Below are 288,358 nucleotides of genomic sequence, written 5' to 3' on the forward strand. Positions count from 1 at the left end.
CTGGAACTAATGTAAAAGAAGAGCAAAAAAGCAAGTTGGTTTGTGTCACTTAAGGACAGAAATTAATGCTGGTAATTGTTTTCAATAAGAGAACTCAAAGGGACTGCCTTCATTAATTAACTGAAGGAAGGAAGTGCAAAAGCAACTTAAATTTTAGACTAAATTTTCAATTATAGAGCATCAAAATATAAACTAGTTCTACTTGAAGTGTTCTTAATAGCTCCATGTATTTGTAAGACGCAGTATAACACGTTTTTAAATTTGTTAAGGAGCCGCAGTCATATTGAACAGATATCAAATGACACTGACACACACTGGCAGAGATTCCTACTGAACTCCAGCTGCTGGTGGAAAAAGCAGTCAGATCAAGAAAATCAAAAGCAGGGAAAAACAGAGACATAGGAAAAGAGAATGGGAAATCCAGAGTCTTGTCAGTCAGCGCAATGAACACTGACAAGCCAACTCTGTGGATAATGTTTCTGTCACTGAGAGCTCTAATCACAGTGTTCTTAGTCAAAACCAATCCCCTCGTATCTGAACACTTGCAAAGTGCTGGGATGTTTACAGCAAACAGCTGAAAGAAACATAAAAAGAGGGTGTCAAGACAGGCAGACCCACTCACTTCTGTGCCATTGTCACCAGTTGCGAGCAGAAATTTCAGTAGGGGAAACACAGACAGAGTGTGAAGAGTTTGAAAGTGCACAGCAAACAGAAAGAAAGAAAGAAAAAGATGGCAGGGTGGTTAAACACACCCAAGCAGGTAGTGCCTGTCAGAACACATTGCCATCCTCTAATTGGGTCATTTTTGATACCCCCTACCATATAGTGCCAGCGTATTGATGGGGAGGTGTCAGGATGCCAAGAGCCTGCGAGGCCTCACTGGCACTGAATCAAAGCAGGCACAAATGCTGCCCGCAGACAATCTGGCAAGCCCGAGCACACACAGGCGCAAGAACATCCAAAAACATGGCCCCACAGCTCCCGCCTGTACCACCAGGGTGTAATTGGTACATGGGCATTCCAGAGCATTTCAAGGAGGCTGTAATTGTACCCAGCCCCCCCCCCCTCGCTTCCTCTCTTGCTCTTTTTCTTGCCCTCCCCCAGTTTGCAACCCCAGCACTGATTTAGCACTCAGACTACAGCTTGTTTCTCTCCATCAACTATCAGCTGCCATCTTTCTCCCTGAAATTGCCCCAGGATTGACCACGACATCTCAGCCTGTGAAGGCGGACAAGGATGCCTAATCTTTACTCGGTGCTCAGCTTGACAAGATTTCACTCGTCTGAGTTTGTTTGTGGCTGTGTTTAAGCCTGTATGTGTGCGTGTTGGTATGTTTGTCTGCACTGTAAATATGCAGATCTGGAGAGCCTTAAACAAATTAGATTTGTTCATCGTGCGCTTGCACATAAAACTGTGGAGTTGGCTTTAAGGGTGTGGGTTGTGGACTGATGCTTACAGTAGGATGTGGGTGAGCCAAAGGAAGCACATCCCACTCCTCTTCTTAGGCGCAGAATCTTAAAATCTGAATACACCCAAACATTAACATCCTCTCATGTGTTTGTTGTGATCTGCACATTCCTACATTGAAGAACAGTGTCTCATCTTCTCTCCTTTTGTGTGGTGGAGTGTGCCTTCCAGCCAGCCTGGCACTGACTGGCACATGGAGTAAACCAACTCCAGCTGCTTTCTGACCAAGGGGAACTTGTTTAATTAACCACGCTCCGGTTCCAATGAAAGGGTTGATTTCGCCCCCAGCTGTTGACCAGTCTGTGGCTCCCCGGGGCCCTGACAGAGACTGGCACATCACCCCTGGTCCGGTCCAATCCACGTTTCCCAGTCAAAGATGGACTCTGCCTGTCATGCCAGAACGTATCACGCCTGAGTCCTCCTTCATAAATTAAACATGAGATCTGGAGGAGTTCTTTTAAAAAAGGAAAAAGACCCAGAGGATGTTTCTCTGCTCAGATTCACCCACGCTGTTTTTCTTTCTTTCTTTTTTTCTTTTTCCGATGACTCGGACTCACTCAGACATGGAAAAAAGGAAGAATGGGGAAAGGTATAAACAGGTGCAGAGAGTGCATTTGTGAATACTTGTGTGTGGGTAATCCATGGTGGCCCGACGGAGCACTTCAAAGAGCCTTCTGATGGTTGTCTGGCCCTTTCCATGTGCTTTTGGGGACATACTCATATGTATGAAATAAACTCAGCTTTTAAGCATTACTCATCCATGTGCAGGTGGTTTAGTAAACAAAGTTTCACCTTGAAAAGAGGAGTTTTTGTTTTGTTTCCACTTTACATGTAATAAAAAAAAGTCTTATTTTCCAATTATGATCAGCATCGACTATTCTCATATCCATATATTCTAGAAATGAAACCACATATTTCAAATAAAAGTGTTTCTTCTGCCAAATATCTGTCATGTTTTTAAGTGTTAACACCATATCGCAACATCATCACATCAACACACCTTCCACTCTTAATACTGGCACAACTGGTTGTCACTGAGGCAATCGGGTGCTGGGATTTGTTTATACCTTATTTAACCCTATACAATGTGAAACCACAGTGAGATTGAGTTAAGAAGGCAAATCAGATGAAAAATATTTGGTCAGTATGAACAAGATGATCAGAAACAACAAAAGCATAAAAGTTCATGGGAGTTCATGCACTTAAAAGAACAGCTGGCTTTAAAGTAGCTCCAAGTAAAAGGCCCGAAGTTATGCGACAATTGGTGGAATAACACATCATATTGTATAGTCAATAGTTAGGGGATTTTTTTCTGGCCTTATTTATAATTTCCACTCTGCTCTGCTTCTTCTAAGTGCAGAATCTCGACAGTGTTAATTACACTGTCATAGGATTTCCACTCTGTTCCCACCTTTGTTCTAAATAAATCAGATTTTACAAGAGAAGCCGAATGCCAAACTGACATTTTGAAAGGTAATGTCACCACCCAGCCATATATGAAGTCTTTCGAAATCCAGTGAGAGCCGGAGTAGCAGCAAGAGAGCTCATTTCACTAGCATCTGGATGACAGGTCCTACCATCACCAAGCACAATTGTCACCTTTACAAGTTGTCATGAATCTTGTGTCCTTGATGCTGCGATAATGCACATTGAAAGGGTTCCATGTCATCACCTGCACCCCTCAGCGGCGTGAATATAGAAGAGGGGGGGAAAAAAACAAAACTGAGCGTCAACGCCCAAAACCAAGTGAAAGAAATGGATATAGGTTCTATACACTTAGTTTTTCCAGCATTTTCACAACTGTCAGAAGAAGACTGCAGTTTTTAATGATCTTTGAGTCTTAGTTGGACTGGCATTTTCTGCACTAACCTATTGCCCAACTCATGCAGCTTCCACCCCTCATCCTCAAGCCCCCCTTGTCTTTTTCTTTTTTTTTACAGTAAGTCCACGGCAGAGTCCACGGGAGCCCCATTTGCCGTGACATATGACGAACAAGGCAGTCAGTACGAGCGAGTGGCCCTGTCTGAAGCTGTGACTTAGTGTCGTCCCTCAGTGCCTCTGGCAGCACAGGGACAGAGGGATGAAGGGGATGGAGGACGAGGTAGAGAAGAGGTACAGAGACAGAGGAAGGGTGGGAGTTGGGGCAGAGAGGGGGGGGATTCAAGCCAGAGTTTTTGCCCTGGAGACACACTGGCAGTCCTAAGATTAGAGGGGTAATCAATCTCAGCGTGGAGCCGGCCAATCCCACCGCCCCATGGCCTGGCAACCTGGCCTCCCCAGGTGGGGGCAGGGCTGCAGGGAGCAAAGGAACACTGACAAGGGGGACAGAGAGAAGAGGGAGAGGGAGAGATGAGGGGAAAGAATATTCTTTATTAACAGTCATTTGTCCTTTAACAAGCCTTGGTGCTAGACAGGTGATGAAGCATAGCACCACAAACATATGATTACTGTCATTGTTGTTTACTGGCTTAGCTGCTTCTGTCACCTCACTAGGGAAGCCTTGCTTTGGGTGCTATAACCACACAACCGCCCTCAGCTATGCAGCACCGAGCTTGTTCATAGTTAGGCCCTGTGCTGATGTAGCAGTCAATATCTGTAGACAAATATAGCACACTGTATCAGGTATCAGAAGCAATATCAAAATAGGATACTATTTTTTATTTTAAAAAAAGCAAATTTGCATTTTACAAACTAAAAATAAAAATAAAATTTAAGCATTTCAAGGTGCACAGTGAGTGTCGACTGGCTTTTACACCAACTACTTTGTAAAAATCTTGCAGAAGCACATGCAAGGGAATATCATTTGGCTTTACTGACAACAAAGGCTATGAGAAAACTGTGCTTTTTGTTTGAAGCAATGCATAAACATTAAAATTTTCCATGCATAAAGAGAAGGGGAGAGAAAAATCTTTGAATCAAAGCACTGCTCAGGGTTAAAATGTCTTTATTATATTGACATATTCGCGCTTTACGATTAAAAATGCCCACGCGTACCGGCGTGTGCCTTCTTCGGGGCATAGTACAAATGAACTGAGGAAGGTGTGTAGGCTATACATGTTCAGTTAATTAGTCAGGGAAGAGCACAGGTGCCTGTAATGAGTCAAACAATAGCAGCAGAAACAATATTAAATCTCACCTCCAAAACAGTTCCATTGGCTGAACACGCAAAACAGCTGATTTTGTGAGTGAAGAGGAGCAACACGGCTTTTACAAAATAGACTTTTAACAGGACACACCTACGTACACCTAGAGTCATATGTTTGTACCTCTTGCGTAGTAAACAATGTGGAAGTTACTGTGGAGATCTAAGATTATGTTAATGTGATAACAATCAGAACTGAAATTCACGCAAATGGAGCTTCTGTTTGTCAGATAGTCTGTTTGAGGAAAACAAAAAAAGCAACGGCTAAATCAGATTCAGTTGCCAGAATTCAGAGTCGAATACAACGCCAGTACTTAAAGCGTTGTATTGCTTGCAGAAGAGACAAAAACACAGTACCCATCAATCTTTATAATCGTATCACAGTGTAAGAGAGAGTGCTGGACATGAAAAGCCTCAAGTTATTTTGCACTTTCATAGTTAGTTGTGTGAAGAGGGCAAATTTACGGATCAGTTAGCAGTATTCACTTACTCTCTGATACATTGTTATCAAATGTGTAACAAACACTGCTGTGTAAATGAAAGCATTAATGCATGATCAAGGACAAAGATGGCCCGTTTTTCTGCCAGTGGTTTTAGTAAAGGTCTACAGAGCATATCTTCAGCCTTCTTCAGCTAATGAGACCCAAAGGACTGTGGACCAGTTTGAATTACTCACAGTCACCTTAACAAATTGCCATCAATGTCTCCTAATCCAGTGCATGCATGCAGATCAATTATCGTCCTCGACGTGTTCTGCAAAGATGAACCAGAGAAAGAGATGTAATATAATGCAACAATGGAAGACTGCTAAAGGTGTAAAAGAGGAGAAAAATTAAAGTAAAGGAAGGAAACATCCTCATGAGGCCCTTTACGGATAAATGAAATAATTAGACCCAACTCCCCAGTGGCTTTACCATTTTATTTTACTTCTAGAGAAATAATTAGGTTTTTTTTTCCTTTTTACAAAGCTCCTGTTTTTTTCCTCCATGTTTAATCTTTAATCAGTGTGGAACATTTCCCTTTGGGTAAAAAGGTGCTTTATAGTAGGATGTAATATTCTGTGATAATCCAGAGCTGCTTTGCATCATGAGGATGCAAGCATCATGTATCAACCTGCATTAATAGCTAAATACCGTAACCCTCTTTATCAAACTAATACACTTCTACATACACACATGTATATAATGTGTCTGTGTGTGTGCGTGCATGCTTATATATAGATAGAACAAAGCAGGTGGTCCTGAAGTAGGAAGATTTGTTTTAATTGGGCCAAGAGGTCTGGTCTGAGTCCCATTTGTGGTATAGTAGGGACTTAATTATAAGCAAACTTGGATACCTATCAATACACCACAAAACCACAGTGAGAAAAGAGGGTTAAGAATAATCTTGATGCCCCGTGGGTCATCGCACACTGTAAACAACATGGATTTATCCAAAAACAAAACAGAGAAGAAACAGAACATAACAAGTTGTACGAAATCAATATGAGCCAAAGAAAGAATCAAAGGAAAATCAGACTAAATTGGAATTTTTGTTTTGCTTGGTCAAATATCGTGCAGCTGGAGATGAACCTCGAGAGAGAATGGCAATAACAGAGTAATACTTAAGAAGCGATAGCTAGACATAGTCAATTCAGGTCCTTATGACCCTACACGAAGGCACAAAGGCACAGATTTGAGGCACACTCTTAGGTGCCTCTCATGAGCCCATAAAGCCATTTTAAAGTGGAGACAGCCATGAGTGCTAAGCCAAGGGACTGAGGGAGAATTTCAATCTCTCAGTGTGTTGTTCGCCTGCAACTGTAGACCACAATATCTAGGGCTAGCAGCTCAGTTCATCTGTGATCTGTGCTTCCAGGCACTGGCATTAATTGAGCTCATAATTGAATTGTTGTCTTCATTAGTTCCAGTCCCCTGCTTGCGAGTCTCAGCTACGGATTACTGGGGAAAATGTCTGTGCTAACATCCTCTTGTAAAGCTTCTGAGAGAGCACCCTCGTCCTTCTGTGCCTGTTCCTGTGCCGTTATGTCACTGATGAGAAACAACTGCCACTCAACTCTGACCAGTGACGATATCTGTGTTCCCGTAGAAACTGTGGCTTTTCAAGACACCAAACAGACACACAGCAGCACAAGACGGCGGCTTGTAGAAAGAAACAATCGACCGAAGTCATTAATATTCTTGTGGAGGTTCAGGCAGATATACAAAAGCTTCACCTGCAGGAAGGCTCTCCAGGCAAATGCATCACCTCAGCCCACTTAACATTGATCCCGTCACCAAATCTAAAATTGAATTCACAAGAATTAACAATAAAAAGTAACATTTGTGATTTAAATTAAACAATAATCGTGCATTATATTAAAACACTCGGGAAAGACATGAAAAATGATCCAAATATCTTAAAGGAACAGGCCAATAAAATTCCATCCTGTTTGATTGAAAGGAAAAAACAGGTACACAAATAAACATCATGCATAGAGACAGGCCAGACATCAGTACTGTGATGTGCTTGGGGTCATGCAGCATGGTAGAGAAGATAAAGGGAAATTAAAGGAAAGGTCCCTGACCCTCTCCGATAGCTCTAAATGCCTTGCAATTTTCCACAGGAGACGAAAATCCTCCTCCACAAATGAAGGGCTGCGTCTGACCTCTTCCAAGAGCGCAAGAAGTTTAAGAGAGGTTTACAAAAAAAAAGGAAGACTCAAAGAGAGGCAAAATGGTAATTTGACTCGCGAACAGACATTTCTAACCCCTTTAAGGTGCATTTTAATAACTCCTTGGCAATTTGCATCTCCTGCGCTCAGCCAATTATTATGGCATGCGTCAGATTGAGGCAACATCTATAGAAAGTCTGACACTGTCAAACAGGGAAACAAAATGAAGCCTAAAAAAGTGGCGTAACTGCAAGCAGGCCGAGCTCTCAAGCAAAGACTCGAGGACAGTTGTTCCCCTCATTAGAGCATCATTTGGCAATAATTATCTTTAAGTGCTCTCAAATATCTCGGAGGTGAAACAAACTGTGCAAATCTCCAAGAGAAAAATTATGACAGGTAACTAGGAAGAGCAACAAAAGTGGTCGTCAGACATGCACCGAATTGAGTGTCAGAGAAAATCAACATCCCCCTAGCACCGACAATAAGTTTTATATTAAAATTTGATCAAATGAGATTTAGGCAGGTATATTTTGTGGGTATAATTCGGGTAGGAGAGGAGAAGCGCTGGGGATCAAACCGCCCTTTAAAAATCTAACACAATCTGCCACAGACACCTCACATGTGTCAACCTAAGAGCACAGACACCTTTCCCCTCTCACCAAATCAGATTCACCCATTTCCTGGTACCTAACAGCTTCGCAAATAGGAAGTGAATGCTCCGCCCTGGAACAAACAATGCCCGAAAGCATCAAAAAAATTGATCTTATATGAATATTCAACAAGGGAAGACAAGAAACTGAATTCCTCATTTTCACCTTCCTTCCCTTCCACCATTACAGCTTTTTCTCTAACTGCATAATTAATGTGTGAACAGCAACGTGTGAATTTGTTTGCGTTCCAAAATAAGGAATGATGGGAATTTATAAAAAGAAGACAACTCGATTGCTTTGTACTCTTTAGAAAAATAAACATAGAGGAAGAAGATGAGGGTTTGTAATCCGGCGGCTTAAATTACAGAATAGATACAAAGATACTTCTGCAATTTCTGCAAAAAGGACATGCATTTCTCCTACTCTGTTTGGAGATTTAAATGCATGCAGCATTTATCTACATTTTTCCAAACAATATTTTTACTTTTGAAATAAAGTTAGAGCTGGTAGCTTAATGCATTACATTGCCTTCATCCTCAGTTTGCCAGTGGGGATAGCTTACACCGGTCCCCCATACAGCAGTGAAAAATGTCTAGCCCCTTACTCCAAGTTGTCCCTCTGACATCAATAACTTTTTTTTTTTCACCTTTCAGGATTGTTGCTCCAGTCATTTATTTACTTTTAAAATACATCTGTACCATTTTCTTCCAAATATACAACAGATATGAACACAGGTGAAAGACTGGAGGTAAGGGTTTTGTGAGCCAAAGGATTTTTCTTTTTTTCCAAAGGCACATAGATACCCTGAGGAACAGATTTACTGGCCTAGGCTCATCTGTCAAGATGTGATACATTCAGAAGTTTTGCAGAAAATAATCTTGACAAATTAATGCATTTGTGATTCCTTACCGTGTGTGTCTGTGTGTGTCTATGTGTGTCGTGAGCAAGGAAGGAACTTGAGGGAGTTAGTATGCTGAGGGTAAGTCAGTGGGCAGGCAGGTAAGTAGGAGACGGGGCAGAGTAATCAGGCTGTCCATAGCCCAGTGGCACAGAAATCTCTCTCTCTCTCATACACACACACGCACACGCACACACACACAGAGTTCTCCAGTCGTTCATTTTCCTAATGATCTGCAGAGCAGCTAGAGGCAGGGAGCCCTGTTGACTGGGAGACCTCTGCCTTAACCCTCACTCAGGGCAGCATTACTAATGATAGTGTGTCAGTCTTACTCTGCTGAGCATGTTGGTCAGTTTGTAAACTTCTCTTCTGTCATTTGAAACAACAACGAGTCACACACCATAATTTAACTTTTGTGATTTAACGTTTTAGTTCAAGAAATGAAAAAAATGAAATATACGTGAACTAATATACGATGCACAGGCTGAGTTACAGGCATCGCACTTCAATTGTTCAAGTGAGAAAACAGAATGATCCAAATTTCCCACAATGCCACATAATTAAGTTACATGTTGTTCACGTGTTAAAAGATCGAATCATCAATAAAGCATGTGTTATGCAAGACAGCCAATAAAACACAAGCAACAGTTATATTTCAGGTATGTTTACCCGTTGTTTGTCGTTTCATGACAAACTCGTGCAATGAGTAACATGCGAGAAAATATTCCATGCAAATGCCATTAAGTCCAATAAATTCAGTCAGTTTTTTCTCTAATCTACACTAATTATTAAAGATAAAACAGTATCATTATTTTTCAGAATTGTTAAAATGGTGAAATAGTGCACTGATGGTAGTTATATAACATAATTTTGTTTATCATTCATTCATATGAATACTGCATTTCATCAAACAGGAAATGCCATGCATCCACATGCCCAGCTTTTCATAGTGTTTAAAAGGCAAAAAAGATACTGAACAATATTTTAGTATCTGCTACGCTCCTGCCCTGTTAAAGTTTATACATTATAATGTCAGCAAAATCTCAGCACTCACTTTATCTTACTAAATTTAAAGCACTCTAACATATTAACTGGACAAAACCCTAACTTTGTTAGCAGATCCACAGAAACATGATTAGAAAACTTTCTTTTGTTTTCTTTTTTTAGAAATATAGGACATAAAATTATCTATAATAAATTTACACGTTTTACATGTTATTCTTCCACACCTGAGAATATGTGAGAGAGGGAGAGAGCACACATTCAGGGTGAGAGGGACATGAAATTAGTGGCACGATGTTCAGGTAGAAGGTACAAACCAATTCATCAGCCTAATATTTGACTGTGTGCTCAGTTATAGTTTACTAATGTATGTAAACTTGCCAATATAGCAATAGTGGTTTATATAAGCTTGGAAATGAGTTCACTCAGCTGTGCATACATTGTTGTGCCTTTCCACTAAACTAAACAAGTAGCACAACAGCCTTGCTACTATAGCCCCAATTAATACACTGTAAACATCGTTAACTTTAACAGATTCACAGAATGCCGAATACCACATTTACCTTGTAACACCCATTCCCATCTACTCACTCATCTCTCCTCACTTCTGTTGACCAGTAATTCTCAGTAAATATTTCTGGGAGGGGTAAGAAAAAAAAAAAACTTTCACCCACCCCACGTTTAGGCAAATATCAGGACAGACGTGGAGGCGAGTTGGCCCTAGGTGGCCATTAGGATGCAGCAAGCAGCGTTTCCATGCAGACACCATCTCCACATGGAAAGGTCACCTCCCTCCCTTTGCGGGTAAATACACAGACGTATACAAATGTGGTTGCGTGCTAAAATGGCTCACCTTAAGAAGGCATTAGGCTCTCTTCCACTGAACTTTACATCTCTCTCTTCCATTATCTTAACCAATGGCATTTCAACCTCTTCCAAAGTAGTGCAATGCTCCTAAACTACGCAAAGCCATTAAATCTCCATCTTCAAAAAACAAGTGTGATTTTCATTTGTGAACTGGGAAAGAAAAAGGCACGGTAACAAACAAGGGTATGGTAATGTGATTCTATGACTGCCACTGGTGTATGTCATACAAAAGTAAGTAGACAATTTTGCTCTAATAACGCTATCTGAATTAAATTTTAAAACTCAGCACACGCAGTCTACTAGGCTGTCTGTTGCTGTCATTATGAATCGGCAGAGCAACGGGGACTGACAGTGATTGACCAACAGTTCATCCTGTTTGACTTGAGATGTGACTCAGTTATGTTTCCTGCGCTTTTATCCCCTTTGAGTCCTGTACACTTCAGGTTCACTATAAGGCCCTTAGCACCAAACCTGCCAACTGGGGCCTGCAAGCGTTGCTGCTGTCAAGTTGCATCCAGACAGGAGACTAACCCACACTGTCAGTGCCCTGCGTCTACTACCAACACACCTGAGCTGGGGTACACCTTCTACTCCAGCCCCAGGCATAGCCAGGCTCTACCCAACTCTGACTATTGTGCAGGAGGGTTAGGTCATACAACAGGAAGCCTTGCTTTAGAAATGATGGGAGAGGGAGTGGAATATTTTAGAGTGGCGTTTTGGTTCTTACTCTATTCTGATGTATCCCTGTCCATCTCTTTTCCTCTCTCTACTGTTGTTGTCCTATATTAGTTAAACATGCCAAGTAAATAAAGATTAATTCCAGTCCTGTCATTGATTTTCTTCTTCAGTTCATCATCTATTTCTATCTCCCTTTTTTTAATCTAAATTTGTTATAGTTGTCCGCTCCTACCTGCCAGTTATACAGATTTTTCTTTCACTTACAAAATGCACATTTTCCTTTTACTGTCATGTGTTATCCATCCCCTTTTCCCATCCTTTTGTGCCAGTCTTTCCCGTTCTCCCTTTTGTTGTCTCTATCTTACCATCTCTCGCTGTCCCAGGGGATGACCATCTTACCCCTGGCACCAGATCCCAGTGGATAGACAGAAGCCCCACCACGTGAGTCTAGCAGCTCTGCGGTTAGTTTCTCATGCCATGCCGAAGTCGTGTTCCCGTGGCGCTCTCTCCCACAGGGAATTCCCACCAGAGACAATGGGCAGCTTATCTTGGTAAACAACAGCTTCCTCCATACCATCCTACAAAAAGGTACAGATGAGAAAAGCACAAGAAGAAGTGCAAATATAGTATAATACTGCACAGCAGAAGAAACTAACAGCCACAATACTACCTAAAGCCAACTCAGACACATCCCTCTCAGTGCTTTAGACATTTAGAATCAATGGCAACACAATCACACTCACAATATGTAATTGTGGCTCCAGCTGCCTCTTTGATTTAGTCAAACAATTGCTTTAGTTTGCTGGAAAAATCAATAAGAACTAATTTTCAGTATCACCAAAAGGAAGAAAAAAAAAAGTCTCATCAAGAAAATGCATTGAATTATGGCACAGCTAGAATTCAAGTGCAGTTTAAAAAACAAGTAAGGCCTGTCTGATGTCACGATTATGTCAAAGTGTTTGTGAGAGTGGCTGATATAAAAGGATGGTTTGGTCTTGAAATTCATATCCACTTACTGCCAGAGCAGGCCTGTATACCTCTCCAAGTAATGGCTGTTTACAAGATAAAAGAAGAGGAAAAATAGCCACTTTTCCCTGCTCAGACATGAAATCCTCTTATGAAATTAGGCTGATAAAAGGGCCTTGTGACGTCGGCCATTTTTCCCCACGTCAAGAAAAACGTGTGTGTGAGCATTATTAATGGCATCCTTGTGGCATGTCATTTTTCTACATCTCCGAAGCACTCCTGACAATAAAAGCAGAGGACCGGGCCTACTAGGCGCTTTGTCAGAGCAACCAAGGAGTTGCCGTGCAGCCCTGTCAAGCTCCCTGATGCGGCTACAACCCTGGGAAGAGCCGCAAAACCTACTTTGCTGCGTGCGTAAGAGCCAAGGGTTAATTTTTGTTAGTTCCTCGCTGCCTTCAAAGGGGGTAGAGTGGAAAAATGAAGCCAGGCTGAAACAAATAGCAGCGTCTGGAGATACGTGTGGCCTTCACTTAAACAGAGCCATAAATCAGCAGACTGACATGAGCTAGGGAGGGAGAGAGAAAGCAAGAGAGAAGAGCAAAACCAAAAAGTGAGACAACAGCAGCATAACATTACTGATGTTTAGCCGCACCAACCTACAAGATTAACTCTTATGACTTGCATATACTGTACTTCTAAACTGGATGTTCTTTTATGTTGTTAGTACAAACGCTAGCTAACCTAACTAATATGCATGTACAGCACTATCCTATAAGAGGCCACACTGTTGGCTTTATTAATTTACACATTTGACACTAGAACTATAATTATTATTAAAAATGAGAAGATTTGTTAGGGTGAAAAAACTTCTCTGTTCTTAGAAATATTTCATCAATATCCATGCGAAACAGTGCTTATGTGTTTAAATGTTAATGTGCACATCTTCAAACCATACATGCGTCCTTAATGGCTGTGCATTTCAGCACCTACCTCTACACAAATAAGCATTAACAAGCCTCTTTGGAGCTGCAAAGCAGAAAGGGGTGAACAGGCATGTGGATTACATATAGCGAGCATCATCGGGCTGTGATACTTTTAATGAAGTCCTTTGTGTTTAAACCTGCATGCGTGAAAAGGCCCACACCGTAGAAAGCGCTTACATACTGGGCCACAAGGTTTGCCTACCGGTAATTGCTAATTCATTCTCCGTCAGTCGGTAAGCTAAGGTAGGGGCAGAATCTAGGAGATCTCTTATGCATGGCCGTGCATGTTCCAGCTGCAACCCACCCCGTGTCCCTCATTTTGTCCTGACTTGTGAGGGATTACCGCAGTGTGGGCTTGTGCTGAGCTGGCAAAATAGAAAGGGATAAGAGGAGGAGAGGAAGCTATACCACGCTGAACGTGTCTGTGTTTTACATACAGGCCAAGTCTTCAAGAAACCTGTACCGGTCTGATTTGGACCCTGCTGAAGGAGAGATTAATGTATGTCTCATGCTATAGAATGAACTTGAAAGACAGAGAATGGCTTTTACAGAAGAACCACAGCAGATCTGGTTTAGATAAAGCTGGATAAATCAAATAGGATAGTCACAGTTATTCTAGCTGCACACTTTGAAAGTAAGCCTAATAGTACATTTTCAACAACAGAGCATCAGGAAAAAGGAGATCTGGTGTGTTTGTGTGATATAGCAAAGCAAGCAATTGCCTTCTGGATTTCCACAGTTTAGGCACAAAGTATGTGCAAATTATTTCATTCACCTGACACCAAAGAACAGCGGTTGCCTGGCACTTTCAGAGAAAATTAAATTAAGCGCCCGGAAAATGTTAGAGGAAAACTTGGAGGATATAGAATGGATTTATGGCTTTAAATCTGATGGAGCTTGATACTAATGCGGTATAAATCCTTGCCTTTCATTATAGTATTATATGAAACGCATTGGAATGGAGCGATGGATCCTATTTGACATTCCGTTACCAGAGCAGTTGTGCACAGCTTCACACTTAAGCCCTTTAAAGCTAATACATAAATGTAACATTACATATAGCTGCAGTGCTCCACAGCAGTTTTTTTTCCTCCTCTGACTGAATCAGCAAACACATGAAATTATTCTCCCAAATGGTTTAATTACTCAAACAGATTGAGGAGCGTAATGATGTTTTGCCTCTCCAATGGCAACAATGCTGCTAATCGGCTCAGCTATTATTCTGACAATGAAAATGAATCATAAGATGCTTGTTCCTTTTTTACAATATGTTAATGTTACACAGTGTAGTCAGCTGGGCTCACGGAAGAATTTAGAGGCAAGCTAAGTGCAGTCAAGTGTGTTCACTGAATTGTCATATGTGAAATCAAAAACAATGCCCACCACAATTGTTTCCTTGCCTTTTTTTTTTTCCACTTGTAACAAACTTATCAAGACGTGAAGACACAAACTAATTCAGAGTCTGACTGGCAAGGTCTAAGAATCTAACTATTGACAACTATTGTTGTTTCAAGTGAAACACAAAGAGTTTGTAAAAGTACATCTTTCTTCATTAATGCATCCAGCTCCAATTTAGTCCACAGGGGACCAAATAGGAACGCTGATTCCTTGCTGGCCTGCCTGCACCGAAGGTGGTGGAAGCTAGATGGGGTCCATTTTGTCCCATGTCATTTGGTGCGGGGGGACGGCACAGATGCATTGTGCCCTATGGCGTGGCTGTGGCGGCAGCACGTATGGGCTCATTGTGCTGCGATTATGTAGGACGAGCACGCCGCCTGCTAATCCGCCTGTGGGAGGGTGCATGCCTGTGAATTATTGCACTTTGGGAGAGGAAGAAAGAGAAGAAGGAAGAGGCAGAGAGGGAGATGAGGAGCACAGGAATAAGGAGAAGAAGAAGAGGAGGAGGAGGAGGAGGAGGAGGAGGAGCGAGAGCCACAGAGAGAGAGAGAGAGAAGCCCCCTTGGCTGTGATTATGAAATGGTCTGTCACAGATTAAGGCTACAGGGATGCAGGCAGAGATGAGCCAGAGCCTCCCACAGACACACTGGCTAGTCAGGCTGCTTCATTGAGCTTACCTGAGGTTATACACGCCTCGCATCCATCGATGGATGTACAGCACACACACACACACACACACACACACACACAAACACACATGAAGGAGAAGAGGGAGGTGGGGAAGGCAAGAGGAAATGAGCGGGAGGGAGAGATTGAGAACGAGAGGAGAAAGCGTGAAAACAAACATGCTCCAAATAGGCTTGCAATTGAGAGAGAAGGGAAGAAAAGGGAAGAGAGGGAGAGAAAACTGTGCCCAAGGAAAAACACAAGAAAATAAAAGGGAAATGGGAGAGAGGGAGCTTGAGACTGTTGGCAGCCACAGAAGACAGTGACTAAAATAAGACCTGTGTGGCTATTGTCTGTTTGCAAGAGGGCTTTGGTGATAAAAAGCCCACGCTATTTATCTTTCTCTTGCCTTGCCCTCCTCGAGAGCACAGATACCTGCAGATGTTTTCTCAACCACAGAAAGAGGAGAGAGTATGTCAGAAAAGAACTGAGCGCACAATGTGTTCACAAAGTGGAGAACTGCGCTTCTTCTGCAGGTTTGTATAATTACACTGGGAGTCCTTATTCTAAGTATCTATTATTTTCATGCCTGGAAGCTTCAGAGGTGTGCAGCGTGGTGAGAAGGGTCAGAAATACTCAACTCTTCACTGACTGATTGACAGCTACAGCCTGCACTGTTCTGTCCAATCACACGCTCCACTGTCAGGTTGATTCTTCCCCCAGCTTCAAGTGGAGAAGAAAAGATGTTGCCAGAGTTTGTTACAGCAGAAACATCCGTGTTTGATTGGCAGGCCGGCCTTCTTTCACGACAGACAGAGCCAATCAGCTTAATTAGTCCGATGCTATTTCCAGGTTTTGTATCTACAAGGCTGGGATTTGTGAGTAAGGATTTAAGTTTCAGCCCGTTGTTTAAAGATTCACTGGGGCTTGCAGGTCTCTTTCACTGTAAGTCAGATGGGGAGTAGGTATACATCAGTCAAGCATCGCTAGGAGTTTCATACAGGTGTAGTCAGGTGGGTTTTTTGTTGTTGTTTTTTTTCCTGCAGGTGTGGTGGTAACTCATCTTTTTCTATGTGTTTAGGAGAGAACAGAAATGAGTCATAGCTCTGTTTTCTGTCTACAACAATCTTATCTCTGGGCCACACTCGGAACTAGTTAAAACAGTATGATACTAAAGGAATATGCTTGTCAGTTTGCTGAACAGCTCCTTTCCCTACATCACAACCAGTCATGCCCACCTCGCACATTACAGGGCAGAGAACGTGTAATGTTCAAGTTTTCCTTGAAGCAGATTTTTTTTATGGCTTTTTGTGTCTACATCATGAATGTCTTTCATGAAAAACTGGAATTTCCATTCTTCAGTATCCATTTTTAACTAATCAGGTCTCAACCCTTGCATGATATCATTTTCTATTCCCTCACATCACGCCTGTTGACATCATTTCCCTAACAGAGCAACCATTCATGTAAAAGTGACAGGAGAAAAAAGTATTCACCACATCGCAAGATATATTCTTACCATCTGCAATTTGTAATGCACTGATTATTTATCTAATAAAAAATGTATTTAGATTTTAGATGCCATTTATGAACAAATGCATAGACAACTTCCTGCATGGTATTTTAAAAATCAACTGTCTAATGGAGTAATGCTGTTTGGCACAATGGTTTGACCTGAATTAGTTTTGGGGGACACCAAAATCGAACCTCAAGGTGATATTCCTTTCATTTTCCCATCAAGAAGGTGAATAAGTTGAAAAAAAGAAGAAAAAGAAAGGGAGAAGGAGATTAAAATAAACTAGCACAAAAAATACTTTATTTAACCTCAAAGTTGGGAAATTACAGTGTTACAGCAGCCAGAACCCTGAAAAAAAGCGATTCAAATAAATAAAAGATATAAAAATTATACAGTAAGGACCCTAAAAAGAATGTGGTGGTATTAGACAGCGGAGTTGAGGCAGATGTTAGACAAAGTGTTCAACTGTATCTCAGTAAGTAGTGCACACTGTATCAGCTGATGAAGGAATCTAAACAGGTGTCGATTCAAACTGGATTTAAACAGCAATGAAAAATTCCCACAGCAAGGAATATTAAAACATTCCACCAGCTGGAATATTAAATTTTTCAAGTATTTTTACTATTTTTTTTTAACAAAGGAGCACTCTTTGTAATAAACACATCTCAACTGCACGTACTTGGAGTGAAAGTGGTTCAAATTGCCGTTACACTACATCTATTGTATAACAACAATGCATTTCTCTTATGGAGATGAAGGAGAAGCAATTAGTCACATTCAGAGTCTATTTATTAGTAATGATGCACAGTTCACTGGATTTGTATACAAACTCAAGGGCATATAGCTGCATAGCTTCTCAACCACGTGACAAAACTGTGGCCAACCTGCTCCAAACTGTATACACATATGTTTTCTTGGTGATCGCACGGTATTAAATGAGAGGGGACAACCCTTTGAAAGCAGTGAGTTATTACAACATCTCGGCCTGACATGACTGTAACAACCCAAGCTGATGCCAGATAATTGCTCTTGTGCTCGCCACTTAATGAACATAATTACTGTACCACGTTCTTCTGTATTCACCCCATGATTAATTGTTACAACATTTCTTTGTTGGGTTCCGACAAATTACCCCCTCATACCACCGTTGCCATTTTCACATCAGGCAATCATAAAGTACGCAAGCAGGCACTCATAAAGACAGCCTAGAGCCACTTGAGAGCCATGTTGGGATTATTGGAGGAGGCAGAGGAAGTTAAGGACTCACCAATCAGTCACTTATTATCATTGAGGAAAGGTTTTTGAAGCTGTCATTTCAACCGGAGAGGAGAAGAAGGGGATCTCATGAGCACTATATCCGGCAAAAGCAGAAAGTGTCAGTTATCTCTTCACACACGCGCATAAACACACTCTGAAGTGCACTGTCTTACGCGAGCGCACACACAAAAAATAGAAAAAGGGGGTGTCTAAATAACTACAAATGCTTCAGCACTCACTGATGCATGCACAGCCACTTTGAGCTCCATGACACCTGTCAACTCAAAGGAAAATATGTCCACACAAGTCAAACAAAATAAGTTCTAATCCGATTCTCAGGCTCACGTTTGGGGGCAATTAGCTTGGGTATTTTTCACAGACGACCTAATTGAGAAGCTGTCACCCAGTTAAGCAAGGCCTGTCTTAAGAGCATTTGCTTAATAAGCCATGGCCTAATGCAATAAGGTGCCTATTCCCAATCAGCCATGACAAAGACTAATTTATGCCAGGCCAAATGAGCAAGAGGAGAGGGGAGTCTAGGGGCTGAGTAATGACTGTGACCACTGCAAAGTATAATAAAAAAAGAAGAAGTTTGAGAACACCTGTTCTAGACCTAATGCATTTCTTTTCCCGGTGTAAATAGGAGCAGAGCATGTCCACTATGGCCTCCTGTTGAGAGCAATGTGCTTCTTTTCGCGGCTTTGCGCCTCCATGCACATATATTCATGTATTTATACGCACAAACACGGTTTCATGTTCAGACACATGTATATAGCACACGCAACCCACAGCGCTCCTGTGTGATTGATTCAACAGAGCATCAGATCGCTCACAGTGACAAATAGCTGGCTGACAGCCGAGCACAAAAAAAGCCCACACCCTAACACCTAACCTGTGAGGGGACTGGGGGCAAGGAAGGGGGCTGACCTAGCAGCAGGCCGCGGGGGCTGTCGCCATCATACAACCTTTTTTCCTCCACTTCCCTTTTCTCCCTCGGCCCAAATCACTTTTTATTCCTTGCACTATTCCCTCTGTCTCAGTTTCAGCTGGGCTTTTTTTGTACTTCCCACCTTTTTCCTACCCTTCCTACTTCTGCATCCTCCTCAGTATCTCTGTAAGGTATTCTGTTCCCCGATCTCTCTCCCTCTCTTTCGTGGGGAGTGATAGATTCCCCCTCAGTTCATTTATCCTGGAAGCGGAGGAGACGGCAGTGTGATGTGATCCATCTCGCCGGCGATGGAAGGAGCGCGGCGTCCCTGATCACAGGCCCTATCAATCTCACTCATAGGGGCCGGATCAGCGCTGCTGTCAGATAGCAGACACACATGGCCTGTTTGAAATGCTAGGACTTCCTACTGTACCTAGTGCACTAGCACTCACTGGGGAACTGAGTGTAGCTAAGACAGGGAGACCCACAGAAGGGATGTTGCTGTTTCTGAACCCCAGGGAGGGAAACACTTAAGGCATCCAGACGTAACTGGCAGGACAGAGGTGAAATGAGTTAAAACAAAACTCCTTTCTTTTCCACTGGCTTTATGTGGAAGTGATGTGCAGAGTTCAGATACACTTTTAAAAAGTTGGTCTGCATTTTCAAACAATTTTTCTGCCATTAGTGTAAGACAGGGGATATTATTATTCCATCTTCAGATGTGTCCTGTTACCATTCAAGTTACTTTGAGTATTTTAGATCCATATGCTAAATTTTGACTTTGCTGATTTGATTAATATTTTGGCAACTTGGACTTTCAGATGAACAAATTCAGCAGTCTTTGCAGTTATAAATGGTTGACACTGTATCACTGGAGTTCCTTTACAGTTTGACTTTAGTATAATAACTTTTAATACCCAAGAGTCAAGGGTAACCTAAACAATCACATCAAACACAATATCAATAATCTGATGATTCTATTAACATGACATTAATTTGAATTGTAATTAAGCATGCGGAACTTACTGTGGGTCAGTTTTCTGTCCAATAAACAATCACTTCTTTAAAAAAAAATGCCAGTAAAATAAAGGGATTTTTTCAGCAAAGATGTTACTATTCAAGTAAATGACTGTTTCATAAACACAGTTTTATTTTTTGTTGATAAATGAAGTGGTGAACGTTAACCATTCACCCAGCATTCAATCCTTATCAGAAGAGCAGTTTATTAATAAAACTTGCACCGTGGTACACACTGCATGCTTCGAGTTTTGTCAGGTATCGACAACATGAAGGTTGCTATTTGAACAGCAGCATTTCAACACATGTCAGCCCACATTTCCCAATATCCTTGCCATATGCTGTATCAAAACACATCAAACTCTCCTTGACACTCAAGTACACAAAATCACCCTCGCCCGTGACATAAACCACCCTTTACACACACTCCCCTTTACACACTCTGACACCCCTCAAAAAACACTTCCCTACTGACGTGTAACACTCTCATGCACTCATCCACAGATACTTCATAACCTGACATGCATCACCCTGACACGCACACACATGCACACATGCGCACACATCAAAAGCAGTGGGCTGTAAAGTGCTGTCCCTATCCACCCCAGACAGCGTCGACCAATCAAATTAGGCCTGATCAAAACATGCCATTCAAAGCCAGGGCTGGGGGTGGGCATTCGGTGAAGAGCAGCCGACGCTCTGACCTTGGGAGCAATTAGCATGACCAGGGAGAGTGAGAGACAGAGCCGGAGACTTAGGGAGAGAGAGTAAGGGGGGGGGATGAGTAGAATAAAGGAATAGGTAATGCAAAAGCACCCTCCTCCCCACCACCTCACTAAATCTGGAAGGGGATGGAGCCCTCTGAGGGCCCACTCAGCACACAGTCCTGCTCTTACCCACCTCCTCCTCACAGCCTCTTCACCCGAGCTCCTCTAACTCTCTTGCCGCCTCCCAGAGTTACCCGGTGCAACCCCTGGGCACAGGTCTTCCCTTGAGGAAACCAAGGCCTCATCTCTGCATCTTCTTCAAACTTGCTCTCATTAGATCTTGCACATCATGTTTATTTTTGCATATCACTGGGTCCCATATGATTGTTGTGTGTGTGTGCAAAAGAATGAGACTAATACTGACACTTTGCTCCCTGAAAAGATTTTATTTATTTTCCAGTAATTAAAAAAAAATCTGTTTCTTCAATAATATCAATATCTACAATATCTACTAATACTATATATATATATGACACTTTAAAGTAAAAGAGCCCCTTTTCCTTTGAATGCAGTACCATTTGTTACCATTAGCAAACTGTTTATTTAGCGATGTATTCCTAGTAGGAACATCACTCCTGACACTATTCCCGAATCTCTGCAACTCCTTCGCTTCTACCTGGGAATCTAATTTCAATTGACTGCCAGACAGAGAAGGTTTGAGGTTAGAACCATACTGTAAAAAGGCTGGGTAGGACTGCCTAAGAGGGGTCCGCAGGTTCAAATTGTTTTCTATAAGTCACCTCTATGGGGGATTTGTGTTTATCCCTGGCCATTGATTTGCTGCTGGGGTTCATTGGGTAAGTGGGGAGAGAAGGGGGAAGTAAGGCAGAGTAAATAGGGGAATCCAAGAAAGGCGGACGAAGGGTCTTACCCTGCTCTTGGACCTTCTGAGGGAGGTGTTGGGACGGAGTTGCTGAATGAAACCATGGTTTATCTCATCATTTTTTAGGTATACATTAGTGCTGAAATGAAAATATAGATCATTTAGACCCACAGAACATAGCATAATTAATTTAAGCAATTTATCAAGTAAAAGCCCCTGAGGTGTGTTGATCATATTGTCATACATGAGGATCTGCTGTTTTTCTCTGTTCTGTATACAATCCTATATATAGGATTAAATGCATTTGCTTCACTTGGCTGCAAGTAAAGCGTACACTGGAGAAGAGTAAAGTTAAAAGTTTACATGATTTTTATATTTAAAGCTAAGAGACCAAGACTTTAGGAGGGTTGTTTGCTTTGAAAACATACACTTTAAAACATACACACTGATACTCCAGAGAGGCTGGGATTATGGCCTCTCTGGAGTATCAGTGCATTGCTACATATGTATTGATTTAACATGTAGCTTTTTATGTGCCCTCTTCTCTTGCTTCTCTCTTTCAACTTGCAACCTCCCACACACCGTATTTACCTGACCGTCTTGCTTTTATACCTTTTACAATATTGGTACACATGCACCGATAAACGCCACGCATTTATTACATTATGCTAAGCGCTTGGCATCAATTCAACATTGTGGTTTTATTTCCGTCTTTTCCCTTTGTCTATTCTAGTTTTGTCTTTCTGGTACAATAGGATATTCCTGATGGGGGAATTTCCATTTCCATGCATTGTTCTACCAAGCTCTGTCATTCTGCGCCTGTTGTTCTCCTCTCATAATGCTGCTTTGGAGCTCACCCCATGACTCGCCTGTTTCAGTTTCACTTAGTGGCTTAATTACCGCTGAGCGTCTTTAATGCAAACGATGAGAGACAAATGGAAAACAAATACAATCAAGACACTGTCTTATTAACCAGGTTGTCTGATCCTCCACAACACCTCTTCTGCTAGACAATACCCCGTCTCCTTGTGTGTTCTGTACACTACAATGTGCTGATGGCGACACTGCGCAGCAAATGTAAATACAGGTTTGCATATGCACACAGTACAACACTGATTTGTAATGGGGAAAAGGTAAGGAGGCATAGGGATGGCATTGCAAAGGACTGTTAGGTTAATCAGCAAAGTAAAGAACATCCAAAATCAAAATAGAAGGAGGGCGGACATAAACGGAAGAAAGAAGAAAAACAACAATTAAAATGCATGAGATCCAAAAAATGTTATCATATGTGTACCAATAAGAGAGAAATTAGAAAAAAAAAAAGACTCCAAAGTTTAAATCACTGAGAAGCTACATCTCTTGTGTTTTTGCAAGATACCTTAAAAGGCAAGTAAAGACTGCCTGCTTTAGAGGTAGCCTTTATAATAAACTCCACACATTAAAAAAAAAATGCACGTTTTCATTTCTGCTTTGTGTTTGAGCTAAAACTGTTTTTAAAAGGTATTCCCAGTAAAACTGCAACACGGACGACTTTAAATAACTGTGTGCTAACTTCAAAACCCAGCTGCTAAGAAGTTACAGTAGTGAACCATCCATGGATGTGCTTCGGAATATGCTTGATCAACCATGCATGTTTTGGATTTCAACTGGTGTGTATTCATTTGTGTTTGTTTAGTTTGGGGAGCGAGCCTCAGCTTGACAGTCATCTTGAGGGGCCTGCTTGCCATACCCATAAACAAGACGGGTCCAAATTAGCCACTCAGAAAGCCTGTGGCCTTGAGTGGTGCTGTCCTACCCCCCAGCTACATTATTGAGCAATGCTAATGATCCAGGCTCTACTCATTTACTCTCTCTTCCACGCCGTTTCACTGGCTCTCGGATCAGTTTTAGCTAAGCTGATGTTGCAGCAAGGTTTATCATTTTAGATTTCGCCCCTTCTTCTTAAAAAGAAAAAAAAAGGGGCAGTGAAGAAAAAAAAAAAAAAAACACATACCCAGTGGGAGCGGGACTCTTCACTCTGTCTCTTGCTGACTGACTCTCTCTCTCTCAAGGTTTTGGTAAGCACTGCTGCTCCTCCAGGTTTTAATAAGCAGTGGAGCAGAGGGCTTGTGTGTGCGTGTATGTGTGTGTGTGCATGGCTGTTTGTACGTGCGCGAGTTTGAACAGTGAGCCGGTAACGAGACATACACCCTGTCTACCACCACTACCAGCACAACCAACGCCGCGCCACTGTTTACTCTAGCAAATCCTGAACGAGGCCGCGGTGCTCCGAAGAGAGCTTTGCTCCTGTTAATTGGTCATTAAAAGTAGTGGTTTGTGGGCCTCACTAAATCTTTAAACAGGCCATGAAATAATAAAAGGGGAGGTTTGTCACCGCTGTTCGCTCCCCAGAGCAGGCGGAGAGGGAGATAGGAAGAAGAAAAAGGAGCAGGACTCGGCTTTTGATCATTATCTGCAGAATTAGCATGACTGATAATAATTGCTCTGTTCATTTCAGACCTTGTAAATACATTGTGGATGTGGGGCTGAACGTCGGCAGATGAAAGGAGGTTGTCACTGATGTGTGAGGGGGTAGAAAGAGGTGGGCTGGAGGGGAAGATTGTGGCAGTAATCATGATTAGTGAGAAGAATACAAAGTCTTGTTAGACACAGGTTCAGGCAGCGGTAGATTGTTGTTCTTTGCGCTGAACCCGCAGCACTGCACGTGTTTGACAGTGGGTACTTAGGTGTGTGCGGTTACATTGTTATACTGTTCTGTGTAGGAGGAAACAATACTGAATAAGCTGCAGAGCCAGCGATGATTTGCACAATGACAATCCTCTGACTTAATACTAATGATATCAAAGAAAGTTGGCTTTATTAAAAAAGAAAAAACCCCGACACCAGCAGGATGGAGACAACAGGTGTCAAAGCATACATGTAAACACTATCTCACACACACAAACCATACTGTGTATTGTACCCTCCTAAGCCCTGTGAGAGTAATGATTCTGTTATACTTGCATGGCTTCTCATATATTGATTCGGACCAGGAGGAGGCCCCTCCCGCAGGGGCCCCATTCCTCGGCTCCCTACTCGGCTCCTATTGTGCCTGCGTGTGCATGTGTGCAAAATACCAGCAGTTGGTGTGTCAGCAGAGACTTTGTGTGTGTGTGTGTGTGTATGTGTGTGTAATGCAAGACGGAACAAAAAAAAAAGAAAAAAAGGTTGAAATAAAGAGAGGAATCTGGACTCTGAATCTCTCTGACATCTTTAAGAGTAACGACCAATCCCCTCACACCGCATCCACCAGCGTGTGCACATAAATTCACATACAACATATGACCGTGCACACCCTCATTGTTGGGGTATCAGTTCAAGCCGTCAATAATGGCGCAGTGGACTGTGAAGGGACAGGCATGACCCAGACTGCCCATGCTGTTATGTCTGCGTGTGTGTGTGGGGTTCCATACAGTCATGCAAGCGCACCCAAAAGACACGCACACACAGATTAAGAGAGCCTGATCGCTGACCCACATGACCTTTCCCTCTTCACCACCCTCCTTCTGTCTGGGTGCTCGCCTGTGTGTGTGTGTGTGTGAACTCCCTCTGTCTCCCTTCTTCTCACTCGTCCACCCAAACCTCCCATTGTTTCCTCTCCTCCCCTCCATTGTCTCAGCTGAGAATGGAGAGATGAACAGCCGGTGAAAGAAGGATGCTGATGCAGAGAAGTGTCTGCTGGAAAGTTCTTCATGCTGTGACAAAAAAAAAAAGGTTTGCTGATGTGTTTTTTGCCAACACTCAACTTAGGAAGGTGAGACCGCAACAGTGGATAAAATCCATTTGGGAGCAAATTACCTGCATCACCACTATTCATTTTTTCTGTTTAATTGAAAACAGATTCACACTTTATTTAATTAGAAATTAGCATAACTCTTTTGCCTTTTTATTTAATGCACAAAGACCTCGAGTAATTTTCATGTTTTAAGCCGAAGCCCTCTCCCAAGTTTTACATTTTCAGCCCTGAAAGTGTTGATAAAACAGCAGACATCCTCAATTTGTTTTCCATCCAATCATACAATTTTTTTCTCCTGTTTTCATTGCAGCAACTACTTTACTGTATTTTCTGAATGCCATCCATCATGTTTAACTTCCCCTTTATTGCAGCACGTTGAAAATGCATCTCACTTAAAACTAACAAAGCTTAAATTTGTCTTGCCGCTACGCTGGCTGCCGTATTTTATGTGATATGAACACATGAAGGTAAGACATGATTCTACCACAGAAGATACATTTGACCTATGAAGTAATATTTTGAAAACGCTCCGGCAAATTCACATGACAGCTAACTAGGTTTTGGCTGCCATCTTCAGGCTGTTGTGAGTATTACCCCCCACAAGCCACAGATATGATTTAAAAGCCCTAGAGCTAAACATGGTGATTGTTCCTTCATGAAAATTAGACATCCCCACCCCTAATCGCTTTTAATTTCATTCAAGGATTTGTAGACGCCGTAACCCTAAGACTTACGTTACACATAATCATTACGTGTGGCATGTGTTTACATAAACGTACATCAACAGCTCAGATTCTTGCAGATTTATATGCACCTTAATGATTTTCCTCAAAAGCGTGAACGGTTAAAGTCTGAGAAATGAACAGCAGAGCAGTCACCATATGAATATATGGCAGGCTGAAAGCAAAATAATCACCGTGGTTAAATCTATCGCAGAGATTTTCATAGAAATAATAAGTACATTCCCAGGTAGCTTTCAGGCCAATTCAGCCAAGTTTACCACTGCAGTGACTCTGGATGTGTTTTTTTTATATACAAATCTATCTGGAACATTAGATACAGTGAAAGGAAGTGTGCTCCAAATCATTCTCTGAACCCTCGGGGAGTTGTGGTATTAAATAAGACCTACATTTGGAGCATTAGTGGAATTCAATATGGGCAATGTAATTATTCTGCTCAATAAGCCACTGGAGGAGGATATTCCATTTGCTACAAGCAGGTAGATTCAGGTGCTGTTTTATGTTCACACAATATCATCCAACTCGCTACTAGAAATATTACACAAACATTTACAAAAAAAAAAAAGAAAAACGCTTTGCTTTTAGTTCATGATTACAACTGTGTATCCATTTCACTGTTGCTGGTAAATTACAAAGTGGAAAAAAATCATTAAATTCTAACATTTGACAATTTGACGTGGCCAGTACTGATGAAACAATTTGCCAATTGGTTAATTTAATTTAAAATCAAAACTAATGTGTGAAGCAGAAAGGTTAAAAACAACCTTCTCAAAAGATTTGCTGATTTTTCCTGAGTTTTTGACTGTTGGATGGAATAAACTTACCAGACTTAATCATCAAAAACAACAATAATGTGCAGGCCAATCAATAATTAAAAAATAACTACTAATCAATGAATTAAGAGCTATAAAAACCCAGTTTATCAGCGCAGTAATATTAAATTACCATCTCAAAATAAAGAGAGCAGAATGCATGTCAAAGGATAAACATGAAGCTACAGTACAGTGCTAGAGCCTATCTGCAGCATCACCGACCCAAAACATAAAGAGCGCGAGTTTGAAAAGAGACAGGGTGGGGGGGTGTTGGGGGTTATGCGTTTCATGCTGTCCCAGTTGCCTAAAGTGATTCTCTCAATAATGTATTAGAGTACTTGTTTATTATTTACTGTTTACACAGCTCTAGTCATGCTGCTTTTGTGGATTGACATTCTCACCCGCACCGTCTGCGCAGAGCAGGCGAAACAACAAGCAGCGCAGACAGACAAGCTGGTCCCGCCAGCCGAAGCAGGCAGCCAACCAAACCTGGCAGCCACCCGCTCCACGCCACGCTCAGTTGATGCAAAGGCACTGGACTGAGAAATAAAAGACATCCCGGTTCATAGGAGCCGTTGTACATGCATCCTGAGGTTGTCAAAGAGAAACACACACATACACAGTGGGGGTTTGAAAAGGGTTGGGGGAGGAGGTTCTGAGGGCACTGAAGGGGTACTGATATTAATATTTATGCAGACACCAAACTGGCCAACACCTCCCTCATCTGCTTCACTCATCTTTCTTGTTAATTTTATATCTTCTTTTAGCAATCTTCGTGTGTGAATTAAAAGAATGGAAATGTAGGGTGAGAACCTTACCTGGTGAACAAGACATGGAAGTGTTATTTAACCATTTACAAACTACACACACACACACACACAAAGAGTGAGTGAAAGGCATACTATAAGACTATATCATATTAAACCAGGTTTAAGTGTTTTTTAGCTCAAGAGTAACGCAAGTTTGGCATAAAACTACATTTTCTCTTCAAAATGTAATTAAAACTCAAAGGAAATCCCTTAAATCTAAATGATTTGAGATAAATGAAAGACAAATACTTAATTTTTTTCGCTCAAACCTTAAAGCAAGGCCGAATCTGAAATTCAAAGTTCAAAAAATGAACAGAGGCGTTTTCGTTCCACAAAAGCCAGGTTAATAATGTTTTTGCAAGCTTTTAAAGTTTCTTTTGTGGTGTTTGTATATTCACTAGGAAAATTTCAAAGTACGATCAATTATGAGAAAAATTTGCAAATTAGCTCATTTTGATAAAATCTAACAATTAAATAACACCAAGAGTGATGACAGTGAAATATACGGCACTAAGTAAATGTGTTTCGATGATTACCTTATCTTGGTTTAAAAGAAGTATCTTGATGTTAAATATAAAAGAGAAATTAGCCTCCAATTATCCGTTCATACATGCACAGCAGATGTCTCCTCACAGCACATGTGAAGTGTTTATTGGGGGAGGAACTACACCAATAAAAATCTGGTGATTACAACCAGAAAAGTCTATCTCTGGTCATGGCAGACAATAATTACATCGTCTGGTGCAGACTTTAAAGCCAATTTCTTCTGGAAAAAAATAAAAATGTGGAGGTAGACATTTGTGCGCACACATGGGCACACTCGCACAACAGACACTTACTGTACCCCAAAAACAAAAACAACCACAAGCTCTCTCTCTCTCACATACACACAGCATTTTCAAAGTCATAAAGCGAGGGGACTTCAAATGCAGCTATTTGTTTGGGGCCTGTTGTCGTGGGAATAGCGAGTGCGACTGTGCTGGTTCATTAGAATTCCTTTCAAGTTGTGGAGTGCGGCCTCCCTGTGTTCCTCTCCCCATATTCCCTGACCCCGACGCATCTCCATGGGGCTGAGGTAGGGCGGGGCACAGGGAGAGGACGGGGAGGTAGGGGTTGGAAGTAAAGCACAGTACATTGCACTGCAAACATACAGCGGGATAATAAAGTGCACACTGCCTGCACCGAAACACACATCAGAAATAGTTCTTTGAACTGGATGTAAAGTCACAAAAAATAAATAATAAAATGCGCACGTGCCGAAACAGGCACACGCTTTCTTACCATTTAATGCAGGTAAACAGCCACATACACAAACAGACACACAACACAGAGCTCTCCTCCCTAACAGTGTCACCTCGCTGCATCACCCTCTCAGGGATGCTGGGGGAGGTTCGCCTCAGCAGGCACAGCTCAATGCTCGGTCACAGGAGAGCCTGCGATGTTGTGTTCTTGCCACCAGAGATGGTGGCAGAGAAAATTGTTTGTGTAACACACCTGGATCTTTCTGGCGCACTAATAATTAGACCTCTCAAGAGCAGCTTAATGTTGCCTCGAAAGTCTTCAACGCAAGAACAAATCCTGAAGCATCTGCATTTGACGACGGTTAAAAATGAGCAAGTCGCATTTCAAACGTAAGATTAAATAACGTGCACGTGAATTAAGATTTCGACTGGTAGGCAAGAAAGAAGAAACCTTGATATCCAGTTATTATAGTGCTGCTTAACTAACATATATCCTCTATGAATAGACGTGAGATGTGCTCAATTTTACTGAAAATCGAAATTTAAGTTCAACCATTTTAACACTTGCCTCTGCGAACAAACAAGGGCAAATATTCTCGAGTCATTAGTATTTTACATAAGAGACACATACACTATAATGTGATGCAAAAAAACTAAAGATCATAACCACAAATGTTCATACAGATGTTGAACAGTGAAGAATTACAATCATTTATACTGTTGGCAATATGAAAATGTACTTTTGTGGACTTTTTATACTTCCAAACCATTACTGGAGCATTTTGGTGGAACTGTGATAATGACATGTTCATCACAATGAGAAACAATCTCTTGAAAGTGCAAACATGAATTATTATTTGGGCGTAAAACATAAACCTCTGATTGCATATCTGTGAAGACTGAATGAACAATATGTAATAATATTAGTAAAATAATTTAGACAGACAAGTCAGCCTTTCTTTTGGAATATTAACTGCATTTAAGGCATTTATTATGTAAGAACACGTGGAATTTCTATCACAAAGTAACTGATATTGGTTAATTTGTTTGCAGCATTGTCCAGTTTGCAGAGTAAAAATGAAGTGGACCGTGACCTGTATGAGGTTTTTTTTTTCTCAGTTGGACTGAGGTCACTTTGGCAGGCTGGGCTCCCGGACGAGACCCCAGCGGGCGCCAGACTGCAGGGAGAGGGACGCAGAGCTGCTGCCCGTCACAGCCCAGTGGTCACCTGACGGGGCCCCAAGGCCTGCCAGACTGACACCACCGCCGGCCAGGCAGGAGGCAGAGAGGGGGCAGAGGAGGGGGCCAGAGAAGGGGTGCATGGAGGTGGAGGTTGGCATAAGGGACAATCAGTATCCAATGCATTTATCTATTTCACATAGTAGGGTAGTGTTGGAGATGACACTGAGAAAAGAGACGGTCAATGGAGTGCCTATAACTGGTGTATATGAAGGGTGGAGAGGGTTGGAGCACAAGACAGCAATTACTCAGCATATAATAGATGGATAGCAATACATGCAATATGAAACAACAATGCCTTTGTAGAAAAAAATCTGTTTGATAAAAAATTATTATCTGTGACAGAAACGAAAAACTAGATAGCAGAGAAAAAAAAAGGAGAGTGAAAAACTAGTTGTGTATGTCCCAGCATGTGTCTGAGGCTCGCATGGAGGAGGGAGGAGGGCAACACTCAGAGAGTCTCTCAGGCGTGTCCAGAGCATGAGCCAAGTACCTCTACTACGTTCGAGTCCACACACAAACACACACACACACACACACACCTGCTCTCTCCCTCCCTAACCTCAACACTTATACACAAACACGCGATGTAAACACTTCACCCTGACACACACTCAAACTTTTACCCTGCAATTATAAGGTTAATGTAGACTCGTAATCAACTGGTCCGTTTTCTCCAGTTGTTCCTGCGTGAGTGATTCCCAGCTTTCCTCGTCCTCACATCCCTTTTCTCATGAAGGCCCGCCTGCCAATTTTTTTCCTCATACACATTTTTCCACACTTCACAGCTCTCCCTTTATTGTTTAACATGATATCTCTCACACAGGCAAGAAAACTCAAGAGACCGCTCCGTGGTTAGATCTCTGTTCTGGTTTCTAAAGAAATACTGAGATCATTTAAACATCGCAGAAACGTCACCTGATTCACATTTTATCAGCCAGTTGATCGATTGTTAAAAGTTTTAATGACACCCATACACATTCCTAATACACTACCACCTGTACTTACCTAGCCCAGAAGGAGAATCAATATACACAGAAGATAAATATCTAGCAGTAAAGTAAATAAAGGCATGTCACATACTTGGTGGAGTTGTCAATCTGGTATCACAAAAAGAATGTGAGCAACTTGCAGATAACACTGTGAAAGGCTGCATTTAACCTATTTAATTACAGACTGTATAAGGAAGATGGAAGTAGTCATCATAGTCATTTGAAAATGAATGTAAAGAGCAAAGTGGGGAACTGATTGAGAAACTGAGGTACGCTCCACGCTCATAGGTTGGCGACTTTACATTCACAATGTAGGCTTCCCCTGAAGCGCCACCGGCTTTTCCCCTTTCCTTTTCCTTCATATTCTACAAAAAGAACATCAGTAAGACTATAAACTTGCAATAAACTTGGACTTCTTTGCTGGCATTTCGGGGAAAAAAAGCGTGTTTAAGGCACTTCTGCACTGTGGTCACTTTTCAGACTTGAAAAGCAACATCCCTCGTTTTACATCTGATCTTTAGGTACCTGAGCCATTTATTTATTTAGGCACCAAAACTATTTCGGTGCTTAAAAACAATCAAACTAAATTAAACAGATAGTGAAAATGGAAGTAAACAGTGAGTCAAAACCAAATGAAAGCAAAAAAAGATGGATCTTGAATCCAGAATCTCCTGGGTGAAAGTTGTCTTGATATGAGCAAAAATGAGCAGCACACCCTTTTAAAAGGATGCAACACTCCATGCAGGGAAATAAATATAACGTGTAAATACATGAGTCTAACACCTTGAAGATATGAAAAAAAAAATTAAAAGACTTTTCCATGTACATGCTTGCAAGTCCGCACTATAAACACAGAAACTAAAAATGAGCACGCACCCTCGGAATGAAGCAGTATTTGATGGGGAGAGCAGGTTAAAACTCGCCAAAGAGCCGTACGTGTTCTACACTTCGGCGTACTCTGTAACTTTGCAATTAAATAGTAAATGGATCAATGTTTGTATATGTTTGTGTGTGCATGTGTGTGTTGAGGGGCCTCAGGGGCCTGTCCTAATGAGCTATCTGTGTGCATTTCTAACAAGAGCTCGGTGCAGCGCCCACGGCACTGTCATCCTGGGCCGCGGCTGACCTTGCGCGGCTGCTAGGCTGTGTCGTTTGCTATATTTATGGCACCACCGCCACCTTGCTGTGTGTTTGTGTGCAAGTGTACATTCGCCAGTGTGTGCATTCCAGGAGGGCGGGAGTGCAGGGGGGCTCACTCAGGAAGCAAATACTGTGTATATCAGCATAATGAATCAAGTGGCAGAGAGAGAGAGAGAGAGGAGAGAGAAACAGAGAGAGAGAGAGAGGGAGGGTGGAATGGAGGAATGGATGGAGAAAGCCATTTTCCCTCTTCTGTTTTCTACCCTCCCGGCAACCAACCCCTGTGGTGTCTATTCTCTCTATTCGCCTTATTCCCTTTTTTCAACCCTATTTTCTTTTTTTCCCCTTATTTCTTTTTTTCCCCTTTTCTTGGCTTGATCAGATTGCTTCTCCCTCTTTTAGCAGAGCATTAAAAGCAATCTTTCAGGCACTGGGAGTTGGGCTGGACAGAGCACACAGAAGCTTACTTCACTCCCCCTCTGTCTCTGCTCTGGACATACGGCATCAGCCCGGCCAATGAGAATCAGAGCTTTGAGCATTAACAGCATACAGTAAAATATATGCTGGTAGCATGCATCAATTCATGTTAAGCTACTGTGCAAGTATGCATGCAGCTATGTGAGTTTGGCACCAACCAAGCCAGCTGAATCACCAATGGAATAATAATAATGCATGTGCATGGAATCATCTGGACCCCCTGTTCATTTCTGTGGAGGGGAGGCTAGTGCACACACTCGCACACAAACACACACTTAGATACATACACGGCCTCAATATGCAAAGCTCCCCTGTGCTGGGTTAAGGGAGAGGGGCGTGCTGCTGTGAATACTCATCTGAGCCTGGCAGAGGGAGCTGTGTGTATCCCCCCATAACCTCGGGGCGAGGGGCAGGGGAGGGCACTCAATTTGCGTGGGATACACATACACAAGTAAAAACACACATCTGAAAACACATTGGCACACACGGGGACACAAACAGAGAAGTCAGACGAATACATGCTTGTACACCAACACACACACACACACACACATTATAAACCATGCGTACACACATTCGCACATGCGGGCGATAAGAAAGGGAGCACTATGAGGAGGGGGGCGCCGTGACCAAAAGTAAAGTTTTAATTCGGTCCTCGGGGACACTGCTTACTCATCCAACTCCCCCAAGGACCGACTTCCTCTGAAATCTATTCAAATCACATCTCTCCTCCGCCTTTTATTGCATTTCTCATATCCCCCCATCACAAAGTGACAAATCACCACACACTTCACAGAACCAACATCACTTTCTCTCCATTTTGGGGGACAGATAGATTTGGGGGATTTTTACTTTTAAACTGATTAGAGAAACTCACTTCCTGCTGGTATTTCCATTATTTTCCATGAGCATCGCTGTACAGGAGTCAGTCCAAAGAAAGCTAATACCTGAGCAGTCGAAAAACCTGAAGTGTTTTGAGGAGGAAGAATTATTTACTTGGCAAATTTGTAACTGCCACATAAAGTCCCACCGCGACTGTAAAAGAGGCTCACACACTTTCAATTCCCCATCTTAAATGCACATTGAACACTAATTTCATTGCACACTCCCTCTAGAACATGCAAACACACAAGTATAGGAACACACTCTGCAACTCAAGTCCCACACTTCGTGCCAGTGTTCTCCCTCCATTCTCAATAAAGCAGGTGATGAGAGCGTCTAGGTCTAATTAGTTTATGCAGACGTATGAAGCTGGTGGGACAGGCAGCATTGTTATTATTTCTCTGCCAGCCCACTGCAGACACACACACACACACACACACACACACACACACACACACACACACAACAACAGTGACACTTACAACGTCGTCTGCCGTATCCCCAACCACGCTCATCGAGGATGGGGGTGGCGGTGGTGGTGGTGAAATGGTGGGGCGGGTGAGGCTGGATGAGAAAGGGGGTGTCAGGATGAGGAGAGCCAGTGTGCAAGTGTGAGAAGAGAGGGAGAGAAGCGCCACTTGATATATTCGTAATGTTCCTTAATATTTTCATTTTGATGTAATTTGTGGCCCCGGTTTTTTAAATATCCGCTCTGTAATAATGTTTAATTTCAAGGGTCAGTCTGCCAAGGAGTATATTAAAGCTGATAAAACTCATTTTCCACAGGCCCAATATCGCGCCCAGATCAGGTTAGGAGGCCAGCCTCCCTGAATATTTCATCTTTTATCATGCCGATAATGGGAAGATGACAGAGGCGCATTATTACAATGAGAGAATTGCTCATTTTCCTGACGGGGAGGGCTGCCTGGCTGCTTGGCTGCCTGCTTTCCTGACTGCCTGCATCAATGACTGGCTGGGACTGCCGAAAGCCGAGGGCTCCACAGAGTGTTTGTCGCAATAAAAGCAATTCTTCCCTGGGAGAGGAGAGGTGACGAGTGGAGAGGAGGTGCAGGGAGGGGATGGAGGTAGAGAGAATGAGAGAGAGGTAAGAAAGAAAGTGAGAGAGAGAGAGAGAGAGAGAGAAAAGCAACTTTCTTCAACCACCTCACTTATTTGATTGCAATGAATAATAAATGTGTGGGCTTGCAGTTGGGGCGGGGTGGGGGGCACTGAAGCAACAGCAGTATGTGTGTGTGTGTGTGCGTGCACGCGCTTTGGTTATGTGGCAGGGAAGGGGGCTAGGTGATAATCACAGATTTGAAGAGGGTCTCCATTCCAAATTAACCAATTTAATTGAGCCATTAGGAAAGAACAAAGCTGAGGCTATAGGGTGAGACGTTGCGGAGGGGGGGAGGTCGCCTCTAACCGATCAGCAGTTTTGAGAATGGAACCTGCCCCGCACGCAAATGACTAACTGGACCGTTTCTGGCGCCAGAGCGGCTTAATAAATGGACCCAATCAAGGCTGTTCTGGAGACCACCTGTGTCCCGTACAGGTCAGAACTATTAGACCCACATTAGAGGGCCGTGATAGACGCAGGCGCCACTCCAGCCATCCCAATAATGAGGATAATAAGAGTACCATAATGGCATATTTATGGGTTGGCTAGGAGAAGCAGAGGACTGGCTGCTTTGTTTTAGGTTATTCTGAATTGGAGCGAAAGAAATGGGAGAACTCAGACCCAGTGTCAGGCGAGAGACTGTGCGGCTTTAAGAAATTTACAATATCACAGCCCCCGATTTCAATTAGCAACATGATTACAGGACTTAATCCTTCACACATAAAGCCTCTAATGAAAAAAAAAGCAGCAAAGGAGAAGACCAGGAGTGATCAGAATAAAATTACTCACAAGAGACCTAGTTATGATACATTTCCATTTCCACTGGCTGCGCTGTGTGAAAGATCTGTCACACACCAGGTGGGCCTATCTTGGCATTTAATATGTTAATCTGTAATCTTTCTGTTCATTCAACTATTCTACTACAGGCATCACACTGAAGGAATTTTCTCCTTTTTTGTCTTTCTTGCTAGAACTCTAATCGTAGCGGTTCTCACTGACCCCCACACACTGGGTCCAAGAATGAATGGTGGGAAACGCTGATGCAAGTTGTGCACCAGCTAATCATTTCATATACTGATCAACTTCAAAGACACAGTCCTCAAATGTAAAACGTGAGAGAGAGATGCGTTATGTTTCAAAAAGAGTGACGATTTATACGCGTGTCCATTTGTGTTTATGGGAAACACGATACAAATAAATTACCAATTAAACTTCTGTCTGATTCTCATCCATAATTCCCATCCTTTTATTCTACGAGTGCATTGGTACATTCAAACAAAAGAGGAACTTTCTATTTTCCACATTAATACCTGGAGCATTAATGTAATTAATTAACAAATTTAACCTCGAGATGCAGCTCTTGTTTATCAGTAGCCAGCAGCCACAGTCATTATCGTCACCATCACCCCCCGAAACCAGGCAGAGATGCTTTGGTTGTTGTCCTGTACCTGATCCTGTCCAGACAATGATTGGGTACATTATGAGTGTGTGCTACACATGAATTTTATTTATCATTTATTAATTTAAGAGGATCAGAAGAGATTTAAAGTCTTGTGAAAAACAAAAGTTTTGTGTTGTGTTTTTCCTGTGAAAAACTAAGTACACCCTATAATTCACCAGCTTGGAAAGCCACCTTTAGCAGCAGTAACGTGAAGTAATCATTTTATCTTTGATTTTATGAGTCTCTCACATCATGCCAGAGGAATTCTGGCAACAACTTTGTTTTCGTTCACTGACATTTGCTCTTCACAGCTCTCTGAAATGCTGTGGCTGGACCTTAAAACTGCTCCATATTTGACTCCAGAATACTTAGAGTTCAGACGAGTTCACGGTCGACTTGGTGACTGCTGTAAAACAAGCCCAACTCATCGACCCTCCACAGCTGTGCTTGACATGCTTGGAAACATAGCACTGTACATTATGCCAAACATTCCCACTTTCTATTCGAAAAGACGCCGTTCCAGAGGTTTTGTGGGTTTTGTTTGGTTTTTTTCTTCTTTGTTTTCTCTCAGCACTGGATGGTCTGAGCTTGGGGTGAATTTACTGGGATGTTCCATTGTGGGATTTTCTTAACATACACCTGAATGCTCCAAACCAACTCCCAAAACATCTGCTTTTACAGAGGTTTGTCACTCCTGTTGATGATCAGTTAATCAAGTGTATTTGATTAGCAGCACCTGACTGCTACTCTCTTAATTCCAGTGGAAGCATTAAGTCAATAATTATGTGCCCCATTTTTGACATGACTGTAAGTTTCCTTCGCATGTTCATTGTTTGGATTTTTAAAATAGACCGGCAGGTTTCTGAAAGATAACATAATCGCATATTATGATGAACTGAAGTTAGAAGAGTTATCTAGACGATGATATCTTAGTAAATGAGATGAGTGGATGCCTGTTGTCACAAAGCTCTGAGAGAGAGAGAGAGAGAGAGAGCACAGTGGAGGGGGGGATGGGCAATGACAGCAACAGCAGTTTGTACAATCTAACATCTTTAGTTTAACAGCTTGTCAGTTGTATAGTTTTTACTGTAGAAGAAAGAAGAAGAAAGAAGAAAGACCTATGACAACCCAACCATCCTTAGCCCTTTACTAAAAAGGTGCCAGACACTTTGTGTGCATCCCTGTGGAGAGGAAGAGGAAGTGATGAGTACCCCAAAGGGCAATGGAGGTCACCAGTGACCAGCGTGACTGCCAACAACCCCAGGGAAGAGTAGGATGGAGTCAATGTGTCTGGACCCCCACGCCATTGCAAAAAAAAAAAAAAAAAAAAGAGGAAAAAAAAATGACAAAAGTCACTCACTGTGTCGGGAGGGGTGAGTATGAAGTGCTGGGCTGAGCTGGGGTGGGGGTTAAGGGGAGTGGGTGATGGTGGGTACCAGACTGGGGCACCTCGGGGGACTTTTGGGGAGGAAGAGCCATGCACCATGTCTCCTGCTACCAACCGTTGTTCCCTCATTTGATTGTGAAGCCATGAATAATGCATGGCAGATGGGACTGAAGGAGGGGGAAGGATGGAGGGGTGGGAAGGGGGACCTCAACCTTAAAGGGGCCCTGCCACAGTGGGAGTCATTACCGATGAACAACCACACTGATGAGCCATGGAGATAGAGAGAGCTAGGAAAGAGTCAGCTAGAGAAAGAGAGAGGGAGAGATGGGGGATGAATGCAGCAGAAAAACAAACAAGAGATAAAAAAAGAACGAAGGATGCCATGAAATCAGGCTTCTCAAATGTTTCAAGCATGCCGCTTATTGACTGTGTTTTTCCCTCCTCCGTTTTCATCACTGTAGATGATCTGTTGTTGTTTTCATCTGTACATTCAACTATCCATAATTAAACTCTGGAAAGTACCCGTTTTTCTGTTTGTTTGCATTTGTTTTGGTGTTTCTTGGTAATAAGTTTTATCTGCACACAGGCTAGTGGTGAGTAGAAGTACATGTATAGTAGAAACTTTAAATAATGCAGTCCCACTGACAGGATGAAAGTCTAAGGCAGAGCATCCACTATGTAGGGTTGATTCATGATTGATTAGAAAGCTTTAAGAATTAGATAAATTCTTTCATAAAGAACATAACATTAACCAGCAATGGGCACATATGGCACAATGTTTTACCCCCAGGACATCATTTACAGCCATGCAAGTGTTTATTGAAAAAACAGCTTCATGTGTAACACCAGTAGGTCTGTGATGTGGGCAGTGCATATGTGGCTTTTCTTAAGGCAGTGCTGTCAAAGTTGATCATCTTCACAACTTTATGGACTTTTAAGGTTGACTTTATTTGCACCAATGGGTGGCTTTTCCTTCCAGTTCCTTCCAGCTCCAGAGCTGCTTCTTACTTTACTGTTCCCTGCAAATCTAATGAGCCAGATAGTACAACAACATTTTACAATGTCTAACTGACTTAATAACTACTGCTTCAAGACTCTGTAAAGGAAGTTCAGAGTTTTGTTTCTAAGCACATTTTACATAGTAAACTCAGTCGTACTGATTTATAGAGTTTAAACTGTTTTTTGTCTTTTTTCTTTTTTGGGGGGGGGGGGTAGGTCAGGATCAAAGCTCAGTGAAGGGATAGTGCCCACAGCATAATCTCTCCTATTACACTAGAACATTATGCAAACATGAGTACGTTACTACAGTTAATACACCTACAGGTGAGGGAGTTTCAGTTTTCCAAGTAGTTCAGCAAATACAACCTTGGTTCTCTTTTTTAAAGTTGTTGGACGGCTGAAGATCACCATCACCACTGGCCTTAGAGTGACTATTTTACACAAAGTTTTACAAACTTTTCATAGGATTCACCAGAATCTACTCTTACTGGTGAATGGGGAGTGATTCCTATTCAATTATCGATATCAGTTGATTCCTTATCGATTATTATTGGGTTCCCATTGGCTCCGCTTGGAGAATCACTCCATCTTTAAGCAGCATATCAAAGACCTTACATTCATGTAAATTAATTGCATGCTCTGTGGTCAAATGTTGAAGGTATTTCCACTCTTTGTTGTGATCAGTGTTTGGGTTGTTACTCAAAAAAAAGTTAATGCATTACACAAAACACTTTTCTTAAAAGTAATGCAGTACATTATTCAATTACTACCAGGAGAAAGTCATTTATTACATTTCTCCCTACGTTACTTTTGTGTTTCTCTATAAAATTACCTAAGACCCATTCAACAATATAAATCATAGGCTACAGTCCCACACACAAGAACAATCCCTATTCTAATGGGAACACACATGAGCTTTCTCCTAGTATTAAGGTATGAACACAAACCTGATGCACAAAGCAAAGATGAAAACCAGCACAAAGAGACTTAAAAGCGATCTCCACAGTAAGTCTACGTTAGAAACATGAACAGATAGAAATGGAGGCTGCAGCCTGACTGCTCATCTGCTTGTTACCTGTTGAAGTTCAGGGTCTGGCTGCTGGGCTTTGGTCAGCATTCACTCAGCTGTAACATCACTTTGGGTTTTTGGCTAGCTTAGTGCTAGCATGCTGTCTGTGCAGATGCTTGCAAAGAGTTGAAATTGCTTTAGCAGCATAATGTGGTTGTTTTTGTTCTGGATGCAGCTTTCACTTTACCATCCCATCTTCAATCTTTTGTGCAATAAAAATAAAATAAGGTCCACATCTATGACTGTGCCACTCTTTTCCTTGTTTAGGACACAAAGTGAAATAAGCTGATTGTAGCACAAGTCAAAGTGGAACCAATAAGTGAGATCAATAGGCAAGCAGACTAAAAATTCCAAGAAACTGAACTACCTACTCCTACTGGTGAATGGAGCCGACTATCTCCATCCCTGGCCTTTATTCTCATGTGCTGCAGGCATCTTGTATACCATCGTATGGAGTGCATACCCACTAATTAGTGCAAACTAACTTGTGCAAAATAACCTGTGTGCTTAAATATAGTAGATAACATATTAAAGAGCAACTCTTTTATGTTTGAGTACATCTACGATAAGGAATTATTACCAGCTTGCTAAGTGATGACGTAGCAACTCTGTTTCCTGGTCCAAGTGCCTCTTGTGTTGGATGAGTGCCTTGCTTTTTAATATGCCGGAGTGCTTTGTCATGTAACCTGCAACACAGATTGATTTTACTATGAATTTATCAATAATTATGATGCATTAATGGTAAAACAAGCTAAATATCACCTTGATTGGCAAGTTGAATTACTCCAAACATCATCAATCCCTGATATCATCAACCAGTCGAACAGCCTTATTTGGGACTCTATGCCAAAAGTTAATACAATGTAATGATTTGCAAATAACAATCAAAACAAAACTACTACACTTAAAGCTTCAAAACTTATTCATATGTTATGTAATTTCCTGTATATATAAAAATAAATAAATAAAAGTTTTATGAAACAAATACATTTCAAGAAGGTTGGGGCTGGTTTAACAAAAGACTGCCAACGTTTGATAATGGTCAAAGAAAGATGTGACAGAAGATCTCAAAACTAGTCAATTTTATTAGTAACATGATTATGAACACAAAAACATCCCAAAGAAGCAGAGTCTTTCAAAAGTAAAGAGAGCCGAGGTTTCTTGACTCTTTGAAAGAATGTCTGTAGTTCAAATATTTCAGAAAAACATTCATCAACATAAAGTTACAAAGATGTTTTGGCTGAAAACTAATATTGGCTGGAAACTAGTATTGGGCTTTCAGTCAGCGCTGGATTAAAAATAGAAACTACTCTACTTTGTTCAAAATCATTCTGTTGGCTACAGAAACTCTTTGGAAAACCAGTGTTAGTAAACATAGTTCAGTCACTGCATCACCAAATTCAGGTTAAAAAATAAATAAATAAATAACAACTGATGCATGAACAACATCCTGTAACCACAGACACATCCTTTGACCCTAAGCCATTTACAGTGGACTGTGGTTTGACAAATGTAGGACAGAGAGTAGAGGGAACATTCATTTTCTTATCAGCACACAGTTCAAAGCCAGGATACAGGAAAGAACGTTTCCATAGCACTCTGAGGCGTATGATTCAATAACGTAGACAATAGAAGCACCTTTAGTAACAATAACCATAAGTAGTTGCTTTCTGTATGACTTTCACTAACAGTCTCTCATATTGTAGAATTTTGGTCCTCTCCTCTTTCCAACATTACTTCACTTCATTGACATTTGCAGGCTCATGACAGCATTTCAATCGGTTGATGTCTGAACCTTGACTGCGCCAGTGCAACACCTTGAAACTTTTCTTTTTCAGTCATTCTGTAGTAGATTTCCTGGTGTGGTTGGAATCAGTGTCCTGTTGCATGACCCAAACCCACCACCATCACTGTGCTTGATATGCTTAGTATGAGGTGTTTGTGCTGATTTGCTGTTTGGTTTTTGCCAAGGTGGCGCTGTGCTGCTTGGCTGAATATCACCAATTGTCAGCTGTCCAAAGGACAATTTTCCAGAGTTCTTGTGTTTTTTTCTGATGCAACTTTCCAAACAAATCCTCTTTAGAGACGAGAAGCTTCCTCCTGGCAACCCTTCTAAACAAACCACATTTTCTCAGGAACTTTAACATTTACCATGCAAACTAAAGTCTGTAGAGTATGACATGTAGCTTGTGGGTATTTTGCAATTTCTCTGAACATTATGGTCTGTCCTTGGAGTGAATTGCTTGGATATCCATTCCTGAGAAGATTGTAGTATTGTGTTAACTACTACCTAAATGCTCCAGAGTAGCAAGCTGCCAAAACATCTGCTTTTATAGAGGAGGGCACATTTAATGATGATGATCAGTTATCAAGTGCATTTGGCTACTATTTAACCTCTTAATTCTTATGGAAGCAGTAAGGGTGTACATTACTATGTTTTTCACAGGAATGCAAAGAGTCTTGGGAAAATTTTCACATACCTGTACATGATGAGGGACATGGCATGGGTAATTTGCACATCTGTGAAGACCCCAATAATTTTGAATGATATCTACTGGATTTGAAGCAACATATGCTGAAATGCAGGGAGTGTCCTTATCAGGGAAAGATTTGCTTGTTTCAGCAAGACAATGACAGACCACATTTTTCATGTTTTTTAAAAAGCAAGGTTTTGTAGTTAAAGAGCCTGGGCACCAAACTGATCTGCCTGCACTCCTGTCACCTATTGAAAACATCTGAAGCACACTAAAAGACAGTACACACAAAGGAGCACACTGTTTAGCATCAAGCAAGAATGGGAAAAAAATTTGGCTTTGAAAAATTAGAGTAAACTAAACCCTCACTTTCCAAACATGGTGATGCAACACACTGAGAAGTTGCTGGGATAATACATATGTATTTTTCAAGAAACAAACAAAAAGATCCATCTCCGTGCTCCTTTCAATAAAGTACTGCCTTTAAATTATTTTGAAATCACCTTATTCTATAATAAGTACCTCAGCTTTTTGGAAACAGCAAATAATAACCAAAAAAAACAATCTTTGAAAAGCAGTTATGAGTTCATTAAATGTTTGGAGTCAAAATTAAAAATTTTGTTTATGTTGCTTTTTGACTCTAATCTATTATTGTAAATTGAAATTCTGAGGACTGAAGTACGTAAAAGCAGTGTGACGCCTTTAAAAACCAACTGATAACGCAAACATATTAAACAGTTAGCATATTATTCGAATATTTTAATACATAATTAGTTAATTGATTTTAATGGAGCAACTGACACACATGTAGATAAAAAGTGTGCTCCCCCCCCCCAAAAAAAACCCCAGAAACTCATACTTGCAAATCCATAGAAACACAATTTCTTTCCACATATGCAAGTTGGAGGAACAGGAGGTGGGTGGGAGAGGGAAATGAGCAAAGCCATCCAGCAGTATTGCTGCTTCTAGCAATGTGTGTATGAGTGTGTCAGTGCAGGTGTGTATGTTATCTTATGTGTGTTTGAGAGCCGTTCCTGCGGCAGCAGCTAAGGCGCTGTAGCAGCACTAGGTGTTATCACTCATTCTGATTCCGTATTACAGCATGACGGATGGGCCCCCGCGGGCCGGCGAGCGTCGCCACACGCTTATTACCGCAGCTCTTAAGTGGGAGTTGATTTAGCTTAAATAGGTTGTTTCATAAGGAGAAGACACCGGCGCTGTCACCACTGCTCTGCTCCTCACTACAGCAAACCACCACTCTAATTGAATAATGCCTTCTTTACATACCTATTAGGGCGCTTAGGTACAGAGTGTGCCCCAATAATTGCTTATACAACCTGGCTAATTTGGCCTTCACCCTGTGAATGCACAGACACGCACACATGCACAGACAACCCTTCTCTCCCTAATGTGTAATATTCATGTCTCTAATATCCATGGTATGTGCATGCTCTATACTAATTTTAAAGTATTGAGTGAAGCTCATTACTATTGCTCCAGTGAATTAGAAACAACAAAACAAATAGTCCTATATTTGAGTAATAAATCCAGGACTTGATACTGCATATCTAATTTGATATTTCTTTAACCTGAATCCAATGGAATCACTGGATTCTGAATGCTATAAAAGTGCAAATAGACCTACAATCTAAAGGATTAGTGTTTCATTTGCATATCACAGAGAGATATTTGAGCATGCATGTTCCAATAATACAAGCGCCATGCTGTTTAAGCGTGGAGGTGGTTACGATGGGAGGAGGCTTGGATAAAAGCACTTCGATTAACTAAATGTTGATCCATTTCCCTGTCTCCGTTGGCTTTGAGAGATTATTGCTGATGCAACAGTGCGATGGCATGTGAATTGTGCACCACTGTGCAGTGGAACCTGTGCCAGCTCTCTGTAAGTGAACAAGGCACCATGGATTCTTGCCAGCAACAACATACTCCCAGGGAAGCTGGAGTTGGCCGTCAATCATGAGCCCTCAAATGGAAATGCACCCTATTCTCACTAGCCCACCACTTCACTCGGTTTGTCAGACAGACATAAATTCATACATGTGCAAACAAACAAACACACATATACAGAGGCACTGAAAGCAAAGGAGGGGAAAATAGGTGAGCACTTTGAGGGGAAAGTTTGATAAGAATGTCTTGATTAATCTAGCAGCTCCACAAAATTTGACTGAGATTTCAGGACATCATGAACAGCATGGGAATTTTACCAGCTCAGTTGCCTTGGGTAAGAAGTGCTCAGGTTAGAAAATAATTTTACTCACTGGACAGAATTCTAAATAGATTTGGTAAATGCTAGACGTGCTATACAAGTACCAACCCCCAACCCTCCTTTAGTAAGTCCCAGTAGTTTTATATTAATTACAATTATATTCAGAATTAAAAGTGGACTTTATCTTTACACTGAGCTGAGATGCCCTTGTCCCACTTATACAAATTTCCTCTCTGGTTATGTTAACATCGAGTTTCTTATTTTAAAAGAGTGACGAACTAGTATTCAGTGTCTACAAAACCCTCTGAGGGCTTTTTTATTTTGGTTGAGTACAATGAGTTTTTATTTCGCTTGAAATAGCCAGATTTTTGGCATTCCTACACAACGAACAGCTACTGTGTTGGTGTACTCTGTCAAGTAGTCTGTCAATACTACAAAAAGGTGACATGACAGGACACTCAAGATGATGGCTTTATGGCTTGCTCCTCCTTTAAAAAGACAAACTCATCCCTTATCTGATTGGCTAGTTGTATTTACTTTGTTAGGGCTGGATAGATGATTTGATATGCAGAAATGACAGTATGCGAAGCAGTACCAACTCTTGGCAGTCTTGGGGGGGTTGTAATAAATGACCCACCAATAGGGCTTATGTTCAGTACAGTCCTGCTTATTTAGTGCAGATACACAAATTCCTTATATGTAGTTGGGTTTATGTTTATTATTACCTTATTATTTTTAAAATCATAAGCCACAATCAGCAACAGCTATTGTATGTTATTGCATAGACATCGTCATAATCGCACCAATATTCATTCTCTGTCAGAGTAGATAGATGTTAGTTAAACTAGTTGCTATCCAGCTGCTGAGAAGACACAGTGAAGATGTACTTGTCCTTTTGTGGTCAAAAGAGAAACAGTCAACTGCATACATGCATGATACCAAATCATTTTACAACTCATCCTTCCTCTGCGCAAGGAATCCAAAAGGTTTGAGATAAAAGTATCACAGACCAGCCAACCTGATTTTACTTTCTTGGAAAAAGCTGCTATTACAAAGTAACATGAATTTACCATTAAATGTTAGTAATAATCGCATATTCAGTCTCAATCATACATGCATGCACACACACCAACCCTCCACCCCCACCCTATACAAAAACACGAGCAAACACACACACACACACACACACACACACAAATCTACTCAAATACACATGGGAACAGTCACACGCAAACATTTACAAAATGTACATTTGTATAGTCTGTACACATGTGCCCACACATGCTCACAACCCTGTGGGTGCTTTGGTGTGCCAACCCGCTCTCTTTCCCATGCGTGTTGGCTGTGCCCTCTGGTTGGCGGTGATTGATGATGGCCATGGTGAGGCAGATCATTTGGATGGCCCCATCTACACAGGACGTAAATCAAATCAGCTTTGCTAATGATTCTCAGACGCTCATCTGGCAGCCATGGCCAGAACCCTATTGCATTTTGCACAGAGGGACAAAAGAAACATCAATAAGTCCCAAAACGGTTTTATTTGACCACTCGTTTCAGAAATTGATGTGCAATTCCTCAAAGATTTCATTGCGAAAGAAAGGTCCCCTCTGTGTAGGAACAATCATCACAAGTCATGCATGTGTGGTGTGTGGACATGTGTGAGAAGCCCTATGTGCATATATGGATTTCGATATGACGCGAGGTGATGTCACAATGCTGAATGGGGAGAAGATTGCTTCACTTGGATATCCAATATCAGCTCAGCACAGGTGACAAACTTAAATGTGACAAAGCAATCAACCAGGTATCGCTGGAGAAGAGAAAGAAAAACAGAGAATGAAAACTTCAGCCTTCAGACAACTCATGCAGTCTCTGGATCGGTCTGTGGATCCAATCCTGTTGCTAGCTGTGATGTGATGGATAACCCTGGCAGGCGAGAGGACCTCAGCCCTCAGGCCTCCATGGGTGACCCATTACAACTTTTCATTAAAGCGTCTGTCTGATGCACCGCCTTGATTTGTCCATAATTTATGATGCCATTACAAGCTAATTAGTGCCAGGATCCCTCTGCCCTGCTCAGCACGCCAGGCCCTTGGCAGTTAAGAGGGCACAAACCGCTGGCATTGGTTTCCAAATACTAGCAAAGGCTACTCTTCATAGACTTTTTGTTCAATGCAAAACGCTTTCACAACAAAAACTAAGGATAAACAAACAGCTCCTTTACAAAATAACATTTTACGTCATGCATAAAAAGCATGAAAGTTATTTTCAATCATTATCCAGGTGTAAAGCAGAAATCTGTTCTTAAGCTCTTTGAATCTGTTTTGGTGCTTGCGACTCCCTGTCATCACTTCACAACTAAACCGTGGCACAAGATTGACCTTGTCCTTGAATTTGCTTTTGGTTTCTGTAGGCTTTGATCTCTCGTAGCTATCACTGCCAGTGCTCACTCTCACTTTATCCTAAAGCAAACCACAGCATCTGCTGCTGCAGTTTTTATAGTCTTTGCAATAATTACCACGCATGCAGCACAGAATTTTGCATGCTCTGGATTGCTGCAAACCAGAGCGTCTAGAGTACCAGATTAATAGATGAGATTATCCTAAGTGTCCCGTTAAACACGAAATGAAAATTTGAATTTCTTTGTCTTTACAGTTATTTGACCTTAGGTGGAGAGGACGTGCAAACTTGAAAATGTGAATCATCTGAATACAGAACAAATGTTTAACAGCAGCCTAACAGAGCAGAGAGTGACTGTCCTCAGCAGCTTGTCTAAGGATTGGAGAAGGGGGGGTGTCTCATCAAAGCCAGTGCACCCATGCATGAAAGTCAATCCACTGCTTGTGTGTGTTTTATTTATTCATTAGTGACACGCGGCTTGAAAAGGAAGAAGAAAAAAGACAAGAAAGTTCCATTCAAATAAGCATGGCATCCCTGGAGCAGGATTGTAAGAGAGAACAAGAAGGGGGAGAGATAAAGTGTGTACGCGATTGTGTGTGTACGTCTGTGTACGTGTTTATGTGTGCGTAAAACAGGGTGCTAGAGAAAAGGGAGATGAGGGAAGAGTGGGATGACTTCTTTTAATTTGGGGAACCCCTCGGGGGAAATCGAGCCCGTGAACACGCAATTACGACAGTCATCAGTGAACCGCGCATGTGAGGAAGTGGGGCATTGAGCGTAAAAAGAAAATATCAGGATGGAGAAGGAGGAAATAATTTGAAGTATTATTATCTCAAGTCTCAGTCACCCTGCCCCCACTGATAATCAGTTAAATACAGATCCTAGTGTACAAAGCACACACACATCTCCCCGTGCTTTATTTTGGAAATGATGAATCTAACTAATACACAGGTAATCTATTACAATTAACTGACGGCAATGATGGTGGGGGAGGGGCAAGGCCATCATCACTGGCCAATTATCATCTTATTATGGATGTTAAGTGGCCTCATATTAGGGTCAATGCCCCTCATTTCAAGGGAGAAAATAATTGTTAACCTCTGTAATAGTGATACACAGAAACTATTTAACACACCCCAGGGGGATCTCTGCAGCCTCATCAGCACATCGGCCGGAAGTTCAAATTACTTTTAAACAGAGGACTGCACTTTTCCTGTGTCTTTACATGACAAGGGGAGTCAAACATTTTATGTAGATACTGCAAGATGTTATATTTTGGTGTTGTATAGAGCTATCTTATCCTACGTTACATAATACAATGCAGAAAAATATGCAAGGGGTCCATAGAAATGTTTCCTTCAGATAGACTCCATTGTTTGTGTTAGCAATGTGTTGAATTGCTAACTAGTATGTGAAATACACTGCTGAAAAATAAACAAAAATCCAGTATCAACTGATCAGCTACATCTTACATCCACGCTAGCATTTTTGCCTCCTTTATCTAAGAAGCCATGCAGACAGTGGTGCCGTGTATTGGGAGAAGTTTACAAGTGGTGTGGTGAATTTAAAAAAAAAGAAGAAGAAAGAAATCAATAATAAACTAAAAAAAAAAAAACTTTCAACAAAAAAAACTTTTTTGTAAACTGTTTTCCACCTTTATTTCATTTTTACGTCTACTCCATATTTAAAACAAAAAAAATGCAATATAAAATACATGTCTTTGAAGTATTAATGTAAGCTCCATATAAAAAAATGTATTGTTTACAACGAGTCAGACTAATTACTTTACTGCTGTATTTGACAAAATAACCCAGCTGCATACATTTCACACAATCAACAGAGACACACAGTCAATATTAAAGAAGTCGGGAATTCACTGTTGCTGAACACATGACCGAGATACAATTACACCAATTTTAGGTAATTGCATTTTGGACTCATGGCAGGTAGAATAAACTTAAAGGGAAGTCTGAGATTTGGTCCCTTTCAAAACAGTATATGCAATGGAAATGGAAAGTCCTCTGAGGGTATATGCTGCGCTGCAGTCTCCCTCCACAGTGCACAGGAAGAGACGAGAGACCTAGCTAAGTGTTTTCCAATAACTTTTTCTTTTGAGTCAGGTGAAACTAAATCCATTTAGTTTGTAGATAACAGTCAATCTTATATGAATGACTCTCCTAAGTCAACCTGGGGTATATGATTTTAGGAAATCACTATTTGCAAATAACTTTCAATTTCTTTCCAGCTTAAATCAAGTTTTTCAGGAAATTCTCTTTGTGGTATATTGCATCTGGCTGAGTGGCCTTTATTGTGCTGGCTCTCAGGTGGGCTTTTATATGGGAAGGCTGGACCCCGGGGTCCTGTGTCGCCTCTGGCAGATATTGAGACAGACACTGGAGTGACGATCTTTCCCAATAGCCTGACTGCCTCATTCAGCAAATTCTCTAAGTGAGTTACCTGTCTAGGAGGGTGGTTTAGATAGAATGAAACACTCACTTGTCACTTATATTAACCCTCTTATACCCCTTATCCCCCACCAGCACCTCCCACCAAACCCCAGAACCTCATACTATTGCTTCCACCCTTTTTTCCCCACCTTACAAAATCCCCATCTTTTTTCTTTTCTCCCCTACATTAACCCGCAATTCTCCCCATCACACCCCCTGAAGCCAAAATCATCTTCATTTTGCATAATGCTCCATTTAAACTGATAGCAGTGACATAAGGAGGGTGAGATGGAGAAAATGGGGCATCATCAAGCTTTGTTCGCTCTCTCTTTCTCTCTCTCTAGCTGGCTGGCTGTGACCCCTGGTGGCAGTTATGATCCACAAGGTCACAGTTGGTCCGTTGTCCCACGAGCCACACAGAACTTCGTCCTCCAGTAAGCGTGCTCCTACGAGGCCAAACAGTCAGTCTACGACCCCTCCTTAGCACAAACACACACCACACAGTATATACACTATATTCTGCTCATCCATCTACCAAGCCTTACTCCATTCAGCCACCACCTTGTGCTAGTCAAGTGTGGTTCCGTGAAGCAGGAGGAGCAATGTAAGACAGGAAATCTATGACACTGTCAACATGACACTGATTCATGGCTTCCGTGAATGTGTTGCATGGAAGTGTTGCTTTTTTATCAACTAGTTACGGGTCATTTTGACATAGCGCAGCCATGCTAGTGCACAAAAATATTTAAAAATCTGGAGTTCTTTCGCGAAAGAAATAGCTGAAAAAACAATTCATGAAAAAATACATCTTTTTTTTTTTTTTAAACAGACAAATTATTACAATTATTATACTTTTTTTTTTACCGTCCACTGGAAGTGTTGGGTAAAATGAGTTACTGTGATCACATTACAATTTTTAGTAACACAATAATTGAACTACACTAGCTAAACTAAATCCTAAATAACTAAATACTACATTCAGTAATCACATTACAATTACAAATTTTTAAACTAATATTATAACAGTTCAAGAATTATTTACACAACAGGCAGAACAGAGGAAAAATATATCAAATGCCTTTTTCTTTCTTTATCATTAAGCTTGTTGTTGTTTGTTTTTAAGTGGCGATGTGGACATTACTGTTTTTTTATTGCACAAAAATACAAGATCCTATGAACACACCATCAGCGCTTTGCAAGCTGCAGAGACAGGATGTATGCAGTGTATGCTGATCCCAGCCCAGCAGTCAGAGCCTGACCTTCAACAAATAACAAAGGCAGTGACAAGTAGTGATGTGTGTAGCATCGTAGCATCCATTTCTACATGCACATGTTTCGACAGTAGCAAAACCAGCTTTGGGCTGGTTTTCAACTTTGCTCAGTGTTGTCGCCTTTCTGTACAAACTTAACACTAAGAGAAACATCCTGTGTGTCCTCATTTGACCTCAACCTTCCCTTTTAGCACCCAAGGTTAGAGTTGACTTTGAAAAAAGAATTTCAAGAAACCATATTGAGTAATATATCCTACGAAAGTTCATGAACAGCACTTGGAATCTCAAGGTTTTACCCCTCCGCTGTAAAAGCCTGATGGGGTATTTTCGTCACCCTGCCGGGTCGGCGGCTGAGCAATGTGAACTATTTGTGAATGTGATAATACAAGAACGAGGCGAGGTAGAAGCTTTAAACTGATACCATTGGTGTGTCTACGAGGAGGCTGAGGAGTAGCACTGGTGGCTGCCGGTATTTTTGAAGCTTATAGCAGCTTCAGCAAATTCAGCTCAAGTCATATGGGTAAAGATTAAAAAAAATACATACATACAACATTGTACGACTGCACAATGACACAAAAAGTTTAATATACTATACTAGATTTTCCATATTAACAATGCTGACATCAGTTTAAATTAAAACAATGCGATTAGGGATTTAAAAAAAAAACAAAAAAAAAAAACAAAACAAAAAAAACAGGCTGACGTCAGCAGTTTATAATAAAAACATCAATTTTAGTATCGCCCTTGTCTTCTGGGGGGAGTTGAATTCTTTGTTTTTGCTTTTTTAATGTTGGGTGGTACTGTACTGTAGGTTATCAGTTCATAAAAAATGAACAGAGAACAGGTCTTTCAGAGGTTGTTAAGGGTTAAAAACTAGAAGAATTACACTTTTTGAAAACAAGTAAATTTGCCATATTAAACACTGTGGAAAAGATCAAGATGTCTTGTTGTGGAAATAGTTTGCTGCCGACTTATTTCCACTAGTTATGTTTCCTTAATGATGAACATTATGTAAGTTTGTCTTGATGAGCACATTTCCCGGATGTCACCAATAAATGTATAAAAACAAACAAGATTTTGGATGTACAAGCTTTTCCCCAGGCTTCAGCAATTTGTAAATATAGAAAGCACACTGTTGATCCTAAATCAACTCATCGTAGCTGTCAACATTTATTCTGTTTATGTATCAGATATTACCAAGAAACAGAGTAAATATTCAGAAAGAGGTTCGGACAAAAAACAATGACAGAAGCAAGCACTGCCGACATCTCTATCCATCTTTCCCCGTGTGACGCGTTCTTAAATATTCCAATCGAGAAGTGGGCAGAGACACAACACAACCTCATGAATTCAAATGCTGGATGCCCGGAATGCCAATGGTTTCAGTCTTTCCTGCTGCTACCAATTTATATTTTCCATATGGGTCTTTAAACGGCAAATGGAAGTCAGTCTGTGCCCTTTTATCCCACCCGCCGCCCCCCTGGGGAGAACAACGGTCAAAAGTCAAGGAAATTCTGATTTCTCTGCAGAGCACACCAAGGGCACCTAAACACAAACCAAACAGCTCCCACCATGCCTGAGCGTTGGCAAACTTGTGCTCCCTCCCTCAGAGATCTACTAGTATTCTAAATGGTAATTATTACACACTCACACACATACACGCACAGCGCATGGTCTGCACAGATGAAATGCAAAAGACAAAGAGGAGAAAGGGAGGAGTTCTGGGAGAAACTGAAAAGAAAATGAGGTGTAGTGGAAAAAAAAGGAGGTGAAATATAGCAAACTAGGAAAAAAAAGAGAAAAAGTAAGAGGGAAAAAAAAAGTGGTGGGTATGTAAATGTGGAGTCAGAGAGTTCAGGAGGAGAGAGCGAGTATAATGTGCTGAGCTGACCTGGGGGCCGCGGGGCTGAGTGTCCAGGGCCCGGTGGGGGACGGTGGCCAGATCTCTGCGGTTATCATTATGTTGAGGGGGATCTCTTCTCCATCCTTCCCTCAATCCTCCCTCCTCTTCTATCTCAGACTCCATTTCTCTCCCAGGGCAAAGGTGAGTCGGGCTGGGGAGCAGAGGAAGGTGAAGGGTAACGCAGGGCGAGCTCAGGGTCGGTGGCTGTCGTTAGCAGTGCAACTTGACCTGCTCACCCATAACTTGAAGTTTTACTCCCAAAGTTTTTTCCATCTTTTTTTTTTTTGTCATGCACTGTCTTGTTCTCTCACTGCTGCCAGACCAAGCTAAGATAAATGAAATGTCCTCTCCTGAATTTTAATAGGTCAAACGTGTCACTATGGGAACTTGTTGGAAGTAGTTTGCCAAAAAAAGTCTCGGACTCAAACGATAGAGATGATCACAGAATTCTTGCATCCATGATAACAGTTTTTTATGAATGTCTTGTGTATAATACATTATAAGCACTTTAATAAGACAAAATACGTAGACGATTCATGGTCTGTGTTATAAGAAAGACTGAATGAATTTGAACCTGGCAACATAAAAAGAAGTAAATCCACATGTACAACTTCAGCTGGGAAAAAAATGCTTCAGACACGTTGTGACTATTCTCCCACAAATTTTGGATTCTCCTGATGTCACTGACAATCAAAAATGGGACAAACCTGTCCCTCATCACTGTTTGAGGGCAACTGATACAGAGACAGGAGGAACAGCTTGGAGAACTTGGCAAAAGTAGTAAACAGCCCGACTGATAAATAGCACTTTTCTACAACATTAACCTATACAAGCACTTTTTCTACACCTAACTGCTTTCTATCTAAAATTCACGCACATTCATATAAATGCATGGAAGACGAACTTGGGGTTCAGCATCTTGCCCAAAGATACTTATGCATGCAGACTGGAGGCTTAGCCATACAGGGATCGAAACACCAACCTTCTGATTACTTGATGACCTGTTCTACCTTTTTCTTCATAAGTTCTGAATTCGACTGATTAATAAGACCAGATGTTACAATCCCTGAGAGTATAGCACAATATAAACACTATGGTTACGTATCACAGTTTCTGCCTTTCATCTGCCTCCTCAGTGGCATCCTCTCAAGGCTTAGTCAGCTATGCTCTCTGGAACGCATAACAAATCATATGCAGTCACAGTACTTCATGTAGCACTGACCCAAACGCACTGGCTAGGTCTAGAAAGACCACATGCAGGTCTTTCTTTTCTTTATCACCTGTGTCTGTCCCTACCTTCTGAACTGAGGTGTCAATTAAGTTGTTGTTTTTTTAGCAGGAATACAAAAACCTTTGAATCTCATTCCAACTATTGGTTGTTTTCTTCCTCCTTGGGTGTAAGGGCCAAATATGTGAGGTTTTCCTAAAAAAAACTCCAGCACCTGTATTTACACAAGTAAAATGAGATGAAAAGGTCTCATAACAGCTTTTATAATGGGCACAAGGTTTTATACGTTCAGCATTCCCAATGCTTTTTACCTCCATGTGTCAAATACCTAGCCCTGCGACAGACCGGCAACCTTTCCAGGTTGTACCCCCGCTGTCGCCCTATGGCAGCTGGGATAGAGTCCATCCCCCTCGTGACCCTGAATTGAATAAGTGGAAGAGAATGGACGGATGGATGGTTTCACAAGGATACTTTAGACAGGCCTGTAGGGCTAGACCTGTCTTAATTTAGCACCAAATAAATATTGACAACTTACCCCGAGGCTAAGTAAAGCTTAAGACTGATGTTACCATGGTAACGATCACTGACACTTGCTTTGATTAGTTACACTCAACCAAAAAAAAAGAAAAACAAAAAAGGAGAGCATAGTTCACAATTTGTGTGCTAACCTTCTAATGAAAAGAGAAAAGGGAAAGTGTTTGTAGAGATCACAGAAACCTGTGGAAAATACACAGCAGTGAGCTTGTCACTCGTTTTTGTTTGCCCAAGAAAACTATCCTGAGCCAGACTAAAGACACCAAACGGGTGTCACGTTCAAGGACGACAATAGCAAGCAAACCTACCTGTTAGATACTGAGATAGCAGCAGTCAGGTGGCTGTGGTAGTCTCAACTCTGCGGCTATAAATATTATTCTGTATTTATCTTGTCTTTATTCCCAGTCTTACTGGTTCTTTGCATTTCTTAAGATTTGTAATAGCTGCAATAAACGCTGAGCAAGGCCACTGCTGCTGTCAGCCTGTGTATTAAGATACCTGGCATATTAAACATACATACAGACAGCTTTCATTTCAGCTTGTTATTAACTATTTATAACAGCCTAACAAGCACACTGTGGTTCTGTAAAACATGCCAGCAGTGGATTGGAGCAGTTGAAACGCTCATTTCATATTTAAGCTTTCTGGACATGTGAGTTCAGTTTATATACAGCCCCATAAATCCATTATAATATCTTATGAGTGTGTTCATAATGCATTATAGGCCATGACCTTTATACAAAGTCTTAGCCGTGTTTTTTTTAATGAATCTCGGCATCTGTTCAAGCAAGCCATAAAAAAGAATATACAAACACAGTCCGGCTTTCTCTGTGCATATATAACATGGCATAGCATGCAACAAGACAGGGTCTGTGCAGAAGTGATTAGAAATTAAGACAGTCTAATTTCATCTCTTCTGTAGGGCTGAATGATTCCACAGTGTCTAGATGTTTTTTGTTTGTTTAGCTTTGTTTTTTTTTTAAAAAGGGCAGATGAGCGAAAAAAGGAGTTCAAGTAGTAGATGAGAAGGTATAAGGACCCTTACACCTTAGATCTATGAGATCAAACACACACATGCCTGTCTAAAACACATAGCACTTTCCACAGATTAGAAATCATCCCAGTTTACAAAAGCTTTGCTCCACAAAAGGTGTTCTTTTCACAGATACGCAGCCGTCGCCACAAAGAAGAGCCCCGGGCGTTTCATTGTCAAGCTCTTTCTTTTCTTTTCTTTGCCGCCAACAACACTAGCCTCTTTATCAGTGCAATTACAGCACAAACAGACTCATCATTGGCCCAACTGTCCTCTCCTATCACCTTTATTTCCACAAGCAACCTAATTAGTCCTAAAGAGAGAAAAGCCAATAAGCAGAGGAGAGCAGAGAGGCAGAGAGAGAAAAAAAGAGCAGCTATCATGTCCATTTGTGTGGGTTTGCAAACGCAGTTTGTGTTTGTGTGTGTGCATTGGTGTATTTTTCCACTCTGTTTTTCCATTTCTTTTTGTTGTTGTTGTTGTTGTCCTCACTCTTTCTATCTCCTTTTTTTTCCACAGAAAGAAAGCCTTCAAAGGAGCGATTGTGCAGAGCGGCTGAAGTGGTCTGTTGGTAAGCGGACAGCAGAGCAACACAACAAACATGGCTAGCACTAATCAGGGCCCCGGCTAATGTAAACAATGTCATTTTTTGCCCTTAATGAGCCAATTTTCCGCAGATATGAGAGGGCTAACAATTGGGGCAGCGCCTTTGATGTGATTCATCTGAAGGTTTGTTTGTGATCGCTTGGCACTTTTTGTTGGAAGCCCTGCGCCCAGCTGCTTTCATCTACCCCTGAAAAGAGAGAGCCACGTCTCACTTGGGTATAGAGAGAGGGGGGAATAAAAATAATAATTTTCTTTTCTTTTCCCCCCTTCTTTTAAAAGACAACCGCCCTCCCCTTTTATTATAAACTAGTCCTAATCAGCTGACCAGCCCCCTCCTCCTTGTCTCCTTCCCCTTTACCCCCCCCCCCACACACACAAACACAAAATTTTGTGAACATGCATACAAGACTGAAGCAGAAGCAACCATGAGGGATCTGAAAAAAAAAAAAGGAAAAAAAAAAAAGGGAACATGGTTCATGCCGGGTGTCTATAGTGATCAAATAGCGAACTCATTAAAAGGCACCCCGGTGTGCGAGCAGTGGACACTGACAGGGCCTTCATTAACATGGTGCTGACAAAAGGTGAGGCAGACCAAAGAGGCAGCCGGCAGGCCAGGTGTGTGTGCCGCGGCGCTTTTCAAGATGGCACCATAGCCAGAGGCGGGCAGGCTGGCAAAGAGCACTCCATCAAATGGCATACTGACCAAGAACAAGCTGGTTCTGGTAAAGGAAAGAAGATATAGAGATAAAGAGTTTCCGGTGTGTGCACAAAAAGTTTCGACGTTCACTGCATTCAAGTCAAACTTTTTCTGCGTCCAAGTGATGATCCATTTCATCAAGTGAGTCTCTCCACAAAGTTCGCAGTCCGGTGCCGATTATCATAATAAAGTGAACTCTTCAAAGTTCAGTAAAAGGCCACAAGAACACACAAAAAACAACAACAAAACAGGAAAGAGGAGCGAGAGAGGGCTATTGATGTAATGAAGGTAGTCAAAGGTAGTATCCACGGGCAATACATCGCCTCATGTCCAGGCCTATTGCAATCAATCACTGGAGCTGAAGTGAAGTCAACTCCAGGCTAGTCAGTCAGCCAGGCCCCCCTTATAACCATGTATACGCACATTATATACACACATACACACACCTCTGCCTGCCTCTCTGGCCATGAGTCAGGGGCCCTCTGGGGCCAACCACACGCTCACACACATACACACACTCTGCACCTGCTGGGCCCTGCAGTTACCAGCTGTCAACTCCACGTGTTCTTTGCCGTCTGTTTAGTGTGTGTGTGTGTGTGTGTGTGTGTGTGTGTGTGTGTGTGTGTGTGTGTGTGCGCGCGCGCAAAGAGTACAGGGTTGCTGCAAAGTTACAAGCATCAGTTGGGCCATGGACAGAGAAGAAGAAATGATGCGGGCCGTTCAAGGACATTTATTTGCATTCAACAAATGCTTCAACAAAAACCAATTAAAATTTCTTAACCCACAAACACACATTAAGGCCAAAAAACCGAGACAGTTATGTGCTAAGAAAGCTCCCCAAAGAGCACACACATATTATGTCAACCCATCTCCCTCTTCACAGTCAGGTCAACCTGAACAGTAAAATGTCAACAACAAAAATAATAAAGTTTTTAATCAAGCTCACAGCGGCTGGATCGGAACCCTCACAACTAATGATTTCTGAGTTCTTTCCAAGTTCTCCTCTGTGTGTCTGGTTGCACAAAAAAATAAAACTAAAATCATTTTTTAAATATTATTTTCTGATTAAATGAAAAAAATAAATTCTAACTTAGTTCATTGCAGTGCTGCAGAAGTCTTGAGAGAAAGAGGTATAAGCTGTTGCAACATGACATAGCAAAAAAAAGTGCAAACTAACCAGTGATGGGTTCACTCTCAGTAGAAAAAATGTTAACCGTTAAAACTGGAAAAAAAAGACCCATTACAGCATTTACCTCTAGGGCATGACCTTAATCCTAAGCTCCCTCCCCATCTCTATAAAGGACAGAGAGATAGGAAGCTAGGTTAAGGCAACAATGAAAAACGTGTCTGTTTTGGGGGGAGAGAAGAAAAAAAAAAAATCAATAATGTGTTGTGATGTGAAACTGATTCCCACTGGATCTCGCTGTGTTCTGTACAAGCCTATTCTCTGTGTGGCCCTGAGGTAAGTAGTGTACTTTGTTACTGTGTGTAGCAGTAAGCCTTGGAGACCTGTGCAGCGATTAAGCCGTACTGGAGCACATTAGCTCAGGCCATGTCATGGCAGGCTGAAATGGGTCTGGCATGGAAGGAAAAAGGATGAAGAGAAGGGTACACCAGAGGGAAGTAGATGAAAAAGGGTATCAAAAGGGAATGAAATGAAAGAAAAAAAGACAGGGCAGGGAGAGAAGAAAAATGTGACGGGCGGATAAGGAACAAAGATAAAAGAAAAAGGGGGGAAAAAAAGGACAGGAAAAAATGTGTTGGAGAAATGACATTTGTTTGACTTCATGTCATGAGGTCTGCGCATCGTCATACAAGGTTTCATTCCTACACGGATGCATTTCCACCTCCAGAGAAAGAAAAGGCACATAGCAAACCCGAGACACTTCGTGGTGTCACAGCTGACAGCAAAGAGAAAGAAAGTAGGGATGGCTAGCAGGAGTGATGGAAGGGTGGAGAAGGATGGCGCGAGGAAAAGAGAGACAGGACAGAAGCAGAGAGAGTGACAAATTCCCCGCTGATGACTATTTACAGGCTATTCCCCCTCACCACGGAAACCCGAGGCCTCAACCCCGCTTTCTCATTTTCTCCTCTTTATTTATCCATTTCCTCCCTTCTGTGGTAAATTTGTCACTTTTGCATAAGGCTGCTAGTGTCAGGGCGCTGGTGGAGGAGGGAATGGCAATATGAGCAACTCTAGGTGTGATAGAGAAAGTGGGGATGATAATAGAAGAGGAGACGGAAAGGAGCTGATGGCAGCATTTCTTCCCTCAATCTCTGACCATCTTCCTAAATTCCCAACCCCCCTCTCTTGTTCCGTCCCCTCTTTGCCCCTTTCACCCACCTCTCCCTCCATCGCTCCCTCTCCTACACCGACCCTCCTCTCTTTCACTCCTTCCTTTCTCTCTCCTCTGCCTCAGCCCACCACTCCACCTCCCTCATCTCTCCAGGAGGCAGTTGTCAATCAAGTGCGTCTCCCACAATCCCTCTGGAGCTCATTGTGCCCGCGGTCGCTGGCGGAGGCAGGCGTTGCGAGGCGGCAGAGAGCCGCAGATGGAGGGAGTGCTGTCAATCATTGTCACTAATTATTAATTTCTGTCACTCAGGCCCCCATGGCAGCCACGTAGTGGGGGCCTCTCACTCTCTCCGTCTCTCCCTCCTTTCCTTCTCCAGCCTCCTCCTCGCTACTCATTCAGCTAGTTGGTCTGCATCCCTCTGTCCCTCCCATGCTCAGTCCCCCTCTACCTCCCTTGTCCCTCGTTAAAGTCTATGCCTCTCCTTCGCCTTTGCTTCTTTCATTCGGGTCACTTGATCTTTCCATTTCTCCTTCCTCCCTCTCTCACGCCGCACTACAGACTCTTTCCCCTCTTGTCCCCCTCAACACTCCCAGGGTGAGTTGATTTGGTATGCCAGCCTGGCCACAAAAAGTTCAACCTTTCATTATGTGGTTCACGTGCACTCAGAACTGCCCCTTCTCCTCTCCCATCACCAGGTCAGTCCCCCTGACTCTCTGCTCTCTTTTAATTGTATTCTCCCCTCTCGCCCCTCTCAGACACCCTCCCACCACTTCAACACACAACATCCAGCTCCTCCTCTAATTCATTAAAAATCAAAAAAAAAAAATACATTTAAAAAGACCTGCTTAACACTTTCTTCTATTTTCTCTTTCCCCCCCCCTTTTTTTTTAAAGCTCAGACTTGGCAGATCTTTGTTCGGGTTCTGATTTGATTTGGTGAACTTGGTGTTTTCAATTTGCACACCGCCGCTTTCACCTGTGATGTCACAGTGATGGCGGCTAATGAGGGAGGCCTGACCCGCATGTAGCTGCGACTGAGGACGGGGCCAGTCCACTTCGCTAAGGGTTCTGATCTGCTCCTACCCTCACCTCATTACCAGAGGCGGTGGGCTGGGAGGCAAAGAAGAGAGAGAGAGAGAGGGAGGGAGTTGGTGATTAGGAGTTTGAGCACACACACCCACAGTCATTCACAAATATTCATGAAAACACTGCATACACACAAGGCCAGATTCTTTATATTCTCATTCCATATATGCACACACATATGCTACACAAACATAAACAACTGCCTTTATAAATACATACACTAAGATGCATTCTTACTAAACACACACACTTTTTAACCATACAGCCTTTGCACACACATTCATCCTATAATATGCCCACACAAGCATTTTTTGGCCACAGACATGGATGCCTAAACTAGCACATAGTGTATCTGCCTAAGACATTAAACATCATGTACATCTGTGTTTTTACACCAAAATAAAAAGCAAAAACATGCACGATATCAACGACACACACAGTTTGGCATACTGACCGTTTATGTCAATCACTACAAAGTTGTGCTGCGCATCCAAACTTTGTTCAATACCACACTTCTAGTGCAGATGCCCACATTTTAATGATACCAAATGCGCCGGGCTGTGTGTGGATGAAATCAATATTACATGAAGACATTTAGAATATTTCAATTTGATGGCACGTTGATAAATAAACTCAGCTTTTTGGGTTTGAATCCAAAAGTGGGAGTGTGCATATGTGAGAATTTCTCTTAATGTAGGTTAGATCAGGCAGGAATACGGTTAATTTAATAAACTTAAAGCTACATGTGGGGAAATGAACACTCCACACAGAATATGGACCTCATCTCCTCCTGGATTACTATTCTCAACAGACCTGTGCTACTCTAATGAGGGGCAGAGGAAGAGGCCAGCTGGACACCACTGATCCTTCACCTCCCTTCCTATCTATACCTAGTGAAACCATCCACCTACCCTGCTGCTCCTCTGCTCCCACAAGCCCCCGCGTGCCCTCCAGTCCTGCTCTGCATACAGCCATTAGCACCCCTCTACCCCTAACCTTCTGCTTCTCTGCACCCACCACTCCCTCCACCTGCCCCTCCTCTCTCTCTCATTCTTTCTCTTTAGTGTCTGCCTCCATCCTTTCTTCCGTCTCCTCTCTCTGCTGTCACTCCGTTTTCCTGGGCACCTGTCACTTTTCCCTTTCACTTTTCCCCTGTATTCCAACCTCTGTTGTTTTTTTTCCTTTCTCTTCCTCCATCTTCTCTTTCTCATCTCCTCTTAGCTGTCACTGTCTTTCTCTCCTTATCTGATTGTCTCTTCACTCCTTCCATCTATACATCCTTCTTACTCTCTCTCTGTCACCACCTCCTCCCTCACCACCTCCCTCGTGTCTGTGTTTTTGTGTGTGTGCGTGTCAGCATTCAGCACCTCAGTGGAGACAGGGTTTATTGGGGTAATGCATTTATCACTGCTGCAAGCCAGGGCCTCACCTCCTCCTTTGAGCCAGTGAGTAATGAAAATAGGATCACTTCTGACAACACTCTGCAACACACACTCGGACTCACACAGATGCACTCTTACGCACACACACACAAAAACACATATTCGTGAATGTTCCTCAAAAACGCTTGCATTTAAATATCAACATCGATGAAAGGCAAACTTCCAAGGAACCGAGGAGATTCTTGTGCTCATAAACTCAGAGATGCTTGCCAGCTCTCCAAATCAGCTCTCCTGTCACAAAAAGTGCCTTCTAGTATTTTTTTAATAATAACTATATGTAATTACTAGTTCTTACGCTTTCTTTCAGAGAAAGTAGTTAGTTAACCCATTACTGTAAGCAATAATTATTAAATAATTGCTTATTTAATTACACAGAAATGAGAAAATGTGTTCTGTGATACACCAAATTTACATTATCTTGACTTTAACATTGATTACATAAACAATTACCCAAATTTCTGAGAGGCAAATTGAAAAGTAATCTATCAAAACATCTATTGATGTATCTGACCTAAAAGTGATATTAGAAAAGTGCTAAACACTTTAGCATTTAAGTGATATCAACATCTTTCAGCGAGGCTTGAAGCATCTAAAATCATATTCAAATTTTAGCTGGAAAAAAAGAGCAAAACAAAAGAATTTTGCGCGGTGCAGGTGGGAAAGCTATTATCTTAGTAAATAACTACAGGCTACAACATTATTAGCCCCATATCACAAACTTTGCAGCTGCTGAGCAAAAATGTAGAGATGCCACTGCAGTTTTTAATATCGCACAGTTTGGACACTAACAACTTAAAGTCTGCACATGATAAACTTGGAGAGCTGTTCAATAATTTCCTGATAGAATACTTAAAAGAGCAATTTAAATAATAAGTGAAATTCACTAAGTGTGCCTAAATGTTGGCTATCTAATGTCAAACAAAACCTTAGTGTCAACAAACATAACATTATGACAGCTTGGGAGTTTAGCGGGATTCTCAGACCTGTCGCCATATATGCTTCAACTGAAATTCACAGATATTCCAAAACCATCTCCAAATGATTGTCTATAGATGTGACAAGTCTGTTAGGGAATCCGGTGTATAATACCTATAATATGCACTCATCTGAAAACTAGAAATATCCTGCAAAAATGGACTATACAAAAGCATCAATTATGTCCATTTTGACCTTGCAGGAAAGTTTGATGTATATCTCAGTAATCTGTGTCTACACATTACTGAAAACAAAATTTTCTGGTTGGTTAAGTTGGTACCCTAAGTGAATTTCAGCCCCTGAGAATATATGTAACTGCCAAATTCTGTCAAACAATCACAACCACCAACAATGACAGTACTGAGCTAAGCCTCAAATTCAAATATTGTGTTGCACCTTAAAAAATACTCCACTGCATATAATTTCTACTACATTATGAACTTGGAAGACAACAAAACTTTCTTCCAAATTCATTTTGCTGCATTATAAGACCGCTGGACTCACTTGCCACAGTTCTGAACTAACATCTTTTATCATGTGGAATCGAAAGGCAACATGTCTGACTATTTCAGCCGTGGTTTCCTAGGGAGAAAGAAATCAGGTAAGGATCAAGTGTTAATGGCCAGGGGTGCCTGTCTAATCCCATTTGGTCTGGCAGTGTCGGGGAGGTGGGGGAGGTCTTCACCAGTTTAAAACGATACCATCACCACAGGTATTCGAGCTGGGCTCAGATTGGCCTTGACAGAACAAAACATCGCCGCAGCAAATGACTCAAGCACCTCCCATTACATCAAACTCGAGAAGACAAGGTCAGATCGGCAGCGACATAAAGTTTAAGCTTAGAAAACAAACTTCTCTTCAAACTGCACTCTCTTAAACGCAGCGTATCGTGGCGAGGGAGATTGCTGCTAATACACCAAGTAGTGCGTGGAGAGCCTAAGTCAAAGGACTGCTGACTAATGTGCCGAAATGGTCGGGAATACTCTGTGGTATTGCAGATGGCAGAGGTATTTGTTATTCATATGGCCCTCAAGGTGCATCCACAAGGTTTGCGTGAAAGTGTGAGTCTCGCACGTGCACGTGTGCATGTCTATGTGCGTACGCTTTTGTGCGTGCAAGTGTGTGTGTCTTGTGCAGAATCCGCAGTGCTGAGGATGCCATTAATGCTTGCTGCTGATCGCCCTCCCACATTTAAATAACAATAGTGCAGTCAGAGAAAGCATCGGTGTGAATCCAACCCGCAAAACACCCAGGAGCTGCAGGCCCCACTCCTGCTGTGTGCGCGTGTGTATGTGTGTGTGCGTGAGTGCGCACTTTGTGTGTGTGAGTTTAGGTGCTCTTGCTTGTGCTCAAACCACCACATATATGCGAGTCTGAGAAAAGACAGTAAGACAGAAGAGGGGAGAGAGAAAGACAGGGAGGAAGAGAGGAAGGCGGGCTGCAGCAGAGTCTAAAATACACAGCCACTGTGTTGTGCAGATGGGTTATGTGATGAGAAACTGCAAGTCCACAGAGATTTCCTATTAGCATATACTGGTGACCCTGGATCTCTCAGTGGAAGAGCTGCTTGTCTTTTAAAATGAGTCCGGCTCAGATGGACCGAGTGCTGACTGAAGGTTTTCCGTCTTATTTTTGCCTCAGAAATAATAAACAGTTCAGGTTTCCTCTCACTGCAAACTCCACTCAGGCACTATGCAAGGCACGCCAAGTGATAGCAGACACTAAATTAAAGTCATTTTGAACGCCACTCAACATGCCAACATTCAAGCAGTGATCTTGCATGGTAGCAAAAAGAAAGGGATAGCACATTAAAAAATCAAAGTAAACACTGTCCAATATTCCCCTGTTTTGTGTTAAGTTCCAACAGGTTTGCAGGATCAAGTTTCTAAATATGAATAAATTGGTACTCAATGAAAATGTCTTTACTTTCTTGGCACAAAGGAGGAAATCAATCAAGACTTTGAGCTACTGGGAAAATTTTATTTTAAACATGGGTACTGATCTAAAATTCCACAGCTGGTGGAGCTCTACTAGAAGATATTATCAAATTGAAAACAAAAAATATTTTTGTTTTGCTTGTTTTCTGCTGTTTTAGTCCAGTTTGGTTTTTCAGTGAGTTCAGAAAAGACTGGGGGAAATTTTCTTTGGTTCCTTCTGTCTCTTTTAGATTGCAGAAATTGTTTTGCATTTTTCTGCTATAGGAAATTGAGAAATAGGAAATAAGACATCTTTTTAGTAAACTAGACCCTTAGACCAAAGCAGCTAAACAGAGTTAGTTAGTAAGTTACTATTAGATGTATCTCTTTGACAAAGAGATACAATTAATAGCATCCGAACTACCCAATCAGTGTTTTATTTAACTATCCTGCAGTTACTGATAATCATTGTTGGGTTAATTATCAGTTTATTTCCTACAATTAGTAACAATACTAACAATTAACCCAACAAATATTGTACTAACGGGGATTAGTTGAACCTCACTAAAGAATACTTGCCAAAACGCACCGTGTAGTCTATTTAAAGTTGAATTAGAGTCCACTATCCACCCTCAGAACTAAACTTTACTCCAGTCTATGGTTCTCATTTATTTATATCGTAGTCTGACTGGTGGTTTGCTAGCTTACGCACACTGATACTGATATTAAACTAGCTTATTGTGCTAACTTTTTAGTAAAGTAAGCTTAGGCAGCCGTCAAGCATGCGCACTCACCAGAGGTCAACTTCATTTTTCAGCTACCGGTATCTTCGAATTCATCACCTCCGTTTTCCGGTTCTAGTGAGAAACAGGTGTACAACAGGTAAGTTTTTAAACTCACTAATTCTACATGAGACCACCTGCATCCAGTATGCCGTCACACCACTCTACACTCCTTTTTTTCTATATGCCCTTCATGCTTGTTGCCCTTAAAAATTAAATGGTGTCCAGGTTCCATTGAATTTAATTCATATAGCCTCAAGGCTCTTTATATTTTACGGTAAAGAACCTACAATAATACAACGAAAACAGAGAAAACCGCAACAGTCATATGACCTTCTATGAGCAAGCACTTTGGCAACAGTGGGAAGGAAAAACTCCATTTTAGCAGGAAGAAACCTCCGGCAGAACCGGCTCAGGGACGGCGGTCAGCTGCCGAGACCAGTTGGGGGGTGACCCGTAGAAAAGAGACAGAAATTAATAATAACAAATAATTAAATGCAGAGTGGTGTGACATTCCAATGTGACATTAATAATCGTATGCCAATATTGAGCGATACATTATGTGTAAGTTTTTATAGAGCTATAGAGCATTTTATTTATTTATTTATTTATTTATTTATATAAGCAAAACATTTAAAAAGTATTTATACTAACCAGGCACTACTCTGAATTCTGATGGGCCTATTTTTTTTCCATTATTTCGAATGCTTTAAGTGACGAAACTGATTATTTAACTATAATAATAATTACCACTTGGAAACTTATTATTTTTTGTTGTTATTTTTCATGTTTGAATTTCCTTCATCTTGCTTCTTTCAGTTATATAAATTTGTCCATCCTTTAAGCATATAGATCCTATTGACACCATGTGTGAAATATATTAAAAAACTCCCCTTCAGTAGGCATCTTACATACCGATATTGTTGCTTTTTTAAGATAAAATTCCCCAAAAGTAGTTTTCAACATGTTACAGTAAGCAAGAATGTGTCGGTGTGACTATATATACCTTGTGAATACATTTACATGGTTTCTAAATGTGTAAATGTCGTTTAAACATTCTTTCCAAACTTTAGATGAACATCAGTGCACCATAACCCTGCATACATACATCCCTCATATGCTTTATATAAGGCTGACTCATTGTTTGTACTTTGTGTGGACCTGAGTGCATGTGATAAAGTGGAAAACTAGCATGCTGCAAACTCCAGTGTCTCACCTCTCTATTACGCTTCGTGAAAATGTTTGCTGTCACAGAACACCCACTCACAAATACAAATGCACACACTGACATGTGCTGCATGCTACAATGTGTATTTTTAGCACATGTACACAACCTGACTGATCCCACTTCGATTTTTACAAGTAAAAGTTGCATGACTGTGGAATAAAAAAAGCAACAAAAAAAACAGCAATTGACATAAATAAAGCGCTGAGATTCTCAGATGTTCCTTTGAAGGCACTCAGCAAATAAATTAAGAATACTTATAAACTTCTCTCCCCATGCATCCTCTTCCCCCCCTCCACATCTTTTGATGTGCCACAAATTGATGCCTAACAGTCACAAGAGCACAGAACACATGACAAGAAGAGGAAAGAAGTAAAGAAAAGGGGAGGCGGAGAGAGAGGGGGGGAAGCAAAGCAAAAGTGGGATGCCGCGGGTGTACATAAGTTGAGAGGTTTGGGAGAAGAAAAAACAAAAAAAAAAGACAAGAGACAAAAAGAGTGAGAGGCTGAGTCTAATAAGAACCAAGAGACAGCGTGCCGATGTCTTGTGGTGCCATTTGAATACAGGGCAGCAGCAGCTGGAGTCTGTGTCGAACAGCTCTGCACTTCACACAGCATCACCATCAGGAGAGGATAGCACTGGTACTACTCTGCTGGAGTCTTATACTGCTTCACACACTCCCACAGACCAGCCTCTGTGTGTGTGTGTGAATGTGGGAATGACTGGAGCTCCATGGTTCTCATTACTCAGCCACTGTAATGTGCTCGCCTTTCTAGCTTACCATATTGGGGCTGGTGTTCCCACTGCTGGCTTACAGAAAAGGAAAGGACCAACCTCACCTCTGTTCTGAATGCATTAGCACACATCACATTTTCAATCTGGACCTCAGCACAGGTTCCCCGCGAGTCTACTGAATAGTAAGAAAGTATATGCATGTAAGTGCGTGTGTGTGTGTGTGTGCAAGAGAGTTTAAAAATACCCATACTCCTGCTCTGTGCTGATAAGTTGTGTTATGAGAAACTGCCAGGGCAGACAGCGGGGTCATTAGCATGACTCCCAGATTGAGTGGTAGAGGGAAAGGAAACAGGGAAGGGAAGAAGGAAGGAGGGACAAAAGTCAGAAACTACACCCAAGTTTCCAAAGTTTTCTGGGGGGGAAACGAGTGAGCACCCAGTCAAGAGTGTGCACAGAGTGTCCAAAGACAAACATAACCCTGCGACCCCGGCTCTCTCAGCCATCTCTATCTACAGTCTGATCATCTGGCTGCTTTGATCATCTATTCGTAAATGGAAGCACTATTTTTATTTTAGTATCCATGCCCATTGCCTTTCTTATAACTCCCATAACTTTCTGCACCAAAGTTCCTTGAAACTCTGAAAAAGGCATTTTCAATGACTTTATGCTTCTTCTCCAATATAGTTCCGAGCAAGGCATTCTTTTTTTTTCCTTCACTGCATTTATTAGGTTTTTCTATTTGGACCCAAGTGCTGGTTTCATTCAACTTTCTTTTCTTATTAATATCCTGAAACTCTAACACAGTCCTATTTTGTGCCCCAGCCTAACATTAATAACATAGAGTAAAAGCAGCATTGTCACGGTGTAAAACTTCAAGAACAATTTGCAACTCTTTTGGGATGCACAGAAATCTCATGCACCCAAAGGGAAATCGTTTAATGTGTTGAATTCTTGCTGTTTAATTTGCAGGTCTTAAAAAAATGAATACAGATTAGTGCAGGAAGCCTTTTTGCTCCACATTAATCATCGCAGGCTGTCTCCGATTTAACTTCTGACCTGACTTGTAGTTTTGGGATTGCTTGACTATATTAACAGTATATAAAGCAGTTACAATCGGTTGTGAGACGAAAACACTACTTGATGCTTCAGTGAAAATCAATAATGCGATATGTAATAATATGCCAGACAAAGGGGGAGTTTTCTGCATCATTACTTTTGATTTTTTTTCTGTACTTTTCCCTGAGATCTGAATATACATTTTATTGGTTTATTTAAAGACCTTCTTTTTATGACTGCTGTTCAGTGGTCCCACATTCAACTACATGAGTTTTATTGAGTTAGTTTAAGCTTTTAAAGTACTATGTATGAGTTGTGTTTAGATTTGTTTTTGCTCCAGTCAATAACACACTTAAATATGACCTTAGGATCTTTGTTTTCTTATGTTCTGTTGCATTAAAAGCTCTCTTTACTCAAGCCCACTCCATCACTTTTAAACGCACTTCGGTGCGGGCATTCTCAGAGGCCTTTTTGACAGCTATAACAACGCTAGTCTTTTGCCTTGTGCCGTTCAGCGCCGAGGAGCCTTTGTAATGTCTTGGCAGTAGCCGTTTCGGTATTCTTCTTGCTGTTGTTATTCCATTTAGGGGCAACAAATCACGAAAAGCAAACCTCTGGTTGTATAAGTCATGCTGGGACCGTAAAGGGAAAACATAAAAAAAATAGACGGGCATTAATGGAACAGCTAATAAAGTCAGTTTGTGTGAGAGTGTTGTGAAGGATTTACTGCTGACACACTGGTTAATGCAAGAGCAGGTTTTCCCTCAAATGTTATTTTTAGGAAAGGTCTAGGGTCTTTTGTTAACCCCTTGTGTTCTCGAGAATTAATAAAGTCCTATAAAAATGAGGGGGAGCTAAATGAGTGGAGAAAGAAGGAAAATTGTTTTGCTTTGGTTTTTACGTTTGTTACCGGTGGGTTGATATGAAAGGATGCATAAATCCTGAGATTTATGCATTTTTTTGAACTAAAACAGGCTGCATCAAACAAACACTTTGAGATAAACTGTTACAAAACACAACCTATGGCTAATACATTTTTTTGTTTAGTTTGAAGAGTAAATCGGTTATGATAAGGTCAGCAAATCTGACCTGAAACCTCATCATGTAAACTAGGGACATCTTTTTTATTCATTATATGTCACAAAATGAATACACCACACCTCAAATGGCAAAACATTATGTCAAAGGTGTTGGCTGAAATGACAAAATAAAGTTATGTTAAGTAATTAGAAAGCACTACAGGCACAAACATAACTGTGTCCTGGTCATAGCTTTCCTGCAGTTCTTCACCTGGACCCCCTTTTTCTGTTTTGAATTTTAAAATAATGCAAGTCAAGGCTGGCTTGAATATATGAAAAATTTCTCAAGCAATAGATGAAAAAATATCCGATTTTTTCCAAAATTCTCTTGAATCTGAGATATTCAGCCTCTGCTGATTTCATTAGCCAGCTTTTTGCCTTTAGAATCCTTGCAGCCACACAAATTCCTTCTTACACAGAAATGAGATGCTACAAGTCTGTAAAATGTATTCAGATATTGTATTTTAAAGTTACTGATCTATTAAAGCAGACAGCTTCTACATAGCCAACAACAACAAAAAAATATTACCGCTCAATCTATCATGTGAGAGTGGATTCAAAGTATGTCACAGACCTGTTTCAAACACTTCTAAAATCACTGCTTACCCTCTCACACCAAACATGGTTACAACGGCAAGACAAAACCTCGTTGCAACGTCACAACTGTCTGGCTTCTCCTCTAATACTAATGAGCAAGTGAGAGAGTGGGAGAGTACCCTGATTAGTCTGGCAGCATCAGTGTCAGACACTCTGCGGGGCGCCCACATCTCAGTGTGTGTTTGTGTGCGTGTGTTTTTGTGTGTGTGTATTATGTTTATATTCCTGCATTTGTATGGCTGCCAGTCTCTGCTCTCCTTTTCGTGCCATCCCTCCCTGTCTCACTTTCTTTGCTCTCGTTCTCTAAGCTCCAAGAACTCTGATCCTTGCATTCGCTCAGTCTGGCAAATGACTGCAGGGGCTGACAATCCACTGTCAGCATGCACCGCCACAGTCAATAACGCTGTCCCATGTCACCGCACTACACTGGCTAAAGCTCACATTTCTTATCCCTCCCAAAAACTGCTGCTTAACAGCCCTTCTCTGCCTTTGCCAATCCTGCTAAAAGCATCACCACAGCCAGCTAATATCCCCCTCCCCTCGCAAACCCCACCCTGACACGTTTTTGGTTGTCCAAATGACCAGAACATCCTTGGTTGAAGTGAACGCTGCATAATTTAAGTCCAAGAGTAGCACCCAGAGAAATATGAAACCAAATGTGGTGTGCTTTCCACGATGCCCCTGAATTCTAAGCAAGTGATGGGTGACTGATCCAGCTGTCTTTCTGTAACAAGATGAGGTCATGTAGGCTATACTCAAATACACACGTGAATTGCATACGCGCATGCACGCATGCATGCAAGGGGTGCAGCGGAGCTCAGAGTGTTACCAAGAAATTGTAGTCTCCATGATAATCCACTTCCCCTCCATCGTGTTCTATTAACTTCACAGTGTACACACGCGCACACACATACATGCCCCCTTCTCTCGGCCCACACGCTCGCTCACAAATGTCTGCAAGTGTCAGGACCCGTGTTGTCCAGCTCCATTGTATCTGCATGAGGCTGAGATAATGGCATCTGTCGCTGTTCCTTTTGTCAGCGCTGTCCCTGGCCCCGTGCTCACTGCTGGTCCCCATTAGCTGGCTGCTGGCCCGCTGGCCCCTTCGCTCCACGCTCTGCTGCCTGACCAGAAAATGCAGGAGACGCCTGTCCCTTCCTCTAACTCCCACTGTCGTTATCCTTTTCCCCTCTCCTCATACCGCTTCTCCCATTGCTGCACATTAAGGGTAGTAGAGCAGTTTGGTATGCTGGTTAGCTTCTCAAAAAAAAAGAAGTGAACACCTTATGACAGGTCTGTTTTGCTTTAATGATATGTTGCAACAGAAACCTCAAACTAGGTTTTCTGTTTGTGTGTCGGCTGTGGGAAAATCAGGTGGTGTTTTCGGCATGGATGGGTTTTTATTGGATAACAAAATATCCCCATGAAAGTTGTATTTCCTTACTTAAGCTTTGTCCACTTGACTGATTTTTTTTTTACCTAGGTACCAGAGAGATAACAAATAAAGCCTCCAAAATGAAGGAGGATAGTTTATGAGTAAGCAAAGAAGCTGGACCAAGGCAGTGACTTACTGACTCAATTACTGCTCAAATAATGCCTTTATTACTTTTCTGTTATGATTGGCAATCTGACACACAAATCTCTTAAGTTAGCCACCTTTTTAAAAGAAGAAAGGTAGAAAAAAAGAACTTTTGAACACCCTTTATCCTGTTACACGACTAGGCATCTGTTTTTTGTGATTTAAAAGATGCCTTGTGCATATTTTGGAGCAGTTATTAGACGCTATTAGGAACTCCAGTTTTGACTATAGGCAAAGCAGAACTGCTATGATCGTGCTACTAACTGCCTTGCTTACAGTTTTTGATGTCAGATCATCTCAGCACCAGCTTACCTTGTCTATGCTGGATAATTGCTCTCACTGGAGCTCCCATGTAGCCTGTATTACATCTGTCACCTATCCGAGACGTCTTACTTAGCCACATCATTTTTCCCTCATCTCTCATAAGCATGGTTAATAAAATGTAAAGATGGGAGATAGCACACCGCTGACTGAGTTTTATTAAGAACGTAATAGCAATATCGTCGTCGTAATGATACTAAGAGATCTGAGATGATGGGCGGACCGGCGTGCGGAAGTGGGCATGACATCACAGGCAAAAGTATGTTCTGCTCGCTTTATTTCATTATTAGTTAAGCTTACTTATTAGGGACAGGGGAAGGAGGAGTGTTGCCTTTGATAAAGCAAGGCAATTTCAAGACCTGCTGCAGCGCCAAATTACAGTTGTACATCATGCGGCTCGCTCTCTGCTGCTTCCTCAACTTCCCCACAGTCTCCTTTTTCTCCAGCTCTCTCTGACTGGAAGGTCTCCGCGTGTGATGTTGATCTCCATGTTGCCTGCACCACGGAGCAGAAAGACCGGCCAAAGAGCGAGAGACGGCAGCTGAAACAGCAGACAACAGCCCCATCTACAGATTCTTTTCAGTCACTGTGATACAGAGTGGACACGAGGTGACCCAGGTGTTTCAGTAAACAGTAGCTCATGGATATTATTTTACCAATATCTTGATTGCATGTAGTTTACTTCAGTCACTTTAAATTCAACCTGGGTAAATGCAGAGAGGTTTTCGGGGGGGGGGGTTTCAGCGAACTGACAATAAATACACCTGCAACATGCTCAGGATGAAGTGCACACATCCAGGTTTTGCATTATTAGAAGCACGCTTTGTTTTTGCTGCTACAGTACAAGTGCAATAGCTGCTTTTTAAGCTGTCTGCAGGCATGAGACACATTAACCACCAGACAATTTTTGTTCCCCCAAGTGCTTTTTCTGTATTCAGATTTTGTTGCCGCCTCAGTTTATTTGCTACTATTTTTGTCTCTATGTACTTCGCGTCAGCGTATAGAGAATTAAGGACCTTTTAATTTCTCGAGCTACGCTGGCGTATAAAAGATGCTCATATTTAGATAGAAATTTTGACTGTTGAACTTACTTATGTGTGCATCTGTTCTTGTATTTCAGCTGGTGTGACACTTGAATTTCCCTGCATGGAATCAAAAATGTTTGATATTCATATTGGAATTAAAGGAGAACTAAAAATGACTCAGTTTATTCTTTCAGAGTGTCTTTATTTAAGTATATCATTGGCTCTGCATCTCACCGCAAGGTCTTCCAGGAATAGCTGTGACTCCAAATGACCTTCAAAACATCATAAGCGTGACCTCTCTACTTCTTCAAATGTGAAGTGACATGCAGATCAACAAACCATCCGGCTGACAGGCCTAACCCATCTGCCATTAGTCCGTCAAGGTATCACACTTTGCTTTAATTCACCATCTTTCACAGTGTCACACTTTATATTCTTTGGCATGGGTAGGCTACATGTGGATGCATAATTTATCTCAAATTAGCGCCTATTTGAGTAAGCATCAAAGCAAGGCGGCTAAGGTTGGAGGAGAGCTTAAGGAACCGCAGGGAAACCATCGGCAGGATTAATGCGGGAGATTTTTATAAGAAATTACTGGCTTAATGAAGTGGATAAAAAAGCTGTCAGTGTTTTATTGCATCTAAATTGTGTGGAAGTGGTGTTTAGCTGTCTCGCCTACTCCCCACATAATGGGTCGTGACAGTAGCTGTGAGGCTTATTTAACTTAACTGGTGAATAACTTGCATGGTGAAGCTATTCACTGAGTTGTTTTTATATGCACTAAACCAGAAAGGGGGGGGGGGATTTTTTCTTTCCCCACTCATTATGATGCCATCTGAACAACAGCCAACTTTAAGAAAACTGACAATTAACAGTCTGTCTTGTTTTATACTGGAGTAGTTTTTTTGAGCAAATAACAAATGTTTAAAACTGTTATTTGGCATTTTAACACGAAAACATAGAATCGACATGAAGATGCCTTTTTTATAAATTGGATGCGAGTAAACCCCTGTGTTTCCTCAATACTGAGTAATCCAATTTATTCTATTGTTATGCTCATAATGCAGAACCAATAAACGAAGCAGCAGTTCTCGCTGTTGTTATAGACGCTGGTGACATTTAACAGGCTGTATAATTCACCGCACAGGTGAAGCAATGGATGCACACTTTCTGTATTTTTAACAAGTATGAAAAAGACTTATTGGTCTTGGCAAAGAGAAAACTGGATATAATAGTGGAGAGGAGACTTGGATGGTCCTGCAGCACCATCTTGTGTTTGTTTGCACTTTTGCATTAGATAGTGAAGAAAGGGTTGTCAAACAGAATGCAGACATTCATGCGGAGTTTCTCAAATATCTCTTAGTCAACGAACTAATAAAAGCACAAGAACACACTTTAAATTTTCATTTATTTCACACAGTATAGCATCACATTACATGAAATCAATCATCCACCACAGTTCTGATGTGCAACAATGAAGCGGCGACTTATTCTCAGGTGACTAATGAAACAACTTCTCGGGCCAGTTTCAAGGAGCACCAGAATTACCTGAATAACTTTGCTGAACAAAACCAAGCGCACCTTCAAAACTAGAACTCAGTTTTACTCAGGAAAGTTAGCTAGATAATGTGGTAATCCTGGTTCCTGAGTCAAAGTCCCGATATTTAGGTGCAACTGGTACGAGCTTTTACCTCTCAGTCCTGACAGAAGCAAACACAAACATACAGACGTGAACAGTGCATCATTTTAATGGCGATTATAATAAAATTTGGTCTTTTTCTCCTACTTTAGCAGTTTGATTTTCTTTGTTAATTCGATTTCCACTCTCCCCTTTTCAAAACAAGAAGCAATGTTTTGGTTGAGAACAATGCAACTGAAAAAACACACTGATGTATGCATGCTTGGAGTAATGATTTGCTCTTGTGACTCCGCTCATCAGGACTAAACTAAATCAGGTTGCTACATGGGTTAGTAATTTTTGGCGGGACTGTGACTGAGTGGAAAAGCATGCAAGCATGCTGACATGTCTGACAATCCTAAACTGAGTCCATCTGGTTTCTTGACCTGTTCATCAACCTTGCACCTCACTCATACTTAATTTAATTAATTTTTTTTCTTAAATTGTGGCATAGTGTAACTGGCTCCGATTCATTCATGTTGGCAGTGCTTTTGCAATGTGTATGTCCAAATTTCCAGTAAACTCCTTTTTCTATTCATCATAAAGTCAATCAGAAGTTGTTCCTCAGTGGAGCACGAGCACAGAAGAGTTATTTTCACTGAATGAGAGGAGTTTAATCATGCTAAGCTGCTCTTAGCTAAAAGGACATATATACATTTTCTGTAAAGTTCCTTCACAATAACTCGCCTGGGATTTAATCAAAACCTTTCATTGACTGACACACACACACACGCACACGCACACACTTTAACTGGACAACACAATCCCTTTTTAGTCTGCTTATTTTCCCTTCACTAGTCAAACCAAAAAGCAAGTTTTGGGCAGCATTCAGGTAAGGTGAGGTGAATGGTGGTGAGAGAAAAAGCTTGCACTACAGTCAAGCTTTATCTACATAAGGCCATCTCTGAACATGTTTGGGTTTGGACCAGCAGTTTGCGTCCATCGTCTTTTTCAGCACAGAAGTGGTCGGGGTGGGTTCATCACGAGACAGAAGCCTCCAAACTGACAGTTTGTCCATATGAAGAGGTTATAACAGAGGGTTTTATTCCCCCACATCACATTGTTCATACAGAGGAAACAGCAGCTAATTATCACAGCCTTTGACTGCTTTAAGAAATCCAAAGAAAGATCCTGAACCTTTTCCTGTTCAGGTGCAGTTTAGTCTCTCGGCTTCCTCAAAGCTAACACAGTGCTTTGCATTTACCTGATGCCTGAATTTCCCTTCAATCGTCCATCTTGGCCTGACCCCTCTGTGTTCCACTGCTGCTCCCACACTCTTTGCTTGAGGCATTTCTCAGTGCTTTAAGTGCTGGGAGCATGGGATAGTGACTGGTGCGCTGGTGAGCCCCAGTTTTGTAGTCTTTTCTCTACAGGCTCCCGAGCCCTTCCTAATCTTTCCTTTCCTCTTCCTTCTTGTTGCATCTTTTTGTTTTTTGTTTTTTAAATTTTGCATCAGCAGCTAGATGGTGTTGCGTGGTGTGCCATTGAGTGCAACAGCCTTGGAGCAGGGTGAGCCCATTGCCTGTAGACCAGCTGGACGCGGAGTGGAAACTCCTACCTCAAAGACTTCATGGATAGCCTTCCGGAAACAGTGGAAGTTGTAGTCTATTAGTCCTGGGAACGCGAAAAAACAAAAAACTATGTCATTAAACAATTGATAAGTCTGACAAACACTCATACACAGAACTTGAAAGTTTGCTCACTTCCAATGAAATGAACTGTCACTAATTTTTAAATGGTAGTTATATTTTGACGAAGAGGGAGAGAATATTAACCAAAAATCCACACTCTCCACCACCATGGGCAAGACCAAAGACCTGTCAAAGGACATGAAAGGCAAGAACGTAGAGCTGCAAGGCTGGATACAAGACCATCAGCACGAAGCTTTGTGAGAACGTAACAGCTGTTGGTACAGTTTTTTGGAAATCGAATAAAATATAAAATCACTATGACTCGCCCTCCGTCTGGAGTTCTTTGCAGGATTGGGATGAGGATCAGCCCAGAACTACATAGGAGGAGCATGTTAATCATCTGAACATAGTTGGGACCACCAAGAACACCACTGGTAACACAGTATGCTGTAATAGATTCAAATTGTGCAGGACCAAAAATGTCCCCCTGCTCAAGAAGGCACATGAACAGGCCCATCTGAAGTTTATCAGTTGACATCTAAATGACTCAAAGAAGGTTTGGGAAAAAGTGTTGTGGTCAGATGACACCAAAATTTCACCTCTTTGGCATCGACTTGAACTGCAGTGTTTGGAAGAAGAGAAATGTTGAATATATCCAAAGAACACCATCCTCACAGTCAAGCTCGGAGGTGGAAATATTACGCTTTAGGGCAGTTTTTCTGTTTAGGGTACAGGTCAACTTCACCACACTGAGGGCCCAATGGACAGGGCGAGGTATCATGTTAGACAAGAACCTCCTTCCCTCAGCCAGAACACTGAAGACCGGTCGTGGATGGCTCTTCCAGCCTGACAATGACCCAAAACAATGTCAACAATGTAGTGGCTTAAGTCCATTAAAGTCATAAAGTAGCTGAGCCAGTCTCCAGACTACAATCCTGTAGAGGGAGCTGAAGCTTCGAGTTGCCAAACTGGGGTACTTGGTGGTTTTCTCCACCAAGTACCAAATCATGTTTTGCTTTGGGATTCAAACTTATTTTACTCAATGACATGCTTTTTTTCCTGGATTTATGGTTGATATTCTGACTCTCTCTATTAAAATGAAAATAGCATAAGAACAAGCGACTGGTTCATTCTTTGGTAAGTCAGCAAACTTACAAATTCAGCAGTCTGTTTACATATGTGTATGTTTGTCAATTCCATCTCGTTTGTTCAATCAATTTGAGATATGGGGTCATTTATATACGTTAAGCCATTTACTACCATTTGGAAATGAGTAGTAGTAACAGTGCTTCTGAAAGTCTACAAATCTATAGAATTACCATATGCTGCTGCCAATTATAAAGATTACTCTGGAAGCAGCACGGTTTCAACGATTTCTGTATTTACAACTTTACAATTTGATATAGATCCTCTGCTAAGGGAACATTTTATATGTGGAACTTGTTGAGTAAATGTTACACTAACTCAAAACTCAGTGAAATGTGCAGGTATTCCATTTGGTGATGCAGAAAATGTAAAAGTGTTTTTATATTTTATTCTGCTGTTGGGATTTTAACAATTAGCACACAGAACAAACAAAAAGAACACGTATATGATCAATAAATTGAATTTAACTTTTATTCCCATGTCTCCTTTGTTAGGCTATGGGACAGTAACCTTTTAATGTTTAAATGTATGATGTTTAAAATTTCAGCGCTCTAATGTGCAGCCATCACATTAGAAATAAACAGCAGTGTTGAGAGTGCTCTAAGAATTAAAATAATTAACTTGAATTGTTTATTTTAAGACTGCACTAAATCCCAAGATTAGTGATTTTCTGTTGCATTAATCTCATCTCGTTTGCTGCGGTTTTGCATTTTAATGTTATATTTTTTATGTTCCTTATAAATTCTTATTAGCATTTTAATATCATCTGATAACGTCTCTCATCAGAGTAGGTGACACTCACAGAACCTGAGACAGGCAGAGAAAGTCCACAACCATGATGTGACATCCTGAGGTTTTAGGCTTTGTCCAACCAGCTAATGCAAAGAAAGCCCAGCTATGTTGAAGGTCCTTCATAGTATACCCCATAGCTTGTCTGAATACGCAAACTGATCCAGGGCTAACATGCTACAAACTTACAAATTGTTATTTTTTTTCCTTTAGCACAACAGCTCCAGCTACAAGTTTGTGATGGGACAAACTTTTAATTTCACTTTAGAATTCATCAACTGTGCTGAATTCTAAAAGAAACACGCAATTAAGTATCAAAAATAATCCCACTCTCCTACACTCTCCATAATATGGGGAAACAAACTGCAGATGGGCTCAGACAATCACAAGCCACAAATATATTCACCCAAACTGCCATCAAGTATGTTGCTATTTAAATTAATTGTAAGTGGTTGATCTCCTGTTTTTGGAGCTTGAAAGTCAATTACTGCTTCCTTTTATCACTCCCAACTTTTGTTTATTTTTGCTGTCTTTCTGTGTAATGTACTTCAGTGCATGATAACAACCAGGTTTACAAATTTCACTCCATCTGTACACATGCAGACACACACTATTACTGCACTGATAAACAACGTGAAAGAAAACATGAAGACATTTGACACAAGCCAAAACCATTAACCAAATTAAGCCGAGTGAGCAGCAGAGGATCACAGGTCATCTGACAGCTTACCTTTGCGCTCGAAGCTCTCTTCTCGCAGGATGCAGACAAGGGCCAGGAACTTGGTGACCTCTTTCAGGTACAGCACAGTGGTGTTGTTGAGCTTGATGATGGCCATGGACTCCTTGTCATAAGCACTGCCGCTGCCATCCTCCTTCAGACTAGTGAAACACAACAAAACACTGTAACATTCAAAGAGGAAACAGGAAATAAACTGCAGCCTGTCTATGAGGTTATTAATTGTGCATAAATTAAGTTATGCTTCAATGAAAGCACCCTCAGACAGCACGTGGGTGAACTCTGTCTCTTAAAGGCTTAAAAGATTTCAAAAGATTCAAGCAAATATGACGGTAGTTATTATTATGCAAATGAATACAGAAAGTTAATATAAAATTAACTTTATAGACACCACTGACCAAAATTATGTTTATCAAATCATGGAGCACTCATTACTTAACTCTGACCTCTTTTGGTGCATCACTAAAGCACAAAACTCACCCATAGATGCAGGAGACATCGATAACCACATCAATCATATCACAGCACAGTTCATAGGACTGCATGTCCACAGGAGAGCTGTCTGTGGCGATGTAGATCTTACTGACCACGTCAAACAGAAAGGCCTTCTCTATCCCTGAATTCTGTCACCAACAAGAAGACAGACAAACAAAGGACAGACAGAAGAAAGAGGCAATCAAAAAGTGTTATATGGTAAAGAAACAGGAAGCTACTTCCTGTTACAATTAATGTCTGGTAGCAGAGCCCTTACTGAGAGAATAAACTAACTTACAGTTTATTTTACAAGGGCTGCAAAACAAAACAAAACAAAAAATATCTGATTTTTGATTTGTGAATGATCGGGTTGTAAAATGCAAAAGTTTTTTTTTTTTTTTTTTTTTTTTTTTTTAAATGGTCTAAAAGCCTGAAATAGCAAAATAATATAAAACAAAGAAAATGAGACTTCATGAGAATGAATGTTTTTTTAAAAAATCTAAATGAATGGGAAATGAGCAAGTTATGGCTTTTTTCATCACTTTATCGTGTATTATAACATATATACACACAATCAGATCCCACAGTAACTCAGGTATGAAGACAATGTGTCATAAGAGCAAGCTAAAGTCAACGCTTTATACTTAAAGCTTTACATGTGAAGATAACTGTCAACTTATAACACAACAAGCTAAAACGGATGCAGTCTAATACAACTGTAAAATAAATTTATATTTTAAAAAGGGATAAAGTTATTAAAGCTGTTTTGAAGATGCTGCTGATTTAAATTTACAATAACTTTGGAGCATTTTATTTTTGTTTACATGTTTTTCATATAACTAAACAGATAAGTACCTGTTAGTTACCCAAACCTCATCCAAAATAAACTTGGCAAACTAAATATGAACTTGTTTACTGAATGGACTGCCTTGATACAGTAAATCTTACCAAACCAGTACATTTAAGGAAGAAACAGTTGTTCTCCACTCAAAGTTAGGGTTAGGGGTTTATCTCATACCCTGAGATAAATCAGTTAAAAGTTACAGAGCGACTACTACTAGCACTGTGGGACGAAGTAGCATTACAACTGAGGATCTCAAATATCTTCAGAAAAGGCTGTAAGGACAGTGGAGGAACTGCCAAAACTAATGTGGCTTCCGTGCTGGCAATGACTCACGCCATGAATGCTGTCACGCATAAATCACTCCATCAGTGACAAAGTTGCAAGAGAATTCTTATGCATAAAGGGTTTGTTTTTGTGTGCTTACAGAAATGAAGATATTTAGGAGGTTCTCCAAGGTGGGGAGCTGTGGGATGAGCTTCTGCACCACTTTGCTGAAGGCTTCAAAGATTGAGTGGTCATAAATACTCGTCAAGTAAAAGCTGAATGATGAAGAAAAAAAGGAAGCATATAAGCTGTTACAAGTAGGAAATACTTCTCACTTCCTCAAAATGCATATGAAACCAGGTAAAAATACATAGAGTCACGAGATCACATGACAAACAGTTGCAGAATTGTAGAAAAGAGATCTGAATCAAAGCATTAAAGCCTGATTCAGACAAAAGCACAAGGATAAAAACTTAATGCTAACTTGGCAAAAAAAAAATCCAACAAATAAAAAAAACAACACAGTCTTCATAGGACTGCTGAAAACTAACCACACATGACTTATAGACATTGGTTAGTGAGATGTATAAATAAAAGGTTTGTGTCTGAGAAAACAGTGGTGTGAGCCAAATGGAAGTGTCTGCATACACTTGGCAGGAGCTCAACTTCACAATGTATTACGATGAAGAAAGCACCAGAGGCAGAAGGCAGGGATCCACTATATATCCAGGACCGCTCAGGCTGTCTAACCAGAATAAACAACAATCTCACTCCACATAAAACACCCCACAGTGTGCCAACACAGTCCTAAAAATCAACAGTAAAGCTGCTGCAGAGCTGCCCAGGCTTAACCCCGACAGTCTGTTTAATGTGCTACACAACACATTTAGGCTTCCTATACAGTGTGTCGGAGCAAAGGCTGCAATTAACATTAACTCCTCTTATTAGAGCTGCAACATAAATTTCAGCATCTAGTAATTCTGGTCTAGTTTGACGCTAGAAAATATCACAAAAATGAATCATGTGTGGTAGCCATTAGAAACAATGCATGTCTAAGACACTTTGGCCTTGACTTTACTTTTCAAATTAATAAGTTGCGCTACATTTTTATACTGTCTGACAAAATGTCTATTCACCTCCACAGATCTATGACCAAAGTAAACCCTTTCCTGACAAGTTTAGTCTTAAACACTACTTTCAAATCTTAATTAATACAACATAGTGTTCACTTTGTAAATGATGGTCCCCATTAGAATCAAAAATAGAAGTACTTAAAGTATCAAATGTCCATGTCTGTTTAGTTACTTTTACCTCCTCTTGTTTCAAAACGGTAGAATGGGTATAGCCAAAACAAGTAACTTGAGGCTTCACAAGATGAATTTACTATGATGGTGAATTTTTGACACCAATCACACATCAAAACAAACCAAATAAAGAATTTAAAAAAAAACTGAAGCCATGACATCCATTGTGCGAAATGGCAAAGTATTAATTGCATTCGATGACAAAATTTAAGATAATTTCTTTAATCTAAAGACCACTAAATGAACATATTTAGGAAGCCATCATTTATCCTCACATGTCCTCAGGCTATATAAAAGTTAAAACTGTTAGCATTTATGCCAGAAAACAACAAACCATGGTGTGCTCTGTGCACACAAAGATGAACCAAACAGCAGATGTGTACTTTGGCTTTCTTTCTGCATCTTAAGTTTTTCTGCCCTTTGGAGCCTTAATCACAACAGCTCTGATAGCTGTAGCAGAGGCCACTGTTGCTTCATTAAGAGGTCAAAGAGGAATCTCACAGGAACACTAAAACTATGCAGACAATGTTGAAGACACAGACTACTGGATATGTAAAGAAGGAAACAGAAGCTACTTTTAGGCCTTATTATTAGCATCCACACCAATTAGCAAATGACATTAATAAAAACAACCATCCCAATGGCTTTTCTACTGCAATTATTGAAAAAAGGAAAAACAAACAAAAAGCCCCCCTGATTGAAGCAGTCACTAATTTTTAAAAAGTTTACACGAGTAAACTTGTGTTTACTCGTGTCTGTTTATCCAATCAAACAAGTGAAGCAAACGTGATTACGTAGAGACTACGCTTTGTCTGAGAGATTTGGGGTAAGCGATTAACTGCTGTACCAACTTGTACCAAGGACCATTTAAGCTGTGGCCTGTTTACTTGATTAGTGAAATCTGTTAAACAGTAGAGTTATTGTATTGTGCTATCGAGTGTGTGAAACTTTGTTTGCTGTAAATCAAATATAAAACAGGATGGACCCCCCCCCTTCTTCTGGCTTTTACAGATGATTAAAATAATCACAAGTTAATCGTACCTGAGATGCAGCTTCTCTAAACTGGCATCTACCAGATCATCATTGGCTCTCTGATGGATGTCTCTTTGGGTTTCGATCTTGTGATCATCTGACAAGCCGTCAACTTTGTGGATAAACACCTCGAAGTTTATCTCTGGATTGACCCTGTAGGCCCGCGACACAGTGAGATGAAGCCTACTCAGAGCCTCCACATAATCATCCTATAACAAAGAAGATGACACAAAAACAGACACGTTCACAAAGTGAATCTAAAACTAGATTTAAAGCATTTTCCTATAATCTTCTGTTCTGGACACAAAACCAGAAACAACATGTAGCATAGAATATTTAACAATTTTAATACTACCATGCTGCTTTATTCTTACAGAACACTACATCCATAATCTGCTCTTTTTTAACCTTAAAAACATTATGAGAAAATATTTTAATGTAGTAAGAGTGTATATAATATCCAACAACGTCCTTCAAAAAATAAATTAATTAATTCAAAATAAAAAAATAGTTATCACAGTGACATAAACAGGAAAATCAAGATCCGCTTCCTATTAAAGAAGTGAGAATGACAGTCTTGTGAGCTAAGCCCAACATAATTATTAGCTGTCACTCCAGATAACATGGAGGAGTACATTCTCATCAGTTTAAAGTGAGGTTTGAGGAAATGCACCTCTGCCTCGCCTCCCAAAACAGCAAAAGGAAAACAGCTCTCCTCTCATATCACTGTGTGACCAACTGCTGAAGCAAATTGAATCTGATGCACCTTGAGCACAAATAAAGCCATGCAATCAGATGAGCTGTGGCTTATATCGCAGCTGAGATTACTTCTTGAAAGCACTCAGAGTCATGTGGACAGCGCAGGCATAAAAGCCGTGGCATGTAATTGTCTTTTATTCAAGCCACTCTGGCTGTTCATCACCCAGCTCATTCTTCAGTGCTGAAATGGGTGTATACTTGGATGCCTGTTTTCTTCTTCTGTACAGTTTCATCTTAATAAAAATGTAAGTGGTCGTGATTCTGAAAGTGGTCTGATTTTGCACTTCTACACATTATCTTATCAAACAATTCTTCCCCTTTATTTCACCTGAGCATCAATAACAAATATCAAAGCCCCGGTTCCTCTGAAGATCATCTCGTAGTCGAAGGTGGGGTCAAAGAAGTCGACCTGGCCGGGGAAGTCCCAGATCTGGAAGTTGACAAAAGAGCTACTGGAGATGTCGTCCTTGTAGATCTTGTTGGTGCTCTCCAGAAACAAGGTCTCATTGGGAGACATTTTGTGAAATACCACCTGAAATGAAAATTGATGCCATGTTTCAGTTGAATAAATGCAAACAGAGTCTAAAGTGAGGAACCGGATTTACATTAATTAAATTTAGTGGAGAAAACTGGTATATGATGACACTCAGCAAACAGTGGGATTATGAGAAATTACACTTTTGTAAGAGGGTCACTGAAATTTTAATATAGCAGTGACCACAAATCTGTGGTAATTCTGAAACTAGCTGCTGGGAAAAAACGCAAAGACGTCTGTCTGTTCTTGTTACTTCATCTTTATTTATTGGAAATACTGGGGACAGAGGACACTGCACTAATCACTGTAGTCACTAGACAAACATGCACTTCTTCAAATTTTCAATACTGCAATCAATTCTTAACTGCCACTGACATAACAAGTATGTTTTTCTTAAATCAAGTGTGTTGGATATCAATTTAGTTTTATCAATTTATTACAATTCTTTATTTCTAAAGTCTAGTTTTTATTTTTATATTAATTAAATACTTCAATAAAAACTGGGGAGCTAGGTAATTTGGAAGGGGCTCACATATGAGCTGGTACTCCTCCACACTGAAAGAAGGGACTTTGATGATTTGAGAATCTGACTAAGATGCCTTGTTGGAACCTCCTAGATGAGTAATTTCAGGTATGTCCTACCAAAGGGAGACCCTGGGCAGATTCATAGAGATTTGACATGTTTAAACTGAGATGTTTGTCCTCACGGAAGAGTTTGAGGAGGTGGCCATAAAGAAGGGGTCTAACAGATGTGTAAATAAATTTTTTTCAGTATAATAACCTTGTTAACTTTTGTTGCAGGTGTGAATTTAAACAGACTGGAAGTCATCCAACAACGTTTTAAGTCTGATGACCGTACATTTGTATGTGTGAAGACACGTGTAAGGTTTTCTTCACTTGTGGTTTACAAGTGGCTGTTGCATAATCCCATTATTAAAATATTGCAGTCATGTGAAAGATTATCACAACATTGCTGTAATTTGCCTTATAGTGTTACTCTAGCATAAAGATATCATCCAGACATCACATGTAGAACAAGAGGGAAAAGGGCAAAACACTGCAGACTCAGATCCATTGCAACACGTCATTCTCGTCAGCATTTTTCAGCTTTCAGTAAAGCTGCTGCTGTACATTGAACTGAAGTTAACAATTAATGAGAGGAAGGCCTAACAAATACTGTAAAGGGTAGAAAACGAGATGTAGTGGACGTGTGATGTGGTAGGAGTATTTGCTCCCCTGCTGGCATTATAAATCAATGTGTCGCCCACTGAGGTCACCGGCCGATGAACCAGCAAAAAAATCCAAATCACATGTTTCTCGGGCCCATTTGGCAGCTTACATCGAAATGTTAATCTTCGACTTGAGGGTGTATGGATTATAGCAAACAGAGTGCGAGTGCACATATATGCACTGGCACAGAAGTGTGATTCTTCACAAGAAAGTTTCTCCATGCACTTTCTGTAGGTTAGGTTTGCGGCACGTCAAGCTATATTCAGCCTTTTCCTACTTCCTCCTTGGATTTGAACATAAATAATAAAATATCATAGAAGGCACAACTACAGCTAATCTATTATTAAACAACAGTGTAACAACAGTGAAAGTGGCACGCCAAGAAACATATTCTGAGCGGCCTATAGACGAAAAGTGAAATAAAGATAAGAAAAAAAAAAAACTAGAAGTGGAACCAACCTTGAGGGTTTGCTGCATGACAGGTGGTTGTGGTCATTTGATTATTTACAGTTACAATTCCATACTTTGGGGAATTAACAAAATTAACTGAGACTCAGTTTCTGGACTTTAAGGAATCTTATCATTCCACCTTATACTGTGCCTATTTTTAATTATGTTGTAGTTAACTGGATTACTAATAATGAACTTATTTTTTTTTTTATTCTTTACATATATTAACTTTTTTAAAAACTTCTTTCTCGTTTTGTTTTAAGGAAACAAGCCTTTTTTTCCAGCTCTTTCGACACCACAAAATGGATTTGCTACCTTGGATAAACATCAGCCCTCCTATGAGGGATCACCATAGCAAGTCATCTGCCTCCGCCTGAGCCTATCCCTAGCACCAACCCACAATATCCACAAGTCCCCTCTCTGATATCCACACTCCTGCTTTTCCTTCTCTCTCACTGCCTCCGAACGTGCCTTCCCCCTTTGCCAACAACTGCAAAGTTTCCACAGGCGTTGGTGGCTTGTTGCCTCCGCCATAACTTGTAATGTCAACTTTTTTTTGGCTCCAGGCTTACAGCAGTCGTCAAAGCTGACAGAGGTTTTGCCTTCATATTAAATGTCATCTACACTCATACAGGGTTTTACTTTGTGGGGTGAGGGTGGCGTTTCTCTGCATTTAGCTAGGGCAAAAAGTCTGTTAATCATCATCCATAGATTTAACTATCTTTGGCCATTTTTAAAAAAAAAAAAAAAAATCAAAAAAGCATTTCAAACTTAAGCAAATTAAACAACATTTTTTTTTTTTAAAACATTTTATAAACAGTCATGAATATGCTTTAATGGAAGGCCAAAACTGCTTATGAAATGAATGATTAGGAATTCAGGTGAAAACACAGGTGTCACTGGTCATAGCAATCTCAGAGCAGCTACTGAGGTCATCTCCTAACAAGGAGCTGTGTCACTATACGGCGGGCTTAATTTCCTGGAGCAAACAAACTGGAGTCCTGACTGCTCCTGATTTTTTTGGGAGTGTGGGAGCGTCTGAATAGTCCATCATGCACAGGGGCAGTTACTGGAGGGGGGTAAGTAGCGGCCGAACAAAATTTTTTCTCCTTCTTTCTTAATTAGATAAAATGGGTACAACTCAGGTAAAGAGGCCTTGCACGTGCTGCACTGATTTAAAAAGTGCTATGGCTTGCAGACTGAAAGGTGTGGTCGCTCTGATGTCAGGTGAAAGGCACACTCCAAATCTATATCGCACAGCTGGGTGGGACTGACATAGATTTTTTTTCTTTTCTTTTTTTTCCTTTTTGCATGTCGGACAAGTTGTTAACCAAACAGTCACATGCTGCATGTACACAGGCACCATTAAAGATGCACCGAGCGCCTCTGTTCAGCTGGTTAATAATTCACTCCTGCGGACACACCGGCGTTAGTTCACACTGATAACCAAGTGACCATTAGCTTTCTACATTTTTTTTTTATTTTTTTTATTATGACTATGATTGTTATTATTATTTCTTCCATTCTTACGTAGCTGAGCACGTTGTCAGCTGACTGATAACCGTCATCGCTCGCGACATGCTAACCCAACTCGGTAGCTATTTTGGCTAACGTCCCGTTTATACTCGCGTGAGGCTGAGGCAGGCGGTGCTCGCCTCGGAAGGCTAACAGTTTAACATCTCTGCCTACCTTCTGTATCGACGATTTGCCGCTTCTCCTCAGGCCCATAAGCAGGATCCTGGGTTTGCTGTCGGACGGTGCCGGGCTGTCCTCGATGTCGGCCTCCTCTTCACCATAACCGAAATCTTTGGGAAACGAGTCCGCAACCCCGTAGCTGTCAGACAGCTGTTCCACCTCGTACTGAATCGACATTTTGTCCTAAGCACGGTCGCTTCCCCCCTTATTCCCCCCGTTTACTTTGTCGGTTAGTTGTTTGTTTGTAGCGGGCCGTTGGTAGGCACCATGAAGTAACGTCACCCGATGGAGATAGTTTGTCAATAACGCCTGAGCTACTTGGAAACGCAGAGCGTGATCCCACACATTTCCTTAGGATTTCCTCTCGCCCTGAAAAAAACTCACCATTTAGTCCCGCCCTTTGATTCTGATTCGCTGCTTGGTTTACAATTCGACAGGTGATTGGCCGAGCAGCCTGCCACTTTAATGAGGTTCACGGCTGTCACCTGACTAGTACTCGGACTTGTTTTGTGAACTGTCGCTCGAATGAGGAGATAATAAAACCTTTTATTTTTTTTAAATGAGCTATTCATTACCACCTAGAGTATTTTTTTTTTGTGGACTAACACAATAGTCACAAATTATCTTGGGTTGAAAGGGAACATTTAATGAAGACGAACCAAACAGAAAGTGAGCGGTTATGGTGTTATGCTGTGTTGTTACCAGCAGATGGAAGCAGGCGCCCGCTACAGTGAAGCAAAGGCTTTCAGGAGCCTTCTGAAATGTAGGAATTATTTCCTTCCACAATTGCAGAACAGTTTAAATCAGAATCAGAATCGTGTTTATTGGCCAAGTATATGTGCAGACAAATACAAGGAATTTGGTTCCGGTAGATGGTGGCTATCAAGCACAGCAATGTAAAACAAACACACACACACACACGTCTATATATACATTACACATGCATACACATACATACACAAAGCTGTGTAAACCAACTATAAATAACTAAACTTATGTACATAAAATACAGAAATGAAATGAGGTGGAATGAATACTACAGAATGTACATAAGGTGCAGTTGCAGTCTGGCAGTGGGGAGCAGTGTGACAGGTCAACTGTTTAGGAGGGAGATGGCGAGGGGAAAGAAACTGTTCCTGTGTCGGGTGGTCTTGGTTTGCAGGCTTCTGTACCGTCTGCCAGAGGGCAGCAGGTCAAAAAGTCTGTGTCCAGGGTGTGAGGGGTCTGTGATGATTTTCCCTGCCCGTTTCCTGGTTCTTGAGAGGTACAGATCCTGGATGGAGGGCAGGGGGGCACCGATGATCCTTTCTGCTGCCCGTACAGTCCGCTGCAGTCTGCTCCTGTCCTGTTTAGTGGCTGCACCATACCAGACTGTGATGGAGGAGCACAGGACAGACTCAATGACTGCAGTGTAGAACTGGGTCAGCAGCTCCTGTGGAAGACTGTACTTCCCCAGTTGTCTCAGGAAGTACATCCTCTGCTGGGTCTTTTTGAGGATGGAGTTGATGTTGGTCTCCCACTTCAGGTCCTGGGAGATGGTGGTACCCAGGAACTTGAAGATCTTCACAGTCGACACAGGGATCCATGTTGATCCATGTTGTGTAAATAAATCTATTGTTGTGTAAATTATATTGCCTATGCTATGCCGCATAGCATACGGCAACTACAATAACTCTTAAAAAGTGTACCTAGTGTATCTGTATAAAAATTGCCTGAGCTGGACACGTCTAATTTTTTGATGGTTTATTATTTATTATTATTCTTAAACACATAATAATTTTGTTTTGTTGTTGTTGTTTTGTTTACCAGTTTTGACGCATTATTTGCCCTCCAATCGTAGAATGGCCCAATTTTAAGTGCTTTGTAAAAGAGGAAAAACAACAGAAATGGAAATATGTAAGAATTTATCCCTGGTTTCATGACGAGGAACCTTTGCACGTTCTTATATTTCCGAGGAACTCCTGAATGCAGCTTTGACTCTGTGAAGCAGTTGGTTGAGCGAAGAAGATAAACGAAAGTAAACTTTTACCGACCCGGCCGGCGGTGTACCTGATTCTCAAAGTTAGGTGCTCCCATTTTAAGCGGAACGCTAAATATAGGAGCTGTCTACACGAAAAAGGGCAGCTTTCTAACCGACATTACTATGGCACATTATAAAGTAAGTGCGTGTGCTTCCATTCTATTCATTTTACTCTGCTGTTTTTAAGAACCCGCTTCATGTCCTGTGCTTCAAGCTAGCTAAGCTAATGTTAGCAGGGAGGGAGGCTCATCAGGAGGTCGCCATCGCACCTGTGACGGCTCGTATTTGGGATTTCTCGGTGATGGTGGTCTGCAAATGTTTATGGGTAAACAGAGTTTGGAGAACGTAAATAAACTAGCTACGGCTACAAATACTACTTTCTTTATTACACCTTGGAAGTGCAGGGCATCAAATAGGATGAAATTACAAATAGTGAGGACACTCTTAATCATATTGGGCCACTCACACTGCAAGATGTGACAGCTTAAAGGTACTTTATGATTAGCTGGTAATAACATGTCTTATTTTTCTTCCTCCAGCAGGGTCCAGACCCCAAGAGGGAACAGTTTAGGAGATACTTGGAGAAAGCCGGTGTTGTTGACAGTCTAACTAGTGGTATGGTGCATTTTTTTTCTGTTAAAGTCCTTATACTAGCCTTGGGAGCTATTTGCAAAGTGTTACAGAGTACAACTGAAAGCTAGACCCTCTTCTGACAGCGCTACAAATTGTTATCTGACACCAAGCAGCCTTGAGGGAAAATCATAACATCGAAAATCTTTTCACCAGTGTCGGGCTTTTTAGTAAACACACCTTAACAACATGGTTTGATAGCTTGTATTCTAGAGAATGTAAGATATCAAACATAAATTTTTTGTAGGATTTTCCACCTATTACGAATTTTTGACTTGTTTTTCACTGTAAGAAATGGTGCAGAACTTCTCAAATTCATTAGATTATGATTTGAGTTAACGTAAATGCACAGTACAAGGACTTTGCTTGAGTAAACAGTCCAAATTTGCCATTTAACTCATGAATTGTGTTATCAGAGATCAAGTAAACAGAACTAAGAGTCCATCCAAGTATTTACTGACTAGGGATGGGTATTGATAAGATTTTCACGATTCCGATTCTATTTTCGATTCTGTTTAACGATTTGATTCCTTATCGATTCTTTTTAAAAAAGAACACTAAGGTCGATTAGCTTAGAACTTTGTTTTATATCTTCTCTTTGAACAAGATAGAAATTTAGGAGTAACATGGCCTTACAAACCCAACAGTGAGCTCTTAAGAGATCCACAGCCTATGGCTCTTCAATGGGGTGTCACAGGGTCCCCAGGAAAAAAAATTGTAAATGTAAAATAATAAAATAAATATTCTTCTGTAGCAATAACAAAGTATAACATAAATTATTCTGTAGCAATTACACAAGAATATCCAGTAATGTCCCTGCCTACAATTAAACACATTCACTTACCGAAAATCGGGGGCATCTGCTGTGGCAAATGGGTGCAAGCCTTTGACCACAAACTTAGTCACTGCTCGGTGACATTCGTCTATCCTGGCCTGAAAGGAGACGCTACCGGTAGACTGCAGCGAGAACTGCCAGCATCTGAGCCAGCCAGACTCTGTCTGTCTCTCTCATCATGGTCACCTAAATGCAGCGCACAGTAATGGCAGGTTTTGTAATAAGCCAGATCGCGCTAACATAATATGCACTGTTAGTTGATTATTTACCTGCCGTATTAACGGGAGAGGACGTGCAAACGTTACCGCTGCTGCTGGGTTGAGATTCACGAGTCCGGAACGGAATTAAAAACACGACATTCATTTAAGGTTATCGCGTGTTTTGTGAGCAAATGCTTTTGCATATTCGTAGTGTTTCCTACCTTAAATGAAATATCTACTTTGCAAGTATTGCAAGTTGCCCTGTTGTCATCCGTTCTCGTAAAGTATAACCAAACTTTTGAGCATTTCCTGCCAGGTAAATGACGCTCCGCAACGTGGTGACGTCATTCGGGGCGACTGGAATCGATAAGGGAATCGTTTGCAAAAATGGCAAACAATTCCAAGGAATTGAAACAGTGGGAACCGGTTCTCAACAAGAACCGGGTTTCGATACCCATCCCTATTACTGACAGTCAGTGATAAGTAGAAAGTTTGTTAACTCTTTTTTTTTTTTTCCCTCCCCCTCCTGGTCTTCAGTTCTAGTGTCGCTATATGAACAACAAGAAAAGCCCAACAACGCTTTGGAGTATCCTTCTAATGGCACAAGCTGAATCTGTTGAAACATTATGAGCCTGCAACATTATGATCTGTGTGTTGAGGTGAACCTTCAGCTGTAGATTCTTTAACTGGCTCCTTCTCCCAGATTTGTCAAGCAGCACCTCGGTGCTGTTGGCCAGACTTCAGAAGATGCTGAGGCTCTGCAGCAGGAGGTGATTGATCTCAGGCAAAGGTGTGCACGCTTGGCAGGAGAAAATAAAGAGCTTAAAGCAAAGGTAAGCCTCCAGTGGTTTGTACAAAGAAGACTTTTTTTTTTTTAACACCTTTTTTAGATTTTAAGATTTTTGAAGCACAGTCATTATACTTAGACACAGAATGCAAAAAGACATGGTGTCCCACAGCTGGCGAGAATAAATGCCAAGATACCACAAGTTGAAATAAAAAGCAAAAAAATGTTGTGCATTGATTTCACAATTCATCAATACAAAATTTAATACAACACGAAAATGGACCCTTTAGTCTGCAATTATTCTAAAGTTCAGACTACAAACTTTAACATGCACAAAAGTAGCGCAGCATATCCAACATACCTTGAAATGAGACAAAGAGAGACAAAATGACCCCATGACCTTGGAGCAGTGTGGTCAATTGAAGCATTAACAAATTTTAACCAGTGTTACAAATGTAAACGAGTGATACTTTCCTGAAAACATGCAGTTGATCCCTCACAGTTTGTTGTTTGTTTTCAATATTTTACTTCATATTTGTGAAACTGTTTTGCTGGAAAAATTTGGATCATGTATAATTTTTCAATTTAATCTTTTCCATACATTCTTTCCTATACCAATCACATAATCTCCTGAAGTGCAATGAAAAGGAATTGGCTCAAAAACTCCTTGTGACTGTCTGGTAATTTTGTTATGTTGTAGTGCATAGTGTGTCCAGACCAGTAAGGAAAAAAGAAGCAAACCTCAATCATGTACCATGTCCTACTTTTGTCGTGGTACAGCTCTATTCCAAGGCTTCTGGTATGAGTGTTGTACCGCTTCTCGTGGGCCAGTGTGTTGTCTGCCATGATGCTTTTTGATACCTGTCTGTAACAGTGTGTATTTATTTATTTTTTTTATCTGACAGTCTGCATGGACACAAGGAGCTCCTGAAAGGCTTGTAAACTCGACTAACATAGATGTTTGGGTTTTTTCTTCTCTGTCTCTCTAGCTCCAGCGTTATGAATCTGTACCTGAAGATGGAGGCACAGCTAACTAGACCCCAACAGCATTTTGTTTCTATGTTGCTATCACTTTAAAAATTGAAGGCGAGACAACACTGTTAGGTGAAAACTAAACATTTTTATGTTGCTGTTTTGTCTTTTGTAAATCTCAGTTTCTGCTTTACTACTTTTGATTTAACTTATTTTGTACATGAATGTATATAAGTGTTGGGTTTTTTTTGTTTTTGTTTTTTTTGTTTATTTAGTCTTTAGTATATAGTAGAAACTGACTTTCAGCATGGCGAGTGGGTTAGTAATAGATGGCAGTCATTATGCTGCTTGTTTTACTTTCCTGTCTTGTTAAGAGGACACACACAGCTCAATGTATGTATGTGTGTTATTTACAAAAATCTGGTGTAGGTGCACAAAAATATATCACATCTAAAATAAAACATGGCCTTGTAATCACTGTTTTTTGTTTGTTTGTTTGTTTTTTGGTGTGTGTGTTTTTTTTTTTTTTTGTTTTGTTTTGTTTTGTTTTTTTCCCCCCAATTTTAATCAATTTATTAACAGCAAACTATCAGTGAGTTCTGTAATGCAACAGAGTTACTGTGGTCATTTACAGCTTTTTAGGATCATTAACACACATACTCAATCACCCACTGAAAGAAACCAGATATAAAACACATTAAAAAACAAACACCAAGCACAAAGACCTTGGGGACCAGAGGGCATTAGGCTTTCTTCCACACTTAAACTTATTTCTCCAAGTGCATACAAAAACCAAAACTATGAAACAGGCGAGAAAACTGACAGTATTGTTTTTGCTCAGATAAGTGCTTATAGTAATGTGTCATTTGAGATTTTTTGTGGAAATGCGCACATTAAACGACTGGTAGAGGAGGGTTTAAATGAATAAAACAGCCAAAGCACCGTTGTCACAGCTCACCTGTGTCTGCCCAGTGCAGACGTCTAAATTTACTAAATAAATCAAAAAAACAAAATAAACCCTGGTGTAAAGTTTCTCAATGTAAAAGAAGCACATTTACAGGCTGGACCGCTGTGTCCTGTAATGACGTTTAGATTTGCAGGTCAGAGATATGTTTGTTGCTTCTGTTACCACTAATGTTTCGTAGTTGGAGGAGGCTGTATCCTGAGCTGGAGTCATCCGGTGACAGTGAGGTGGATGGCTTTGGTTTTGGGTAACTGATGTTAACCATTTTTTGATGCAGGGAAGTCCTCTGCTTTCATTTGGCACTTCATATTTATCTGTGTCAATGCTCTTAACTTTTAGCAATGTGGCGTATTTAATAACCCATGTTAGAACCCTGCATAGCCTCCTCAACTCACCTGCAGACAATGTGGGAATGAGGTGGGAAAAAAGCCTGGGCTTGTAAGGGATGATCACAAAAGTCCTTAGCCTCCTGCTTATTGTTAGTCATGTTGGAGTTGTACTCTTAGAAGCCTTTGCTGAATTACAGTGAACGTAACAGTCTACAGGACTGGGACTAGCATCCCTCTCACACTTGAAGTGTGCATTTGACTTTATACTCATCAGATTCAGTCCTGTTGTCTCCCCGTATCAGGAGATCACAGCGATGCATTACACAAACACCATAAAGACTTTTTTCTTTTTCTGTTGGTGTGGAAAGATAACAGTCTACAACACTGGGACTAGCATCCCGTTAACACTTGAAGTGTGGATTTAGCTGATAACAATAAAGGAGGTACTTGCATGTCATGAAGACTGGTTCAACAACAGAGCCACTGATTATATGAGGCACATAGATAGTAGCAGGGAGGCCCTCTGAGCTTTCACAAGCTTTTTCTGATGAAGCAATTTTGTTTCCTGCTCAAGATTCTTTCTCAATTTTATAAGATCCACAGTGGCCAACTGCAGTTCCCTCAGCAGCAATGTGATTAATTTTTATTTATATTTGGTTTTATTTATTTATTTATTTGTATGTATAAATCACAACAACGGTTGCCTCAAGGGCTCTATATTGTATGGTAACGACCCTACAATAATACAACAGAGAAAACCCCAACAATTAGATGATCCCCCATTGGCAAGCACTTTGGTGACAGTGGGAAGGAAAAACTCCCTTTTAACAGGGCTCCAGTATCCAGAGCCCATCAAGAGCGTGGCCCATGGAAACCAGAGAGGGCGAGGACACACAATGATCTACTGCACCCAGGCTGCTTGGTATTGGAAAGAAAGTCAGCATGCTCATTCAGCCACACATGCTCAACTGCAGCCATAAGGGGAAGCATCCGAAAGACGAAGACGATGGTGAGCCAGATTTTTCCTATGGAAGTGGAATGGATATGCACCAGCTCTAAAATCCCCCCGAGGAAGTTCCAGCCTCTCATCTTCACTCTGCCACGATGACTGATAAAAATTCAATAACAGAGAGACAGTAACTAAATAAAAGCAAAGAAAATCTGCTGAATTAGTTCAAACAGCAACATTAGCAGCAGTATTTTAGACTAATGGAGCACAGTATAAAAAGATTTTTTGGGAGCTAACAGTGGTATGATCAAGATATAATATATCTCAACTTAACAAAATGAAATGTTAACAAGGAGAAAACATCACATATTTGGAGAAAGTTGCATTTCCAAAGATGATTTCAAGCATATGATTTGCTGAAGAGGGTTATGACCTGTCCAGAGATCACATCTGTCATATATCTGAAATCATCTTTGCTGTCCATTTTCTCCAAATGTGACATTTTATCCTTGGAGATGTTGATGTTTGAACTAATTCAGCAGATTTTCTTTGCTTTTACTTAGTTAATGTCTCTCTGTTATTGAATTTCTATCAGTCACCGTGGCAGAGTGAAGATGAGAGGCTGGAACTTCCTCAGGGGGATTTTAGAGCTGGTGCATATTCATTCCACTTCCATAGGAAAAATCTGTCTCACCATCCTCTTTGTCTTTCGGATGCTCGATGTCAGTAGGTGGATCGAGGATGCTGTGGAGGGTTTTAAAATGAGTCTTTAATTTCTTTAAACATAAGAGTGCTGGCACAGATTCGTATAGAGGGCCAAATGTAAGCAGTGTATCAAAAATGTTACACAAAACCAACCTCAGCCCTCTGCGCCAGCATCGTCGCATGACTGAGGGATAAATCAGACTGCTTTCCTCTAAGAAACATCAGTGGTAACATGAGCAGCAGGCGAACCTGAGACCGGCAACTCTAAACTTCAGCAGTTTTCTGAATTGCACATCGATGTTGTCAGTGTGCTAATTTCCCATATGTGCTTATTTCTACACATTACATTTAACTGCAACAATAAGCAGCAATCAGGTGAGATTTAGCAATATTAGTACTTGATCTGTTTTAATGCAACTTCTCCACATGTAGCAGAGCTTTAAAAAATACTAAAGTAATGCAATATTTATACTTTTAATTTTATTTGGGCTTATTTTTTTCAACATTTTTTCCCCATTTCTGCATTTATTTCTATCAAAACTGCAAAAAAAATAAAATAAAATAAATGTAACCACTGCGTCACACATATTAGTGCATTAGGTAAGAATAGGTGTGCCTGCACTAGGCCAAACATACATGAGCGAAAAACGTAGTTTGCTGACTTTGGCCTAAAATAAAATAGGTTTCCCACTGGAGGTTATACTGACAAAATGTTTACATCTAGTGTAGCTCATGGTTCTTGTGTCATGTCTGTGTTTTGTGATGTATCTGACTGGATTTTTCACACACACAGCTTTTTTAAAAATTTGTTATTATTTTTATTAAACCCGTTTTTTACTTACTGTCTGTACAGATGCGGATTAGTTGCCATATAAGCAGCTGTTTCCTGCAGCTGTCTGTATATTTGTTTCTATCCTGTTTTTCAGACATTACTAAGTAGTGTGGCACATTGCGTCCTCTGCTGGTCATATTTGTAACTGTTCTTTGTGGGGTCGCTGTTGTATGAGACTGATCTTGTTTAATTTATTGAGGAGGAACTTCAGTACATCTCCAATATGTCAAAGGGAGAACTTTTCAGAAATGATTCTCTAAAAACCATAATTTTGATCACACATCTGCACATAAACAGGAGATTAATTCCATTACTTTATTACCCAGAAACATTTAAATCAGATCACCTATTAGTAGATAACCTACTGGCTATATCTATATCCGACCCAGGCTATGGTGCTATTAAGGAGGGATGATGACTACCCACAACAACATCTGGAACACAGAGAGCAGAATATGTAAACGCATACCACCAGTGGACCTGATCAAAACCAGATTTAACCAAGTGGAACACAAAACAAATCTTCAGAGGTTTCATATTTAATGTGAAAAAAATATTTACAAATGTGACTTATTTATGAAAACACGAGTGTAGAAGGTCTGTTTGGTCTTTTTGTCATAGTTTACTCATAATCTTAGATAATTTACAGTTTCAATAACAAAAAAATATTTTTTTTGTTAAAAAAAAAAAGTACATTTTTAAAAATAACACGCTTGATAGTAAAGCGGCTTCATAGCTAAAGAAGAGGCATTTAGGACACTCACCCTGTTTTTCCAGTCATTACATCAATGTAAACATACAGTTATAGCTGTCACGTATAAAAACTCTCTTAAAATGTGATGCCAGATGTTAATATGATGTTTTCTTCTAGTGCATAGTGTTTTTAAGCAATGTAAGAAACTTTTCTATGAACATTGGATCAATGTGAGTCCTTGACGATCCAAATAAAAAGAACACAGTGGAAAATACAGAAAGTCAAAACAAAGCACACAAGGAAAGAGTAAACCACATATGTTAATTAAGTCATATATAACTGCCCCCATCATGTTCAAAATTAATGCTTCAATGGGCACGTTTTCATCTGCGTAGTCTAAAAGCAACACTACACATAAACAGCAGGAGGAGCCATTTCACACAAATTCAGCCCTAAAGAGAGCTCAAAGTAAAAAACAAACAAGCAAAAAAAACCCCAACAAGTCTGTGCTCGGGTCCCTGAAAAGTAACCGTTCTCTACAACAAATCAGTAAAAATCAGCTTCCTGAGTGACACAAGAATTTTAGAGTTTAAAACAGGACCTGAGTGCAGCTTCATGCTCCTACGGGGCTGGAGAAAGGAAGATGTTGAAGAACACAGCAAAGAGAACAAAGATTGTATAGCCCACTATACAAATCCAGAAACGTGGGTCTTTGAGTAGCTTCGCATTGTAAGCACTGAAGAAGACGTAGCCGACGGTCATTCCTGCCACAATTCCTCCAAAGTGAGCAACAAAGGACACCTAAGAGGAAAGATGGGTTTTACATTTAGTCTTTCAGACTATTTACAAGGTAGTCAAGCTACTGCCCCCCACCCCCACTGGAAAGCGACTCAGAAAACTTGCAAGACCAGTTTAATAACCAAATAAAAAGGTTGTGTGGAAAGTTTTGGCATGTGTTGCACAGAGGAGTGTGTATCGGCATGAATAATCTAGTTTCAGCAAGAGCTACTGAGCTCGTCTGGAGCCACAAGGAAGTAATGCTATCACAAAACAAGCTTGCTGCTGGTGGAGGTTTGCTGACTTAGCTGGATCCGTCTTGAGGCATCTTCTGTGTCAGAGGAGATTAACAAAAGGCCCTGTTTGTTTATGGCTTTTGTACAGCAGTAGCAAAATCATACCTGTAAACCATCTTCATGTTTGACAAATCTTCTGTAGAAGGCAAACCCGAAATCTAAACCAACTGGGAAAAAGCAAACAGTTATAAATCTAATGTTTCTGAAGGTAATTTCCTCAGGTACAAAAAACTAACAGGCCAAAACACAGATAGGAGAACCTACCAAACACTACAATGAAGAGGATACGAAACACTCCAAGGAGAGGAATCATCTCTCTGAAATTCTGTAGATTGAAGCAAACACCAGATCAATACTTAGATTTAAAGTTAACACAGGTAGTAATTTACAAAGTAAAAGGGGCATTGGATGATCAGAAATGTAACTGTACAGCTATTTTGTTTTTCTCTATTTTTGGTCATAGAAAATTAAATTGCTAAGATTAAATAAAGATTCAACTAATGAGGTCAGCACATGTACAAATAATCCTTATGAGCCAAAAGCATTCCCAGAGCTCTAAATGCTCTGTTTCATCATGATCACTTTGTATGATGTAAAATGAAAGCTGATAACTTAATGTGGTCACTTCAGGCAGACAGCAGTGGCTGTCAGTACAGCAGCCCCTGCTAGCACAAACGTTCTGTTTGCAGAGATCAGCCAGTGATAAGAAAGCTGCCTTAAAAGGACTGAACCTAAAATTGCTTGTTTCAAAGAGGGGATGAACTAAGGGGCTGTCCTAAGGCCCAATGTAGGGCTAAATAGAATTAATTTACACTGTTCATTATGTAAAGTTACTACCACTGCGTCCAACAACAAAATCATGGAAATGGAAAAGAACAGAAAAGTTCCCCTATAATTAAAAAAGCTGTTCGAACTATTGCTATGATCACATCACTCACTTCCTCTCGTTGATTTCCAAAGTCATCCTATAGACTACCATCCAATGTTGCCCAGTTAGATTCTCCCCCTGACACTACTTCCTCTTTTTCAGATTGCACCTTCTGCTTAAGATACAGTCCACCTGTGTGCACCTTCCTCCACTCTTATGGGGTTTTTTGCAGTAGGTGTTCACCACGGCCATTTCCATCCTTTTTGCAAAATCCACCACGATCTGTTTTTCTGCGTTTCTCTCCTTGATACCACATCTACCAACACTTCACCTCCTCTGTTCCCTTCAGCTATGCATCTACTGAAGCCTGGTCCAATCACCAATATCCACTGCTCTGACTTAAATCTCTTCACCCAACTTATTCCCAAATACTTCTTTCTCTTCTGACACCCAACCTGTAGAGCATATGCACTGACAAAATTCAACATTAGTACTTCAATTTCTAGTCTTTACTTACAAGACTAACCTGTAGCCCATGTCTCTTTACTACCTACACCATATTGCCTTGTCACATGAAAAAAAAAAAACAGATTTCCTGATGAACTGCTGATGAACTTACCACCACAGCGTTCATGAAGTAACCGCCGAGTAGGGCATAAACACCCCCAGAAGCCCCCACCAAGGCACTGAGAGGGTCAAAAATGGAACTGGCCAGAGACCCTGAGGGAGAAACATCCACAGCTTTGACACTCAAGCACGAACATGAACAGGAAAATTAACTTCAGGAAGACTTCAGGAAGGGAGGCTTGCTGACATCTGGTAGTTAGAGTCCCAGAGGACTGAGGTCATCCACAGAGCCGTCTCCGCCATACTGCCTAGGAAAGTAGACATCGTGATGCTTTGGCTTGGCCCGGCCATTGCATACGACTATTCCACACAAGTTTGTCAAGTGGGGAATATTTCTGAGTGGACATCATATATCAAGATTAAGGACCTTATCCTGGATTAAGAGTCACATCAGACTAGTACGATTATAACTGGATGATAGTCCCAGATTAGCCTCAGGGACATGGCAGCAATCCAATTTAAAGCCTGACTATACCATCATGGCACTTTGTGTGTCCTCTATCCTCTTCAGTATTCCAAAAAAATGGAGATCAGCAGCAGGTGTTTCTCTGTTCTGAGGCAGTTAAGTGAAAGACAGAAAAAAGGTAAGTCTCACCTGCAAGAACACCAGAAAGATAAACCATCCCCACTTCAAATCCTTTGTGCACCAGCTCCAGCGCGATTCCCACCACCAGTTGCATCAACAGGTTGCCCAAAATGTGCTGCACACTAGAAAATACAAGGTAGGCAATAAGTACTTGGCCACTGAGATGCAGGACAGCATGATGGACAAAATAGCATGAACACAGACAGTCCTTATTTAGATCGCTCATTCTGAAGTGTTAAGGATGTTTAAACTGGTTTTATTAGGAAATCAGTTGCACAAATGTTACTTTACGAGACTAAACTTGGTTTGTTTGTTTCTGCACGTTGTTCCAGGAAGATATTAAGGCAGTTTACAGGCCAGATTCAAAGCAATATACAGTGCGTTTATTCATGGGCAAAAAAAAGCCAAGGCAACAACACACCTCAGGTAAGTATTTTTAATAGTTTTGGACGATAAGAGTGTCCACGGCAATAAGCTCTATATGATTTTGTTTACACACAGCATACACTTCATTGTTGCTTTTGGTCTTTTCAAAGGTTTTTGTTACAGAATATCACCCGCCTTAAGCTTTAGGGTTTTTTTTTTTTCCAGTTAGAGCTGGTTAGACTGTTGTTCCTCTTTGCTAATAGCTTTCCTGTGGAGTCATGATGTTTGGTTTTCCTGTCTTTCTGCAGCTTTTGCACTAATGACTTCTTTCTTGCTGCATCCAGTACATTTGCAGTGGTTTTACAGCCATGCCAAACAATTACTACCAAGATTCCATGCAACTCTTTAACATGACCTGCATGGCATGCTATCCATGTGCCTGCACGGGTTTCCTCTTGGGGTGGCTCAAAATGAAATTGGTTGTAGGTGTGGGAGGTGTGACTGTCTGCCTCTCTCTGTGCTATCCTTGTAATAAACCTTTGATCTGTCCAGGGTGTGCCCCCATTCTCACCCCATGGCAGCTGGGATAATATTATCCATCTTCATGAAAAATTACTCACCTCTGTGGTGAGTTATTTTGAAGGGCTACTGCTGCAGCTAAAAACTCAACATTAAAAACTCAAAACAGGATGCTTTAGGCAAAACCTGCAATCTCAAAAGTGACAAAAAAGCGACCGCTGGGTTTAATTACCACCCGTGAGTGAGTTTTATCCACATTTTTGTTTTGTTTTTTATGTTTTTCTGGGGTTTTTTGCACTGATTAGAGCCTCACTCGTGTAATTAACATATCTAAAAGCTCTACCCATGCTTACCCGGCGTGGACAAACATGTAGGAGATAAAGCGCCAAGCCTCCTGCCTGCATTCAGGCTTGTAGGTTAAAGGGCTGTTCCAGATGCCTTCATCCAGGGTCACCCACTGCTTCTGTGGCTTCCACACAGCATAGTAGATAAATACAGCCAGCTGATGAATGAAACAGAGTGGATACAAAACATTAGACATGAAGTATGAGAGTCTAAAACGCTGTAGAAAAGATATCAGGGTGAAGCTAAATCTAAAACAGCTGTGAAAAAAACAAAAGGATGAGGGAATTAGACATACAGATGTTGAGGTTTGCTTCACTGAGACATGTTTCCCACTAACTTGACCTCAAAAATCCTCCCAGTCTGATGATACAGGGAGTCTACATGGTTGTATCTCTATGAGTATAAAGCCACAACGCGCTGAGAAAGTATCCATGGGCATTCAAATGCAGCGACACTGGACATCTGTGAGCTACAAAGAGAGCTGTTCATTCCTAAGTTTGAACAAGGCAGCATGCAAACAGAGGCAACAGGCGTCACACCAGCTCTCACGTTACAAGTGGAAAACTGATTTGGTTTTTAGGAGCTTTATAAAACTTTTAAAACATTTAGAAGCAGGCCATGAGCTAACACTGATAATAAAGAGGACATATGTATGAATACTTTCTATATTCAATTTAAAGTACATTATTAATCCCCCAGTGTGAGACAAGTAGGTCTACAAAAATAAAGATACGCCAATATTTCAATAAGGTGCAGTCGACTCTTTTTCTCATGTGAGCTTCAGTCCTTCAGCCTATGTTGCACAACATTAAGCTTTATGAGTCTATGGTGGCCTGTGTCATTTTCTAGACTGGTTGGGCTGGGAAAAAGCCAGAGGGTGGATGCAAGAAATTGCACTTGAGGCTCCAAAAGCAATGCAGTCTGGATAGATTCCCAGGGTAAAATAAACATTTTTACAGCCTGGTAGGAACAAACAAAATTAAAAAACAAAAACAAAAACTGGGTCTATGGCTAATTCCATGTCAGCTGTAGTTTTGGTGAATTTCTTTAGAAGAAAGCTTTTAGATTTTATTAATGTGTAGCGTTTCCTGGCTTTCAGGTGGATGCCATCTGTCTAGACCGCTCCACCTCTGCGCTCTCAGTTCCTTTTTAAGCATTTTTAATGATATTATCTCACAAGCCCTGATGTGCTCATAGAAACTGAAGCATAAACAGACAATCTATACCACACAGCAAGCCATATACAGCTAAGCCTTTAGAAATACTCCAAAGGACACTAAAAAAGTGAAGAGATCCAGTTCAGTGACTCCAAGGTGCAAAGGTGAATCCTAACAAACACCAGTCAGCTACAGCTGCCAATCATAGTACCCACACGCCTAACTCCAGTATCCAGATAGGCGAGTTATACTGAAATTCACCACTTCTAGTGTTGTTGTGAGAGGGGACAGTATCTGCACAGACCAGGCTGTAAACATGAAAGTTGGGCTCTTTAACATGGGAGCCTTGTTACGTGTGGCCAAGTAGAGGAAGTCTTCCTCTTGGCACTTTGTGGCTCTTAGGCTGGCATGTAAACAAGCTCGGTAGCGTTAGCTCCCAGGTTAGCACTCCACCCTCTTGTCTAAATATGATCACTTCCCACGCCAATAAAAACCAAAATGGCAGAAGCCATAATGTTCTGGCAACAAAGCCAGAAAGAGGAGCTCACATTGGCACTATGAGAGCTTACAGTGATGTGTGTTTAACATAGAGGGGATTTTTAAATACACTCCTTGTAACCTTGACTTAAAGTCTTAATAAAGTACATCATAAATAACTCTTTGAGGTCAGAGTAAATCAACTGATGAGCTACCATATTCCACTGGATGTTTTTATTTAACTGAATCTGAATGTCAAAAGACACACTAGCTTTCTGTGGAAAAGCTTCTCCCAGCAGTGAAGCTCAGTGTAACCTGAAGCTACCGCTGCTTTCACTGATAACAATGACTTGATGAATCTGGACATTGAGAGGAGGCGGTGCAGATGTTGAAAGACATGGAAAGAAAGAAATGCCGAACAAAGCTGCTCAGTTTGAAGCTTCATCTTTGTGAAAACATTTTCAAAGATATACAAACAGTCAAATAAGACATAAATAATTTCTCATTAATATCTGCTATCCTATCCAAATCAATCCAACTTTATTTATAAAGTACTTTTAAAAAGCCAGCACAGGACCAAAGTGCTGTACAGTAAATAAGTTAAGAACAAAAGAACAACAAAACAGTACTATTAACAGTTACCCTGGATGTATTTAATACTAATGTAGACCATAATCACCGTCCTAGTGCCTGTACAGTGTCGGTGTCATGCATATGCAGAACTACCTCTGCAATACTGATGAGGATGATGAAGATGGGGGGTGGAAAGCAGTTGGCACGTTCCAGGTACTTTTCGCGTAAGTGTTCTGGGAGCATCCATTTGGAGACAAGACGGTGGAACTTCTCATGACATCCCATCTCCACGTCACCATCCGGTTGCTCCTCTTCATCCCTCGCCTGCCCCTCATCTGTTTCCACAGGAAACGGCTCCTGCTGCTCCAGGTCATCGTCCGCCATCACTGCTCCAGCCCTGAGTTAAAAGTGAATTCTAAGTTAGTGTAAAAGAAATTTGAGTACTACTGGCAGCAGTAGTACTTTTAAGCTTTTAAAATGTGGATGGATATTAATTTAATAAATAGTATGTGGTCATTTCACATCTATTTATGATGTCTTGACAGCCGCGTTCTGTTAGATTCTCTTTTGCTTTCATAACTACCTGAGGTCTTTGTGACATAGAGCTGCCTCCTCGATTTTAGCCCATATTGACCCGACTGCAACAGTGCCAAGAAAAGATCCCTCACACCATTAAACCACCAGCAGCCTGAACCGTTGATACAAGGCCAGATGGATCCATGCTTTCATTTTGTATTTTTATTTACACCCAGTAGCCGATCCTATTTTCCTCTGACACCAACAATTATTATAATTCTCTTCTCTTCCCCCCCCCCCCCCGTCAGACTTCTTTGGATTTCATTTAGTTTTAAAGGTCTGGTTTCTTGTTTCAGTTTCGCTCCGATTATTGAGGAACGTTTAGGTTTATTTTTTTCTCCTTATATCTGGAAGTTTTTCGGGAGACGACACTTAACAGGTTTTGAAACAGGAACCAAAACAAACACATCGTTTTATGAAGGCAGCTGACTCTCAGTCATGTCCCAGAACAACTAAATATCCAGTATTCAATAAAGCCTCCTCCGGGTTGTGCGCAAGAAAATTGACTAAAGAAATGTTTTACTTAAATCAGTTTTGTTTCAGCTGATTATTTCAGCCTTGTTTACAAGAGCTGACCTGAAGCTGGGTGTCGTCTTTAATCGTGCATTTCAACTACATGAAATACACTGAAGATTACTGTAAACATTAAACTAACTTTTAAGACCATAGGCTGGGATTCTAATTTATTATTATTAATAATGTTATTTTATGGCACTTCCGTGTTGCTTACAATTTGACCTACAACTTCTCTCACAGGACAGTAACAGTGCAGGGTTACCGGGTGCTGTAGCATTTCCTGTTTTCTGGGCGAAGTCTGATTTTTAGGACTCGGTGACTGTCGGCATTAAGAGGACTTGGATTACATTCGCGCTCTTACCTTCTTGGATAGCTGCTTATAATAAATACATAAAATAAATTGCGAATCACGAACTTTGTCTTAACTCACCTTAACCTTCAACAGGAAGAGAGAAGATGGCTCCAGCCGGTGCCAAAGATACAAATACCGACTTCTCCAAACTAAATCAAACGACTCCAAATCCTGAATGAAAGAGCTGATCAGTGAGAGCTGGAGTTAAACAGTAACCTACAGTAATGTTTGGTGGGTTGTGTGTTTTTTTTTTTTTTACCCCCCCTGTTTATGTCCGGCTATGCTTTCGGGCGACCCGCAGAGCTGCCTTCTTCAGACTGACCCTCCCTAAGAGACCGAAAAAAACGCTAAAGCCCTTGGAGATAATTAAAGGCCTCTCATTTCTTTTTTCCTGCAGGAAACTTCCTCCGCGACATAAACAAACCCCCGATGCTCCCCCTTCTTCCTCCCAGCTACAGCACAACTGGTTTTCACGAATCCCACGTTTCCAAACCGCGCACCGTAAACAGCCTACCTGTTCCCCTCGTACCACACCTGTGGTCAGTGACGTCACAGACACGGTAGTGCTTCGTCCCAAGGAGCCGTGGCCTAATCCCGACCACCACTATACCTCCACCCCAGCGTCCAACCACACATAGAAATGAAAATACTCTTGATTAGAAGTGTAGCTCATATTCAAACTGATCAGTGTCAATAAACTGCACTCAGGTCAGAGACCCGCTTTAACATTGAGGTTGTAGTTTCCCCCATCTACCACAGGGGGGCGCTACAGCACGCAAATAAGGCTAATGGCTGGGATTATTTTTAGAATCACGATTACGGTAGATAAGACTTGTTCTCAATTGGTGTCTTAATGGCCATACATTTCCCATTTGAACACTTCATCAGCTCCGAGATTTCAACATAAATAGGTTTTATTATTATGCATGGATGAACTCATGTTAGAGGTCTTTTGCTATAATCATTAATTATACTCCATTAATCACAGCTTATCTGCATTTTTCTGTACAAAATGTCAGAAAATTCAAAACCAAGAGCAGTAAAATTCAAATTGAGTCATTTATCTACATTCAATTATAACCCTTGTTTTGTTTTGGAAGACAAGCCAAACCGCTGATTAAAAAAAACAAAAAAAACAAAGCAGCAGTATTCTTCAGGATGACAATTTCCAATAACCTGTTTTAGGTTAAAATGATGTTCAACATAATTTTATTCAAAGTTCAGTCATTTAGGTGTGCAAACAAATACATTTGAGATTATACAAAAAAGAACATGTTTTATGGTCAAAATGTCACAAAAGAGCAACTATTACTGACCTTATGATGAGATGTTGTGGCTTAACGTGCACATTATTAATATAAATATGGAGCTTTAAATAAACACCCAAGACAACATGTTTTAGTCACAGAACTTTTATTTTTTTCAAAAGGGAGAAAAATCCACATTTTGGGTAAGTTTTGTGAGGAGGGAGGTCAGGAAAGGGGGGACAGTAAAGTGGGACAAGGTGATAAGCAGGAGCCATTAGATACAGCTGCTGGAAGGTTATACAGAACGGTCACAAGCCAATAAGCTTTTTCTACAGCGCTGGCAAGAGATTCAACAAACATCTGCTTAGTGAGGAAGTCCAGAAAAGCATATTTTTAAAAAAGAAAAGAAAAGGGGGGGGGGACAACAAAAACAAACAAAAGATAGCGGGCTTCATATAGACTTTCTCTCAGACTTTTCTAAGTTTGGCCAGCAGCAATAATTTTGAAGTAAGAAACCAACTTCTGGATTAAAAAGTGGATAAATCATGGCACCCAAACAGTTTAAGGGACGAGGGAGCGGTGTTAGGGAAATAAAATGTAAATCAACTGGAAGGAGGCAGTAGAAGAGCAGCCATCTTATTAGAGGAAGCCGGGATCACATGAATGTGAGCTCAGGACACATCTGAAATACAAAATAGTTGTTATTATAAGAGAGGCAGTCCTTTTTAACTGAGAACAGACTTAAAAACAAAGTAAATAAAGATAACAGTACTCACAACTAGCAGGTCGAGCTCCGTATCTTCGCATTATCTGGTCTTGTGTGAATTTTACAAAAGATTCATATTGTTCTGAAAAGAGAAGAGGATGGAGGTGAGGGTGTGTGCCACATTCTGCAAACATCAAATGGGTGGAGGAACAAGTCTTCATTTTCATTAAGCTAAGTACCTGAAAACTGATTCACAATCACATTTCCAGGTCTTTTAATAAAAACTGTCCATAATAAAGCATCAGTAGAACTACTAAGCCTCACCGACACCGTTTTAATCAGTGTACTTCTGCTACAATTGGCTCCCTTTAGTTATGTGGAGGAGGAAAATTCAACTTTAGAGTAGAGCAGATATGAACATTACTTTGAGTTATACTCTATGGAAGGACAAAAACATCAGTAAAGTACAAACGGTTTGGCTCAGACCACAAATAGCTGCTAACAACGACATTGCCGCTTTCCTAGAACTGACCGTAAGCTAGTACAAATGTAGCAACCAAGAACCCAGAGTGATGTTAAAGCCGAGTGTTTGCCGACCCCGACCCCCCAAAGCAGCCGGAGGTAGAGTTTCTATATTGCTATTTCTATAGCAGGGTCACTGTGGCTGCAACGCTGTTCTGTGTGGCTTTGGACCTCGATAAAGCAAAGATCCTGTGTGTTCTCATTAACACAGGAATTTGTGTTAGTGTGAGGGGCTGCACACTATGTGATAATGCACCTGGGGCCATGTCACAGAGCAATGCAAAAGTAATGACAAACTTAACAAGTTTTCGTTTACAGGAAGAAAAGAAGTAATGTACTTTTGTGTGCAACAGTCAACACTTCTTTTAATAAACATAATGTGTGATATGTAGCAGATGGTCTCACTTCCTGTGTATGACAAGCCCAAGCTGGAATTTGGAAGTTTATAAACCCTCCAAACACTCAGGCCCGAGTCAAAACAGAGTGAGCACTTTTTTTTTTAATTAACCGTTTTAAAGCAGACATACTCAAATGAATGCAGATTTGCTTTTGTTGCCAAATGACATTTTATATCCTCTTTACTGTCTTTGCTCCCTCCAGCTGTTATAAAATATTCATCTTGGGATTTAATAGCACATTTAAACTCCCAGGAAGTTACACTGTAAACGCTTATGAAGAATGTTTGTCACACTGACTGTACATCATCCCCAGAATACAAAGGGCGCTGTTCATATTAGAGTCCTTTCAGTTTTATTATTAAGGTGGATTTTTTTTACCTGCAAGTTTTGTATTAAGGATCTGTTCGTACTCCTCCCGGATCTTCTCCTCGTGGTCTTTGAGCAGGCGCTCACACAGGTAGCTCACCTGCCTCAGCGTAAATGAAGGCTGGTCCTTCCTTGAGGCACCTGAAGAAAAAAAAAAAAAAACCCCAAAACAAAACAAATCAGCTATAAATAAATAAAGCAGAATCACATCTATAGTGCAATACCCAGTCATAGGCAGAAACATCCTCTCTAAGCTAATAGCTGCTCGGCTGGCTGCAGAGTTACAGCTCTGTGTCCTCTCTCACCTCAGAAAGACCAGCAGGGTCATGCAACACTAATGCTGCCTCTTTCTGAATCTCCCCAGCGTCTCTGCCAGGCTCAAACTGGAGCCGGCTTTAGCTCGGTGATTCATTACAGAGTGGTCTTTGAGGTCTGCTATGAGCCAGATAGACTAAAATGTTTGTAAATCACAGTGGAGGATGGCAGAGTGGGGATGAAGGTTAAAACAGTGGCCTCGCAGACAGAAAGAGGCCAGGTTAGTAACAGTGCAGTCATTGTGATCTACGAGGTCGTCCTGCATAGAGTCACACAGCACACAGACCCAAAGCCCTGAGGCTTGGATTACACTCACAGTCACTGGGAAAATTTTTTACTTTATGCACCAAACTAATAATTTAACCACTGCTGAATGCAACAACTCAAAACAATGCCTGTAATTCCATCAGATCTGATGCATTGCATCACATAAAATAGCTGTGGGGAATTTTTTTTTTTATGGAAGCCACATCAAGCTGCACAGAGCAGACGAGGAGGGGAGAAAGTCAACTCTTTTAGTGAATCTGATCTATGAGCTTCAGATTTAATTCCATTTTATTTAATTTGTATAGTGCACAACAAGGGTCTTCTTCCTCTTGACCATGTAATAACATGACAGGTCTCTTTAAATGATGTATGTATTTAAATAATCTAATGTTAATCTAAAAGTTATTTTCCATCTGAAACACATGTGTTACAGTCAACAGCACTTGGACAATATGCCCATGACGCATGTATTCTCTGTTTGCATCCAAACTTTTATCGTATCTAGTGGATACGAGTGACTCACCAGCAGCAGGTTAGATTTAGGACAGAAGTAGGGTTATGTCAATGGGTGACGATGATGGCGATCAACAATCGCTATCATCGATAGAAACAGTCTAAACTGGCAAGCTATCTTATTTCACCAATGATAAAGTATATTATTCATTCATTCATTCATTTATTTGTTCATTCATTTATTTGTTCATTTCAGGCACAACAAAATACATATATTGCACATAAAGTGCACAAAACAAAAAACAAACAAACAAAAATTACCTGAAAAGGAGTGGGACGAAGAAAACTTATTAAATCCCACCCCTATACTCACTCATCAACAAAAACAATAAGCTTCCCGCAGCTACGCCCATCATTGCAAAGCATCATACATATACATACATACATATATATCTACACACACATGGACATATATATACATACATACATACGCGCACACTTTTTTTTTTTTTTTTTTTTGAATCCATACCAGCAATGGTAAGAGAACAGACATTACAGAGCACACTAACACCATTATTGAGTATACTGTGACCAGACCAACTGTTTGTAGAGGAATTTAAATCTATGAATATTTTTGCATTGTTTCAGTTGTAAACTCAGACTGTTCCAGATTTTCACACCACATACAGACACACAAAAACCTTTACGGGTTGTTCGAATTCTGGGTAATTTGAATTTTCCGAAGCCTCTCACATTATAACCTCTTTCTCGAATTTCAAATATAGTTTGTAAATTTGCAGGTAGAAGTTTATTAAAAGCTTTGTATAAGATTATGGATGTATTGTAATTAACCAGATCCTGGAATTTAAGTAACTTTGCCTGAAGAAAGAGTTTGTGAGTATGATCTAGATAACCAGCCTTGTGAATAATACGCAGTGCTCGTTTCTGTACTGTAACTAATGGATTAGTTGTATTTTTATACTAATTACTAATACTAATTAATGATATTAATTAAGTCCACCTTCCCCTCTATAAAACATCCACATATAACAAACACTTGCATTACTGATGTATCTTGGCATGCATGGCTACATGCAAAGAAGCTGACTTCTGTATGATTTCAAGTTAACGTGTTTCTATGCAACAACAGGAGCACGGAGCAAGTCACCCAGCCCCATGCAGAAGTCAACATCTCTCATCAACATTTGGAAACAGTTTATCTGCCTTTCTTGAAATTGTGTAGTGAGTGTGTTGTGTAGTTGTGTGTTTTATTTATTTATTTATTTTTTTGTCTTTATGCTTACCAGAAAAAAAGAAAAAGAAAGAGAAAAAAAATGCATGGTGCAGAAAACCAAGTTTATTACGTCTCCTACCTGGTGGGGAGCTGGGAGCATTGAGAGAGGAGCTGGGGCTGGGGGCATCACTGGAGCTACAGGCCTCAGTCTGGTTGAAGGCCCCTTCCAGCTGCCGCCGCCTCTGGATCCTGCTGTACTCGTGACGGAGGTTCTGGAAGATTTGCTCTGTGGGGGGGGGCAAACAGGAAACAGGAAAAACAGGATCAAAAAACACTTACTCACACATGCTCCCAACACTGAGACATTTGGTGGTAGAAATGATGGTCAGTGTAAATTATCTAGAATTATTTGGTGCAAACTTTAAATGTCCACATTTAAATAGCAGAATAAGCCAACTTTTGTTTTTCACACATTGATTTGCTCCAGGAAAAAAAAAAAAAAAAAAAACTATGCTTATTTTTATTAATCTGTTCCCTTGTTGAATTCAAGATCAACCACATAACAAAGTTAATATAATCCAGCAAAAAGAAGGAAAGAAAGAAAGAAAAAAAAAAACACTTTACATGTGTTTTCTGTTAGCCAACATAGGCTTAAAGATTGACAGAACGAACAGATGTGCACTAGATTGACATTAACATGACTAACACAGCTGTAACAAACACATACACAGCCAAACAAGGTCTTTTTTGGTTTTTAAATCTTATGACTATCATTTTCACTTCTCTTTCACACGGTTTCCATAATGGCAGTCTGTGATGCCAAGTTAAAACTTGTGCAAATGCTCAGACCTAAGCAGCAACAGCAATCACTTCTTTACCAAAGTACCCCACCATTGTCCTTCTATAGTCTGTTTAGCAGTTTTTGTGATCTACACAGGGGCCTGAAACTGAGCTGATAAGAGAATACAGAGAACTTTACCCGCTCTATAAGTCGAATAAGATAAAGTCTCGACACACTCTGCATCTCTATATGAGGAAAAGTGCCTTGTTTATTTTGGCTGGGGATGGAGTAAGAAGCCATTCTTTCACTTCAACTCACTCATCAATAAGCTTGTTTAGACCTGTTGGCAAAGCAGAGGATTTACTGCATTCTATATGGTTGTGCAGTGAATTGTTGTTCTCCGAGATGCATCCTCCTGTTGGATGTAGTCGTGCCTCTGAACCGTCTGAGCATAAACACCACAAGACCAATCTAGAAGGCACTTTTTTTGTTTAGCGACTAATAAAACATCGTCACTGCAAACGGAACAACGCCATCTTACAGGCAACAGAGGCTCTGCATCTTCGTATCAGCTGTACGAAGAGAAAAATGATGTGGGACAATGTTTAAGCAGATCACTGTTTTGATGCCATTTAAAAACCACTGAAGTTGAAAAAGTTTCACAACAAACTGCAGAGACGGCATAATGCTGAAGCTGTCCTGAAGACAAATCAAACATTAAGTTATATTAGTTGCTGAATAATAAAGTGTGAACTGAACTAAACATTCAACAACCTGGCAGGGTTTTATGGAGGCCCAAAAGTAAAGGATGTGCTGAAAGGAAAAAACAGAATTAATCATTTTTATCTTGGCCAACTTAATTCTAGGAAGCCAAAAGAATAGCTGAAATTATTTTTTTGCATTATTTTTTTCAGCCTTTACTATGGGTTCTACCAAGTGCCACTTGGTAGAGCTACAGATCTCCACGAACCAGTTTCCTAGGAGAAACCCTCCACTTGTAAAGGGAACTCAAACTGACATTTGATCAAACAAAGCCTGCATGAATGTGTGAGAAGAGAAAGCCAGACGCTTAAAGTCAAATGTGTTGAAGAGTTCAAATGGACTGGTTCTTATATAGCACTTTTCTAGTCTACTTCAGCACTCAAAGCTCTTTATACAACAACTCATTCACCTATTCATACAAACAGTCAAATGAGTGCTACTTTTTATATCCAAGTACTTTCTCACATTCACATTGACTGAACATATATGAAGATGGTGAACTTGGGGTTTAGTACCTTGCCCAAGGATACTCTGGCAAGCAGACTGGAACAACCAGGGATTGAACCACCAACCTTACAATTAGCCGATGATCCGCTCAACCACAGTCACCCCAAAAACTTTAGTCATTTAATACCATCAATAAAGAGTATCAGTGAGAACACAATCATCTGAGTGCATGCTTTGTATGCATACAGTATCCACTGATCACTGGTCTTTTCATCGAAATGACAAGTGAAACCCCTCTCCTGCTGTATGTCACTTAAAGCTTTGCCAACTGCCAGTAGCTCAAAAGCGCTGCTTGGCAACAATAACCCTGCCACAACTAGACCAAGCAATCAATCACAGAGACTTCCGGAAGCCAGAGAAACACTGTGTAGAAGCTGCAGCTGAAAAGCTAAGCAGTGAATACGCAGAAGATCGGCTAGACATGGACATGCTGAGAGAAAACAAAGCCGACTCACTTCATTTTACCCTCCACCCGTAAAGGACTGTAGGGGAGGTAGGTTTCAAATATCTCGAATGTTGGGAAATAGGTTGTGATGTAAGATTATACTCTCCACATCCACGAGTTCGCCAGCATCTGCTCAGGTCAGAACCACGTAAATATTATCGCACAGTATGCGCGAGGGTCTGTGCAGATGTCTGTATGCCTGTTTGGTTTTTGTGACTCCACTGACATCCATGTGCCCCAAGTGGTGGACTTCAAAGAAGTCTAACAAGAATGACTACTCGGTCATCAGGTCTCCAGGTAACCATGTCCATAAGAGAGTATTACCAAGGCTTTACTGGTAGGGAGGTTTCTTATGACTAATTAACTAGTCATTTAACAGAGATCAGACTTTCTAACATCAGACTACTCAACTAATATAAAACAACACCCAAAGCATTCAAAATACTAATGAGTAAAGTTAAAAAACAAAAGCAGTATTTTGTGTGTCTTGTTAATCATGTTTTACAAAGTTGCTGCACTTTGTGTCACATATAATGTAAAAAACACAATCTCAGATTGGTTGGCAGAGTTTAGCTAAGCAGAAACTAGTTACATGCAATACACTCTTATTGCTTCTATCTCGCTCATCATGCCAATAGTTGGCTAGTGCTCTGCCAGTAAAAACAAATGCATTTCCTTGTGTTTGTAGCTCTGAAAACACTAGTATGGAGTTGGTCCCTTCTCCCTGTGATTCAGAAAACATAGAGCTACTAAATTTTGAACAGCACCTAAGTCCAACATCAACAGCTTGGCTGCCTGGTGACGGCAGACACGCCAATTCACAGTACGCAAACAACGACAACCCCCACTACAGCGGGTACTCAGTGCAGTACTACAAATCAGGCTTTTGGATATTCCCAGAACGTTCATATTTTCTTTACTTCAGACTTTGTGAAAATATCAGAACTGCTATAGCAGGCTTGATTTTTCTAAAGCTTTCTGCCAGTAGCAGCAGCAGCTGTATAGAAAGATTAATAAAAAGAAATGCTACAATAACAAATTCAATAGAGTTTAAGTTGCATTCACAATTGACACAATATAACTACAGCATGTTAAAATGAAAACAATACACTACCCAAGATAATGGTGTGGGGATCTGTTTAAAGCGCCAACATGTTTTGGTGTATCAATGTAATTGAATAAAATCACCATATTGGTACTTTGTCCTACTAGTACTAGCCTTTTATGGCTATGCATTTAGTTCAGTACAGACACTCTGATAAATAGGCTTCATTTAACACCAGTACAGAGTTGACTCCTGCACAGAAACACAATGGCGCCTTAACTACATGCAGACTGTTTTGGTGCATAGTCATACCCGAAGACCCATTCTGAGCCAGGAAAGACCCTGATATATTCTCTAATAGTATGCTAAATGTTCTTTTTTGTAAAATGTTCTTTTTCATGGTTATCACTTGAACTATGACCTGGGAAGCTTTCTGACCAACCTATAAATTAACAGGTGCCACACAGTTTATCCTTTTAAGTAACGCCTCTCAAGAAAACACTCAGCTCATTTGTCATCTTGGGGAATTTCACAGGAGTACAAGCCCAGACTGGCAGAGGAGAAGAGGTTTCCTATCTACAGTATGAAATGAAATTGCTTAAAGATCCACTGGCAACGTCCGATCCCGTTTTCTTGCCTTCTCGCCTGCACACGAGAGAACCTGACTAGCTGGAAAACATGTGCGGGTAGAGTTGGGTGGGAGGGATGACAGTTGACCTTTCGTTAAATACAAAGCTGCTTTCGCTTAGCACACCACATCAGAAAGGCAGCCTTGCAGAGCTGCTCCCATGGGAGGCCTCTTTCAGGGAAGATGAGCTTAGTATCAGGTATCTGGACTTTGTGTCTCTAAAGCAGACAAATCTTCATTACTTCAAACTTGCAGCTCCTGAATCAATTTTTTTACAACACAGCCACGCTGTAATTACAAAACAAAATAAACAAATCAGCAGAAAAAAAAACTGTTTTTAACTGCCCTGTATTCCCTCAAAACTAAAAACACTCCTGAATCAATATGATTCTTTGGTTAGTCTCTGTTAATATTTACATAGAGGCAGAGATGAAACGCATTTCACAGCAAGCCAACCGCCATGAACACCTGTATCTGTGAGGAACAGGGCAGCTTTGCCTCATCTCTGACAAATATCATGCACTGCCCGCAGCGCAGGCAGTGCATGAAGCACATTTTTTGTTACAGTCCAGACAACGGCAACAACAGAGACCCCTTTGTCAAAGATTACGTCCTAACCAAACCTCAGTGAGGTTTAGATCAACATTTTACATACAATCTCAGTATAAACTAATGTAACCCACACAAACTACTGGATGTAAGGCATTTAAAAAAAAAACCAAAAAACTGTTTTCTTCGTTCGAACTGACCATGAGGTGGAAGTGTTACTGAAAGTACATTCATGGTACCTCATTTATGTCCTTTTGCATGAATCCCCCAAAGTGTTAACATTTTGTTGTGTTTTTATGAGAAACAGGGAGCATGAAAGCTAGCTGAAACTCCATCTTGAATCTTTTCAACAGCAGCTCAAATGTGTGCATTTAACCTTACTGCCCAAGCAGATTAGTTCTGACTTGATGATTTTTAAACTTGTCCTACCTTTCCACACAAGTTAATTGAATCCCACGTTGCTGCGCACCATGAACTTATGTTCCATAGCACACACAACAAGAAGATCAGCCCATTCACACTTTGAATTTAGCAATCTGTGACAGATGACAGCAGTTCATTGAAGAAGAATTATGGAAAACACCTTGCATTATGGTTGCACTAATAAACGCTGCTGCCTGCAAGCAGTAAAATGTTCTTTAAATTTTTTGCTATACATATAATTATCCCAAATTACCACCCAGATGGTTTTCATTGTTGTCGACACTCACTTCTCTTCACGTATGTTCTTTGTGTGTTACGACTTTGGTTTTCTCTGTGGCAGAAATTGAAGCTAAAGAACCACCAACAGCACAACCACAAATGAGAGCAACCCACAGTCCAGTTGTTCAGTGTATTTTTGATACTGAACCACTCATGATAATACACAACTAAAACACAGATGACAGTCTGCAAAGCTTTGCATAGAACTAACAATACTGTTTCTTAAGGTGGCAGATGCACCGAAAATCACCACTTAGGTGCAGTATCTACCCAAGAGGAACTGATAGCAAGTGGAGGAAAAGTACCCAAAGGCAGACACAAGAAGAAGTTCTATATTAAGCCTTAGCTCTTATCAGTCATACATATTAAGCCAATCAGGAAGCAAACGTAGGTATTTGCTCACTTGTTTCCAAAACTTTCTATTAGGACAGACTGAGAAATGATCCTGGGGTGTTTAAACTAAAACTGAAAGCTAAATTCCAAAGAGTTGTGTTCAAACAATACTAGACAAACGTGCAGCCCAGCAGGCATACTGTGCAAACTGGGAGTCGCGTTGGTTTAATGTTCTGATGAATACAACCCTGACTAATAGCATATTTCTTTTTCATTTTTCAAATATCACACGGTTTTAACATCATCCATGTTGCTGTTCCAAGGAGGAAAAGAAAATGAAAACACACATGCACACCCACTCAGTAGTTAGGTCAAGTAACACAATCCCAGCAAGAAACAGCAATAATGGCTATAATGATCCAGTCCAATCGTGTTCCAGCTGCTTAATAACTCATGTAAAAATAATAATTAAGCCTTTTTTATTAAAACAATTTCATGGAAGAGACAAATTGCCCAACAACAGTGACCTGGTGAGTTTGATTATTTCCCAGTAAAACTAAAGGAGGTGATTATACATAACTGGTAAACCCCAGTTAAACCCCACTTAAAACAATTGGTTAAAATGTATTTTCTCAGTCCTGGTAATATTACTTCGTGCTTTATAGCTAAAACCTCTCTAGTGAGTTCCAAACTGTTCAATACAGAATAAAAGCCTTGTACTTCTACCACACATATCGGGAGCAGTTTTTGGGGTTCAGTATTTGCCAAATGATAGGCAAAAAAAGAACACTTTATCTGCCTCCTGAGCCACATTTGAGTTTAAATCCCCAAAATCTAGGGGTTTATAATTGTGTGGTTTTCTGCAAGTTAAAGAGCTAAATTAATCTTGCAATCTTTTTTGGCAGGATTAACCAATTGATTAGGCCTCATGCTGCCATCCTGCCAAATATCACTGACTGGCACATACATTAAGGCCACTTGATGCAGTGGATATACACAAGCAATTAGTCTGGGCCTATTTGTGCACCCCACACACCCATCCAAGACTCAGAGTGGATGGAGCTGCATTTTCAAATCAATGGGAGAGGGAAGTACGGGCATAAAGGAAATGAACAATGCCTTCCTCCATGCCTGAGGAGGAAAAGAAATGGTTGTGGTGCATAATAGTAACCCCCACCTCAATACAACACAATTGTGGCACTGTGGCAATGAAACTAAGGAACATTACCCAGGCACCTCCTAATTAATAGTCTGCAATGATGTGGCTGCTGCTGTGATGCCATTTGTCTGCAGGAGAACCGACGGGCAGGGGTTAAAGAAGAAAGATCTGTTCAGTCCTTTCAGTCCAGTTTTAGTTAAACGAATTAAAGTTTAATGAAATATATTAAATAATTGAACGTGGTAACATGGCTGAAGATTGTCTGAGCAAAGCTTGTAAAAGGGCGTCATGTTTATTCAACTTCCCCTATCGCCAGAGACTGTTTGAATTAGCCAAGCAAACAACTCTGGATCTAATATTTTTTTTCACGGACAAAACAAATTTAGCCAATGTAAGCCAGCTCAGCAAAGTATAGGACAAAAACAGAGAGCTGCAGTGACGCCACAAGCCCCATACTTACAGAGTCGCTTCTACTTTTCGGTGCCTATACGGATTCATTATGATTGGTAAAGAGATCTGTCCTGGTAAATCAGCGACGACATTCCCTTTTCCTGACGTTAGCTGAGGTAAGCTAACATTTAGCCTCCAACCCCTATTCAAGTAGCTAGCTATCCATTCCATTCCACTCCACCCAAACCCCCTCCCCCATGACACCCACCCTGAAAGGGAGAAAAAAGCCGTCAAATTTGGTCTAAACCCATACCTGGAGTGAGCCTGTGTTCGCCGCCAGTGGCCGGAGGAGACATCGAATGCGCAGGGCTGTCGACCGCGGGACGGAGGCTGCATCTTTGAGGGGACGGAGTGCTAGAAGTCCCCGGTAGTGGATTGCACCTTCTCCGCTTGGGAGACTGGGGACTGAGGAGGGCCTCAAACTCCATCGACCGCTTTAACGTAGCTCCACAAGCCATTATAGCTAAACAAAACGGAAAATAATAAGCAGGAAGAAAAAACGACCCGCAAACGCTGGGCTTTAAACGCTCGTGCGTGAGTACGTTTAACGTTCCTCGGTTTTCTTCTTCGCCTTTCTTCCGCTCCACAACAACGGATTTTCTTCTCTCAGTAGTAAAGCAACTGCCGACCCTGCCTGCTGAATTTTTAAAACGTCACAAAGCCAGAGCCTACCATTACCGGAAATAGGGGGGTCTTCAAATATTTTCAACGAATCTTTCTGTATTTTTTCGCAGTTTTGAATTGTAATTCTTATCCAGAATTGCTTCTATAATGTCTTGACTAACTCTAACTAGAATAATCTGTTGTTTTCACTTTTTTAATTCGGCGCTACTAAGCTGCGATTTCCGGCTGTCTTACCCTGTTGTTGTTGTTGATTCCGTTCCCTTGAACTTAAATTCAAGGTTCACGAGACGTCTCGTCGTAGAGATCAGGTAAATTGGGTATTTTAAAAACGGACCCCAAACTGATGGTTTACACTATTAACGACATATGGAAGGATTTAGATGTAATATTTATATTATTTATAGGTTTAATATTCAGGTTAAGTAACATATATATGTATATTTATAATGTTAATATTTCATGTATATATATATATATATATATATATATATATATATATATATGGAGCTTTTTTACACTGCATAAGAAGAAGAATTGAATCCATTATCTCTTGCATTTAAACATGTGCGCATAGAGATAGTTTGCTATCTGATCACATCAGTGACCAAGCACAGACTCAGCAAAAAGTAACCAGTCCATGATTGCAGTAGTAACTCTGGCAAGACTGAAAGAAAAGGTTTACAAGATGATACTGAGACCTGCTATGATATGTGGATTGGAGATAGTGGCACTAACAAAAAGAGTGGAGGTCGAGCAGAGTTCAAGATACTAAGACTTTCAGTATTGGAAATAAGTATATCAGAGGGATAACATTAGAGAGGCCAGGCTAAGATGGCTTGGAGATGTGCAGAGAAGAGATACTGAATCTGTATTGGAAAAAGGGTGTTGAACATGGAGACAAAAAGAGGAAGACCACAGAGAAAGTTCATGGATGTAGTAAAGGGTGAGATGGAGGCAGATGAAGATGACATAAGTCTTTAAAAATGTATTAATTTCCTCCACTGTTGTATTCCTAATTTGTTTATTGTTAAATTTCCAATCATTGTATTGCATTTTCCTCAACAATATAAGAATTTTATAAACACCACCTGATTGTATAACACTTTCCACCAAATCTTTATAAAATAACTTTATTTGTTTATATATTGCAAGGCTATAACTTTAGACTATTAGTTTTAAATGAGTGTATACATATGATCATCCTTTACATTTAATTTTTGGCTTTAATTTGATTAAATCGATGGCTCCCAACAGTTCCAGTTTTGCTTGGAGTGACAATAAAGCTCATCTTATCCTATGTAAAGAAAATGACCAAGAGATTTTGTTTCTGCATTCTTTTTTGCAGTTCTCATTTTGTCTTTCCTTTACAGCTGTGTGTTTTCATGCTTCTCTAAAACTCACTCCCTTAGAGGTGGGGGTAGGTTTACTTCGGCTCGAGGTAACATCAAAGGAAGGCAGACTTTGATTACCAAGAATTGTAAAACCGATTCGGCTCTTTATAAACGCTTTGGTTTCAGTTAGGCGAGGAATAACAGGCACTTTTTTTTCTCAGCGTTTCGGAAGTCAGATTATGACACTAAATAATCAATCCTAATACTTCCTGAAGTAACCGAGATTATCATTTTTACAGTAATTGTGTAGCCCTACTTTTTGCTGCTGTAGTGAGAAAAATTAAGCCACATACTCGTTCTGTTCACCACCTGCTGCTATCTCTTCTCCAACACAGTCATGTGCCTTACTGCTAGCTAATTTCACAGATTGTCTGCTGTTGTAAACAACGTCCCTTTAGTCACCCTAAAGACAGATACATGGGCCCACTTTATCAGATAAAAGAAATGTACTTGTGTAATTTGCTTTAAAAAAAAATACAAACACCGTCGAGACCAAGTGTTATTTTTAATAAGTTCACACGATGGATGGAATAGGTGTTCTAAAGAATTTCCTGTGACCTTAAATCAACAAGCGGCAGCTCTGATTATCTACCTCTGTTACGCTGTGTGTCACTGTGAGTGTAACTGCATATCAGTGTGCGCTCTACTGCAGCTGCCAGCTTTTACTATCGCAAAGACTGTTCTAGTGTCTATGCTCATTCTCTTCCTAACATTTGCTCCATTCACCTCTGCACGCTGCTTGGATTCGTGCAGTGAGCATTGTGTGAAATTCTGTGGGGTCCTGGCATTCATGTGCAGATCGGCGACCCACTGCTTCCTCTGTTCCTGCGTGCTCTGGGTCATACACTGAAAAATAAAGAATCATGCTAGCAACAAATGGCAAACCCAAAAGTCAGCAGTTCAGTTCACGGGACACAGGATTTCACGGAATGGTAAAGTAGTGAGAGGGGAAACATGGAGGTCAAAGGTAAATGACCTTTACGTGTGCTTAAATATTAGTAACACATAGTAGCATACATTTGTACAAAACAATTTACTTAGTCTGATTGAGTGCAGAGGTATTTATTTCCATTCAAATCTTTTGGGTGCAGTTATTGCAAAATGCTGAAAAAAGCTCCCTGTGTCCTCTGTGTAACTATCATTTTCTATTTTAAGCATATTAACTGGTAATAACATTACGGATTAATGGTTAACAACATACCTTATAATCTCTTATAGTTAAAGTAATGTGTAATGGTCACATTGTAATTCCCAGGGTTTGTGTTTTGTTTTGACAAGTACTGTTATCATGTGTTGTTTACTTATTTACAAGCTTATTTGCTATTACAATAAAAAAAAAAAACCAGTAAGTGACATTTCCTTGTATAGACAGATTTTATCCTGATCTACAGTGATGGTGTTTATCACTAGCTAACAGTGGTCGTGTTTCATAAACTGTATTGCTTCTCTTTTATTTTAACGTTCAGCTTCCTTCACTCTCTCATGGTCAGCTGGTGACTGTACACCATTTCTGAAATGGAGTCAGGTCGGGTGGTTCTGGCCTTGGGCATCTCATCCTCAGATAAAGCAGTACAGTTGTCTTCTGCAGAGGGCAGTCCATGGCTTGAGTCTTCTGTGAGTTTTTTACACCTTCCTTTGCAACACAGCTTTTGCAGCATCCGCAAAAGAGCAATTCGTAGTTCTCGACAGCGCAGGGCATACAGCAGTGGGTTGACTGAAGAGTTGACCAGACAGAGGGTGCTGCAGAAAGCAAAGGCCCGCTGTTGGTCATGGGTCAGGATCACGGAGACATCTACTAGCATGAAAGAAAGCACAGGAACCCAACAGCCCACTAGTATGAGCAGAATCAGGCCAAAGGTGCGAGCCAACCGGATATCCATCCTTATGCGAGCTTGACCTTTTCCTGCTGCTCCCTGGAAGCTGGTCATTGAGGACTCATGGCGGTGGGCCTTCCACAGGATGAGAGCATAAGCCCCCAAAATCAGAACCAGAATCACAAGGATGAAGCTGGTCCAGCAGGCTTGATAGTGCTTATTGATGTAGGGAAACAAACGTGAGCAAGGTGGAGTAAAGCCTGTGGAACACCTCCAGCCCATTAGAGGTAAGAAGGAGAGGAAGATGATTGTACTCCAGAGAATCAGAAGGCTCAGCAGGGCTCTGCGCCGTGTCAGCAACACCTTGTAAGTCGAGGCTTGGTAGATGCAGAGGTAGCGGTCCAGAGCAGTCAGCAGTAAACTTCCCACTGAACCAGAGAAGGCCATGGTGACACCACCTAGCTTGAAGAGGTAGGCGTCTGGGCCATCTTTGAGATCATAGAGGTGAAAGTGTAAGAAACTTATGGTGAAGAAACAACTGGCAAAGACATCAGCCAGAGCAAGGCTGCCAATAAACAGATAGGATGGCCGCTTTCGTAAGGTGGCTGTGCTAGCAATCACCCCCAGCACAAGAACATTTTCCAGTAGTGTGACAGGGCCTGCCAGGAAACAGATGGCGCCGATGGCTGTCTTCTCTTTGTCACTCAGGACCATGTAGCATGACAGATTCACACAGGACTTGTTAACTGGGAGAAAAACACAATCAGTACCGTGACAAGTCTTAGCTGACCAGTCAACTGTACATACAGATGTTCTTTTTTTATATAACACAGAACTGAATTTTACCATTTATGGAAAGCTGCATAGCTATATTGTTGATGAGATATTACCTGTGTGTCCATGCTCTACAGAAGTAGCTGTCTCCCTGTCCGTCATTCCAGCTACTATAATTAGGAAATGAAGTACAAAAAAGCTGTAACAAATGTTACAAGTTATTTATGAAGCACAGATGTCTCTACAGAATCTGAACTGAATATAGGATCAGAAGATAAGAAAACTAATTTCATCCACATCTTTATGTGTTAAGATTCCGTCACCTTGACGTATGTCACATTAGGTTGGATGGGACAGGTAACTTCCCGTGGAGAAACAAACAAGCCAGAAAACGTGATTACTTTTTTATCTCGTTGTCAACATTGAAGCTGGAGCTTAAAGGGAACATAAACGTCTCTGAGTCAAGACAGAAAGTCATTTAGAGGCCAAGGCAAACAGACGATCATCACAGTATCAGCTGATGATGTTACGGGAGAGATAGTCGCCTGGTAGAACATGGTCTCAAGCAAGCCATAAAACACTTTCATTTTTACTGAAGGCTGAATTGAGTTTAAAAATACACAGAGATCTATCCTTGTGCTTGTTATGTTAAAAAATAAGCCAATTTTTCATCATGATATGTCCACTGTTACTGTGAAATTTCAGCTACTATATCTCTAAAACATTTAGCTTCCCCATTCATGTCAGGAACATTTATGCACATCAAATAAATGTTTATTCCCTAGGGTGGATACTCTGCATTATAAAATTATGTAGTTTTTGTTAGCTGGCTTTTTGTGCGTGAAATATTTCCAGGCTGCTGTTGTGCCATCACTGTACAGGAGCTCCATGTTGGTGCCCTCTTGTGGAATCAGAGGAGACTGTATTTACTCGTTTTATCAGTGGGTGAAGGCCACAGTTGAATTAAACAATCTCCAGTGAAGTGCGTCGCCCGTATGCAATCAATAGATTAAAGGGTTTGTGGAAAGCTGAGGCAAAAACATTAGATTGAAGTAAATTATGCTGTTATAAATGAAAAAAAACTGCCTTTAAATGTTTGCACAAAGTGGCTTAAGATTGAGGATTTCTTTGTTCTTTTTTTTTTTTTTGGTGGGGAACAGCATGACTGATGCAATACAGAGGGTTTAATCAAAATATTCCTGAAGCAATATATTTCTAGAGCAGCTGATAAACACTCAGAAATTATATAAATAAGATTAGGTGTGGCATTGTTCCAATTACACCATGCTATACTGTTTCCACTGTATCTGTGACACGGCCTTGTGAAGACTATAAAAATTGCATATGTATAAGGCCAAAGGAAGCGCATATTGCGAAAGATCCTTATTGAGAGACATTTTATGAACATTGTGGTGACATGCACAGCATTGTGTGGCAATAACTCCTTGACTCACTTTTGCACCCTGACACATTGTTACAAAAGATCAGGAACCCTTTGGGCAGAATTGGAATAAAAAAATAAAAATAAAACTACTATTTGAAATCACTCTTCTTTTATGTACTGCAGGAAACGGAGACTTTATTAAAATAAGTCAGAAGTAGCAGGTCAACTCTCTGAACGTTAGATTAGAAATATTGCAGAAAACATATATTTTTCTAACAATTTCACACTTGCAAAATGCTACTTAAACCAAATTGCTAAATCTCATATATAAAAGAAAATTTTTAACTGTGTTAAATAAAGTTATAAGAGCTCACCTTCTCTTCTTTCTTGGCAAACTATTGAAAGATCTGATTTCCTGCCTCTTAGCTGCAGAGCTGAAGCCGCATGACACGCAAACCAGCAAATGTGAGTACTGGTGTGCACATGAAGGGAGAAGACAAGGAGGGTATAGCTGTGATGACATGAGGGGGCGGGAGCTGCTTAGACGACATCGCAAGTCTGAGATAAAACAAAAACCAAGCCCACTTCTTGATCAATTATCCAATCTATGTCACAAATTCCAGTTTTTGTCTGTTTGTTTTTTTCCGTAATATTTTCTTAAACAGAAATAGAGATTACCAGTAGATCATTCAAAGATCAACCCTTTTGAATTTTGAAGTCTCTCATATATTTCATGTATGCTTCATGAGGTTGGACTGTGGCGAAAAGCCAACAAGATTACTAAGTGTCAGATATCAAATGTTAAGTGTAAAAAGCATAAAAAAAGGAGGAAGTGGGTCATAACCACATTGGGTTTTGCAGCATATTTTGCAAGTGCCAACAGCTTCTTATGGTGCTTAAATATCTCAGTAAGAGAACTTTTGTTATTTCTAACGAACTACGTAAGGTCAAGAATGAACTGTCCTAGTCACTGTGAAGCCCTCTTTCAGTTAGATTATTTCTATTTAAACAGCAATTGTTTTCCACCTCTTTTTGTTAAAGATGGCTTTAATTCCTTGGTTTTCTTGTTTGTCCTGCAGGATGTACCTCGCCTTTTGCCCTATGAGAGCTGGGGTAGACTTCAACCCCCCCCCCAACATGAGCCAGGAATTGGATAAGTGAAAGAAAACAGATGGTTACTACAGTATTGTGAAAACCCGTATAAAGGTTTTTAGATGGAGAAGTTGGCATCCTGCATTTGGCTGGCACACATATTATGATAAATATGGTGCAAGAACACTCAACAGTTAAATGTGGATAGACATGAAATGTGTATTCTGGACTCACAAATAATTTATTCGGAAATAAAAGTTGATTCTGTTCATCTGGGCGTGGCGTTTTCAGTGGAAGAAATCACCCATTTAAGTGACTTCTTCAGTCTCAGCTCACTCCAGGTTCCCCCAACTTTATAAACAATGCATCTGCACAATGACTGAAACTAGCCCACTGAATGAACAATGGGCTGTAAGGACTACATGTTTGATTTTTGATCCTTATATTTCACCACCACCACATTCACTCTAATGTGAGCCACGCTACTTTGCCAGGATTTCAAGTGTCCAGTTCAGCATTTTGAAGTTGAACTAGTCAAATACTATCTGCAGAGTGATAGCACTGACTCACTTGACTCGAAAGCCTTTTATGTAAATTGGCGAGTAGTCCACTTGCCCATTGTATTGTAGTACTGGTGGCAGTACATAGGGGGCAATACTAGGCAACCCTGATTCAGTAGACAATATGATTAAGTCAGTAAACTGGCCAAAAGCATCAGACTAAAGGTGACAAGTTAAAAGTTTGTTTAAAGATTATTCATTAGAGATACAAACTCACCAAGCAGTCCACTCAGCAATGAGGTCATTTAATTTAGATGAAGTCCCATGTGGTAAAAATAGGCTACATTAGTTTGACAACAATTTAATCAGATCTCTAAATCACATACCTGAGGCAATCTGAAATAAATTAGCAACCTATTTTAGCATTTAGAGAAAATCATGCTCAATAACACAAAGTCGGTAACTGGGTCTGACGAATTTAAGTAATATATCAAATTTCATGAAGGAAAGGAGTTAGTGTTCTACTACATGACTGTTTTAAAAGAAAAGGAAACAAAAATGTCTCGCGGAAAGGCAGCGATATCTGGTGCACGGGCTGTGTCTTCTCCTCCTTTGACCTGATAAAGTCAGCAGGACAGAAAGCAGGAAATGTGATTAGGAGCAGGCAGCACAGCTTCAATAAGATTTCTACTCGCTCACTGTCTGTCCAGGTGCAGCATAAACACGACAGACAACAGGACAGACCAAAAGCTGAAATGTTCAATTATCTGTTGAACTGCATCATCCTGTTACACAATCCATTTTCAGAAATTGCCTTGGACACAAACATCAGGGCCAGCTCTGCTGCTTCAGACGGATTTGGATTAAATCCATTAATCAAATTTCCGCTCCTCATTTCCAGATTGCCAGACCCTCAGGGAGCAGTATCAGTTCACTGACATGAAGAACACAGGAAAAAATGATCAGGCAAAAATCAAATTACTTGGATGCTTAATTCTTTAATAATGCTTAATTATTTACTTTGTTTTTGTTAAATGAAAGGTTCAACTTCTAAATATGGAAATGAAACGCACCAAATGAAAATTGCAAAAGCACACAGATAAATCTAAATCTCTGACTCAAATAGCTTTCAATTACATCGTCGTGGGAAACGTCTTACATTCATCATCCCCGTTTGCCGTTTATCATACACAGCTGTTATTAAGCTCTGTTTCAGCATCAGGTTACATTTAAAGCTGTGCTAAGGACTTGAAGTGAAGAAGAAGAACAGTGCACGAAGGGGTGGAGTGGGTGGAGACGAGTGTCCAGGGAGGATTTGTGACAAAAGGATAGTAGCAGGATTGAAAAGCAAGGTTTACAAGATGGTAGTGAGACCTGCTGTGATGTATGGTTTGGAGACAATTTGAAGATAAGATAAGATAAGATAAGATAAGATAACCTTTATTAGTCCCACACGACAGTGCAAAAGTTGTGAAGGAAAAATTAGAATAAAATAAGATAAGAATAAATACAGTACACAACTGTACAGAATAGAATAAAATAAAATACTATATACAGTAGAATAAAATAGAATAAAATATACAATAAGATAAAAATAGAATACAAATGCTATATACAACTGAGTAAAAATACAACGATGCCAGAAAGGATTATTGCACTTTAGTATTATTGCACATGTGTGGATGTGTGTGTTAGATCAGTCAAAGTCTTTATTGTGGAGTCTGACAGCAGTGGGGAGGAAAGACCTGCGAAATCTCTCCGTCCCACACCGTGGGTGCCGCAGTCTCCCACTGAAGGAGCTGCTCAGTGCTGTCACAGTCTCATGCATGGGGTGGGAGATGTTGTCCATCAGGGATGACAGCTTAGCCACCATTCTCCTGTCACTCACCACCTCCACTGGGTCCAGAGGGCATCCTAGAACAGAGCTGGCCCTTCGGATCAGCCTGTTCAGTCTCTTCCTGTCCCCAGCAGAGATGCTGCCGCCCCAGCAGACCACACCATAAAAGATGGCTGAGGCCACCACAGAGTCATAGAAGGTCTTCAGGAGTGGGCCCTCCACTCCAAACGACCTGAGTCTCCGCAGCAGGTACAGCCTGCTCTGCCCTTTCCTGTAGAGGGCGTCTGAGTTATGAGTCCAGTCCAGTTTGCTGTTCAGATGAACACTAAGGTACCTGTAGCTGTCCACAGCCTCGATGTCCATACCTTGGATGTTCAGTGGTTGCAGTGGAGGATGTTTGTGCCTGCGGAAGTCTACCACCAGCTCCTTGGTTTTACTGGCGTTGATCTGGAGGTAGTTCAGCTGGCACCAGTCCACAAAGTCCTGAGTCAGTCCTCTGTACTCCTTGTCGTCCCCATCAGTGATGAGGCCGACTATTGCAGAGTCATCAGAGAACTTCTGCAGGAAGCACTGGGTGGAGTTGTGGGAGAAGTCTGCAGTGTAGATGGTGAAGAGGAACGGAGCCAGAACCGTTCCCTGTGGGGCCCCCATACTGCAGACGACCCTGTCCGACACACAGCCCTGAGTCCTCACATACTGTGGTCGGTCGGTGAGGTAGTCCAAAATCCAGGTAGTGAGGTGATGGTCCACTCCAGAGTTCTCCAGCTTGTCCTTCAGAACCGAGGGAAGAATAGTGTTGAAGGCACTGGAGAAATCAAAGAACATGATTCTCACAGTGCTCCCAGCGGTCTCCAGGTGAGAGAGGGAGCGATGTAGGAGGTGAATGACGGCATCATCCGCTCCAATGCCAGGCTGGTAGGCAAACTGAAGTGGGTCCAGTGATGAGCTCACAAGGCGCCGAAGCTGAGCCAGGACCAACCGCTCCAGGGTCTTCATCAGGTGGGATGTCAGAGCCACCGGCCTGTAGCTGTTGAGGTCCTTGGGGCGTGAAGTCTTTGGCACTGGTACAACACAGGAGGTTTTCCAGAGCTGTGGGACTCTCCCCAGCCTCAGGCTCAGGTTGAAGAGGTGCTCCATCACACCACACAGTTGGTCCGCGCAGAACCTGACGACCCTCGAGCTGATGCCATCTGGACCCGCTGCCTTCTTGCCATTAATCCTCCTCAGTTCCCTCCTAACCTGGGTGGTTGAGAGAGACAGGCTGGAGCCTTGTGTTGAGTGTGTATTGGATGCTGTTGTTGGGGGTGGGGAGGAGTGAGCAGGGTGAATAGAGGAGGTGTGAAGTGTCTGAGGTGTCAGAGGTGCAACAGCAGCAGTGGGGGTGGGTGAGTCTGCAGCCGATGTTGGAGACTGCCTCATGGCTGAATCAAATCTGTTGAAGAAATGATTCAGTTCATTTGCCCACCTCACATCCCTCCCAGGCAGAGAGTTCTGATGTTTGTGGCCTGAGATGGTTCTGAGGCCTCTCCAGACTTCACCAACGTTATTTTGCTGAAGCTGGTTCTCCATCTTCTGCCTGTAGCTGTCCTTCCCATTCCTTATCAGTCCCCTCAACTCTCTCTGCACCCTTTTCAACTCCTCTTTGTCTTTGGATTTGAAGGCGATTTGAAGATGGAGGTGGCAGAGCTGAAGATGCTGAGACCTTCAGTGGGAGTGACCAGGATGGACGGGATTATAAATGAATTCATCAGAGGGACAGCTCAGGTTTGACACGGTTTGGACATGTACAGAGGAGGGACAGCAAAGTGGGTTGAAGATAGAGCTGCCAGGCAGGAGTAAAAAAGGAAGATTCATGGATATACGCAATGAAGGAGGACATGCAGAGAGCTAGTGTGACAGAGGAGGGTTACATTCAGGTTCATAATGTTTTGGACAAAAATACAATTTTGTAATTTTGCCACTGTTTGTGTCTGTGCCCCTGTAAATTGTGCATATCACCAAATGTTTCCTCTTATTTGCTGCTTGTTTATGGGTCTCTCTGCCTTCATATTAGAAATTAAGGCAACTTATAGCATTAGTCAAAGGAGTTTGCAAAGAAAAGCGTCTGGACTTCTTTGAGTTGCTTGAAGACGTTTCACCTCTCATCCGAGAAGCTTCTTCAGTTCTAAGTTCTAAGTTCTTCTCGGATGAGAGGTGAAACGTCTTCAAGCAACTCAAAGAAGTCCAGACGCTTTTCTTTGCAAACTCCTTTGACTACGATGACCTGGATGACTGAGAACCTTCACAAACTTATAGCATTCTTTATAATAACTGAGGAGCATGCTTCATTAGGTTCAAGATCACGTGACTAACTTGGCCATTCAAGATTGCCCAATTTCTTTATGTTGAGAAACTCTTGGTTTGCTTTTTCAGAGTGTTTTGAGTCGTTATTCATTTGCACTGTGAAGCACATTTTGACCACTTTTGCAGCATTTGGTTGATCTGAGCAGAGTATACTGTGCACTTCGATAAATAGTAGTGGCCCAGTTCCACCGGTAGCCACACATGCCTACATATAACATAGTTCACAGACAGATCATGAGCTGTTCCTTTCTTTCACCATACTTTTATCTTGTAATCATTCTGATACAAGTTCATTTTAATCTTTATTGTTCAAAACAATGTTTTTCATACCCGTATAAAAATGGCTGTACTTCCTAAAATACCTCTTAAATTAAAGATTAAACTGTGCTCTTCAATCCCATTTTGATGGTTTGATTTGAAATTTACTGTGCTGGTGTACTGTGACATAATTACAAAAAAAGTGCAATTGTCTAAAAATGTATGGACCTAGCTGTATGTTTATTGTAATAACTCAATTAATTATGACAAGGACAAGGATATTCACTTGCTTAAAAATTCAGTTTTAACAGATAAACTACAGCATTGTTTACTTTCACTTCAACTGGGACATGATCAGGGTTCTTTTTGAGGGAATAAGAAATATGACAAGTATTAGCTACACTTGTCAACATAAGAATTATGCATGCTGTGGGAACCTCGATGGAGTTCACAGAGATATCTGTTTATCTGTGTACTGTAAAGAAAATGCATATTTTAATAGGTCACAGCCACATCCTGTAGCGTTGACCAGACTTCCCACAACCCACAACTGTGTAAGCTCTATGTATTTCTCACCAAGAGAATTAAAAACACAGCTCTGCTCTCAGGTCTGAGGCCTCTGACCTCGGACCTCTTCTGTGCCAACAGTCACACTCGACAGTCTTTTAACTGCAGTCGTGCTGGACAAGTTAATTACATCTAAATTTACATTTAGATGTAATTAACTTGATACCTGTGAATACCGCCAACCTCTGCTATTCAGATTTTTCTTTATTTAATTTAGATAGTAGTTATTGATTTATGTATTAATCAGTTCCAATTGATAGTTTAGTGTATTTTGTGGGACTAATTAAACTAATGTTTTGTCTAGATATTTCCTGTTAGTTTTCACAATTATAATTATTCATTTAAATCCAGAAATGAGTGGTGAAGGCAACAAGTGGGTCAGGAGTGCTAATATAAATTTTTAATATTCTTTTTTTCTCCAGGAGTAGGTCATTTGTATATGAAAATCTGAGTTCATAAAACTTGGATGAATCATTTGTAGTGTCGGGGAATTTTCTGTAAAAAAAAAAAGGTCTGTAACACGGTCAGCTGTGGTCAAGCTATTTTATTACCGCATGCATGCAGGAGAGCGAACACACACATCAAAACATCACAGGTCTAAGTTATGAGCGCTCTGCCGTTGGGGTGTCTCAGCTCCTCTTTTATACCCTCACGCACAACTCTCTGTATCTTCCCAGTTACAACAGGTTTCTGTCCAATGGGCTGTTACTGGGCTGAAAACAACTCCCACTATCTTTTCCCAGGAAGCTTGGGAGTTTAGTCCTTCTACGCCCTCACAGTTAGCAGATAACATAGTGAAACATCGTTAAGCAAAGATAGGAGTTTTCACAAGGTCATGCTGACACATACACACACTTCATCTAAGCATATGATTAAGTACTTAAATACTTTAAATGAGAATAGAAAATTTCTATTAAAGTAGTGAATAAAAATGACACCTGCCATGCACATGCAGTGTGTCTCAGTCAGCAGCTGCCCGACCTTACCTCAGGCACCATGGGGCACTAAGGCAGGTTAATAAGCATAAAGAAGACAGAAGGACAGGCCTTGGTAACATGCTCTTGATGCCTTAAAATTATTCCCAAAAAACAGTCGTGATGTGGAGGTAAACACAGACGACACGAGAGCTCTCGATTAACACTCCTCGTTTATTCCTCATCACAACACAACTGAACACTTTTCCCTCCAAAACATAGCAACAACACTTCCTGAGAACTGGGTGTGAGTGGAGCGCTCCAGTGGTCCACCACACATGCCCCCCTCCAGTGGTCCACCACACATGCCCCCCCCCCCCCCCCCCCCCCCCCGAACACCCAGTAGGGTCATCCCCTAGTCCAGAACCCTCGCTTTAATCAAACGTCCAGAACGGCTGAACCGGGGAGGTGGAGAGCTGGCTGAGGGGAAACGAGCCTGAGGGCCAGGCTGGCATGGGCGGCCAGGAGAAGCTGAAGATAGCTCGGGCCCCGCCAGGTGGGGGGTGCTCCCAGAGGAAGAAGTAGGGTTGTCCAGTCCAGTGGAAGGCGGGCGGCCACGGCGGGGGGCCTGAGCCGGCACCAACTGATCATCCTGCAGCACATGTGCCGGCTTAAGTCTGTCAATAGAAACAGTCTCCTGACGACCCCCAAAGTCCAAAAGGAAATGCTTCCGGCCCGGTTGAATAACCCTAAAGGGGCCGTCATACAGTGGACGCAGCGGAGGCCTATGAGTGTCATGCCTGACGAAAACAAACTGCGAAGAGTCCAACGACCTCGGAACAAAGGTGTCGGGCAGACAATGGTGCACTGGGCCAGGAAGAGAAAACGAGTCTCTCGGGGGACGGAGAGACAGCACAGAGGGAGCGAAGCACGGGGGTGGGCTTTCGGGCAAGAATTCCCCGGGGACCCGGAGGGGCTGACCGAGGACAAGTTCAGCCGGGGAAACCCCTAGGTCTTCTTTAACCGCGCAGCGCAACCCCAGTAAAACCCATGGAAGGCAGTCAACCCAGTTGCCATCTGTGAGAGAAGCACGGAACGCGGCCTTAAGCGACCGGTGGAAACGCTCGCACATCCCATTGGCCTGCGGGTGGTACGCAGTGGTTCGGTGGACCTTGATGCCCAGGCCTTCAGCCATGACAGACCAAAGCTCGGAAACGAACTGGGGGCCCCTGTCTGAGGTGATGTCGGCAGGGGGACCGAAACGCGAAACCCACGTTGACAAAAACGCCATGGCCACTGCTGCTGCTGTAGTGGACGCCAGAGGCACCGCCTCAGGCCAGCGGGTTGTGCGGTCCACCACAGTCAAAAGGTGCGTGAAACCTTGTGACTGTGGCAGGGGACCAACCAGATCCACATGTACATGATCAAAACGCCTCCCTGGAACGCGGAAGGATTCGAGGGGCGCCTGTGTGTGCCTATGGATCTTAGCCCGTTGGCATGGGATGCACGCTGCTGCCCAGTCTTTCACCGATTTACGAAGGCCCGGCCAAACGAACCTAGAGCTGACCAGCTTGACCGAGGCCCGGACGCCCGGATGAGAGAGGGCGTGTACGGAGTCGAAAACGCGACGACGCCACGAAAGTGGAACTACAGGGCGTGGTCGGCCGGTGGAAACGTCACAAAGCAGGCTAGGCCCGCCGTTCCACATGGGTCTGTCCTCCAGTACAAGGCCCGTTTGCTCAGACCGAAGGGCAAGGACGTCCGGGTCCGCCCGTTGGTCAGCGGCCATAGCGTCAAAGTCTATGCCAACATAAACGGGAGAAACCAGCGGGGGGGATAGACAGTCAGCCACGCAGTTGGACTTACCAGCCACGTGCTGAATGTCAGTTGTGAACTCGGAAATGGCTGCCAGCTGGCGCTGCTGGCACCCGCTCCACGGGTCAGAGACCTTGGACATCGCGAATGTCAAGGGTTTATGATCGATGTACGCGGTGAAACTCCGACCCTCTAGAAAAAAACGAAAATGCCGGGTCGCGAGGTGCAGGGCCAGCAACTCCCTGTCAAAAACGCTATATTTGCGCTCACTGTCCCTAAGCGTGCGACTGAAAAAGGCAAGCGGTTGCCAGACACCGGAGACCCGCTGCTCCAACACTGCGCCCACCGCCACGTCCGACGCGTCGGTGGTCAACGCAATCTCCGCCGACGGAAACGGGTGGGCCAGCAGGGCGGCGTTTGCCAGCGCGGCCTTGGCCTCAGAAAATGCCTGGATGCGTTCAGGGAGCCAGTCAATCGGGTCCTTAGCAGTTTTACCCTTCAAAGCAGCATAGAGAGGCTGCAGCAGGTGCGCAGCTCTGGGGAGAAAGCGGTTGTAGAAATTGACCATCCCCAAGAACTCCTGCAGCGCTTTAACGGACGCGGGACGCGGAAAAGCCGAAACGGCCCGGACCTTGTCCGGCAACGGAACCACACCGTCAGCGGAAATGCGGTGGCCCAAGAAATCCAGAACCGGCAAGCCGAACTGGCACTTGAAGGGGTTGACGATCAGGCCATGTGCCGCCAAGCGCTGGAAAACCTGACGCAAATATGTGCTGACTCTCAGAACAGCTGGCCACCAATATATCGTCAAGGTACACGAAGACGAAAGGCAGCCCGGGCAAGACAGAGTCCATCAACCGCTGAAAAGTCTGGGCGGCGCCTTTCAGGCCGAACGGCATGCGCAAAAATTCAAACAGGCCGAAAGGGGTAATAACGGCAGTTTTTGGGACGTCTTCGGCGCGCACGGGAACCTGGTGATACCCCCGCACCAAGTCAATTTTAGAAAAAATCGAGGTGCCGGCGAGGTGGGCGGAAAAATCCTGTATGTGGGGAATGGGGTAACGGTCGTTCTCCGTGACATTATTCAAACGGCGAAAATCCCCACACGGCCGCCACCGACCGTCGGACTTGGGCACCATGTGTAGCGGAGAGGCCCAGGCACTATTCGAGCGCTGCACAATGCCGAGGCGCTCCATAGCGGCAAACTCTTCCCGAGCGACGGAGAGTTTCGCGGGGTCGAGGCGGCGCGCGCGTTCGAACACCGGGGGACCGACCGTCGGAATATAATGTTCAACCCCGTGCTTCGTTGCCGTGTTTGAGAAATTAGGAACAGTCAGTGAAGGGAACTCAGAGAGCAAACGCTGAAAAACATTCCCAGAAGTCACCAAATTAGCCCGATTCAGGGGCTCGATGGCGCGAGTGAAACAGGGCACTGAAGAAAAAGACTGGGCGTCGATTAAGCGTCTGTTAGCGACATCGACCAGCAGTCCGTGGGCACAAAGAAAATCAGCGCCCAAAATAGGTACAGAGCTAGCGGCAACAACAAAGGTCCATTGGAAATCCCGACCATGAAAACAAACAGTCACGAACCTTTCCCCGAACGTTGCGATGGGAGAGCCATTAGCCGCAATAAGCTGCGGTCCGCAGCCCGCTGCTAAACTGTCGGCGCGGACGGGGGAAGGAGGCTCTTCTGGGAGCCGGAGTCGACCAGGAAACGTCTCCCGGAGCGCGAGTCTTCTATGAAGAGCAGTTTTTCTTTGTCGCCAGCGGTCGCGGCCGCTACAGCGCGCTGTCGGGGCCCGTGTCCCAGGGTCGGAAAAGCACAAGGCAGCAAGCAGCGGCGCGCTCTGGGGCCAAAACGCTGATGGTAGAAACAGCGGTCCCGTCCGCGGTGTCGCTGTGCCGCGACCTTTGCCGCCAGCGAAGGAGCGGACACGTCGGGGCAGGTCAGCTGGGAAGTAGAAGGCGCCGCCGGCGAGGCTGGAACTAGGTCGTGATCGTGGAAAGCGCGGGTAGCCAAGAGAATACGATCCGCGTCCTCAGCCAGGGAGCGATAATCCTTCGTGCCCAGAAGCGGAGAGTTGGCGAGGCCGGCTCTCACGGCCGCCGGCAGCTGTCGGAGGAAGATGTGGGCGAACAGGAATCCCCCGTCGTCCGGACCGAGAAAGGACAGCATGCGCTCCATCAGTTCGAGAGCCGTACCGCCACCCAGGCCTGAGAGGGAGAGGAGCTTCTCGGCTCGCTCTGCGTCGGAGAGGGCATAGCGCCGAAGAAGCAGCTCCTTAAGGGCGGCGTACTTCCCTCGGGCGGGTGGGTCCCGGAGGAGAGTCAAGGGCGAACTGAGCCTCCACGTGCACGAACCACGACGGGGGATCGTGAAGCCAAAAGTCCGGCAGCTCGAGCGGCACAGCAAACGCAGCTGCAGCCGGAGGCAGAGGGCTGGCGGCTGCTGATGCATCCAGAGCGGAGTCGGTGCCACCATCGGACTGCAGCATGTTCGAGTCAGGGGTCACCAATGTGGAGGTAAACACAGACGACACGAGAGCTCTCGATTAACACTCCTCGTTTATTCCTCATCACAACACAACTGAACACTTTTCCCTCCAAAACATAGCAACAACACTTCCTGAGAACTGGGTGTGAGTGGAACCCTCCAGTGGTCCACCACAGTGACATATTTTGATTGTGCAGAAAGTCTGAGACGTTTGTACAGACATGCCTGTGATATTGCAGACCAGGTGTTTATGGATTCATTTATGAATTAATTCACATATAGGGAGGTATTTTCCCTAAAACACAAGATGATAAGATGACAAAATAACCTTATAGAAAAAATTCTAGTTTAACAATCCAGTTTATCCATTCATGGTTGCTTTCATGGTTATTTACATAAATGAAAAGATTTTAACCATAAGTTGATGCAGAAAATTCAAATTATTGCATGAAAACCTGCACTTGGTGTCCCTGCCCCCCAAAAAGTAAAATGAAACCTATACCCGTGATTGCAAGGAAGTCATTAATAATTCAGAAATCATGCACTGCTATTTCTGGTGTGGTGATGCCAGCATTAGTCGAAATAAATAAGGAGTTAAATGTATTTGTACATTTAAACAGCTTGTTAGATTCATAAAGCTGTGAAATAAAAGTGAACTGAGCCTTTGCTCATGTAATGACGGAAAGCGGGAAACCTGAGAGATGTTGTTGAAAACTGCCATTATTTCTCATCTGTTTTGTAAATCAGTGGTTTGTTAAATGCCACATCTTTTAAAAATACATTTGCTAAATGTACTACTAAAATAAAGGGAAACGTGTTGAGGCGTTTTTATCATTGGGTTATTATAAAATGGCTTGAAAGCTTCAAATCTTCAAACTTAGCGAGTCAAACAACCATGCGCTGTAGTGTGCAAAGATGATAGAAAATAGTTCTGTCGACTATACGGCAACAATAATTTTTTCATTTGAAAAGTATTTTTTCCTGTTTGGTTTCAGTGGTTCATACAATATGCTCTGTGGGCATTTTTCACAGAAAACCGTCTGTGGTTAGTACATCTTCAAAAAAAAAAGTGTTATGTGAGTGTACCAACTTCATCTGCACACTCTGGTCCCGTAAAAAGTTAATAACTAAATAAATCTTAAATAACAATAGGGAAGAGAAGGACCTCCAATTTAGTGTGTCTGTCTTACCCAAACCCACTTATAGATCTATTTCACCATGGGTTTCATTTTAATATTTAAATTCTGTAAATTATGTGTTACTTTTATAGCGTATTAAGTTTCTTTGCTAAGTAACTAATGTACAAAAATGGTACTTCCAGTAAAAAAAGGTTTCATTTGAATATATTTACTGAGAGTACAGGCTGTCTTTATATGTATTGAACTTATTCCTGAGCTGTGTGAAACTGCTTCTGTACTTTCCCCACTTCCCTTTGCGTGGGCATATGACAAACATTTTGCACCATTCTAGTTCATATTCATAACTCCAGTCACTTGTTTGTAGGCCAACAGGATGCCGTAAATGATAAGGCCAAAGATAATCCGTAATTTTGTTCTTTTTCTCTGTGTGAGGAAAAAAGTTTCCATCCAACTTTCCAATTCGAATGTACACTATCTGTGTGACGTGTTGACACTGCTTGGCTTCTGCAGCCAGTCAAATATGGCGAGTAGTCCTTTCCACCCCCCCATGTGTTTCTAGCGACCTACAGCGGTCTCTGAGTGACCTACTTTCCTTACATAGCTGACTCTTGATTGGCACACCATTTCAGAGATTTCTTGCTTTGGGGAGTGTCCTGCCTTGCCATGGCCTTCAGCCTTCAGCAGCGTTGTGCAACTCTTTAAAAATCCAGGCGAGAAAAGAAGGCAAGGCTTCAATGACACAGACATTACTTAACCCCTTAGCCCTGCGTGCACTCATAAAACCTACTGGAAGACTTTGCCCATGGAAGTCAAAGTCCTTTGAAAAGATTGGGAGGAAAAGTGAGACCAAAATCAAAGGGACAAACTGAGGGTAATATACGTAATATAGGCCCCCAACCCTTTTTAAGACCCCCACCCAATGAATTTAAATAAAACAAAACAATTTGGGGATGGGCAACCGCTCATAGACATTGTTATTACAGCCTGTTGCTGCTGTGTCAAGTTGGCATAAAAGGGGTTAACCTGAAAAAGCAAGAAATGTGATACAACCAAACCAAAACAGTTTCCTGTAGCACAAACGGTGCTTCAGTAAATCTAAACACTGGACGTGTTTACAACCTAACCGAAGGGGTGGCGGACATGGCTTGGTGTCTTGGTGTTACATAACACTTAACTGCCTCTATGCTCACTCTAAACCTTTATGTAATGTTTTACGTGACATCTGGGGCATTTCCTATCTATTACGTTAACTTCTAGAGCCCGAAAGTGGTATTTTTTCCTTCTTTATTTCACTTCTCTCAGGAAATACCCGAGCTCCAACAAAGGCAAGGAGAGGAGGGTCGGCGATTGACGTCACCAGTCTGGCAACAGGCAACTTGCCGCCTGCCTCTTCGGTGATTGGTTGTTTATTTCGTAGTCGCTTTGTGATTGGTTAGATTTGCGTTGCAAGGGAGTACATACCGCTGCTGTAGATTCCATTTTGTCGCAATTCCGAGTCGGGAGAGGGAGAAGTGAGATCTCTTCACCGGCCTTTAACACCAAATAAGCTTCGAGGGTGACGGATTTGTAGGAGATATAGCTTGCTGTGCTTCCTACATAGTCCGTAGAGGGAGTTTAGAAGCTAACTGTAAATTCTTTTCTGACGAAAGGCTTTAACAACCAAGCCTGAAGAAGTCGGTAAGAAACAGTTTTGTACCTCGTCGCCATATTAAACCGAGTTTCTTTGTTTTGGTTCTGTGCCAAAGTAGAGCGTCCTAGATCATAAAAAAAACGTTAGAATTTTAACCAGTGGATTTGCTAATTAATTCAATGATCTTTTATGAAGGGTATAAATACTATTTCGTTTTATTATTAAGTTACTACACAAGAACAAGGGAAAAATTGGTCGCAGTTTAAGCCCAGCCTGAGCAAACAGAAGTGGGCTATGATGTCGCACTTTTCTTACATAACATTTTCGTGTGCTAATCGCTATAGTTTACAAGTTATATGCAGTGTTTTTATAAATGTAATGGCGAGGAAATGTCATTTTGTCGGTACTCTAATGTTATGTAATAGAATATTTGAAGAAAACGTCAGTTCCCTGTCACACGTCACAACACCGTGAGCGCTATTGTTATGTTGAGTCCTCTCTATTTAGCATATCTAATGGACGTTAAGTCCTGTCAAGTTAGCATATCTGATAAGCGTTTTTTTGTTAATGCCCTGAAGGGTCGGCGACTTCTTGGAGAATCGTGCGCCGAGGTGAATTGATGTTCAGCTCGGCTTCACGAGAAAACAACGCTTATTGGCACATGAAAACCTCAGACCCTGCTGGACACAAATGTGCAGCGAGAGGTAGACAGAAGACTACTTCGAGGACCTGGGGCCCGATTGGAGGAGAAAGATTGAAGAGAGACGTCTACTCGGTTAACTTTTTGACAACAAAGAGGTGAGCTGGCGCTGTTTTTCTTGTGTCCGTGTGGGGGATGGGCGAGCCTCGCTGTCTGGTGTTTCTGCACGTAGTCTCTGTACTTGTTTTTATTGTGATGTGGTGCGCCTGTGCTCGCGGTTGGTAGCCAACAACTTACGCTGTAGTTGCATACATTATTAGCGTGAATGGAAATGTATAACCAGAGTTTATTTTTAATAATACTATTCTCACAATTTAGGTGACACGTAGAGCAAAAGCAGTATGGGAGGTGGAGAGAGGTACAACATTCCAGTTACCCACCCTGAACGCCCTTTGGCCAAGAAGAACCACCAGCTTGGCCGTGCAAAGCAGCGAAGCCGTGACCAGAACGGAGCAGCTGCATCCGTAGGGGGGCCAGGGGGCCTTCACCACCATGGCCACCGACGGAGCGAGAAAGGCGCTGCCTACCACAGGTCTCCAGAGACACGGCAGGCCGTGTCTGCAGAGAAGAATGCTTCTGTCCGTTTTTCCACCAACTATGATCAGAACTGGGAGGGTGCAGTGTCTCATCTCAACACACTCCTGGCAACCCAAGGCAGCCCAAGCTATGCAGGGCCTAAATTCAGTGAGCCACCTTCACCCAGTGTTTTGCCCAAACCCCCTAGTCACTGGGTGTCTTTCCCTATAGGCTCCTGTGACAACAGGGAGGTTATGACCTTCCAGCTCAAGAGCCTCCTGAAGGTGCAGGCCTGATGGGGGTGATACCAGTTCTTCATTTAAAGAAAAAAATAAGCCAATGCATGGACCCACCCACCAGGAACGCCTCAGTTCTGTAGTATTTTTAGCTCTTTTCTTTTTCTCTCCTTTTTTGGCTGACCTTCAAAGTTGGTGGATGCTTGACAGGAGCAATGTTTTGCAATTCCTGTTTACCATCCATTTAAAAAAAACTGATCATTTAAAATTTACAGAATTGCAGCCTTTCTGGTCGGTGATGCCTTTAGTGGAGTTTCTGTGACTATGACAAACTGGATATTCTTTGTACTTATGTTTTGTTTTGCTATTTTTAATCTTGGCTGCCAAGGCAGATTGAGTGTGCTTTTTTCCCCAAACAAGGATGGTAACATTAGTCAGGTAAATTCCCATCACTTTTACGGTCCACTTCTTTGGACAGACGTGGTGTTTCATTTATGTTTCTATGAAGAATGATCTTTGGAGTTATCTCCTTAAGCTTTAGGTGCTAAAGCAGGTTCATATTTGTAGCAATTTTATTTTTTTTTAATCAAGGGCCCACTGTTGTTTATATATCACATTCATTGTTTGGCTAAAGAAGGCACTCAACTGCAGTTCTGCAGGGAAAAAAGATATTTTACAGGAGATGAGCTGTAGTGTAACTACAGGTTAATGGTATAACCTCAAACGAAGGGTAGTAAGAGACCATGGCACACTGGCTTTGGACCACCGACTCACGTACCCTTTTTTATTGCGCTGTGCGCACATGCACTTGGAGTTGAGTGTGTCCAAGGTCTACAGCACTCTTATCATAGCATTATTTTGTATAAGTGCTTTCTGTTGTGGTTGTTGAAAGATGTATAATGTGCTGTGTATAACCAAAGCAATGTTTTGCTTTTCTTTTTTTGGACATTTGGGCGGATGGCAGTGTTGCCATTTTCACTTGCCAACTCGAGGTGAATGGTTTGACGTCTCCTTGATCACCTGTTCATCTGTTCTGATCAGTACCGTTACTGCTCCTCAGTCTGCCTCTTAAGGACAGTGCCTGCAGCTCAACATGCGGAAGGGGGCCTTGCTTAAATGTGGGACTACTGAGTTTCGTTTTCTCAGAAAAAACCCCACATTGCCTGGTCCTGTTGGCTGTATGCTTTTGTGCACAAGGCGAGACAGAGCTGAGGAACATTTCTGAAGCGGCCTAAGCGCCTCAACGTGAGACAGGAGGCTGGTGTTTGTGTTTACAAATAAGCCTCAATGGTTAACTACCCCATAATCAACAGACACTTGCTGCCCGTTGTCTCTTGCACTTCTGTCCCTTAACCTTCTGCACTGCAATCAGACTGTTTTCTTTTTTTCATAAGTTACAGGCCAGGATGCTGTTCAATTAACGGAGGCGTAATTGACTATCTTCTATGGATTCTCTTTCAGTTCTCTGTTGAGGCTCTTTGCTTTCCCTTTGCAGAATTGGAGCCATTTTTGGCCAGCTTAAAGATGACAAAACAAAGTATGAAAGCTTGTTAGTGAGTTCAAGAGCCATGTAAATAATGAACTGTATAAAACACTTGTAGCATATGTACAGTTGCAGACCAAGTTTGTGGCCTGTTTGACAAAAGTATTTTTAGTAATAACACTGAATGTATGAGACATGCTAAGGTCATGTCTTGACTTCAATACTGAAGAATATTTTTGTTAAAAAAAAAAAAGCTGCCTATAGCATCTATCAGTACCCCTACACTCTGATCTTTCCAGAGCTATTGCACATTTTTTTATTGTGTATTGTGCAGTGTAGGTTTAAAGATGCTACATGGGAAAAACAAGTAAAATAGAAAAAAAAACTCAATTGGACTCTAGGAGACTTGCATATGTATAGATTTGAGTTGTGAATGTGCTTACAATGGTGTGTAAGCATAGCACTTTTTTATTATTATTTTTTTTTTTTTAACAAAACAGAAAAACTTTGTGCCTAAGTTAAAACTCATTCTGAAACTGACCATAATCATTGGTGGAAATTCCCAAGTTGACCAAATATTTTCCAGACATTTTCGGTTCTCGGCTGTTCTTCCGCCTGCTGACAATTGAAAATGTCTATTATTCTTTTCTTGGTTCATGTAAACTTTTTTTTATTTTCCTGCCCAGACTAAATCATACATGGCAGTCTCCATATTCAAAATTGAAATCTTTCAGTGAATTGGCTTTTTAATTTGTCCCTCGGATGAAATGTCACCAAGAACAATGAAATGTGCCCTGTTTACGATTGGTGTTAATTTGTTACAAAATGTAAAACAAGAAAGCACTCTTTGAATTGATGAAAAACTTGAACGAAAAAAGAAGAAAAAACTAAAACAAAAAATTAAATCCCCTCCCCTACCCCCCTACTTTGTGTTTTGAGTATTTTTGACTTGATATAGTAACACTTGTTTGACACTACCTTTACAACACAGCTTATTCAACTAGAGCAGTGTAAGAATGTATTTATTGACAAAAGATATCAGGTATAACAGTTTAAACAAGGGAGTTTCTTAGGGACACGAAAAACAATTGATTCTTATCTTTAGTATATTATTACATAACAAAATGACTCTATTATTGGGTACCAGCTGTATCAGCATATCTTTCATTGTCACAGCAATCACAATAACTATAGTATACAAGTTGGCCTGCTGAAATTAAACCAGACATTTAAGACTAGGGCATGTTGTGAATAATGGCAAAACAGGCCTTCAGTTTAATTTAACACATGTATCAAAAGAAAGAAAAAAAAAAAACAAAGGGCAGGAGCCAAATGTGCTTTCCTTACAGACATAACAAAATTGTTTATTTACCTTTGGCAAAAGATTCCTCCGTATTCAAATAAGAAATGAAAGCAGGAAGCACAAGACTCCTTTCACACATGCACACCTTTCTATAAATACAACCTTTTAACATGTCTACTTGCACCCTGGTCTCTTCATAAAGGTCATAACAGCAGTTCTTAACAGAGTTGGACCTTGAAGCATTCAACTTTGAGTGCATGCAGTTGCATTTATAGATAGTGACGCACAAAATCACTGCATGAGTTCCATAGCTCACTACAGTAGTAGCTTATATCCAATCATTTAAAAACAAAAAAACAAAAAACAAATTTACAATAACTTCAAAGTACTCTTATGTTACATACTTTCCCAACCAGAAGCTAGCCTTCTCTCTCTGTGTGGGAGGGAATTGGTGCAGTTCTCAGCAGCAAACGCAAAACTCTTAGTAATAAAAGCAACAATGGCAGAGGGAACCAAATGTTATACACACTAGAGTCAATACTGATAATGCTTGTAGCTACAAAAGCAAAAATCTTGTGCACACATACTGTGGTTCTCCTGTCACTGCTGCTTGTACGTCTGGGGAAAAACAAACAAACAAAAAAAACCTGGGAGGAACGTAACAGAACATTATTAACCAGTTAATTAATCATGAACCAGATTAATGAAGCCAACAATGTTAAGTAATGCATGTCCAAAAATGGCTAGAGGTGAACATTAAACAGAACCCTCTAGAAAAACATAAACAGAGGGCTCTGGAGAACAGTCTGTCAGTGGCCTCCAGACTTGCGTCCAGCCCAGGACCTGGAGCGAGAGCGTGACCGGGACATGGATCTAGAGTAGGAGCGTGATGGGGATCTCCTGACAGACTGTTTCTGGGATGGGTGGAAGTCTTCGGCAGGGCTGTGAGACCTGGACTGGCTCTTTTTACCTTTTGGTCTTGATCTGGACGCTGACGGGGAGCGGGAGGTGGAGTGTGAGGCTGTTTCATGGTGCGTTCTGTGGTGGTCACTGGGAGGAGCTTTGTGCCTATTGGGATTATCATTACAGTTACTATTATTACAGAGTACAGTGCCATGTTTATATGATTACTGAAATACAAGAGGACAGAAATGAGCCTACTTGTTATTTTCATGGCTTCTGCTTCGTCTGTGTCGGCTGTAGGATCGAGAGCTGTAGAGAGAACAAGGAAACAAAATTGTTGAGTTACTGTACAGTTTGAGTGAATTACTTTATATCCTTACAGCATGGCTTGTCTATATACAAGCAGTATATGGCTTCCTCTTTATTACATATATTGTTTCCTGCAGAAACTGCCACGCTCGGACATTGTCCAAAGTTTCTGTGTACAAACCTGCAAACATCATGCCCGCTCACAAGCTGTACATGCCCCACGCAATTACAGGAAACTACATTTAAGGTACATGTCACAAGCAGATCATAACTAAAACATAGTCACAAATAAATATTTCACAAAAGGTGGTAGACTCACTCATGTCAGCACAGAAATAAGTGCACAACAGCCACCAGGCACACAGCACATACTCAGAACACTGCAGTGTACAAACTCTCCTTTAAAGTTAAATGACAGAGGGGAGGAATTACAGCAGGAACTGGTCTTATTGTGATTGGTCACTTTCAAAGCAATGACACTCCAAACTTGCTAAATGACGGCTTTAGTTAACTGTGTTGCACCAAGTTGCAATCAGCCAACAGCATGAGAGCCATTTCAGACTGTGTTCACTTAAATGAAAGTAAATGAAGTTCACAGAATTGTTTTTATTAATGTAATGACAACTGTCAATTAATTTAATATTTAAATGTTAAAAAAATAACAACAAAAAAAACAGAGAACTCCAAGGAATGTATTTCATATCAGTTTGTAATTCTGAGGAAATTAATACTAAATATAGGCTCCACTTTAAAGTTCCACCAGAGAGACGAGTGATTCACCCACCATATGTTTCCTCAATCCATCATTCACCCATCCATTTTCTTTACCGCTTATTCCACTCAGGGTTGCAGGGGCAGGATATGAAGCCTATCTCAGGGTTGAGAGGTGGGCTATAACCTAGATAGGTCCCCAGCTCATCATGACAATAGCAAGTTGCTAATCTGCTCAGTTCAGCTATTGTTCCCCTGACACTGCACATCCAGTAACCTGTGTGGTTCTCCATTTGTCCATAATCTGCTCTGTCACAACTCAAAATTCCATCTGTGACTTGCTGTCCACAGGCTGCTACGTTACTGATGACAGGTGGCTAATGTTGCTATCATTTAGTTGCTAATAGTTAAACGGCAAATGTTAGCATGTTAACATTTATGATAACTCCAAATTACTAAAATGCCCTCTTTGCCGCTGGAGGTGGCAAAGATGGCACTGTTTGTATCAATATTGTTGATATATCGATTTTCTTTTTGACAACTCTAGTGAGGGTGTCTGCGTGTTTAGGTGTGCAAGTGATTGAGCGACTATGGGTGTATGTAAACACGAGACTAGAACATCAACATTCTCAGAGCTGAGGTTTGGCCTGTGCTGACAACATGTTCTATTGGTGTTAAAAATGAATAGTAATAATAATTCAGTGTCCAATACAAAAGCCCCAGCTCAGTGGCCCTTCTACATCTTGACCAGCCTGTGAAAAAAAAAAAACTTTTATTTTTATATTTTTAAATATTAATACAATTAATATAACACTGTATATTTTATGTTGTGGATTTGGATTGCATAATGTTACTAAAGCTTTGATATAAATGTGGGTTACTAAACCCTATGTCCCCGTTTAGTTGAGTCACTCCTGCTTGTTGCAGGTGTTGCTCTGATATAAAGTAGGACAGCTGCTTGCAGCTTTTAGCTAGCTGCCTAATTTAAGCATCTTATCAGATTAAGCTAACAGTCCATCTCCATATTTTAACTTCAGTAGCTTTACTGTAGATTTTTCTTGTGGAGAAAACAAAAAAGTAAACAAAAACAAACAAATGAGGATGGCTACAGAGTTTGCTTTTCTTCACGTTGGAGGTTTTTAAACAGGTGGTTTAATGGAGCACTCCCACCAGCTTTTTCCAAATAAAGGTTTTAATAATGCCTGCAGGAACAAGTGCAACAACTGCTGTTTTGCACACTAGAAAATGTTTGCTTTAACCCCAGCTGAGCTCAGCATCTCAGTAACTGCTCTGCCTCTGCACTGTCTACCCACACAGAGCAGAGGCAGAGTGCCGTCTACCCACACGGCATCTCCCTGATAAACTATGACAGCATCTTCCCTGCTGCTGTTGTGTTATCCGTTTTTTTTTGTTGAAAAATTGGGGGCTGCTTGGGCTTAATGTTGTAATACTTATTAATTCACACATGTGCGCCAGATATATTTCTATTGCATATTGATTTTTAATACAAAACGTGGGTGAAACACTTGTACTTACATGATGACAACTGAGTGCTACAGAGTTTAAACAAAGCACTGAAGCAAAAAATTTGCACTGAGAATTTTATTTATATTCAAGTTACTCGAATTGTTACAGCCCTAGTATGTATACACACGTTTTTTCCCCCCTCCCCCTCTATTGATTCATAAATTGCCCCTCCATCTTCCCTTTCTCCTTTCTTTTTTCCTCTTCCTTTGCAAGTGCCAGCTTTCAGAGCTGCAAACATCCATAGAGCACTCATTCACACTCACTACATTTATATCATTATGTTTTTGGTGAACTTTAATGTCTTATATTTTTTAAAAGGTGTAAAAGTTGCCAAGAACTCACTCTCTAGGGCTCTCAGATCTCCGAGGGCGACGGTCAAAAGAAGGGCTCCGGGACCTGCGGCGATCATAACTGCGACTCCGGGAGCGTCTTCTGCGGGTATCCCGATCATCCTCATAGCGAGAGAAACTGCGAGGGGAGTGGCGCTCCTTGGCCTTCATCTGATTAGGGGCTTTATTGACAAATCCACATCAAAATGTTATGTAACAATACAACATATTTCCCAAACACAGATGGCACAGTTAAGCTCAAGTAGGAATGTCAATTGCTCATACTCTTGCGGTCTCCCTGTGCAAACTGGATCTCAATCTGGCGCCCGCAAACCCATTTACGGTCCAGGTTGTGAAGAGCATCTTCTGCATCCCGGACATCTTCAAACATGCTGGATTGTTAAGGACTTTTAATTTGGAAAGGTAGAACTGAAAGCTGCATGCATGCAATACAAAAAACACAACAAGCAGCTGCAACACAAGTAAAATAAAAAACAAACAAACAAACAAACAAACAAACAAAAAACATCACACAGCTACTGGATCAGTGAGGCCAAAAATGTATAAAAGTAATTCATCATCTCAGCATATTTCTTTCATTTATAATTGACTGTCTTCAGTAATACCAACTGAAATTATATAACATTAAAAATAGGCCCATTTGTGACTTCAAATTGCGAAGACAAGACAAATACTAATGGTGATCAGATTGGGTAGGATACAAAAAGTCTGGCTTGTTACCTTTAACATGCTTGACCTTCAGCTTGATCTTTATAGCCTTGGCAGAAGAACTTGAGGTTTCCTGCTTGTCTTTGCCCAATAAACACTTTTCTTTTCCTCCCTTTGGCAGACAAATGGAAGCCTGGAAGCTCTCTTTTTTGTCCTCTTTGTATCTTCATGCTTTTGCTCTGTCTTTATTTTCCAAATTCCACTACTGCTTGTCGCCTGGATGTCTTTGGCTTGAATCTACTCTACAACCGCCTTTCAACTTTCTTTGGTGTGGGGTCTCCATACCTGTATCTTTACCATTCTGAGGCAACAACAGAAGAAATATTGGTTAGGAGTATATTTAATGCTAGAAGCATTAAAAAACAAAAAACAAAGAAAAACCCAATTACATTACAAAAACTCCTCTTAAAAGAGAAATATTAAATCAGGTGTTACTCAATTCACTGCACCCAACAGATCAGCGTTGATGCTTTACAATCAATTAGTGAAAAAGTACGAACATAAACTGAAAGAATAAAGGATATTGAATGTAAGCAAATCCTCTTGGCCGTCGTGTATAGAAGTCAAGTGGAATGTAGACATCTACAATAGGCCCATAACGACCAAACTCACGCCGTAAATCCTCTGGCCTAAAGTGTCATGAAATAAGCACATTTATTCTGCTGGCTACTATATGAATTTGGCTCGAGTCCAGTGTGCAGCACATACACAAGAGTTGGCGCCAGCAAAGCAACGGACATTGCTTAACAGCAAATAAACCGCATTACTTTCTTACTCATAAGGAAGTTTCCTCATCCAGACATTTAAGGTGAACTTGTGCAGTTTAACCAGAAACTGTCTTTTTCACATATTCAGTATGGCCATAAAATCCGGATATGGCACTTTTCACAGAAGTGATTTTTTTATTTTGTGAAATTAATCACACTTAAAAATCTACTTATTATCTTTAATAATAAGTAGTTTAAGTCATACTATTCACATTTAGGCCTTTCGATTATCAAACAGAACTCATTACGCTCATTTCCAAATACATTTTTTATTTTAATCTTGGCAGCAAAAACAATGTAGCACAAAGGCAGTTACACTTTAGGGATACCAGTGTCCCCAGTTAGGAAGCATAACCCATTCTGAATCCATTTGACCTGCTTTGGTGCCAATGTTGAAGTTGGCATCATGACATTTGCCATGGCATCGCCAGGCTCGCTCACACCTGGCACATGTACTCACTGTGGACTTGCATCTGTGAAGACAACAGGCCAGTTCTAAGTGTTGTCTGGTAATGCCAAACACGGTGTATGGCATGTGAGCACATGTCCTACTAAAGGATCCTGGGACCTCATGTCACCTACATAGAGTCTTTGGTCAGAAACACACATGAGCAAGGCTCTGGCAGTGGTCCTCCTGTTCATCTTCACACAAAGGAGCAGATACTGGTCCTTTTGCTGGGTCAATTCCCTTCTATGGCCCTGTGAAACTCCCCTCAAGGAATCGCCTGTCTTCTGGGATCTCCTCAACAATCTTGTGGAGTCAGTCAGCACTCCTGACTGTTATTCAGTCAGAATAATACCAATTCTATTTGAGGGACTCTTTGGAAAGGACACACATTGGCTAAAATTTCAAAAACATTCAAAAGACATTCTGTTTTAAAATAAAATTTAAAATGCCTTTACTCTCATAGCACAGTGGAGAAGCTGCCTGAATTCTTTTTAAAGTTAAACAGCCATGCCCGGAGGATAAAGGCATTTTGAACTTAATTTGAAAACAGAACACCTTGGAGTGCATTGAGATCTCTTCCACCGTCTTAAGCCTGTGCTGGGAGGCAATGCAACCCTCGTGACAGGGCTTAAAGATGTGCAATCCTGTAAGAGATGGACTATCTTTGTAAATCGAATGGACCACAGTCTCATGATGCCAGTAATGACATGGGCACCAGCAAAAAGTAAAACAAGAAAATAAGTGAGAGGAGATATAGAGAGAGCAACGGTCTGTGGCCTCCACCTGCAAAACCAGTCTGTCGTACTGTTGCCTCTCCAATCCACCTGTTATCACTTTCACGCGCACCAAAGCAGATAAAATGAATTCACTATTTATATGCCCAAAGTTTTAATTGGCTGTGATGTTCAAGTGTTGCCTTAATATTTGTTTATTATTTTTTAATAATAGGAAGGGCATAAAATTAAATTCTATAATTAAAAAGTGTTGTGTTGGTACGATACCTTTAGGTGAAAATGCGGGGGGGGGGTTATATATATATTTTTTGTCCCCCCCAGACAGGTCAGGGACTAACGTTAACTTCAGTTACAACACGAGTGTTTCAGCTCCTTATTTCTAAATTATTACCAAATATTACACGGTTGTGCTGTCCGTAGCCAGCTTCTCTGTTCGGAGTCGCTCTCTGACCGTTAACGTCAGTTTCCTAATTTTGATGATGACATCACGTTGACATGTTTGCTAACTAACTAGCATCACATTTAGCCTGGCCATGCCTGCTTGCACGCCGGCGGGGTTGAAAATAACAACGTACCTGGACTCGTCGGCGATGTTTCTGACGAAAAGTGATGTATTCGGAGGCCTTAGGTATCTCGCCATTTTTTTCAGCGGCCCGTTGCTACTGTTGAGAGGCCGTGAATTCGTGTATTGCAGCTATCTGTACCGCAGCTGATACAGGCTACGTGGTCAGTCAGAGCGCTCTGTCGGCACTGCGCATGCCTAGAAGTAACGCACAGTCTCTCTCGCTCTCGCTCTCTCAGACCTCAGACAGGGATGTCAAACTCGCAGTTTACATTGTGGACCACATATAGGCTACTTTGAGCATAAGTGGATCAATGAAACTCCCTTTCTGTGAATGTAAAGAGGTTTAATTGCATTACAATTAAGTAGCAAACGAAATAAGTTTGTCAGCACCACTCTTCGGGATTAAACTGGAAGACATAAATGTGCAAAAGTAAAGAAAAATATTTCATTCATTACTCAGACTGTCATGTAGTTATAAAGTTTTTGTTAATTCAATGTCTTTTGAATCCACAGAAATTTCTATGGTATATAACAGCCATTTAATTGTTAATCTATTATTTCATTACGTTATTATTATGAATGGCCAAAGGGAGCAGCAGGAAATGTCGTAATACAGTTAAACGTCTAAAATCAGTCCTTATGTGTGACATCTCTGTTTCATACTGTCTGTGATTATAAGAGAGACATATGGCAATCACAGAATCCTGAAATTAAATGTAATTCACTAACAGTTAATGTTTTGCCAAAATTTCCCTAAAATAACCTTATAAGCTTAAAGCTTCCTTAAGTTTTCATCTTAACCTTTCCTGATTTATAATTACTTTTTTCTTTCATCAAACAGAAGCCAAGTCCCCACACTGACGATAGAAACTGATTTATGCTTCCTCAAGCCCCCCAGAAGTATCCAAACCAGTATCACGGCATAGCGTGCAATAGACCCGCTAGTCCACTAGAGGATGGTGTAGGATCAAGCCACAAGCAGATTTCTCAATATAGCCGACATGGCAAACAAAACTTTTATCAAATGCTTCTTTGCAAGGATATCTTTTGTTTACCTAGTTAATATTTTATAAAACATGTTAGACACAGGGAAAAGGCCTCACTAAGCAATGACCTCATGAAGACCATTGCAAATATAAGGGGACAGAAATATGACACACACGCTCTTTTTAATCAACACTTTTATTTAAATAGACACTGGTTTCTTCGCTGCCAAGTTTATATCCGTTTGCTCTTTCTGATGAGAGTTGTCGACCCAATGGTCATAGTCTGAAATGGGATAAAGAAAAGGAAACACTTTAAAATTACAGACAATATTAAGATTATAATCCAGCAAATAGTTTGTTTGGTTTTTGATACTGCTGCTTGTTTGAATTCTGGTAAGGTGGACTTTACCTCAACCATTTCTCCTCCTTTGAGCTCTTGGACGTGGTGGAGCCTGTCAGTTTTGCAGACCAGTTTGCCGCCCTCAATATTGACAATGCACTGCAGATCATTGGAAGAGACATTACGCATAATGAATCCCTCAAAACAGACAAGAAAATGAATTTAAACCCTTCACATCTTCAGGCCCATTAACATGTAATTTCCTTTTACTTTTCCAGTAGGATAAGGAGTATTCGTAGACACAGATGACTGAACTTTAGTCAAACAGAAGCAGCAGATGCAGCAATCAGTGACCAATTTAACAGTGGTACTGTTAGCACACAATGGGGCAGTTTACTAAATATGAGTATCATTCGTGAATAATGAGAATACAGTATTTTTTTAGTCTCTCAAAAGTTGCATCATCCTGAAGTAAATTAGTATTCGAGATAATGTTTCTTATAAAATAAAAGGTAAATGAAAATTAGTAACCTTGATCTTCCTTCCGTCCATGGTGGTGATATCAGCCTCCTTGCCGATGGTAAACGAGTTGGTCATGGACTTTCCGGGAGTCTTGGAGGTGATGACAAAGTCATTGCCACTCTGCTTGATCTCAGTGATTGGCTTGATGTCTTTGGCCACTTTGATGACATCTTCTGGGAGCTCTGTTAAGCAAAACACATGTATATTGTTAATTTATGCACAATAACCTACAACTTCAGCTACCGAAAATAATCCATTTTTTCTTTACCGCCCAACTTTTTTCTCACCCAGGGCCTTGAGGAACTCCTCGTAGTTCTCCTGAGCGTAGACTTGCCATGTTCCACTGAAGTCCATGTTGTCTAGAGGGTCTGGCTTCTCCTTCACTGAGGTGGCGGGAGGCTGAGGCAGCTGTGTGAAGCTCAACACAATGTGGAGATTGCTAACGTATGCCCCACCTTCTTATACTTGATGGCAAAGGGCTCCCAGTGCTATGTCTAATGAGTAACAACGTCCTCTGAAGTAATCACATGTTTGAATAACCTGGAGTTCATTTATACCTGTGACACAGCGTTCACCAAAGGTCAATTCATATCGGTAAATTTAGTAAATTCAGTAAATTTAGCGTTTAAGAGCTTCACTGGTGTGAAATATGTGCAGATCACACATGGACTTGGCAGTAAAAGGCATGCCAGCCTATTTCACAGCTTGAATATTTTGATCCTCATTAGTATTATAAGAGAACAGCTATTCTTCTTTGAGGCTCCACTTGCAATTTATGACAAAGGATCTGAATCAGCAAAGGAGCACACGAACAAAGAATCGAACCTTTAATCAGAAGGATATCAAATCGTAGAGGAGTTTAAGGATGAAAAGAAGAAAATGCTAAATGAAAGCATTTTATAAACATGACTAATGTGCAGACCTTAACTGTACCTCATTCACGTCTCCAGCCTACTAATGTAAATCTACCACTCTAAGGTAATGTAGAAGGGTTAATGACACTGCGGACTGTTTGCTTTCAGAGTGGAAAAAAAATCATTCATTGCAAAATCTATTTTAGAAGTAATCCACCAGAGAAAAATTGCTGTAAATCCCTTTATTCACTACACACACACAGAAAAAATTACAAATCTGCTTCAACGGAAACTAAGATCAGAGTTTAGGGTTTTTCAAAAGCACTTAAAGCGAGACTTGTTGAAACTGGCAGCATGACCAAAAGCAGATAAATGATAAAATGCAGTGCAAATTCAGTGCTAGTGGAGCAAGTAAAAGCCAGCAAACTAGCTCAGTAATGTCAATTACATAGAGATAAATCAGCTTTTTCTTATCTAATTGCTTACAAAAAATGCTACCATTGTTTACTGCAGAACACTGGCTACTATAGTGGTAGTTTATGCAACACAATCAGCTGAAAAGAGTTTCATTAAGCAAAATACTAGACACATCAAGTAAAGCTGTAGAAGCAAATCCTGGAGTAGAGGATATTGTGGTTTGTTTGCAGGAAATTCTCAAAAGCAACATGTACCCAGATCTTGGTAAACCCTCACTCCCTGCAGAAATATCGATTTTTGACTCAGTTTGGAGTCCTAACTCAACTCCACTGCATTAGCTGGAGGTTTCTCCCCATGCTTGTAAACACTCACGGTCACGTCAACCGTTTCAGAGCCGTGCTTGTTGCGTACAAAGATGCTGTACTTTCCAGAATCTTCCATGTTGACATTGTTTATAGTGATGCTGCTGCATTTGGGCACCTTAGTGATTGTAAAGTGATCCTGGCTGAATATCTCCCTATCGTTACGAAGCCAGAAGATCTCTGGGGCTGGTTCGCCATCAATGTAGCACGTCAGACACAGAGACTGAAGAGAAGGAGCAAACAAAATATGAAATGGCAGGTCACAGAGAGAGGCACATATGCAAGATTTAAACAGTTATTGTACCTTGCCCTCCATAATGGCTACCACATCAGGAAGGCCTTTTGTCACTTTAGCCCGATCTGAAACAAAAAGGCAAAAATAACTCTCTGCTGGCATATGATGTAGAATCTTTTAATCTTTGCCACGGAAAGAAATGTCCTGGGATTAACACATAACCTATCACTCACTTTTCTCTGCAATGGCCAGCTGCCTGAGGGATGAAAACAAAGGGTTAGATCAAAATGACATTGCACAGTGTCAGGCAACGATAATCTGTTTTCGAGTAAAACCTCCGTCTTTTGGAAAACTGTTCTGTCAGTGTCAGTGAAAGCCTAGATATCTCATCTAGTGCATTGGGTGTAGCACTTACTTTAACCTCTGGTGCTCCAACAGAGCGTCATCAAAAGCTGTTGGATGTTTGAAAAATAATCACAATAAAAAATCTGGGGAAAAAACGATCTCACAATCTAAAAACCTTTAAACTAAAATGACATTTCCACTCACCTTGTCCCGACAGGTCAAGAAACCGTTTATGTGTATCTTTGCCATCAAACATCTCCAACGTGTATTTTCCTTTATCATTCTCTGTTGGGTTGAAGATTTCAATCCAAACCTTCTGCATGCTGCTGCCAGGCTTTGTTCTGGCTTCCTCACCAATCCTCTTCTCTCTAAGCACGGAGAAAAGCATGTACACTGTTATGTACTGCCGTATATTAAAGTTACTATATAATACAGTTATGTTAGATCAGTGTGGCAGCCAGTGAGAAATGATTTCCTTTACATCACAGCTAAAGCATTTTTAGCACTGATTAGTGTAAAGAGACAAATGAAAAATGAAATGGCATTAAGGAGCCTTTTAAATATTCTCATTTGCTGTTATCATTGAATGATCCAGCAGGGGGTGCTAGCAGTTTAAGAATTTGAAGGCTGTTTGCAGGCTATGTTCTTTGTAAAGCATATGAGGAGGATGAATAGGATATTTTAGTGTGCAGATATGTATGTACACATCAAAACACTGCTAATTTTAGATCTTTAACATGTAGTTGTTGAACTTTATTAGACGTTTTATAAGTTGTCATGTTAAGTAAAGTACTCTCAGACTTTGCCATAAATGCAAGTGTTGCTGTAAATTATCATGCAGTGGTACAAATACTACAACTCTCCATTACAGCTTACAACTATTACAATCCATTACACTAAAAATGTATTTATGGCATCAACAGAGGTTAATAGAGCAACTTGTTTCCTTTTACTGCTTTGCTATTAAATATCACTGCATTGCTATTTCGCGTGCATTGATGTGCAGGATAGATATATAGAGATGTTAGCTCTTCTGTACAGTGCAGCAAAAAAAAACAAAACAAAAAAACAAAAAAAATCACTGTTCTATTTACTGATCTGATCATTTGCTGGTAATAAATCATAGTTATCCAGAATAATATTTTCACTGAGTTTTGAAGAACTCCCAGAAATCAAAATGTTTAAAAAATTAATACTTCAAGTATCGAATTCTGCGATTTAGGAAGAAGATTCAGCTCATTTTAGATTAAAAATTACTTCATTATGAAAAAAAATATATAAGCTGGCTGCTTTGTTGAAGAGTTTGAATTAATTTAAAAAAGTTATATGTCTGAAGCAGGTATTGGATGTTAGATCAGAGAAGTGTTCTCTTTGTGAACTCACTTGAAGTACCAGCTGGTCTTCAGGAAGCTTATGTAGTATTTAAGTGAGCAGTACAGCTTGAAGCCTTCACCGGTGCTCTGAATCTTCAGCGAGCTGGCTGATAATGCTGTATGGGAGGTCGGACTCTCGATTAATATAATAGCACATTTTGGATATATTTTAGCAATTCAAAACAAAGTGTTTGTTATCTGGGGTGCTCGGCACATTAATATTCTGGGCACAGAACAGCTAATCAACATGGCTTTCAGGTGTATTATCACCATCCCGACACAGCTCACCTGATGTAGAAAACAAGCCATTGGCACATTTCACCAAGATTGTTCTTCTGAATATGTGTCACTTACCGCACTGTTTACTCAGGTGCTGGAGAAGCTTGTCATACTCTGTGAATTAAAAAAAATCATCCATATTCAAATAGATTTTTATATTTTATTTTAAATGACTAATTTCCATGATAAATCAAATAACACACAAAGCAGTAATATTTTTTTGGCTAGAAAATCAAGTCTCACCTCCATCCAGCAAGTCCAAGGTGCTCACATCTTCTCCTCTCCCGTCTGACACCACAGCTCTGTACGAGCCTGCCTCTTTCTTTGTAACCTGACGGGGAAAAAAAATCATCTACTGTATTAAAGTTAAACATATTCAGAACATTCACCACTTAGTATCTGATATCTGTGAGAACCAACTATTTGATTTAGAGGCATTTCCAGGGCAAAGCTCACTTCAAGGTGAATCTTGATTCATCTCAAGGTTAAGACTCATGTAGACTTAATCCTATAAATGTCAGCTGTCACTCTGTTTATCTTCTTTCGCTCTCTACATCAGCTACAGTGTGATGATTCATACTTGCCTTATCTGAAAATAGAACAGGACACAATCATTATGCATACCTGTGGGATAGTAAGCACGCTGACCCCTGATGATGGATCATACGCAACCTGAGTCACCTCCAAACCATCCTTAAACCACTTGAGAGATGTCTCCTTTTTTGCATTTGTCACCTGCGTCAGGAGAGATAAACAACACCTGTAAAAACAGTACAAAGTGTTCTCGAAAGCTGTTGCAAAAAAATTATCTTGTTTGGGTTATATTAGAATTTTAGCTTTGGGTTACAAGGAGGCTCATATGCTATTATACTGACACATTATTTTTTTAGTCACTTTAGACTGCCAAATCCATTCAAGTTAGAATATATGAATATATATTATATGAAGATAAATATGTGCTTAAATAATTTTAGTTTTAATGTAAAAAACTGAATAAACTTTCAGGGACTGCGCAGGTTGAAATGTAAATGTTCCTACACTTTTTCTTCAAAAGTGTACACAAAAAATGTAGACGATAACAGGTTTCACATTTGCATTTGGAAGCTGTGGCTATGAAGTCTGTAACATTTGGCCAAAATAGCTCTCATGTAAAACAGGCTGTCCAAAAATGCAAAAATAAAACAAGCCTGCTACAGAGAAACAGGAACAGTTCAGTTAGTTCTGATAAAAAACCAAACAAAGAATGATCACTGGTGAATTCAGCCACATTTAAAGGCAGAGAGGTGGATCATCACTGAATCCTTTAAATGATTAAAAATGACCTCATCCAAACAAACATCTATCCAAATGAAGAACACCATCCAGGAGGTAGGCATACAATTTATCAAAGGCTACATCTGTACCAGAGCAAATACAGTGCTCAACAAATGTAGTAGAGCACTTATCACAAAAACAAGAAAACACAAATATTCAAGAAATTCAAAAACTCATTTGAAACTAAAAATTGTTGTTTTTTTTTATTTGGCAAATAAACCATTTTTTATGTTTAATTTTATGTTCATACCCACATTTGAAATGAGAAAACAAAACATTCAACCACTAAAATGATTTTTTTCATTCAGAAATGCAAGTAAATAACTGTAATTTGGCATCTTAATAAAAAAATGTTTTTTTTCCAGCTTTTTTAAAAACCAGTAATTCGGAAAATTCATGGATAACAACAAGAATTATATTATAGCATTAAAAATATCATTTTAGTTTGAGAGCTTCCACAGGCTGGTAGATGGAGATCTACAGAAAAATAAAAATGATTTTGGTAATTACCAACACGGTTAGTTTGGTGCGGCTGTGGCATAAACCTTATATCGGGTGATGATCTAATATATTTGCACTTTATGGACAAAAGTATTGAGCCACATCTTTGAACCACATGAATATAAAATTAAGCACCTACTCATGCATTTTGCCTTTGTGAGAGAATGGTTCATTATAAAGAGCTCACTTTTCTTCCATCCTACATTCTTCCATATTACACAATCAGCTGTAAGTGGTATTATTGCAACGTGGAAGCATAAAGAAACCAAAGAAACTCTGTATTAGGAGCTTCATTGCATGGGTTTCCATGGCCTAGCAACTCCTGTGTGTCCCAGTACTTTTGTCCATATTGTGCTTATTAATCACTACAAGGTGCAAACCATTCATCAGCTAACTGATGAAAAAGTCCTCTTTGGACAGATTAAAGTGGAATGACAGAAAGAAAAAGACAAGAAGGCTTAGAACAGCTCAGACTTAAAATTGTTGGTGTGAAAAACATTAGTCAGTAAGTCATAACAGAGTTAGCATAATACTACTAAAATGGTTATAGTACCACCATTTTCTGGGGGTTAGTATAAATGAGATATGTCAGTATTCGGACATATAATATGTAAAAATACCTTGCACTTCATAATTAATTCACAATCCTCATTTACACTCCAGGACAAGAATTCCTGGAAATAAGGACCTTGAAAAACAGAACAAATGATTATCCATCTGTAGTGATCATTTAATTTATTCAAAACAAATAATTCATAACAGTATGTTCAGTACACGCACAGTGGTAGGCGTCTGAAGTATGAATTGTGGTATGATTTAATCAGGAAACATACTGCACAGGAAACACTGGCCCAGGTGGTTTTTCTTTTATAGCTTAGTATTCTGCTTGTAATAGACAGAATGAGTTCTGTGGACTTTGGGTCTCACACGGACTTTGAATAGTGGATCTGATTTGAGATATTCTGTTTACACAAGCGGACACTGGGACATTGGCCTCTACACACAAAAGAGTTTTAGAGCAGAGCCTCTCGTATCAGGTCTCAGAGCTCAGGTGATGAAAACAGAGAATTCAGCGGCACAGGAAGCTTCATGTCTCTCTCTGTGCAACTCTCTAATTTTAATATGTTTCAGCAATACAGCGATTATGAATGCCTGTTGCAACTATTAGCTTTCACCTTGGAATGAGATAAACAAGTCTTTTAAAGCAACAAGGCATCACTGAATGAATAATATCAGTTCACAAAGACATTTCTCAGCATTAGGTCAAACGCTCATCATAGAATATCTGCGCCACTGGCTGTCGTGCTGGTCCTTGATTGTCGTCTCTGATTGCATTAGTTTTATGTTTTTGATGTGTGGAAAATTTCTTACCAGTCTTCCTCTTGTTGTCATGTCGGATTGCATCAGCCAAGGCCAGCGTGTCACGAAACTCTGACAGAGACACAGACAGTGTCAGACTGAGTGCAAGAATGAACCCGAACAAGATCGAAATGGCATTTAATCAGGTGAGAAGTGATTTCAACCTGTTGAAGACTCACTGCAATATAATATCTGTGTTCATATATCCTTTATCAATATAGACACACATGGCACACATCAGCAAAGAAAATCCAATTTTTACATCTAAGCACTATTAAATAAATCACCTAAAGTTGCACGAAACAATATCAGCAGACATTTTTTTGAATGCTCTTTTGCATCACCATCTTTTCAGATCATAGCATGTCAATTTCTCTCCACAACCAACATGTTCAACAAGTTTTCCATTTTCTGTTCCACTTCTCGATGACCTGCGCATGAGGATAAAACTCAGTGAGTGGGGGTGCGACGTAAAAGTGAAGAGAAAATCAGTTCCCATGAGCTTTTTTAAGCTTTTTATTTTTGCATTGCAAAAAAAAAAGTTTTCAGAGATGTTTGCATCATTGTTTTATTTTATTTTTGTATTATTGTTGAATGGTTTTCACCCTTTTATGTGTGTTTCCGTGCTTCTAAATTATTAAGGGAGGGAGATGTATTTTAGTAAAGGCTGCATTTTGGGTTTTTTGCAGTAGCGTGTTTATTTATTCATTAAGTACCTTTTGTGACATGCCTGCTATTCTGTGCAGCTCTTCCTTGTTTATTGGTGATCAGATTTAGCACTAGTCACTTACTATGAGAGAATGACTTACTTTTATCCACAAAGACCAAAGTGAACTGGTTCTTGGCGCGTCCGTCTCTCAGCTGTGCCGTGTACGAGCCCTCATCCTCCTGAGAGAGCTGATCAAACAGTATCTCCACCAAACCTTTGGCCTTGTCAAAGTTGATCTTGCGGTGCTGCAGAAAAGCAAACAAATGTTGCCACACATACAGCACACGCATAGCTCAGATGATCCCAGATGGCAGGTGGACGTGGTGCTTGCAACTACCCTATAGATGGCTCCTCGTACAGAGAGAATACATCATGAAACAGTCACATAAAAGCATCTGAAATGCCATGTGCACACTGAAGATGAAATATTTCTTCTTTTTTTTTTCTATAACACATGCAAACACGCAAACAAACAGTGACACAGAGAAAACAGCCTTTGAGCTCATTTTCACGGCTTTTATGCTCATCAAGATAAGTGTATGCCTTGCATGTTGATAGGCCTCAGTGGTGGATGTGATTTGTGATGTATGGCAAGCCTAAGGGCCCTAATCAGCTAAATGGCTTTTGAATTCACAAACCTCAGCTGTGATCATTTAGAAATAATGTGTAATCAGTGCTGTTCAGATGGAACTCTGATATTGGGAAATAATGGAATAAATGAAAATGAAATACAAGCGATAAATGGAAGCTGCTGAATATAAAGCAGCAGCAAACAAACCAGGGCAAAGAAAATGTAGCCGACAGAGTTGTGAAACCGCAATAAATATGCTGCCTTGTATTTGTTTTTCTCTCTGTGCACACATCAATGCACGGTTCAATAACTACAATGGCAGCGCTGATTATTCTGTGCTCAGTGTCACAACACATATAAGTTTGTTCACATTCAGTTTATGTTCCTTTATGATTATAATGTTTCTTTATTTTAGGCGATCCAACTTTGAATTGCACTTTTACATTTCCAAATTTGGTCTCTTATTACATTACATTACATTAACATTACATTAGTTTATCAATAATAGGGTAAGGATCTTTTTGAAATAGCCTTTTTGCTTCCTTGTTTTTGTTGCTAAAAGTTACTGAGACAGAAATTTTCTTTCTTTCTTTTTTTTAAAACCCTGACCCTTAGGTGACATAAGGTCCAAGCCTCCATGACCCTGAATGGATAAATGGTTAAAAAATGGATGTGTGTGGATATACACTAACTGTGCACTTTATTAAGTGGACTTTGCCAGTGCGTGGTTGTGCTCCTTTTCACCTTCAGAACTATCTACAGATTTGTTGGCAACATATCGATGATGTAAATCTCCCATTCCATCACATTCCAAAGGTGCTCTGTTGGCTTGAGATTTGGTGACTGGGGAGGTCATTTAAGTACAGAGAAGTCATGGTCATGTTTAAGATACAGCTTGAGATAAAGAGAGAACTGCTGAAAGGAGCCATCAGAAGATACTGCTGTCATAAGGGAATGGACATGGCCAACAACTGTTCTTAGGTAGGCTGTGGTGTAACAAGTGGTTGTTTTAGCTACTGTTGCCTTCCTATCAGCTCAAAGCAGTGTGGCCATTCTCCTCTGACCTCTGTTATTGACAAGTATTTAGTCCAGAGAATAGGCGCTCACTGATATTTTCTCTTTTTTGGACTATTCTCTGTAAACCTTAGAGATGGTTGCACAGAAAACTTCCAGTAAATCAGCAGTTTTTGAAATACTCAAATCAGCCTGCCTGGCACCAACAACCATGCCACATTCTAAGTCACTTAAATCACCTTTCTTCATCAGTCTGATGCTCAGTTTGAACTTCTGCAGGTTTTCTTGACAATGTCTACAGGCCTAAAGTCAGTATTTTGCTGCCATGTGATTGGCTGATTAGATATTTGCATTAATGGACAGGTGAGCCAAATCAATTGTCGGGTGAGTAGTATATTTCAACTAGTTGTGTCATAGAAAGGAAAAAGGAAAATTTTTCTTAATATACCGGATTTCTACATTTCAAAGAGCTATTTCTTTATGCACTAGGTGCTAACATTAGTTTATGTTTATGTTTTAACTATTGATTTACTACCCTAAATGTTTTTTTCCTGAAGAACATTGTCCAAATTTGTTTCATGTGTCTTGCCCAGATGTTGGCTCTTTCCCCCACCTTCACCTGAGCTGATCTTTCTCCTAGACCAGGGGTCTGCAACCTTTTACACCCAAAGAGCCATTTGGACCCGGTTTCCACGCAAAAGAAAACACTGGGAGCCGCAAATACTTTTTGACATCTAAAATGAAGATAACACTGTATTGTTTTTTATCTTTATGCTTTGTGTGAACAACTAAGGTGTGCTGCTTATGAAATCCATGAAGTGCTACAGAGAAAATTAAATTATATTTATGTAATCAACACATTTTGAACTCTTAAAGAAATATAACAAAAGGAAAGACACCAACCTGAACTAAAATGATCCATGTAGCAAACAAAAACTGTTGTCAGCCGCCACCCTTATATCGCCTTAGGGCTGTTGGAGCCTTGACCTGACTCTTAAAAAATAATTGGAAAAAAGCACTATGCTGCTGAAAAATGAAAAATAGATATTTGCAAAATTCTGCCTAAATATGTATTTTACCTGGTTAATGCGTGCGGCGGGGCGTGGTTTGCAGCGCCGCTGCAGGGGAGGCGGACGCACCTGAGCGACACCCGCAATCACGCCTCGCTGCCTTTACGTCTGCGCTATCTGTGCTGTTGTGTTGTTGGTGGTGTATGTCGGGCTGTGAGCTGAAAAGCTACAGCCGGCTGTATGCGTACAGCAACCGTGTGTGAAAAGTGCTCAATAAAGAGATGCTCAAAAGCATGCTCATGGAAACATCGTCGGGTCTGCCGTGATTTGTTTACAATGGGACTTCTGCTCCTGAACCTCTGCGCACAGAGTCCGCAAATCGGGGCTATACGAAGTCAGTTTATGCACGGTGTTTGTCTATAGTTCACGGTGGAGAACAGCTGCTGACATAATGTGGATCCGAAGATCCATAATTGGCCTACCTGGGGTTGAAAGTCTCGATAAATGCACGGCGTTTCGGCGGGTATACCGGCTTCCGCGAGTGTGACTCTAATTTTGAGCGATGAAAAAAATAATAGAATATAATTTTATTTTTATATTTCAATATCACAATAATCTTCCAGTTTAGAACTACAAGTTAAAAAAGAACTAACATAAATAAAATACACTTCAGCTAAATACTTCTAATTTATTTGCCCAAACCAGGCGGAGCCGCACTTTAAGGACTAAAGAGCCGCATGCGGCTCCGGAGCCGCAGGTTGCCGACCCCTGTCCTAGACTATGTAAAATTAGCACAGCTTCCAGGCCTGTCTGCTGCCACGCACACCTGCTCTTCATCTTTGCTGATAGCCTTACCATCCTGCATCTCAGGATGTTTGTTTAAACAGTAATTGCTGTTTTGAATTCACACTGACTTGTCATAAACACAGATGCTTGCATCTACACCTGATTATTTTCGCCCGGTAGGGTTTCATGACATCTGCAAATTTCCCACGTTGTGAGCATGAAAGGGGGGAATTTTCAGCAAGCTTTGATGTCACTACCTGGGGATTCAAATGTATTCTATATTACATAGCAGAAACGGAAAGCTGTAAATCTGGTTTGTGGCCACTTGAAGAATTTGAACGTGTGAACAAGTGTGTCTGTACAACATCACAGATCAGCACAGATAACTCTTAATTTGAACCATGACCAAATTACTGTGTTATAATTAGTGACGTGTTGTAGCATTTAATATCTGGTAGTTTGTTTTACACGCCCAGAAATTTGGAACCAAATCAATCAAAAATCTCATGACAACACTGAGCTTGTAGTCAAACCGTCCAAAAACCCTCCTTCCTTTTCCAAATCGCGACTTAATCCTGATTGAAAATGTCATGAGGTGTGTCAACAAAGATGCAAAAGATTTATGGACTTCACAGAAGAGTCTTGAATGTGCAGAGAATCCAACTGCACTGAGACTAGACTTCATTTCTAATCTGGGTCTGCTGTGTTGAAATGACAACATCCAGAAGATGGACTACAAAAAAGCTCATCTTAGATACTTTGCCCCATATTTTCTTACCATGTTGGATTATGCAGGCTACATAAATGTAGACAACCAGGTAAAAAAAAAAATTCACTCTAATTTTCTCCACCCGCTAAAAACACAAGCCGATTTACTTTTTCCCCCATTTATTTCTCTTCGCTTTGATCATCTGTAGCTAATTACCTTTCTTAACAGATCACTAAGTTAAATGTTCACACACAGCAGCAACTCCATCACAAGCACATTTTGATAAAGAAGCTTAACCTTCATAGTTTGCCTGTAGTTTTAAAAAATTGTAGAAAGTTCAGTTAATATCGGCAGATTTGTTAATTATAGTATAAAATGCAAAACGCAGAGGTAATTTATATGATCTGTGTTATATGTCAGTTTTACTGAGCATTTGTCTTCCTGAACTGCCAGACTGTGCATTTCTTTGGATTACGGGATACCGATATCTTTTCTTTCGTAAAGGATGAAGCACCTTATTTTAATTATGATGAGCTCCTATTATGGCTTTCATGCAAATATTTCCAAGTCACTTCACTCAAATAAGATGTTTCCTAGACAAACAAGATCACAAGTGACCTCTACTCACTCATTTCTGCAGATATTGATGTCCCAAAACTAACCTGGCACAGGTGATATAAACTGCTGTTCAACACTAATAGAGTAACCTTGAGCAGCTTAAAAAGTGGCCCATTGGCAGATCCTTACATTAACAATTCTTAACCATTTAAAGGTGAGCAATGGTAGTATTTCTCAGGGTTTGTGAACTCCTCAACTCTCAGATTGGCAAGGACACAGGATAACCAGATCAGTGGCTCTTACCGGCGTGCTGGAGATTTCCCGGTCATTGAAGATTAGACGGAGCTCAGCTGCATTACTCAGACTCTCAGTTTGAAGCCAAAGCCGTACACTGCCTTTCTCAGAAACCTCCACCTGCCAGGCCGACTTCAATGCAATCACTGCCAAAGATAAATTAAAGGCAGATTAAGTGATCAATATGTCATGAATAAATACTAATAACACTAATTCCAGTGATTAAAATAAGCCGATAGCACTATGTGAGCTCTTCCTCATATATTATAATGTCTTAGCAGTACGTACACGGATTTCTGACTTGCCAACTGAGTTCTTTGAGCCGTTCAAGATCTGGGAAAAAAAAAGTCCAACAGAAACTCAAGGTTAATTATAGTTTGATCTGAACACGGGTTACATAATGCAGTTGTATTGCCAAAGTACCAGTGAATAGTGCAATAGTTGACATGGTCTGACTTTAATGCAGAAAAGTTGATTGAGAACATCTGCTTAGCTGAGTGACCTTGTGGAAGCGGCTGTGAGCAGAATAATTACTTGCTTGCGAGAAAAGCTTGATAAAGCTTAAAATTAAAGGCTCTGTATATTCCTGCTGCCGTCAGCTTCTTCAATAAGAGACAACTGAACGTTTTTCATTCTGATGAAAGTTACATTTAGAAAGGGGCAAGGGGAGCTTGCAAGTTTACCACTTTACCTTCAGCTGTGAAATCGTAGCTGGACGACTGCTGGGGGTTGTCGCTCATGTTCACCGTGTAGAGACCCAGATCCTCCTCAGAGGGGTCTGTGAAGGTGAGGACTGACCTGACAGACAATGAAAAACAAACCGATGCATGTACAGAGCTTCATCTGTCTAACCAGAAACACAGGTGCCGTTTTGCGCTCTCTGCTAGGCTTTTGGCCTTAATTTGTTCGAGTCATCTGAGGATTATTGTCAGAAAATATAGCTTTAGATGCTATAAATAAGTAGATTAATGTACTCAGAGTGAATCCCAGGGAAATATGCGCTCACTGCCCACTTCATTAGTTTTACCTTGCTAGTATTGGGTTGGTTCCTTTTTTGTCTTCAGAGCTTCAGAGCAGTCTTAATTCTCTATGGAATAGATTCAACAAGATGCTGAAGATGTCTTATTCCACCACATCTCAAACATGCTCTGTTGAACTGAACTCTGGTGAATGAGATGATTTCAGCTTTGTGACACGGAGTGATGTCCTACTGAAAGCAGCTATCAGAAGATGGGTGCGCTTATGCTGTTCATGCCAAATTCTGACCCACCGTCTGTATATCGCAGCAGTAATCCAGACTCATCAGACCAAAACTGTGTGAGTCCTGATCTCAGTGTCCTGTTCTCAGGAGTGGCACCTGGTGTGGTCTTCTGCTACTGCAGCCTATCTGCTTCAAGCCTCGTGGTGCTGTGTGTACAGCGATGCTCTTTTGCATACCTCAGTTCTATCAAGTGGTTATTCGAATATGAAACCGAAATGCACCAAGTCTTTTTTACAACTTCAAACACACTTTCCCTTTCATAAATGCTGTTAGACATTTTCAGAGAGGAAATGATGATTGCTCCACATTGCACATGAAAAACCTACCTATTCGTCTTGGTTTCTGCTCTAGCTCTCTCAGCACCGATTGGGTCTGTGTAATTTTTGCTCCAGAGGAATTTGCTCTCATCATTCATCTCAGCAGCTTCGTATCCCAAAAATATGAAGCCATCATCATCCACACCAATCTCGATGTTTTTGGTGCCTGAGAAAGAGAAGCCTGCTTAGAAGGGGTTGTGTATTTCACTTTATTCTACAGTGCTTCTGTTGTTGTAGAAGTATAGCACTATATAAGTAATAGTCCATTTAGTGCCACCAAATTGAACATAGTGCATATGCTGGATAGTGCATATTTTTCACTGCTTGGGTGTACAACACTATCCAAAAGTCTTGGTCCATTCCTCATTTCTTTATATTTTGCAAGGAAAATGAGAAATAAGGGCATGAATGTATTGAAACATGTGAATATAAATGGAAATACGCTGGATAAGGGAAAAGTTTGTACAATTTCAAGGTGCCTGAAAATCAGTGTTTATTCTCTTTTAAGCAAGCTTTAGTGTGCTTTCTTTACGTGGACTTTAGGAATACTTCTACAGTGACATTCAAAGCTCTTCTTATGGTATTGGCTGCCTTTTGAGGATCCCACACTGCTTCAATAATGTCAGGGTTGGGGCTGTGGGAGGGCCGATCCATGACTGATAGTGTTCCACTGTGTGTTTTCCTGTCCAGGTATGCTTTCACAGCATTGGCACTGTGTTCGGGATCACTGTCATACTGAAAAAAAAATTAAGCTATTGCCAATCAGACACTCCATGGTGGCTCCATAGTGTAGTGATTTACACATTAGCCTAACAAATGAAAAATCACAGTTGGAATTTGGGACAGACATACATCCCTTGGGGGTTCCATCAGGAGGGACATCTGGCATAAAAATCTGTCAAACCAAATATGTTTAGCTACTTGCTGTGGCAACCCCATGAGCATAAGAGAGCAGCTGAAAGTAGCTTACCACTAAAATCCATCAAAATCTATCATTTTAGTGGATCAAAATCTGGCGTGATGTGAATCATAATCACATCAAATTTGACAAGCTCTTGGCATGTCTCAGTCTTTTCTCTCCATTTTCTGTCTTTAAAAATGAGTTCTTGACAGCCACACTTTCACTGAGTAATTTCTGAAACGGTTTAAGGATCAAATGAAAGGGCGGATCCATTTCTTGGGGCTTGTGTCAGGTCTTTGCTGGACTTTTCTAATGTTTTAAGGACATAATTGTCATATACTGTCCTTCCACAGAGCCTGGAGAGCTACTGCTCAAGACCACTTAAAAAAATTAAAACATAGAAACTCTGACTCCACATAAGAAAAATATAAAGAATGAGTTTTGGCTCAAGACTTTTGCAAAGTACTGCATAGTAGTTAAAGTACTGCATGTTTTGCTGGATTTAAAATGTATTATTTATTTATTTTTTTAGGAAACCGCCTTGTTTGCTTTGTTGTATAGAGCTAAAGCTGTTCCTGTTTCCTGTGTTTATGCTAAGCTGGGTTAACCATCTCCTGACTTCTCCTTCATATCTGACAGACAAATTTGAGATCTTTATTTATATATATATATATATATATGAGATTTTAATTTGTATTGTATGTTTAGAAGCCGGATAGCTAACCTGGTTGTGTCTGAGCTATCACCGGTTCAGAGGGCAGAGAGGCACGACCCACTCCAGCCTCATTGATAGCCGACACACGGAAACGGTAGGTCTCACCCACCTGAAGTCCTGACACCTGGATGCCATTAGAAACACATCAAATATTTAACAGTCACTGTCATAATTCATCACAATCATTTAAACATTTTTACCCCCAGACTCACAAAGTAATGAAATTCTGGTATGGAGGTCAGAGATAATTTTTACACTGATAACAATCCAGTCATAGTCTAAACCACACCGTCATCGCTTGCCCTGTCACCTGATTAAATTTTGAACATGCTAATACTTCGCTCACCTTGTAACGTGTGTCAGAAATAGTTTTTTCACTCAGAGCAGTCCAGTTCTCTGATTGGTCACCCTGGCTGATTTCGAGCAAATAGCCAGTGACGGGGCTTCGTCCTTCATACAGTGGAGCAGCCCATAAGAGCACCAGGGAGCCGTTTCTCACCTCCCTGATCTCCAGGTCGTAGGGGCAGCCTGAGAGAGAGCAGAACAGATCATGGACTTTGAACGCAGGGCAACAATGTGAGGCCAGAAAAGTTCGGTAAAAGTGCACAGACACAAAAACAGCATGTCTTTGTCACAGTGGAAAGTCATTACAGAGCAAACTATAAATAACAATAAAGTCAAAATGAGTACAATGACTTTCCTTAATCTACCCCGACTGACTTCATCCCAGAATGTGGTAGCTAATTTGCTTAATGATTTTGGGTCACTTTTAAATCATTAATGGCACAGAGGAAAGCCCATTTGCCAAGATTAACGAGTTGCGCCTTAAAAGTGGCAGATTTGAGAGAGCCTTTTTCCATTTTCAATATTAATGGCACGCAAAGCTGATATGAGCAGGGTCAGAGTGGCTGGGATGTCTACTGAGCCTCGACTCTGGACTCTAGGTAACCTAAAGGGAATGCCCGGAGACACTGCTCAGGGCTGAAAATGCATCTCCCCTGCCTTAAGTGTAGCCAACAGGCTTTAGATTGCTCTAAAACCATTTTCTACTCTTAGAATTGTTTTATTGCAGTGAGAATAATAATTTCAGGCCTGCATGCACCACAGCTATTAAATGTCCAGGCGTTTTATTTGGAAGGGGCAGCCAATCACAAGACTGAAAGGAAGCTGAGTTGGCCTGTTTCAGATGGAGGATAAACTGAGAGGCAGCATCAAATACAAGATAAGTGTTATTTTGAATCATGCAAAGCTGATGGTAGAGTCTACCATCAGCTTTAAATAGGCCTGTGGGTGACACATCAGTCTAACGTCAATCAAAAGTAAGAAAACAACAAAATTATTATTTATTGTTACTGCATTAACAGTGGGTCAAAATATAAAGTTAAAACTTTAACTGGTTTCATTTAACAAAAATATAGATACTACATTATTTCCATCATTAGTCATTTATTGCTTCAGTGACTTTTTCCTACTTTTTCCGTAGTGTTTTCAGTGTCTTGCTTTGGGATACCAACAACCATCCACAGCAATATTTGAGCACAAGCCACAGATGATAAACTCATAATGAATTCCACTAACTGCATCTAACTGCAGGCTGTTTTTGTAGATACTGTGTTTTCACTTGACCACTAACCTCTGCTATTATTCTGCGCTTTAATGGCACAATATGCAAATAAGCACATTTTTTTCTGGAACCAAAATATGTATGTATGTGAGGTGACCACACACACTTCCACTGATTTATATAAATGGGCCCTCAAGTTGATGGATGGTCTTGTATCTGTCTCATCTCCCGTCACAGAAGCCAAGGTCAACAAACAGAGGAAACTGAATGCCAGGAGGGCACTGATGGAGGCACGTAGCTCAGGGGATAAAACAGTTTTGTGTATAAATGTAACAGAAAACTTTTAATATTTAAGTTCTTACAGTTACAGTGCAACATGCAAATTACATTGTGGAAAGTGAACATGGATTTGAGCTCTGATCAAAAGCTTTTGTTAACATCTTCATATTAACAGAGTTATTTATTTCAGTAAGCTAGACCCTGTTTAAAATAAATAAAGAATATATTTTTATTCATAACAAAGACAGGTCCAAAAAACAGTTTTCCAGCTTCTAATAGCTACAGTTCCACTAATGGATTCTAAAATGACTCAGTCCCCATTGACTCCCATGTTGAGATGCCTGACTTCAGAGATAAAATTAACATGTTTACAGACTGCTGAAAAACATGAGATGGGTCTCTACAGTTAATTTCCACTTCAAAAATAATTTATGGTCAACCTTTGCACTGTATCCCAGTATAAATGGTATTATATTAAAAAGGGCCACTAACTATATGTGTTGTGATGGAAGAAGTGTTTAGGGTCTTTAATTAAGGTAGGGGTGTATTGTTCAATGGGCTAATTCATGCATGAAAGGGTTGCTCACATAAATAAACCAGCGATAAGCAAAACAAAGTGCAGAATTGATGATTTAAACATTTTAGTACTTTAAAAGTAAAGCATGCATAACGGAAATTTAACTTCACCTGGCTCTGGCATCGTCCACTTCTCACATAGGAAAGCTTCACTGGGTTCAGACGGTTTCCCGATGCCGACCACGTTGGCAGCAAACACACGGAATTGGTAGAAATGTCCACTTGTCAGGTTGCAAACCTACAGAAACATTTACAATACACTTTACAATACACCTGTGTCTTGGGGTAATATAGTAATTAAAAAAAAAACAACCCAGATATAAAATATTGCTATTTGTTTATGGCACCTTATTGTAATACTGAGTTGTAATATTACTCAGATCTTCCCATTGTTAAAGCAAAGCTGTTCCCTGGTCATGAAACTGGTAAATACATGGCATATTACTCTTAACACTTTTATATTACTTTTAATACTGTTTCTAAGAACATCAGTGTAGTGTTATTTATCTGGCACAAACAGTGATTAAAGCTTTTATTCATATAAATCAAAACCAAGTACTTGAAAACATGGATATGATGTCCCATCAAGCAGGGCCAAAACGCTCCCTCCTTGAACAGTTAAGCCCTCTTGACTCAGGAAGGCATTTTACGACATATTTTCTCTGGAGATGCTGCCACAGCATTTTTCTGCAGCCTGTCCCCAGACACTTCTGCTTTGGAAAGACGGGGGAATCAGCCTTATTGATCGGCTCATTGATCTTTCTATTCACAGCCACTTAGACTTTAAGGCCCTTATCGGCGCTGTGAACACTTGTGAACCTCTGCTTCTACTTTCAGCTCTCCACCAGCAACTAATTGACACAACCACAGAGAGCTTTCTTCACTGTATCTAAAATACGCCACCCGACATCTGCTACCATGCTCGGATCATCAAGCTACAGACCCCTGGGCACGACGTGCATGCGCCCTGTGCTCGTGCCCAGAATGCTCTCTGGACAATCCAGCCTGCAACAGTCTGCAAGTCTCTTTATTAACTAACGATCTCCCTCTAACCACACTTAGGTGGAGGAACAATCATGGTATTAGACTGAGATAAAGCCCATCACAAGAAATGACTGCAACTTTCATCCACTAGATGGCAAACAGGATGCATGTGATTATTAAAGAACTATTTTCCATCCTCCATTGGGTCACCTTTTTTATAGAGAGTTTTATCAGCGAAGCATCTGCAAGGTTGGCTGATGAAAGGCTGAAAACATGACCTGTACTTCACCTAGACTTGAATGTATCCATATTTTTTTTCTTTTGCAGCTTCTCTACATTTTAGGAGTGAAATATCATATTTTCTATTCCACTGTATTCATCTGAAGTTTTTTGTTGTTGTTATTTTGCAGGTTAGGAAGGATATTTCATTAAAAAAAGGAATCATAAAAAAGTGTTTCAGATTTTTATCATTTTATCTTAAAAAGCAGTCTAGACAGTTTTGATGGTTACATTTAAATATCAGTTTGAGGCTCACAGAGAAGCCTGTTAATATAAGTTGATTTATACTTTATAACAAGCAAGCTACAGCAAAAGATTAATTAATATGCATTCATGCATCAGACTTAACAAAGCAGTGTTAGTGTGTCACTCAAAGTAGCATTTGCTCTGGAAAACAAGTGCTTTTGCTCTTTTATTAACTGGTAAGTATATGCATATGATAATACTTCTGTACTGTAAGTAGGATTTTATATGAAGAACTTTCACTTGTTACAGTAGTTGTACAGTATTTTATTGATACTTCTACTTAAGTGAGCAATCTGTGTACTCGTTTTAGTTAAGTGAGAGAAAAACAGGAGGTTAAAGTCTGTTTTTGTCTTCTAAAATGGGCTCCTGATGTTCCTTTGTGACAGCTAAAGCAAAGAAGCTTCCAAACCAAAATCATGAGCACAGCTCCAGACAGAAAAGCAGCCCTGAGCTCAAAATTGCAGCACAATCGATGTTCTAATGACTCTAATTTGCATCCAGGAAGCCAGCAACTTGATTCAAATGAAAGCTCACACCGGGAAAAGGATTCTGTGCTTCTTGAAGATGTAATGTTGAAAGGGCTTGTTTAGCCCAAAAGGGGGCGCTGCGTGGTCTCATCACAGGGTTTCTTCTTCAGCAAAAGGGGTCTCCAATCCTAAAAAGTGTGCACTTTGCAACACGTGGGGCTAATCTTGATTTATGGTGGCGCAGTCATTTTCGTTCTAATTGGCTTTGTCTTTGTTTTTCCCAGGAGCTAAAAACAGCCACTCACACATAACACATTTGCACAATGTCTAATTACAGAGCACCTGTAATCTCTCTGAGACAGGTTAAAGATTTAACTTTCCTCTGGGTCTCCATGGACACTGCTTGTTGCCTAGTGACACAGCCAGTGCGGATGAGGGAGCTTTGGCCATTATTACCATTATTTAGAGGCAACTGCAAAATCCAGAAATAACTTTTATTATTGTCATTATTATAAAAGTCCTTAATGCAAGGACTAGCAAGTGACTAGAAATCTCTCTGTGCACTTATTCTTTTTTTATTATTTTCATCAAAAGTATAACCGCATGTTCTTTGTTTTTCTGCTGCTGTCAGTAAGGGGAAATGCATGCAAACATGTTTTCTGCTGACATAAGGAAACACTACATAATGCTAGCACTTTTGTATTGTTTATGCTGCCCATACTAACTGTAAAATCTTTGATGACTGTATGAATAAATAATAATAATAATGAAAACAATGCCGGCCTGCTGTTGTTTTGCAGGTATAAATTTTACCATGTTGGCATTCTACCTTAAAGCTCTAGGCTCACTGTCTTAGCTGCTAATTAGCACAGAAAAGTGTGGAATCAGTTTTGACCTGATCTTGGTGCTAAATGGTGCCTCATGCTAAAGAGGACGCCGATGTCTTGACATTTTTAAAACCAATCCATCCAAACAGTTTGACATTTTTCTAATAAAAAAATGACAACTGTACACAGAGGTTGACTATAAAAAGGGGATGAGCTCTATTTCCCAAGGAAGCTGAGATCTTTCAATGTGTGCAAGAAAATATTGGAGGTCAGTGAGCTGTGGAAAGTGCAGGCTGCTTAACTGTGGTCTGCTGGAGAAGAAGCATCAAAGCCGGTGACAACGACATACTGACTAAACTGATCAGGAAGGCCGACTCTGTGACTGGCTGTAAACTGGACACTTTTGAGGCTGTGGTGTTGACGAGGTCGCTGAACAAACTGCTCTCCATCATGGATAGTCCTGACCACCCTCCACAGCACTTGCTGGACAGGCAGCAGCTGCACCCCTTACCTAACAGACTGATTCAGCTCAGCTGCCACGATGATAGGCAAATGCAATAACACTCTACAATCCAACATATCTGTCTGGCACGTAATCATGTTTCCTCTCATTTACAAAAAGTATTGACATTGCTACTTTGTCAGGGTAGCTGTAGCTCAACAGGTAGCGCAGGTCGTCTATGCATTGGAAGGTTGCCAGTTTGATCCTTGGCTGCTCCAGCCTATATGCCAACTATCCTTGAGCAAGATACTAACCCCAAATTGGTCTCTTTAAAAACTGCATTGCAAAGTCTGCTCTGCTTTTTGTGCCAGTCTGGTTGACAGCAGCCAACACATTTCACTGAAATCCAAAAACTGTGCCTGTGCCTGTGTCTGTAACTGTAACCAGACCATCACCTAAGTCAGCACTTAAATTTCAGAGAAATGGTCCAAAACTTTCAGCATTACCCACCTTGAACTGGCGCTCTTTGACAGGTTTGACGTTGACCTCTCTCCATATTTCCATGCCCTTTTCCTTCTGGTCCAGATAGTAGCCACGTACAGGGCTTCCCCCGTCAGAGAACGGAGCCCTCCAGCCCAAAACCATCTCTGATCCAGTGCATAGCAGAAGGACGATGGCAGAGGGAGCAGAAGGAACATCTGGACAAGCAGAAGGAATTGGGGGAAAAAAAATCATATAGATGAGAAAGTCTCAGCAGGCACTCCTTCTTGCTAAATAGACCAAAAAATGCCAATAACTCTCTGGCCGACAACAGCTTCTGTCCAAATTTTCAAACTCACAACTCTAGGCCTGCATTAGACTTTCTCCAATGATAACGAAAGAAATATTCACCTCATATTCTATTTGACAAAAATGTATTCCTCACAAAGAATTGGATTCAAGCTATTATCCCACAGGTAATGGTAGAGTAGCAGAATAGATGTGAGATTATTCTGACAGTGAGTGCCAAGTGAAATGAGTCATAACTCTACTATACTGCAGGCTGCAGAAAGCATATTATCTGAGACTGCAAGAAGGGTCAGTGGCTTTTCATGTATAGTCACTCTCTACCGGATTAGTCATTTGGTAGAGCTTACTTGACAAAACATATAGACTGTTAGGTGACAGGATCACAATTTCCGTTAGATATGATAACAGGAACAGTGAACAGTGTTGTGCTATATTAATGCAAGCTTTTATTTCTCTGCCTTCTTTGTTAAATATTTTCTGAAAATGATTTTGCGTTACCTAAAATGCTGCAACTATGTGGAGGACACCAAATAACAAATGTAGGGTGAATGTTGGAAGCCTTTCATTGTCCTGCTTTACAATGCATATGCATTAATGGGGACTCGTGAGGCTGCAAATGAAAACTACCAGTGTGAAAAACAAAAACCCATTCTACCAAGACTGAGTGAAAGCTGAGAAAAAGCAAAAGAAAATTATTAAACTGTGATGAGAAGTTTACAAACACACATTATGGGCATGAATGTCATGATAATTTGGGGTTTTAATGATTGACCAGGTCAAAGAAATCCAGAGTGGAGTGTTTTCACAGCGTACTTCTTTAATAACTGAGGGCAAAAGTTTGAATTTGTTTTGGGTTTTCTATAATCCACACATGGTCAAAATTATACATAGAGGCTGAAAAATATACATACACTCACTTAAATCTTTTAATAAGTGGTGCTGAAGGTTCTACAGTGTCTTTTCACATGACAAAACCAAGGCCGATTAACTTCTCATTAGTGATCTTGATTGACTTCAGCTGGCAGTTTCTCTTTTCTAGCATTGAAAACGATTTATTAGACGACACTTATTTGATTGACCAATCAGATTCATGGGAAAATCTAAGGATTTCAGTGAAGATATAAGCAGAATTACAGATTTAAACAAGTTGTGAAGGAGCCATTTGTAAACAACTGTAACAGATTCTAAGATTATCAGTAAAAACAACTGTACGCAAGTACAAGTCATTTGGATGAATCATCACTTTGCTTGGAAGAAGACTCAAATGGTCACCTTCAGATGACAGGAAACTGATGAGGATGTTCAAGACAATCCAGGAACCACCGAGTCTCAAGCCACTGAAGCTGGCACTGCTGGAGGTTTACATCGCCGTGGACTGAGAGGATGCTGACTAAGACAGAAACCCCTACTCTAAAATTAACACCTTTAAGATCAACTGAAATGTGTAGCTGCCCTAGGGCTAACTTTACACTTCTCTAATGGCCTTCCCAAAGCCCTGGCCTCAACCCTATTAAAATTTGTGAACTCCACTTAAAAGCCAAGAAGCCAACCTATTTAAACTCCACCAACTCTGCCAAGAAGAGTGGTCAAATATCCAGGTTGAATAATGTCAGAGGGCTGTTGACAGCTATCTTTTAATAACAGTTAAAACAAATCATTAAAATCTCCGGATTATTATGACATTCATGCCTATGATTAGCATATGCATACCACAACTGTATACCAAAAAACCCTGAACATACTCAGTACTCACTGCCATTTAAATATTATAATATAGTGTAAGTGCTCTGAGTTAGATGCTGAATAACAGAATTACAAAATATTCACAAAGTATTTAGTATTTTATGTTTTTGTCTGGCAGGCATGCTTACAAATGGCTGATTTGACCATGATGGGCTGAGACTCGTCTGAATAGCTGCTGTTTCCTGCTCGGCTCACACACTTTACTCTAAACACGTAGTCCTTCCGAGTCTTGAGGCCATGGACTGTAAACCTGAGGAGAGATTATGTTCAAATCACACATATTGTAGTTCTGCATTTTCTATGATTTTCATTTCTATTTCTTTTGTTTGTTTTTAATTCAGTTTATTTCCACAGTTGATTTGCTGATTTCAGTTTAGCTTTTGCAGTTTGAACATATTTAGTTGTAGTCTAATTTCAATGTAGTTTTAGTCTTTTTAAGTATTAATGTCAGGTGGGCCAGAGGCAGGATTTAGGACAATTACTATAGATATAATATGAAAAGAAAGAACTTTTTCAAAGCAGTCTCTTAGGTGTCTAAAGCCTCAATAAACATTCCCATCAAAGGCTCACCAGACAAGCTTTCATAACAAATTTTACCAATACTAAAACTAAAGAAATCTGAAAGTAATATTGATATTACTTTCAGTTTTTCTGCTAAAGTAAAGAAACTTATCTGTTTACACTTAAAAAGTTTCTTTTTTATTTTAATTCAGTTTCTTTTTATATCTAGTGTTAGTTTTAAGATTAGTTTTAGTTAACTATAATAACCTTTATTTATCATGCATATCACTTACAATTATCTGGAAATGGCCTATGAAAGTAGATCATTTTAGCTGTCACTATAACTTAATTGTATTCATACTAACATTTTTCCCACATACCTGGTTTTAGCAAAGGGCTTGTTGTTAATTGTCTTCCAGTTGTGTTTGCCAGCTTCACTGTAGTACAGATAATATCCCAGGATGCCGTTTTTGTCTTTGGGCTCTTGCCACTGCAGCAGCACAGAGGTGTCTGTGTCTCTAATTGCCATGACGGAGTGAGGTGGAGCTGGCACAGCTGGTAATAAACAAAAAAAAAAAAAAAAAAAATCAGCCAAAACATGAAACTTAAAATGGTAAAACGAAAACTGACTACAAGATAGAATAGACCTATTTTTCTATCAACAATCTCCTCAGGAGTTGGCCCACAGTAGAGCTTGCCGATTGTAACTTTGTTGTTTTCCATACTGAAATAATCTAGAGTAGCATTATAATTCAAGGACTCTATCATTGCTTCCCTGTCTTGTGCATACACACATGCACTCACACACACCTACATTTGATCTACAGGTCCTAGAAATGCCTGTGTGGGCTCTCCCTGGGTGATTCTAACACTGGCCAAAGGCGTGATCATGAATGGTTGTCTCTCCTTATCTCTCCGATAGAGTGCCAACCTGTCGAGAGCGTACCCTGCCTCTTGCCCCATGTCAGCTGGGATAAGCTACCACACAACCCTGAACTGGATAAGAGGAAGGAGATGGAAGGACTTATTATAATTTAACTACTGGTTGCATAATATAATACTGGCACCCCTAGTTTTTAGACTGGTTGTAAACCTTGCTTTCACCATGCAGCTTTCTGCCACTGGGTATGAAATCTTCTGGGAAAATGAAAATGCATTGTGCAACCAAAAAAGGAAGATGATGTTTGTTTCTCCCAGTAGCTACTGGCAGTTTTCTGCACATAAAACATTGGATTCTATAGGGTGCATAGCAATAACTGTAGAAAATCTACCCTTAGAAGGAAAGAAAACACACTACTGGTATATAAGGCAGAGAAATATTATTTTACATGGACTTACAATATCATTACTTTTTACTGCTACAGTTACATATCACATATTCTTGGATTTAACAGAGTGATATCTGCCCAGCAAACCCTGGTTGGTGTTTCTGGGGCAAGACTGCCAAAAAGTAAATGAATAGACTCATCATATATTCATATATAGGTACAATATAAAATTATACCTATTGTTGTGCATCAAGATATTCACATTCTGTTTTTCAGACATGTAGAGGACCCCTTTTCTCTCTCACAGTCAATTTTGGGAGCGTGCATTATTGAATCACATAAGTTCACGTGGAGCATCTCCTATTTCACTTGGATATGTTTTGTACTTTTTTATTTATGGGTTGTTCCAAAACATCTGCCACTTTGCAGTGAAATGTTTTTTATACAATAATCCATTTCACATGTGGGAAACCTTAGAGGTTATCAAAAACACCGCTTTGCTTTGTTCCACGTCCACTGGGGGTACCTCCAAATTTTGGGAACATTCCACTGGACTAAATATTTTAAGAGGAAGAAAATGCACTCAACACATTTATTAGAGCACAAGGGTACATGCAAAGTTGTTCAGAGCCACTTACTGAAAACGTAACTTTTTTTTGCAAGAAACTTTCACGAATTCTATGAATCAAGCACTGAAGGATTTTTTTTAATAGAAAAGGAATGAAAATAAAAACCTTAGCACTAATTTTAGTTTTTTTTTTTTTCTGTTTAAAAAAGAAGTAGTGCATGGCCATGTTCCAGTATTGTTGTTTGGCTTGTTTTTGCTGTTTTGGTGAATTGATACATTTAATCACATTGAGAAAAGTAAAAATAAGGAGGGTAAGTATTGCTTATATGCTAAAAATAGGTCATTTTAGATCATTGGTAGGCATGTATGTTTCAGATTTTATTGGTCCATAAACTGTAAAAACATGTGAATTTAGCCCATTGCTACCCCCCCCACAGATGTTTTCTAGGCAACATAATGACGTTATATTACACATTATGCAAAATCTTTTGTAGTTTTGTAGATATAAATTAAATGTTATTGTGGTGAAATAAAAAAAGATCCAATGCTTTTATAATGAGTCTAAGTGCTAGACACAGAACAGTCATTTTATCCTGATGCTAAGTGGTTGCTAGGCAACTTGACCACGCAATAACATCAGATACCGATATGAGCCAGCAGGGGCCCGAGATGTACCTATGTGCCAACTTGAGAAGTCGGTGGCCAAAGAAACTACCAACACAGACAAGGATTTGAGTATTATGGTATTGTTACTAGACCCATAAGATACGTCTCATACTGTCATTTATTTAAAATGATAATTATATGGTTGATAAATTATTCATATCGAGCCCTCGATATTGTACAGTGATCTGTTCTCAATAAGAAATGCAGATAATCTATTAAACCACTGAAAACCGAGATAAATATAGCCACATCATTTCTCTTGTAATATTACTGTATGAGTGAACATGTAGAGTAGAAATACAGTTCAGTGTGGAAATGCTGAACAATGACGGCACTCTTTAAAATCTAAGTGACCTTTACAAGAGGCAGAGTAAATGGCTACCGGTAAATAACATATTTAATCTCACCTTGTGACTTTCCGAAGGAGATTGGTGTGCTCGGCTCAGAGGGATCACTGACACCATACTTGTTGACTGAACGCACTCTGAAGTAGTACTGCTTGCCCTTCACCAGGTCAAATACTGGGAACCTGGGAGAGTTTACCACCATGTCCAGACTCACCATCTCCCAGCTGTTTTTTCCTGTCAGGGACTGAAACAGGTGGGGAATTAGAAAGCACAGAGTTAATTTCCAAAGTGCTGTCTATCTCAAGGACATCTTCATAATTCAGGATCCTTAAAATATGCAGGTGGATTCAATCTGCACAGTTTGGAGTGACAGACAGTGATACTTTGATTTAGAAAGGCAGAAATATGAAAAAAGGAACGATATGCCAGGATAAAGTAAAAAAGAAGACAGATGGGTAGGTATGCAAATTGTAGACCGCCAATTTGTCATCTTGAATTTTTTTCATTTCATCTTTGTCAATTAGCCATCATCATGCAGTGTCTACTTTATAGGCTACATTAACTTAGCTGTTGTCCTGCTCTGTATTGCCATCATTTCTTTCCTCAAGTCTCTGTTTAGAACAGGGTATGTTCCCAGAGATCGGTGATTATAAAGTGCTTGCTCAAGGGCGAATATGATATTTGAATGTTCTCTTCATTATATAAGAGGAAGTGAAGCTGTAGACTTTTAGTAATTTCAGATGCCTTTGACAGATTTGACAGTTTTATTACCTCAGTAACTTATAAAGCTTCAATAAAGATCTATTTCCTGTAGCAGTTTTTTTGATTATTGGAGCTAGAAGCTGTTCAGTGCCTGGGCTGATATTAGAGAGCCTGTAGGCCTTCTATTATTGTAAAGGCCAGGGGCTGTCCACACACTCCAGTATGTTGGAGAAAACTTTTTTGACATCACCGATAACGCCTCTGAAAAAAGATTTTCTTTTAAAAGGTTGCTGGATTAGGTGCATGACTAATTTTAAACCACACAAAGCCTTTTAAATAACACATTCCGCCAACAACCAATCACTAGAAAAATCTCTGCATGCAAGCAAAAAAAAGAAACTCCTGATGCCAGAATATGTGGCATGTAAGAGCAACATCAAGGTCTGCTTGCTTTTAATAAGATGGTAAAGTTTCAGTTAAACTGACAGCACCGCAGTATATGTGGGTGTGTATTTCTTCTCCTTCTGTCTGTTTAATTAGTGCTGTTGTCAGCAGCCTGCTGTTAATTTGACTCACGTTCCAGCTCCGGACTTCCCAAACAAAACAAGGGGGACGTAATGATGCAAGAACACTGATTCTTGTGTTCACTGGATGTGAAGGTATTACTAATTACAATTGTGGTTTGTTGGATACTTGTAAATATTCGTATCTGAGAGAGAGCATTATATACAATTATCAGAAACTTGGATTGGAGCCCATTTCGCCTTCAGAAGTGCCTTAGGTCTTTGTGACTCGAATTCAACAAGGTACTGGAAAGATTCCTCAGAGATTTTGTCACGTTCCTGGGTCTGTTGGACCAGCGTTTTAAGTTTTAGTTTATTTGGATGTTGACGTTATGTTTAAGTTCTTTAGGTTAACTAAGTTCATTTGTTTATTAGATTCCCTTTGTGTTTTCCTACCCCTGTATTTAAGTTTCTCTCACCCTTTATGTGTTTCATGCTGTGTGTCTTATGTGTCTAGTTCGTATTGCTATGTCTGCGTCTCATGTTTCCTGTTTTATTTTGAAGGTCTGTGTCCTATGTCAGTGTGCTTCCTTTGTCTCGTTATGTCAGATTAGTGTCAGCTGTTTTCCCATGTGTTTCCACTTCCCCTAATCACCCTTGTGTGTATTTAGTCTGTGTGTTTCTGTTCATTCATTGTCTGTTGTCTTTTGTGCCATGTTTCCATGTTCCACCGTCCAGGTATCTTTGTATCCAAGTCAGGTTTTGGTTTTTTTATGTTTATCTTTAGTTTCCCAAGTTTAGGTTATTGTTTAGCTTCATCTCTGCCTTTTGTTTTGTAATGTTTTACCAGCCTTTATAAACGGCTCACTTTCTGTTAACAGTCAAGGTTTGTTCCACGTTCCTTGGTGTCTGCATTTTGGGTCCTCTTCGTAAATTCATACGGTGTGCTGCTGCATACTGTGACAGATTTTGATCCATATTGACGTGATAGCATCACGCAGATGCTGCAGTTTATCAGCAACACATCCATGATCTACCACAATTCAAAGCACAGCCATTGAACTCACTGTAATATTAAACCAGTTTAGATGGCATGAGCATTGTGAAAATGTGTACACTGTGGTCACAGAGTGATAGACATGGTCAGCAACATGTGCTGTTAAGAAGCACCACACCATGTGGTCTTTGCTGATGTAGCCAATGTGCTTCAAGTTCTGACATATTGATTGTTCAGAGAAGCTCTTCTGGTTATTTGAGTTTCTGTTGCCTTGCTGCGAGCTTCAAGCAGTCTGGCCAATGTCTTCTGAGCTCTGGCATCAACAGGATATTTTCACACAGAGAATTGCCGCTTACTAGACATTTTTTTTTTCAGACCATTCTCTTTAAACAACTGAGCTGGTTTTGTGGGAAAATCCCAGAAGATTTGCAGCTTCTATAATAATTAGACCAGCCCATCTTGCGCCAACAACTATTCCACGTTTAAAGTCACTTAAATTCCCTTTCTTCCCAATTCTGTGATTGGGAGCATCTAAATGCATTTAGATGCTGCTGTGTGATCAGCTTAGATATATGAAGTTGAAAAGATTTACTTAACAGAGTAGCCAGGTGAGTTTATATCTAATTGTAATTTAAATGTAGATTTAATGTCTTTTACCGTAGTAGGTGTGTGTTTGTTCAAAAGTCTTAAAAGTGTGGGTGTTTTCTGGATCATCGCTTCCTTAAGATGGAACTAATAATCCAGCATCTACAGAGCAACATTAAACTTTTGTTGGAAACCTGAAAGTATAAAAATCACTGCTCTGTCAGGTCTGGATTGCTCTCTGTCGTCTGCTGAGGTTTTAAGTTGCTGTATGCTGTGGTTGCAAGCTAGATGCAATCATTGTATTCTGTTTGGTACAGAGTAGGTAAAGTACATCATGTCTATCGTTGCTAAAAACAGCTGTATGCACGCTGCAGGCAACAATGATGCTATGTGACTCGAAACTGAACCAAAACACTAAAGCTGCAGTAAAACGCAAGCAATTAGCTGAAACATGCTTCGTAAAGTGCAGAAGCTGCAGACTCTGGTGAAAATTCTGCTGGGTTTTCAACTTACACAGGCCCATTACATTTTTTTAATTTATAATTATGGAGTTAAAGAGCTTTGGCTCAAATGAATGTTTAACATTTTACTGCTGTCCATTTCCCACATATGCATATATTTTTAATTTAGAGGCAGGTCTTTTTAAAATGAAATAAAAGCCAATTTGTAAAACTTTACAGAAGGTAATCAGTTAGTCTCATTTCTCAGATTTGTAAATTAAACTGTATAAGTTTATCTCAATTATCCAGCCATCTTAGAAATCTAAAATCTAATCATGATATCCTAATCTTTCAGTTTTTTTTCTCTTCTGGCATGAACAGTTATCATTGCGATTTCAGTTTGCAGTTCTTCAGACAACATATCACGTGATTGCAGATTAACCGTGACTCACAGAGCAGGCCACTTTTTCAAATAGCGGATCAAAACAAATCAGCTTGATAATAAACCTCTGATATGTGGTAGTGACCAGTTTCAAGTCGCTGTGAGGAGATTTTCTACTGGCTGCTACAAAGATTGGAGATTTTTCTCCAAGTTTAAATTCAGAAATGATTGATCTAAAAATGATTTTTAGTAGATGTGCTAAAACTTCACTTATGAGCTCATAAGATGAAAGAAGTTTAACCTAGACCCTCGGGGAGGCCTGCAGCCAATCAGAGTCTTCGGAGTTGTTGTAATATGAATATTTATGTGCCGTGACTGACCCGCTCCACGTAGAAGGTGAGCGGCTCCCTGCCTCTGGGTTCAGGCTCGGTCCAGCTCAGCACCACGTAGGTGTCGCTCACCTCGCAGGCGTGGACATTTGTGGGAGGAAAAGGAGCTTTGATTCGACCTAGAGAGCAAAGACAGGAGTAGGAGGCGGAGGATGACGAATATAAAAGTTAGAACAAGGTCAATGAGAATGAAAATCCCAAAAAGTGTTGGCTGAGAAGCTGCGTTTGATTCTCTTTCTGTTAAAATGCTTTGCTGCTGAATGTGTGCTCAGCACCTGGCTACCCCAGTTTCACCTCCTTTTCTAATACCTAAGTATAGCAGATAACATGTAGTCAAATAGCTTAAGTCAGCACACATTCAGTGACACTCCAAATGATTCAAGGACAATAGAAGTGTTCAGGTTTAGCCAGAAGTGTCCCATCTGTGTCTGCACGTTTGTGTTCCCTGTAGAGTTTGTAGAGCTGCAGTGTGGATCAGAGAAGAGCTCCACAGCTGAAAGAGTAGTGAAGAGAGAGGGATGGTAGAGCCAGCAAGCCTTTGTTAGTATATAGAGGAGTATCTAAGCAGCAGGACACTCTGAGCTCTTAAAAAAAAAAGTTATGTAGTGCTGCAGCAGTTACGGAAAAAACCATAAAGCCATGTAGTAAAATCTGCTGATGACAGACAAAAGCAATGATAAGCTCCTTAAACCCATTTTCAAGGAGGGGACAGCTATTTATAATGAATGCTGTGAAACTATGAAGACATACAAATATTTGTGTGGTATATGTGAAGAGAAATGAAAGTTTACTTAGAACACAGATATTATTAAGCAGGCTCATTGGCGGTTGTACGGGTTTTCTCAGCGGGGTAGACGAGAGAGTAATTATAACATATTTCACCTCCTCTATTTAATGCATGCTAGCATTTCTTTCATTTGTTGCTCCAGAAAGACAAGAACAGGCTACAATGAACAATTAACACCAGTTTTAAATTTATTACAAGAACCCAAAGATCCCTGATAGAGCTCTATAAAAAAAAAGCAAGTACACAGTAAAAGCCAAGCCATCACTAATAACCCCACACATGTGCTTCATAATGAGCATAACAATGCCTCCAGGACTGAGTTTTAAAGCACAGGCTTGCACAACAAGCCAACAATGCTTGGTAATCAAATGATCAAATATTGTCCATAAGAGGGATGTTAAGCACAGTGAATATTTTTTGGTCTCTAAATGGTTTATGTGCTTTGCAGCTTTACTGTTTTTGCATTTACATTTCTTTTGAACATTTAACTGTTTTTGAATGCTGTATTGTTTGACTGTTGAATATGCAAATTTAAGGGAAAAATGATTTGATTTTTGTGGCTCTTAAAGTGCTCAATCAGACTCTGTTTGAAGCCAAACAATATAGTCATTTTTATGCACTTTTTCTTATGACTAAACAGTAGGAAAATTATGTTTAATGTGCAGCTAAAATGAGCGTTTAGGGACAGTAAGTGGAATGCACCTGATTGGTGAAGTCAGTCACCTCACCTCAGTCCAAAAGAAGATGACTGCAGCACATCTTTAGATGTCAAACATAAAGGTGTTTAGCATTTTATTATTTACACATAATGATTCAGCATGGCAGACTGAAGTTTTCTCCCATACGGTGTGTATACTGTACACAAAAGGAAAGGAACAACAATACATGTCTGCGAACTGTGGCGAAGATTTCTTCCTGTTAAAAGGGAGTTTTTTCTTCCCACTGTCGCCGAGGCTAGCCTCCCCTTTTTAGAGAGCCACAATAAGGAAGAAAAGTTCCTCTTTCATTGAACTTAAAGACCATAATTCAGCGTCTCTCAAACTTTTCATGCCATGCACTCCACCTTCAAAAGTCAAACAAAGGTCAAACCTCCAAACGTCACAATTTTTTATAGATCATAAATAATAAAAAAGGGATCCAAGTTTAATTTTAGAGGAACAAAGGTCAGTGAGACAGCATTAGCAAACTACATACATCACATTCATTCGGCTTAGTTTCTCTCCAACCTTCCCACAGCTCTACAGCATATAACCTTTCAAATATTCTGATCCTTTATTCTACACACAACATACAATCTGGACAAGTGAGCGTCTGAAGTTATGTGTATTGCAACAGAGTCAGTCTGGATGGAGAATGATCTTAAAAGTTCAGGATGTTGCAGTGCTATGTCATTTGACTTCTGTAAAAGCTGCACACATGCACTTCTTTGTTATACATGTATACACTTCTACTCTAAACCTCCCCTGGAGAACAGAATAAAGAGAGTATAAATGGACTCCCTGTGCTACATGTTTTAGATGGCTCCAAAAACACAAATTCCTCCTCCCGCTTTCCTTTTTATCTGTCCGTGGGTTACATTGCCAAGGTTATCAGCCCTCTTCACAGGCATTCACACTAGCTCGAGCCATTATGTGCATTTACCAGGACACCGCCAGGGACTGTTCATTCTTTTCAGTTCTGTAAATGGAGCAAATGCTCATTGCTACAGTCATACAATTACTGCAGCTCATTGTTAAATATAATATGAAGATGCATTAAGCCACAAACCCCGAGGGATCCTGGAGGCATAAAGGAGGCACCATGCGTGCCGGTAAAACATGGATGCTGTTTTAAATCAAGGGGGAAAATGTTCAAGTGGCTTGTTTTTCTGACAAAATTATGCACTGAAATAAACATAAAGCTTCTCACCTTCCAGTTCATCTTTTGTGATAGTAATGGTCCTTCCTCTGTCCACTGTAACCACTGAGAAAGGAGAACAACACAGACAGATACAGGTTGAAGATAGAGAGGATAGAAAGGAAAGTGGTACCAGGGTAATGAAGTTATATATGAGCTTACGATAACAGTATTATTGTATTAATGTTAGAGGAGCAGCCACTGATAAGAAAGTCGGACTCAGAGAGACACAAAGAAGTGAGCTAGACCGACATGGGAGGATGAAGAGCAGGCCGGAGGCAAGTCAGCCTTCTGTCTGTCCTTCATCTGTGTTTAATGATCCACAGCATCTGACCAGAGTCCCATCTGTCCTCCCAGTTACACACAGGCAAGCACACACTCCACGATCCACATCGCATCTTATTAATTGCTCCCATCATTCCAACATTACGCCGTTGACCAAACAGAAAAGCTTTAAAATACGTAATCTTTTAGGAAATAATGTGTTCTACCCCACAATGTAATTAAGAAGCTGTCACAGAAACAACTGCAAAAGCCCGCGGCTCTACAAAGTGAGATCTAAATCTGCACACCTACATCTGTTCTCTCTGCTAGTGCTGATTTCCTTGCAGGTGTAACATGGCAACTGAGGCAGATGAGGTGAATAAACAGTAGGAATGAGCTGATAACACATTGTTGATGCTCTCTGTAGTCATTTGTAGATGTAGATGAGTGACAAATTAAAGGAAAAGCCTGAATAAATAAGTGGGGATACATAATGCACGCAGATGCTTCCATGAAAAGGTGCAGGGGTCGCTCAATGACTTGATGTGTTTGAAAATAATGTAAATCATATGCTGCGATCACAGTCAGCAACAACCCAACAGCTGCATAAGATTTTGTGCCCGATTTCAGACAGAATTGCCCAATGATTAAGCTCCATTTCCATCTTTATTCTGCCATTAGGTCCACTCTAACTAACTACAAGGGAGAGGGAACATATTTTTTCTCTAATCACTCACTGGACACGACCATATCCACCTGAATCCAAAGGTATTTTAAGTTGTTGTCCTTGGGGCAGGGTGCTAGCTATGTAAAGTACCCCTTGATAACAGTGGTAAACCCACCCATGGTGCTGATTTGGTAGGCATTTGTCCTCCAATAGCACTTATGGAGCAACTGTATTTTCAAACCACAGTGCTTGATGAAAAAGTCTGCTGGAGGAATTTAAACTTTCTTTGACTTTGGCTCTCAAAAGACCAAAAATGGAAATATGTAGAAAACTGCTGAAACTTCCATGACCTTTTCTAAGGAGCATGGAGTCTGTTCATGTGGCGCTTTGGGTCAACCGCTCTTGTTTGAAATGTACTATATAAATAAAGGTGACCTAACATTAGTCTGAATGAAGGAAATAATGATACAGTGACACCTTTTCACTCTGGCACACGTCGTGTTTTCCTCTCATTACCCACAATGCAGCTTGAAAGCCAACAGTTTAGTCAGAGATTTAAGTCAGTAAAGTCCAGATGAAAATCTGAAGGTATAAGAAGAAATTCTTCTTCCTTCTGACTATAATCTTAAATTTTTGGTTTTCAAAGTAGACCAACTTTCTCTAGAGCCAGAAAAGCATCTTTATGCATCTTTTGTCAGACATCCAAAAGTTCTACCAAAGAAAAACACTTTGATGTGTCATGGAAGTTCCCCCATTTTTACAAACCACATGAAGTATATGAACCTGACAGCTAACTGATAGGACAGTTTTGGTGCCTGTCATCTTACATCATCAAGGCTGCCCAAGAGAGAAAATGACATCTTAGAGACCGGGAACATTTCTTTATTTATTCATCTTCTTTTATGAACTCAAACAATTAATTAATTATGATAAAGGAATAAATACAACTGCATCGCAAAGCCTGATTCAGTAATTTAAGGAATTTCAGCAAAGTGTTTTTCTCACTTGCTAATTGATTGGGGAAAGTTCCTTCACTAAAGCACTCATGCATATTTGTTGTGCATACTTTGGCATTATTCATGATATCAGATGCCAAAAAGACAAAACTCGTGAGGTATTCTGCTGGTCAGGTTTAAATTTCACTCCACAAATAAATTAGACGATGCAGGAAAAATCAGCAACGTTAACAGTGGATTTACATTTTACAGCTTTTTATATGTCAGTGTTGATGTTTAATGTGTTACCCATAGTCCTGGTGTGTTCCAGGGGGTCTGCAGTGAGGACGGGCTTCGTGGCTTTGGAGGGGCGCCCTGCACCGGCCTGGTTCACACTACGTACTCTGAACTGGTACAGAGTTCCTTCCTTCAGCCCGAACACCGGGTAATGGCACATCTTTTGAATATCCACATTGCAGCGCACCCACTCACCCTGGCCGAGGTCACATCTGAAAAGGAGACATGGTGCGAGGGAGAAGTCAGTCCTGAAAATACAGTAATAAAGAAAAAAATTGTAAAAGAAAAACAAAGAACTAACCCATTGTGTTTGAACAACACTAGGTGCAGTCTGCGGGGTACAATATTATAACACCAATTCTGAAACACTTTATCCCACATAACAGCCAGTACGTACGCCACAAAAGAGTATAATTGTGACCAGAGAGCATCGCGAAAATAACAGGGCTCCAAAAACAGAACAAAAATGTTTTTTAAGTACAAGTCCAGGCTCAAATTGTACAACATCAATGACAAACTGTTGCCACTTTTCTAACCAGACGCGGGGGTTGCTAGGGAACTGGGAAGTATCTTGCACTTTGTTTCGTTGTTCAGTAACCAGTAGCGTTTAGAGCTGTGTGTTGTGACTAAAGAAGAAAATTCACAAATGAACATGAAATGCAGAAATGCAAATATATGAGCACACGTGTTCAGGTGATCCTGACTGATTGATTTTGGTGATAGCTCCAGCAGCTGTTCTCCTCAGAGAGCCTTTGAGTCTGCTGTTAACACACAGTTGAGGGTTGATAATTACCATGTATACCATCCGTCTCATTAGGGCTCTGCCAAATTAATATGTCCAATTCAAATTCCTCAGCAGCAGAAGCACACAGAAGGGTTAGCAGTGTAGGCTTGCTGTTGGTCACATGTTGACTTGCAGTACAGGAAATCACTGTGAGTCCAATCTAAAATAAGCATTTTAATGAATGCCAAATCAATGTGAGCTCACTGTAGGAGATCCAATCTCTGTGCTGGATATTTCTGGCAATGAAAACCTGAAATCTTTTCATCAATACTTTTCTTTCGTTGTTTTACTGAATTCAAACATGCACACAGTCTGAAAAGGTAGTGTAGTCGGACTAATTGTCTCACAGTAATCAGCTGATTAAGTGCCTGTTGAAATGATATAATCAGCTGTCATTTTAATGAATATTGAAATGACATGACAGAAGCAAAACTCCAAACACTGAACACAGGACAGAGACTATCAAAATAAAACAGGAACCACAGGACAGGCACAAGGACACGGACTTGATAATGAACAGAGGGATGACGGAGCACAGGGACAGGAGTGACATGAGACACGACTGACTGGGGAACAAGAAAATAAACATGAAGACAGAACTAAACCTACACTGAACATGAAGGGCACAGGAACAAAACCCAAGAACTAGAAATCAAGAAATACTAGAGAACTTAGAGCGCTAGAAATACAAAACAGAAACCAAAACACTAACAGTGATAAAGCATGATGTAATCAAAAACTAATAATAACACAAAACGGTAACAGAGTGCCACTAGGACCGTGGCACTCTGTCTTCTGCACAGTGCTGTGTAATATAGAAAATAATAGGAAAAATTTGTCAGAATACAGAGGTGGGGTGTACCTCACCTCTAGCCCTATAACATCTGGGAGATGCTCAGGTTTGTTGAAATTTAACAGTGTGTGGACACATATTTACATTTGGAAAGAAAGTGCAGATGGACGTGATTGCACCAAAGCTGTTAAATCATTAACTTTTTAAAAGTGAAAATCTAGAAATCCTAAAATACACAAAGAAGCACATTTCGATGTCAACAGGACAAACACCTGCTCAGTGGACTGTTGATTTGCCAACACGGTCAGCTAGTTTTCAAAGGTCTGAAATAAACTTTCAGTGTTAGCTTTCACTTTGTTTTACCTGATTTATTTGAACCCACTGGAATATTTGAAGTAAGCGGTACATCACGATTCTCACCGTTCCACATAATATCCCTGCACAGGTGAAGCTCCATCAGCGCTGGGCGGCTGCCAAGTCAGGAAAACGTAGTCCTTGTTCACGTCAGACACCTGCACTGCGAGAGGAGACGCGGGACCACCCACCACTGCAGCTGACGCATCTATGGATGCCAGCAGAGAGTCAGTTAGCGAGAAGAAAAACAGCATAGAAATACTCAGCCCCCAGCTATGTACTAATTATATATAACTGAACTGAATTTGTGTAGTTCTAATGAAAACTGAATGAACCAGTAAACAAGTCAAACAGGAGCAATTTGTCCCAGCTGACAGAGAAGTTTGTGATGTTCTGCTTTTTTCACATTATTTGGAATATATTTATTGGATTTCCAGTTTAGCACTCAACTAAATCATTTACTGTGGAAACACAGGGTTTGTTTTTCCAACAAACAAAGTAGGAGAAAGATAGTGAGCCAAAGGAGGAGGAGATGTGTAAAAACAAGAAAAAAAGGAACTGGAAAGTTTAATTATAGGATCTATAGCAATCTAGTTCAAACATATAAGCCTAAAAGTAAAAAAAATGGCCACCAATCCTGGGTTACATCTTTTGTTTCTTAAGTTTTCATGTTTGCAAGATTTTCAGAAAATTTGACCTCTGACCTTGAGATCAAGATCACTGAGATTCCTGTCCAAGATTTTTAGTCGATGCACCTATGGCATCAATTTGAAAATCCTATATTGTGTCAGTCTCAAATGATCATGTTCACAAAGTTGGGCATTCATGCCACCCGTGATCTAGTTTTTTGTCCAAACCACTTAAAAGAACATGTGAACAAATGTAATTCTTCCATTTCAGAGCCATTAGTGACAGTCAAGTTATGGTTTATTAGAAAACTGTTTAGACAGAGAAGGAATCATTGCTAAATGACGGGCCTGGTAGAGCACGTATAGGTATAAATAAGACCTTCCATGAGCTCTAACTTGTTTTGACCAGCCACCTATCCCACATGGTGATCTCCCTGGAAAGTTTACCTAAAATGCACCTTTTGAAGTCTTCTTCAGCAAATGATCAGAAAACAGATGAAAGTTCTCCGGTAGCAGTCGTTGTTTCTGATGATCTACATCACAGACCCTGCATTAGTGAAGTTTTGCTACTTTAAACTTGATATATCCCACGATACTGATGCTCAAAGCTGGTTATGGAAAAAGCTGTTCTGAACACAAACAAGACTTTGGCTTTAGATTTTGATATTTTAACAGATCAGTGTTTAACAGATCAAGTGTGTTTTAATCTCTGAAATTTCAAATCTCCTGCCGTCTAAAATTTGACACACACACACGCACACACACACTCGTTTTCATATCTTAGTGAGAACATCTAATTGACATAATGCTTTCCGCAACCCTAACTATGAAACCCTAACCCAGGGGTGTCGAACTCCAGGCCTTGAAGGCGGGTGTCCTGCCGGTTTTAGATCTCATCCTGGGTCAACACACCTGAATCAAATGATTAATTCATTGTCAGGCCTCTGAAGAACTTTAAGACGTTGAGGAGGTCATTTAGCATTTTAAATCAGCTGTATTGGATCAAGAACACATCTAAAAGCTGCAGGACACCGGCCCTCGAGGCCTGGAGTTCGACACCTGTAATTGTACGTAATTGTAACCCTGACACTAAAACCACATTTTGACCCTCAAAAATGCCTTCAAACTCGTGGCGATGGGAATTTTGTCCCCATAAGTGACTGCTGGTCCCCGCAACTAATTTTCTGTCCTCACAAAGATGCTTAAACATGTACACACCCACACACACACACACACACATAGCGAAAAGGACAAAAAAGGAATGAAGAAATAATTCAAAGCAGACTTGAATAACATAGTGTGACATGTTTGCAAACCTTTTCTTGATGCTGAGAATAGATTGGTTTCTTTAACAAAAGGCTTAAGTCAACATTTAAATAGGAAACATGTCTCGTTCCTGTTTAAATGCGCATCCACCAGCCACCCTCCCTCCCATCCTTCATTTCTTATTTGTTTTTTATTGCAAACCCCCCCATTTGTAATGCAAATATGACGGCTGAATGATGGAAAAAACACACATTCAGAGAACTTCCCTGATTCCATAATTAGTACCTACAGCTCTGGTAAAAAAAAAAGAGCTCCTAAACAAAAGAGAGAGCGAGTGAGTCGAGCAGAGATTTTAAAAGGGGCAATGCAGAGAGGTTTACTTTGCATTAAGTGTCCATATACATGTGTTTATTTGGGCTCAGATGTGTTTTTTGGTGTATGTGCACAGGAGCTCATGAATGATTCAGAGCACTTCATGCTGTCGCTGTGGGAGTTAAGGTTGAATACATACATGAACAAGCACTACAATTACTTTAAAACACATACTGCACATGTGTCAAACCTCCTTGTAGTGCTGCTTAGATTTCAAATGCTTGATGACTCAAGTGTGAGCTACTCTCTGGTTTATTTGCATGTCGAAAGAAGAAAGCGGCATATGAAAAATATATACTTTCATCGAACAAAGTTAACAAGCCCTCGACGGTGAAATATTTTGATTGATGGTCCAATTTCCCCGTGTGAATCAGTTTGCTGACAGGAAATGAAACTAGAACCAAAACCTGGTGAATACAAATAATGTTTGGAGGAATGTTTGCTCTGAACTCGAAAGAAAAAAAAAGACGATTACATTTTCCAAAAGACAGATATTTTGTACGCACAGGTGACAAGATCACACTTTGTCATTATTTATCATTTTGCCGAAGACTGAAAACATCACATCAAACAAAGCGTATAATTTGAAAGACAGCTGGGCAAGTTCTTCAAAGAGGACACTAAGTATTTGAGGAGTTTCTGATGTGATATGACACCAACTTACAAGCGTGACACAATGCCTATGAGTGGCTTAAGGAAGTCATTGAAAACAAGCTACATACTTCAAAAAAAGCAGCATGTCTGCAAAATTGATCATATATTTGATCATCTGCTTAGATAAGCATGAACTGTTACCAGCATATATGTTATTATGTAAATAGAAGTAGAGTTTTAAGGCATCATGTGTACTGATTTCTCCATGTCCTTCCAACTTTTGACCTTGGGCATGAACAAAAGTGAAAGTCACAGTCAAATGCCTAGGCAACATAGGTACTCGTGTTCCCAAGGCCTATTATATTGTTGTGAAGTTTGACGATGATCCACAAAAAATTGTGGATACTATAAAGTTTTTACTGATTTTCAAATTTGGTGCAAATTTGACGTTTACACCCGATTTTCACCAAAATGAAATCAGTTGAATCTGTTATTAGTATCTACCATCACACAAAATTTGGAAATGATTTTTTGAAAACTGTAGATGCTAATTGGCTAACAAGCAGAGAGACAGACAAACAAATGCAAGTGATTACATACTCCCTCCCTTTGGGGGGAGAATTACTCAATCACTTGGCAGAAACTCAATGCATCTAGGAAAACCAGAGTTCAAACCAAGCATTAGAAGAGAGAAGAAAAGTGCTTTAGCTAACTTTGAATGTGCCATGGTTGTTTGTGTCAGACGGGCTGGTCTGAGTATTTCAGAAAATGTTTTATCTACTGAGATTTGCCAACACAAGTCATCTATAGAAATGACAGAGAATGATTGAAAAAAAAGAGAAAATATCCAGAGAGTTGCAGTTATCTAGGTGAAAAAGCCTTGCTGATTCCAGAGGTCAGAGGAGAACCACCAGATTGCTTCGAGCTGTCAGCTATGACAAGAAACTGAGGCAACAGCTCAAACGGGCTCCCCAAATCTGAACAACAGAAGACTGAGAAAAACGTTAGTTTCAATTTTCTGTTGCAGCTTTTAGATGATGGGATCAGAATTTGATGTAAACAACATGAGATCATGGATCTCTCCTGCATTATTGTTGCTGGCCATGTCCATCCCTTTATGACCACCCTGTATAATCTTATGATAGCTGCTACCAGCAGGACATGATGGCCTCCACAGTGACCAGATTTCAATCCAATAGAGCATTATCAAGACTTAGTGGAATGAGAGATTTACATGATGGATGTGCAGCTGACAAATCTGCAGCAACTGTCTGATGCTATCATATCAAAATGGACCAGAATCGCCCGAGGAGTGTTTCCAGCACTTTGTTGAATCTATACCAAAACAAATTGAAGCAGCTCTAAAAGTAAAGGGGGTCCAACCAAGCACAAGCAAGAGGTAATTAATAAAATGACCTTTTGACGGTAAATATGCTTAAAATGAATTCACATTCAGTTATTTTAAAAATGTTTGCAAAATTTGTAATATGACCCACAGTGCTGGGCACTTCATGGAACAAACGAAGAGTATTCTGTTTATCAGATGCATGTTCTGCTTAGATGTGTTTGTAAAAACAGTGAACGGGTGAAAATTTGGGATATTACAAGACTGTGACTGGTGGTTATAAAAGAGACGTCAGAAGGAAAGAAGCACATGGTCAAGAAATTTCTTATGTTATATTGAAATAATGTGAAGCTCTTGTGTTATTACTTAATTAGAGTTTAGTTGGTTTTTATTCTAGTTTAGGTTCATCCATGTCTCTGTGTTTATGAGTCTTTTCCTGTCTTTGGTTTAAGTCTGTCTCGTCCTCTATGTTGCACTTTTAGCTGTGCCAGTACTTTCGTCTCTCCATGTGTTCCGCCTCTCCCCTCTGTCATGTGTTTCATGTATGCGTTTCCATGTTGTAAAGCTCGTGTTCTCATGTCTACATTCTATTATGTTTCTTGTTTTATTGTGAAGAGCCCGTTCCATGCTCAGTGTGTTTAGTTGTACTTCCCCTGTGGGAAGTCTCCAGGTTCGTTTGTGTCAGCTGTGTTTCCCCAGGTGTTTCCACTTCCCTCATTACCCCTCAGTGCATTTATGTCTTCTGTCTTTGTCTGTTTGTCACCATTTCAAGTTACATCTGGTCAAAGAGTTTTCTTTCTGCTGTTCAGGTTCATGGTCCGTTTATCTCTTGTCATAGTTTTTCATGTTCCTGTTCAGACCATGTTCAAGTCAGTTTTTATGTTTTAGTTTTAGTTTTTCTCCAGTTTGCTTTACCTTGTTTTGACATCAGCCGAGATATAAACGGCACACTTTTTTTTAATACCTTGTTTTTCTCCTGTGTCCGCATTTTTGGTCCACACCTCCATGACAGTTTTTAAGACTACATGAATGGTATGTTGGTTTTTTTATAATCATGATGATCCTTTTGAGAGCCAGCTGAGGGTTTCCTATTGTTTCTAAACTTTAAGCTAAACTAATGCATCTGGAGTTTTGCTGTTTGTTCATACTAAGCATTTGCACATAAAAAGTGGTCTTAATTTTCTCTCAGTGAGACTGTAGAGGTATATTTTCACATTAGTGGATAATTTTGAAAGCACCAAAGCCAGCTTCAGTATTTATATTAGATCCATTAATCTTTGGGCTCTAATGCCCTGATAAATTGTGAGTGTAGGCTAACAATCTTAAGTAGAGCAATTCATTTTGGTTTCACCTGTGAGATAGACAAAAGCGCTGTGCTCTTGGATTCCATCCGTGGTTCTCAGTCTTGTAGTATAAAGACCTTCATGCTCCTTGTGTGCAGCCCTTAAGGTGATGACGGCCTTGGTGTCAAATGTTTTAATCTCCACATTGCTGGACTGATGCAGCTGTACACCTGGAAAATGGGGAAAAACAAGCTAAAAGTCAAGAATAATGCTTTTATGACTTATTACTTTCATTTTACCAACTTCACTGTTCAAAAAGGTCTTTCACGCCACTAGACCATTGGACTCGAGGTAATTAATGCTTTAATTTGAACTTCTGGCTGTGTCCATATTTTAATGAGGCCATTATTCACCCTCTTTTAATTTTAGGAAAATTTTAAAACTGCCTTTATGTCCAAAACATTATAAAAAGTTGTGGCCAACCAACTACCAGAAGTTTGAACTGCTCACAACATTTTAGATAACTTTCAGCCTGCGTTTCTCCAGATTCACTCTACTGAAATTCAAATGAAATTTTAACACACAGAATGAGATGAAAGGCAGGTAACTATTCAATCCTTATACTCTTGCTTCTGTCAGCTGCTTTGACACAGTTGATCGTAGAACCCTGATTAAGAGACTTAGATTGTGGGTGTGCATTTTGACTTATTTTCTTCCCATCTCTCTTACTGGAGTATTACACTTGCTTTTGCTAATTTTGTGTCCTCTCCTGCTGCTTTATCCCGTGGTGTGCCGCAAGGTTCGGTCCTGGGACCTATCCTGTTTGCTCCCACTAGGACACATCCTGAATAACCTTGAAGACATTTCATACCATTGTTATACAGCTGATATTTCATTGTACTTGTCTTTGAAACCCCAGAATATGACCAAATTATCTGTTGTTCAAGACTGCATCCATGTTCTAAAGGACTGAATGGCAGCCTATTACCTGTTTCTGACTACACAAAAACTGATGTTATGATCTGTGCCCCTGACATCTTTGTTCCCAAAAGTAATTTAAATCTTGGACCTTGGGATATTTTGCGCTGAGTAAATCATCCCTGGATTGCTTGCAGATGATCCAGAATGATGCTGAGGCTTCTCACCAGGGCCTCCAGAAGGTCCAACGTGACCCCAGTTTTGTCTTCTTTACACTAGCTTCTCAAGAAGTTTAGAGTTCAATTTAAAATTCTGGTGATCAGAGCCCTCCATCGTCAGTTGCCTCCATATATCAGTGAGCTACTACAGCCATACATAACTTCTAGATCTCTGAGGTCTGCTGATCCTTAGATCTGTGCTTTTGAGGTGTGGAGAATTTGCTTACTCTGGACCGAAGATCTGTGTTGATACATTTCTAAAAGAAACTTAAGACCAGCCTGTGTAGGCTTGCCTTGATTTAGTTTTATACCATTTTAATTGTTGTGTATTATTCTCTTCTGCAAAGCACTTGGTGAACTTTGTTCTTTGAAAATGCAATATAAATAAACCTTACTTACTTAATTATTTTATATTTGCAACACTTACCATCTCTAAACCAGCTGACATCCTTCTGGAAGAGGAGCAGAGCTGAGGTGAATGTACACTCCAGGGTGAGGGTGTCACCCTCTTTCACCCAGGTCGGGGGAAAGGAGGTGCCAAACCGAGCTTCCTGTAAGGCTAGAAGAGATGGGAGGAATGGAGCAGGAGTAAGAACACATGGGCGATAGAGACAGAAATGCCTAAAAAGACCATCTAATGCAGACTAGAATAGCCAAACTAGAAAAAGACCCACTGCTTTATCCAAGCACAGACACACACAGCAGCTATAAGAGAATTCCCCGGGGGAAACGTCACAGGACAGCAGAAAAGCTGCAGATGGCACACTTTGTTTTTAAGTGAACAGTTCCTGACAAGTTATTCCTTTAGCTGCCTGTCATTCTCTGCCTTGTCAAAAACAGCAAAGCAGTACAATCCGGACGTGCAAGATATCTGTGCCATGAAGTCTCGTCAAATCCCATTCTCAGGGATGAATCTGAAAGATTGTGACATGCTTCTCGTAATGATCTTGTTCTGCATAGAAGTCCGGGCTATCACAGCAGTGTGCGTAGCATTATTGAAACACACCGCAAAGATGTTTGCTTCCCATCATTCAAATCCTGCATTTCCCTCAGTGCACTGATGTTATGATAAATTTACCGCAGTCACGCTTTTGTTTGAGTGATTTGTTTTGGAAAATACAATCAGCTCCATATGAGATAATCAAGTATCAGTTACAAAAAAATAGCAGCATGCAATTCTTCAGCACATTCTCGTAGCAAGCGGCCCCTGATGCCATTACAAGCTGATAAAGCTTCATTCAACATGATTGCCACTTAATTTCTGTGTGCGTAGTGAAAATATTGGATTGTCTCGCACCTACATGGTCATTCCTCAGAAGCAATAGTGTAATACATACATAAATTATATTGCTCCTGACTTTACTTTTCCAGTTTTGCCACATCTTTAAAATCCCTTTACGATAAAATCAGCACGCTTTCAATAGAAACCTTGCTTTCTTTAGAAACGCGCGCATTTGCACAGTCAGCATATGAAATCTGTCAAACCTGACAAGAAACGCGCATCTGTGCAAGATGATGACAGTGGACAGAGTTGACTACCAGTAAATTTTCAACAGTGCATACACCATTAGGTCACAACATTAAAATAACTCGTATAAAAACAATCCAGCTTGTTGAGAAATGGTCACAGGCCTTTGCTGTCTGAGACTGGTATCCTTGGGTCCTATGGGTTACAGGCAGGGTTTTCAAAGGGTGGCCTGCAGGCCAATGGGAGCCCTTGGTAACCATTGCGAGGCCCGTGGGGGCAACAACTAAATAATCTAGGACTCGATATTGCCCTCATTCACTTTATGTAACAGCTCAGAGCAAAACTAAGGGAGCTTTTCTCTTTATTTACAACACTTCACACATTCCCAACCCCCCCAACCCCATGGTTAAATAAAACTATAAACCAGAACCAGAAGATAACACATTAGAAGCATCTGTGCTTTTTTTTTTTCTTTTGGAATTTTTCTTTTCGGCTTGGCAAGTGTATATAGAACATACACATCAAAGTAAAATCCACATGAATACCAGGACCCAAAGTTTCCCAGCAGGACACTGTGTGGTACCAAGATGATCAATGTTATTCACGTCACTATTAAGCAATTTGAATGTTGTGGCACATCAGGGTAGCTAGACAGTAAAGCTTGATTGCTTGTGCCCTGCAGTCAAGCAATAAAACTGATGGGTAAAATAACCCATATTCACATCCCTAATATGAATAATAAAAGATATATACACAATATGACCCATTATGGTTGTTGCTTCATTGAAAATGTGTGAGACTGCAAGTGGATATTCTGTTTCTAAAAATTTATTTTGGCTCCTCCTTAAACCGACCCCTCTGCATGTCCTCCTCTACATCCATGAATCTTGTCTGTGGTCTTCCAAATTCAATGTCCATTGCCCCGTATGTTTCAAAACCACATCACTGTTGTCTCTTTATCCTGCTCACTCCCAATGAAAATTCTAACATGATAAACTCTGCTACCTCCAGCTCCACCTCCAGTCTCCAAACCATTATAGAAGTCTCACTCACGAGACCTGCTTGATTCGGCAAAAGTTCTGCCTATCCTGGTGCAACTGTCTCCATTTTCTGGGCTTGGGACCAGCATTAAGGGTACACAGGGTTGTGGCCACCTGTGGCTGGGTTATGTTTGCAAAAGTCATTTATATAAGTGTTAAGTTAAATCTGGGCACTAAAGCTACTTGGAAAAGGTTGGATGAAGATGGTAATTTGTGAAAATACTAATAAAAATAAATTAAAAAACAACGGGAAGTTGAAGGGACATTAACTAGTTTAATATAAAACTCTAAACAGTGTATATATTTTTTCAGGATGTCATGTTTTATACAAAAACAAGAGGTCCTTGTAAGATAAACATGTCTATGTCAGATAGCTGTTCCTGGCAAAACTGCTTTTTTGGCTTGATCAGATTGCCAGCATATATGTATATAAATGATGTAGTTCTAGGTTAAAAAGTCCTGAACCCCACACATGGCAGAAGCTAATCTAGGCCACAGAGTGCCACAGCTAGTACGAGGTGCTCCGCAGCTTGAAGCGAAGTGGGATAAATCTCCCGCTGTCCCTGGAATGAAATATACATGACTGTCGTTTCTGCTCACTTGGAAGCAAGTCGTTTTATCCCTTCAGTAACTACCCCACAAATAGTCTTACTTATGCCTGTACATCTATGAACACCCACACAGAAACATAAATTCCCGTGATATCCAAACATCAGTGTGCAGCTCCCTTTCATTCCTCCCATGTCTTTCTTTAAGAGGTGCCACATGCACAGCAGAGCCAAACGTTGTGTCACAGTCTTCAAAGTCACTCAGCCTGCCCTCGTTTACTGGTGGAGGGAGGAACTTCAAAGGGTGGCAGAGAAAATGAAAGGGGACACTTTTCATTAGGCCCTGGCGTGAAACTTACCGGAGGTCTGTGAGCGCTCCGAACCAGCCACGGCTCCTTGATATGCTGAATCGCAGAGTGGCAGGGCGGCAGAGCAGGACAGATTGGAGAGTGGCAGGCAGGGTCAGAAACAGAGAGAAAAGCAGTGAATGATACTGTGAGACTGAAGAAGAAACACGTTTTTTTAAAAAAGAAAAAGATAAAGCAGAAGGAAAATCAAACCTGGCAATGCCACATTTATGCAAGTCACATCTAATATTCTCTTTAACCTAAGGCTGTGTTAAAGCCTGAAGAATACCTGTGAAATGTAGAAGAAGCCTTGAAGTGTCTCATTAAAGTCATTAAAGTGAGCTGGAGCATTCAGGAAGTGAAGCCTTTTCATAAAAGGGCAGGTAGGTCAAGGAAATAAATAAATAAATAAATAGTTTCTGTAACACTGCTGCGAGGCAGTATAGCACACTGTAGATGTTATTAGTCACTGCTACACCCACTGTCTCATTTTAATTTATTATGCATGAGCACAGCAACGGGACCTGTTTTTCTGATCATTTCCGTTGATGCCGGTTCTCTTACAAACACCAAATTTATATAGAAACTCAGATAATGAGGATAGAAAACTGCACTGTGGAGACCCGAGGCATTAGGAGGATGGAGATACAAACATTTGGTCAAATTTAGCCAGCATAGCATCTGCACCCTGGGGACCTTAATGATCATCTGTGCAACAAAATAAAGCAAAAAAAATAAATGAAATGGTCATTTATTATAGCAGGATTTCAAAATATGCATTTACGTTAGATGCAAGTAGACTAATGAAGAAAAACATGCCTTCAAGGAAAAACCCAGCGCTACATTCATGGTGCAATGTAACAGGAAGTTTAAGTAAATATTCATGGAAGCCTCAGGTGCTGGTTAAATTTAACGTTTGAACTTTATTTTAGTTAAACACAATATCGTCTTGTTCTCTAATTTCTCAGTGGCTAGTCGAACCACCTGGGATGTCAGGGGCGGAGCTTCTTTAATCTGAAAATAAAGTTAAAGTTAAACAAGGTAAAAATAATTTAAAAAATCAGTTTCACTTACTACTTTTATTCTACTTGTCAAACTAACAGGTGCATGGCTGACAGTTGGACAGGCTGCAGTTGAGACACTTGTTTCTACAGGCTGTGCAAACGATGGTTCATGGACACCAACAGGCTGGGATATAACACCATCTTCAAGGCAGAAACCGCATCAGATTTGTGCACTGGTGCTAAAAAGCCAGATGTCCTAACCTGCTGATTGTGTGAACTTGCCCATAAGAGCACAACTGATTGAAGAATGCCCTCCAACACTGACTGCAGATGATGGTGAGTAAATTTACTTAATATTGCTTACGATTAATTTACTTAAGATGTTAGTCTGTTAAAATACTAGGATCGCCTTACATGGCTGATGTCAGTGGTCTTGACTCGTGCAGTGTGGTTTCATAATTCATCCTTTATAAGGATATTTCTTTCAGGTTGTTTTTTTTTTGCAGTAGATATTTTTTAATATGTTTTAGGTGGTGTTCTTCTTTTGTTTTGACCACACTTCTCCAGTTTTCCCAATGTTTTTAAGGGTATCCTGCATACCATGGTGAGACGTTTTCAGCTAATACCTCTTTCTGAATCACCTTGTAGGTGCCAAAATACTATATCTAACTCGAGAAACTAGCTTAAAAATTTGATTTGAAATCGGTTCTTTGGTAATTTGTCTGTTATGTGTGGACAACACTCAGATGTTAGGGACAGAATTTGGCATAAAAGGTGAAGGCATGAATCCATCTTGCCTTACATCCGTGTTTCTAGCTGGTGATAGAGGTGTGATGCTGTGGGGGATATTTTCTTGGCACACTTTGGACCCTTTAGTAGTAGCTGAACATTGTTTAAACACCACAGCCTACCTGAGCATTGTCATTCACCGTGTCCAACCCAACATGACCACATGTATCCATCTTCTGATGACTGATTTCAGCAGATTAACACATAATGTCGCAAAACTCGGATCATCTCAAACTAGTCTCTTGAACATAACTGCGAGTCAACTGTTGGCCTCCACAGTCACTAAATCTCAATCCAGTAGAGACTGGGATGTGGTGGAAAGAGAGATTTGCATAGTTGATTTGCAGCTGACAAATCTGCAACAATTGCATCTGCCATCAGGTCAATATGGACCATTTCTGGCATCTTGTTGAATTTGTGTTGAATAATTAAAGCAGAGAGGGTTAAACTTCTCCAGTGAGTGTATGAAAAGTATGTTTATGGGGAAAATAAAGAAGTTTGAAAATGTTAGAATTGTGAGATCTAAAGTTCATTTTTTCATGCTTCCGATGTATGATCTCGAAGGAATTGCACTCAGGAAGCCAGAACTCGGGTTTTATTTGAAAATGGAAAAAGATAAGCTAACAACAAAACAACAGCGGCGGTATCATCAGTGTGCAATAGTCAAAGAAGTGTTTGTGTAGTTTCAGGGGAATATTGTTTCAATGGTGTTGATCAGAGGTAAAAATTGTGTAAACCAGGTTAGAAAAATGTTCAAACTAAGTGAAATTCTGCAGTGTAAATGCCCTTTAGACAAGTCGCACTCCCTCCTCAAATAATTTACCCTGTCAGTGTCTCATTGCCAGCCTGACTGAAACTAGACTCTTCAGTCTTTTGGGGGCAGTTGTACTGTATTCCATCTTTGTGTTGTTCCTACTGGTTTTTGAGCAAAGCTGACTCGATATGAAACAAGAAACCACTCACAGTTCACCACGAGCGTTCCAAAGGTCACAGCTTCACCCAGGAGACTCTTGGCTACCACTTTGTACTCGCCAGCATCATCAGGAGAGCACCTTTTGTAGAAGATATAGAATGTCATCTGTTTGTGAGTGAGAGTTGAAAGTGGGTGAATTTCAAGCCACAAGAGATGTTGAAAAAGCTGTGACCTCTTTTCATGTGCTGGATTTGGGCAATAGAAAAAACCTGCAACACAGCACGCACATTTATTTCTTAACTGAACAGGCACGTTTTATCTCATAACACCACCATTTCATTTCCTTATCTTACCTACAAGTAGCTGCAGTTTCTTATTCCATTCCTAATTTGTCAGTGGCAAGGTCAAGTAATCTGCAGCGTGCCCTATCTTGCACGCTTCCATCACATTCATTCCAGTTTTCCAGACTTAATTAGGGATTTGAGCTAGTGACCCACCTTCTGATCTCCAGTGTGTTGAGACCAAATTTTTGTTGAAGATTGTAGTTCCACGGTCGGTCAGATATTATCAGCGGCTCGCCATCCTTGTACCTGCCGAAAAAGTACATAATTTTTGTTTTTTGAATATCAAAGGAAATGAACATCAGGCTGTACTTGGGTGGTTTATGCTCCTGCCTACTAATTACTCATGCACAGCTTTCATAATCAATTGTTAGTTTGGCTGAATGTCTGACGACTACAGGGGGTCTTTGATCTGTTATTCTGTCTTGTGCTGGGCATTGTTGAGGGCAGCCCTTTGTAGCTCATTGGGCTTGATGGGTCCCATATGGGGTAGTGAAACTCATGAGCCACAGGTTGTGCGGATCTCATAGCTCATGAATACTACGCATACACAGTCTTTTCATCAGCGAGTCTCACAGCAGCTCAGGTATCAAGGTCGACAGTTTGGCACATTGCCTGAATTAACACAGATTATTTCATATTAATACCGCGTGCAATATTCAGCTCAGGGTTCTGGACAGTAATGTCATGACTCTTGGTCTTTTCGTTTATTTTGCAAGTAAGTTTTGGACTTTTAATGTATCCTTTTGTTAATCTGTTAGCATACACAGATGTATAATCTAACCTACCCTCTTACCTTTCACATCAAGTATAAACTTCTAAAGTCTACACGACAAACACAGTGTTTCTGTGTTTTTGTGTATTTTGGATCAATCACATATTAAATAATGATACAATGAGGTGCTGCCACTAAGGACTGTTTTGTTCATAGAAGATTTATCTTTCTGTTTTTGCTCTGACTTCCCAATACCCAAGGATATTCAGTTAGCATGGATATAAAATATAGAAAGCAACAAATCATCAAACTCAACTCTGAAACCAGAATGCTTTCTAGCTTGATAAATGACTTAAAAAGTAATTTTCTAAACCTGTTCGTTTTTTTTGTGTGTGTGTTGATAGACTGATTATTTCACCTCTGATTATATAAAACGCAGTTTCTCCCCAAAAGGTACAACTCTGCAAACAATTTATTCTGCTCTAACTCACTCTAACCGAGCAAGAATTGAAATTAAAGGGACACAATTATGCAGATGACCCCATGTCAGATTGAATAGAAACTTTTGGAGCTCATGTTTAAAGAAGCAGTCACCGGGGGAATGACATGGAGGAAATAGCCATGGGTGGGCTGAAACAGGTGCCTGGTCTACAATATGCAGTATTCTCAGTCTCATGTTTTCCTTTTTACACACCTATGATTCAATCAAACCCAAAAATACAAATGGTTTAACATACCAAAATAAAATTCCCCTTCCACTTAGTGATGTTAGGTCAGCTCTGCCATTAAACTTTCATTTTTATGAATTTTTATGAAATATTATTTAAAAAACAAACAAGCACTCCAAAAAAACCTGTCACTTAAACCCCCCCAACAAAAAACGTTAATAGATTCCAAAGTCTGCTATGATGACAGTCTTTTTCCTGCTTTCCTGCAGAGCAAGATCTCAGGCAATCCAATTGTTCCTTAGGCCGCCAATCATCAATTTTTCATTGTGAAAACTACAATTACCTAAATAAAAAATAAATGTATAACAAGGATTCACAACATGAAAATTTGCTGTGAATGACATAAACACACGTGACACATAAACACCTAAAACATAAACAGATTTCCTTAATATTTATTATATGTAGCTATTTATGAGATTATTTATGAGATAACATGACAATGCAGTTCAAAATATACAAATTTTACAATAACAAATTGTTGATTCCCCTTTATGTCTGCTAGCTGCTGTGCTGGAAGTTCCAGAGTGTTCAATGGTGAATTAGCTATGCTGACGAATGTTTCTCCCGTCTCTTCTTTACTTTTAAAATGTTCATTTATCAGCTGGAACAAATGCAGATATCGATATGTATGGCTAGACCAGAGGATAGGAACCCATTTCCCCAGGATATTGCACCTTGTGTCACAGACAGTGACCAGCTATGTGTGTGTGATGTGTGTCTGTATATAAAAAGGGTGGAATTTACAAGTTGAAGGATACTGCATGCTCACAGAGTAGTCAATTACAGGGTCGACCCACCATAAAGCATGCCCTGCTTTTTCCTCCTCAGTGACTGTAATGGGAACCATAATTTATTAAATAAGCTTCATGTTGTGTTCAGTGAAATCTGAAATCAGTGACAGTGTCACTGAATTCAGCAGCAAAATGTCGAGTTCACACATCAAGAAAGCTAAAGACTTTTAAACAATCTGGCTTCTTCTTCATTTAAACCCGAGTAGTCGCATCTTGCTGGCCATTAGAACAAATGCAGATTTAAAGCAATTAAACATTGACTTACTGTTCATTTATACTGTTGACAGTATAAAAAAGTAGTTCCTCCAGTAAAATGCTTAGAACAAGTTTTGTGGTTTGTTATTTTTATATTTGTATTTATTTTGCTTAAGTTGGTCAGGATTTTATAGGAAGAGTGATGCTCCTGGATTTTTCAGTTGTAGTTTTTGGCCCTTACAGCTCCAAAATAGGCAAGGCACATCTGGTTGTATTATATTTAAGAGATTGTAGATGTTTCTACAGCATATCTACAAAACTAGACAAGTGACGTCGTGGTTAACACCACAGGACGCAACTTTGCCTATGGTCCTGTGATTTTGTGGGGAAACTGCACATTTTTTAGCATAAAGAATGCAGTAGTAGAAAGAGATGAGGGTACTCACCATGTCACCTTTGGGGTTGGACAGCCCTGGACAGTGCAGGAGAGTTTCACAGTCATGCCTTCCCAGACAGTGTGAGCCCTCAGAGGGATTGGAAAGTCTGGGGCCTTCTGACTCAGTTGCTCCAGGTACCTCATGTGGGCAGATGCCTTCATTTCTGCCTGAGGTACAGACAGAGTGGTGAAATTATCCATGGAAGGAAAACATGAATGTCTATAAATATTTATTGTAGATGGATGGAGGATGGAAAATTATATATTAAAATTAGCAACAGTAACCAAGAGGGAGCCTTTCAATAAAAATATTCTGGTTGTTATCTACCAATCAGAAAAGCTGCATTTATTTAAGGTGGTCAAACTGTGGCACCTTTTCTCCAGAAATGCTAATATCTAAACAGTTTTGCAGTCTATTGATGAATAAAATAAAGAGATTCTTAAGACAAATACTTGACTGTACCTGTTTGCGAAGAGCTATTTTGTTAACACGAGTGCGTAACAGCTGCTGGTTCCTGATCACATCTATTTCCACCCTCTCCGCCTCATTCCCAAACATTGTCCACTGCTCTCTCTCATACTCTTCATCAGCAGCCATGGTTTCTTTTAGGATTTCCCTGTTGGTGTAAAGCATGAAGTAATTTAAACTTGTTTGGTGGTTATTTATTTGCTGTTTCACAATGTTGGATGATTTGTCCCGAGTATAGTATTGTGGATGTTGTTGAAAAGAAACAACACTACTACTACATTGCTCCATCCTGCAGTAGCACCTTGGTAACTTCTGCAGCCTTTGGTGTGTTATATAAGCCAAGCCAGGTCCCAGATGTTTTTTTGTTTTTTTACTTTATTGCCTAAGAAGGCTCACATTAAGTCTACTTGTATCCTTATTTGGGCATTCAGTCGGACAGTAGTGAGCAATTAATTTTCTCAAAGGGCCGCTGGGACTGGTTTGGAGTTCCAGTTATGCTAATGTGGCCTCTTGATGTAGTCCACAACAGTCCTAGTCCCTTGTGTGGCCTCTTGGGGAAGTTAATGGCCCACCCCTGCACTAGGAGGTGCCAGATTGCCATTTTGGTTGTCTCACTAACTCGAGCCATCCAATAGATCAACAGATTTAGGTCTAATATTACTGTAGTTTCTGTATCTGTTTCTCTCTTTCTAGACTGGGGTAATTAATCCCAAGGCAAACTTCGACTGCAGTGGACAGAGTTTTCTGTCTGGGTTGTCCTTACCAAGTATGATTTAGATCATTCTGCTTAAAAATGTGAATTTTCAAAAACAAAAACAATTTTCTCTCATTACAGCTCCAAAGTTGTTAGCTACATACTTTTTTTACAGCTCTCTTTTGGATGCTGTTGAGGCTTGTGCACTGTGACTGATAGTTATGCTGACACAGGCAGCTATAGCTGGTGCCTGTCTGCTAAGCTTCACCTACGTTAATTAGATTCACTGAACTGGACCTCCCAAAGGTGTTTGTGCTGTTGGTGTGAGTAGCATGTTAAAAAACATCTAGCATTCATCAGAGGTAACAGCAGAAACTTGAAATGCAGGCAAAATTTTAATCATGTTTTGCAATAGATGGCTTTACCTTTTGAGAGAATCCAAATAGCATTTCTTTTTCACTTTAAGAGGGGCATAATAAAATTTCAGTGTGTCCCACTTCATTTACAGTCAAATGCTAGTTTTATGATATTTGTCAGTTTGTCTTCTCAAAAGCTCCTTGATGAGGTCATTAGTTCGCTGCTCAATTTGTACCTTTCTGTCATTTCACATAAGCACAGTTCTCGCACACGTTCAAAGGCTTTGAGGCGTTGGTATTTATGAGTTGTACATCAAGCCTGGCTGCCACTGCTGATTCACATCGCTGTAAAACGATGCAACGCTTCTACCCTGATGAACACCTCTTCAGCAATCCTTCAGGTGTGGACAGTTCAAAGCGACACCGTGTCGTCGACCGTGTCACATCCTCGACTTGCCTTTCATCAGGCTGGTTGTCATGGAGATGCAAGGCAGCTGTGATAGTATATTCACTCAGAAGAAGCAAATTTAATGTTTTTTTGGGGGGGGGTTTTTTCAGGGCAAAAAGGTGACACACTAAGTAGGAAAACTTACATTACTAGAGGAAGAGGTTCAAGGCTTGTTTTTGATTCGTCTCTTCTTTGTGTTAATCTAAGTGTTTGTGAAGTTACAAAGTTAATCCCTACCAGCTCTCAGCTCTTGAACCTGTGCTCTGATCTCCTTGTAAAAGCTGTTAAACAAACCAGACGCCTCTTAAAAAATTAATGAAGCCTTACTGGTAGCCCATGCACGTTTGCATGACATATTGATGGTATGAATATGTATACATCTCCTCTGTACATCCGGTTAATCCATTTGAATAGATATATACGTACTGGAACACGCTATCATGTAGTTATAGTTATTATGAATACTCTCATCATTTCTCATCATGGGAGAGGTGTGCATCTTGAAGCAGTTTTTGACTGACAGACCCCAGGGATTAATTATTTGCCACAGCAGAGAGAAAGAATCTTAAATATTCACACGAGCAGTTCTCTGAGCTTCGATGGATGCTAGAGCATGAATCGCTCTGTAAGTGGCCGAGATCTTTCAGTTAAATACACAAACTTCTTGATTAAATGGGCAAATAAATATGTGCAAACACACACTAACAATCCCATGTGCCTAAAAACACAGTTTTTAGTATTTGTTGCCACCGGCTCGTTTAGCAAAGTGTGTTGGTGCTTTTAATCTCTCTGGGTTCAGATTTAAGCCTCGAGTGAAATGAACCACTGGATCACATCGAGTCAGTGGGCATGAAGAGGTTTATGGGTTTATTATTTCTCCAAAACCTTTCCTGTCTCTGCAAAGAAAAGGAAAAACCTTCTTGCCAAGACAAACCGGGCATGCATGAGTCAGCTGCATAATTTATTTCTTACCTCAGACTATGTGGGGAAGATACCGGAGAGACCATTACGTGAATCTGATAGGAACATGTAGTTGCCAGTACAGAATGATCTAGCACATTCGTTTCCGCACAAATCAAAGCGAATGTCATGCTCCCCCATCTTGCAAACGCTCAAGGTCTAGAAATAGTGTGGCAGTTCTCAAGAGCGTTCAGCTTCATCCTTCCATCGTTTCGTTTTTGGCCCGTAGAGGTCAGTCATCTTCAGCTTTTTCCAGCCTCCATCCTAAACTATCCGTCTACACTGTGTTCATCTGAGCACATCTGAGGAGAAAGGAAGTTTGAAGATGCACTTGAGAGGGAATCGACCTTGCAAATTTGCGCAGTAGGGTTTGGGTCTTAAAATCTGAAGGTGACACAAAACTGCAGCATTAGCTGAGCATGTTTGTGGATGGATAGGCACTGGTTGATGAGATAGGAGGGTTGTCGTGGTGATATGGAAGAGGGGACATAATGAGATGCTAAGTTGGCAGGACTACATCATTGCAGCTGAGGCTCATTACTTTCAGTTGTGTTTTGTCTTTCAAGAGGGTGTGATTTCACCCTCGATGACTTCCCCTCTTTTCACTCTTGCTACTTGGCAACTGTCTTCTACTATTTCTAATCTGCTACTTTAATACTCGTTGTGACCTCTGTTCATCCGTCTATTTCCTTTTTTCAGCCACTTGCCAGCCAGAGCTTCCTTTCATGGCCTGAAGAAGGAAATATCTTTGTTATTTTTAGCACTTATGATGAAGTCTACACTAGCGATGTCAAATCCTTTTTGACACAAGAGTGTAATCAGGTTGTGGATAGACTGGAGAACAGGAAACTGGCTGCTGCTAAGCCTTTAAATTTGAAAGTGCTATTGAATTGCAATACAGACACTACGTGACCCAGACAGGACAAGGTGCCCCTAGAGCAGAAGAGGGATTTTGGTAAAGCAAATCAAGTCACTAGAGGCAACAATCCCTCAGCTTGTGTTCTCTGTGACCTAAACCTCTCTATTCTGGGATTATTTTTAGATATGACAGCCGAGCAGTAATCCTGTCCTGGCAACATGATCATAAGACACTTAGAAAGAAAAAGAGTTCATACATGTCATCAGCAAAATCCTCTTATATTCTGATTCACTTACTAAGTTAAAGACCATGTGTTCTGGCAAAAAAATAAGTCCGGCTTGAGTACCAGAATATGTATTCTTTTGCATCGTATATAAAGTCCAACACAATTAACCAACATGTCTTTCAAATCGACCCACAAACCAGTTTTGTAATTCCCTCTTGAACACATGGAGGCCTTTTTTCTTTAAAATCTCGTGCTCCTTTTGGCAGACTGCCTTCACTCTTCACATGTTTGAAAACAGAACCGTTTGCTGCAAACATAGGCTGTTATCAACGGATGTGACTGCAGCAGACATGAGAGCACTGTGTAGGTGGTATATGTTCTATAAGTGGAAAACAAGACCTCTAGTTTTTTTACTTATTTATGTTTCTTTACTTTCACAGAAGGGTTCGCAAGGTCCTTATGCGCAGAAATGGGTCATGAAGTCATTTTTTAATAAAATTCAATATCTTTTAAATTAAACTAAACTAGTAGGTTTAGTCTCCAGTAGTCTGTAGATGTTAACTCCACACGTGGTCAGAGATGAGTAACTTCCACTGCAGGTGTAGCCTGAAAACATATTCTGCTGCACATCTACTCTGTATATGCTACACACATGATGAAGCTAAAATAACTTTGAGGTCTATGCTCTCATGGTTGGTGCATGATCACGATCATGCATTTAAAAACATTGATCTACTTTGTAGTCTTTTTCACATGTTGCTGGATGAGAGGCGTTTTACACCCTGGGTAGGTCATCATTTTATTGGAGAGCTAGTGCGGAGAAATAGTCGGCCATTTGCACTCACTTTCATACCTGTGATCAACTTATAATCACTATTTAACTCGGCACGCATGTGTTTGGACTGTGAGAGGAAGTCAAGAGTCTCCAGTGAGGACTCAGGCAGGCACAGCAGAACATGCAAACTCCACATACAGGCCATCACATTCAAGCCAAGGGCTTTCTTGCTATAAGGCTAACCACTGCCCCACTCTCTGTAAATGAACCAGAGTCGAAAATGAAGATATTAGATAGCTTGAGTTTATCAGGCAATCATCAGTATCAGCTGACTCCCATCGGCCTATCTTAGATTAGCTGACATGGCAGCAGTTGATTTTTTTTATCAGTGGTGTCCCATCAGTCTTGATCCTGGTTACAGTTTCATGCATTTGTGTGATGAAGGGTTTAATGAACATTAAATAAATGGGGAAAAAAATCTGTATTAAACAGCAAAAACAAAAGATAGCTTTATTGACTAACAAATAAAACAGTGCTTTGTGCTCTACATCCTTCCACAGGATGTGAGACTCCCCTGCTTCTATCTATGAGCACAAAAATACAAACATATAGCTTCTTCTGCATGACTGCAGTTGAATAGTTATTGCTTATTTGGTTCATGACATCAGCAAGCAAATGAAGGGACCCAGCTGGCCTTTTATAGACGGACGAGAACGAGGGAAAAAGCCCTGATTTCCGTTGTTTATTGAGATTCTCTATTGACAGAAAAGCTCTTGTGCTTTATTAGCTCGCAGGGCAAAGCATCAGTGGAAGTTGACCCACTCTTCTTTCTCAAATAAAGTGGAGAGAGAGAGCATGGATAGTGACGGAGAGGCAGGGGTTTTATGACATAAACAGATCATCCAGGAAGGAAGTCCTCAGGGAAAAAAAGTGGAGCCTTGTTGACAGTGTGAAGAGACTCGTCCATGGTTGCTGCCCTTTTTTTTTCATACACAGAAGACTCATCCGGCGTTAGAAATCCCTGCATCAAGACTTGCAGATGCAGGCTTCTGGTTTTTGTGAGCCTCTGCTACTAGGACTATTTAAAGGATCATTTGGTTGCACCACTTTTCTATGCTTTTGAGTCACATATGCATTTGTTGATAGAGATCCGTTTAAATTCCCAGGACACATTTCACTGACTCAGCTTATGGAAGTATTGAATATTTACGACACTAGAATTAACATGTTTCAATAAAGACATTCTTGTCTAGTATTTCATCCACAATTATTAAAATGTAAATTTAATGATTTCAAATTTAAATTAAAACATAGTTTAAATGTAAAAGTATTTTTCAACAAATTACATCTGTATGAAGATGATCTGTGAGCTGTTTTGTGCCTCACCATGTCCTGTGCCGAGGAAAGTTGTCCATGTCGAGGACCTCTTTGACTGACATCACATCACCGGGTATGATGGGAAAGACACCTGAATAGGAGGCCTCCTCATCGCTGTGACATCCAAAGTGTTGTGGAGGACAAAAAAAATAAAATAAAACAAAGCCCGATTAACACGTATCTTGCAAATCATCAAACAACACACAAAGGTGACAGATTACAAAATAGATAACTGTGAAGGATGACAAGGGAAGATATCTATTCTGCCGATAGAAGGATATTAGCACGCCTATTAATTTTGTCACGGATTATGACACAATATCCAATCTGTTGTTCATCAGGCCATTATTCTCCTCTGCCACTAGAAAGCAGCACTGCCTCTAATATCCTCTATCTGAGAAGCACAGGAGGCCGTGCATCAGAGAGCGCTTCGGTTAATGTAGGCAAATGCAAAGTACATGAGGGTTCATTTATTCAGGCACTCCAGGGATTCACTTTAAAGCAGGCAACTCTTATCTCAGTTAAGAAAACAACTTTTATGCATCTTTTCTGGTTCCTGTTGTGAAGACGTAGCGAGGTAAACAATGGTAAACCAAAAATCAAACAAGACAAAGGAAACTGCAAAGAAAATGTAAATCCATCACAGGCAGAACTTCTTTGAAACACATCCTCTGTAATGTTTGTCACGCTAATACCCTCTGTCACTCTGCAGCTCTGGGGTAAACCCAAAGCGTGGTTCATAGGATGGTGTAGCATGTTTGTCACTATTCAGTTTACACTACTCCTGTGTTGTCAGTAGTATTACTGTGCAAGCTGCTAAATAGGATTCGCTACTATTTTAAATAGGAAATACAAAATACTGCCTTTTTAAAACATCTATATTAATTTTAGCTGTGATCCCGTGGCAATGGGATAAGAGCTAAAAACAGGATATTAAACACAGTGGTAGGGCTGAAACAGTCGTGTCTTCAGGTACTTGTCTGTGGGCAGTAAAATGTGCAGTGTTTGCAGAACTGTAGCCTCGTGCTTTATGCGATTAGTCAACTAGCTTCATCCCATGTGGGCTTTGAAAAGCCCTAATATAGCCATTCGAGCAGAGCAGCATATGACCCCTTTTCTCCTCAAGTGTGAGAAATGTCATAACTGCAATCAGCTGCTGCTTCTGCTCTGTCAGTGTTCCCCTTTTCCTCACTGGTGTACAAACACATGTTATTATTGTGTTTATGTCATCAGGAGGAACAGCGGTTGGTGATGTTAAGCTCATGCAAATGTATAGGTGAGTTGATTGGATTGTTTATGACACGGTCACAGCCATTTGAAAGTTTTACTGGCCACTATACTGAACAGTAAAACTTTCAGGGTCTACAGTATGTTTGATTCAGGCGGTGGTTTGGCTGTTTGAGCTACATTTAATGAGGTGGAACATACCAAAATGAACTAAACATAAACTGCAGTCACTGGTCACATACAGTAAAGTGTAAATATTGATGCACTGCCAACTGCTGTCTCTTCTCCTAGTTATCGCTTCATCATATACTGCTCCACAGGACTGTTACGCCGCCCCCATTTGTTTATATTTTGCTTCCAAGAATTATTTGTAGTTTTTTTCTTACATGGTCTTTTACAATAAGTCCTTAGTCTTTCTTAAATTTTTTCAAAAGCCTTCTTTAGCCACTGGATGCTTTTCACTCATTTTTGTTTCAGTCCTTTTAGCTGTCTATATATAACAGACAACTTAGCAAATTTTAAGCGAATTTCAAATTGTGCCTTTAGGCAAAACTTATCATTACCTAGCCTAACTTGTTTCCAGATTCTTTAGTTGACTGTATAAAAAAAATCCCAAAGATAACATAATTTTACAGATGAAATAGTATTTGTGTACCAACAAGGTGGTTTCCAAAGTGCTAGTAGCTGATGACTTAACAGATCTCAGCAGCGTGTGCAGTATGTCTGTAAAAAATAAATAAATAAATAAATAATTAAAAATTGAGGAACCTGAATAAGTGGAGGACAAAAAAAAAAGCCGTAGGCCTGACAAAACCTATCTACGGTAGATGACCAGTATCCGAAGGTAGTGTCCTTAAAAAATAAAATGTAACTGGTCCTTCAGTTGATCCATCTACTGTTCACTAAAGTGTCATGAGAATTGGTCTCAGTGCAAGGGTGGCTGTCAAGAAGCCGTTAAGAAAGGGAAACTGGGAGAAGAGGCTCCGGTATGACAGATTCCATAAGAACTGGACAACAGATCTTGTGGAGTGATGTTTCCACATTTGTTCAGCAATCTGTAAAACATGGTGGTGGTTGTGTCGTAGTTTGGGGCATAGTCTTAGTAATCTTGTAAAAACTGATGTAATTATGAATACAGAAAAATACTGTCAGATTTTGATCCACCATGCAACACTGTCTGGAAAGCATCTGACAAAAGTGGCGACTGCTTCATTTTATCAGCAACAATGATCACAAACACACTGCCAATGCAGTGAGAACATCGGTCATTAGAAAAGCATACAGCCATGGATTGGCCTTCCCGGACCTCAACATTATTGAAACAGGGTGGGATCATCTGGCAAGAGAATGGAACCAAAAGTTAGTCAAAATCCAAAGAGTAGCTTTGAAACATCCACCAAGACCATGGAGAACTACACCTACAGACTTAGAAAGGAAATTACAAGAAAGCATGCCTAAGAGTTCAGGCTGTGCTGAGGAAAGGTGTTCATAACAAATAATGATTGTTAAAAACTCTGATTTTGCCTTATATGTTTTGCATGTTTCAGTAAACCGCTGCACCTACTTCCCATTTTTCTAGAAAAATGTAAAGAAACGATTTTTGCACAGTACTATAGGGGCAATTATGCAGATATATACATTTCTGAGCCTACACTGCACCACAAAGTCTACATCTGAATTTCCAGCATAAAACTGAATTGACTTTGTCCACAGTATGTGCACCACCATGGAGGGAAAGAGGCTTTTGTTGTTGTGGCAGTTGTGAAACTGAATATCACATTTGTAACACGAGAAGCACAAATTTGAGTTTTTTCCTTATCTGAAGATGAGGCTTACTCTTTTAGAGTAATTGCAACCTCAGTGAGAGGCTATTTTACAACTGTGGAGGCTTCCCTTATTTTTCTTATGTAATGCAAACCTTTTCTTTTTGTTTTTAGGAATATGGATTAGCTTTTTTGGATTCCTGTTAATTAAAAAGCTGCTGCTCTTGTTCTTCCTGTGAAGTAGCGTACGTTACTTTACCACAGAGTCCCACTGTAATAAGTAAAAGTATCAAAATCTCAAACGTCATGCCAGAACTGTATTTTTATCCAGCTGCGTCACACAAACCCCAACCGTTGCTGTTAAAATCTAGCCTCAGGCATTTCTTTCAACAAGTCATCTTACAAATGGCAATGCAAATTGACGTGACTTCTCTTTTTCTTTTGTTTGTAATCTGGGAAATTTCCCCATTTCACGGTGCTCAGAGAACAACTTCTGCTTTTGCTTTCTTATTATTGTATTTTCTTTCCATTGTTTGGGTTCCCGTTGAATGTGTATACCACTGAATAATGTTGTGTGTGGCTGGGTAGTACATGTGTATATGTGTGTATATATAGATATATGTATGTGTGCACACGAGGGCGCATATAAACAGGAACTTCCAAATGCATGCAGTAATCCGTGCAGGCCAAAAATGTCATGCCACTGTTGTTGGTGAAAAGAGAGTGGTTGTTCCTTTGTGTTTACAAACACTGGGCTTCCTCAAAATATTAACTTGGTGTAACTGGAAGGAGGAAATAAAAAAAGAGGGAAACTTGATGGAACTGGACGTTCTGTTATTGCTGTTTCATGCATGTCAACATACTGTACAAAGACTGTTTTGTGCTATTCTACAAATACAAAAAATGAAACCACTGTGGAGAAAACTGTTCCCTTCTCTGGTGTTGGCTAAACCTACCCAGAGGCCACTTTGCTCAGTCTAACATGAAGATAAATTTGAGTGTGCTCCCACGAGCATGTTCTAAGTATAAATTTCACCAATGCACCTGCTCCCTCTCATGCTTCTTTTTTTAAACAAAAGGAGACATGACCTCTAAGTTCAGCTGAACTAAGCTAGATGGAATAATTGCTTATTTTCATCTTCCCCGAGGAGAAAAATTGGCCAGTTCCCTTTATTCTGCAATGGAGATTGTAGACCCACAGGTTAGCCTAATTTAATAACTCACTACAGCAAGAGGGGTGAATGAAAATGAAGGCAAATTTGGCTTGAGAGTATGAGAGTATGTGTTGGCTTGTACCTGTGTGCCTGCTTTCATTTGTGTTCTGCCATAGTGTAAATTGATAGGCCTACTGCATGTGAGTGTGGGCAGCCAAATGAAAAGAAAGGAAAAAAAGTTATAAAAAACCTTTTGAGAAAATTAAAATGTGGCAAATGACATTACATATGACATGCTTATAGTGGGTTAAAACTTTAACCTTTAATTTAAATTGTTTGAAACTGGAGAGTTTAATAAACCATCTGATAATTTTATTTATAAAATGTTCATTTCCATATATAGCTTTAATTTGTATCATATTGCTACGTCTTGAAATTGCTTTAAAATGGTTTTTAGGTTTTTCGGGAGAAAAAAATCACACAGTTGTAGACGTCTCAAAAATAAAACTTTATATATCAAATATGATGGACTCGGTGTTAACTTGTTAAACTGACAGACAGCCTTTGACCTTGAGATTGTTTTTGGATGTTTGTATAGCAGGTTGCAGGTTAACTGAACGCTATTCATTTCCTGCTTCAGGTAATTGTCATGCTAACCACAAAGTAGCTGAACTGACGCTTCTGTACACACAGGTGTCTTAATTTATTCGTTAGCTCAACCCGCTATTGTCTGCTTATCATATGATCAAGAGTTTATGTTTAACTTTAGCCTTTAAAACCGGCTGTAGTACAATGTCAAAGGGACTTCTGGAGGAAAAGACTGAAATATAAAACTGTTTGCTTGTGTGCATGTGTAACGTTGAGGTAGTTTTTGATTGAATGTGTCATTGAACCATGTAATGAATCAGTACTTTTCCATTCATCCCCAACTGCAGGTGCCTTGATACCACAGATACACTCTTCTGTGATGGAGTGGGTCTCAGCGACATGTGCTTGTGAATACTGTGTATGAATTTGTTGTGCTAGCAGCTACCACCAGTGGTCCATAGGGTACACTTGAGCGAACGTAATGTCTCTCTGTTGCTCAGAATAACCAGGCTACCATATGTTTCTCTTGATAAATACTTAATGTCAATTGTCAAGTGAGCGAGCGAATCAGATGTAATTGGTCAGGACAGCTTTGCACACATTACACAGTATAATAAAAATGAAATTTACATAAAGGATACATTTGTTTTATAAAAAAGATGCATACGGATGTCCTCTGCTGTTAGTAAAGCTGCAAGGAGTCCTCATCTTAACAAGTTGCTCAATCTGTTAATCCTATATCCTGCCTATTTCTTTTTAATACTATACAGAAAGCTGCTTATGGGGCGAGACAGTTCCACGTTTTCAAATATTAATCAGTTTGCTTCATCAATTCTAAAGCCTCAAGCTCCACTTTCCTATTACAGTGCAGTGGATTTTATATTGTAATTTTTTTTTTAAATTGTCTCTTTCATTTAAACATAAACATACAATAAACAATACTGCACATAAAGTAGAACAGAACTAGTTATTTCTGGACTTTTGCTTATGAAATTTGAGTTTGAACAGAAGTCTTCATGATATGACAACACAAACATTATGCTTATCAGTTTTCTGTTTTTGTATTATCTCAAGCTGTTACTGTAAGAGTGATTACAGAGCTTCTTTTTAGCCACTTTTTAGACTCTGAGGTGTCCCAGAGTTAAGAGGAGTTTAACTTAGATCCCTAGAACAAGAAGAGTACTGTATAGTAAACAAAAGTACTGTAAAGTTGCTACTGCTAGCCTTCATAACTGCTTTGGGTGTTTGTGTCATAGACTGAACAATGTACTGGAAACATTCCTCTGCGATTTCGCTTGACATGATAGCATCGCACAGTTGCTGCAGACTTGTCAGCTCCACGTCCCAAAGCTGCTCTACTGGATTGAGATCTGGTGACTGTGGAGGCCATTTGAGCACAGTGAACTCATTGTCATGATCAAGAAACCGGTTTGAGATGGTCTGGGCTTTGTGACGTGGCATCTTATCCTCCTCTAAGCAGCCATCCAAAACTGTACACTGTGGTTATAAAGAGATAAATGTGGTAAACACTAATGGCTTTAGTATTTAAACAATGCTCAGTTGGTACAAAGGAGCTCATAGTGTGGCAGTAAAATATCCCCCACACTATTACGCCACCACAATCAGCCTCAACTACTGATACAGTATGGATCCATGATTTCACGTTTTTTACATCAAATTCTCTACCATCCAAATGGTACTGCAGAAAGTGAGACTCATCAGACCAGGCAACAGTTTTCCAATCTTCTGTTGAGTCCTTGGGAATGAATTTCCTGGTCTTAGCTGACAGTAGTCACCCAGTCTGGTCTTCTGCTGCTTTAAGCCCGTATGTGTAGACATGTGAGATGCTCCTGTGCATACCTGTATATCTCTGCATACGAAAATAACTCTGCAAGGTATTTTCAACCTCAAAAAAACACCCCCATCCTGGAAATTTCCTCCTTTTCAATCATTCTCCTCAAACCTTAGAGATGGTTGTGTTTGAACATCCCAGTAGGTCAGCAGTTTCTGAGATACACAGATCAACCTTTCTAGCACCAACAAGCATGCAACATTCACTTACATCATCTTTCTTCCACATTATGATCTTTTGTTTGACTTTCACCAGGTCTTGACCATGTCTGTAGGCCTAAATGCAGCGAGTTGCTTTCATATGATATTTGCAATAACGATCAGCTGAACAGTTGCACCTAAGCATCTAATGAAGTGAATTTCATGTGTATGCAGTACTTATTGATCACTGATGACAGTAAATCCATGCACAATGTAAAGGCCACATGTTTGAGTGCATTTAGTTCATTATATTGATAAGTAGTGGTTTTTAAATGAAAGGGTAAAGGATTATTCCTCCTTATCTGTGCTGTTAGCAAACCCTATGAAAAGACCAAAACCAACTCTTTATTAGAATGTTATGACTTCACTAAGCCTTTATTTTCTATTTAAGTAATAAAAATGGAAAATAAATCATATGAAATTATGCACAGAGTAAATGCTAACAGAAACAGTTACTAAATAATCAAATAATCACCAAAAACAGACCTGTTTTGGTGAGAGCCATTGTTTTTGATTTGATTTTACATTTTCATATTTATTTTTCCTTGGGGGACGGTGTGTCGATGTTTCCTAAACACCTTGGGCAACTAGTTGTTTTAGAAGTGTGACAGAAAGTGATTTCTAGCAAAATTATCAGAAGTTCTGATCTGACAGACTTCAAGCTTAACACTGCATTTTTGTGAGCCCCCAGCAATACACCTGCCAAGTTTGAAGTAAATCGAAAGAATAGTTGCTGAGAAAAGCGGAGAACACATACCCCGATATAAAGAGGTTCCTGTGTTTATTAGCGAGATGAAGGAACATGCCACTTAGTGTAGCTTGTTGAGATTTTTATAGGTTTTGGGCAACAAAGAAAGCCTTTGGCAGAAAAGAATAAATTGGATCTGATGTCAAAGACAATACCTTTAGGATTAGTTCCTCTTTGGTTGTGGCATTTCCTGAATTTTGTTCAAATGAAGAGAAATATTATCAAATTAATTCATTATAAATGGCATGCAGTGATGTTGCTATCACTGTGTGTCTGTTTGCACCTTGAAGTGAAGGTCTTCTTCTTGATCTGGGAGGACAGCTGCATGCTGTGAGACATCTGGGACGACTGCTCCTCCTGCTCTCGACGCATCACCATCCTGGTTTCCATGGTAACCCCCCAACCGGCACCTGGGAGGGGAGGGGAAGCTACGAGTGAGCATGCAGAGGTGTGTAGGAGGCAATGTGATTGTCAATGGGTGTCAGTCGAGCACTAAAGGCACTGTAGCCTTAGCCAGGAGGGTATCTGTATTAGCAATCAGCAACCTGAAGCTGTGTTTGAAATTGAGTTCAGATGAGTTGCACAATTATGCAGGTAAAGGGTGTGCATATCAGTGAACACCCTTTACCTGTGTGCTTTAAGCTTTTCAAAAGCAATAGATTTATAATGGGAAATAATCAGCCCAAAGTTTTAATTGTATATAAAATATTTGCCTTAGTGCTTAAATCTCTTATGATATTATATTGAAGTGACTACAAACAACGAACAAGGTGATAATAATAATTATATTTCTAAATCAATATCTACAGCAATCAAAAAAGGTTATCAGACACCCAATACTACTTCGACAAAGGGGTTTCAATCCAATATGTCAATGATACACTTCAGAGAGAAAAAGAAACTGTTCTAATCCATTTAATACATTAATACTGATTAAGCATTTTAATACGTCGCTTTACAAAAACATTTGAAATACTGCTGAAAATACTTTTTTTCCATTAAGCTGCTGATTATTATAGGCTCTTGTCATACAGGTCTAGAGACCGAATGGTGACTGTCTAACAACCCGTGGTTGCTAGGGAGAAACACATATTCCAGTGGTTGCTGGAGGTTTTTTACTGTTGCTAGGCAACATTGCTTTCAAAGCGATAAACGGTGCTGGAGAAGACGGTGACTTGTCTGCAGACATTCGCCAGCTACTTGCTAAGTGGTTGTTACCCTGTTAAGATTGTAACGCGAACTGGAAACGAAGACTATTCGCCTTTTGAAATGTTTTGTGACGCAACTTTTACTTTGAAGGTGAACGTTCTCTAATTTCTTTTGTGTCGCACTTTTTGTAATTTCACTACAGCTCGGAGGTTAGTGTGCAAGTTCTTGTGTCAGGGTTCTGGGGTTGTTGACCCAGCGTTTTCAGTTTTGGACTTTGTCACTGTTTAGTTTTCACAGTTCCTGTTTTATTATGTTAGCCCCGGTCTGTGTCCATTATGTTCTGTTCCACTTCCTGTGTGTGATTAGTCAGATTAAGTTCAGCTGTGTTCTCACCTGTGTCTCATCATTATCACTCCTGTGCATTTAAGTCCTTACTTTCCTCCAGTTCATTGTCTTGTCATTGCTGTCGTCAATTCCGCATGTGTGTTTTTCCAGCCAGCCAGCCATTCAGTCAGTCAGTGTCAGTCTGTTATGTTCCGTTCATCCTACCTTTATAATAAACACCGTCCTCATCCTTCACGAATCCTACGTCCTGACATCTTGCAGACAAGTTAGTATCTTTTATGCAAACTGCAGTTGACTATGGAGATCTGCTAGCAACCAAATCAACCACAAGAGGTTTTCTTGGTGCTCCACCCAATTTGGCTAAATCCAAAATCACTTGCCAACCAGGCAGGGAATGATCATTTTTTCCATGTGACTGGGGTTTCTACTGGGCCTGTAACTGGAAATTGGAGCTGTAGGTATTGGGTTAGCCTATAAATCGATGAAATAGAAAAGAAAACTGAAGAAAAGTGAAAACCTACAATTTATTTGTGTGTTGTTCACTGTCCAGCCTACTGTGTTGTGACATGTTGAAATGGTATGTTATAGTGAATCACCCCCTTTTTTCAGCCACTGAGCCACTAATATTTCATCAGTTGAGCTTGGCCATGGTGTTGCACACACCCTGCCCATCATTAATCATGTGTTTGCTCTGGGGAGGTGAGTGCAGAACGCACCCAACAAACAGAATCGGGTCGTGCCTGAATGATAGCTTCATTCACCCATTCCCAATAGCAGCTACCTGTGTTAGCAATATAAACAAGTGCTATATGTTATTTCTTCTCATCTCCTTCAATTGCATTGTGGAAGAACAGGCTAATACGCTTGCAGGTCAGCTGATTCCCTTGCTGCTTTACTTTATTTTATTTTATTTTTTATGCGTCTCACTGCTGCCCAAGGGGAGAGGTTCGTTTGAACACAGAGGATAGCAGGTCAACCTCTGGCACATTGGAATTGATCAATCTCCGTGGGGAAGCCTGGATCCCCAGGCCCCTGGAGGGAAAGCAGCTAAAGCAAAGTGGTTCTGTTTCTATGCACAGTGCAATGTTTTTAAGTCTCTGGAGTAATGTGAGAGCTGATTTTCTAGGTCTGATGTTAATAATAATAATAAAAATCTATCAACCTGAGACAAAACAAGGTAAATGATTCACTGTTTTAAACATTGAAGGGAAAGAAATTATACAAACACATCAGGAGCTTGACTTGTGGTCTCCCAGGAGAGTAATTAAAAAGCTACATCCACTAAGGCCATCAAAAGACAAGACAATTAAGAAGTTCAGCTAGCAGAAGAAGCGAGCAAACATTTTCAAGAGAAACAAGAAGAGAAGCCTTTTTGACAAAGCAAAAACACTAGCGATTAGCTGCATTATTCAAATGTACTGTAGAGGTACAGTGCATGCATTTTGCCCAGGCTTAGTGTTATTAGGTACTCTAATTCCTCAGTAACTGATGAACAGCAAAAAAACACCCTGCTTGCTATTTGTGGTAGATCTAGCTAATGGTTGAGGAAATGGAAATCCCACTCACAGTTTCTGTTGTTGGTAAAGCTCTGTAGGACGAATATATCCCACTTCCTTTTGTCTCCCTGTCTCACTCCTTGAAGATGTTTTTCACTCTTAGTGTCTCACCTCTTTATTGCCTTTGACTGTCTGTCTTCATCTACTGTACCTCACTCGCTCTATGTCTCTTGAGTAATGAGGGTGACCCTGAACTCGGTGTCCTTCACTGCCAAGTATGTGGACAACACAATGCTGTCTCATTCTTAAGTTGGTAAATATAGACCAATGACACCCCTGTGTATACAGAAACGCACACACACACACACACACGCGCACACACACAGCTTTCAGCCAGATCGATTTAGAAAGATCTTTGTGGACGAGCAGCTAAAAGATGAGACAATAGCTCCCTGTACAATGAAACCCGAACAGCTGAAAGTAACAGCTGGAACGGCCTCAGGAGAACAACTGGCTGTGATAGAACTACAAACTGCCACTAAAAGAAATATATATTTATTTCAGCCCTCTCAGCACTGTTCCACCTGGGTACAAATGTTAGGAAATTAAAGGCTAAAGTACTCGGGAGGTAGATGCCTGTGGAGAGAGAAGGAAGATCCAAAGAGAATGGGAGAAGGCGAGGAAGAAAACAAAAGCAAACGACAATAAGTAGTATTTGAAAAGGAAACTATCTGTCACATTAACAGTATGACCAGTCTGTTTTTAAAAGACAGCCGTTGGTATAATGCAGGCTTCCTATGTGATCGCTCGTGAATACAGAGCAAAACCTTTCTACTGTTAAAAGGATTGCAATGACTTTTGGTTCAGAAAACGATGATGATGATGCCCACAGGATGAACCCTAACGATTGTCACCAGCATTTCATAATTTACACACATCCTCGATAGCTTAGCATAAATGACAGTAACATTTATGGCCCTCTGATGATTAATGTACTACGGTAGCTTCACTTATACTTTCTAGCCCCACAGTTTGCAATTTGTTCAAAACAAAAGGTTTTAAATCAGCTTTCCTCTGATTGGCTACCCAGTCAGTGTTCACATAGATGACCATATTAGTGATATCCGCTTGCAATGACATCAGACAGGGCCAAGAGTTGAAAAGAAAGTTTGAAACTTAACCAAAGCAGTCCGAATCCTGAACTTTTGGCTCTCAGGGATACTTGTACATATAGTCACCTCACCTGTGGGTGTATGTGTAATTTTAATCTCATTTTAGTCTTTTGTTTTGCTACTTAAACAATGATAACACGTTTAACGATGAAACTAATTTGAAACCTGCTACACAGGATTGTGTTTTGAGGCTGACTTTAGTAATTAGTTCAGTAAACACTGGATATCAATGGATATCATAGTTTCAAACTTTCCAGAAGTTTTTTTCCGTTCATGATTTGACTTCGAGTTGATCTCTGCAGCACAACTTTTTTCACATTCTTTCCTGCCTTTCGTTTGCTGTCTTGCCCATTGTTTCGTCTCATTAAATATGGCACTCTATTCCCAAGAGTTTATTGGAACTTCGTCTATTTATGTTGCTCTCAAAACTTTGTTTTTTATATCTGGAAACATAAACTTGACTGAAATCCACATTTTGGACATTAATTCTGTAAACAATTTAAAGGAAATTGACATTTTACTATAAATGGTACAAGATTTTCTTGTGTCTAGTGGTCATTTGGCTGACAGAGACTCAATGCATGCAGAGGCTGCGTGGAAAAAAAGGCATCGTTTAAGGCCATAGCAGTGTATAAAAGGTTGAGGAGTTATTTATAAGCTTTTAGTTGCCACACCTGCCTCTGGAATATCAGTACACAATACAAGCTCAGGTTGCCAGGCTTTCTTTTCTCATACATACAAGAGCAGTGACTGTCAGACTAAGAATAACTGCTGAGACAAAGCAGCTGAGGGCCATCTTTATTAGTTCCTCTTTCTCTGAAAGAGTCCTCAGCTTTAAGGTTCACCAGGACCATCTAATGTCAGTGCTGTCTTATATTTTTACCATAACTGCAGAACAAAGAAGAGGCCTTTAACGTGTTTTCTTGGATCCTCAGAGAGGCATGAATGATTTAGCACGTTTGCTACAAAATTGCTGAAGTGTTGTCATGCTTAAAAGCTCGATGGGAGCAGCTTCTGACTGTTTCGTGCCTGATTTATTTAAGCCACTTATGCAGATCAGTTTGTTTGCATGTTTCCAGAGTAATAGCTCTGGGAACATACAGTATAGTCAATTACATTCAATTACTACACGTGCCAGGTTAAACATGTACGGGAAGCCAAGAGGAAATAAATATTTGTAGCACTTTCAGAATGACTTATGTGTTATTAATCATTAATGCTTATTCACAATTCATGCTTGGACTATACTTCTACTTCTTTGAAGTATGAATAAAAGCCCAAATTGGGGGGTTTGGGGCTGTATGGAAAACATATCATTTAATCTGAAGCTCACAAAGCGAGAGGTTGCTTTGACGAGAACTGGTATATCCAAGCTGTTTCTTCTGACTGCTCGTGCTCACAGGTCCAGGATATTTTATATGGATCAGTGGTGGCAAAGGAAAATTAGGAGAAGCTGTATCAACTGATTTGATGACAATAATTGATCAGAACCAACAATAAGAGCAAAAACTCAAACTACTTAACAACTGACAACCTGAACATAACAATAGAGTAAAATAACCCAAATTTCTTGACTTATCTGATCACAGTAGAAGACTTGGAGAGAATAGGATGTTGGCATTACACTTGTGAAATGCCTTGAAACTGCAGACAACTTGCTCTCCACTGCTGCTAAAAAGTTACATTGCGAGCACCAACTAATAGAGAGCACAACCAAATAGATCAGCTCCTTGTCACAGATACATGATCCGTCTTGAGTCCTCTAAGAAGGATCCTTCTTAGAGATAAGATAACCTTTATTAGTCCCACATGTGGGAAATTTGTTAATGGATGTGATACATCCTTCTTACATCCTTCTGATGACTCACCACCATTGGCTTGGTGGTGAGTCATCAGCCTTTGTCAACAGGTACCTCATCACAAGCAGACACTTTACAGGTGTGCAGTTGACATTAAAATAAAAGGTGGATGTGGTTTGTGTGACTGAATCACAATGTGGTCTCTTGTTATTATTAGGTAGTGTTTTCAGTCGGACTTGGGAACTTTTTTGAGTAAGAATCTAAAACCTCATATCACAGAAAGTTCTAGCATACCCCAAACCTGGAGGCCAGGTATTTCTTTCCTTATTTTGCAGTTCATGCTTACAGTAAATCTGGCGTGACCTGAGCCAGAGGCGAGAACATGAAAGGATATGAGACATTTCCTGCATGGCATTACATTTTTTTCATGTGGGGTTGTTCATGTTTTGATAAGCAACAATGTCATATCATTATTTTCTGATAACATATGATGAATTACTCGGTTTTTAACGCATTTAATCTCATTAACTGGATATCTCTCATCATCATGTGATATCATCACGTTATGTGTCATCATATTTACCTTTTGCGCCCTTGAGCAAATAGCACAGTATGCGGGGGTTAGTAATGAGAAGTTCAGACACATTGCCTCTTGTCAGCATGGTGTGTAATGTGCAAAAATGCACAACACTGTTAGGTTCAGACTGAATGTTCTTCCCAGTGCTCAAAATTAATTTGGTATCAATTTCAAGACTTTAGTGAGTGTTTTTCCACTGGGAAACTAAATATTACTAAACTTTCTTTGCCATCTTCTCCCCCAGTGGTGATCGGGCCCAGAATAGAACTTAATGGACACCAAAGCCTGCAGGATGATCCATCATTTCCTGGCCTGCCTTGACAGCTGTTTCTATGCCTTTTTCTAATCAAGGGCCCATTAAGAGATCATTAGAATGCAAGAGAGGAAAGGAAGGGGGCGAAGTGATTGGTTCCAATTACATGCAGACTTCTATTTATTAAATGACATGGTCTTGACGAGACGTAGGTGCCCTCTACAAGGGGATGGCAGGAAAAAGGACGCCAGTTGTTGTCAGTCATGTTGTTGTTGGATGTGTCTTTACTTTAAAAAAGGCCTGTCACCACAGAGAAGCCAAAAGATGATGGTTTCTCCGTTATATTTACTAGTTGGCATTAAGTAGGTAGTTGTTGTAGGTCTTGGTGTCATGACAGTAAAGGTTTATTAACGCTAAACAAAGCTTGTTTAGCTTTTAGCTCTTCTGAATAGCCACCCACATCTAACAAAGAGGTCTGCAGGTCTTGCATTAGCTGATTGGTGAAGCAGTTTAGTGTATGAAAAGCTGAGAGAGAGATTAATGACGGGGTATCACCTTCCTTTACTGACTCTCAACAGACTGACAACTTACAAGAGCTGACTGATGATCGGGGCTTTCAAGTTGGTGTTAAATGGTAAGTGGACTTTTGGAATTTTCAGGTATCTGCACTTCGCTCGAGTATTTCTTTTTTTTTTTTCTTTTCAACTTTTTAGTTTTACTCCCTACATTTAAAAAAAAAAAAATATCTGTACTTTCTACTCATTACATTTTCACACTTTAGGTTCATCTATAGCGTTTATGTTCGGGAGTTAAAGTGGGCTGGAAGCTGCTGGTGACCGTAGGACGTGCTTGCAGTACTTTAGCATCTAGCTAGCTCTACTGAAGAGGAGGGAGCATGAAGCTAGTAATGTTTTTTAAGTGGCAGGTAATTTCAATTTCAACGTTTCTACCAGCTTACAAACATCAGCAAACACACAAACTGTTTGTGTGCAGTTTGTCGCACAGTGTGCTGCTAGCTGAAGGTCCAGCTGCTCTATTTCACAGGGAGAAAAAAGAGTGAGACAGATGGAGGAAGTAAAGCGATTATATTTAAAGGTAAGAACTGCTTTATAAAATGCAAATGGTCAGAGTTTGGTTTACATCAAATGCAGAGATGAATTTGCATTGAAGCAGATGAGCCTTAGATTAATTCACTGAATTCCAGCTTTATACTGTCTAGTGTAAAGACAGTATAAACAGTATAGTGTCAGTATAGGGGATGGACATCAGACATCATAGCTTTTAAAACTGCCAACATCGTTTTGAATTCAGTTGTGTAAATCCAATATTAATAGAGCACAAGGTTCATTTACCTTTGTACAAAAATTATTAGTAGGATTGTCCTTCAAGGAGCTACTCTTACTTTCTTACTTTGAATACATTTCAGAGCCTCTACTTTTTCACTTTTACTTGTGTAAAAAAGTATGTCAACTTTTAATGGAGTATTTTTAACTCAGGTGTCTGTGCTTCTACTTAAGTAAAGAAAGTCTGTACTTTTGCCACCTCTTTTCTACTCTACCTGAGCACTCAAAGCACTTTTGGGGGGGACGACAAACAGCAAAAGCTTCATATTTTAAACCCAATCTACATATTAATATTCTTATGACTCACAAGAACTCATATTTTACAAGAATTAAGGTAGCAGTTTACTCTGACATAGGGAAATTAATCAGTGTTGTATTCTTCTTGTATAATCTTTTCTTAAACATCAGATTTTATCTTTGATGTTTAAGGAACATAAATAACTGATTTAGCTAATAAACAAATGAGCTTTGTGTGAGTAGAGTTTAAAGTTATATTCATTAAAAATACTAATATAAAAGTGTCTGAGATTTATCCAGCAACACAATCCTATAACTGCATATGTATAAAAATAACAAATGGTTTACAGTGTACATTATAAAAGTACAGGTCATCGAGAATCAATAGATTATCGGCAACCGATCAGTTCAGGCAAAAACAAAACATCCGGTCACTAGGGAATAAATTGTATTCACTCACCAGTTGGTTGGTGCCTGGTGTAGTTCGATGGCTTTCCTGAGCTGGTTCCACACCAGAAACCACCTTGTGATTACTTTGGTCGCTAGCAACTTGATGTGGTTGTTCATAGTGTGCCTTTAAGATACCATACTGTCTGTAAACAGTTGCCCAATGGTTGGCAAGCTGTAGTGAAAGTTGAAAAAGTGCAACGTGAAAAGGTAAACAGGGAATGTTTGCCTTCAGAGTAAATGTTGTGCCTTACTGCTGCAACCGAGAAATAAAAAAAAAAAAAGTACATCTTTTAGTTTGAGGGCAAAACTTTTCCATTTGAACTATTGGCGAGTGCAGCAATCTACTTGCATCCAAAGTTTTTTTGGTGCAGCACAGTATACCTCTCTCAACTTCGCCACCAGTTTCACCTAACAACTGCCACAACTCATACTCCCTATTAATCTGTGGTTGCTTGGTACGTCTGACAACCACTCGCTGGTATGCTTACTGGTCTCTAGGCTTGTGTGACTTAGGCCTAATGCAAAATGGCAAAGATCAATTTAATTCAGCTAAATGGACTTTTATTTGGGTTCAAAGCACTTTACAGGCATAAGAAAATCACTTATTAAAGCAGAAATTTATACAAACATAAAACCCATCAGAAATACATACCTACAGAAGCGGGCACACAGACATGTAAATAATACATAATAAAACATAAAATCATGTCAAATAAAAACAGAGAAATATGAAAACAATCTTGGAAGTAACAGAAGCTGAAGGTCAATATGATATTGATGAAAAATATATGGATAAGCTCTGCATCTACCAGATTTTTAAATGTGGCTGAACCCAGTTGCTTTAGTTGTATTAACTGTAAGGACTGTTTAAATGCCAGATTAAAAGTTTCTTGTTTCAGAGTTTGGGGCCGTACATTAGGAAGGCTGCATCCCCAATCCCCAAGAATATCAAGCTATTTATAGCATTATCTTTGTTAAACATCTTTTTTTTCTCCTCATTCTTTTTCATACTATTAACACATATTGCTTTACGTCTTATATCTGTAACTAACTGGCAACTCATACACGCTCTCTTGTGTAAAAAGACAAACTATTTTTGCAGTCTTTTAATAGCTGAAAGTTTACTTTCTCTCTCTATTATCTGACGAGGATAATGAGAACCTTTAATGAAGGACCTTGAAGATCAGAGTGCAGAGTTATTAGCTATGAGGCATGGATGCATTTCAATAGACCCAGTTAACTCTCTGCACCTTATCAGAAAAGACATAATTAGAAAACAGATGGCTGCATCTGAGATTGGAGGGATGTTGTGCTGTTATGTTCAAATATCTTTTTGGTGGTGTAATTTCTTCAAATAAGTTTTTTCCTCTTTTTGTTGTATCTCTCCAAACTAGAATTTTGCATTGCTTGGTTATACAAAAGATAAATTAGCTGAACATGACCCAAAATAAATTCTTAAAGATTGCTTTGCAAAGAAAATATCAGAGATATTGAGATCTCTATTAAATACTTTAACAAGGAAGTTTAAGGTCATAAATTGAGTTTCAGCATTTTTATTTTTTTAAGGCTAAGCTGTAAAGGCTTGATGGGGCATTATCATCACTGTGAAGGCGGGTGGGGGCAGCATGAACACCAAGTCTGTGAATGCAGTAACTCTTGAAAGAGACAACACAGGATTTTGAAACCAATATCATAGATGAAACTACTAAAAATCTCGGGCGAGTTTGAATCCCAGTGACCTTGAGGTCAGGTTTTTTTGAAATCTTATGAACGTGATAACTCAAGAACGAGGGGATGTAGGACTTTCAAATTAATGCTATAGGTGCATTTACTACAAATCTCAGTCAAGTTGCAATCCCAGTAACCTTGACATCAAGGTCAGAGGTCAATGTTGCGGAAAATCCCTAGGATTTTCAAATATATACCATACAGTAGGTGGTTTTATTAGGAGGCTGAGGGGGAGCCATGGCATTTGTCAGATTTCTTTTTTATAATATTGTAATTTATATGAAAAATAATAAGAAAAAAAATAATTGTAATGAAGGTATTTGTTTCTGTAAATACAATCAGCCTCTGAGTTTTCTGGCAATAATTGAAATGGGCAGTTATTTATGCAACTGTCTAACATGGTTGCCTGCATGTTGTCTTAACTTAAGTGGCCCAGGTAGTCAGTCTGTCAGTATATTCATTGATCCAGGGGAGGCACACTCCCTCGACACTCTCTGAAACTCTGTGGGTGCAGAAGCATTGGGTTCATCCAAACTGCTATTCCCCATTGTAAGTTCCTTTATAGCTGTGAGACTCGAAGGTTTGCTCTGAGATCTCCTATTCAATCTTGTCAGGGCTTGAAAGTGGAGAAAGACGTCTTTCTGACAGACAAACTGCTGCTTGTTACAGCTCCTAGTTTCTTTTATACATCTGTCCAAAGAGGAGCCAGATGGGGAGATGCGGGGCATGAGCTTGAAAGCTTGACAATATGCTCTACGACATGACTTTCTAAACACAACAGACAGAAAAACCCTAATTTCTCAAAGACTTTTTGAAACACCGCGGCTACAGTTTAAAATCCTCTTGTTTGCTTTCCTCACTTCCTCACTGTTCCACACCCTGGTTTGTTCTCGTGTAGGTTGTTGTCCTACTTTATTTTATTTTATGTTCTGGGTGTCACCCAGTTTCTTTGTCTCTCGACTAACCACTTACTATAACACACAAGATCCTTTCACATTCATTTCATTGTTGTTGGTCTACTTTAGTTTCTTTTCTTCTTTTTAACTTTGTTGGAGCAATCTGTTACTCCACTTATTAATCACCCAAAGAACCCGGTAGAGTTTTGAATCATTTGAAAGCCTTGCTCACCTTTGTGCACCCTAATTGGAAAACTACAATTGTTTTTAATTATTTGTCGTTCCCTAAGGAACAAGATCCCTAAGGAAATTATGTAAATTTAAACCTGAACCTTACTTGGTGTTTCCATTTAAATTCTTAGAATTTTGATCTAATTTAGTGCTCACTTCAGATAAAATGATTATAGTATGTGATTTTTACATCCATGTAAATGCTAAAAACAACAGCCTCAACACTGCATTTAATCTATTATTAGACTCAGCTGGCTTCTCTCAAAATGTAAATGAGCCCACCCACCACTTTAAATAAGCTCTGGATTTTGTTCTGACATATGGCATAGAAACTGAACATTTAGCTGTATTACCTGAAAACCCTCTTTTGTCTGATCATTTCTTAATAACACAGCAGTGGGGAATAAATCTCATTGCAGTAGACGTGTTACCGAAAGTGCTGTAACTAATGTATGTAATTCCTCCACTTTTATCTTCAATGCCAGTAGAGTGCAGAGCAGCTACCTAAACTCTACTCGCACAGAGGTCAATTATCTTGTTAACAGTGTTAAATCGTCACTTCATACAACTCTGGATACTGTGGTTTCTCTGAAAAAGAAAGCCTTAAATCAGAAGACCCTTAAAGCAGAAAACCTTTAGTCTGGAGAGGAAATAGCATTGCACTAATTTAAAAGATCTTTGTTTAGCCTGGAAAAAGAATGTGTTGGCCTATAAAAAGCCCTCTGTAAAGCCAGGACTTACTGTTCATTACTGTTTGAAAGGAAATTGGAACAACCTCAGGTTTTCAGCACTTTAGCCAGTCAGCCAGGCTGACAGAGTCAGCGCTCTGATGACCCAAGCATTCCTTTAATAAGAACTAGTAATGACTTCATGAATCTCTTTTCCAAATAAAAATTAAACCAGAACATAAAAAAATATTCATAATGATCTTACAGATGGATCATTATGTACAGCAACTTTGAATACTACAGATATTTATTTAGGCTCTCCGATTGATCTTCCTGAGTTAACTTTAGTAATTACCTTCTCAAGATCATCAGCATATCTACTAGATTCTATTCTGACAAGACTGCTCAGCGTAGCCCTACCATTAATTAACACTTTGATCTTGAATATCATCAATCTATCTTTAAACGCCACAAGTCTTTAAGGTTGTGGTAATTAAATCATTACTTAACAAGGCATTGCTTAACCTAGATTTCTTAGCTAATTTCAAAAGTTCTTGAAAGCGTAGTTGTAGAATAGTTATAGTAGTATAGTAGTCATATTTACTCCTCTGCAGATTTGAATAATATCTATCTAATATAGATTACAGTTTGTCATGTAAATGGGGAGAATTCCTTACACATTAAGGTTAATTATGGATGCTTAAGCTTCTCTTGCTTGGGTCTCTGTTAAATCCAGAATCAAATTAAAAATCCTTTCCCTCACATACTAGGTTTTGAATTCTAATCACCCATCTAATTTTAAAGACCTCATGGTACCATATCACCCCAGTAGAGCACTTTGCTCTCAGACTGCTGGCTTGCTTGTGATTCCCAGGACGATTAATAGTAGAGGGGGGTAGAGCGTTCAGCTTTCAGGCCTCTCTTCTGTGGAACCAGCTTCCAGTTTAGCTTCAGGAGAAAGACTCTCTTTACTTTTAAGATTAGTCTTAAAACTGTGATAAAGCTTATAGTAAGGGCTTGATAAAGTGAGCCTGAACTCTCCCTTAGTTTTGCCTGGTTCAAAACTAAGGGGGCTGCTATGATGCATTAAGCGTTTCTTCTTCGCTACCTCATTTAACTCTTTGTGTTTATACACCACCCTGCATTTAATCATTAGTAGTTATTAAACTCTGTTTCTCTTCCACAGCATGTTTTTGTCCTGTCTCCCTTCCCTAAACACCAACCAATCATGGGCAGATAGCCGCTCCTACTTGATGCTGTTTCTGCTGGAGTTTTCTTCTTGTTAAAACACTACACTGTCATGAAGTGCTTGCTCAGAAGGTCATCTGATTGTTGGGGTTTTCTCTGTATTGTTGTAGTGTCTTTATCTTACAATATAAATCACTTTGAGGGACTATTATTGTGATTGGTGCTATATAAATAAAACTGAATAAAATTGAATTGCTTTTTCAGCTCCAGCACTCCACTAATGTTAAACAATATCTGCTTTTCCCTTTGTTTATGTATCAGACCTATTCTCTCTTCAAAGACTGATGAACCCAATCATATATATGTTAAGGGCAGAGCAGGAGCCCCGTGCTCATTCAGATGCTTGTATTTGGATGAAGAGAGTCGCAGAATACCCAAGGGCTGTGAACTCCATTGCACAAAATACTTTGTGTCTACTTGTTTGCGCAGAACAGCGAAGCAAAATTTAACCTTAGCTATCAGCATCATCCACGAATGCAGGAGTTATATTTTCCCTTTAAAAATAAAGTAAAACACAGTTCTAGTTTTATAAAAGATAAAAGATAAGCAAAAAAGCCCTCATGGGGAAGCTGTCTGGACAACCTGGCATTATCTTTGACTTTTAAAACCCATAATCTGCTGCACAATCTGTCACATTAGACAGTATCACTTCTTTGTTTCCATGTAGCTGTCGAGGTGCTTTACTTCTGTCACGCATTTCCAGGAGCTTTGAATAAAAGTAATTTCTACCAGGCAGCATGGTCATAAATCTAAGCTTCTGACATGTTCATAATGTAAGTTTGTGTCAATATCGTGTCTCAGGATGTATTGATTTAATTGTGTGGTTATTTTTCATAGTGCGTGTTTGTAAAAAATGTTGTCACTGTCCTACAAAGTGCACTCTGCAAATTGTGTTTCCATGATATATGAAGCTGCTCCTTTTGTCATATTGAGGGCATTGTTTTTTTGTTACTGATGCAACTTTGAAATTAGATTTGCCACTCCTAATTTGGCTTTGAAACCTGTATATTACATTGAATTATTTATCATATCTTGACATGACCTGCAAAATATAATTAATTTTATTTTGTCCACTTAAGCTGACCCCCCCCCCCCCCCCCCCCCAGCCAAAACTAATAGTAATTACAATGAATCTGTTATTTTGCTTAGATATTTAAGACTTGTTTTGAGTGAAGCATTGCATATCACTTACTTTTTTCTTTGTTTCCTGTTTATAGGTCAGCCTTTCATTGGAAAATATCTTATTAGCATATCTGGTAACAATTGTATAACTAAACTAACAATGGACTGAGATGCGCACAAAAGCTTGTACTGTATCATGTCCTGAAGTTAGCTACACTTTTCCCCTTTTCAGTTTGAACAGTGAATCGAAGGGTCATTTTCTTTCTTAGCTACTTGGAAAAAAACAAACCAAAACAATGGTCTCTCATTTTAGGCTACAGATACAGTTGCCAACAATGCTGTGCATTTTTTGTATACAAATTCAAATTACAATCAAAATTGGGTCAGCCTTTCTTAGATTCTTTAGGCTATAATTTAAACTAGCTCCTCTGAGCATGTCTTCTAACCACTTAACCATTTAATGACATTTCTATTCTCGGTGTGCAGTCTGTTGCTAAATCGGTGCCACTTGTGATTTTCAACAGGAAACTGTTTTTTAAACGGTTAAGCACGAGACTTTTACAGCATGTCCACCCAGGCAGAAGTAGAAAAACAAAGCTACTTTATCATCATTAGTTGACTGAAAACATGCACTTAGCAACAGGCTGTTGAGTTGTACTTTGGATTCTTTGCAACATCCACATCTCTTTATTACCTGATGAGGTCAATGTGTACGGCACGTTGCAAGAACTTTCAGTATGTTACAAAACAGGTGCAAATTTATTTCGCTGGCATGCTTTTATCACATTACATAAGCACTGTCTAACCAGAGTTTTGGTTAGTGAATGCCAATTAATCAAAACATTTCTTAAAAGTTGGAATTCAGAATATGTTCAGAGTTTTCCCCAATCAATGTTGCATAATACAGTACTGTGTCTCTGCTAAGTTTGCCAGTATATAGACATTTTAATAATTTCCAGTAATAACTCAAAACTGAAAATGACACTTTAACAAATTTTACTGTAGAACATGTTACTCAATGGTTGTTATTAAACTCTTATCTCTTAATGCTACTCAGACTTGCAAAGATGAATTTCCAACATAAAGAGTAAGTAGAAATTTACAAAGTGTAAATAAAGAATACAGGCAGGTTATGTATCATCAGACAGATGTCTAAAATGTGCTGTACAAAGTTCACATGTGACTCACATCACATGGTTTCAACACACCTGACATTATTACTTTATAGGTGTATATAAAAGTCTGCATTGACGCTATTAAAAGCCTCAGTGTTATCTACATGGCGTGGGCTGAAACCAGCGCCAGCTTCTAATATATGTGACGCCGTCTGTTTCCTTCTGCTGGAAGAACAGCAAACATTGAGTTCGTAAACACTGCGAGTTACAGAAAAAAAATGTATTTTTAGATACATAAACGTAGCCATTTCATGAATTTTACATCTCTGTTAACACTGAAACATGCTGATGAGAAACGAAATGGAATATATTGTTGCCCTGCAGACATTCAGTCATTTTACTCCCATTTTAAACACCTCAATATGTGACAATAAGTGTCGGGCTCAGTCTGCTGTTGTGTTCAGCCACTGTGCAATCACATTTGTTTTCCCATCTAATCTTTAAGGCTGACTATCCACATTGTAATTTAAAAGTGACCAGACTGGATTTGTGTATTTAGGGATTGCATTAAGTTGCAACAACATGTTGTCATAGCGATAACACACGAACATGCATGCTCATCTGCGTCATTAGTGTTTTGGGAGTTATTAATAGTGTTCAACTTTTTTGTTGTTGCCCTTTATAGCATATTTCACATTCTTTGTAAATTCACTGACTGAGAAATGAGATGTTTGTTGACATCTTTTCACTTAAATTTACACATTACACAATAACATATTCAGAACAGATGTTATCAGTTAGGAAGGAGGTAAAGTTTGGCTAAAAAGTGTCTAAAAAGTGGCAGAATTTATAACAGCAAATGCACCCAGGCTTTTAAAGCTGGTTTCTACCAATATTTTGCAATTGTCAGACAATAAATAAAAATAGATACAAAAAGCACAATATGCCACACATAGGAGTGAAATGTACTTAACAATTCAGAGGCAGTTCTTCATCTTGAACAACACAGCGTGTTGCTAACCCATCCATCTACTGGGGTCCTGCCTCCAAAGCACCTGTCAGTCCTCCCGTCAAAAATAACCAAAATGCTACTGAGAAATGTTCTCTACAGTTATTCAAGGACCACGATGGCTGGGTGGGGGTCAGGAGACAATCAAAGTCTATTATTCTTGGATTCTTATTGTCCAACTTCCCAGGAAAATTGGTCTTGATTTCTGTAGTTCCCCCTGGTCTTCAACTTCCTCATCATCATCTTCTTCCATTTTGGAGCCATTGCAGGTCCACATGTAGCCTGTCCTTCTGCAACTGTCTATAATAGAAGGTTCATTACATAATTTAGGCATCCAGTTTTCTTTGTATCCTGATTCAAATGAGACATCACTGGATAGTGTAGTCTCACATTCCTTGTCAGAATCTGGAATAAGTGGTTGAGATGGAGGAAAATGTGTGTTGCAGTATGAGTGGGTCGGTGTCGTTGCAGTGCTATTATCACATCCAGAATCGGACCACTCTGAGCTATTTAAGCTGAGCAAAGAAGCTAATGATGACTCATCCTTAGAGGGTATGAGGTCTGATAGGAGAGGTTTTCTCTCTTGGTTTGATGGGCATATTGCATCACTATTGCTGCTCTGTAACTGAAAATTGAGCAAAGGCAACACAAGTTGTCCATTGATATCCCGCACTGTGTGTAGCAGCAGCTTCCCATGTGGGTTGCTGTCACAAGAATCAGCATCAGGTAATGGTCGTGCATCGCGTGCGATCAAGTGGTGCACGACTTCTCCACGTTCAGTGACAACCTGCTGAATGTCATTGTCCTCTTTAGGTAGAACAGCCACAGAACTGTAGATGTCAGAGGACTGGGCACTTGTGTCCTCAGGATTTGGAGTTCTGCGTGTTCTTGTGTCCACAGAGGAGCCAGTGTGGTCTTGCCAGGGAGGGAAAGGGATGTCCTGGGGGGAATAGCCTCCATTCCTAACTGAAGACCCATTTTTATTCATCTGGATTTTGGCATAAACTGTTTCATCCATGTGAGGGCATACCTCGACTTGAGAAATTACAAGATTTTTATCTGGATCCTGCAGTATCTTAGGCGCTCCAGAAGCGGTTGCCTCTTTCTAAAACAATAAAGCGATATGGGTCAGTCAAACACACGATTTGAACACTTGATAAAAGTATTTTTAGGTCTGCTAAGCTGTTTAGAAATCTGTAGTTAATGCTTCATTGATGCAAAAGCAAAGAGAGCATACACAGGCTACAAAAAACACCAATTACAAAACCACCATGACTCACTGCACATGCTCCTTTGACTTTACTAAAACAACACCCACAGTGTTTCATTGTTTGTATCTTAAGTTGGTGCTAAACTTTAACAAACTGAACCTGTGTGCAGTTAGTGATGCGCTAATGGAATTGATTTTCCGGTAAGACAACATTTCCTTGTGTGACAGTAAGGAAGGACACAAAGAAACAATGGCCTTACCAGTGCTTGTGTCATGCTCTTTGACTTTCCACCTTTCACATATTTGCACGTACACACAGCTGATACTATGACTAAGGCAACCACAGCAGCCGCACTCAAGAGAAGCCATCGCAGAAGCAGCCACGGATTTTCTGAAATAGAGCAAAGGTTGTTTGATAGACATATTACAGGAAACTGCTTGAGCATTTAAAAGCAGTGAGCTATAAAACTTCCCAGGGTGACGTGCATGCTTAGGAATGTTCTCAGGGAGTATCCTGACTACACTTGTCACACAGAGCACATGAATACAGACATTCCTGAATGTCAGGTATGTAGATGTATTTTCGAGGTGTACTTGAATTATGGTTTACGGTAACTCCTCTAAAATATTACAGAACTGCATTTCCCCAGGAAACTTTTACTGTCATGTGCAGCACTAAGGAATGTACACTGGCAAGCACAGGTAAGAACATTATCTTTGCAAGTCCAATGTGTAATCTTATCTCTTGCCTAATCGAGTTCACAATAATAGGGTAGATTTTTTTTTAAAAGATTATGTTTATAATACAGATTCACAGAATGAACAACGTGTTTATTGTGTAGCCTCATTTCCTGCTTCATTGCAGTATCACTGAGTGCCTCATCTGTGTGGTGCAGATGCAAAGGCTTTAAAAAGCGCTGATTTATAACAAACCATCTTGATTTATTACCAAACACTGCATTGCTTCCAAGTGACTGCAGTCACTTGAAGAAATTTGTGCAGTCTGATTAAAGTGAAATGTAAAAAAAAAAAAAAAAAGCAGCATTTTCAAGTATCTTAATTTTTGCATTTTCTCTGCAGCAGGTGGGCCCTTGAAAGCTTCCTATGGGGTTGTCAAGTAGCACACAATTTTCTCAAGTGAAATCAGATTTTTGCAAATATTATCAGTTTTAAGAAAAGTACACAAGTATTACATTCAAAGCTGACATCAAGTTTTGTTGTTCAAAAACAGCCCCTCATAGCTTTAATACCAACAAACAAACAACCAACATATTCATGTCTGAATAAAATGATATTTTTATGTGCGACGTTATGCTGTGGCCATTATTGTGCTAACCTGGCAGTGTCACACAGAAGGAGGCACTCTCACTGCTCGGGCGACCCCAATTAGAAGATGGTTTGTAGATAACAGTGCCGCAGTAGTAAGACTTCTTCTTTAAGTCGATGATGAACTGACCACTGTGGCTTTCAACATGCTAGAGGAAAAATACGTTCATATTAATGATAATTGTGTAGTCACAGGTCAGAGAAATCAAACACATTTTACTGTGTTTTCTGTTATAAAGTACAACAGAACTAAACATGATTTGGTGGTAAATGCTTTTTTAAATAATTTAGAATATGTTCCTCAGCTTATTACTAAATTTAAAATACATCTCAGGGGCCTATTTACAATATATAGATCAGATTTTATCCAGATCAAGTTTCACTTCAGTTGGGATGTCATGGCATCACCCGACCGTGACTGTCATACTTGTATGGGAATAACTGGTTGTGATCACGGTGTTGACATTAGGAAAGGCGTTCACATGGAGAGAGCACTGCATAATTTGTCTCGATCCTTTTGTCTTGATCCTTACTAGGAAAATAACACTTATGCAAGGAGAGAATAATTCAGTTATGTAATTTTCTAGCAGTCCATATTTGGAAAAAAGATGGGATTTCCTGCCACTGCAGGTAATCAGTTATACAGGAAAATAGAATCAACACTGCTGCATGTTGAGTGACTCTGAGGAAAAAATTCCTTCTTTATAACCATCTAAAATGCTTATAATGGTTGGTTTTAATGTAGCTCTTAGTTTTTTCCCTGATCATTTGCTTTGGACTCTGAGCTGATTTTTCCTATTTTTTGCCTGCATTGTCTCGTTGTTTAAAAAATCTGTTTAAACTCAATGCTATTTTTATACATTTGTACGCTTCAAGCTTAAAAAAAAAAAGTTTTCCAGCCAACAACATTAATTTCTCTATGCTTATTAGCAGGTGAGCTTTTTATTTACTACATACCTGTGTGAAAAAACATTTTGGTACATACGTAAAATAAACAAACAAACAAAAAAACCCTGATAAGCGGAGTCCACCTGACAAAAGGATGCAGCCGATAAAAATACAGAGATGCGGTTAAGTCCAGTACATCATGTTGTATTTTCTTTTCCTTTCAGACACATGAAACATAAATATCTCTCTCTAACATTTCCTAGTGTTTGTGTGTACTTATTCATGAGTCATTAGTCCTTAATAAAATATGGCAGTGCAGTGTAAAAAACAAACATTATAATTGGTGCTGTCAACGTTAATCTCGTTAAAATGATGTTAACGCCATAACTGCATTAACGCAGCAAATCTCAATTAACGAGTTGCCGCGGATCGCCGCTGACAGCACGCTGACAGCACGCTGACAGCACTATTTATAATATGTCGTGGATTACTCATTTACACTATGCCTAACTTTCCTCTGATCAGTTAGTTGTTGTGTTTGTAGCTTTCCAAAAACCTGTTACCAACAGGGAAGTTGCAGATGTGTCCTCTGGTGGACAAACTATGCAAAAACACCCATAATGCACTTGAAGGCTGTTTCTTTACTCTTATCAGGTGTTATAAATGCTGATGTCAATAAATGGCTAATATTAGCCGATATATATTAGTTGGGCTCAAATAATAAGAATTACCAGAGTTTGCTGAGCTTTTTTTAATGTGTGTAGACTGGTTCACTGTTCTTACTGATACATACGGTTGTTGTCATCAGCAAACAGAGGTAGATTAAATGACTATATTTTTTAACTTACTATAATTTTGGATTTAATTGTGACATATTATACACAATACATAGATAATATGTAGATATGCACAGTATGTTTTATATTGTAAATTCAGACTCACCATTGCAGCCCCATCTGGATAGATTAAATTCAAAATATAGATAAATTTAGTCTCGGATGGCACTTTTCTGCCGTTAATGATGATGTCTGCAATGGAGACTCCATTTGGTCCCACAGGCAAGGTGGCATTAACAAACAGAGATGACTCTGTTGTGGATGTAGACAAGATGGGTGGACCCAAAATGGCTATGGAGAAAAGATGAAGATGGAAAAAAAAAAAAGATGAATAGATGAATATTGCGCTATAATAGATCTTACTATAAGATGCAAGGAAATGTATGATTGAGTATGGATATTCTTACTGTGTTCTGAAGGTTTAAACCTTGTCTTGGTGGAACCGTGAGTTCTACCATTAACCAACACCTTAGCCTGGTAATAAACATCATAAACTGAGGGCGTTTCGGCCGTCAGGTCACAGTACAGGGCGGTGATATTCTGACACTCGTCTTTTATCTTGTATGACTGATCGCTATCGTCACTGTAAAGAGAGTAGTACAATATAATCAGATTTTGGTAGCAAAGTATATTAATAATGATTAATGATAATCCTTGTGTAGCATAAGAAGTTGTGAAAACCAGCATTGGAGCACTGAAAATATTATGCGCCTCAAATGGCTGCACTGAATTCTCCATAATCATTTTACCACGCACAAGTTTTTTTTTTATTTGAGAGAGACAAATGAGCATTTTGTATTAATAAGAAACCATTATCCTGCAGGCATGCTAGTCTTTCTCTGCAGCTAAAATGAAGCTGAAAATCACTCCAGAAATTCCAAGTGACAGTAGCTGGGAGAAAAGTCAATTGGATAGGGGGAGCACTTGACATTTGTCTAAGAAACTACATCATGATTAATTGGACAAGATGACATTTCCACTTTGTGGAGGCTGTTTGTAGAGACTGATTGAAAAGAAGAAAAAAAATCAGCTTGTAAGGTTCATGAGTATTGCAGCTCTCTTTAGTGACGAAAGCAGCATAGAAACACATAGGCTGCTAATCACTTGTAACAGGCCTTATTCTTTGGAGATATTTAGACGTTCTTTAGTTTTCTAAGCCACACAACAGCATGATAAACTTGACTAACTATGGGATTTTTGAGGCACGTTGTGAGCTACTGTGTTTTTATAAACACACATATAGGGAAAAAGAGAAAGGGGGGGGGAAAGAGGTGGTGAGGGAAAACAGAGGGGCCTCTTCTCTTTGCAAAATAGAATTTCTAGATCCTGAAGGATAAGAATGGCAATTTTCTATATTTTTGTATGAAGAGATCCGATCTCAAATCTCCAAAAACTGTCATCAAAAATGTATGCATCTTTAGAAAAGGCTAAATAAGGCCTGAAATCAGCTTAGATTTTATCAGGATTTACTCAGAGTAATTGAATATTTGTTTTTGTTTTTGCCTCTGCAGATCTGGCACGCAGCAGAGAATTTGCAGCAGTAGCCTATATGTGAGGTCAGAAACAGAACAGTATTTTTCCTCTGCAGTGGGGCAGTTCATGGAAGGCCCATGAACAGTGGGTGACTGTGGCACTTTTAGTCTTTTTAAATGTCTATAGTAATCATACAGAAATGATAAAACATACAATTAAGATTATTTTACACATGTCATGTTAACAGAGGACTTTTCTAAAAATCAGCTAGGTTTTGTCCAGCATGCCATACCTGCCATTGCAACACCACATCTATACACAACCCTAAACCATGTGGCGCCCAGGCAGGTGTTCTTAATTTGTTGACAAGTGGCATTATGAATTTTCCCGTACAGTTTGTAACGAGACACCAGCAAAAAAAAGTGTGTTTGCATTGGCCCCTATATCAGAGCAGCAGTGCAGGGAAAGTACAGCTGTCATATAATCTTTCATCAGTCATCCTGGTCTTACCTCCTGTATTTGACACTATAGAGTAACCTTTGCCCTGGAAAATCACTCTTTGCAGGATCCCAGTGGAGTATGTTATGGAAGTTCCTAGAGTTAAATTGCACTGTGACATTGCCAGTTGAGGATTCTGTAAAGATGAAGGGAAAAGTCTGTCAGTCTTTTGCTACAAATAATAATCCTTTATTTGAATAAGTGATTTCTTTCGATAGTATTTTTAAAACCAATAAATTCAAAATGAGACATTTCTGTTGCTTTTTCTTACATGTTGCTTTTATCTACTCGTGGAATGAACTACAGTCGGTCTAAAACCATTCGTGCCCTCAGCTAGTACAGCTGCCTGAATTTTGAACTTCAGAGAATAGCAGTCACTCAGTATAACTGAACTGAGCACACACTGGATTGGGACGGCTGGGAGATTATTTAAGATGGACTTTGTTTCGACACGTGGCTGAAACTCAAGAAGATCTCGTTTCCTTTTCCAGTCATATCTTTGATGCATGGATATAAAACTCGGCCATCTCCCAGGCTGTGACTCAGGAATGGGAAACCATATCCTTTACAAGCTGATTTTGGAGTCTGAATATTTTCCAAGCTAGTTTTACGATGTCAAACCATACGCACAGATTTAGTGGTTCAACAGCGCAGAGTGTATTATTATATTTGAATTTTAAAGTGCATGAAGTTTATCGAAAGACAAGCTTGAAAGTACACAGTAAATTCAGAATTAGCTTTTTTTTTTTTTTATTAGCAGCTCAATGTCCACTATTAAAGACTCCATTTTTTTTTGTGATCGTTTACAATGGCCAAGGAGTTCTCGGTCACCCAAACGCTTTCATTTCAAATAAGAGGGAATAACTCTGCAATTCTGCAACTGTTTCTTTTTTATTTCTACTGTTAGAAAATAATGATCCATTTAGTGTAAGCCTGCCTCTAGTTGACACCTGTAAATAAAAGAAAATGATCCAAATTAACTCGCTGTACTCACCAAAGCAGAAAAAGAGAAGCATCATAATGTTCATGAACCACATCTTCATCACTTATGTGGGCTCCAAAAAAATTCCAGGCAGTTCTGCTCTGTCTTTTAAGTAAAACCAAAAAAAGACAAAAAGGGGAAAGAAACACACACAAACACACATGTATAAAAAAAGCTACCTGATGTCAGAAATCCTCCCAAACAAAACCTGAATGAATGTGAAAAACGCTGTTAAATATTGGAGCTGAATAAGGTTTCAAAGCATTTCCCTGCCTCTGCTTTTCAACCATCTCTGATGCGTTCTGGGAAAGGAGTGGCTTTACTCAGGTGTGCAGGTGTACTGGACTTTGACTTGCCATAACTTTGTTCCTGTTTTTCTTCTTGCTGTATGTCCCACCCATTTTCTGTTTCCAGAATTACAACTTCCTTTTTACGTCCCTCCCTCTCCACCTTGAGTCAGTCGCTCACTCTCTCCGGACTTGTCTTTCAGGTTTTCTTGGTTTACTGGAAATGATCGAGATTTGAAACTGGAAAAAACAGAAAGTGAAAGAAAAAAAACAGTTTGTGTGTATATGGCCCACAGACCACTGTTATATATGCTGAGACAGCCCAGTGTTGACACTGATAACACACAGTTCAGGTAATAAATACATAGATGTGTAGGTTATGTCACAGTTTCTGTAACTGTAATACTATCTGATTCAGAAAGCTGTGGGATATGTGGTTTGTTTTGTGCTGTGGAATTCTACCTGTTTTGGAGTTTACAATGAAAAGATTAAGGAACAATGGCCAGTGGTTACAAGATACTGGCTCATACACACAGATCATCTGCCAGTAGGCTTGGTTGATACTAGAAACTCATCTTTCTTTTGTTCTTTGCATGATTCACAGTTACATATAAACCTTACTTATAGGCGTTGGACCCTCTTAGTTAATTCAATGTGATTCTAACGACTCTACCTTTGAGGCAGGCTTTGCTTGCTTTAAAACAGCTTTCTTGTGATTGGCTGCTCCTTCGTTACAGAAGTCTTCCCTCACACATATACATCGCGTACATATACAGACGCGTATGCCCATCCATCCATCCAAAAATCGTTTTAATTAGATATTATCTTTATATAGATTGCTTATAAGTATTATTTGTTTGTTTGTTTTTATTTGAAACATTGCATAAGATTATCTGAAATTATTTGCATCCTGAAAAATAAAATGGCATGTCATCTTTTCAGCCTGCAAAGTTGTGATTGGTGATGTACTGTAGCAAAATTTTGCTGATGGTTGAAAATCTATTAAGTTCTTTTCTTGATTTTCTGACAACAACAATTATAAACAGACTGGAAGAGAGCAACATTATGAAGTAAAACAAAAGTTTGTTGTATAAGTGTGCTTGATATTAAACTCTTTATGCTGTACTGTTGACATAAAATAGCTGTGCATGAAAGTCAATGGCTAAAACACAGAGAAGGAAATAGAACAGGATCACGTGAAAAAATGAATGCAACCCAAGTTCGTTGACACAGCTATCGTTTTCAAACAGTGCCCTAGTAGATTGCCTGGTTAATGTTTCTCATGGCAGAGAGTTTGATTTGTTTGAACAGGAAATACATGGGTTATATGGCTTGAATATTCTTGTCTTACACTCATCAAAAAACTGTCAGTTTGCGCTTCCTCCAGGGCTCGCTCCTGAAAAGAAGTGCATAAGCTAGGTTTAAAGCTTCATGGGCAATTCATGGGTTTCAGAGTTCAAATATCTCAGCCTAATTTTAGATTTCCATCTGGATTTATAGATACATATTAAAAAAGTGACCAAGGTTACCAAAAGATTTTATGATTTTTCGCTCACTTAATGTGTAATCTCTTGGCGACAAGCAGCATACTAAACAATTAGGCCCTTTATGACAATATATAATGAGGCAATTAAAATTTTGGAAAAAAAAAAACTATAGGGGCACACCTTAAGAAATTAAACATGTTCAATTTTGATAATTTTATCACATTCACTAATCTAAAGTTAATATATAAATATTTACATAATCAGGCTCCCCCTGTACTCAGTGACCTCATGGTTCCTCTTAAAGTTCTGAGTTTAGAAACACTCAGAACACTTACTGAAAATTATGAAATGTGTGTATTTTTTATATATAAATTGTTTATCTTATTGATTTTCTTGTGTTTTAAAAGCCCTACTAGGAACAAATAAAGTCAGCTTAGGTTCTTAACTTTGTGGTGTTGTCAGGTTGTCAGACATCCCAAAGCTGGGAGTGCCTATTGTATATAATAGGAATGCAGTTATTGTGCAATATTGGATAAACGTGTTAGGCACCAGTAGCTCTCACACTCCCAAGACCTGTTTGAAGGGAAATGTAGTGTTACGTGTTGATGCAGTCATGCTTAAGTGATTTTTGCACTTTTAAGTCTACAAAAACATATATTTATTTATATAAATGTTAGATACTCATAATTTTTTCCATCCGACAGACACACTTCCGACTCACAGGATACTTACTGTTAAGGTTGTTAAAAGTACAGGTAATCTTTAATCCAGAAACACTGCAGGTCTCACGGGGAAGCAAAGTGATCACATTAAAATATTGTATGGGCTTTAGAGTCATAAGTTTCATCGTTAATTGCTCGCTTATGTGGCAAAGGGCAAATCATAATCAAATTCAACAAAACAACGAGATGACAAAGACTGACTTTGAGAGTTGGGCGTCTGAGCCTTGAGTTATGGCCGTAAGCCACAATTTAAAATGCTCCCACAATTTGAAAAGCAAAACTCATTTCTACTTGGCCTCTAACCCTCATTCTTTCCCTGTTTTAATGTGATTAGATTTTGTGATGGTGGCCTAGTTTTCTGATAAATTATGCATGCTCTTGTAATCTGTGGGTTTGTTCAATTAAAGCTAAGAAGTAAATGTCATTGTTTGGTTTTGCCTTCCCACTTTTTTTGGACTAAATGAATACATTAAAGCATTGAAACCTGGTCTTAGGAGAAAGTATATACATGTGGTGGATATGAGAATGATTTTGATATTGACATAAAGGTGATAGAATCATAAACACAGAAGCAACACCTGTAGGAAAGGCTGAAGTGTTTTATGGTGATTTGATGTTTGCCACTGAAACTAGTATAGACTATTTTGCTAGACTTCTTTACTTTAACAATAAGGTTTAAAGAAAAGTGCTAAAAGCGAACAGTTTGCTGCTGAAATACAAGCCTGAGGTCCCCCCCCCTCAACAGAAAAGTAAACGAAATAATATTGGTCAGTAACATTAAAGTAATCCTCAAGTTGGTCTCTGACTGTCTTAAATCTTACGTAAACATCTCATAAAGGTGGATCAATCTGCTTATCATTGCGTTGTTTTCAGTGGGTTATGGTCTATGACACCTTATTATTGACAACAACATTTTGGCTTTAGTGCTTCGATGCTTGCCATGACATGGGAAGGTGAAATACACAATATGCTAGCCGTGAAGAGGCTAAACAAGAAAAACAGACCATGCAAGAGTTTACTGCCTGTCAACGTTGATGAATTACACTACAAATCAAAACTACTTTGAACAAACAAAAACACAATAGAAAAGAAATATTTGCTTTGCGCAGAGATTTCAATGACTTTTTAATATAAAAACTTCATTTTTTTTTTTTTTTTTTTGCAGATGTTGTTGTGAAAGAATCTTTGCTTTTCCTATTGTGGTCAAATTAAATTACAACAGGAGAAACAAAAGCTTTGATGTTGTTGGACACAACCTGTGGAGGAGATGTGATGCACTTCTGTAGACTCTTGCACTTCAAGAACATCATCAATGAACCATCCTGTGCACTGTCACAGCAAATCAGATGCATCTTGTGTGTGTTATCTCACCAGCCTGTTTGAGCCACATCTTTGATCTGGTTCAATAAACGCGGGTTGAAAAGAACAGGTCCTGGCTCTGGATCAGGTCTCATGGTGAAGAGAAGCCATGTGATTACTGTCCAGTGCCACAGAAAGATTTGCAGAAGCAAAGGTAATCATTACAAATAAGGGTTTATTTCAGAACAGACTGAATTTCTTTAAAATAACTTATATGTTTCATTCATTTTCTTTGTTGTTGATGATCATGATCTATCTTTGGCTTTCACTGAAAGTGGAAAAGCAGATTAAAAACCAGTGGAGTAAAAAATATATATTGAGTTCAGGATCAGAAGCATCTTTGATCAGTCAGCAGTGTCATTCATTATTTGACAAAACCGAATACACAAAGCAAATTTTCTTTCCGCTTTCCACAAGAATGCAGGCGTAAGGAAGCACTGCTTGTCCAAGAAAGCCTGACTATCCCAAAAAAGCATACTGTTATTAAGTAAGGGGAAGACGGCCCTATTCATACTCACACATTAACACAGTCACAGGGAATGAAGGAAAATTAAAAACCAAACACAGAAGACAACTAACTAGCAAAGTAAAACAGGAAGTATGTAACAATAACTAAAATAAGAAACAGACAAAAAGTAAACTTGATACAAGTGAACAAGGTACAAGTGGGGGAGGGGGGGCGACAATGGAAAGAACTCAGGAAATGAATAAACTAATACAAACAGTAACTGGATTTAAGACCTGAAAATTGCAAATCACTGGAAAATGACAGCCTTCCCCCAATTTGCAGCTCCACCCTGTATTTTATAGTAAAAATATAAATAGCAAGTTATATAGTAGGTTTTGTTTATTTATAATTGTAGAAAATCCTTGTTTTGTCTATAGTAAGATTTCGTAGTTCTATTATAATTATTATTATTATGTTGTAGTAAGTTTGAATACTACCAATATTTCTGGCCACAGTAAATGTAGCATGAAAGTTATGTGGCACATTGCTGCCCATCCACCTCCTTTATTTATCCAGGAAGTGTCTTGAGTTACACTGTTTTATGAGAGACTTGGCCAAAGTTGCAACTTAAGATGGGCGTTGCATAGTTGCACAAAAACACATTGTGCATTTTCCGGACGGATACAATCCTCAAACACTTTTATATAATGGGTGCTACTTGCTGAACAAGTTCAAAAGAAATGCTAAAGATAGAAAACAGCCAGCAGGTAAATGGACCACTTCTCTTACATTAACACAGGGAATTTAAAGCAAAGTGGTAATCATTGGGAACGTAGAAGCTGATATGCTTCCATTAAAAATAATTACACACAGTAACCTTATCCAGCATAAATTGGATTAAAAAAATACATTCTTTGACTTCTGCATTAATGCCATTTTATATATATATAAAGCTCCTTTAGGCTCATCAAGAACATACGACAGAAGCTGAACAATTTAATTAACCACAACAGGCTTGAATGTATACTCTCTGAAAAACTATAGCAGAAAATAGATTCTTCTAAACAACAAACTCGCTAATGGGCAAATAATGGTTTTGTGATGTGTGCCCTTTTCGTAAATTAATGAGAATTTTTTTGTTTGTTTTAAATATAAAACTCATCTACCATGTGTCTTGAGGCGAAGACCCTTGGCTTGATTGGTAATGTGATTTGCATGGTGCATGCCTGGCCTATTGCCATGACATTATCCAAACCCATCAATTAACATCATTATAATTTTAGCAGGAGGTGGAGGTGTTTGAGTGCAGCGAGTCAAAAGGGGAAAACAGCTGGAACAGCATTAATACTTGGATGAGATGGGAATCTATTGGTGAAATGCATATAGGCCGTGGCTGCTTTATATTGCAAGCACACAATGCGTTCTGCCCTTCACAGAGTCTTATTCCAACACAGGATTGTTGATGTGGACCGGATTTCTTGATGCAGATATTATGTTGCTTGAATAATGCATTACAACCACAGATCCCTGATCATCAGCTGTCACATGAATGAGGCACATCAGAAAACCCAACAGTGGCTCTGCAATTAAAGAATAATTATAAATCGAGGTATGTTATCGTGGCAGCGCAAACACACCTGACTTTAGCCGATTAACCTGGTTTATTGGTTTTAGAGTTTTTGTATAAACTTAAACATCTAAGTTCTCGCTGCTTCTAAGAAACTCTAACATGTGACTTTGGGAAGATATCCAGTAAAAGTTGCTTGGGCGGCGTCATTACAGAGTCTTTAAAGAGTCTCTATTTTTTTTGTGAGTCAGTCAGAGATTAACAAAATTATTTCATTCCTGGCGTCTCGTAGCAGACTTTGTTGTAATTACAGACAAGTTGACAGAAACTGAGCTGGCTGTGATTGGCGTTCTGTTTTAACGAAAGTATTGAAACAAAAAGAGTAGCCAGTGAGAAGTGGAGGATCACTCTACCTAGAGGAGCAATGTGCAGTCTGTGACTACAGGAAGGCTTCAGGCCAAGCTAATACACCTTGTCCATTCAACCACGAGATGGCATTTTAGCTGGCTGACACATTCAAAATCCCGTGTTTGAGCAGGCGAGTGAAGACCAAAAGCAAAAAAAGCTCAATAGTAATACTTCACAGGCAGGTGAGGAATAATAGGTTTGAAAGAATTTGAGGAGCCAGTATTACTGAGAGCAACTGGAGCAGAAGAGTGAGGTTGTATCCTTAAAGAGATGAGTCTTTTTAAAGTGCCCATGTTATGCTCATTTGCAGATTCATATGCTTTTCCAAGAGCTTTGCTTTGTTTTGCTCCCACTATTTTAAGATATGTAGATTTGTCTCTTAAACTAGTAAAAGCACACAAAACACAGTGGAAGTAAAAATTTTTTTTAAAAACACAACAGAAGTTTTTCTGGGGAAACGGTAATGAGACAGAACAGCTGAGCAGCTGCACAAGTGACAGAAACAGGATTTAAGACAGTGGAAGATTCGTCAGCTTTGTGGGGGAAAGATGCAGGTATGTGTCTTTTAATCGAATCATTCATAAAATAGTGAGATACTAACATACATATTGTACAATATTTTTTTTTATCATTGTCCGTAAACTCCTCTTGGCACACAGGTACATCCCCCTTATCTACTGTATATCCAATACCTTCATGTCATTGCCTTATCTAGCAGCCAACTACCTTTGAGCTAAAATGACCCCATCTGTGGCACCTTATAAAACCATTTTATCGTTTTATTTCATGATAATTGAATGTAATTCATATCCACAAAACTTTGATCTATGATTGATATATTATGATGCCATCATGTTGCCTAGAAACAACCTAAGAGACTAAAATCATAGACCAAACAGCACAGTAGCATGGACATACTGCCATCCTGGTCCTGGTTCATTGACCCAGTCGTTTAAGTTTGGTTCTGGACTTGTTTATTGCTTTAATATAAGTTGTCTTAGTCTTTGTGTTTAGTATTCTCTTGTGCTTTGTTTTTGTAGTCCTTGGTTTTTATCTTGTTTGTTGCCCTCTCCATCCCTCGGTCCTGTTCCTTCAGCTCTGTCATGTTTGCAATAAGGAAACTCAAAGCTTCACATGTGTTCACCACCTCTGTGTGAGCACGCGAAACACATAACGACAGAACTCCATGAACTTATTTCTTACATTTGCTCCAACTTATTGCAAACATTTTGTGTATTTTGAATTTTGAGTGAATGCTGTTAATGTGTTGATATTTTACTTTACCGCTCCCTCCAAAAAGTTACTAGTTTGGAATTTTGCTTTAGTTTCCTATTTTATTTATTTATTTATTTACGTTTTCAATACAGTTTTGAGGGTTTTTTTCCATTTTCAGTGCAATTTAATTATACATGATATTTACCAGGAGCAAGAGCAAGTTTTGAATAAGTACTTTAATACAAACACTGAGATTTTTGTGTGACATCCCAGCCTCAATATTCATAATACTAAAGCTGCCTCGTGCTGGTTGCCCTGAAAAATTTGACCAAGTTAACAGCAACTAAAAACATTTCCTGCGTGTCTTCTTGTTGTTTCAGCTTTGTCAATACAAAAATACCCTTAGTTAGTTTTTTAAGTCTATTTTTTATTTTTAACTTGGTTTAAAATAAGTTTTAGTATTAGTTACTGTATAAAGTTGTTGATACTCTTTACTAGCTTTATATATACAACACAAGAAGCAAAAGGCACTTGAGAAACTTCTACAAAACCTAAACTCGTACATGGACTCAAGACACCCAGGCTAGACCCAGGAAGAGTAGCAAACAGTAATGCCAACAGTGTCAGTGAAACGGCAATAATGAAACAATATTTAGATGCAACTGAAACTTTGTAGCTATGTGAAGCATAAATGACATGAAATTCATTCTAACCATAAAAAGTGATCACAACAACAGAACACCATGAACATCATGTTATGCAGTCCTGTGTTTAATCTGGATCTTCGTTATGTCTTGTCATTTCCAGTTATGTGTGCAGTCTTCGAAGTCTTTCATAGACTATCGTGCTCAGTTGACTGTTGGTTCCATTGGTTTGGTCTTTACTGAGCCAGGATGTTTTGATGTTTAATGCAGTCTGTGCTTTTGTGCTTTGAGTTATCATAGCAGAAGCTGCTTGCCAGACCATTTTTTTTTTATCACTTGAGTTAAGTGATAAAAAAAAATGGTCTGGCAAGCAGCTGCCCATTTGTTTGGAGGGTGTGTGGGACCAGCCAGTAGGGTTATGCAAATGTGTTACATGGTAAAGTAGATGAGTTATGGAAGAAAAGCCTGGACTACAAATGAGCTGTTACAAGGAGTTCGCAATGCAGTGCTTTCTCAGGGAAGCAATAACTGCCTTCGGCAAGAACTTTGTAACTTCCAGACCTTTTTCACACACTTAAAAGTTATATAACACATGAAGAAAAGGGTGGTAGTGGTTTAATCTGCAGTTCAACATTGCACACAGATTTTTTTGAATGTGTGCAGATGCATGCTTGCATATAGACACGAGTTTATACCCATCATTGCACCCTTAGAAATGAGTCGTGAGGACACGGTACAGAGTGAAATGGCTGGGCCATTTTTCGCATAGAAACTGATTAGGCTTGGTAGAAATTTAGGCCTTGCGATGGAACTAGGCTTCATTTGAGTGGTGATTGTTGGGCTTTCCTTTGGCTCTGTCCTTCTATACTGTTTCTAATTCCACGTCATAAAAAAACAATGACTCTGCTGTTTGAGATTTTATATAAGCTAGTTGTTTCCCAACATGTGTCTCTATCCTGCTGAAATGCTGGTGTCTTTCAGACACCCAATATTGCTTTTATCCCTACTTTAAACCACGTAGTCTCAGGTTAGCACTAATTCATCAGTTGTGTGGGGGGTTTTTTTCACCTACTCTGATTTTACTCAGTGAAAATTGTTGCTGTGTGGATCTCCCTGGTCTCTATCCTGAATGAGCTGGGCAGCTCAAAGGGAAAAAAATGTGAAAAAGAGCCAAGCAAATGTTTTCACCTAAAATATTTTACAGATTTGGGTTGATATCTATCTAGTTATAGTCTAAATTCTATTAATGGTGAGCTGAAGTCATGAATAAAACTCTCTCTCTTGCTAGCAGCCGACGTGCTTTTTATTGGCCACATTTTATGTACCATAAAGGTTAAATAGTGGTACCTTAATGACTACATCTCAGCCCCATTCTCCTGGATATTGACAGAATTTGATGGGATTATCAGACTACAAAGACGTTTGAGAAATTAGGAGGATTTTCCTGACTGACATCCAAGAACACACTTGTGACAACCACAACAAAACTATGTGTTTCTGTGTCTGTCTCTCAAATGCACTGCTCAGAAATAAAATGGACACTTTCTAATTAAAGTATAGCATCAACTCAGTTAAACTTCTGGGATATTGATCTGGTCAGTTAAGTAGTAGAGGGAGTTGTTAGTCAGTTTCAGCTGCCTTGTTGTAAATGAAATTAACAACAAGTGCAGTAAAGGGGCAACAATTAGGGTCGGTGTCACTAATGGTAGAATCAGGCAGTGCCTGGATCCATACAGAGGTTGGACAGATAGTCCAGGTCCTCCAGGATATCACGTCAACATGTGCCATCACAAGAATGTTTCTGTCTCCCTCCCATGGTCTGAGCACAGGGATGAGAATCCAGGAGATGGGGCAGCTCTCCTGACATCCTTAACTCATCAGCAAGACCGGTATCTGCTCCTTTATACAAAGAGGAACAGGATGAACACTGCCAGAAATCTAACAGATCTTTAACTAAACAGTCAGAGGGTGAGGGTGGCCCGAGGCCCCGACATCCTCTAGTGGGCCCTGTGCTCGCTGCCTGGCACTGTAGAGCTCAACTGGGATGTGCAATAGAATACCAGAACTGGCACCACTGGTCCACCACTGGGGCCCTGTTCTTTTCACAGAGGAGGTAGCTGAGAAGCAAAAAGAAAGATACTGAACTTAATGGTATATAAACCATTAAGTAATTTAATGTGTACTACTGTATGCTGTATGTATGTGACATGCTAATTTACTCTTTGCTTAATAACGCTGTCTGTCCCATTCTGAGCAGGGAGAAAACAGGCCTGGGTCACTGAGCCAAAGCTTGTTTTCTCATTTAAATTGCTCCGGCTCAGCTAAATGGAAATGTGCTGCAGATCTGTGCCTCAGTCCATGTAGGAGCAAACATTAATCCATTAAGTAAATCAATGATTATTAGAGTAAAGACAGCCAATATGCAGCAAACCTCGCTGTGAGATTTTTCAATGGCGGCCTTGTCATTTTTAACACAACATTAGTGAGAGTTGTGAATCTGAAGCAGGCACCTTGGAGAACCGGGGAAGATACAGGCTAGTGGCAGAATTTACCTCAGGCCCCATGCGTCATCCTGGGTTGACAACTACTATCCATCTTTCTTCCCAGGAAAGCAAGTATATTGGACGTGGATAAAAGACAAAATGCATCACAACAGAATAATTCGTAAATGAATGCAAGCCCCTTCTGGGCTTCTCTGAGGATACACAAATCAAAATGTGACAATTCTAAGGCCCAAACCACCTCCTAGCCTGTAGCCAGTGCAATATTTTACTGATCTTCACTTCACCTTGGGTATTGAATTATTAGGGAGTCATAAATGCGTCCTCCGAAAGGAATAAGGTGTCCTCCATGTTACGAGTGCATTTGTCCTCATTATTGCATTTTCAGGGAGGAATTTAAGGGCTGCATTTTTTTCAGTTCTCAAAAGTCAGTTGTCTCTTGTTATATCTTTGGCTGTTTGTTTGGATTTGCACGATAAAGAGATCTATTCCTCAAAACATCTGCCAAGGCTATAAATAATGATATCACTGTCTTTTTATAAACCCTGACCCCAAAGAACAAGTTTTTTATTCAGTCCTTTTGGGTAAAGAAACTGGGAAATAATGCAGCCCTTTAGCTTGTACAGATGATGTATTGTCTTCAGAATCTTCATAATACAATCAGAACATCATTATGCTATCTTACAACAATTTACTTTTTGTTTGGCTTCTTTCTTATTCAACAATAAAGTTAAATTCTACATTTATATAAGCTCAACTGACATTTTATAAGGTACACCTTGCTAGCAGTGGGTTTGACCCTTTTATCATTTATCATGACTTAGATTCAACAAGGTGGTGGAAATATTCTTTGGTGGTTCTGGTTCATATTGACATGATAGCATCACACAGTTGCTGCAAATTTTCCATGATGCTAATCTTCTGTTTCACCGCATCACAAAGGTACTCTATTAGATTAAGATCTGGTATACTGTGGACGCTTTGTGAGTACAGTGAACTTATGACAATGCTCAAAAAACCTATTTGATGTCAGCTACGTGTGTGACAGGTAAGGCAGGACTCTGAAACAAAACTAAACTCTGTAAGGCACAAAACTAGGAGACGTGGAGACTCGAGGCAGAACACACAGATTAAGGGGACAACACAATGAGCAGAGGACATGAATACACACACACAGATAACGAGAGGATGGGCAACAGGTGGGAACACAGCTGGAACTAATTACTCACTAAAGAGACAAAGGAAGCAAAACACAATACACCGCACACAGGACGAGAGACTATCAAAATAAAACAGGAAATAACAAACTCACAAGCTTGATACCGAGACTGGTGAGAAACAGACGAGAGAGCGACAACATAATGACTAAACACTAAACACGTGACGTGGAACACAGGTGAGGCATGATAAGAGAAACCTAAAGACTAGATAACAACACCAAGGATTATGACATTTAGGATTATTTGAGCTAATCACATTCAGTGTTATCTGACTCTGAGCAGTCTGTGATCATAAAGGGATGGGTAGGTTGTGATGTTTAAATGATGCTTACTTTGTATCAAGTGGTCCAAAGGGTCACAAGAAAATATCCCCTACACACTCTTACACTATCGTGGTGCTGGAGGAGGTGATGGCAAGATGGACATACTTTCATGCTGTTTACACCGAAATCCAACCCCTGCATCTGTTTTTGCAGCAGAAACGAGACTCATTTGACCACGAAAAAAACAACTTGATGAGTAGCTATGTAACACATGTAAAGTCTTAAATACTTCATCCTATCAGCCATATGTATATATTATGTATATAGTTGTCTCCTTAACGAGTGGGAGACTGAACAAAACTTTGCACGAACATTATAATATTTTTTTAAAAACATAAATCCCAAATCATCTGGATTATCATATTATATTCACTTCATCTACAGCTGTTCTGACATAGAACACAATCTAAAAAACATGTCACGTTGATTTATTAAATCAAGTATCAGCTCTGAACCGAAACTGAGACCTTTACACAGACTTATAGATTCTTGGAAGTGAAAAGATTCACCACTGTCAACATTTGTTCTTTATAAAGTTAAGCTTGCGTGGATGTTCCCTGAGCAGCCACACCATAAATTTGAGAAGGCAAAACAAAAAACAAAGATTTAGAACCTCCAATAACAATACAACACAGTATTAAACATTTTTATTCTCGCATCAAAAGATGAAACTTGCTGACTCACTCCATCACAAATATTCGTGTCATGCCTAACAAGTAACAACACCAACCATGGCCTGGAGTAAATCTTTGATTGTCAGAGGATTCTGTGCAGCATTCTCTCACTGCATTTATTTATTTATTTTTTAAACCAAGTCACTACAAAGCTAAGGTCCCTGCACAAAGCAAATTAACTGGTAGCACCTCCTTTTTTCCATTTCCCACCTTCAAGCTAGGTTTACCACTGTGACCAAAACAAATTGTACAACAGTAAGGTTGAGTCATCCTTTTTTCTCCCACAATGTCAGCTTTACGGTGTCGGGTAGTTTTGTTAGAGTCGACAAAGCAACTTGCAAATCTACCGGGTTTTCACATCATGACACAGACTTGGCAGGCTGTGGGTTGTTTCCTTCCCTCAACAACAACCAGAGTCCACAACTTTTTTTTGTAGTTCAGAAGAGAGTTTGCATGCCCTTGTTTGCAGAGCAACGTATATGCAATTAAACCACACTGACTAAGCCGTTCAGATCCAGGATTATTTTGCATGGTAGTGACGTTTTGTGTGTGGCTAGACTCCCGTGGGTTTTTCTCACATTTAGAAAGCTGATTACCCATTCTGACAGCATGGGCAACGTTAAGCCAAAGCACACAACACCACTCTTCAAAATCAGTCAACGTTGAAATTAAATTAAACCAAAGATACTGAAGAGAACAAAAGGTTCCAACTGGCTGGTGAGAGAAGATGGTTAAATGAAACCATTCTATTTCTCAACCAGCAAAAGTGTCTCTTCTAAAGTTGGATTATTGAAGAGAGCCTGAGCTGTTTAGAGACACTGATAGAGAAGGATTCAGGATTCCCGTGGACAGACATGATAACAAGTAGAGTTAATAAGCCACTAAATCAAATGCACATCTATACAGTGCCATGAAAAAATCCTGTCCTCTTCTTGATTTGGTGTTTTTTGTGTGAGTTCCTTCCATATTTGTCACAATAAATATTTCTAATCATCAAAATGTATTTATTAAGGAAACAAGCTATCCAAGCCTACCTGTGCCTGTGTGAAAAAGCTTTTCCTCTTAAACCTAATAACTGGCTGAGCCACCCTTGGCAGCAACACCTGCAATCAAGCATTTGCGATAATTGGCAATAAGTCTTTGACATTCCTGTGAAGGAGGAGTGGAGGCCAATGCTTCTTTGCAGAACTGTTTTAATTCAGCCACACTGGAACATTTTCAAGCATGAATGAACTCTGCAAAATGCTGTCAATTTAAAAAAAGACAGCTTTGATGACAGACACTTTCTGCTTTCCTGCAGAGTGTAATCTGCAGCACATTGTCCTCTTTTTCCCGCATCTGTAAACGCCTGGACAGGGAAAGTGGAAACTGATCCTTTACAGAGATCATCAGCAGACCTTTGAGTCTGAGAGCCAATAAAAACATACCTCGAGTGTAACTTGTGAGTGATGCAGTAAATAACAGTCAGATTAGGGCTGACCTTTCTATGCAGGTGTGTCTACTCGTCTCTGCCAGCCTCCCCTCTGTGGATTAACTTTATCTAGTCAGTCTGAGGTTTTGTTTTGTTCTTAGTGTGCCAGAAGTTGTGAAATCAAATAAAATTTAGATTTCAGCAAGCTTAATAACATCTCAAAATTACCTGAAACGCAGCATAACCATTGCCCAAACTGCATACATAAAAATACCTCACGGATTTATGATTTTTTTTTTTCCCAACAGTCTTTATTTATTTTCAAACATAACACCTGTACACAACTGCTAAAATGTAACAAAACAAGTGGATACACTACAAACTATACATACTGCAATGGTACAACAGTACAGGCTGTTGTACAGCCTGTACTTAAAAAACCTAATCTTGACTCCTCCATCCTCACTAACTTCAGGCCTATTTCAAAGCTCCCCTTCCTGTCGAAAATTTTGGAAAAGATTGTGTTTGTTCAGCTGCAATCTTTTGTAAATGGACACAATGTTCTTGAGAGGTTTCAGTCTGGTTTTAAAACTCTTCATAGCACAGAAACTGCACTTTTAAAAGTTCTTAATGATCTTTTATTAGCTACTGACTCAGGTGACTCAGCTGTGCTTCTGCTTTTAGATCTGACCGCTGCCTTCGATACTGTTGACCACAGCATCTTAATCACACGGTTGGAGCATTGTGGCGTAAAGGCCACCCCATTAGAGTGGTTCAGGTCATACCTGTCTGACAGGACCTTCTCTGTGAGCTTTGGCGATTTTATCTCTTCCTCAGCTCCCCTTACTTGTGGTGTTCCCCAGGGATCTATACTGGGGGCCAATATTGTTCTCCATTTATATGCTGCCTTTAGGTCTAATTTTTAGAAAATATAACATTTGTTTTCATTCATATGCCGATGATACTCAGATCTATCTTCAACTGAAGGGAAACAGTCCTGCCTCACTAGAACCCTTACTTCAGTGTCTCGGTGAAGTTAAATCCTGGATGGCCTCTAATTTCCTTAACTTCAATGAGAACAAAACCGAAGTGATAATTTTTGGACCAAGCGGCAATCTCAACACTTCTAATTTTAACCTGCACAGTCTTGAGCCTTTTGTCAAATCGCATGCCAAAAATTTGGGGGTTATATTTGACAGTAATTTCACCTTTGAAAAACAAATTAGCTCAGTTGTACAGCGGTCTTTCTTCAAACTGAGGCTTTTATCTAAGGTGAGATCATTTTTATCTTTTAAAAACTTTGAACGGGCGATTCATGTTTTCATTATATCCCAGCTGGACTACTGTAACTCCTTATATGCTGGAGTTAGCCAGACCTGCCTGGCAAGGCTGCAGTTGGTCCAGAATGCTGCAGCTCGTCTTCTGACACGTACTAAAAGATGTGAACACATTTCCCCGGTGCTTGCCTCCCTTCATTGGCTCCCTGTCCGCTTCAGAATTAATTTTAAAATTTTATTGTTGACTTACAAAGCCCTGAATGGACAGGCTCCCGGGTATTTGTCTGACCTCTTGCAGACTTATACCCCCCTTAGATCTCTTAGATCAAGTGATCTTTTGCTTTTAGCTGTACCATGGTCGAGGCTGGTTCATAGAGGTGATCGAGCATTTGCAGTCGTAGCGCCTAAGCTGTGGAATAATTTACCCCTACACATCAGACAAGCTCCCACTGTCAATCTTTTTAAATCTTATCTTAAAACGCATTTTTATGTTCTGGCTTTTAATACAGCATGAGAGTTATTTGTTAATTCATATTTGGTGTTTGTTTTTAATACTCTAAGTTGTTTTATTAGGTATGTTGTATTCTTGTACAGCACTTTGGTCAACGCTCCTGTTGTAATTAAATGTGCTATATAAATAATTAAACTATTAACTATATAACACCATTTTTTTTTTTTTTTAAGTGTGGGGGGGAATAACTGTCTCTCTCACCATACATTACTCACACTCGCAGGTATACGCTACATGTAAATTAGGAAGTAGTCGTTCAATGCCAAGCAATAAACATATTCCCAAATGGACTGCACTTATGAGTCCTCTCCAAAAGTCTTTATTTGCACGAAGGTTTTTGAAGGGGCCCCAGATGCTATCAAAGCTTTGTTGCCTACCCCATCAACTCTGCCCTTTTCTAAGGGCAGAGTTGATGTTAATTCTGAAATCCATTTACCTGTCCTTGGTCTATCCACCTCTTTTCAAGCAATCGCAGTCACTCTCGTGGTCACCAGCAGCCCTATATCTAAAAGTAGGCGATGCTTCTTTGTTATGTTACAATTAGCTGAGTAAATACCCAGCAGAAAAAGTTTTGGTTCTAAATGTATTTTTTCTCTAATATTTCTTCACTGCATTGTTTCACTTCTTCCCAGAATTTCCTATTTTCAGGACACTGCCACAAAAAATAGAAAATTGCGCCCTTTTCCTCATCACATTTAATGCAAACATCCGGGATGGTACTGTAGAAAGCGTCAAGTTTGACTGGAGTCACATAAGTACGCATTAACCAATTGTACTTCAAGAAATTTAAATGAGTGTTCACTGTTTGTGATTGTGCCTTGGCAAAAGCCCTCTCCCACTCTTCAATGGAGAGGCAGCCACCAGTTCATTATACATTTTAGAAATCAAGCCACATCCCTGGCAATCTTTCACCATCATTTCTTCGAGTGTTGATGCGCCAGGAATGGACAAGAACTGGTTTTGCTCTGTTCTAATAAAATCTTTGTTGTTAATATCCACAATAAGAACTGGCTGCGGGCTATGTCATGCTTGGCAACAATTTCATCAACAAGTGTTTATTATTCGGATTGTAAAGATTTTTTGTATCATTTCCCCATATTGGACTGAATAGTGAGAGTGAGTCAACTTCATTGAGGCGGATCTTAACTTAATGCCACACCCCAATCATACATATTTTTGACCATAGGATTCTTGGTGTTTTTTCTGAGTTTCATAAAATTAGCCGAGTACAGGTAAATAGGAAGAGGCAACTTCAGAGTATACCCTTCCATCTCTCTCCACAATGGAACATTCTCTTATGAATAGTAAAACATTAGCGTTCTCAGCTGTGCCGCCGAATAGTAGTGGGTTTGGGCATTTAAGCCCTTCTAATTCACTTGAATTCAATTCAATTTTATTTATATAGCACCAAATCACAACAACAGTCGCCTCAAGGCACTTTATATTGTATAGTAGATCATACAATAATAGATACAGAGAAAAACCCAACAATCATATGACCCCCTATGAGCAAGCACTTTGGCAACAGTGGGAAGGAAAAACTCCCTTTTAACAGGAAGAAACCTCCGGCAGAACCAGGCTCAGGGAGGGGCGGGGCCATCTACTGCGATCGGCTGGGGTTATAGAAGAAAAACAGGATAAAGACATGCTGTGGAAGAGAGACAGAGATTAATAACAGATATGATTCAATGCGGAGAGGTCTATTAACACATAGTGAGTGAGAAAGGTGACTAGAAAGGAAAAACTCAATGCATCATGGGAGTCCCCCGGCAGCCTACGTCCATTGCAGCACAGCTAAGAGAGGATTCGGGGTCACCTGGTCCAGCCCTAACTATATGCTTTACCAAAAAGGAAAGTTTTAAGCCTAATCTTAAAAGTAGAGATAGTGTCTGTCTCCCGAATCCAAATTGGAAGCTGGTTCCACCGATGAGGGCCTGAAGGGGCCTCTCTGTCTTAAGGCAAATACAATAGTAATAGGTGCAACCTGGGGTTTCTATTCTTCCATAAAAACTCAATGAAGAGTATCCTCAGTTGAGAAAATCAATTGTTTGGTGGTGGCAGAGGCAAATTTTGGAATAAGTGTATTTATATGATTTGATATAAATCCTGAATAGGATGATCATATCTCAGCCTGAATCTTATATTAAGATGGCATTATTGAGACCTTGTAAACACTGTTTATTGAAACTTTCATGTAAATAAAATCTTTTTTGTGCCTAAAAAAAGGCCCCAAATCACGTGTGATTTACTGCTTTTAATCTACATTAACATGTACGACATGCAGTCAAGTGTAAAATCTTTGTTTGTCCCCAAGACAGGAAAACAACACGGACAGACTGTGACATCCTGTTGTAGTCGGACCCTGGGGCGAATATTAACCATAGTGTGTCGCTGTGTATTTTGAATTCACGACCATCTTGCTGCGAGGAGACTACATTATTGTTTTAACTATAGCTGTGAACAATATGACTCTTATTAAATTATGTAAATAACTCACAACAAAGAAAAAATAAACTGCTCATTAATTACACCATTTTTTAAAAAGATCTTTGTTGTTATGAATCATTAAGACATCATCTCTCGAGTCCTTAGAAACTCCTCAGATACTGATGCCTCAGCCATATACATGCAGTAAATGTCAAAGTCTGTACCGCTGTATAATATGTTCCCAGTGTTTTCTCGTTGTTGTTGTCAGCGTGACTAATGTGTTTTTTGTACCCGCTGCTGTAGTCAAAATTACAGCTCACATCAGATTTTAGATGTGGTGTAGTACAGTGTATTAGGTTGTACTTTCTATAACAGGTTCTAAACACTTACTATTTTAAATCATTATTTTTTAGTATCAAGTCCTCTGATTTGTTTTCAGACACATGTTTGTAAAATTTGTGTTTTAGGAAAAAGTACCTCTTCCTTTAATAGTGAAAGTTAATTCCCTCCAAATTGTAATCACAGGTCATTATTGAGTAACTGTCACATGATAAGGTCACTCCAGCAATCTCTCTGTGCAAATTCTGGTAATTTGTTTTTTACCAAATGGCAGGTGTCACACTTGGTACCAAATATATCATGTGAGACCATTGCTATAAATATGTATAAATAAACTGTGACCTGCTCGTAAATTATTGGCTTCTGACCAACTTCAGTTCAATTACTTTTACTGAATCCCCCCCCCCCACCGCCGATCAATAAAGTAAGTTTTATGTTATTGCTCTTTGGCTTGTAATTTGGATTAGATATTTTAAAAAATGGAAATTCTGACAAAGAGTTCCCAGAACACTGACTCAGTCCTGGAAGTACCGCAAATTAAATTAATGTTTCTGAAATAAAGAAATTAATGTTGTTAATCTCTGGAGTTATTTCACTAATTATGATTAAAGCAAGTGACTCAGTAGAAAATACTGATGCAGCTTGTACTCCTTTTTTAGCATCGTTTACCCTAGTTCAAGTCCTATAATTGTCATCTCTCACACACACACAGATCCATGAACACTCATCAGCAGTATTCCTTTTTTCAGTCACCCTTGACTTGTGCCTCTGTCCTTTTGCCTCCCACCCTTCGCTCTCTTTTACCCTAATTGAAGTATTGATTACTTCACAGGTGAGCAGAGAGACTCACCATCACCAGTCAGACAGAGAAGGAAGATATATATCCATGACATCGAGTGATGAGCTGAGGCTTCGTTAGCTTGGCCCAGCCTGTAAAGTGGCCCATATATACAGTATATATCACAGAGAAATGAAGGGCTCAAATTGAACTCTAGTACGTGAATGCAAATAAAGCCGCATTGGGAGTTTTGCCTCCTAGAATATTTCGTTAAGTAAACAAATTTTATTTTATTGTGTTTTAAAGCTGTAGAACAAGTGCTGAACAAGCAGAAAATATATAAATGAAAAGCAGAATGTAAACCACGTCACTGACTGAGCCAAAGATATTTGTTTTTCTTTTGGGGAACCTTTTTTTCTTTAACTTTTATAAACCCATTACACATAAATGTTTTTATGTGTCTTTTGGTACCAGACACAAGTATAATCCTCAGGTAAATGCTATTTGAGAGTGCTACAGTTTCCAGAACCCTTTGTTAATTAGTGTAGGTTAATCTTTAATCAGTTAATCTTTAGCCTGTAAATATTTAATCAGTCTTCATTTGATTTTGCCTCAGCGTTTTGTAGAGACCACAGTGAGGCAATATACTTTGAATTTTGTCTCCAGCTGTCGTCAGATCAGGCACAAGATGCAACTCAATTTTCTTGTAAATTAAGCTTATGCTGTTAAATGATTTAGTGGCGTTTTCATAAATCACTGCCTGATTAATGCTCAAAGGTACGTTTTTTTATTTCTGTGTATGAGTGAGGATTTACAACAACCATTCCCTAGTCAAATAAGGTTTGGGGATGATTATAGTTTAAATTAAGTTGTGATGAACACCTCGTCTCTTGTGCATCACATTACTGTAGACGTTATCTGACTTTAATGATACCAGTGTCTAGACAAAAGTCTTGAGCCACTCCCCATCATCATTTTTTAAAAATAATTTGCTTCCAAACAGCCAGATGTTCTTTTAAATTGGTCTTTGAGCAATGGTTTTCCAGGCTTTCTGAAGGTCTTTATTATGCATAGAGGAAGCCAGAAGACAGGTACTGTAGTCAGTGTTTACAGCCATGTGTAAAAAATGGTGGTCTGTCAGGTTTCAGGGCTGCATTTCAGCCGGTGGCGTTCTGTCAGATTTTAATTCACCATGCAATACCATCTGGAAAAAGCATCTGATTGGCAACAGGCTCATTTTTCAGCATGACAAGGATCCCAAACACACTGCCAGTGCAGTAAAAGCATACCTGGATATAAAAACACACAATGGACCGCTATAACTGGTGGACTGGCCACCCCACAGCCCAGACCTCCACATTATTGAAGCTGTGTGGGATCATCTTTATAGAGAATGGAAATAGCCAGCATCCAAAGAAAAGTTCTGACCTATAAGAAGCCTGGACAACCAATCCTGAAGACTACTTAAAGCAATTACAAGAAAGTTTGCCTAAGAGAGTTCAGGCTGTGTTGGAGAATAAAGGTCAAAACAAGCTTGTTAGAAATGTAAAACCTCAGTTTTTCTACCATGTTTTATATCACTGTACTGTTTTTCCATGTATGTTTGCTTCAATAAATAGCTGAGGTGAATCAAGACACTTGCACAGTAATGTCTATGAACTTATATAGTTGGTATTAAAATTAACATTTAATTATATTTCCTCGCTACAGAAGGCCATGCAGTGTGATTTAAATGGTTATAAACATAATTCATAGTTTATCAGTATAGTTGCTAAGTGCATGTAGTTCTTCTAGTTTCCCATCAAAAAGCAAAAACTAAAAAAGACAAATCTTTTAGAATGAACCAGCCATCATGAGCAATTAATAGAAGCCTTTATTTTCTGAAGTAATGACTAATTTTATGTCAACACCTTCAGTTTGTGGAGCTGTAATAGAATATGATTCATTTGTACAACTGAAATGACCATTACACGTTTTTTCACATCCTCTGTTTTTATCAGTTAATTAAGAGGGAAAGCAGAGAACTGAGAGAGAGCTGAGGAAATAAATGAGACTTACTGATGTCAGAGATTTACAGTATCTCTCTCCATTTGCCCCGCGTCCCTGTTCTGATTAGAAGGCTCTAAATAAGTCCCTATTCCATTAACCTTCTGGATAAAGAAAAGGGCAGAATTTTTCTACATGTCTTTTGATTAAAGAATAAAGTTTACTTTTTTGCATTGGTTTACTGCCAAGGTTTCCCATGTCCTTTTTTATTTTTTTGAAATAATTGAATTCATTATGCAAAGGCTCTTTAGAAATAATAAGTGAATATTAACTACTTCTCTCTGGGGTCTTTGACCTTGGTGCAAATGGGTCTTAGAAATGTTGTTGTACTGAGGATGTAAAGCTTTCTTTGTTGTTGAACTTATTATGAGTTCAACAGCGGAGACTTTCCGGCCTGGGGCTCTCATTATTCATGAGTCTCTTCAAGCCGCACAAATATGAAACGACTTTCTAAAGGTTATCTGCCACTATCCACACAGTTGTTCCAACCCCTTCTTTGTTCTTCAGTATCCATCAAGTATTAGAAGTTGGTACGGACAGACAGAAGGGTAATCAATCCAAGAAAGCTGAAAAACGAAAATAAAAAAGCAAGCATGAGGACTGCTCTGCACAGGTTTCAAATCTCTTTGTTTGATAATAAAATATACTGTATCAGTTCTTTCCCAAACTCTTAAGGCCTTAGTCACATGGCTCTAAAGACTGAGCAACCCCCTGGAAACCTTCAGAAAAACCTAGGGAAAAATGTGTATTTCACCAAACTGTTGGTGAGTGGTTGCTGGAGGTTGTTGGCTGACGGAAGGTGAAATCAGTCACAAAGAGGGTGCTGCACCAAAAACCTCTTTGTTATTGCTTTGGTCAATAGCAGATTCTCCCTCAGCTTGCATGGTTGAAGTGGACTTACCTGCAAGCAGTCACCAACTGCCCACTGAGTCGTAATGAAACATGAAAAATTCCAAAGCCAACAAGAAACAGAGCAAGTGGGAGTTGTGCCTCACGACCGCAACGAATGTGTTTCAACAGGAACAACTTTTACTTTGAAGGTGAACTGCCTCTGTTTCTGGTTTGTATCCAACTTTTCACACTTTTAACTACCACTCAGCAACTGCAAGCAACCACTTACCATCCACACACATCTTTCCCTATAGTGACGGGTCATTGCCAACTGGTCTCTAGGCCTGTGTGACTGAGGCCTAACTTAAAGGTTTTACAGAATTTTCTCACAAAACATTTAGAGCATAACTGTAGGAATCAGTGGTTTCTACACATTTGAGAGCATGTGATGTAGGTAAAAAGAAAAACCGAATTTTTTGCAGTTTTGTAAAATATAAAAATTAGTGTTTTTTTAGCAGCCTATCAGTGCAGCCAATTTCTGCGCAAAGAAAATTTCTTTATTATTTTAAAGAATAATAAGAGTAATTTGGAAAAGTATTGAATTTTGAAATGGAAACTATCAGGATTCTACACCCAATAGAAAATGTTTGTTCAGTTATTTGCAGATTTCTCACTATATCATAAAGCAATGCTCTCTTAAGCTGTAGGAAAGAGAATGCTCTTGTTTAAAACTATGAAAGTTTGCAGTGGCTCGAGGTAGAACATGTTCATTTACCTTCCAGTCAATTAGGGTAAATGAACTGCAGTGAACTGCAGGCTGCTCATCCAACACCGGCATCTGGATGTAACACCTTGGCTCTGGTGTCTCTACATTCCCATTGCTGCATCTCCTTCCTGACACTTTATACATTAAATTATATCATTAATAAGGCATCAAAGTACAATATTTTTTAGTAAAATACATTGCCAGTCATTTTAAAGTTACACATAATGGTGTAAGAAAGCACCAAACATGCATTTTAGCTCAAATATGTTTATTTTTGGTAGATACACCGAAAAACAGTAAAAATGTAATCTAACAAAATTCAAAGACGAACCATTTGAACGCTGACAGTATGTCGGCTGCCATTAAAGGAAATCTGTGTTTTCTGCAGCTGAACTCGGCCCTCTCTCCTGTGACAAATTTGCACACTCCAGTGACCAAAAAGCTCCCCAAACTACGGAAACAGGTCCACATTATTATTACTATTTAATGGTTGGGGATCTACCAAGCCATGATTCCAGTGTCTCCGCTCCCTGGAATGAAGGCATAAACTCTGATAAGATGTGACAGGCTGATAGCTACTTGGTGTGGCTGCTTTGGAAAGCAAGATGGGCTCTGTTTGTCTGATGAGAAATGCTCTGGAGGAAGACAGACAGGAATAGGAGATAGTGGTGGCAGGAGGGGGTGTAAGAAAGAGAAATGCACGCAAGAGGACGGCAGTACAAAATGAAAATGAAATTGCAAACTGTTGGACTGTCATGCATGACCTTTTACAAATAGATTCTTGTAAACTTGCAGCTTTTTTTCTGGAAAAATGAGGGGTAATGACCATGGCATTCTGATTACTTTTTTATTATTATTTTTGGAGATTGAATATGTGTTTCAGTATATATACCCACACACACACTGAACCCATGCGTGCCTGCACACCTAACAATACGTGTTGTACATGTTGGGCAATTTTTAAAGGAAAGGTCAGGCTTGACACTGATTTGAAACCTTCCTACCACATGAAATATATGACATAACAGAGGAATGAAGGAATAAAGGAAGTGTGGAAGAATGGCAGTTTTATGAAAGTGTATAAATGAATGAACTGGGAGTTATATTAGTTGTGTGCTCACTTCTGTCACAATTTCAGGGAGAAATCATAAAATTATCCTGGGTTTCACAGGAGGAAGTAAGAGAGTGACGGCAGACGGAGATTGAGAATTGGAGAAACACATCAAAGATAGAAAAGTTAGAGTCAGAGCTCTTGGGAGTGAAACTGTAAAACAAAGGAAAAAGAGGTATTGCAGTTGAGAGACTCTGGGATTTAACTGACACGAGACAGACAGACGTTAGCTAACGGCTGCACTCACACCGTATAGAGATGCAAATAGACCTGACACTGCTCAGGAGACAGCTGCCAATCCATCCAAACGTCCTCCAGCCTCCGCCTACAAGACAGGCAATCCATAATTACCACTTTATGCATCCAAAGGAGCTTTTGAAAATTAGTCCATGAGGCACCACAAGTGAGTACCCTGAGGAAAGCACTTGTCAAATGCCACTTTTTGTCAGCCGTACTACTGACATCACGTCACAGGGTGTAACAGCATAGGGCTGAATGAGACCGAGTGCAGTTCAGTTTGCAGATATATTATTTAAAACCGAGCTTCCATTCAGTATTCACACGTTAACAGACAACATTAATGAGTTTTTTTGTTCTTAAATTTGCGATTTCCTTTTGACATTTTTCAGTTATTGATTCTGATTTTAAACTGATTCGTCGGTCATTATGAAATCAGAGTGCAGAGCAGTATCGATGTCACAAGAGCTACAGACTCAGCTGCTGTATTAAATTCAGTAACGTTAACAGTATATTAGAGCTGGCTCAATTCAAAGTGATAAAGCAGCAACTTTACATCTTCACCAGAGCAGCTTTGCAGGTAACCAGTGATATGTATGTCCCAGCTGAAATACTTCCCCTCATATTTCATCTGTATTTCAATTCTAATTGATCTAAATATCTGTCTCTGTGTTTCACAGATCTAAATACTAATACAGTTTAAGACTGAATTAAAAACAGTGTTAATTAATTTACAGAATAGCAAAAAATCCTCTTTAGCCGGTCTTTATAACATGTGAGCCAAAAACCATCCATTCAGAAACCATCTCAGCACGATGTGTTTGTCAATGTGCTGACACTTCAATACTCAACATTAATGTTTCATTATTTGATTGATGTATTTATTATACACACGGGGACCTGTGTAGATGTCATGTACTGAATAAGAGGGTTTTCATGCTCTTCCCAGTATGATATGAAAGGCAATGTTACAGTAGGGACCCCCTACTGCTGCATACTGAGAGGCAGTGAGTCATCCTGACACGGTCAAATGTGTCATTTGTTTCATTTTTGTTCATGGCAGACACCAAAGCATCCAAATCTCCCAACATTAGGAAAATGCAAAAAAAAATGGACTTATGGAGTTTTGATGTAAGCTTATCCGTGTTTGTTTTGTGCCTGGCTTATTATGAATAAACTGGGAGCCAGATGACAGAGCTCGCTCTGCTTACGAGTCACTGTCATCACTAGGTCGCACTTAAAGTCTCTTTCTCATACTTCATGCTCCAGTTTCGCCCAAAGAATGGGGATTAGGGAGAATAATTCATGTAAGGGCGGTTTGGAGTGTGTCCTAGTTAGCATTTGCTTTGCTGACACCTGCTGGCGCATCTATTACAAAAGCAATTAGATGCACGGTCCTCTAAGGATACTCTTGTGCTCTTTCATCCCCCAAATACATGTGCCGTTCACTCGCTCCATCTCTTTTTGCCTCTCCTAGAGTTTCAAGGCCGCAACTTCCCGCTGACAGATTCCTCACCCCATGCTCTGGTGCCTTTTGTTGTTATCTGATTAACTGGAGCGAGAGACCAACCAGGATCCATTTCACTGCTGTCTCTCCTAATTTCATTCCAGGCTGTTTCCCAAACAATGCCTAGAATCTTAAACTTCTCCTTGTATGTATCCTTCTAACAACTCACAATTGCATTGCATGTATGGGAATAGCTGAAGACACAGTGTCTGTTCTTTTAACTTATGTTCTGTGTAATTTCTGTGTAAACCATAACATGACTTAATCTTTTGAAACACAGAAAGTGTCTGAAAAGCAAAAACGATTGGACCAGCAGTCCAGTAGATGTACATTGTTCTATACAGTAATTGATAATGCTCACATTGCAAAACCTAGAAACGTTTGGCTATTCCACTTGAAAAATGACAAAGACACAACAGATTACCAAAATACAGAAAAAATATGGTTTTTCGGTGGAGCAGTCGACTTGACTGATCGTCTGTACGTTGCAGCTCTTTCTCACTATTAATCCTTAAAAACTCTTCAGACTGAAATGCTTGCAGCAATAGTCATTTGTTTAAATTTACATCAGCAAATGGGAGTTATCTAAGCAGTGTTTGCTGTTGTTGCAGGAAGATTAAGAGCCTTGCTGTTTGAAGGGGAAAAGACAAATTGCTGGTGTTTACTGTATCTGCTTACATTCCTCATGCTTTGCTGGATGGCAGTGTTAAAGTGGTATACTTAGTTTTATGAAAATAGCTTTGTCACACGTGAGACCGACTGCCCAACTTTAGTTAATTAGCCAAACTTTTTACCACAGGCTTCTTGTATTTTTATGTATTTTTAACCACAACACCTGTTCACTGTTAAGCTGCCACTATCTGCTGTGCAATTTTTCCTCTAAGGTTTGTGGGTTTTTTGCTTTGTTTTGTTTTTGTCTGTTTGTTTTTAAAAGGAAAGAAAATGTAGGGGTGGCCAGGTTTTTATGGTATCTTTGCTATGGGTATCTGCAGATACAGAGAAACGATCTGATACCAGTGTTAAATTCTTATTCTTCATCCCTCACTATCAGAAAGAGACTTGTAATCCTTCTGTTCTGTGTCAGGAAAGATGAAGCCCAACATTAACATTTTTGCTAACTTTGTCAAATAAAATGTAAAAAATAAACGAATCCCAGAATAAAAAGTATCAACGTGAGAGTCATTTACAGATGCAGTGCCTAGAATCTTAAATTTAGTGGTTTCTCCTTCTTCCTCCTCACACACAGGTGTGGAGCCAACAGGAGACAGCTGAAGTGAAATAATATTTAATCATGCTGTCAACACGTTGTCACCATAAGTACTATTGTAAGCTTACCAACAAGCGTTACACTGTGCCAACATCCTTGTAGCCTCGTAAGCCTGGATTAGTCTCACTTGCAGACATGGACAGGTGGAGACCTGTTGACCAGGTAGTCGTTCCTGTTATGCTTAATTTATGCAACTGTCATTGTGTCCATTAGCAGAGTACATTAGAGAGGACTGCATGGCACCAAAGGTGCTCCCATGAGGGGGTAAGCTACAACGTTACAAGTATCACAACAGTATCAAGCTCGAGGGGTATTTTATTCATCATATGATTATTCTTCCACACAAAAAGACCCTGCAAGTGATGCCTACTCCAAAGATATTATCAGATGATGACAAAATGGTTTAAAAATCTGTAAAGAACAAGCAAATGAAACACTGTTGCAAACAGGACGAGAGATTAATACTGCAGAGAATCATTAACCTTTGGATTTAACACACAGAGCGGTAAAATAAACATTTTACTTTGATTTCAGTGTTTAAACACTCGGTGCTGATGTTTATTTCTAACATGACGGCTGCACATTAGAGCTCTGAAACCTTAAACTGGATACATCAAAGGTTACTCTGTGTGTTCAGCTTTGACTGTAGCACAGCCTAAAGAAGCTTCAACAAGCGTTCTTGGCGACTGTTCTGTGTTCTAGTATCTGCAATTCAAGCAGTGTAAAAAAAAAAGATGTATCAGCAGGTTAGAAGAATAAGAATATACATTTTCTTATTACCAGCTGAATGCATGCAATTTCCTATGACAATTCGATACGTGGTTTGTGCTGTTCCAACTTTACAGCTGGGGTTCAATCACGATATTAGTGTGGCATATTTTATCAGTTTGCACATTTGAAATGTATTCCCCTAGCAGAGAATCTTTATTGCACCTAAAATATGCAGGAAATATGAGGATACATAACCTGCTCCTAGGTGGAGTGTTTAGCAGGGCAAAAAGAGAGCCTCTTTGTGACAGAGAAAATTCTGACTTCTGTGTATCATATTTGATACACCAGAGTTTTTGAAGCTCTACATAATCAGCGTGCTTCTTTTTCCTACATACATTTAAAAAGATGCTGGATGTAGCATACCTCTGCTCTGAAGCCAAGGTGATGTTCCAGTCAACAACATAACAGCAAAAAGCTGGCTAAAAAAATAGCTAGCAGGGAAAAAATGAAAAGCAACCAACTAAACTCTGAAAACAAGGTTGATGGGACTGTTCATCACAGACTGTGTTGTTCTCACAGACAGATAAAGGAATTAAACAGGTCAGTAAATATACTTAGACAGCCTGTCGTTGTAAAGTTCATGCGTGGGCAGCACTGCTAGAATTGTTTCTGCAATGAAGCTGTTTCAGATATAGTCAGCATGATCGCTCTGTAAATTACGAACAAGAAGTTTAGAAGTTAAACATTGTTTGTATCATGTTTGCATTGCCTAATTTTAACACAGACAGACTTCAGGCCAGTGCGGTATCTCAAGTATGACTAAGACCTTCTTGAGTTCACAGAATCACTATATAAGTAAAATCTGCTGATCAAAATAACTGAAAGATGGCATCTCCGAAAGTCCTGAAAATCACTTGTTACAAAGCAGTGCCCTTCTGAGTGAGTTAAGCCAGTCTGCCCGAGCTAATAAACCTGTCAAGATAAGAAATATCCAAGAAAACGCGTCAAGTGCATCTAAACTTCCTAAATCAAATTGGAAAGATCAGTGAGCTGTAGTTTAGTCCCGGCTGGGCAATAAACATGGCTTATTTTCTCTGCATAATTGGACCTGAAACAATTTTAACAATCCCCACCTGACCCCAGACAAACCCCACAGCTGGAAATTAGTGCTTGAGGATTGGAGGAGTAAGTCACAAAGGCCTTTGAAGAGTCTTTTTTGAGCTCTAATAATTTGGCACTATAGGGAGGTCTCTGTGTGGTTCGAGTGCTGCCTCACACTGAGCCGGAGCCTATGAGGCTTTACAGAGATAACTCAGAATTATTGCTAATAAAGCTCTCTGGATTAAAGCATGGGTTGCATGTGTGTGAGTGTGTGTGTTTGTGCGACAGAGCTCTCATTTGCGTGTTGATGTATTCTTGTCTAGACAGATTCCCAAACGTTTGAAATAGAAACAAAATATAAGTTGAGAGAAGGAAGAAAACAATGCAACCGTCATCAAGCTAACAGCAGTACGTCTGGTGTTTCGTGTTGTTTCTTCTATGGGATTCAAATGAGCAGGAACACACGTTGAGTGGGCTTGATGGCTCAATCAGTGCAAGTTAATTACAGTCTCAGTTGGGAAGAGGTGCAGACAGAGAAGATCACCTCCGTACAGATTGTGGAGCGCAGTTTTAGGGTCTCCTGAAGGGCACATTACGTGAGCTGGGAGGAGGAGAGGGGAATGGGGCTGTGAGGCAGTGACAGAGTGTTGGGAGAAAAAACGCAGCAGGCATAAACACAGCTCCTCATTAGCTATATGCAACTGTGGGGCATAACTAGCAAGTCTCTTGAAGAGAAAAACAGAATCAAAGGCAAATAAAATTGGGAACATCAATAAACAAGCCCTGTGTGTAACCAATGAAGAAGTAATTGAATTGTCTTGACAAAGTCTGCTTGGTCAAAGGGACGACTGAGAAGCCAGCGAAGTCACTTTTATCTGTGAGGTGTCAGTTAAAAGAAGCAGAGGAAAAAGTGGTTAATTAGTTCCTCCATGGCTGTGCTGTTGTGCTGCACATTTCTGGGGAAAAAAAGTTCTTTGACTTTCCTGTCATAATTGTGCTGTTGGTTTCTCTGCGGCTTAAACAAGCAGGATTGTTCTCACGAGAATAAATAAAAGCTTTGGAAAAATAATAGGTAGGGTTAAATCAACTGTGTGATGATGCTGTCTGAATTCATAAAAGGCAGATGCCATTTCCATTATTCTCTTGTGCCTAAACTTAACAAATATGAGTGCTTGCTTCTTAAATTTGTTGTACCGAGCACCCCAGTATGTTTCTCCTGTCACTTCCCACAATGAGGATAAGTCCAATTGTGACATTTGGGATTGGCTGTTAAAAATCTGGTATTAATGAGTTTTATGATATCCAATAAAACCAATGTTGGCCTAAATGAAAGCTAGTATATCAGCATATAGAAATTAATAAGAGAGCTCCAGATGGTCTCATAATTTAAGATCCTGTCAGAGCTCCCCTCTGTTTATAATTTAATGGGGATTTTGTTCAGCCGCACTGGCACCAACATGCTCTTTTATGTATTTCTTTTTCAGCGCTGGAAAGCAGGGAAAACAGTTTTATCTCCTTGAATTTTCTCCAAGTACAATTGTAAATGCAAACATTACTAAAATTCAGTTGGTAGTGGATCCAAATGTCTATAATTTTTAATCAAGTTCAAGCTTAATCAGCTCATTGTTTTTATTAACAACCCATTAATTAATTTGTTAATAAAATGACAGCAAAAAGTAAAAAGTGTGGGTCTGACAAAAGGTTTGAATCCCCCAATTATTTTATTTACTGTCATGCATGAGAAAGAAAAGATTCAAACCAGATCCTTTTTTTCCCCATTTGTTCCTCAATACATAAAATAATTAATCAGCTGTTTAATTAACCAATCACTGCAGCTCTACAGTGAGTGTACACACACAGGTTTTGTTTTTTGTTTCTTTAAGAAAACGTCTTGCCAAACGTCACAAACATATTTAACCCCGTGATCATGCTTGTGATTCCGAGTCATGTAAAAGAACAGCTGTACTGTATTGTGCTTTGCTGTAACTGAATGCATGCAGCTTACAGTCCTGCTCACTCTCCGAGCATCTAGAACAGCATCAGAAGGCTTTGACTGAGCCCCACTCAGGCCTTCTGGGAGAGCTCTGTCACTTTAAAGTTCTCGATCACAGGGAGGATTTCACCATCACCAATGCACTCTGAATCAGCAGCTGCCGCCGCTGCTATGTCAAGACACCACTCAAAGACCCGCAGGGCTCAACATGAGCAACACAGACTATTGATCTTTTTGACTCATACTGTGAGAAAAAAGAATTTCGGCCAGACTTTTAGTTGTAAACCGCCTTCACCTTCCCTGCTTCAGCACTCGCGGTCTTATCTGATGTCCTTGTGAGGAAAGAGGAATTTCGAGAGAAGCAAACTTGGCACATTCATGGAGAGTTTGAAATTAGATAGAAGAGAGTTTCTAGGGCTTAATCAAAAGTCAAATGGTGTGACCTGCAAATTATAGATGTTTTGCAAAGATAGTGCACCTCCTCACTGAATTTCCTAAATCATTGTTGAAGCAATTATGATTCTTATGATGAAGAGTATACTGATACGTGAAGAAAGTGTTATACGCAGGTGTGTCTCTGGGCCCACAAAACTATGCTTATCATGCAGCGCCTCACTTGAACTCGCTGCATGTGACACTTCACGTATCTATGCTTCCATGAAGCTTCAGACTCATGCTGGAGTTTGACTAACCAGGGGGACTGAGTGCAAGCTCTGCAATTGGTTGGCATCAACAAGACCGTTCTGGGCTCATTAAATCCCCAGATGGTGAGGGCACAGGAGCAGCCAAGTGAATAGTATTATTACCCAGCAGGGTGAGCCATGGACCAAATGCTGTCCTGGTTTGGCTCAGGACCACCAAACCCCATCGAATCATTTCTAGCTGTGAGCTCATCTGCTAAATGGTTTATCTCACTGGATGAGCTTTTTAAATATAATCTCTGGCACATCATGTGCAATTTTTTCATTTCCACAAACAGGCAAAACCATTCTTTTACAATATTTATTTATGCAAAATACAGTGAGGGGGGGAAAAGGCTTGGTCTTTGCAGTTTTTCAGACAGGTGTTGCCAAAGTGGCTCTTACTATGAAAAATGTGTGACAAGTTGTAAAGATCAGTTTGCTCTTAGCAACAAGATAAGAAAGATTTTTTTCTGAAACTAGAGAAATTTTCATTTTAAAAAAATGACAAAAAAGTCCATTATTGAAGGTATTTAATTAATTTGCTCTGCAACAAAATGAGTCGGTTAATTGACCAACCACTGCTGACAAAACAAGTCTCAAACAAGGAGTGAGGATTATTTGTTAATTCAACCTTTAGAAAATGCTTAAGAGTGGCCCCCATATTTCTTTTTTTTTACCATTTTCTTTTTTACCAGAGTGGTTCCTGTCTGCTGCACTCTGAATTTGTTGTAAAACACACAAACACACACACATGCAGACACAAAGGCATGTTTGTTTGGCATTTTTTAGTAATACATTCCCAAAACTCTTAATCACATCTTGAGCAACATCAACTAAGTGGTAAAACTTATCTTAATTTGTCCCATAAACATGACAGCTGTAAAAAGCCTTAACCCTTTACCTGTGAAAAAAAATGAGTGTCTTACAACAAGTTGTAGTTTGTAGAAAAGCCCTGTGGTAGTTGGGACAGGCTCCAGCCCGCTGGATGACCCTGAATTACATAGAGTAGGCAGAAGAAAATGAGTGATTGTCTAAAACTCAAGCTCATTCTCACAAAGATATCAGTTTCTTAATTAATTGTATTTGCTTGTCTTATGTCTTTGTTTTTGTGGTGAGAAGTGAATTCACTGAGAAAAGTCATGAAACCATTTTTCGAACATGAGTTTCTTACACACTAAATAAATTATTGCTTATATCTGACATTTTCTGTGAACATGTGTGAATTAGACATACTAAATCATGGGCTATGCTGTCCTCAAATAGGAAAAAATTAGTAAATAAAAAAGTTAAAAGCCTGACCTGATGGAACCTGATCCAGGCAAAGTGTTTCACACATCTGGTACCATAGACTGAAAAGGCAGGAAGTCGAGGGTTTCAGGGCTGATAGTAACTTTTACAACTTTTACAAATTTCAAAGCAATAAGTGATACAATGTTTGGAGGTCTTGGTAGGATTAGGCAGTGAAAACAGGAGTAGAAGTAACTTTGAAACAAAACGTTACAACTTTCTAAAAGAAGTATTTAATGAAATATCATTCTAAATTGTGTCAAAGTAACTCTTAACACGTTGATGGGTCATATCATAACATACTCATAAATCATAAGCTCACTGTGAGGTCTGTCCATATTGTCTGCATATGTTAAACAGATGTCCTTACCTTAAAAGAGTAAATTTCATAATATCTGTTGCAAAGACAGAAGAGAAACACACATGTGCATATGTGTCATGTCAGCAGTGTGTGAGAGAATTCACAAGCAGATGTGACGACCAAACCGAGGGCTTCAACATGAGAGCAGTTCCAACAGTGCAGATGGTCCTGGCAGGGACAAAATATCATCCAAAAACCCTGCTGTCTCTCACAGTCTAATTCACCTCCCACTTAACATCACCCTCACATGAAACAAATAATAGCGGTTCTCAGTCAGTGGAGCATACACTGTATACATGACAATGTTCCACCCGGTTTCAAAATGAAAACATTCTCCGATCAGTCACACACCCTTGACATTTGGCTCCAATCCTGTATAATCAGCACATCAAAATTTTACAAAGGTAAGAAATAAATTTGCATGTTTAGTCCTCAGTCTGAGAAAAGCTCGTTAACCAGGTCCTGTTTATTAAATATTTTCAGCTAATCACGTCAGAAGTGTTTCTTCGGGTGGAGAGAATAAAAAGACATCTGAAAAAGCGGCAGCTACTTTGGAGACAGGGGAGCCTCATAAAGCAGAGAGAAAAATGTTTGGCTCCCTTATTATCTGTGCCACGCAGACAGCTGGGAGAAACTGAGAGGTTTATGAGTAATAGGATGAAGAAGAAAGCTGTGGGGCCTGGATTTGTGATTAGTTATATTTTCTCAACTTTAGATGTGTCAGTTTGAGATTGTTTGCATCTTACTATATCCTCATACCACATGGGCATCAGTTTTTAATGGACTCAGATACCCACAGGAAATTTGTTTCTCGGAGACAAATTTAATCAATCATGAAAAAAAACCAGCAATTTTTCCTCTACGGTATGTGACTGAAGACTTATCACTCTCCTGCTAGCAACAACTATTATTGAGCAAGTACAGCAGGGCCCTGTATTCTCCAGGGGGAAGACAGAAGCTTATTCCTTGAGTCACACTGCAACAAGACATTGACATAATCCTTCCTCCTCATTTATCAAAAAGACAAGTGATGAATGAAATATGTTTTTTTTTTTATTGTTTATTTTTTCCAGCACAATGCACACAAAACATAATTGAAGTTAGCTAGCTTCACTTTGGCATCAAAAAGTTACTGTCAAGGTTTACCAAAGAGGAGCAGTGTCTACAACTGAAAGCTGTGGGGCAAATTAGTGTGATGATTAATTCCCAAAAACGCATCCAGGGGAGTGGAAAGTTCTTAACAGACTGCTAATTTATACACAAAGAAGTAGTCAGTTCATTTTAGTAATTATCTGCCAAGAGCACAATAAACTGCTGGTTTAAAAACGAGCACAGCCAATCGGGGAGTGTGAGGGAATGAGTGATGTCCAAACAAAGAGGATATTGTGTCAGCACAGGTTTTACACGTGTGTTTATCTCTGAAAACAACGTGAGCATTTAGGTAAATGAGAGGAGGCAGAAGAATGTGGGTTTCATATAAGGCAGGGGTAGGGAACTCCAGGCCTCGAGGGCCGGTGTCCTGCAGGTTTTAGATATCACCCTGGGTCAGCACACCTGAATCAAATGATTAGTTCATTACCAGGCCTCTGGAGAACTTCAAGACATCTTGAGGAGGTAATTTACCCATTTGAATCAGCTGTGCTGGATCAAGGACACGTCTAAAACCTGCAGGACATCCGGCTCTTGAGGCCTGGAGTTCCCTAACCCTGATATAAGGGATAACTCTTCTGATAGAAATGATCAGAGACTCAGCTGAACAGCTGGCCTGTATGTGTAGATACTGTGCATTGTGTGTACTGTTGAGGATACTTATTAAAGTCAATATTACATATTTTAAGAATCAGATGTTAATCTCACACTAACACGCTGTATTTTGACAGACAGTTTCAAAAATAATCTTAATTGCTTATAGGTGTGAATATGAATATGATTGGTCGTCTGTCTCTATGTTAGCACTGTGACAGTCTGGTGATCTGTAAAGGGAGTATGGTCTGTGGTAGCTGGGATAGACTCCAACTCCCCTGCGACCCTGAATTGGATAAGCGGAAGAGAAAGAATGGTTGGATGGATTTGAAAATTGAATGTATGGCTTTAGTAGAGAAAAGTAAAGGGAAAAGGCTACAAGAAAATTGTTCTGTGTGTGCGCGCTGCTGAAAAAAGATGTGCAGAGCTTTTATAAAAAAAATTGTATCAATATCTCTGTAGAAATGTGACTGGGAAACCTGGAACACAGTTCAATTCAGTTCTTCTCAGTTTCAATAAAATATGAGTATTATTACTGAGGAGCAGACAGGGACTCAGCTCTGAACATGCAGGGAGAGGACTTACTCAAAGTTACAGGACAGAGCCAGAGTTTTAGCACATCTCGGAGCATCCATGCATGCCAATTATGAACGTGTCATCCTAAATAAACAAACACTCCAACTGTCACAAATCCACAACTAAAATAACCTTTTCGCAGTATTAAATTTAGCATTAAATTTAGTGCCTCAAACTTCATTTAAATATTCCCCTCTGAAAATGTCGCCCTATGAAACGAAAGTCCCTACAAACGAACAAACCTTTGAGTCACAAAACCGACTGCACCTCTTGCTATTGTTGGGGTTGAATCAAATCCCAGCAGTAGCTTTTTAACACCAAAACAGGGTTTCGTTTTGTAGCAGACTGTAAGTAAATTGGCCCATGGACATAGTTAATTTTGCAGTTGACCTTATCACATATGTATTTGTAGGAGTTTCTCTTGCAGGCAATCAAGATATTCTTGAAAGTGAGCCGATGGAGTGTTTCAGATTTTTAGTCAAATTATAGAAATCAGTCCATAATGAACCCAAGTGCAGTCATAGAGTTCTGCAACACCACAAATCACTTTTATGTAGTGTGTTTTACCTCTTCTCTCAGATCTGTAATACACAGCACTGAAATGTCTGTCAAAATGCTCCAATTAATGGGACTCAGAAAGCTCTGGGGGGTCTTATTTATACAAGAATCTTACAGTATATAAATCTGACCTTAATAAAGAGCTACAATGACGTGGCATGCAGAAAGAAAACAATGGCGATGTGTCAATTACTGAGTAACTAAGTAATGGGCTGTGTTCTTATAAGCACCATGAAGGAAAACTGTAACACAGGCTTTAGATTTACATGGTGAAATACTTGGAAATAAACCAGCCCTCCTCTGGATGAAGCCTGCACTCCATCTCAGCTGTCAGATATATATCTGTAACTGTGACTTTACCACTGTGAAAAGTGGTAGATCTCAAAATTCACTAGAGAATAAGTGCGGGACAGAGATGGCATCAAAGTTAGGGAGAGAGCAGGGAACTGTCCCACAGGAAAGAGTGAAAAAGAGAGAGAGGAGACGCATCCAGGGGGAGGAGAGCTGTAAGCAATATGCAAGAAGTGATGATGATGATGGTTAAACAGGTTCACGTTCTTAAATTCAGCCTGACGTTTGATCGCGTTTGCTCATTTATATTTGAATTATGTAAACTTGCCTTTGTGGTGAAATAACATAACACAAGAAATAACAATATGGGTGACATAAATAACAAATGTGCTTGTGAATAACTGATGCGCTCCATTACTCAAAGAAATCTCTGAGGAATGTTTCCAGCGCCTTGTTGAATCTATGCCACGGAGAATAAAAGGCAAGTCACAGCCCACTGTGTCCAGTGAGTGGATAATTCTGTTTTTGAAACGGAAAAAGTAGTAGACCAAATTTTAATGCATTCATTCCAAAATAGTCTTTTTGCTAACAAATTTTACATGTTTTTTTAACTTAATCGATTTTAGTGGAGTAGGTTTAGGTTTAGGGTTTAGTTTGACAGCTTATTCAACATGTGTTTTTCGATAATAATAAATTAATAATATTACCCAATAATAATAATAATTATTGGGTAATGACCCAATAATTAACCCATACATGAGTTTTCCTCTCTAAATTTGTAATTCATACTTGTAAGCATGTTGCTGACATCTGTTATACATTCATATACATTACGGAAACATCTATATTAATTATTCCTGGATACATAAAAAATTACTGGGATTTCCTTCCAATTATATTCAATTGCTTCTGCAGCAAATTATGGAGGTGGGGATTAGTCAGTTTAAAAAATCAGATATATAATAAAGTCAAACGTAACGCAAAAGTAATATTCTATTTGTCATGTCATTATCATCACTGCCTGGCAATTTACTGAGAGTTTATAGATTTCAAGATAGATTTTTATTGTTTCATCCCTGCAGCTCACTCTGACAGCTGCCTATAGCTCATTATACAGGTTGATGTGCAATATTATAATCTGTACACTGTTATGAATCACCAGCTGTACAGTGTAAACCCAAATAATGTAAATGTAATTTATAATGTAATTTTAAAAAGACATTTAATTGCCGTATTTTAAGCTGATGAAATAGCTTTTTAAACAATTGTTTTTTCATTGCACTGTTTATTATGTAAGTCAACTTATTTAAACTTAATAAGCACTTTAATTCACCTGTCTCATAAGATTAACCTAATAAAACTCAAATAAACACACTAATTTGTTCAAAGAACTCTGTATTTATCAGTTTCTTTAATTTGTAATTAAACGTAGACAACGTAGCAGTCTAATTCCATTCTAACAATTATTGTAGCTAAAAAGCGTCTCAAATGAAATAACATAATCACAGTTGCTGATAGTTAATTGCACTTGTTCCTCATTACTTTTGTCTTGCACGGGGCATTCATGGTGAGCACTGACTTGATAAGGTAAGAATTAGGAAGACAACTTAAGGTTTGCATCGCAGGATGTTGCAGCATTACACTGCACTCTGTGTGGGAATGATGACCATTGTCAAATCAGCAACACACTGCAAGAAAAAACCTTTTTTATGCCCACTCAGGATACTGAAATATTAATAAACAGCTGTCAGTTTGTTGTTGGCTTTTACCCCCTTCACCTCTTCCTAATCATAATTAGTAGACTAGTGTAGTGGTTAACACATTTGCTTAACATGCAAACATGCAAAGATCCCTGATTTAAGACTAGGATGAGACACAAAGCTCTGGGGGGCTTATATCCAGTGTAAAAATCTATGCCAATCCAAAATATGCAGAGCCATCTGCTGTGACAACCCCTTGTGAATAGGTTAGCAGTCAAAAAAAGCATAAATGCATGTGTAAGATTCTCCTCAGTCTTAGACTGTTCACGTTAACCCCTTGACACCACTTACAGGATCATACTGACATTAGTCAGACACACTTGTATTAGAAATATTAGAACACTAAATTCAAATGATCCTTTTAAAGGTTTCTTACCCAAATAGTAGTAGAATAAAGTTTATTCTACAAGAAAACTCAATGTGCACAATGCCTTGGGTTCCTGGAACTTTGTTAAAATCACTCTGGAGTGACCCTAGATCGAGCCTTTAAAACAGCCTCTTTAGATTTACCTTTAAGACCTTGATTTTTTTCTAAATACAAGGTTACTTGTGCAAAACTTCAGTCCTCATATACTTTGTTTCGCCAAAATAACACTCCAGATGCTTTGACTGACTGGAAGTGTGTGTCAGGTTCTTTAACTGAAAGGTTAACTCATTTACATTGACACCTACTGCACACCTTCCACTTTGCTATTACTTTAAATATAATGGAAAATATAATATGAAATGTAGTTTTGATTACACTCACATTTGGTTGAAGGTACTGTCGATCAAATCATGGTGCATATTTTAGACTTTTGACGGTCCCTTTTTGTCAGTATCTTTCTTGTTGATGCGGATCTTAAGATGGCACATGGTCAGTAAAAACATCACAAACAAGTAGATTCCTTTGATTAAAATGTGCACATATAAATTGTAACACCAGGATCGGCCTTGATCGGGGATAAGAAAGAAAGTTTTCTTTTGCTTGAAAAGTCCATTTCATATTGATATATTCATGCCAGGAAGCTTCAGATGGTCTTTCTGCCAATAGAGACCCTGTAAACATGCACTGATTTTGTTGCCTGATTTTGTATGGAAGACTGTGAGTAGCTTTTGAAGCTGCCCATGATGCAGAAAACCTGCCAATGAGCTCTACAGACAATTCTGGCAACAACATACTTCTTTCCATTTCTAAGGTGTTTACTTGGAAAACCTTTTCCTCTAAATATATTCCATGTGTGATTTAGTTTGTATGCATGTGTGCACGTGCATGTATGAAGGATTCCTGGAAGAGGAAGCAGTCTGTTCGTGTGAATGGAGAAAACAATATTTATCACTTGAAACAACTGTGTGAATAAATCCACTGAAGTTTTTGCAGAAAACAGCCGCACAGATGCTGAAACAGAATATAATAAGTCACAAGTAATCCATCAGAAATGCTTGTTTCATAGGAAAGGGATTATATTATTAATTATTATAACTTATTATTAAGTTATAATCAATTTCATATAAAAAATTTGACGAGTTTATGTGAAACTGGTCAAAAATAAGATTATAGTAAAGCAAAAACCTCTATGACGCAACATTCACTTTACTGTTGTGGAAGACTACTGGTCTCTACTTTCACTTTTATTAATAACATCATATTGATTTTATCCATATTACTCAGCTCCACTTATTTCTGTCCTCGCTCTGCTCTCTTAAAACTCTGCCTCGTTCTTCAAAACAGAACTTAAAGGACTCTGACGACCTTAATTGTGTGGAAGGCCTCAATCGATTTGCAGGTCAGATGAGTTTGGACGTCGTGTGAGATATGAAATGGACCTATGACTTTCCCTCTGTGGACCGTTGGAAGTTCTTCTCTGAGCTATAGTTCATCACTAACTTAGAAAGATGCAGCGAGCCAGATTTCAAGAAAATGGGTCCACCAGCAGCAGTTTTTATGACCTGGAATGCTTTGAAGATCTCATTCTTTTTTCTTTTCAGACATTACACAAATCATTAAGTTTTGCATGTATTACAGACATAAACATCTTGATGACCTCTTTTTTTTTTCTTCTAAATTTGAACAAAACTGAGGCTATTATAGTCAGCCCTAAAAATGGCATTAGCTTGACCACTAATGATAACACTGTGAAAGATGTGCCTCAATGTCACACTTTCATATTTCTTTCTGGCATTTTCTCTTCACTGGTTCCCTGTTAAATCTGAGGGGAAGGATTTTAAATTTCAAACCCTTCCCCTCACATACAAAGTCCTGAATAATCAGGCGCCGTCACCCCAATAGAGAACCTTGCTCTCAGACCACTGGCTTATTATTGGTTCCTAGGGTATTTAAAACTAGGGGGACCTATTCATGTGGAACCAGCGCCTAGTTTTGGTTTTAGGAGACAGACAGTTTCTCTGCTTTTAAGATTTCCTTTTTATAGTTAGGACCTGATCAGGTAGACCCGAACAATTCCTTATTTTTCTTGCAATAGGCCCAATCTGCTGGGGCAGCGGTACCCAACTCCCGGGCCATGGACCGGTACCGGTCTGTGAGTCGTTTGTCACCGGGCCACGAGAGTTGAGGCTCGGGTGTGAAATTGATGATTTTCAGGGGTTTTTTTGTTTTTATCATCATTTTTTTAAATCGTTTTTATAGTTAACTTGGTTTCCCTGGGTTTTTTCCCGTGTGTTATGAATAAATCTTCCTTTTTTTTGGTACCGGTACTGGTTTTATTTTGTTGTATTTATCCGCAACACCTTAAAGGCCAGTCCGTGAAAATATTGTCGGGCATAAACCAGTCCGTGGCACCAAAAAGGTTGGGGGCTGCTGTGCTGGAGGACTTTTCATGATGCACTACACACTTCTTTTCCACTCTAGTTTTTTAAGCTGGTATAAGTCATTAAATTATGTTGTCTGTCTCCCCTCGTTTGTTCTTTGTCCTCTGCCCTGTTCTCCCCAGAGGCTTCTTCCTGTTAAAAGGGAGTTTTTCTTTCCCACTTTTGCCAAGTGCTGCTCATAGTCTGATCATTCAATTGTTGGGGTTTTTCTTTCTAATATTGTGGGATCTTTACTTTGCTGTATAAAAGATTGTAAATTGGTGCTTTATAAATTAAACTGAATGAAATTTGACTGAACTGAAGGTGTACTTGAGTAAGAAAGCAATGATGCGTTATTAGAGTTGCCAGGCTTCAAGTTTAAAGTTAGACCTTTGAAGGCAACTCTGTGCCTCGTGAATTCATTACGGACATTTTCCATCAGTATGCAGATTAAGTGATAATGAAAGTAATTATTTGGTGCAGCACTAATATGATAACATCATCATTAAGATTTGCCTATTAACTGTTCAGGCATCCATGTATTTAATCTGCAGAAAATCTGAAACATTCACTGGTTTCAGCTTTTCAAATGAAATTTGAATCTTTGTTATTTGATTCTGAAGTGACTGAATATGTCAGACTCGGCTCTGGGAACCTGACATTTCACATGTAAAAAAAACTTGATTGATTAAAATAGTATTAGAATAAATGCAAAAAAAAAAAAAAGAAAGGAAGAAGTTTCTGTGATGAGCAGTCAAAATGATGACTAACTCCTGCACAGTAGCTCAAACTAATGTCAGGGGATTAGTCACAGAGTACTCAATCACACAATCTTAATATGCCTCTTAATTGGAAGGAGTGCATTTTTAAATTCGACAAGCTGTCTCCTGTTGAGATGTTCCCGCTGACCGTGCATGCTCTAAATTCTGAATGACACTGTGAATACCTGGTGACGTGGGTTGGTAATAGAAGCTGGCAGCTCATCTGCTGCTTCCCAATCTCTTACTGCTGAAGTGCAGCTCCTGCACTTCTGTCATAGACTAGATGAAACAGCAGTTACTTAGAAAAGCAGACAAGTTGTTCTTATTAGCAAAAACAGAAGAGTGAACTTCATCAAAAACGACAAGTAAAAGCTGCAAGTGTTGCCAGAGTGTACATTAATACTGCAATCAGAAACAAAGTCAGAGCTGTTATAGAAACAAGATCTTTATCCGTGATTATTTTTATTTGTTGCTTAATCTGTAAGTTATTTGAATGAATGAGCCATTCACTGTTTAAAATATAACATGCATATGATACCTATAAATTATAAGAAATGATGACTAAAACACAGACCCAGACTGATACTAAGAGTAGTAATCAAAGCCCTGAGATGACAATAAATGTACTTGATGCACCTCTCATTTCTTTAAATTTAGCTGGAAACGTGGGAAATAGGTTTATTCTGTACTCACCAACCAGACACTGTATACACCAATATAGTGGAAGTGGATTTCATAATTTATCTTTCTTGTGATTGCATATTTAACTGCCCTTGTTAGTCACACTAAAAATATTAGTTGGTTAAATGTATGATTATTTTATTTGGGTACTAAAGTGCAAAAGTTTTAAACAAAAACTATTTCAGGAACTTGATTGATTTATTGAAACATGCAAAAATTCCTGGAAATACAGTATATAAGGCAAAAACTGAATTTGTACAATTCTAACAAGCCAATATCTATGATCACCTTTATTCTTCAACACAACTTGAACTCTCCAAGCCAAGTGTTCTTTTAATTTCTTTAAATAGTCTTCAGGAATATTCATCCAGGCTTTTTGAATGACATTCCAATGATTTTATTTGGATGTTGCCTGCTTTTTGTTCTGTTCTCTGTCAAGATAATCTTACACTGCTTCAATAATGCTGAGGTTTGGGCTGTTGGGAGGGCAGCCATGACTGATATTGTTCCACTGTGCGTTTTTCTATCCAGGTATGCTTTTACTGCATTGGCAGTGTGTTTGGCATCAATGCCATGCTGAAAAATGTACCTGTTACCAGTCAGATGCTTTTTCCAGATGGTATTGCATAGTGGATCAAAATCTGACAGTACTTTTCCGGAAACTTAAACTTGGAGCCAGTTCTTGTGTAATTTGGCATGCCTCAGCCCCGTCTCCCTGTTTCTCTTCTTTAAGAATGGTGTCTTGACAGCCACTCTGCCAATGAGACCATTTCTGATGTTTCAACAAGTAATAGCTAGAACAACTGACGGTCCTGTATCAGGTGTTTGCTGGGTTTTGTTCCTTTTTTGTAGGACTTGCCTTTCAGATATTGTTTTTCAACTGTAGACATTGTGTTTTTTGACCTGCCACTTCTTCTTTTATCCTCCACTTGTCCTAGGTTTCTATACACATTTTTTTTTCTTTTTGGGATACACTGCACACCATGCTAAGATATGCCACATTTCCAGCTAATAGCTCTTTGGGAATTACTTTTTTGCTGGAAAAAATACAATTTGATACATGTCAAAACTGACACAAAACTTTTATTTGACCTGGTGTTTGGTGTCTTCCTCTGAAAATGGACAGGTACAATGACTGAACTGAAAATTAGTGAAACAGCAGCCAATGTCTGATGAAAAACTATGAAAAGCCTCAAAAAAGCCTGAAGAACTGTCATTCAAGACCACTTAAAATTTTTTAGAAAGCCTGTCTGCATGGGATCAAAATAAAAAACTAATTCAACTCAATTCAATTTTATATATATATGTAGCGCCAAATCACAACAACAGTCGCCTCAAGGTGCTTTATATTGTAAGGCAGACCCTACAATAATACATACAGAGAAAAAACCCAACAATCATATGACCCCCTATGAGCAAGCACTTTGGCGACAGTGAGAAGGAAAAACTCCCTTTTAACAGGAAGAAATCTCTGGCAGAACCAGGCTCAGGGAGGGGCGGGGCCATCTGCTGCGACCAGTTGGGGTGAGAGATGGAAAACAGAAGACATGCTGTGGAAGAGAGACAGAGATTAATAACAAGTACGATTCAATGCAGAGAGGTCTATTAACACATGAGGAGTGAGAAAGGTGACTGGAAAGGAAAAACTCAATGCATCATGGGAATCCCCCGGCAGTATACACCTATTGCACCATAACTAAGGGAGAATTCAGGGTCACCTGATCCAGCCCTAACTATATGCAAAAAGGAAAGTTTTAAGTCTAATCTTCAAAGTAGAGATAGTGTCTGTCTCCCGAATCCAAGCTGGAAGTTGGTTCCACAGAAGAGGGGCCTGAAAACTGAAGGCTCTGCCTCCCATTCTACTTTTAAATACTCTAGGAACAACAAGTAGGCCTGCAGTGTGTGAGCGAAGTGCTCTAATATTTGTAATATGGTACTATAAGGTCATTGAGATAAGATAGGGCCTGATTATTTAAGACCTTTTATGTGAGGAGCAGGATTTT

At 40.0% G+C, this 288,358-nt stretch overlaps 10 protein-coding genes and 3 long non-coding RNA genes across 30 annotated transcripts; 4 read left to right on the forward strand and 9 right to left on the reverse strand.

Moving 5' to 3' along the window:
* Positions 1 to 5,021: 5,021 nt before the first annotated feature.
* Positions 5,022 to 65,212, reverse strand: LOC102078505 (uncharacterized). 5 transcript variants are annotated; one of them, XR_003222209.1, is made up of 5 exons: positions 65,128 to 65,209; positions 40,382 to 40,487; positions 21,727 to 21,817; positions 11,723 to 11,935; positions 5,022 to 5,362 (listed from the first exon to the last, which is right to left on the reverse strand). It is a non-coding gene; the product is annotated as an uncharacterized LOC102078505 (long non-coding RNA). The 5 variants fall into 5 exon arrangements; XR_003222210.1 differs by lacking the exons at positions 21,727 to 21,817; positions 40,382 to 40,487 and adding an exon at positions 52,509 to 52,671 and having other exon boundaries at positions 65,128 to 65,212; XR_002063724.2 differs by lacking the exons at positions 5,022 to 5,362; positions 11,723 to 11,935; positions 21,727 to 21,817; positions 40,382 to 40,487 and adding exons at positions 30,306 to 30,493; positions 52,509 to 52,671 and having other exon boundaries at positions 65,128 to 65,212.
* On the forward strand, positions 65,108 to 72,908 carry LOC102078438 (uncharacterized). The gene is made up of 3 exons (XR_266599.3): positions 65,108 to 65,215; positions 72,154 to 72,316; positions 72,828 to 72,908. It is a non-coding gene; the product is annotated as an uncharacterized LOC102078438 (long non-coding RNA).
* Positions 72,909 to 74,122: 1,214 nt separating this feature from the next.
* Positions 74,123 to 87,824, reverse strand: rragca (Ras-related GTP binding Ca). The gene is made up of 7 exons (XM_003450521.2): positions 87,294 to 87,824; positions 83,718 to 83,921; positions 82,640 to 82,839; positions 80,455 to 80,569; positions 79,193 to 79,335; positions 78,707 to 78,855; positions 74,123 to 76,024 (listed from the first exon to the last, which is right to left on the reverse strand). Exons 1-7 carry the CDS (start codon positions 87,474 to 87,476, stop codon positions 75,870 to 75,872), a joined length of 1,149 nt encoding a protein of 382 aa, XP_003450569.1. The 5' UTR covers positions 87,477 to 87,824; the 3' UTR covers positions 74,123 to 75,869.
* On the forward strand, positions 86,495 to 93,223 carry LOC100696814 (c-Myc-binding protein). Of its 6 annotated transcripts, none has more exons than XM_005455306.4 (5): positions 86,495 to 86,683; positions 89,862 to 89,934; positions 91,522 to 91,570; positions 91,688 to 91,817; positions 92,761 to 93,223. In XM_005455306.4, the coding sequence occupies exons 1-5, from the start codon at positions 86,657 to 86,659 to the stop codon at positions 92,806 to 92,808; spliced, it is 327 nt and encodes a 108-aa protein (XP_005455363.1). In that variant the 5' UTR covers positions 86,495 to 86,656; the 3' UTR covers positions 92,809 to 93,223. The 6 variants fall into 6 exon arrangements, with proteins under 6 accessions (XP_005455363.1, XP_003450571.1, XP_005455365.1 ...); XM_003450523.5 differs by having other exon boundaries at positions 86,497 to 86,683; positions 89,859 to 89,934; XM_005455308.4 differs by lacking the exon at positions 86,495 to 86,683 and adding an exon at positions 89,269 to 89,457.
* Positions 93,224 to 96,818: 3,595 nt separating this feature from the next.
* rhbdl2 (rhomboid, veinlet-like 2 (Drosophila)) lies at positions 96,819 to 105,950 on the reverse strand. 5 transcript variants are annotated; one of them, XM_005455311.4, is made up of 9 exons: positions 105,766 to 105,947; positions 105,330 to 105,422; positions 103,961 to 104,204; positions 101,609 to 101,757; positions 100,380 to 100,492; positions 99,777 to 99,877; positions 98,554 to 98,614; positions 98,395 to 98,456; positions 96,819 to 98,017 (listed from the first exon to the last, which is right to left on the reverse strand). In XM_005455311.4, the coding sequence occupies exons 3-9, from the start codon at positions 104,189 to 104,191 to the stop codon at positions 97,838 to 97,840; spliced, it is 897 nt and encodes a 298-aa protein (XP_005455368.1). In that variant the 5' UTR covers positions 104,192 to 104,204; positions 105,330 to 105,422; positions 105,766 to 105,947; the 3' UTR covers positions 96,819 to 97,837. The 5 variants fall into 5 exon arrangements, with proteins under 5 accessions (XP_005455368.1, XP_005455369.1, XP_025767572.1 ...); XM_005455312.3 differs by lacking the exon at positions 105,766 to 105,947 and adding an exon at positions 105,511 to 105,759; XM_025911787.1 differs by lacking the exon at positions 105,766 to 105,947 and adding an exon at positions 105,511 to 105,759 and having other exon boundaries at positions 105,330 to 105,435.
* A 697-nt stretch (positions 105,951 to 106,647) lies between these two features.
* akirin1 (akirin 1) lies at positions 106,648 to 118,766 on the reverse strand. Its single transcript, XM_005455309.4, has 5 exons — positions 118,374 to 118,766; positions 110,899 to 111,045; positions 108,503 to 108,631; positions 107,275 to 107,346; positions 106,648 to 107,180 (listed from the first exon to the last, which is right to left on the reverse strand). Exons 1-5 carry the CDS (start codon positions 118,576 to 118,578, stop codon positions 107,170 to 107,172), a joined length of 564 nt encoding a protein of 187 aa, XP_005455366.1. The 5' UTR covers positions 118,579 to 118,766; the 3' UTR covers positions 106,648 to 107,169.
* A 1,855-nt stretch (positions 118,767 to 120,621) lies between these two features.
* On the reverse strand, positions 120,622 to 124,580 carry cnr2 (cannabinoid receptor 2). 2 transcript variants are annotated; one of them, XM_003450524.5, is made up of 3 exons: positions 124,482 to 124,580; positions 122,840 to 122,893; positions 120,622 to 122,695 (listed from the first exon to the last, which is right to left on the reverse strand). In XM_003450524.5, exons 2-3 carry the CDS (start codon positions 122,883 to 122,885, stop codon positions 121,608 to 121,610), a joined length of 1,134 nt encoding a protein of 377 aa, XP_003450572.1. In that variant the 5' UTR covers positions 122,886 to 122,893; positions 124,482 to 124,580; the 3' UTR covers positions 120,622 to 121,607. The 2 variants fall into 2 exon arrangements, with proteins under 2 accessions (XP_003450572.1, XP_019220059.1); XM_019364514.2 differs by having other exon boundaries at positions 122,840 to 122,922; positions 124,482 to 124,577.
* A 13,954-nt stretch (positions 124,581 to 138,534) lies between these two features.
* On the forward strand, positions 138,535 to 141,711 carry pnrc2 (proline-rich nuclear receptor coactivator 2). The gene is made up of 3 exons (XM_005455315.4): positions 138,535 to 138,743; positions 139,275 to 139,494; positions 139,715 to 141,711. The coding sequence occupies exon 3, from the start codon at positions 139,738 to 139,740 to the stop codon at positions 140,206 to 140,208; it is 471 nt and encodes a 156-aa protein (XP_005455372.1). The 5' UTR covers positions 138,535 to 138,743; positions 139,275 to 139,494; positions 139,715 to 139,737; the 3' UTR covers positions 140,209 to 141,711.
* Positions 141,257 to 150,157, reverse strand: srsf10a (serine and arginine rich splicing factor 10a). Its single transcript, XM_013274571.3, has 6 exons — positions 149,967 to 150,157; positions 147,967 to 148,071; positions 146,999 to 147,102; positions 146,727 to 146,895; positions 144,096 to 144,146; positions 141,257 to 144,002 (listed from the first exon to the last, which is right to left on the reverse strand). Exons 1-6 carry the CDS (start codon positions 150,029 to 150,031, stop codon positions 143,744 to 143,746), a joined length of 753 nt encoding a protein of 250 aa, XP_013130025.1. The 5' UTR covers positions 150,032 to 150,157; the 3' UTR covers positions 141,257 to 143,743.
* Positions 150,158 to 151,119: 962 nt separating this feature from the next.
* On the reverse strand, positions 151,120 to 152,253 carry fabp10a (fatty acid binding protein 10a, liver basic). Of its 2 annotated transcripts, none has more exons than XM_003450527.5 (4): positions 152,092 to 152,253; positions 151,814 to 151,986; positions 151,352 to 151,441; positions 151,120 to 151,225 (listed from the first exon to the last, which is right to left on the reverse strand). In XM_003450527.5, exons 1-4 carry the CDS (start codon positions 152,156 to 152,158, stop codon positions 151,175 to 151,177), a joined length of 381 nt encoding a protein of 126 aa, XP_003450575.1. In that variant the 5' UTR covers positions 152,159 to 152,253; the 3' UTR covers positions 151,120 to 151,174. The 2 variants fall into 2 exon arrangements, with proteins under 2 accessions (XP_003450575.1, XP_025767574.1); XM_025911789.1 differs by having other exon boundaries at positions 151,352 to 151,480.
* A 707-nt stretch (positions 152,254 to 152,960) lies between these two features.
* myom3 (myomesin 3) lies at positions 152,961 to 222,862 on the reverse strand. 3 transcript variants are annotated; one of them, XM_003450553.5, is made up of 37 exons: positions 222,709 to 222,862; positions 219,932 to 220,058; positions 212,126 to 212,230; positions 206,416 to 206,569; positions 205,963 to 206,120; positions 203,241 to 203,333; positions 202,794 to 202,882; positions 200,050 to 200,094; positions 197,062 to 197,193; positions 195,567 to 195,728; positions 190,076 to 190,217; positions 188,091 to 188,290; positions 185,928 to 185,981; positions 183,224 to 183,351; positions 179,295 to 179,478; positions 176,766 to 176,940; positions 176,013 to 176,134; positions 173,863 to 174,050; positions 170,219 to 170,345; positions 168,035 to 168,216; positions 167,698 to 167,812; positions 166,082 to 166,238; positions 165,186 to 165,292; positions 164,783 to 164,827; positions 164,504 to 164,640; positions 159,653 to 159,797; positions 158,856 to 158,915; positions 158,105 to 158,172; positions 156,294 to 156,404; positions 155,913 to 156,000; positions 155,745 to 155,783; positions 155,401 to 155,506; positions 154,222 to 154,385; positions 154,088 to 154,124; positions 153,906 to 153,928; positions 153,742 to 153,797; positions 152,961 to 153,660 (listed from the first exon to the last, which is right to left on the reverse strand). In XM_003450553.5, the coding sequence occupies exons 2-37, from the start codon at positions 220,036 to 220,038 to the stop codon at positions 153,391 to 153,393; spliced, it is 4,275 nt and encodes a 1,424-aa protein (XP_003450601.2). In that variant the 5' UTR covers positions 220,039 to 220,058; positions 222,709 to 222,862; the 3' UTR covers positions 152,961 to 153,390. The 3 variants fall into 3 exon arrangements, with proteins under 3 accessions (XP_003450601.2, XP_025767499.1, XP_025767500.1); XM_025911714.1 differs by lacking the exons at positions 212,126 to 212,230; positions 219,932 to 220,058; positions 222,709 to 222,862 and adding an exon at positions 208,892 to 209,138; XM_025911715.1 differs by lacking the exons at positions 212,126 to 212,230; positions 219,932 to 220,058; positions 222,709 to 222,862 and adding an exon at positions 207,541 to 207,659.
* Positions 194,962 to 197,045, forward strand: LOC109204189 (uncharacterized). Its single transcript, XR_002063743.2, has 2 exons — positions 194,962 to 195,247; positions 196,298 to 197,045. It is a non-coding gene; the product is annotated as an uncharacterized LOC109204189 (long non-coding RNA).
* Positions 222,863 to 235,009: 12,147 nt separating the features above from the next.
* Positions 235,010 to 244,052, reverse strand: LOC102079845 (uncharacterized). Its single transcript, XM_005455316.4, has 7 exons — positions 243,712 to 244,052; positions 242,730 to 242,853; positions 241,154 to 241,329; positions 240,853 to 241,037; positions 239,033 to 239,171; positions 237,957 to 238,087; positions 235,010 to 237,591 (listed from the first exon to the last, which is right to left on the reverse strand). The coding sequence occupies exons 1-7, from the start codon at positions 243,758 to 243,760 to the stop codon at positions 236,641 to 236,643; spliced, it is 1,755 nt and encodes a 584-aa protein (XP_005455373.1). The 5' UTR covers positions 243,761 to 244,052; the 3' UTR covers positions 235,010 to 236,640.
* Between the last annotated feature and the right edge of the window lie 44,306 nt (positions 244,053 to 288,358).

Source organism: Oreochromis niloticus, linkage group LG11, assembly GCF_001858045.2.
Source record: "Oreochromis niloticus isolate F11D_XX linkage group LG11, O_niloticus_UMD_NMBU, whole genome shotgun sequence".
NCBI classification, from domain to species: Eukaryota; Metazoa; Chordata; class Actinopteri; order Cichliformes; family Cichlidae; genus Oreochromis; species Oreochromis niloticus.

Coding starts and splice junctions, on each gene's coding strand:
- LOC102079845 (XM_005455316.4), bottom strand. CDS start 243,760: ATGAAGATGTGGTTCATGAACATTATGATGCTTCTCTTTTTCTGCTTT. Junction 241,038..241,153: donor GTTTAAACCTTCAGAACACA/GTAAGAATATCC, acceptor TTTTCTCCATAG/CCATTTTGGGTCCACCCATC. Junction 238,088..239,032: donor CTTCTGTGTGACACTGCCAG/GTTAGCACAATA, acceptor GCTCTATTTCAG/AAAATCCGTGGCTGCTTCTG.
- fabp10a (XM_025911789.1), bottom strand. CDS start 152,158: ATGGACTTCAGTGGAACATGGCAAGTCTACGCTCAGGAGAACTACGAG. Junction 151,481..151,813: donor TGGACGGAAGGAAGATCAAG/GTTACTAATTTT, acceptor GTCTGTTTTGAG/GGATTCATTATGCGTAATGT. Junction 151,226..151,351: donor AAGGAGGAGAAATGGTTGAG/GTAAAGTCCACC, acceptor ATCCCATTTCAG/ACTATGACCATTGGGTCGAC.
- srsf10a (XM_013274571.3), bottom strand. CDS start 150,031: ATGGCGAGATACCTAAGGCCTCCGAATACATCACTTTTCGTCAGAAAC. Junction 147,103..147,966: donor AGAGGATTTGCTTACATTCA/ATATCCTTTATT, acceptor ACAATCCAGCAT/GTTTGAAGATGTCCGGGATG. Junction 144,003..144,095: donor AGAAGCCATGAAAATAACAA/GTAGGCTCATTT, acceptor TAATCCCAATAG/GCACAAAGCTCCTCCCAGTG.
- cnr2 (XM_003450524.5), bottom strand. CDS start 122,885: ATGACGGACAGGGAGACAGCTACTTCTGTAGAGCATGGACACACAG. Junction 122,696..122,839: donor TGTAGAGCATGGACACACAG/GTAATATCTCAT, acceptor TTTTTCTCCCAG/TTAACAAGTCCTGTGTGAAT.
- pnrc2 (XM_005455315.4), top strand. CDS start 139,738: ATGGGAGGTGGAGAGAGGTACAACATTCCAGTTACCCACCCTGAACGC.
- akirin1 (XM_005455309.4), bottom strand. CDS start 118,578: ATGGCTTGTGGAGCTACGTTAAAGCGGTCGATGGAGTTTGAGGCCCTC. Junction 111,046..118,373: donor CGAACACAGGCTCACTCCAG/GTATGGGTTTAG, acceptor CCCCCCCCACAG/AGCAAATCTTCCAGAACCTC. Junction 108,632..110,898: donor TGCTCCCAGCTCCCCACCAG/GTAGGAGACGTA, acceptor TTTTTTCTTCAG/GTGCCTCAAGGAAGGACCAG.
- rragca (XM_003450521.2), bottom strand. CDS start 87,476: ATGTCGATTCAGTACGAGGTGGAACAGCTGTCTGACAGCTACGGGGTT. Junction 83,922..87,293: donor GCAAATCGTCGATACAGAAG/GTAGGCAGAGAT, acceptor TTTTCATTTCAG/GTGGTATTTCACAAAATGTC. Junction 80,570..82,639: donor TTAGAGAAGCTGCATCTCAG/GTACGATTAACT, acceptor TTCATCATTCAG/CTTTTACTTGACGAGTATTT.
- LOC100696814 (XM_025911562.1), top strand. CDS start 89,546: ATGTTAGCAGGGAGGGAGGCTCATCAGGAGGTCGCCATCGCACCTGTG. Junction 89,935..91,521: donor TGTTGACAGTCTAACTAGTG/GTATGGTGCATT, acceptor CCTGGTCTTCAG/TTCTAGTGTCGCTATATGAA. Junction 91,818..92,760: donor ATAAAGAGCTTAAAGCAAAG/GTAAGCCTCCAG, acceptor CTGTCTCTCTAG/CTCCAGCGTTATGAATCTGT.
- rhbdl2 (XM_005455313.4), bottom strand. CDS start 104,191: ATGGCGGACGATGACCTGGAGCAGCAGGAGCCGTTTCCTGTGGAAACA. Junction 99,878..100,379: donor TCTTTCTGGTGTTCTTGCAG/GTGAGACTTACC, acceptor TTTCTCCCTCAG/GGTCTCTGGCCAGTTCCATT. Junction 98,457..98,553: donor CCTCTTCATTGTAGTGTTTG/GTAGGTTCTCCT, acceptor GCTTTTTCCCAG/TTGGTTTAGATTTCGGGTTT.
- myom3 (XM_003450553.5), bottom strand. CDS start 220,038: ATGGAAACCAGGATGGTGATGCGTCGAGAGCAGGAGGAGCAGTCGTCC. Junction 179,479..183,223: donor TCACCTTCTACGTGGAGCGG/GTCAGTCACGGC, acceptor CACCTGTTTCAG/TCCCTGACAGGAAAAAACAG. Junction 164,828..165,185: donor CTACGATTTCACAGCTGAAG/GTAAAGTGGTAA, acceptor TTTTTTTCCCAG/ATCTTGAACGGCTCAAAGAA.